The sequence below is a fragment of the Amphiprion ocellaris genome, chromosome 9 (genome assembly GCF_022539595.1).
Source record: "Amphiprion ocellaris isolate individual 3 ecotype Okinawa chromosome 9, ASM2253959v1, whole genome shotgun sequence".
In the NCBI taxonomy this organism is placed as follows: domain Eukaryota; kingdom Metazoa; phylum Chordata; class Actinopteri; family Pomacentridae; genus Amphiprion; species Amphiprion ocellaris.
This window is the reverse complement of record NC_072774.1, coordinates 799,489-1,044,654: the sequence shown is the minus strand read 5'-3', so window position 1 is coordinate 1,044,654 and position 245,166 is coordinate 799,489. Positions and strand designations below refer to the sequence as shown.

The following is a 245,166-nucleotide window of genomic DNA, read 5'->3' as shown; positions in this document are numbered from 1 at the left end:
AAAAAACTATTTATGGTAAAAATTAGTACAAAAAGAGACAACTCACAAAAACAACAAAATATACTTTACAAAAATTATAAAAAAATGAAAATACAGACAGAAATCACACAGAAAATGAATACCAAAAACAGACAGAAATTACAAAAGCTAAATTTTTTTTAAAATTATGTTGCAAAAATTCATTTAAAAAAGAGATAAAATATATTAATTTTGCAAAAATTTCTGAAAATAAAAACACAGAGAGAAATCACAAAAAAATGTAAAGCTGTTACTCAACTTACAGTGTTCTAAGAAATGTATTGCAAAATTATGCATAACATGTAATATTTAATACACTTAATTTGCAGCATCACAACACATTTATTTTATGGGTAAAATGCTTCAGTTACACTGTATTATCAGTGTTTGTTGTTGGGTGTAATTAAAATGCACCTCTTTTTGTTGCCTGTTGCTAAATGTGTTCCTGCTTAATGATCAGAAAAGATCAGATGCTTGTCCTTGACTAAATTGGGTCACTTTATTGGATGAACACAGTATTTTTTTATTTATCTTATTTTAGCAATCATCAAATTGCATTAATGCGCTTGGTCCTTCGGAGCCCACACTTTTAGACAATTTAAATGAGAGAATTTGGCAAGAAGCATACAGAATCATTTTCACTGATGCAACAGTAATTCCCCTTAAATAAAGACTCTGAGCTGAAGGTGCAATATAACCACACATTTATTTTTAATTTCATAGAAAAACATCCCTTCATTTGCAGTCCAAGCTGATTTGCACCCTCTGCACTGTCACACAGTAATAAAACATTTTCCTACTTTTTGATATACATGTTCTCATTCATTGGTTTACTGCTGAAATATGTAGACTGAACAAAATACAAACATTATAAAGATCACCTTAAAAAACAGCTTTATTCAGATTATTTATTCCACAGATGACAACAGAAAGATCAGAACGGACTGTTGCCAGCTGGATGCAAGTATTTCAGTTAGCACTGCAGCCATAAACTTCAATTACCACAACTCAACTGTTTGTCATCTCATAAATAGTTTCAGATAGAGTTGTATGACAGACAATCCGCCACATGTTGCTCTAGCTAGATGTCTCCAACTGCATAGAAGTCTTGATTTGATCATTTATTTAAAGTATATTCCTAGCAGAGAGCTCACTCTTTATTAATCAGTCAAGTGACATCTGCATTTGTTATTTAACATGCATCTGAGCAACGTAAGTACCCTTACAGGGCTAATGCACAGTGAGAGGCTGAATGTGATGATAGTGGCCCCATTGTAGTTTGTCAATACACTTTCCTACTTCAAACGTACTATATGTTTGGCAATATACGTGAGAAGGTAATTTAGTTTTTAGTAGGAGTGGTGCTTCAGACTGACACATAGTACTCAACAAATGGCATGCAAGAAGACAAATGATCAGTCCACAAGTAACATCGGCGATCTCAGTAATTCTATGCAGATGTGTGACTTGTTACTGACTTCACTCTTGATCTACCTATAATCTTTTCCAGTACTTGGTTTTCTCATGACAATCATTCTGTTTTAGATATGCCATATATCTTAACAACAAATACTGATTCCCCTATGCTATTGACAGAATTTAATAAAATATTAGATGCTGCAATTATTTATATCTTTTAGTTTTTTTTTTTTACCTATTACTATATCCTTTTTTAAACTGCTATTGCATATTACTTTACAAAATTATTTTACAAAAATTTATTTTAAAAAAGAGACCAAAATTGCAAAAACATAAAAAAAATTATTTTACAAACATTAATAAAAAATAAAAATAAAAGCATAGGTAAAAATCACTAAACTTTTTTAAAAATCTGTATTTATTTTAAACATAAATACAAAAAAGACACAAATCACAAAAACAGAAAAAATATTTTTAATTTTACAAAACTTAATGAAAATAAAAACATAGATAAATCATCCAAAGTTGTTTAAATCAATCCAACTGGACTTTAAGAAAACTTAAAGTCCAGTTGGATTGATTTAAACAACTTTGGATAACCATGACCTGGATGAATGAGAAACTATACAGACATATAGATAAATCACAAAAAACAATAAAAAAAAAATTTAAATTATTGAAAGGTGGAAATCACATAAACAAACCAAAAAATATTTATTTTATAAAAACATTTAAAAAAAATGAAAATAAAAACAGACAAAAATCACAAAAAAATGAAAAATAATTATTTAAAAAAATTAATAAGCAGTGAAAGTAAAAACAGACAGAAATTGCAAAGAAATCATTTTAAAAAATGAATATTATGAAAAATAAAAATTATGTTACAAAAATTAAAGAAATTGAAATCACAAAAACAGAAAAATAATTATTTTGCAAAAATTTATGAAAATAAAAACATAGAAATCACAAAGGGAGCTCTTTTTAAAACTGTATTTTACAAAAATGAATTTAAAAAGAGAAAAATCATAAAAACTGAAAAATTATTATTATATATATATATATTATATATATTTTTCACATATTTAATCGATCTTGGGCAGGTTCTAGTGTCTCTAAAGAGACTTTTAAATGTGAAAAACATTAAATCAGATTACAGAAACGGTTGGAGTTGATGTTTGATATTCTAAATGAAAGGACATCTGTGTTTTTCAGACGTATTCGGGTTTGTTCTGCGTGGTGGTGAATCCCTACAAGAACCTGCCCATTTACACCGAGTCCATCGTGGAGATGTACCGCGGCAAGAAGCGCCACGAGATGCCTCCTCACATCTACGCCATATCAGAGGCGGCGTACCGCAGCATGCTGCAAGGTAGGGACCACCTGAGCCCTCTGACCCCGCCTCCTATCGGCCCACCTGAGCCCTCTGACCCCGCCTCCTATCGGCCCACCTGTGTTCTTTGCTCCCTGACAGCCGTCTAAAGGTGTCTAAAGGTGTTTACAGATGTCTAAAGGTGTGGTTGGTCCTTATCAGACGTGTTTCTGGACATTAGCGGGCGCCGCAGATTAGAGCGGAGGATTCCCGGCGACGGTTTAAAGGTTTCGGAGCAGTTGAGCAACAGCTGAGCCTCGGGGAGTCTACCTGAGAGCACAGGTGTGTTCAGGAACCAGTAGAACCAGTACGGATTCTCCCCGACGTGGGAATCTGAGGCCAAACAGCAGCAAACAAAGTGGCGTCTCTGTGGTGTGACAGCCTGAAGGACCAGTCGAGTGACTCAGCACAGATTTAAACATCAGTCGACTAAAACAGCCGTCAGTGGGCGGAGGTTCAGCAGCACCCAGCCGCCTCCTACAGACAACAAACGACATGTCTGTCTGTCTAAAGCTGCAAAATAGTCCAGAATTAGACAATAAATGTACTCAGTAACGGTCCAGAGTAAACCAGTTCATCTACAATTAGCTGTAAACAGTTTAAATCACTCACAAATTATCCAATTTGTCTTAAATTAGATAGAAACTGTCTGAAATGACTGAAAAATGGTCAAAAATCAATTTCTATTTATCTATGTCTGTCGTCCAAATTTACGCAAAACATTTACTCAATAATTGTCCAATGTAAATCAAAATTTGTCTTAAATTAGATATAAACAGTAGAAAATGAGTCCAAATTTGTCAAAAATCTATTAAAATTGTCCAAAACAACACAAAAAACGCCCAACATTATTCAAAAACTGTCCAAAAGCTGTTAACTTTTACTGAAACCAAGACTGGACAGTCGTTTTTAGATTCCAACTCTTTCTTAAGATTAAAAAAAACAACAAAATGAATCTCCAAAAAGCAACAACTGAACCATGTTAAGTTTTATTCTGACACCTGAAAAGTTTTTTCACGGCTGAACTTGTGATGTTTTTCTCTTCCGCAGATCGAGAAGATCAGTCGATTCTCTGCACGTAAGTAAATAAATACTGGAGAATGCACATATTCAAATATTCAGCAAAACGTGGAACAATCCAAATATTGTGCTTCATACTTAACCAAAAATGAGCTAGTTTATTAGCTAAAGCAACGGCATTCTGATGCAGCAATAATATTCGCTTAACTTAGAATCAGCTAGTTTGTTAGCTCGTACTACAAGGTAATACAGCAAAACATTATTAGTTTAACCTAAAGCCAGTTAGTTTGTTAGCGAGTGCTACAGCAACGTAATACAGCACAACATTTTTAGCTTTTCCTAAAATTAGCAGAAGCATTGTTAGCTTAACCTAAAATTAGCTAGTTTATTAGCTAGTGCTGCAGAAAGCTAATATAGCAAAAGATTGTTAGCTTACCCTAAAATCAGCTAATTGGTAAGTTAGCGCTTCAGCAATCTAGTGTGGCAAAACATTATTAGCTTAACCTAGACTCAGCTACTTTGTTACCTAGTGCTTCAGCAAGCTAATATGGCAAAAGCATTATTAGCTTAGCCTGAAATTAGCTAGTTTGTGCTTAAGCAAAATAATACAGGATAACATTATTATCTTACCGAAGGTAAACTAGTTTGTTAGCAAATGCTAAAGCAAGCTAATACAGCAAAACATTATTTACCTAAAATCTGCTAATTTGTTAGCTAGAGCTACAGCAAGTTAATACAACATAATATCATTAGCTTAATGTAAAATCAGCTAATTAGCTACTTCTAATATATATATTTAACTCCTAGTTAGCTTTTATACTAATGTATTGGATGATAGTGAACATAACTTATCAGAAATCTAACAATAGCAAAGCTAACATTTTGAAAATTATTATTGTCCATGTTGGGATTCTTCCCTCAGTATATTAGCTGTATTAGCTTGCTGCAGCACTAGCTAACAATAAATAAATGAGGAAATATTGTTGTCAGCCAATATTCAAAATCTAGCATTAAATCCTGTGTTGTGATTCGTCTGCCTGCCTTCCTGTCAACTCGACTTCCTGCTCAACTCTTCCTGTCATTGTCCAATGTTGGAGTTTCCTCTTAAATTTGTGTTTTTGTGGCATCTGCTGCTTTTAGATCTTCCTCGGCTCCTATTTTTAATCCGTTCTCCTTCATTATCCTCCAAAAGCAACAGCGCTGTTTCCTCTACACCTGCTTCTGTTTAGACCCAAGACCCTGAACGCATCACAAGAGCTCAAAATTATAGATACTGTTGATAATAAAGGCCACATGTTCACAGTGCAGGGTGGTATTTACTGTTATTGTGGTATTTACTGTGTTATTGTGGTATTTAGTGTGTTATTGTGGTATTTATTGTGTTATTGTGGTATTGTGTTATTGTGGTATTTATTGTGTTACTGTGATATTTATTGTGTTATTGTGGTATTTACTGTGTTATTGTGGTATTTACTGTGTTATTGTGGTATTTATTGTGTTATTGTGGTATTGTGTTATTGTGGTATTTATTGTGTTACTGTGGTATTTACTGTGGTATTGTGGTATTTACTGTGTTATTGTGGTATTTATTGTGTTACTGTGGTATTTATTGTGTTATTGTGGTATTTACTGTGTTATTGTGGTATTTATTGTGTTATTGTGGTATTTACTGTGTTATTGTGGTATTTATTGTGTTATTGTGGTATTGTGTTATTGTGGTATTTATTGTGTTACTGTGGTATTTACTGTGTTATTGTGGTGTTTACTGTGTTATTGTGGTATTTATTGTGTTACTGTGGTATTTATTGTGTTATTGTGGTATTTACTGTGTTATTGTGGTATTTATTGTGTTATTGTGGTATTTATTGTGATATTTAGTAGTTTCATGTTGCTCTGATTTTACAGAGGAGAATCTGGAGCTGGAAAAACAGAAAACACGAAGAAGGTCATCCAGTATCTGGCTCACGTTGCTTCGTCCCATAAGAGCGGAACTCTGGGCAGGAACAAGGAACCTGTACAGGTGTGTTACCAAAATAAAACAACATATAAGGAGATGGAGGACTTTCTAGGAGCTTTAAAGAAATATTCTGTTATTTTATTGGTTTATTCTGTAACGTGAAAATGTCAAAATTCTGACTTTGCTAATGCTAAATTTCTGATTTCATGACAGTAAACCTGCAGTAAAGAAACGTATCATTATCCCTCTAAAAGCCCAACTAGCTGCCTTTAGGTTAAGCTAATAAGACCATGCCATATTAGCTTGCTGCATCACTAGCTAACAAACTAGCTGATATTATGTTAAGCTAATAATGTTTTTTATTATTAGCGTGCTGAAGCACTCACTAACAAACTAGGTTATTTTAGTTAAGCTAATCACATTGTGCTTTTATAACCTGTTGTAGCATTAGCTAACAAACTAGCTGATTTTAGGTTAAGCTGATAATGTTACTAGCTTGCTGAAACACTTGCTAACAGGCTACTTGATTTTAATTAAGCTAATAATGTTGTGCTATGATAACTTGCTTTAGCATTACGTTACAAAGTACTTGATTTTAGGTTAAACTCATACTGTTTTTCCATATTAGGTCACTGTAGCACTAGCTAACAAACTAGCTGATTTTAGGTTAAGCTAAGAATGTTTTGCTATATTAGCTGGCTGTAGCACTAGCTAGCAAACTAGCTGATTTTATGTGAAGCTAATAGTTTTGTTATATTAGCTTGATGTAGCTCTAGCTAACAAACTAGCTAACGTTATGTTAAGCTAATAATGTTTTCATATATTACCTTACTGTACCACTAGCTAACAAGCTAGCTGGTTAAGCTAACAATACTTTTGCTGACTGTAGGTTATGTTAGTGAGCTAGCAAAATAGCTAACAAAATAGCTGATTTTAGGTCAAGCTAATAATGCTTTGCTATACTAGCTGGCTGTAGTACTAGCTACCAAACTAGCTAATTTTAAGTTAAGCTAATGAGGTCTTGCTATATTACATTGCTATAGTAGCAGCTAGCTGATTTTACACGAAGCAAATCTTTTGTTATATTACCTTGATGTAGCTCTAGCTAAAAAACTAGCTGACTGTATGTTAAGCTAATAATGTTATATGATATTTGCTTTCTGCAGCACTCGCTAACAAACCAGCTAGTTTCAGGTTAAGCTAATAATGTTATGTTATATTAGCTGGCCGTTGTACTAGCTAACAAACTAGCTAATTTTAGGTTAAGCTAACAATGCAGTTTAACACTGAAAGAACAGCTGCTTTAAACTGGCCTCTCCTGTTTTCTGTCAGGTTAAATTACTGTTTTTACAAGTGGAATACGCATACGTTAGTTTATCTTCTCTTTATTGGGGTTGTAGCAACCAATAGGGCTGAACAATCTGAGAAAAATATCTGATCTTTTCCAACTGATCTGATGAGCTTCTGTTTAGTATTTGCTGTGTAATAGCAGGCAGACAAATGTATATATTATCTCTGATTCACTTTAACCCTGTATGATGATTGTATTTGATGGCACAGTGATTAATTAATTTTTATTTAACCTTACGTAAACTGTTATATATCTGTAACCTGATAATTTATGCTGCTGCCAGTTTTTCCTGGTTAAATAACAGTGAAATAGAAGAAATAGATTCAAACATGTGACAGGGCTTCAGAACATCCAGCAAAAGTGTGACATGAATTTGTAAAATAATCGGAAACACAGTTTAAACTCTGAGTCAGATTAGCTTTAGAATCTTAATTACTGGAATAGCATTTTGCTAATTGCATTGCTCAGTTACTTATTGAACCCTATTCTACCATATAGTAATTTTGTAAAAAATGTTACAGGAAGCTAATATGGCAAAAGCATCATTAGCCTTCCATAGAATTAGCTAGTGTATTTACTAGAGCTACAGCAAGCTAATATAAAAACATTATTAACTTAACCTAGAATCAGTTTGTTAGCTAGTACTCAAGTAAAAAAATCTAGTAAAACATTAGTATCTTAACCTGTAGTCAGCTAATTTGTTAGCTAGTGCTACAGCAAGCTAATATAAAAAACATTATTAGCTTAACCTAGAATCAGCTAGTTTGCTACTTAGAGCTATAGCAAGCTGATATGGCTAAATTATTAGCTTAACGTAAAATCAGCTAGTTTATTAGCTAGTGCTACAGCAACCTAATATAGCAAAATTAGTAGCTAAACCTAGTCTCAGCTAGTTTGTTAGCTAGTGCTACAGCCTGCTCATATAGCAAAATGATTAGCTGAACATAAAATTAGCTAGTTTGTTAGCTAGTACTCAAGTAAACAAATCTAGTAAAACATTAGTATCTTAAACTGAAGTCAGCTCATTTGTTAGCTTATGCTGCACAAAGGTAATATAGCAAACCATTATTACCTTAACCTAATATCAGCTAGTTTGTTAGCTAATGCTGCAGAAAGGCAATATATTAATAGAATTTGAAAAATAATCGATAAAGCAGTTTAAACTCTGAGTCATACTAACTTTAGAATTTTAATTGCTGGATTAGCATTTTGCTAATAGTATGGCTCAGTTACCTATTCAGCCCTAATTTAGCATCTACTCCTTTAAAAAATGTTAGATATTTTCACACATTTCCATTATTTAAGCGGTTTTAAGTGATAAAAACACATCTTCTGTCATGTTTCAAGTGTAATTCCTGTTTTAGAGGGTGGATTTTATGTTCTTGTGCTCTTTCTGTCAGTTTTTCCTCTTTTTCTTCTTGATCTCAGCATCATTTCTGACCTTCTTTCCCTGCTGCCTTCGTTCCTCTGCCGCCTTTCCCTTCCTTTCTCTGCCGTTTTGTTCAGATGGACGGTTGTCGGTCTCTAACCAGAGGCAGCTCTCTGGCCAGCAGGGTGAGTCCATCCGTCCGTCCTTTACTTCCTGTCCTATTTCCTGCTTTAACGACTAAATGAACCTCATTAACGGTCAGACCCTGGAACTGTACACTTTATTTGTGTGTACACTTTCGTTTGTTGTTGTTGTTGTGATTGTTGTCTTATTTGTCCTTTTTTGTCTCATCCATCCATATGTTCACCACCTATTCAACTCATTTCTGTCCGCAATTCTGCAGAGTTTACAATATGTGAGTATGATGGTCTTCAGAAACTTTGGGTTCAGTGGTGGGGAGACGTGGAAGATGTTTGGACGACAACATCTCAGGAAATATTCTACTGTGTAACATTAATACTTCTCTATATCTACTCTTTAAAGCAGGGGAGTCAGAGTCATCTTAGTCCAGGTTCCACATCCAGTCCAGTCTGATCTCCAGTAAAACCAGTAAAACCACAGCATAATAACCTGTAAATAACCACAACTCCTAATGGTTCATAATGTTCACATTTAAGGAATTATCTTTTTACTAAACATCATGAACAACCTGACATTTCTGAAGAAAAACAAGTTAAATTTCATCAACATTCAGCCTCAGTTTATCATTTCCACATTACAACTTCCAGATCACAGAGTGTCGACAAAGGAGCACAACATTTAGTCACCTGGAACTGAACCATAGAGGATTTACTGGAGGATCAAAACCACAAAAATCAGGACAAAAACAAAAACAAGACAAAATATTACAAAAATGAGACACAAAATGACAAAAATAAGACAAAAAACAAACGAGAAAAAAAGGAAACACAAAACGACAAAAGTGAGAAACAAAATGATAAAAAACAACAAGACAAAATATGATAAAAATGAGACACAAAGTGACAACAGCGAGAAACAAAATGACAAGACAAACGACACGAAACAAAAAAGAGACAAAAAATTAGACAAGAAAGTTACAGTGACAAAAAATGAGACGATAAAAATGAGACAAAAATTACAAAAGCGAGAAACAAAATGACAAAAAGATATACAAAAAACACAAGCGAGACAAAAAGGAAACACAAAACGACAACAAGGACAAACAAAATGATGAAAACATGAGACAAACGACAAAAGTCAGACAAAAAAACAACAAAAACGGGACAAAAAATGACAAAAACTAGACACAAAATTACAAAAAATTAGACAAACAACACGAAACAAAACAAAAAATTTGGCAAAAAAGTTGACAAAAAATGAGACAAATGACACAAGCGAGGCAAAGAAAGAAAACAACAAGAGAAAAAATGACAAATATGAGAAACAAAATGACAAAAGTGAGAAACAAAACAACAAAAAAATAGACAACACAAGTGAGAGATAAAAAACAAGATGACAAATAGACTAAAAAAAAGAAAAAAAAACAACACAAACAAGACAAAACTTCACAAAAATGAGACAGAAAACAACAAAAGAACAATGAACAATCTAGCATTTTACTTTATGATCAAAACAACTTGTCATGGTCTAGAAATGATTTTAAATTTATAGTTTTACTAATTTACAATCTGCAGTTAATGTCTTCTCTGAAATTTTTACACTTTGAGGGCCGGATTGGACCCTCTGGAGGGCCGCTTTTGGCCCACGGGCCTCATGTTGGACACCCCTGGTCTAAAGAATCTGTGGAATACAATTTACAATAATGTCTACATCTGGCAGTATTTGAATATTTTAAACTTGTGTGTATTTTTGGTTTACTTTTCTTCTTCTACTATCCTTTTTGCTGACGTCGCCATGCAGATTAGCCCACTGTGGGGTTATTAAATCATAAATAAAAGCCTGAAATTATTTAAAAACTCCAAAATTCTGTCCTGCTTTAATCAGACTGTCTACCAATATTTTAGTTTTTGTCATATCTGCTCAGTCAGTTAAGAAAGCTCAACTAAAAACATCCATTTTTTGAGCTGCTCTGGATGCTCTACAAACTTCACTTCTTCCTTGTTTTTACGTAATCTACCTAAAAATCATCCAAAATGTCTCAGTGTATCTAAAATTAAATATAAATTGTTCACAGTGACTGAAATGTAATTAATAAAATTGGATAAAATTTTCCACAACTACTCAAAATTTCTCCAAAATCCGGTAAATCGTCCAAAAGTGGATTAAAAATGCTATACAGTGACTAATAAAGTGTCCAAAATTAGATCAAAAAATATCTAAAGTGACTTAAAATGGACCAAAATGACCCAAATAATCTAACATTAGGTATAAATTGTTTAAAATTACTCAAAAACTGTCCTTAATTACTGAAACAGTGTCCAAAATGACACTAAATTAGTGAATAAAACGGCACAAAATGGACCTTAAATGACTCCGAACTCGTCCACAAGGACTCAGGTTCTAAAATGACATGAAATCTGTTTTTCATATTTCATCTCCTCCATAATCAGAGATTATTGATCTACTGTCCAATATTCCAGATTCTTTCAGGTTTTTATCTCTAATAGTTCCTCACATGTTGTCGTTCATCAGATTGAAATAAAAGCGGGTTTTATTTCTCAAACAGAATCGCGTGTTTTCTGTCAAACGTTCTGGTTTGTCGTGTTCTTTAGATGTCAGGTTTGGTTTCTAGATTCTCTGTGAAGCGTAGTGGCCTCAGGTGTTTGTAGAGTCGTGGTTTGAATGACGACATGGACAGGTGTGTGCAGGTGTGGGTGTGTCTCCGGCACATTGTTTGCTTTGTGTTGCGTCACATTCGCCTCCTGCTCTGAGTGTCTGGCTTCAGTAGTGACTCGCCTGGAATTAGATGCTCGTCTGCTGCCGCTGCTGCTGCAATGCGACGGCCGCAGTCATGCATTGCAGCTAGAGTCAGCCGACAGGCAGCTTCCAGCTTCGCTCAGTGATGGTGATTCTCAACCAAGTGTTGTTAGTTTACCTTTAACTCTCTGAGCCTCAATTCAAACAGCAAGACCACGGATAATATCAGAGCTCAAAAATGTTCAGAAATCATAAAAAAAAGTTTCATTTGTTTTATTTATTGCACAAAAGTAACATAAAATCAGCTAGTTTGTTAGCTAGTGCCGCAGTAAGCTAATAAAGGAAGCATTGTTAGCCTAACATAAAACTAGCTGGTTTGTTAGCTTATGGTATAGGAAGCAAATACTGTAAAACATTATTTGCTTAACCCACAATCAGCAAAAGCATTGTTAGCTTAACCTGAAGTCAGCTAGTTTTTTAGCTCATGGTACAGTAAGGTAATATAGGAAAACATTATTAGCTTAGCATAAAGTCAGCTAGTTTTTTAAGCTAGTGCTACAGCCTGCTAATATTATAAAACATTATTAGCTTTCCATTAAATTAACAAGTTTTTTTACTAGAGCTAAAGGAAGCTAATATAGCAAAATTATTAGCTTAATGTAAAATCAGCTAGTTTGTTAGCTAGTGCTACAGCAAGCTAATAAAGGAAGCATTGTTAGCCTGACGTAAAATCAGCTAGTTTGTTAGCTAGTGCTACAGCAAGTTAATAAAGAAAGCATTGTTAGCCTAACGTAAAAGCAGCTAGTTTGTTAGCTAGTGCTACAGCAAGCTAATAGAGGCAACATTATTAGCTTAACCCAAAACTAGCTAGTTTGTTAGCTTGTGGTACAGGAAGCAAATACTGTAAAACATTATTAGCTTAACCCACAATCAGCAAAAGCATTGTTAGCTTAACCTGAAGTCAGCTAGTTCTTTAGCTTGTGGTACAGTAAGGTAATATAGGAAAACATTATTACCTTAGCACAAAGTCAGCTCATTTTTAACTACTGTTACAGCCTAATATTGCGAAACATTATTAGCTTTCCATTAAATTAGCTAGTTTTTTTGCTAGAGCTGCAGGAAGCTAATATAGCAAAATTATTAGCTTAACGTAAAATCAGCTAGTTTGTTAGCTAGTGCTACAGCCAGCTAATATGGCAAAAGCATACTAGCATTCAATTAAATTAGCTAGTTTGTTAGCTAGTGCTGCAGCAAGCTAATAGAGAGAACATTGTTAGCTTAACCTGAAACTCGCTAGTTTGTTAGCTAGTGCTACAGCCAGCTAATATGACAAACGCATACTAGCATTCATTAAATTAGCTAGTTTGTTAGCTAGTGCTACAGCAAGCTAATAGAACATTGTTAGCTTAACCTAAAACTAGCTAGCTGTTACAGCAAGCTAGTAGAGGAAACATTATTAGTGTCACCTAAAATCAGCTAGTTTTTTAGCTAGTGCTATAGCCCGCAAATATAGCAAAGCATTATTAGCTTTCCATTAAATGAGCTTTTTTTGTTGCTAGAGCTACTGCAAGCTAATATAGCAAAATTATTAGCTTAACATAAAATCAGCTAGTTTCTTAGCTAGTGCTACAGCCAGCTAATAGGGGAAACATTGCTAGCTTAATATAACATCAGCTAGTTTAGCGGGCACTATGATTGCATATTGATGTGTGATGAGTGAATTTTTTCTGATTTTATTTTTTTTTTGGCAAATGAAAGGTATAAATTTTGTCATTTTTGAATAAAGAACACACACCTTTCATACCTGGTGGCAGGTTTTGAGGTTCAGAGGGTTAAAAATGTATGAGAAATTTAAAATAATAAATATATGCAATGATTATCTAACTGATAAATTTTTATGATCTTGCATTGAGAATCATCTGTTCGAGGGTCGGATGATGTGTTTGGAGCTAAAACGCTTCAGTTTGTGTCATTTGCTTTTCACGGATGAGTCATGAGGGTTGAGTTTTACATAACGGCTGATCTGCTGCAGTCAGAGAGGACCTGAGGGATGATGATGGTGATGGTGATGATGGTGATGGTGGTGATGATGATGATGATGATGATGATGATGATGATGATGATGATGATGATGATGATGAAGCTGATCTGAAATCTGCTGTGTGTCTTCAGGGTGAACTGGAGCGCCAGCTGCTTCAGGCCAATCCCATCCTGGAGGCCTTCGGCAATGCCAAGACCGTCAAGAACGACAACTCGTCCAGATTTGTGAGACCAGATTCATGTTTTTTGAAAGCTCTCTGATCAGTTAAACCAGAAATTAACTAGAACTGGTTCTTTTTCAGGGTAAATTCATCCGTATAAACTTTGACGTGGCCGGATACATCGTTGGTGCCAACATTGAAACCTGTATCCTTTAACCCTGTAGAGCCCAACGTAGCACACTGTTAGCTTAATGTAAAAGCAGCTAGTTTGTTAGCTAGTGCTACAGCAAGGTAATATAGCAAAACATTATTAGCTTTCTATTAAATGTGCTAGTTGTTTTGCTAGAGCTACAGCAAGCTAATAGAAAAAACATTAGCTTTACCTAAACACAGCTGGTTTGTTAGCTAGTGCTACAGCAAGCTAATAGAGGAAACATCAGCTTTACCCAAATTCAGCTAGTTTGTTTGCTAGTGCTACAGCAAGCTAATAGAGGAAACATTAGCTTAACCTAAAACTAGCTAGTTTGTTAGCTAGTGCTACAGCAAGGTAATATAACAAAAAATTATTAGCTTTACCTAAACTCAGCTAGTTCAGCAGCGCTACGATTGCATATTGATGTTTGATTGCCTGTGGATGTGAAACCAGATCAGATAGATCCATCATTCTTCTTGCATATAAAATCTGGGGAGTTAGACGAACATTACTAGATGGAATATTTCTAAATTACTAGAAATATTCCAGGATTAAAGTAGGATTTAAGTATTTTTTGTGATAAAATGTTGATAAATTAAAATTTGCGTGCACACTAACATATTCTCATAATAAAAAACTGGTCTAAAAAGCCATAGTTACTGGAAATAAACCAGAATTAAAGCATAATTTCAGTTATATTAGTGATAGTTTCCTTGACTGCATGAATCCAGACCTCCTGGAAAAGTCTCGAGCTACACGTCAGGCCAAAGACGAGAGGACCTTCCACATCTTCTACCAGCTGCTGTGTGGAGCCACGGATGAAACCAGAGGTGAGAGAAGAAACATCAGAAAAGATGAGCCGATTTTACTCCAGTAATGATTAAAAATAAAACATGATCAGACCGCCACCTGGTGGACATTAACAGCACTGCTGATTACCAGAATATTATTGTTTTTATGTCTCATGTTTTTGTCGTTTTGTGTCTAGTTTTTGTTGTTTTGTGCCTTGTTTTGTCGTTTTATGCCTTATTTTTCTCATTTTGTGTCTTATTTTTGTCATCTGTCTTGTTTTTGTAATTTTGTGCCTTGTTTTTGTTGTTTTGTGCCTTGTTTTTGTGGTTTTGCCTTGTCTTTGTTTTGTGTCTCGTTTTTGTTGTTTTGTGTCTCGTTTTTGTTGTTTTGTGTCTTGTTTTTGTCGTTTTGTGTCTTGTTTTTGAGTGTAACGGTTACCTCTTCAGAGATATTTGCTCAGGTGACCAGTTTCTTCCAGAGTTTTCTGGAAACGACCCGCCAGCTCGTCTTCCCTTCATTAAATACTGTAAATCCTGCATCATTTTCACGACTTTCCAACCTAAATCTCTTTGTTTCCTCATCCAGCCGACCTGCTCCTCGGTACTGCAGATGAGTATCGGTTCCTCAGCGGCGGTTCCATCCCGGTTCCTGGTCAGAGCGACTCGGAGAACTTCACCCAAACGATGGACTCCATGGCCATAATGGGCTTCACCCCCGAGGAGCTGCTCTGTAAGAGAAACACAACCAAAATCTGTTTGTTTGTCATTTATTCCAAGCGTTCGCTGCCGAAAACCCAAATGCTTTCTGGTCCGGTTCAGATCGTACTTTGGGAACGACAAATTAGAGAATATCCAGAGACTGGAGATCATCCCTTCATGTTTCCTTTAGTGCTGTCAAGAGATTTTAAAAATTTATTATTAAATTAATCTAATTAATCTCTTTTTTAAATCTCACCTAAAAATTGCTGAGAAAAGCCCTCAAATTGAGGTATTTCCATTTAAATTCATTACATTATTGTGGCAGATCAAATTATTGATATATAGCAAAAAAGTGGCTTTATAAAGTAATTTATTGTTTTCAACAGACTTGAACAAACGCATTTCTAACCATTTATGTATTTGAGACTAGTCCCAAATGCTGCCTGAAACCTTTAGTTTCGACCACCAGAGGGAATATTGCTGTGTTCTTTTGTCAATCTCTAAATAATTAGAAAATAAAATAAAACATCAGGTCCATAAGTGCTGTAAGTTAACACCAAAAAACAGAAGAGGAGACTTTTCTGAGGAATACAAGTATTGAACACAGAACTTGCTGCGTTTCTTCTGTTTCAGATAATATAAAATAACTAAAACAAGACCCGCCAATCACAGTGCTGTAAGTTAGCACATCAAAATAACATTGTTCATCATCACAAAATAAAGTGCTGAAATAACAAGCAGTCATTTCTAGTAGGCTACAGAGGACATAGCAGCCATGCTGACCTCATGCCCCTTATTTCCTCTTCAGCCAGTTGCTGAGACAGACCAGCTTGGTCACATTTTCTGGGAGCAAGACTGCCCTTTTTTTTGCACTATGTGGCCTGCGAGGCTAAACAGTCTCTCACAAGGTACGGAGGTTGCCGGGGAGGCCAGGTACTTGTGTGCTAGGGCTGACAGCTGTTCATAGGCTCCTGAGTTAGCATATCACCACTGCAGGGGACAGTCATCAGTACTGATGCTGGGCTCTGCTCTGTAGCACAGCAGCTCTCCAGACTCCATTCCATCTTCTTCTGAGTCAGAGTCAGACCCCAGCAGGCAGCACTACAGAGCAAGAGACGTAGGCCTCACCACCCAGCAGCTCAGTCACATACCTGCACAGGTGGATAGGTTTGCAAAATAAACTTAGCTGGATATTTAAAGTGTAACTGATTTCCAATTTAATTGTCCTTAAAAGTATCTACCTAATGTTCATTATTTTTTGTATTACACATGTAACAATAGTTTATTTCACTAAAATGGACAGGTGTTTATTTATTTGCTTACCTGCATGGTTCAAGCAGGACCTCCAGCCTCTGCAGTTTGCCCCACTCAGCTTCGGTTGGAATAACCAATCTGTGGTTGTTCTGTTGGTCCAACGTAGCCTGGACAGCTTCTCGGTTGCGTAGGAGACGTGAGACCATTGCGAGAGTTGAATTCCACCTGGTCGGTACATCCTGTATAAGTTGCTCGCTCTTTTTTCCAAGTGTTACTTGTTGCTGGTTAAGTTCTGTGGTACTCGCAGGACTTTGTTTAAAATGGCCAACAATCTTGCGGCACTTTGCTCGTACACCGGAAAACCCGCTGCTAACGAGGCAGATCATGATGGTCCTCTGGAGAATGTGAGTGTAGCGTGGTGAGAAAGATGCAGAGACTGAATATTCCTTGGAGAAAGACGGCAGACCGCCGTTTATTGTTAGGCGAACAGAGGCAGTAACCGGTCTGGCCTTTTGAATGACAACCCCCCAGAGCGTGGGAACTAAAAAAAAAACAAACAGGGAAGGCGCATGCGCGCTACAACACCTGCTTACATAAGCATTGCAGACGATGTGCTCGTATGGAAGAGCTCTCATAGCAGCCAGCACGTGTGCTGCGCTCTGTACCGATGGTGGATATCTTGTTTTCAATTCCCCAGTCATTTGCCACTTTGAGAAACTGTTCGGCGCATTTATCAGCAAAGTGCCTGGTTTCTGTTTTCATGACAGTCAGTGCAAATGAGTTGAGGTTCCACTCACCATCAATAAAGTGTCCGGTCACCCCCAAATAGCTGTGGTTGCCAGCTGAGGTCCAGTGATCTCTGGTTATTGCAACATAGCTGGGCGAATCCTCCAACAACATCTGAAGTTTGTTTTTCTTTTCGCCGTCGTACATCTTGCTGATTTTGTTCGTCACTGTAGTCCTGCACAGTGGCTTGTATGATGGGTCATTGGACGCAGTTTGCAACACCTCTGTTAACCCCTCGACTTCCACTATTAGGGGCTTTCGACCAAAGAGCACCAGGTGCTAGGTTGGTTCAAAGTTGAGAGCCAGTGCTTTTTTGGTTCAAATCTCGTGCCGCCCCAGAACGGGTTTGTGTTTCCATTCGGAAGGAGCAAAGTTGGAGCTGCGTCATTGCGCCACCACAAAACATGTGTACGTCACTGCGTACGTAGCCGTTCAACAGCGTTCGCGCCGTACGGAAACCTACACAACAACAATGGAGGACTTCATTGGAGTGGTGTTCAAGGCTTTGCTAGTGTGCCTTGCCATCGCTGAACAGCAAAACCTTCTGTTAGGGGTTACCCATCGGCCGTTCCAATGCCCGGCGATCACGTTTGAGAAGAAAGGTAATTATCAAAGACGTTTGGATACTTAACAGTAAACGTGCTAGCGTTAGCTTAGCTACTTAGCTTCGACTACGCTTGCATTGATTACTTAGCGGTTAAATACGTGCAATAAGTTGATGATCATATCTATGTTTATCTTTTTAGATGTTTTTAGATGTCACCCCGCCCCCTGCCCGTGACATGCTCGGCTCTCAACTCTGGCCAAGTCTGGCCCAGCAACGAGTTGGTGCCCGAAACAGCCCCAGTTTTTGGAGCCCGGAGCCACAGCTCCGGTGGTGGAAAGACAAAAAACCGGCGCCAAGTCGGGCACTGGCTCCGACTCCGAACGGGCTCCACCCCGGTCGAAAGCCCCTATATGTTTATCGGCCTGCAGTTCATCACTATCCCCTTGGCAAGAACATTCATCAGCCTGTCTGTCGCAGATTTGTTCATACGCAGGGTGTTCTCCTCAAGTTTAGTTTGGCGAAGAGCTTTGCTGTGGCTCGCTAAACCCCTAACGTCTTCGTTGCTAACATTAGCTGTGGCTGCACTCACGACTGGGTGCTTTGCGTTGATGTGGTAGGCTAAGCTTGAGCTACTTCATGGGACCAACAACTCTCACATCCTCCTCCATTTTCACGTCTCCTCTCCGCTCCTCACCTGGCCCTCCCAACTTCAATGGGAGCCTATCAGTTTATGCTAAACAAGCCCAAACACAATGACAGTCAATCAGTGTCCACTTCAGGATGTGACTGACCATTGTTTTCCACCCCCAACAATTCAAGCACAAGTAAGCCAACACATAAAAACGGATTTTATAAAAAGGCAACTGGCATACAGTAAGAGTAAAGTTAGAGATTAAAAATTAGATTAACACAATTTAAAAACATAGCATGTTAAATATGACTGTAATTAATTGCAATTAATGCGATAATTTGACATCCCTAGTTTTCTTGTTTAAAGACCAGACTAGTAGGAAGGACGAACATTTTTCTCTTGTCCACCCCCTTGATGAGCAAACTGAACCTCTAATGAAACAGAATCTAATTTAAATCTACTTTTATTGGTTTTATTTTTTCATTCATGTCTCTGTAATTGTGGGAACAGTTTTTAATCAACATAATATTTTAAATAATTATTATAAATGGAATAACATGTTAGCAGAACCCGCTGATGACGTTTCTGTCATTTTGTCTTGTTTTTGTCATTTTTCTATCTTGTTTTTGTCATTTTCTGTCTTGTTTTTGTCATTTTTCTATCTTGTTTTTGTCATTTTCTGTCTTGTTTTTGTCATTTTCTGTCTTGTTTTTGTCATTTTCTGTCTTGTTTTTGTCGTTATCTGTCCTGTTTTTGTCGTTATCTGTCTTGTTTTTGTCATTTTCTGTCTTGTTTTTGTTGTTTTCTGTCTTGTTTTTGTCATTTTGTATCTTGTTTTTGTCGTTGTCTGTCTTTGTCGTTTTCTGTCTTGTTTTTGTCATTTTCTGTCTTGTTTTTGTCATTTTGTATCTTGTTTTTGTCGCTCTGTCTTGTTTTTGTCGTTTTCTGTCTTGTTTTTGTCGTTTTCTGTCTTGTTTTTGTCATTTTGTATCTTGTTTTTATCGTCTGCCTTGTTTTGCATTGCTTCTGGTATCATTTATGACCTTGGTGCTGTGATTTTTGTTAAACCCTGACTGAAATGGTGACATAAACCTCCATTACCTCCATCTTCCTGTAGCCATGCTGAAGGTGATCTCTGCCGTGCTCCAGTTCGGAAACATCTCCTTCATGAAGGAGAAGAACCAGGACCAGGCCTCGATGCCCGACAACACGGCGGCCCAGAAGCTGTGCCACCTGCTGGGCATCAACGTGCTGGAGTTCACCCGGGCCATCCTGACGCCGCGGATCAAAGTGGGCCGGGAGTACGTCCAGAAGGCCCAGACCAAGGAGCAGGTAAGCCTCCATCTTCCAGGTGGAGCAGCTTTAACCCCCGTCAAGCGTGTCTGATCGGTTCCACCTCCTCTTACAGGCCGACTTCGCGGTGGAGGCGTTGGCGAAGGCGACGTATGAGCGTCTGTTCCGCTGGTTGGTTCACCGGATCAACAGAGCTCTGGACCGAAGACAGAGACAAGGAGCTTCATTCATCGGCATCCTGGACATCGCAGGGTTCGAGATCTTCCAGGTTTTTATCATTTTACACCTCGAATCATCATATTTTTGTTTTTAAATCTGCTCCGGGTTGCCCAAAAAAATTATAGTCTAAGATCTGTCATTTCTTAAAGATCGTTGTGAAATTTTTGCTCCGTATGTTAAACACTTTCCACGGTAACTTTAGGACAGAAGAGCATCTGCGTTATTCCAACTCAAATCTTCAGCTTCCTTCTGCTCCACCGTCTCTTAATGATCATAAATATATAAAATGGTATCTGTAAAGTTTCAGCTTCATATATCAGATCCTTTTATCCAGAGGTGCCGGCCTAAGCGAGTGCATTTCGTTCCACAGTTTCTATTGAATTAATGGTGAGTTCTTAACTTTCCTGAATCCCTCCCGTGCAGCTGAACTCCTTCGAGCAGCTCTGCATCAACTACACCAACGAGAAGCTGCAGCAGCTCTTCAACCACACCATGTTCATCCTGGAGCAGGAGGAGTACCAGCGGGAAGGAATCGAGTGGAACTTCATCGACTTCGGTCTGGACCTGCAGCCCTGCATCGACCTCATCGAGAGGCCGGTACGTCAACACTGGATTATTATTATTATTATTATGGAAAAATAAGTGTCGGCTCTACATACTATAGATATTTCACTGTTTACATTTTTAATAAGTTTCCATACTTGTGTCGTATCTTCTCTGCAGTTCAAACTTTGTTTTTGCAATGTGACTGTTGGTCACAGATGAGCCATTAATGGCTTCACGGTTGTGCCAAAAAGCACTGAATATTTAGTTTTTAACGGTATCTGGTTAGAGCAAATGATTTACTTCTGGCAGATTTTTACATTTTAGTATTTGTTATTAGGGTTGTCAAGGTTAACCGGTTTTACAATAACCACGATTATAAATAGATATTCGTCACATTTTTCACAACCACGATTATCCGTAGAAAAGCCTCGCGAGAGGTGCAATGCAAGAAGCGTGAGCTGCGCTGAGTGGAGAGTAGAGAGAGAGTGGCTCCTTGGCCTGTGCGCGCGCTCCTGTCTAATCGGCATCACTGCGCGCGCGCACACACACACACACACACACACACACACACACACAGAGAGAATTATATGATCAGTTATGACAGATTCTTTACTCGAAGTGTCCCTAATATTGTGGCCGCTGTGCGCAATGAGGTTGCCAAGATGGGACTGTCCGCCGCACGCGCGGTAACTGTCGGTTCCGAAGTCAGCGGTCCGGCGGCCGGGCCGCCCCGAGGACCCCCCGTGCCCCGAGTTTCCTCCCGGAGCCAAAACAACCGGCGGGTCGGGAGCTCCGGTTCCCTCCTGCGCTCCCGTTCCCCGCCCGTCGCAGCCGGGCTGCTTTCCTGCGTCCGCAGGCGAGGGGAAGGCGGCGGGCCACGGCGGGTGGGGAATGGGAGCGCAGGAGGGAACCGGAGCTCCCGACCCGCCGGTTGTTTTGGCTCCGGAAGCCCGTGCCCTCCTCTGAAGATGCTGTCGGCCCGGTCCCCTCAGCAGGGAGTGTGGTCCGGGAAGCCCCGCTGCCCGCTGACAGTGGTAGTGGAGGAGACAGTAACCTCCAGGACAGGGAGGCTGTCTGTCTGCCTGAAACTCCTGTCAGACTCTAGAGTTTTCCCTGGGAAATGATCCGGGTGTTTTGATTAATTGTTGTAAAATTAGTGGTGAATTGTTTATATAAACGTTTTAGTAAAAATAAATAAGACTCCCATTTATCCTTTTTTCTGTAGTTATATTGTCTAAAATTGTGGAGGATATTTAAAGCTTAAAATGAAGTGTTTTTAGAATCTTTAAATGTATTCTTTTTATGTCTTTTTGTTTTGTTTGATTTACAAAGTAAACACTACATTATCAACCATACATTAAACTGCAACATTCCATAATACATAAAAGTCTCAAAGAGGCACTTCACTAGAACCAATAAATACATATTGAACATAAATAAGTAGTAATTATACATCATTTACAAGATTCCCAGACTGAATAGTTGCTGTAATGTGCCTGCCAGTTTTTGTAAGCATATTTTTGTCTAAATTAAGGCAGTATTTGCTCATTTTTTTCCTACATCATGTAAGCAGCAGCACTCATATATAAATAGAGCATTTAAATCCAATCCATGTGATCAGTATCGGTAATCGGCATCCAAGGATGATCGGTATCGGTGATCAGCAGCAAAAAACCTGATCGGCACATCCCTAATTATTATTAATATTATAGAGAAAACAGCACAGTTTTTAATGCCAATCTTATAATTTTATTTTGTTTTAATGATGGCAGCTAAAGAAGCCTTTAAGTTCCTCAAGTTAATGACTGTTTTGTAATGCAATTTGCACTTTTATTTACTACAAAGACGTGTTGGAACAATTTATTTTATTTTATAAGAACAGTAAATGTTTAAAAGTTTAAGTATTATTAAAGAGTTTATTTAAATACAAACACTGGGTTTTTTTCTTTCATAATGTCGATAATCGTGAATAGTCGTAAAATCGCAATATTTCCTTCCACAATAATCGTGGCTCAAAAAATTGAAATCGTGACAACCCTATTTGTTATATATGAGTTGGATCTGATGGAAGGCTGCTGGACAGACCTGGTAAACCTAAACGTGTAGTGAGGATGAACTGGGAACGTCGGGTGGAGGACCCTGTCCATGGGGTTTTCAGCTCCCACCTCTGGAAGAGTTTCTCCTGCATCCCGTTGGGGACATGGAGTCTGAGTGGTCCATGTTCAAAGCCTCCATTTCAGAAGCAGCTGTTAGGAGCTGGGGCCAGAGGTCACTGGTGCCTGTCATGGCAGAAACCCAAAAACCCGCTGGTGGACACTAGCAGTGAGGGAAGCCGTCAGGCTGAGAAAGGAGGCCTTTCGGGCCTGGTTGGTTCGGGGGTCTCCTGAAGAAGCTGATGGGTACCAGTCAGCCAAAAGGGCTGCAGCAGTTGTGGAAGCTAAAACTCGAGTGTGGGAGGAGTTCGGGGAGGCTATGGAGAAGGACTTTCGGTTGACCTCGAGGAAGTTCTGGCAAACCGTTCAACGCCTCAGGAAAGGGAGGCAGGGCTTTGCTCAGGCTTTATAAAGTCGGCGGGAGAACTGTTGACCCGTACTGGGGACATTGTCGGGTGGTGGAAAGAGCACTCTGAGGAACTCCTGAACTCGGTAAGCACGTCCTCTGTGTAGGAGGCAGAGCCTGAAGACTCAGGGAATTCTTCGTCCATATCCATGGCAGAGGTCGCCGAGGTAGTTAAGAAGCTCCTCGGTGGCGCCAGGTGTGGATGAGATCCGTCCTGAGATGCTGAAGGCTCTGGACATTGTTGGACTGTCTTGGCTGACACGTCTCTACAATGTGGGCACGGGTACGGTACCTGTGGAGTGGCAGACCGGGGTGGTGGTTCCCATCTTCAAAAAGGAGGACCAGAGAGTGTGTTCCAACAACCGGGGTATCACACTTCTCAGCCTCCCTGGGAAAGTTTACTCTCGGGTGCTGGAAGGGAGGCTCCAACCGATTGTTGCACCTCGGATTCAGGAGGAGCAATGAGGATTCCATCCTGGTCGTGGAACGGTGGATCAGCTGCTAAGGGGGTCATGGGAGTTCAACCTGCCAGTCCACATGTGTTCTGTGGCTCTGGAGAAGGCCTACAACCGTGTCCCCAAGGGTCTCTGTGGGGGGTACTGAGGGAGTATGGGGTACTGAGGGAGTATGGGATACTGAGGGAGTATGGGATACTGAGGGAGTATCAGGTACTGAGAGAGTATGGGGTACCAGGGTCTCTGATACGAGCCATTCGGTCCCTGTACAACCAAAGTGAGAGCTGTGTCCACATACTCAGCACAAAGTCAGACTCGTTTCCAGTGGGTGTTGGACTCCTCCAGGGCTGTCCCTTGTCTTGGATCCCGTTTGTGGTCTTCATGGAACACCAACAAAAATCAGAATGTGAACAGAAATTCTCTCATGAACTCTACATTTCTCCAGGTTTTCTCAGTAACTTCTACCCTAACCCTCCAGGCTCATCCCCCCGGTGTTCTGGCGCTGTTGGACGAGGAGTGTTGGTTCCCCCGGGCAACGGACCGGTCCTTCGTGGAGAAGCTGTCGGCTGAGCAGGGCGGCCACCCCAAGTTCTTCAAGTCCAAGCAGCCGCGAGGAGAAGCCGACTTCTCCATCATCCACTATGCCGGAAAGGTAACTTCTCTTCATTCTACCTTTTAATCTGTCAAACAAACATCGTGCAGGTGAGTTCAGCGCTGTGATCATGTGACCTCCTCAGGTGGACTACAAGGCCGACGATTGGCTGGTGAAGAACATGGACCCTCTGAACGACAACGTGGCGTCGCTGCTCCACCAGTCGTCTGATCACTTCGTCTCTGAGCTTTGGAAGGAAGGTGAGACATTCGTTTATTACCTGCTAAATGCCGAGTTTAATTAGTCTCTAAAGCCGTGCACGTAAAAACCAGCCACGTGCACGCTCGCGGAACAAAACTCACAAATCACACGACTGACTTTGAGACTTTCAAGGCAGCTAACTCCTCCTTTTAATGATTATACGAGTTGTATTGATTGATTATTGCAGCTACTGATTGATTAATCAAATATGTTACTTTTATTAATAATAAAATAATTGAAATTCATAAATTAATGCGGCCATTTTGGATGTTTCGCCATGAAAAAGGAAGTGATGCATAACTAGCCTGTCCATGCTCCAATCTGCCTCAAACTCTGCATGTGTGATCAGAGTCCAGCCCTGACCACATCCATATGTCAAAATACACTCTCACTAGCAGCCACCACCTGGTGGACATGCTTGGATTCGCTGACCAGAAAAGATGCATGCTAGAACTCTTCAGCTGGCTCCTCTGTTGGGTTCCTTAACTCTTCTGGTGGTTCTATAACTCACCTGTTGGTTCTAAAACTCTTATAGTATTTCTTATAGCACTGTGAGAGTCAAATCGTGGAGCTAAAGTGCACGTGGAGGCTGTTTGTCAGCTTGTATCACGTGCACACGCCTGTTTTTTACATGCACGTGTTCTGAGACTAATTAAACATCACAGTTAAACCTTTAATTTGTTGCATTTGCGGGTTCAACGTTGATAAAAATGTGCAGATATTTGTACTTTTCCAGATGTTCCTGCTCAGTATTTTCTACCAGTTTTACCAAATCAAGCTTTTTTTCTGTTGCAAATTAACTTTTCTCTCTTTTCCTTCTTGTCTTCTCCCGTTTTTGCTCGTTTCCTCCTCTTCCTCTGCACTAACCGACTCCTGTATCAGACATCCAAACTCTTCCTCGTGTCTACTTCTTTGACTCCTATGCCACTCTGCAGACTAACGGCTCTGACAGTAGGTTCATCCTCCTCCTGCTAGCTCTGACTGCAGTGCCTCTTTTTGTTTTGGTTGATTTTGGTGCCGTGTTGTCGTGATTCCTGCATCCTTTGAGTTTCACTAACTGTGCTGTGATTGCGTGATTCCATTCCTTCACGCTGAGCTCTTTTTGTTCTACCACAAAAAGCCACATTCAGGATCACAGAAGCTGGAAAAGCTTTAAAGAGGATTAAATTCAACAGACAACAACCTTAAGTTAACTGTTTGGCACATTTGGATCATTTGAATTAAAAACAAAGGAAACCACACAGCCAGAAATGTGATTCTGAATCAGCTGTAGAGACGCTTCTAACAGCAGATTAGTCCATGAAAATCATCACATTTGTAGAAAAATATCTGCTCAGACATCTCAGGTTCACCTGAAGTTTTTAAAGCATAAAATCTGGATATTTATAAAGATATTTGTGAAATTTTAGCTTCATGTATCAAATATTTTCCGAGATAACTTTTTAAACTCACTAGTCGATCCACTTCCATCAGGTTTCTTCTCTCATTAAATGTGTTTGAACAACAACATGCGAGGAACTATTAAAGCTAAAAACCTGATCCAGAATCTGGAGTATTGGACAGTAGATCAATAATCTCTGATTATGGAGGAGATGAAATATGAAAAAACTGGTTTCATGTCATTTTAGAAAGTCTGAGTCCTTGTGGATGAGCTCTGAGTCATTTAAGGTCCGTTTTGTGCCGTTTTATTCACTATTTTAGTGTCATTTTGGACACTTTTTCAGTAATTATGGACAGTTTTTGAGTATTTTGAACAATTTATACCTAATGTTAGATTATTTGAGTCATTTTGGTCAATTTTTAAGTCATTTTGAATCATTTTTGGCCTAATTTTGGACACTTCTTTTGTCATTGGAGACCATTTTTATCCAATTTTGGCCTTTTTCAAGAGATTTTATTCACTAATTTAGTGTCATTTTACACACTTTGAGTCATTTTGGAAAGTTTCAAGTCACTGAGGACCAGAAACACATAATTTTATCTCTGATTTGCCTGATTTGTGTCATAAAATATGGATATTTATGAAAGTGGAACATATAAGTGGATTTTAAAATATTTTATCACAAAAATGATTTGATATATGAAGTTAAAATTTCACAGATATCATTTTAAATATCAAGATTTTATGATAAAAACTTGAAGTAACTCAGAGGTGGCTGAGCAGAAGGAACCTGATGGTTTTAGATGGAACCACCATGATGTTTCAGAAGATCTGGAGAACATGGTCCTGGTGTTGAGCAGATATCTGCTGATGTAGGAACTTCGTTACCTCATGATAATAAGCAAACCTGTTGTGGTGCAGTGGACCGGATCGTGGGTCTGGACCAGGTGTCCTCAGGTGAGAACAGTGGTCCGGTGACCTTCGGAGCTGCAGGTCTGAAGACCAAGAAGGGGATGTTCAGGACCGTAGGTCAGCTCTACAAAGAATCCCTCACCAAGCTGATGGCCACGCTGAGGAACACCAACCCCAACTTCCTGCGATGCATCATCCCCAACCACGAGAAGAGGGTGAGACTGCAAACATCTGCAAACATCTGCAAACATCTACAAACATCCTCAAACATCTACAAACATCTGCAAGCATCCTCAAACATCTGCAAACATCTGCAAGCATTCTCAAACATCTACAAACATCTGCAAACATCTGCAAACATCTACAAACCTCTGCAAACATCTGCAAACATCTACAAACATCTGCAAACATCTGCAAACATCTACAAACCTCTGCAAACATCTGCAAACATCTACAAACATCTGCAAACATCTGCAAACATTCTCAAACATCTAAAAACATCTGCAAACATCTGCAAACATTCTCAAACATCTGCAAACATCTGCAAACATCTGCAAACATCTACAAACATCCTCAAACATCTACAAACATCTGCAAGCATTCTCATACATCTGCAAGCATCCTCAAACATCTGCAAACATCTGCAAACATCTACAAACATCTGCAAACATCTGCAAACATCTACAAACATCTGCAAACATCTGCAAGCATTCTCAAACATCTACAAACATCTGCAAACATCTGCAAACATCTACAAACCTCTGCAAACATCTGCAAACATCTACAAACATCTGCAAACATCTGCAAACATTCTCAAACATCTGCAAACATCTGCAAACATCTGCAAACATTCTCAAACATCTGCAAACATCTGCAAACATCTGCAAACATCTACAAACATCTGCAAGCATTCTCAAACATCTGCAAACATCTGCAAACATCTACAAACATCTGCAAGCATTCTCAAACATCTACAAACATCTGCAAACATCTGCAAACACTCTAAAACATCTACAAACATCTGCAAACATCTGCAAACACTCTAAAACATCTACAAACATCTGCAAACATCTACAAACATCTACAAACATCTACAAACATCTGCAAGCATTCTCAAACATCAACAAACATCTGCAAACATCTACAAACATCTGCAAGCATTCTCAAACATCAACAAACATCTGCAAACATCTGCAAACATCTGCAAGCATTCTCAAACATCAACAAACGTCTGCAAACATCTGCAAACATCTGCAAACATCTGCAAGCATTCTCAAACATCTACAAACATCTGCAAACATCTGCAAACATCTGCAAACATCTACAAACATCTACAAACATCTGCAAACATCTCCAAACATTCTCGAACATCTCCAGACATCTACAGACATAGCTCCTTTGTTGGTTCCTCTATTGGGTTCTTTAACTGTTCTGTTGGTTCTTTCACTCCTTTGTTGGGTTCTTTAACTCCTCTGCTAGTTCTTTAACTGTTCTGTTGGATTCTTTAACTGTTCTGTTGATCCTTTAACTCCTCTGTTGGGTTCTTTAACTGTTCTGTTGGGTTCTTTTACTGTTCTGTTGGTTCTTTAGCTCCTCTGTTGGGTTTTTTAACTGTTCTGTTGGTTCTTTAGCTCCTCTATTGGGTTCTTTAACTGTTCTGTTGGTACTTTAACTGTTCTGTTGCTTCGTTAGCTCCTCTGTTGGGTTCTTTAACTCCTCTGCTCATCTCCTCAGGCCGGTAAACTGTCGCCTCACCTGGTTCTGGACCAGCTCAGGTGTAACGGGGTTCTGGAGGGGATCCGGATCTGCAGACAAGGGTTCCCCAACCGGATCCCGTTCCAGGAGTTCCGACAGAGGTGAGTGTTTGAGGTTCTTCCTTTATATAAGCTGCCTTTCGTAACCATCTGTTCTGTTTCTGTAACACCTGCTAATGAAACCTCCTCCGGTTCTAGCTCTGGTTCTCTCCTATAAAATCTGTTTTTCCTCCAGATATGAGATCTTGACTCCAAATGCGATTCCTCGAACCTTCATGGACGGAAAACAGGCGTCGGAGCTCATGGTGAGTCGCTTTAATTCGCTTTAATTCCTGAAAAATCCACCGGTTCCCTCCTCAGAATCAGCCGGTTTATTTCACAGATATTCACTGTTGTGTTCAATAACTGATAATATCTAGTAAATAATCAATGAAGGTGTAAATAAAGAGGCCAAGACTGTGTCCAAAATCTGTATTTTTATAAATAGTAACATCATACTTTTTTTATTTTTTTTTTTTACTGTATTTAAATGAGCAAGATGTGTTGTTATTTTACAGATATTTTCCATTAATTGTAAGAAGAATTATTAGGGATTAAAAAATTATACATTTTTTTTAACTCTTATTTTACAGATTTTTCCTGTTATGTTAAATTACAGATATTGTATCATTAAAAATAAATAAAAATAGGCTCAAACTGTAAGTATTGTCAATATAACCAGTAATTTAACCAATAATTTGTTCTTTTGCAATGTTTGACTGTAAAATTAGAGTTTTAGAGGATTTAAACCCACAAAGAAAACCCATTATTTACCAATATTTGAAAGAAAAATAAGTGTTAAGAAATGAAAAAACTTTTTTCCTTTCCTTTTTCATCACAATGTCAACACAACCTGAACACAATGTCAACGCAACGTAGACACGTCAACACAACATCCACACGTCATCACAACTTCAACACAACCTGAACACAGTGTCAACACAACATCAACACAACCTGAACACGAAAGGTGCGTGTGTACAGGATGTGATTTTCCCACATGGCAACACACTGCATGCTGGTCCGGTGTGTTTCCAGCTGCGATCAGGTGTGTTTACCTGGAGAGGGCTGCAGCTCATTTGCATAAAGTAGACTGACTTCTACTTTATGCAAATTGCATGTGGCATGTGGAGATTCCACGCATCGTGAAACTGTCCTCAAACTTCTAAACTAGACGTCAGTGACATAAAACGAGGACAGATTCAGCTGCTGCACAGATTATTTCTCGCTTCAAATGCTTTCAGAAATACTTTTCACTGACGTGTTTTTTGAAATAAAAGGGAAAGTTTGCAGCCGAGCCGCTGTGTTTATCCGACTTGTCTGCAGGACTGTCCAGCTGAAAGCTCGGTCACGTGACCACGTAGCGGCCTGCTGTTGCTCAGCGCTGTCATGTGACCATGTTGTGGTCCGCTAGTGACCGCCCGCCGTCCGTGTGATTTTCAGATGTGGTGTGTTGCCGTGCGGGAAAAGCGCATCTAGTGGACACGCAGCTTCACCTGAAGTCAACAAAACCTCAGCACAACATCCACACAACAAGCATGTTAAGAAAGGAAAAAACTTTTTTAAATCTTATCTTACAGATTTTTTAAATAAAATTACAGCTATTAAATATCACACGTTGACTGTAAAATAATACCAGCATCATTTTTTTAAAGCGTTGTTTTTCAGATATTTGGTGATATTTTAATTTTGCCTTTTTGTAAATATAGATTTTTGGCACATTTTGACCATTTTCTTTACAGTTTATCAACTATGATTCCTTCAAAATAAATCTGATTTGCAAAATATTCATAGTTTGAAGGTAAAACTTCTTCAACTGCTTCATTAAATACACTAAAGTTATTGTAGATCCAGAATCAGCTGATTCTGAGGAGGTCAGAGGGAACATTTCTAAGAACTGACTCTGATATTTACTGTTCTGGTTCAGATCCAGGCTCTGGAGTTGGATCACAACCTGTTCAGGGTCGGTCAGAGTAAAGTCTTCTTCAGAGCCGGAGTTCTGGCTCATCTGGAGGAAGAACGAGACCTGAAGATCACCGACACCATCATACGATTCCAGAGCGCCGCCAGAGGCTTCCTGGCTCGCAAGTAAGAGTAAAACCAGTCAGACCACAGGAAGAAAGAATAAAACCAGTATCAGACCACAGGAAGTCAGAATAAAACCAGTATCACACCACAGGAAGTCAGAATAAAACCAGTCAGACCACAGGAAGAAAGAATAAAACCAGTATCAGACCACAGGAAGTCAGAGTAAAACCAGTCAGACCACAGGAAGTCAGAATAAAACCACTATCAGACCACAGGAAATCTGAATACAACCAGTATCAGACCACAGGAAGTCAGAATAAAACCAGTATCAGACCACAGGAAGTCAGAATAAAACCAGTCAGACCACAGGAAGTCAGAATAAAACCAGTATCAGACCACAGGACGTCAGAATAAAACCAGTATCAGACCACAGGAAGTCAGAATAAAACCAGTATCAGACCACAGGAAGTCAAATACAACCAGTATCAGACCACAGGAAGTCAGAATAAAACCAGTCAGACCACAGGAAGTCAGAATACAACCAGTATCAGACCACAGGAAGTCAGAATAAAACCAGTATCAGACCACAGGAAGTCAGAATAAAACCAGTATCAGACCACAGGAAGTCAGAATACAACCAGTATCAGACCACAGGAAGTCAGATTAACATCTCTTGAGTTCGTGTATCTTGAATCTTCTCAGAGCTTTCATGAAGAAGCAGCAGCAGCTCAGTGCTCTCAGAGTGATGCAGAGAAACTGTGCAGCTTATCTCAAACTCAGGAACTGGCAGTGGTGGCGACTTTTCACTAAGGTAACCTCCACACAACGCCAACACAACCTCAACACAGTGTCAACACAACGCTATAACATCAACACAACCTCAACACAATGTCAACACAACGCTATAACAACATCAACACAACCTCAACACAATGTCAACACAGCGCTATAACATCAACACAACCTCAACACAATGTCAACATGTCAACACAACGTCAACACAATGCTGACACAACGCTATAACGTCAACACAATTTCAACACAATGTCAACACATCAACACATCAACACAATGTCAACACAACGTCAACACAATGTCAAAACATCAACACAACGTCAAGACAACGTCAACACAATGCTAACACAATGCTATAACAACGTCAACACAACCTCAACACAATGGGTCTGTTTCACGAAGCAGGTTTAGTGAAAACTCTGAGTTTGTTAACCCTGAAATGAGGGAAACTCAGAGTTTTCCGTTTCACAAAGGGAGGTAACTCAAACCAGAGACAGAGGGGTAACTCTAGCCTGTTTCACAAAGAGAGGTAACTGAAGCTCTCAGTCAGTTACCATAGTAACAGACTCTATGACTCTAACCTGGTCGGGACCAGGTTTATCTCAGTAAACCTCGAGTTTCTCTCAGTCTCCGCCTTCTTTCAGTCACATGCGATTTCATTTCCTCATTCATTCAGTCAGCTGGCAAGTTTTGGCGAAGTCTAGTTCTGCCGTGTGTCAAAATGACGTCCTTTTATTAACGATCCAGTGGATGAAGGAGCAGCATTACTGCACAGAGAATTAAATATTCGTCAGGAGATTGTTATCAGACCACGCAGAGATGTTCTTGCATTTCTCGACAACTATCTTTTAGAGCGGTACCGTTATACGTCACAGTCCATAATCTACATACAACCTCATCCGTCCTTACATTTACAACATTACCAACCACAGTCATGCTCTCACATCCCAGCAGATATTGTGTGTTGTGCTGCGGTTCTTTGCAAATGGAAGTTTTTTTATATAATGTAGGAGATGCAGAGCACTTCAGTAAGACAACTGTATGCAGGACGGTCAGAAATGTGTGTCTGGATCTGAAACGACTTTTACCATCTTTGTCGTTTTCCCTGGACATAAACCTGTCAGAGCCATCAAGGCTCTGTGTGTGTGTATATATATATATATATATATATATATATATATATATACACACACACACACACACACACACACACACACACACACACACACACACACACACACACACACACACACACAGAGCCATCAAGGCGGACGGAGCGGACGGAGAAAACCCACGCATGCACAGGGAGAATGTGCAAACTCCATGCAGAAAGATCCCGGGAAAGCCGGGACACGAATCAGGGATCTTCGCGCTGCAAGGTGAAAGTGCTAACCACTACATCACTGTGCAGCCCTTCTGTTTTAAAAATGTTTTTATATTTCATCTTCAGCTGCTGCCACATGCTCTTCTCCCCTGCAGGATTGCACCTAAATGAAATAATTTAATAGGCTACTATTCAAACAGTTTTCCTGTAATATTATTGTGATTTAAACTTACGCATTGACCCAGGCAGCAATGTTCTCCCACACCGTCTCCCTCTCTTTTGCAGCTGCAGGTGTTGCACTTCTTTCTAAAAACGTGTTCAAACTCGCTATATAAGCGCATTAAGATTTCCAATTCAAACGGTGTAGTCCTCCGCTTCCCCGTTGCCATGGTGACTCGTCGAATCGGCGCTCTATTGATACTGGCTTTTCAGAGTTGTGGTGCACGCGCTTAACTCCGGGTGAAACTACTCCGAGTTGATTAAACCAACTCAGATCAGCTGTTCTGGAACCAGAAACTCAGAGTTTCCTATCTCAGAGTAGATCAACTCAGAGTTCATGGTTAAACTCAGAGTTTGTTGAAGCTGCTTCGTGAAACGGACCCAATGTCAACACGTCAACACAACGTCAACACAACGCTATAACAGTGTCAACACAACGCCAACACAACGTACACAGTTGTTTAAGTTGCCTTGAATTTAGTTTATTTTTGTTTCATTTTGTGTTTTTGACAGAATGTCATTCTGGATCTGCTTTGAGAATTTATTTATTTATGATTTATGACTTTATTAATTTCTGACTGAACTGCAGGCTACAGGTGTTGCATTCAGGAACCGTTGGAAAGTTGAAAATCTGCCGATTCTGTTTTTGTGGTTTGTCGCTCTAATAAATGTTGTTATTTATTGATTTTAAGGGTTATTACACAAATTGTTTTGTATTTATTATATTAATCAATGTTTTGTTTGTTTTTCTTTGTTCTTTTACAGAATCTGGTTAAAATGCTTTATTGCAAGTGAATTTTTAGTGGCTTTTAGTAGATTTTAAAATGCAAATTAGGTTCGTTTATTTTTGATCTTTATTTTTATTTCTGTATCTTATTTGTGTTTACTTTGTTTCTTTTTTTCCCAAAGTGAATTTAAATAAACATTTTTTCTTATTTATTGTTATGTTTTTAAAATCTTTATTTGTATTTATTTATTTATTGTGTGTTTGCTCAAGTTTTTTTTTTAATGAATTTGGTGAAAATGCTAAATTTCAAAATTTAAATACTAATAATGTACAAATTTTTTTCTTAATTATTCTTTATTTATCATTAGTTTTTTCTTAGAATCTGGTGCAAATGCTTTATTTTTAGTGAGTTTTCCAGTGAAGTGAGGAGAATGAAGGTGGTTTTGGTCTGATTCTAGGATGTCCTTTAGCTTCTGTTTGCTCCGTCTCCTCCAGGTGAAGCCTCTGCTCCAGGTGACCCGGCAGGACGAGGAGATCCAGGTGAGGGAGGCCGAGCTGCAGAAGGCCAAAGACAAGCTGACCCGGGTGGAACAGGACTTCACGGAGCTGGACAGGAAGCACGCCCAGCTGATGGAGGAGAAGGCGGTGCTGGCCGACCAGCTGCAGGCCGAGGCCGAGCTGTTCGCCGAGGCCGAGGAGATGAGGGCCAGGCTGGCCAGCAGGAAGCAGGAGCTGGAGGAGGTCCTGGGGGAGCTGGAGAGCCGGCTGGAGGAGGAGGAGGAGAGGGGCGTCCAGATGAGCAACGAGAAGAAGAAGATGCAGCAGAACATCCAGGTGAGTGTGGAGACACCTGCTGAGGTCGACCGTGGAGGTCCACGATGGAGGTCCACCATGGAGGTCCACCGTGGAGGTCCACGATGGAGGTCCACCATGGAGGTCCACCGTGGAGGTCCACGATGGAGGTCCACCGTGGAGGTCCACGATGGAGGTCCACCGTGGAGGCCCACCGTGGAGGTCCACCGTGGAGACCCACCGTGGAGGTCCACCGTGGAGGTCCACCGTGGAGGTCCACCGTGGAGGTCCACCGTGGAGGTCCACCGTGGAGGTCCACCGTGGAGGTCCAACATGGAGGTTCTGCTGTAGAGGAGAGAAAACACTAAACGTTTGTTTACCCTTCTGTCAACCAATCACAGCTGTTGTGGGCGGTGCTAAACAGAGAATACAGCTTTGATGTTCCCTCCAGATAGTCCTTCTTCCTCCTCTTTCTTCCTCTTCTTCTTCCTCCTCTTCTTCCTCCTTCTTCCTCTTTCTTCTTCCTTTTCTTCCTCCTCTTCTTCCTTCTCTTCTTCCTCCTTTTTTCTCCTAGAATCTCAGACGTCTCTAATTTCCTTTTTCTGTCTGCTTCAGGACCTGGAGGAGCAGCTGGAGGAGGAGGAAAGCGCCCGTCAGCGCCTCCTGCTGGAGAAAGTCACCCTGGAGACCAAAGCCAAGAGTCTGGAGACTGATCTGCTGACGGCTGTGGAGCAGAGAGACCGACTCTCCAAGGTTTAGACTGAAACACGGACTGTAGCGACACGTTAAAATGTTCAGTATTTAGCTTCTAACTGGTTTCTGTCTGAGCAGGAGAAGAAGCAGCTGGACGAACGTCTCAGCGAGGTGACCGACCAGCTGACCGAGGAGGAGGAGAAGACCAAGAGCCTGAACAAGCTGAAGAACAAACAGGAAGCCGTCATCGCCGACCTGGAGGGTAAGAACACGAGTAATTAGATTAGAGTCAGGACCAGGAAGTAGAATCCATCATCAGTGAATCAGGGGTGAGATTGGTGCTCTTTGTGGAGGACGTTGTGGAGCAGAGACTGATTCCTGATCAGTTCTGTAGACATCTAAACTGTGATGTTTGACCTCCAGAGCGTCTGAAGAGGGAGGAGCAGGGCCGTCTGGAGCAGGAGAAGTGGAAGAGGAGGATGGAGGGCGAGTCTCTGGAGGCCCAGGAGCAGCTCTCTGACCTGGGGCTGCTGGCCGCCGAGCTGAGGGGGAGTCTGGCCCAGAAGGAGAAGGAGATCACCACCCTGCAAGGCCGGTAGGACTCCTCAACATCTGCTGGGTCTGGGTCTGGTGGAGGTATGAGGCTGGATCTTCTAATCCATGTGTGTTCCTTCAGGCTGGAGGAGGAAGGAGCCCGGAGAGCTGAAGCTCAGAGATCTCTGAGGGAAGCTCTGTCTCAGGTTTCAGAGCTGAAGGAGGAGGTGGAGAACGAACGAGGGATGAGAGAACGAGCAGAAAAACAGAGACGAGACCTTGGAGAGGAGCTGGAGGCTCTGAGGACGGAGTTAGAAGATACTCTGGACACCACGGCTGCTCAGCAGGAGCTCCGGTAAGAAGACAGATTAGAATTAAAATCATTCTAGACTCTGGATCTGGAATGGAAAAGTTCACAGTTTCTGTTGTCAGAAGGAAAATTAACGTAACGCTGCTCTCCTCTTAGCTCTTTAAATACAATAACATAATGTACGAATGAACTAAATGTGTTTAAGTTACTCAAAATCTGGACAAAATGCCTTAAAATATGTCCAGAAATGATCAAAATGTGTCCAAGATTAGTCAAGAGTTGTCCAAAATGAAAAAAAGTCATCCCAAAATGAAAAAGACATCTTATATTACACCAAAAACGGTCAAATATGACAAAAACATCTACAAGATTGGTCAAAAAATGTCAGTAATGACTCGAAATGTGCTTAAATTTGTTCCAGATGACTGAGGAGGTTGAGGAAAACAATCATATTTTTTTCTAAGTGACAAAAACAAATGTTCAACATCATTAAAAATTGTCAAAAAATGACTGTTTGTGTCCAAGATTAGTCAAGAATTGTCCAAAATGGAAAAAGATGCCATAAAATTAGACCAAAATGACAAAAACATTCGCGATTGGTCAAAAATGATTCAAATTGTTTCCAAAATAACTCAGTTTTTGTTTGTATTTGTTCAAAATGACTGAATATCGAATAAAGCAAAAAAAATTGTCCTAAATTACCTGAAAATGGTCCAAAATGATGCAATCATTGATCCAAAACAACCTGAACATAAACCAAATGGGTCAAAAAATGTCTAAATAACTCAATATTTGCTTCAACAAAAACGTGTCCAAGATGAGTCAAAAAAATAAATTCATTTAAAAATTGTCCAACACGACTAAAAATGTGTCCAAAAATGACTGGATTTGTGTCCAAGGCTAGTTAAGAATTGTCCAAAATGGAAAAAGATATCACAGAATTTATCCAAAATGACAAAAACATCCACAAGATTGGTCAAAAAAGTTTAAAATAACTCAAAAGCTGTCCAAAATAACTCAGAATGTGTCCTAAATTCCCAGTAGTAACTCAGTGATGAGGATAAACATTTTTTTTTTTATACTTCAGCTCTCGTCGGGAGGCGGAGCTGAGCGACCTCCAGCGGTGCGTCGAGGAGGAAACTCGACGCCATGAAGCTCAACTTTCAGAGCTGAGAGTGAAACACGGATCGGCCATCGATAATCTGCAGGAACAGCTGGACAACAGCAAGAGAGTAAGAGATTAAAAAATGCGTTTAGATGAAGAGTCAGAAAGCTGACGTTATAAAACATGTTTAACCTCCTGCTGCTCTCATTTATAGGCACCAAATATTGTTTCCTTGTCTGAAAAAAATCCAAAAATTCAGCAAAAAAAAGTCCCCAAATTTCTGAAAATTTGCAAAACCTCCAGGAAGAAAATTCCAATAATTCCTTAAAAGTTTCCCTTATAGGTTTTATTTTTAAAAAATCCCCCAAATTTGACCTAAAGTGATTCCATATATATCAGTAAAACTTCTGATATTTTATTTAAGAACATTCACATAAAAATCAACCAAAATCCAGCGAAATTTGCTGGATTTTGGTTGATTTTTTGGGGGGGGGGGTTTGGTTTGGTTGATTTTTGATTTGATTTATTTTTTTTAATTAATTTTCTTAAACATTTTTTAAACTTTTTTTTCCACCAAAAAATGTTGAAAACTTTCCCAAAAATGTTGAAAATGTAGACATCAGAAGTTTCACTGTGAAAATGTTTTTTCCACATTTTCAAACTTTAAAACAGGTCAGTTTTGACCCGCAGGACGACACGAGGGTTAAATACGACGAAGAGTCAGAAAGCTGAGGTTAAATGATGAATGCGATGATAAATTCCAGCTCATATCTTCTTCCCTTCAGGCCCGGCAGTCTCTGGAGAAGGCCAAGGCGGTTCTGGAGGAGGAGAGGCTGAACCTGACGTCGGAGCTGAAGAGCCTCCAGGCCGGTCGGACCGACAGCGAACGAGGACGGAAGCGAGCCGAGGGCCAGCTGCAGGAGCTGAACGCCCGGCTGGTCCAGGCCGACCGGGAGAGGGAGGACCGGGAGGAGAGGCTGCACAAGCTGCAGGTAGAAACCTACTAACATCTAACAGAAAGAAAGCTCCTGGTGCAGCGACGCTCTGCTCACAGCGCTCCTGCAGCAACAACACGGAAAACTACATCTGAGCTAAATCTACCAGTCCAAACCATGATGCTTCAACTGGAAGTTCATCTTCATCTGAAAGGAAATCAAAACAGCCCATAACCTGTCCGATAATTGTTCAAAATGACTTGAAACAAGACCGTCAAAAACACGTATCCACAGTCCCGAAAAATGATCCAAAGGGCTTACAAATGTCTTAAAACTGTCCAAAATGTCTCACAGTGGGTCCAGTGTGACTCTAAACTTGTCAAAAATGACTTGAAGCATGTCCAAAATTTGGTAAGATTAAAATGTGTCAGATAAACCGTTTGTCCCGTTAATCTTGGGAAAAAAATCAAACAGAAAGCTCAGTAATGACTAAAACCTCTCCAACCTGACTCCAAAGCTACGTCCAAGATGACTTAAAAATGTCTCAAATACTCAAAAGTCGTCCAAAATGACTAAAAACCTGTCTTAGATGAGTAACAAAATGAAAAAACAATGACTCAGTCTGTCCAAAAATGACAGAGATGAATCAGACGTCCAAAACCACTCAGAATTTCTGGACGGGACAAAAATATTCATCCAAAATGGCTCCAAAATACTCAGAATTTGTATTAAATGACTCAATCTGTACAAAACTGCAGAAATGTGCCTGATAAACTGTTTCTGTCCTGTTGATGTGGAATAAAACAAACAGAAAGGTCAATAAAGACTAAAACTAGGGATGTTCGATATTATCGGCCCAATATTGGCATAAAAATGTAATAATGTAATACCTTACATTATTGCTTGTTGTGTTTTGAACTTTATTAAACAGATTAATAACAGAATATTTTCCTGTTTCTGTGTTTTAATGGATCTAAAGCCTCCTTTTTTTTCTCCTCCAGTGTGAGATCGAGTCTCTCTCCGGGAATCTTTCGTCCTCCGACTCCAAAACTCTTCGTCTCTCAAAAGAAGTCAGCAGCTTGGAGAGTCAGCTGCACGACGCCAAGGTTGTTATTATTATTATTATCATTATCATTATTATTATCATTGTCATTATCATTATTATTATCATTATCATTATTATTATCATTGTCATTATCATTATTATTATCATTATCATTATCATTATCATTACCATTATTATTATTATTATTATTATTATTATTATTATTATTATTATTATTGTCATTGTAATTATTTTTATTACTATTATTCTTATTATGACTATTATTCTTATTATTATTACTATTATTCTCATTAATATTATCATTATTTTATTATTATTATTATTATTATTATTATTATTATTACTATTATTATCATTAATATTATCATTATTTTATTATAGGGCTGGGCGATATGGCCTAAAAAAAAAAATCTCCGATTTTTTCACAAAAAATCCAGATTCACGATTTATCCGATTTTTTTTTTTTTTTTTTACCCCCTACCTATTCTCAGCATCCTGGAGTCCAGTCTACTCTATGCAAATGAGCTGCAGCCCTCTCCAGGTAAACACACCGGATCGCAGCTGGAAATGTGCTGCATGTGGCTGCTGGTCCGGTTGCGGTGCATTTCCAGCTGTGATCAGGTGTGTTTACCTGGAGAGGGCTGCAGCTCATTTGCATAAAGTAGACTGACTTCTAGTTCAGTGGTTCCTAACCTGTGTGGCTTGGAGCCCCTCCTATAAGCTGCACCCAGCCCCACCCACCACCACCACATAAGTACACTATGAAACATAAGAGGGAAGTTACTGAATTGTATTACTAATAAAAAATTCCCTAAAATTACAAAAAAATATTTTATATCAAACCAAGAGTTCAAGAGTTGTACTATGACGAGGAGGAGAGAGTTTATGGCTGCAGTAAATTTGTTGACACTACAACGCATAAGAGTTAAGTTATTGATTTTTTTTTTTTTTTTTACTAAAAAAAATCCTTACAATTATGAGAAAAAATATTTAATATCAAACCAAGAGTTGTAGTATGGCCAGCAGGAGCAGTAAATTTGTTGAATATTTGTGTCTCTTCGCTGTTTGCAGCAGTTTTGCATTTTGCAGACGGTCCCTGTTCACTCGTCTCACAGCCTGCTGCTCATAGACACCAATGTTATTTCTGCAGCTACTTTTGATTAAACTGGGCTTGTAGCACATTGTCTACCTTACAACGATGGAAAAGAGGCATTGTTTATGTTTAGACAACGTATATTTAATGAGTTATTGATGCCGGAAGTCCAAATTTGTGAATATCTTTCTGACTTTACCGAACTGTTTTATTTCCTGACGTCGCCGTAATTCTCTGGTTTCATGCTGTCATTTGCGAGCATTTCACTACAAATAACATAATTCTGTTTTGTCCTTTAATAAAACCAAATTCAAGGTAACTCTCGAAGTATAGCCGGAGTTTTTAGATACTGATGAATCTTCCCCCGTTTTGCGTTTTTCAGACACCGTTTCCGTCAATAATTTTCTAACTGTAACACAAACTAATGAATCGGGATGAACTAGAGCCAACCTGAAGAAAGACCAAATAAATGTGTTTTTAAAATGTTTTATAAGTAGACTTGTGATGACACAGTGAGTCTGTTACTCTGATTTTATCCAGAATGTAAAAATCTATTTTTTATAACATCACAGCCTCAGAGCAGACAAAGCGGACCCCAGGTTGAGAACCACTGTTCTACTTTATGTAAATTGAATGCGGGTGTGGAGATTCCACGCATCGTGAAACTGTCCTCAAACTTCTAAACTAGGCGTCGGTGACCTAAAATGAGGACAGATTCAGCTGCTGCACAGATTATTTCTCGCCTCAGATGCTTTCAGAAATACTTTTCACTGAAGTGTTTTTGAAATAAAAGGTAAAGTTTGCGGCCGAGCCGCTGTGTTTATCCGACTTGTCTGCAGGACTGTCCAGCTGAAAGCTCGGTCATGTGACCACGTAGCGGCCTGCTGTTGGTCAGCGCTGTCATGTGACCATGTTGTGGTCCGCGTGATTTTCAGATATGCTGCGTTGCCGTGCAGGAAAATAGCATCTAGTGGACACGTACCTTTAGATCTGCACCGCTCGCCGCCATGTTGTTTGTGTATCAAGCGCGGGGAGGAGGGGGGAGCACTCTGAACTACAGGAGCCCAGCGGGAAGGCGTTGATGGCGGATGTTGATGAGAAAATCGATTTTCATTAAAACAATTCGACATTAAGTACAAACTCGAATTAATCGATAAAATCGATTTATCGCCCAGCCCTATTTTATTATTATTATTATTATTATTATTATTATTATTATTATTATTATTATTATTATTATTATTATTATTATTATTATTATTATTATTATCATTGTCATTATTATCATTTTTATTATTGTTATTAAAGCACTTTCTATGTTTGTGTCTCAGGAGCTGCTTCAGGATGAAACAAGACAGAAAATGGCTCTGAGCTCCAGAGTTCGAGGTCTGGAGGAGGAGAAGAACAGCCTGATGGAGCGTCTGGAGGAGGAGGAGGAACGAGCTAAGGAGCTCAACCGTCAGATCCAGACCCTCACCCAGCAGGTATCCACATATTCATCTTATTTTATTAATATTAATACACATAAACCAGTAAAACGTAAGATTAGACTCACATTCAACCCTCTGAACCCACCAGCAGGTTTGAATGACAGGAAAATCCTTTAAAAAAAATCACCAAAATCACAGCTTTCTCTAGAAATCAAATCTGAAAAAAAAAGTTGGATTTTTGTTTTTCAGATTTTTTCTGAGATAATCATGTGTGGCGTTCAGCTGCTGCAGGAAAATTCACCAAATTTAACCTCACACTTATGATATTTCAGCTAAATTCTGTTATTTGACATTTAAAATTCGCCTAAAAAAATCTCCCGTTTGCATTAAACAGATTCTGTAAAAAACAAAAAATTCTCCTCCAAATTAGTCCAAAATGAAATCGTAGCTCATCTCAAATGAATCAAACCCATCGCAAATTACTCAATATTTGTCTAAAATGACCAATATGTGTCAGACTATGAGTCAAAACTGTCCAAATTAAAACCAAGCTCGTCTAAAATGGCTAAAAATGTGATTAAGTCGACTCAAAATTCATCCAGAGTGACTCAAGCTGTCTAAAATGACAAAAACCTGTGCAGGAGGACTCCAAATTTGTCCTAAATAAATAAAAAATGACCCCAAATCTGTCAAGAATTGCTCAACATTAGTCCGAAATTACAGCACCGATACGAGGCTGATCGGAAATTCAAAAACCTGATTTAAATTTAAAGTAGTCTCCCGGTGCAGCGATGCTGTAAAAAATGATGAAAAGGTCACTTAAAATACATCCAAAATTAAAAAAAGACTCTTTCAAAATGACTCAAACCTGTCGTAAATTACTCAGTATTTCTCTAAAATTACAAATATGTCCCAAAATATGAGTCAAAAATAAAACCAAGCTCATCTAAAATGACCAAACATTTGTTTAATGCGACTCAAAATTCATCCAGGGCGACTCAATCTGTCCAGTAAATCACAGAATTTGTCTAAAATAACTCTATTTGTTCAAAATGACTGAGGAGGTTGAAGAAAACTAACTGTTCCTAAATGACAAAAACTTGTCCAAGATGAGTTAAAAAAAATGTTGAAAATCATTCAGAATTGTCCAAAATGAAAAAGATGTCACAGAATTTATCCAAAATGACAAAAACATCTACAAGATTGGCCAAAAAATGTCTATAATGACTCAAAATCTGTCCAAAATATCTCAATATTTGTTCATCTTTGTTCCAAATGACTGTGTATATTGAAGAAAACAAACAAATTTTCCAAAATTACACAAAATAGGTCCAAAATGATGCTAAAATTGATCCAAAATAACAAAAACATATACCAGATGGGCTAAATTTGTCCGAAAAATTACTCAATTTGTGCCCAAGATTAAAAAGATGTCACAAAATTTGTCAAAAATGACAAAAACATCGACAGAATTGGTCAGAAAATGTCTCCAATAAGTCAAAATCTGTCCAAAATATCTAGAATCGATGAAATTTACACAACAAAAAACACAAATACTGAAGGTTAAATTCATTGTTTTCATCTAAAATCATTGAAAATTGTGTCCAATAAACAAAAACAGTAAAATATTACTCTAAATTTGTCCAAAATGAAATAAATTTGTCAGTTTCTGCTCCAGAACTTCTTGATCAGCCGTCGTGTTAAACCTTAGATTTATTTCCAGTCGTTTTTTTTTTTTTTTTTTTTAATAATTTAATAACTGTGTTTTCATGGATCTCCTCTCAGCTGGCGGAGCTCCGGAAGCAGTCGGAGGAGGTGAACACGGCGGTGGAGGCCGGGGAGGAAACCCGCAGGAAGCTGCAGAGGGAGCTGGACGGCGCCACCCAGAGGGAGAGGCAGAAAGACGAGGAGAAGGAGAGGGTGGAGAGGCAGAGGGAGAGGCTGAGGGAGGAGATCGAGGACATGACGCTGGCCCTGCAGAGGGAACGGCAGAACTGTACGGCCCTGGAGAAGAGGCAGAAGAAGTTCGACCAGGTAGGAAACACCTGGAGAAAAAAAACTGCAGGTAGGAAACACCTGGAGAAAAAAACAGCTGGTAGGAAACACCTGGAGAAAAAAAACAGCTGGTAGGAAACACCTGGAGAAAAAAAACTGCAGGTAGGAAACACCTGGAGAAAAAAAACAGCTGGTAGGAAACACCTGGAGAAAAAAACAGCTGGTAGGAAACACCTGGAGAAAAAAACAGCTGGTAGGAAACACCTGGAGAAAAAAAACTGCAGGTAGGAAACACCTGGAGAAAAAAAACTGCAGGTAGGAAACACCTGGAGAAAAAAAAAACAGCTGGTAGGAAATACCTGGAGAAATAATGTCAGGAACAAAAACACCTGGAAACAAACCAGAAGATGAGATTTTTATTTAAAATGAAACAAAAGCTGAGTGAATCTGCAGGAGAAACGATCCTTCTCTACTTAATAATCGTCCAAAATGTCTCAGTTTATCTAAAGTTAGATTAAATTGTTCACATTGACTGAAATGTAATTAATAAAATTCTACCAAATTTTCCAAAACTCAAAATGTCTCCACACTCTGTTAAATCGTCCAAAATTAGACCAGAAATGATCCAAATTGAAAAAAACGAGACAAAAAAGACAAAAATGAGACACAAAATGATAAAAACAAGACATAAAATGAAAAAAAAGAGTAGTAGTAGGGTACTAGGGTAGTTCCTAGATGGTTCCTGGTAGGTTCCTAGATGGTTCCTGGGTAGTTCCTAGATGGTTCCTGACAGGTTCCTAGATGGTTCCTGGGTAGTTCCTAGATGTTCCTGGGTAGTTCCTAGATAGTTCCTGGGTAGTTCCTAGATGGTTCCTGGGTAGTTCCTAGATGTTCCTGGGTAGTTCCTAGATAGTTCCTGGGTAGTTCCTAGATGTTCCTGGGTAGTTCCTAGATGGTTCCTGGGTAGTTCCTAGATGTTCCTGGGTAGTTCCTAGATAGTTCCTGGGTAGTTCCTAGATGTTCCTGGGTAGTTCCTAGATGTTCCTGGGTAGTTCCTAGATGTTCCTGGGTAGTTCCTAGATGGTTCCTGGGTAGTTCCTAGATGTTCCTGGGTAGTTCCTAGATGTTCCTGGGTAGTTCCTAGATGGTTCCTGGGTAGTTCCTAGATGGTTCCTGGGTAGTTCCTAGATGTTCCTGGGTAGTTCCTAGATGGTTCCTGGGTAGTTCCTAGATGTTCCTGGGTAGTTCCTAGATGGTTCCTGGGTAGTTCCTAGATGTTCCTGGGTAGTTCCTAGATGGTTCCTGGGTAGTTCCTAGATGTTCCTGGGTAGTTCCTAGATGGTTCCTGGGTAGTTCCTAGATGGTTCCTGGGTAGTTCCTAGATGTTCCTGGGTAGTTCCTAGATGGTTCCTGGGTAGTTCCTAGATGTTCCTGGGTAGTTCCTAGATGGTTCCTGGGTAGTTCCTAGATGTTCCTGGGTAGTTCCTAGATGGTTCCTGGGTAGTTCCTAGATGTTCCTGGGTAGTTCCTAGATGGTTCCTGGGTAGTTCCTAGATGTTCCTGGGTAGTTCCTAGATGGTTCCTGGGTAGTTCCTAGATGGTTCCTGGGTAGTTCCTAGATGGTTCCTGGGTAGTTCCTAGATGGTTCCTGGGTAGTTCCTAGATGGTTCCTGGGTAGTTCCTAGATGTTCCTGGGTAGTTCCTAGATGGTTCCTGGGTAGTTCCTAGATGTTCCTGGGTAGTTCCTAGATGGTTCCTGGGTAGTTCCTAGATGTTCCTGGGTAGTTCCTAGATGGTTCCTGGGTAGTTCCTAGATGGTTCCTGGGTAGTTCCTAGATGTTCCTGGGTAGTTCCTAGATGGTTCCTGGGTAGTTCCTAGATGTTCCTGGGTAGTTCCTAGATGGTTCCTGGGTAGTTCCTAGATGTTCCTGGGTAGTTCCTAGATGGTTCCTGGGTAGTTCCTAGATGTTCCTGGGTAGTTCCTAGATGGTTCCTGGGTAGTTCCTAGATGTTCCTGGGTAGTTCCTAGATGGTTCCTGGGTAGTTCCTAGATGGTTCCTGGGTAGTTCCTAGATGTTCCTGGGTAGTTCCTAGATGGTTCCTGGGTAGTTCCTAGATGTTCCTGGGTAGTTCCTAGATGGTTCCTGGGTAGTTCCTAGATGTTCCTGGGTAGTTCCTAGATGGTTCCTGGGTAGTTCCTAGATGGTTCCTGGGTAGTTCCTAGATGTTCCTGGGTAGTTCCTAGATGGTTCCTGGGTAGTTCCTAGATGTTCCTGGGTAGTTCCTAGATGGTTCCTGGGTAGTTCCTAGATGTTCCTGGGTAGTTCCTAGATGGTTCCTGGGTAGTTCCTAGATGTTCCTGGGTAGTTCCTAGATGGTTCCTGGGTAGTTCCTAGATGGTTCCTGGGTAGTTCCTAGATGGTTCCTGGGTAGTTCCTAGATGGTTCCTGGTAGGTTCCTAGATAGTTCCTGGGTAGTTCCTAGATAGTTCCTTGTAGGTTCCTCGTCATTCTCACTAATATTTAGGATTCCGAGCAGCAAAAACACGACCATCGTAGCTGATTTAGTTCCAGACTTGGTGTTCTATTTGAGTTAATCTGAGGTGAGATAACGTTAATAATGTTTCTCCTCCAGTGTCTGGCCGAGGAGAAGGCTGTGAGCGCTCGGTTGGCTGATGAGAGAGACCGAGCCGAAGCCGACAGCCGAGAGAAGGAAACCAGATACCTGGCGTTGTCCAGAGCCCTGCAGGTAAGCCGTCCTCAGGTGAACGTCCGTCACGTGTCTGCAGCGGTGGCTGATCTTCTGTTCTGTGCTTCAGGAGGCCCAGGACCAGCGGGAGGAGCTGGAGAGGAGCAACAAGCAGCTTCGAGCTGAGATGGAACAACTGGTGAACCAGCAGGACGATGTCGGCAAAAACGTAAGAGAAGAGACAAACAGAGACACATTCAACACGGTGAAACAGGACGCCAGCTGTCCTAAATGATAAAACCACGTCCAAGAGGACTTAAAGTTTGTCCTAAATGGGGAAAAAATTTCATCGAAAATGTCTTGTTTTTGTTGCTTTGTCTCATTTTTTTTCCTTTTCTGTCTCGTTTTTATCATTTTGCATCTCATTTTTGTCATTTCATGTCTCATTTTTGTCATTTCGTGTCTCATTTTCATCGTTGTGGCTTGTTTTCGTCGTTTTGTGTCTCGTTTGTACCATTTTGTATCTTGTTTTTATCATTTTCTGTCTTGTTTTTGTCATTTTGTGTCATTTTTGTCATTTTGTGTCTTGTTTTTGTCATTTTCTGTCTAGCTTTTATCGTTTTGTATCTTTTTATCATTTTGTCTTGTTTTTGTCGTTTTGTCTTGTTTTTGTCTTTTTGTGTCTTGTTTTTGTCATTTTGTGTCTCGTTTTTGTCATTTTGTGTCTCATTCTTGTCATTTTGTGTCATTTTTGTCGTTCTGTGACTAATTTTTAGCGTTTTGTGTCTTGTTTTTATCATTTTCTGTCTTATTTTTATCATTTTGTGTCTCGTTTTTGTCGTTTTGTGTCTCGTTTGTGTCGTTTTGTGTCGTTTTTGTCATTTTGTGTCTAGTTTTTGTCATTTTGTGTCTAGTTCTTGTCGTTTTGTGTCTAGTTTTTGTCGTTTTGTATCTTGTTTTGATTGTTTCGTGCCTAGTTTTTATCATTTTCCTGCCTTGTTTTTTATCATTTTCTGTCTTGTTTTTGTCATTTCGTGCCTTGTTTTTGTTGTTTTTTATCTTGTTTTCATCGTTTTGTGTCTAGTTTTTGTCGTTTTGTATCTTGTTTTGATTGTTTCGTGCCTAGTTTTTGTCATTTTCCTGCCTTGTTTTTATCATTTTCTGTCTTGTTTTTGTCATTTCTTGCCTTGTTTTTGTTGTTTTTTACCTTGTTTTTATCGTTTTGTGCATAGTTTTTGTCATTTTCGTGCCTTGTTTTTATCGTTTTGATCTTAGTTTTTGTCGTTTTGTGTCTTTTTATTCCTCACTGACTCATGGCTTCTTCTCTACCTCAGGTCCATGAGCTGGAACGAACCCGGCGGACCCTGGAGACCGAAGCCCAGAACCTGCGGGTCCAGACCCAGGAGCTGGAGGAGGAGCTGTCGGAGGCGGAGAACTCGCGGCTGAGGCTGGAGGTCACCCTGCAGGCCCTGAAGGCCCAGTTCGAGAGGGAGATCAGCAGCAGCGAGGAGAAGGGCGAGGAGAAGAGGAGGGCTCTCAGCAAGCAGGTGGGACCATCAGACAGGAGAGACAGGAGATGTGGACGCTCTGCTGCTTCCAGGTGACTCAGGTGTTCCTCTGTCCTCAGGTGAGGGAGCTGGAGATCCAGCTGGAGGAGGAGAGGACTCAGCGCTCGCAGGCCGTCTCCTCCAAGAAGCAGCTGGAGGCTGAGCTGCAGGAGTCCGAAGCCCAGGTGGAGGCCACCGGCCGGGGCAAAGAGGAGGCGGTGAAGCAGCTGAGGAGGCTCCAGGTAGAACAGACTCCGCCCACTCAGGTGAACTTTAACGTCCTGCACCTGTCCGGAGGCTGAAACAGCTCCTTGATCTTCACAGGGCCAGATGAAGGAGATCCTGAGGGAGCTGGACGAGACCAAACTGTCGAGAGACGAAGTGATCGCTCAGTCCAAAGACAGTGAGAAGAAGATCCAAACCCTGGAGGCCGAAGTTCTGCAGCTCTCTGAGGTAAGAACCAAGAAATCCATCCTTCTTCTTCTCATCCAGAGTCGGGTTTAGTGGCGGCAGGTTCAACAGATTATTTTAGATGTTCCTCCTAGAAGATCCCAAAGCCTGAGGAGATCCAAGATCCATCCGAAGAGTTCTGGATCTCCTCCCAGCTAACGACCACCAAACTGCCAAATGAGAAAAACTACAAAAGGAGAACTGATGAAACAAGAATTAGTGCTAATTAGTGCTTCGTTTTTCAAATTTTGTGTCTAGTTTTATTTTTTTCAACTCTCTTTTTGGCTAATTGGGTCAGTTTTTCAATTTTTTTTGTTGAGCTGTTTTTAGTTGAGCTGCCGGTGAAATGGTAAAACCCTGTTCCTGAGCTTAGGATGTCTGGGAGCTTTCAACTGTGAACAAGGAACATAAAAATACTCGTTATTTTTCAGTTGCTGCTGTCGTCTAGTTTGGTTCACAGTTTTTTTTTTCATCTTGATTATTCGTTACTTTCCTCCACTTTTGTAAATATCAGCTTCAGAGTAAAGTTCTCTCTCGGTTCTGTTTATTTCTTTGGTTCCAGTCGCACCTATCTGCTTTTTAAACCCCGGCTTTCCTGCAGTACTGATTATTTCCCGGTTTTCCTGGTTTTCAGGAGCTGTCGGTGTCGGAGCGTCAGAAGCGTCAGGCTCAGCAGGAGAGAGATGAGATGGCCGATGAGATGGTGAACAGCAGCTCTGGAAGGTCGGTGTGGGGCAGACCGCCTGGTTTGTGGGTCTAACCTTGTGTGTCTGACGTTGTGTGTCTGACGTTGTGTGTCTGTCCAGGAACGCTCTGACTGAGGAGAAACGACGTCTGGAAGCTCGAGTCGTTCAGCTGGAGGAAGAACTGGAAGAAGAACAGAACAACTCTGAGCTGCTGGCAGAGAGGCAGAGGAAGACCACGCTGCAGGTACAAATACACAAAAAATACACAATAATCACACAACCAGCTGGCAGAGAGGCAGAGGAAGACCACGCTGCAGGTACAAATACACAAAAAATACACAATAATCACACAACCAGCTGGCAGAGAGGCAGAGGAAGACCACGCTGCAGGTACAAATACACAACCAGATACACAAACCTGCAGTTATATAAGTATTAATCCTACTGGTCCTGGTCCCGGTCCTGGTTTATGTTCATGTCCTGGTCCTGGTCCTGGCTCATGTTGTGCTCCTGGTCCTGGTCCAGGTGGAGACCCTGACGGTCCAGCTGCAGGGGGAGAGGACTCTGGCCCAGAAGGCCGAGTCGAGCCGGGAGCAGCTGGAGAGGCAGAACAAGGAGCTGAAGACCCGGCTAGGGGAGATGGAGGGGGCGGTTAGGGGCAAACACCGGCTCAGTGTCGCCGCCCTGGAGGCCAAGATCGACTCCATGGAGGAGCAGCTGGAGCAGGAGAGACAGTGAGACTGAAATATACTGAAATATATTCAATTGAATTCAATTCAATTTTATTTATATAGCGCCAATTACAGTCAAATTGTCTCAAGACGCTTTACAGAACCCATATGCCTGAACCCCCAGAGCAGCCCTAAGGAGACAGTGGCAGGAAAACACTCTTTAAACAGGGAAAAAACCTCAAGCAGAACCCGGCTCTAATGTGTAATATAGTAAAAATACACTAAAAATCTACACTACCTTTCAAAGGTGTGGAGTCATCCAGAGAATTCCATGTTTTCCATGAAAACTCCCACTTTTATCCATGTACTAACATAACTGCACAAGGGTTTTCTAATCATCAATGAGCCTTTCAACACCATTAGCTAACACAATGTAGCATTAGAACACAGGAGTGATGGTTGCTGGAAATGTTCCTCTGGACCCCTATGGAGATATTCCATTAAAAATCAGCCGTTTCCAGCTACAATAGTCATTTACCACATTAACAATGTCTACACTGGATTTATCATTCACTTCATGTTATCTACACTTGAGAAAACAGTTTCTTTCTAAAATAAGAACATTTCTAAGTGACCAGAAAAACTTTATTTTCTGTTAACATGCAAGTCACATGCAGATGTTTTATCCATAAATTTGAACAAAAACTAAAACTTTTTCTGTAACACGTGAAAATGTCAGAGTAGAACTTCTGAGAGAAGAATCCTCCATGAATATCAGTCAATTTTAAAATTCTAGCCTCGCTAATGTCAGATTTCTGATCAGTTCTGTTCACTAAAACAGTAATAAAACAGCTATCCAGCAATAAAAAAAGTTAACTGTCTAAAAGGCTAAGTAGCTTACATTAAGCTAAGCTAACAACATTATTATAGCGCTAACTGACAGACTTTAGATTCAACTAACGATATTATGCTATCTTTAACTAACTAGCTAACTTTAGGTAGAGCTAGTAATGTTATGCTATATTAGCTTGCTGTAGCACTAGCTAACTTTAGGTGGAGCTAATAATGTTATGCTATATTAGCTTTCTGTAACAGTAGCTAACTTTAGGTAGAGCTAATAATGTTATGCTATATTAGTTTGCTGTAGCACTAGCTAACTTTAGGTAGAGCTAATAATGTTATGTTATATTAGCTTGCTGTAGCACTAGCTAACTTTATGTGGAGCTAATAATGTTATGCTATATTAGCTTGCTGTAGCACTAGCTAACTTTAGGTAGAGCTAATAATGCTATGCGATATTAGCTTGTTGTAGCACTAGCTAACTTTAGGTGGAGCTAATAATGTTATGCTATGTTAGCTTGCTGTATCACTAGCTAACTTTAGGTAGAGCTAATAATGTTATGCTATATTAGCTTGCTGTAGCACTGGCTAACTTTAGGTTCAACTAATAATATTATGCTATATTAGCTTGCTGTATCACTAGCTAACTTTAGGTAGAGCTAATAATGTTATGCTATATTAGCTTGCTGTAGCGCTAGCTAACTTTAGGTAGAGCTAATAATGTTATGCTATATTAGCTTGCTGTAGCACTGGCTAACTTTTGGTTCAACTAACAATGTTATGCTATATTAGCTTGCTGTACCACTAGCTAACTTTAGGTAGAGCTAATAATGTTATGCTATATTAGCTTGCTGTATCACTAGCTAACTTTAGGTTCATGCAATGTAAAGTGACCCCAAACTTTTGAAGTGACGTCTCTGAAATCTCTAAAAATCTGCAGGTTCTGTTTGGACTCTGAGTTTTATCTGGAGACTCCAGAAGAAGAAAGTTTCTTGTGATTTTTTAAGCCTCAGCATGAATCAGAAGAACTCAAGACATACAATCAGCTGAAGAGACATAAAGAAACTCACAGATTCTGTTGCTAAAATGTTTGAAACCTGCAGATGCTCATGAATAGTTTACAAACGTTGGACATTAAATCATACAACTGCTTAAAACATTTGACGTATTAACTCCATAGATGCAAACGGTTTGAGTTTCTGTTTGTGTTTTCTTTGCTCCAGGGAACGAGCACTTGCCAACAAACTGATGTATTAAAAATACAGTAAAATATAGTAAAAATACTGTAAAATATAGTAAATATCCAGTAAAAATATAGTGAAATACAGTACAAATATCGTAAAATACAGTAAAAATATAGTAAAAAAATGTTTTTAAAAATCCAGTAAAAATATAGTAGAAATACACAGTAAAAGTACAGTAAAAATACTGTAAAAATAGAGTGAAATACAGTAAAAGTACAGTAAAAAAAATAGTAAAAATACAGTTAAAATACAGTTAAAATACAGTAAATGATATCGTAAAAATATAGTAAAAATATAGTAAAAATGCACATTAAAAGTACAGTAAAAATATAGAAAGAATACAGGAAAATATATTAAAAATCCAGTAAAATATAGTAAAAATATAGTAAAAATATAGTGAAATACAGTACAAATATCGTAAAATACAGTAAAAATACAGTAAAACTATAGTAAAAACAGTAAAAAAAATCCAGTAAAAATATAGTAAAAATACACAGTAAAAGTACAGTAAAAATATGGAAAGAATACAAGAAAATATATTAAAAATACAGTAAAATACAGTAAAAATATATTCAAAATACAGTTAAAAATATAGTAAAAATACAGTAAAAATATAGTAAAAATGCACATTAAAAGTACAGTAAAAATATAGAAAGAATACAGGAAAATATATTAAAAATCCAGTAAAACATAGTAAAAATACTGTAAAATATAGTAAATATCCAGTAAAAATATAGTGAAATACAGTACACATATCGTAAAATACAGTAAAAAAATATAGTAAAAAAATGTTTTAAAAAATCCAGTAAAAATATAGTAGAAATACACAGTAAAAGTACAGTAAAAATACTGTAAAAATAGAGTGAAATACAGTAAAAGTACAGTAAAAAATATAGTAAAAATACAGTAAAAATACAGTTAAAATACAGTAAATGATATCGTAAAAATATAGTAAAAATATAGTAAAAATGCACATTAAAAGTACAGTAAAAATATAGAAAGAATACAGGAAAATATATTAAAAATCCAGTAAAATATAGTAAAAATATAGTAAAAATATAGTAAAATACAGTACAAATATCGTAAAATACAGTAAAAATACAGTAAAACTATAGTAAAAACAGTAAAAAAAATCCAGTAAAAATATAGTAAAAATACACAGTAAAAGTACAGTAAAAATATAGAAAGAATACAAGAAAATATATTAAAAATACAGTAAAATACAGTAAAAATATATTCAAAATACAGTTAAAAATATAGTAAAAATACAGTAAAAATATAGTAAAAATGCACATTAAAAGTACAGTAAAAATATAGAAAGAATACAGGAAAATATATTAAAAATCCAGTAAAACATAGTAAAAATACAGTAAAAATATAGTGAAATACAGTACAAATATTGTAAAATACAGTAAAAATATAGTAAAACTATAGTAAAAACAGTAAAAAAAATCCAGTAAAAATATAGAAAGAATACAAGAAAATATATTAAAAATACAGTAAAATACAGTAAAAATATATTCAAAATACAGTTAAAAATATAGTAAAAATACAGAAAAAATACAGTAAGAAGTTTAACAATTTGTTGCTAAAATGTTTGAAACCTGCAGATGTTCATAAAGACAGATGTTGGACAGTAAATCATAAAACTGCCTGGAAATGTTTTACTGTTTTTGAATTTCTGTTTGTGTTTTGTTTGCTCCAGGGAACGAGCCATCGCCAGCAAGCTGATGAGGAAGACAGAGAAGAAGCTGAAGGAGGTGATGATGCAGGCGGAGGACGAGAGGAGGCATGCAGACCAGTACAGAGAGCAGGTGAGGAAACCACAGCTCCCAGTGACAAGATAATCAGTTCAAATGATCAATCCTAATCCGGTGTTTTCCTGCAGCTGGACAAGTCGATGGTCCGTCTGAAGCAGCTGAAGCGGCAGCTGGAGGAGGTGGAGGAGGAGAACTCTCGCTCCAACGCCCAGAAGAGGAAGCTGCAGAGGGAGCTGGAGGAGATGACGGACAGCAGCCAGAGCATGAGCCGGGAGATCACGTCGCTGCGCAGCCAGCTCAGGTAGCGGGACGCCACTGAGCGCGCTCAGAAACACACCTGCATCATCCGCTGTTTGTTTTTAACCACCTTTGATTTGCTTTATTTTTCTGTTGCATCCATCTAACATCCTCACGTGTCTGCGTCCCTCCAACACTCAGCGTCCCTGAATGGAGGCCAGACAAGTAGGTCGTCTGTCTGTTTTTATTTATGCTTCATCTGTCTGCTGTTCACGTTTCTGTTATTGTCCATCTGTACCTGCTATATAGGAAAATTCCTGCATTTTCAGTGAAAAAACTTAAACTTTCATTTGGTTTGAAAAATCAAAACAAAGAAATAGAATGTCAGGATGACCCCAAACTAATCAACGGCGGTAGTGTATATTTTTGCTGTATTTTTATTGTATTTTTTTACTATAGTTTAGCTATGTTTTTACTATATTTTTGCTATATTTTTACTGTATTTTTTACTACATTTTAGCTATGTTTGTACTATATTTTTACTATATTTTTACTGTATTTTTTACTACATTTTAGCTACGTTTGTACTATATTTTTACTATATTTTTTACTATTTTGTTACAATATTTTTACTGTATTTTTACTGTATTTTTTACTAGATTTTAGCTGTTTTTAATATATTTTGCTGTATTTTGTACAGTATTTTTTACTATATTTTAGCTGTTTTTACTATATTTTTGCTATATTTTTACTATATTCTTGCTGTATTTTTATTATATATACTATTTTTTTTACTGTATTTTTAGTATATTTTACAATATTTTTGCTGTATTTTTATTATACTGTATTTTTAGTGTATTTTTTATCCCTCTATACCTGGTGTATTGGAATAGTTCAGCATTTCAGGTGAAAAAACTTCAACTTTCTTGGTAAACTGTAGATGTCAGCACAGTAAACAGCCAGTTAGCTTAGCTTAGCATTAGCCATGGATCCTAACCCACCCAGAACACAGAGAAATGCTGCTTACTGCATGTGTCCACTCACAAAAATGCAAAATTGAGTCACTCTGCACCCACATGACAATCATATTTCACTTCTTTCCTGACATTTTTATTATTATTTCTCTTTCTTGTCCATCTGTAGCTGATATATCAGAATATAGATAAAATATAATGTGTGTTGTTTGTTTACGTGCAGGTTGTCCTATTTGTCTCTTTGTGTTTGTTTGTTTTCTTTCTTTCTTTTTCTGTTTTTGTTTGTTTACCTGCAGGTTGTCCTGTTTTTTGTTTGTGTTTGTTTGTTTTCTTTCTTTCTTTTTCTGTTTTTGTTTGTTTACCTGCAGGTTGTCCTGTTTTTTGTTTGTTTTTTGTCTGTTTTCTTTTCTGTTTTTGTTTGTTTATGTGCAGGTTGTCTTATTTGTTTGTTTGTTTGTTTGTTTAAGAACTTCCTGTTCTAAAAGTTTTGCGTAAATCAGACGTTTGCTCAGAATCCTCCAGATGATTTAACCTTCATGTGTTATTTTTTTGTGTGTGGTTTTTTTTTTTAGATGATTTGTGGTTTTTATTTGTTCTCTTAAAGTTCTCCTTCCGTTCCTTCAGACGAGCTCCGTTGCCGTTGGCGATGCGAGGTCGCAGAGCTCTAGTGGACGAGCTCTCCCTGGAGAACTCGGACTCGGAGGAACCTCCCGCCTCGCCGACGCCGTCCTCCGGCCTGCCAGGAACCCCGACGCCGTCCTCCGAACACAACCTGGAGCCGCCGCCGCCGTACAGCGTCAACAACGCCGAGTGACCACGGAAACAAACAACAACAAACAACGGCCTCTCAGGGCAGACGGAGACACAAACACATCCAGACGCTTTCACCTGTCAAACAAACCTCTAAGATTTTGCCTCATTTTTTTCTCTCGATGTGTAAAAAAACAAGCAAACAAACTTTTACAACGGGATTGACTTTTATTTTGTAACAAACTCTGGAAGTTTCTACTCCTCTGTGATGCTTTTCTGCAGAGTGAATTATCATCATCGCTGTTGCTGTGGGAGTTCAGCGACATGGAGGCAGATAGAGACGCACCGGAGGCTCAGATAAGGTTGACTGATATCAGGAGGAGTGACACCGACAGAGCAGCAGTTCATGCAAGCAGCAGCTCTGAGGATTCGCTCTGATCTTCAGGTAGATATTATAAGTGGGAGAAGGTCAGATTTAGATTACAGACCAACATGGAGACAACTAGTCACAACATCTAACCTCCTGCGGCATCTGAAGGCCATTATGACCTCAGAAAGGAAAGAGTCATTTTTCCTTCACAGCTATTACTGTTGTTATTATTATTATTATCAGACTTAAAATAAGACGTTTAGTGAATCTGCTGGAGGTGAAAATACTTCAGACAATCTGTCCAGACACCAAGAGACGATCCTTTATGGCTCGTTTTGTAAACACTAAGCTGAATATTGTGGCAAAAACAAAGGAATGGCTGCTGATTAATAACCGATATTTAATGAGAAGAGCTCGATGAGGAGCTGTTTCATATCCGGAGTCACAGTTAAAGTGACGGCTGAGCTTCGGTTTAAATCCTTTTCTATAGACTAGACGTTAGTTGTAGGTTTAGGTAGTTTCTTTACCATATCGCTTCAGAGGTTTGTATAATTTCTAGCAGATATTGGTTGTAAGTTATTGATCCGGGCGTGTTCTCTGCAGGAGGAAGCATGTTTTGTTGACGGGACTTTTTGCATGAAAGAAAAAAAACAAAACACAAGAATGGATTTTCTTGGATCGACGACAACAAAAGAAGAGAAACGATGAATCACTTCCTCTTTTTATCCAAAGCAGAACGACTTGTGATGGTTTAAGCGTTTTATTCTGACGAGCATCTTGTTCACTGTAACTCTGATTTTACTGTAAATTACTGATCGATCACAGCTTTGTGTCGGCCTACGGATGAGCAAAGGGAGTCTGTAGTGAGCGTAGAGTAGCTCCTGGTAGGTGGCTGTAGAATAAATATGCTGCTTCTTAGTCTCGTAGTTTTAGCTTTTAAAAAACGGAGGAACCCAGGAATGAAGCTTTTTCTTTTCTTTACCCCCAAAGAAACGAAATCACCTGAACGCAGAAACGTTGAAGAGGCTTCTCTTCCGTTTTCTGCAGCGTATTTTATATTTTTTAAAAGATTTACGTCGGGTTTTTTTTGTGTTTTGTTTTGGTTCATAACCTTCTGATGCCTCTTCAACAGCTGCTGGTCCGTCTGGAATCATGGATTTAACGGGAATGTTAACAGGAATTGAACTGGAAGTGGACTGAAACTTGGGATTATCTTCATTGTTGATTAGTTTCTGCATGAAGTAATCAGTTGTTTAGGTGTAAAATGTCAGAAAATGTTGAAAAATGTGGATCAGAGTTTCCTCAAGTGTCTGGTTTAGTCCAAAGATCTTCAGTTTACTGTCACAGAGGAAAGAAACCAGAAAATATTCACATTTAAGGAGCTGAAATCACAGAATTTAAACTGATTTTCTTAAAAAATAACTTAAATCTCTGAATCCTCTGCAGTCATTCCATGTGACTCCATGTTTTCCAGGTTTCCTATGATCCAGTTGCTGAAGAGAATGACTACTGATGGCGTATTTAAGCCCAATTAAAGGGTTTTTATCTTTATTATTATTATTTTTATTATTTTATCAAGATGCACAGATTCTGTTTTCTTTACCTCTAACAGCGGAGATAAAAGCAGCTTCGGGCTCTAAATAATTAAATCATCCGGATACAGTCGGTCTCCGTTGGAAACCAAAAACCTGACGATCTGATTGGACGGTCGCGTTCACCTGTAGCCGGTCAGAGGCAGAGCTTCTCTCAGCTGATTTCTCTGTTTGTTTATGGAACTTTTTTGGGGGGAAAATGTGTTTTATTGTTTTGTTAATGAAGCTGTAATTCAGAAACATGTGACTGGGGTTACCTTTAATATATGTGGTTGGTTTTGACCTCCGTGTGTCCCTGTGGCTTTTGTTGCATCAGAAGTTTAGATTTTAGGACAGAAATCACTTTAAAAAAGACTTTTTTTAAATCAGGAAATGAAGCAGAAAAGATGCAAATCGATGCGTAAAAATTCACCAGAATGCAGGAAATTATTGCTCAACATTTCCTGTCGGAGGATGAGGACGTGTGTCGACAAAAAAACTGAAATAGTTTTAAAAAATTATCAATATCTCAAATGCAATGTCTTTTATTGTGGCAGGGGGAATTAAATGAAAATTTTCAAACAATTTACTGTTATTTTGCAGATTTTTCCTGTTAATAATTGGTAAAATCACAGAAAACATTTTTTATTTAATCTGTAAGTAACATCTGAAGTTTCACTGTAAAATGACACCATTTCTACCGTAAATAAATCAGACTTTAAAGAATAAAAAATAAACTTAAAACATTTATTTATTTTTATTTTATTTATTCTAACAGATATTTCTAGTTATTCTGCTTTAATGCTTCATTCAAACACACACTTTATTTAGTTTTATTGACATGATAAATATTTGACTCCACTTTTTCTAATTTTAATTTTGTAATTGTAAATAACTGACATCAAAAACGTGTTGTTTTTTTAAAAAGTTAGTTCTTTTACAATATTTTACTGTAAAATTCCAACATTTTTACTGTAAATAAATCAGCCAAAAAAAGTAAAGCAAATTAAATTTAAAACATTTATGTATTCATTGTTTTATTTATTTATTTTTAAAAACATATTTGCAGGTCATCAAAGCCTCATTCAGACAAACAAACTTTATAAATATCTGACACCACTGTAATACAGCTGTAATAATAACTGTAAAAACCATCATACATATTAATTAATAGTAATAACAATATTATTAATAATAATGATAATGATAATAATAATAATACACCTATTGTTAAACACCTTCACCAGTCTGGTATAAAAGGAAAAAAATGACATTTCCACTGATTCTGTGTAACGAACTGAACTGTAAATGACTTAAATCCAGTTTCATTCTAAGCTGTATCTGTGCTCAAAGGTAGGTTTGGTGTTCATGGGGTTAAAAAGAGTCCAAGACCCAAAGACAGTCCTAAAAAGGTCTAAAATCAGGACCAAAATCAAGCCTAAACCAGTCCAAAAGAAATGGTTCAGAACTAGTCAGAATCCAGTCTGGAACCAGTCCTGAAAAAGTCAAGAACCAGTACCAAATCAGGACCAAGACCAAACCTAAACTACTAAAAAAAAGTCCAAAATCCAGTCTGAAACCAGTTCAGAAGCTCTTCTAGAAAGCCCCAAAGCATGATACTGCCACCACCATGCTTCACACCATGATGCTGCCGCCACCGTGCTTCACATCATAATGCTGCCACCTCCATGCTTCACATCATGATGCTGCCACCTCCATGCTTCACACCATGATGCTGCCACCACCATGCTTCACATCATGATGCTGCCACCACCATGCTTCACATCATGATGCTGCCACCACCATGCTTCACATCATGATGCTGCCACCTCCATGCTTCACATCATGATGCTGCCACCACCATGCTTCACGTCATGATGCTGCCACCACCATGCTTCACATCATGATGCTGCCACCACCGTGCTTCACACCATGATGCTGCCACCACCGTGCTTCACATCATGATGCTGCCACCACCATGCTTCACATCATGATGCTGCCACCTCCATGCTTCACATCATGATGCTGCCACCACCGTGCTTCACACCATGATGCTGCCACCACCGTGCTTCACATCATGATGCTGCCACCACCATGCTTCACATCATGATGCTGCCACCACCGTGCTTCACATCATGATGCCGCCACCACTGTGCTTTACATCATGATTAATAACATTGTAACAGAGGCTGTAAATATGCAGGTATTTTGGTTGATGAAACATCTAAAGTTCGTACGGAAACAGAAACGTTTCTAGTATTCTGGTGACTTCCTGTCCTTCAGGATGTCGGTGAAGAGCCAGTCGTTCTCCTGAGGTGGTGTTGCTATGAGACGGACTTCAGGAGTTTGCATCGGAGCGTTGAATGACTGAGCAACGCCTTCAAACAGAGTAAAACCGATTCCACGGTTTCCCATCATGCACTGGTTCTCCTGGTAGCAGACAGGAAGCTGGTTGTGAAGCTCTTCTTCTGCTACCCATGAACTCTGCTGTCCCTGGTCTCCATGGCAACCATATCCACACCCACCCTCGCCTCCGTCTGCCTCAGCAAAGCTCTCCGATTGGTCCTCCGGTCCGGTGTCGCCATGACAGTCACAGATGCTCTCCAGGTAGGTTTCCATGTCCATCCAGCTGCCGGTGTCCGGATCTCCCAGCAGCTCCAGGATGTCAGTCAGCTGAGCCTCCAGGTCCAGGCTCCTCTGGACCGGCAGGTCGGAGAACATCTGGACGGAGAAGTCGCAGGACTCTAGAGACAACGGAGAGAGTTCCGGACTGAAGGTCGGAGAGACGGACTGACCGAAGCTGGAGTCGTCTGGAGGACTTTGGTTTTCCTCCAAAAAGCTGCTGATTGGTTGAAACTTGGAATCAAACAGTCCTGATTCCTGGTTAAAGTCTGAACCCAGAGCCAGCGGTTTGTTCTGGTTCTTCGGATGACGTTTCCACAGATGTCCCGACTCCTGCTGCTTCTTCTCGCCAACCTCAGCTTCATACAAGTTGACAGAAACATCATCATTGTGTTTTTCTGGATCTGTTCCGCTCTGAGGTGTGCTACCTGTCGGCTCAGGTGACTCCGGTTTGGGCCATGATGGAGAAGATCCATCTTTGTCCGACTCCTTGAAATAAAGAGCAGCAGCCAGCCGGTGGTTCGCTGCTTCGATGTCGGCAAACTTTCTGTTGATAGAAACAGAAGAAAGAAAAAAATTAAATTTGTGTGACCTCAAAGAAACATGAAGGTAAAGATGTAGCAACTAGTTAGCTTAGCATAAAGACTGGACCACACCATCCTGTCTAACGTCCTGTTTCTGTTGCTACCGAGTTTACTTCATATACAAACTGAACTTTTTTAAGTGACCACGTCCATGCTTCATGATGCTGCCACCTCCGTGCTTCACATCATGATGTCATCATAGGTGTCTTGGTGGCCTCCCTCACTAGTCTCTTTCTAGTAACTCCTTCAGAGGAGTCTTGGTGGCCTCCTGTCTCGCTGGGATCAGATCTTCCAGATCCTTTTTTTATATTTTATTAACTCTAATCTGTCCAGTGGCTCCTCAGGTTTGATTTTCTCAGATTTAACCTCCAGTTTTTATCTTCTCATCGACCCACCTCTGGATCATGTTGTGCAGGAAGCGCCGGTGGTTGACCTGCCGTTTGGACGGTCGGTTCTTCCTGGGTTTCTGCAGCGTCCTCATCATGTGACCCGCCGCCGAGGTGACGAAGGTGTAGAGGTCCCGCCCCCAGGGGACGCCTCGGTCCAGCCCCGGCTCCAGGCTGACGGAGATGGAGGGTCTCATGGCTGGAGGGGGAAGTGGAGGATTTATACAGGGTTTTATATTCAATAATCAGGTCTAAACTCAGTCACAGATCTGAAGTATCTCCAGAGAAACATTTAGTTTTCAGCCTCAAACAACCAACAGACTAATCAGGAACTTAGAATGAAATGATGTTTAACTCAAACTAACTCGGAGGTTTATGGGCTGATTACTGATAAAAATGAAGGAATTCAAGTCTACAGCCTCACTTAGAGCGGTCTATTTAATGATCATAATTAAAAACACAAGTTTTTAAGTTAGTAATGAAGAAATCAAGTGGCTTCTGTGTTAAATAACAACAGGACTTTAAATTCTGACCTCAAGGTGATGAAAGAATCTGTTGTTAACTTGAATTTAGTTTTAAATCAACCTGTAACCCTGTAAAACCCACTGCTGCAAAAATACATCAGTTTTATTTTGTTTTCTATTATCTCTCTCTCTCTTTATATATATATATATATATATATATATAAAAAATAGAAAACAAAAACTGATGTACTTTGATCATTAAATACACCCCTCTAAGTGAGGCTGTAGACTTGAATTCCTTCATTTTTATCAGTAATCAGCCCATAAACCTCTGAATTTGTTTGCATTAAACATCATTTCATTCTAAGCTCATTAAAAGATTTTCCTGCTTTGTTAAATTATAGATAATAGATTTTAAAAAAAGGTACGAATTTAAGTATCTTAAATTTAAATTAAACTCAGCAAAGATGTGAACAACATGAAGATTACATTTTATTTTATTTCTCCAATAATTGTTAAATCTTTTATTGTGTTTGAACTAAATTTAAGATTTTTCTTTACTCTGATAAATCAGCAAAAATATAATTTTTTAGTTCAGTCATTTGACAATATTTGAAAGAGGATTTATTCAGAGGGCTGCACAGTGGCGTAGTGGTTAGCACTTTCACCTTGCAGCTAGAAGATCCCTGGTTCGCGTCCTGGCTTTCCCGGGATCTTTCTGCATGGAGTTTGCATGTTCTCCCTGTGCATGCGTGGGTTTTCTCCGGGTACTCCGGCTTCCTCCCACAGTCCAAAAATATGCTGAGGTTAATTGATCATTCTAAATTGCCCGTAGGTGTGAATGTGAGAGTGATTGTTTGTCTCTGTATGTAGCCCTGTGACAGACTGGTGACCTGTCTAGGGTGTCCCCTGCCTTCACCTGAGTCAGCTGGGATAGACTCCAGCCCCCCATGACCCTAGTGAGGATTAAGCACTGTATAGATAATGGATGGATGGATGGATTTATTCAGATTAAAGTTTGAAATATGTGAAATTATTGAATTATTATTTGACAGATTTTCTCTGTTTTCTTTAGTTCCAGATAATATTTAGTAAAATCACAAAATAAATGTATTAATTTACAGATTTACTGCAGAAAGAAACTGCAAAACATGTTCACATCAAAAATCTGATTTTAAATAAAAATAAATAGTGATTAATTCTTTTATAGCATTTAACAATATTTGAAAGAAAAAATCTGCATTTTAAAGTTTGAAATATGTGAAATTATTTAACAAAAAACATAATAAAAGCATGAATGATTATTTATAAAAACGTTTTTTTTATCTGGACGTTGTTCAGAATTTTTTAGTTTTTTTTAAATCCATTTTCAGTGATTTTGGGAGAAAGAAAATCAGCAAACTCTGTAAAATAATATTAAATAATCTTTAAAATTCCAGCTGTAAGATGAGCAGCGTCATTCTAGGACTAATAGCTCCATTTGATCTGCTTTAATCCTGGAATCTAAACCCGTCAGACGACTCCTACCTGCAGATCTTCTACCTGCAGATCTTCTACCTGCAGATCTTCTACCTGCAGATCTTCTACCTGCAGATCTTCTACCTGCAGATCTTCTCCCTCCTGGTCTTCAGATCTTCCTCCAGACTGAAGCTGCAGAGAAAAGCTGCTGAGCTCCTTCAGGCTTTTCGTGACGTCAGGTTATTTTTCCGCCTCCAGCAGCAGAAGAATGAGATGAATCCATTATCAGGAGTCAAACGCTGCAGCTTTGTTGGACAAATGCTTAACAAGGCCTTAATTGATCCTTAATTGATGGCTTTAAGCTGCGGCTCTAATTAGCGCATTCTCAGAGGGAGGAGCTGAGCTGGTTGCTAACGGCTCTAATTGACCTTTAGAGTCCGTTAAATCCACACATCGCCTTCCAGGAGCAGAGTTTACGAATCTATGGCAGCAGCTGGAGGAGGAATAATGACCCAACAGCAGCTTTTATTTCCCATTTCACCCTGAAATTATAAAGATTAACTCCTGGTTTTCATTTCAGATGCATTTTTTAGCTTTACTGTTGTTTTATTGTTATTTTATTCCTTCTCAATATCATTTATGCTGCAATGGCAAACTAAAATGGGAAAAAAATGTGCAAAATTGCAGTAAAAAGTCCAAAAAATACAGCTAAAAACTCATTATTTTAATAATACATTCCAACCAATTTGCACATTTATTGAATTCCCAGCATAAATTATATTGATAAGGAGTAAAATAAGAAAAATAAATAAATAAAAAAGCAAAAAGAATGCATCTCAGATGAAAATCGGGAGCTAGTCTTTAAAACTTTTTTGGGTCAAATATTGTAAAAGAACAAATTATGATTCACAAAAATGGTTTAGAATGAATCCTTTGTTCTGTCATTGTTATGATCCCTTCTTCCTCCTTTTCCCTCTTTTTCCTTCTTTCTCCTATTGTTCCTCATCTGGTTCTGTTTTGACCTGTCTCTCTTTGGCTCCCTCTGTCTGTCTTCCTCTCTCCCTGCTGTCTCTCTCTCCTTGTCTTGTCCCTCTGTCTGTCCCTCTGTCTTCCTCTCTCCTGTCTCTCTCTGCTCCTTGAATCTTCCACCTGCCTGCAGTCTGATTGCATCAATGACAATCAGCTGCAGTAATTAACTTACACCAGTCACCTGTTAGTAATTCCACCTCCCAGTATTTAAGCCAGCTCGGTCTTTCCCTCCATGCTGGACCATAGACTGTCACGTCTCTGCCTTCCTCCTGATTTGGATCCCCTCATGGATCCCCTCATGGATCCCCTCATGGACCCCCTCATGGACCCCCTCATGGACCCCCTCATGGATCCCCTCATGGACCCCCTCATGGACCTCCTCATGGACCCCCTCATGGATCCCCTCATGGATCCCCTCATGGACCCCTTCATGGACCCCCTCATGGACCTCCTCATGGATCCCTTCATGGATCCCCTCATGGATCCCCCTCATGGACCCCCTCATGGACCCCCTCATGGACTCCCTCATGGATCCCCTCATGGATCCCCTCATGGACCTCCTCATGGACCCCCTCATGGATCCCCTCATGGACCCCTTCATGGATCCCCTCATGGACCCCCTCATGGATCCCCTCATGGATCCCCTCATGGACTCCCTCATGGATCCCCTCATGGATCCCCTCATGGACCTCCTCATGGACCCCCTCATGGATCCCCTCATGGACCCCTTCATGGATCCCCTCATGGACCCCCTCATGGACCCCCTCATGGATCCCCTCATGGATCCCCTCATGGATCCCCTCATTGACCCCCTCATGGATCCCCTCATGGATCCCCTCATGGACTCCCTCATGGATCCCCTCATGGATCCCCTCATGGACTCCCTCATGGATCCCTTCATGGATCCCTTCATGGACCCCCTCATGGATCCCCTCATGGACCCCCTCATGGATCCCCTCATGGACTCCCTCATGGATCCCCTCATGGATCCCCTCATGGATCCCTTCATGGACCCCCTCATGGATCCCCTCATGGATCCCTTCATGGACCCCCTCATGGATCCCCTCATGGATCCCTTCATGGACCCCCTCGTGGACCCCCTCATGGATCCCCTCATGGATCCCCTCGTGGACCCCCTCGTGGATCCCCTCGTGGATCCCCTCGTGGATCCCCTCATGGATCCCCTCATGGACTCTGTTTTTCTGCTGATCCCAGCTTGCCTCCAGTCTGCCATTGCCCCACCTGGACTCTTGTCTTCCCCCATCCCTGGTTCCCTGCTGGTCCCCTCCCTGTCCTTAGTCTGCCGTCTGTCTGTCTTGTTTCCCTGCCAGCTCCAGGGTTCCTCATGTCTGCTACTTTGCCCCTCTAGTTTTGTTTCCTGTGAGTTTGTAAGTACACCATTTATTGATTTAGTTTTCTTGTTCAGTTTAGGGCTTTCTATATATCCCTATGCTGAGTGTAGTTGTTTTTTTTTTTCAGTTTTGTAGTTTAGGATATTTGCATTAGGTCTCATTTAGTTTTCCCTCTAAATCCAGTTTCTCTTTTTGTGTAGTTGTAACTTTTGTCTTATTAATAAAGCCCTTCCCCATTTTCCTCCTGTCTCCCCATTTCTGTGTCTGCGCCTGGGTTCTCTGACCTCCACTGTAACAGTGATTTAACAAGAAAATGTCCAAAAAATAGAACATTCCAAACAATTTGCACATTTATCCCATTTTAGTTTGGATTTTCAGCATAAATTATATTGATAATGAGTAAAATAACAAAAACAACAATAAAAAAGCAAAACAAAAATAATAAATCCAATTCAGATGAAAACCAGGAGCTAATTTTTGACCCCAGCAGTAAAATTTAAGCATTTTAAACCATTTTTATGAATGAAAATTTGTTCTTTTACAACATTTGACCCAAAAAAGACACAATTTTGACTTTATTATTACTGTTTTTTGATCTGAAATAATTATTTTATTTTTTTAACAATTAAAAATTTATGCTGTAAATCCAAACTAAAATGCAATAAAAATGTGCGAAATAGCAGCAAAATATCCAAAAATACAGCTAAAAACTCATTTTTTTTATAGAACATTCCAACCAATTTGCACTTTTATCCCATTTTAGTTTGGATTTTCAGTATAAATTATATTAATAAGGAATAAAATAACAATAAAACAACAATAACAAAAGCAAAAATAGAATTTATGCTGAAAATCCAAACTAAAATGGGAGAAAAGTGCAAATTGGTTGGAATGTTCTATAAAAACATTGATTTTTAGCTGTATTTTTTGGACATCTTATGACTATTTTGCACATTTTCCAATTTCTTGTTAAATTACAGAAAAAAGGATTAATTCTAAATATGTCTGTGAATCTTTTACAACATCTGACCCAAAAAGGCAGAATTTGGCTTAAATTAGCAGAAAATGTAGTTATTTTCTAGGTATTTGTGTTATTTAAAAAGAAAAAATTGTTGTGAACAAATGTCATAAAGAAAAATCCAAACCAAATATTCATATTTCTGCAGATTTTGTCATATTATAGGTTAAAAATGCATTTATTTATCATTATTTTGCAGGGTTTTTTTTCTTTTTGCTAAACATATTTTCCAGTTAAATGATAGAATAATAATAATATAGTGGTGTAATTAAATGTTTGGAAGTTGTAAAAAGGAAATTAGAGTCGTGATAAAATGTTTATTTTTCATTTACAGGTTTAAAAATGCAAGTAAATAATAAAAAGGAGTCAAAAGAAGCTGCACTAAAAGACATTTTTAGCTCTAAAGAGTAGAAAACAGTGGCTGAAACTCTGCAGCTCGTTTCTTTACATCAGAGGAGTTAAACTCATTTTAGTTCAGGTTCCAGTCCACTCTGAGCTCCAGTGACCAGTAAAACCACAGCATAATAACCTAAAGAGAACCTATAAATAACCTACAAATAACCTGTAAATAACTGATGAAAAAAATAAATAAAACTAGAAACAAAGCAACAAAAACATGAGACAAACGACAAGTCAGACAAAAGACAAAATATTACAAAACGACCAAAAAATAGACAACACGAGCGAGACAAAAAAACCTCAAGACAAAAATGCTACACAAAAGAACAGACAAAGCGAAACACAAAATGACAATATGACAAAAAACACAAGCAAGACAAAAAGGAAACACAAAATGACAAAAACAAGAAGCAAAATGACAAAAATGAGACACAAAATTACAAAAATGAGAGACAAAATGACAACAACAAGACCAAAAACGAGAAAATGAGACTAAAAACAAGAAAAACGACACTGAAAGTGACAAAAACGAGACAGAAAACAACAGCAATGAGTGTAAACTGGTGCTATGAGCTGCAGGAGTCTATTTATAGAGAGCTCATGTTCTGAAGCTTCAACAGATCAACAGCACAGAGTCGGATTCAGAGCAGAAACTGGAGGAAAACTCTGATTTATATCCTAGAGAAGGTTGAAGAAATGACACTGAGTGCTGCAGACGGCTCATTTCTACACTCACTTCTCTTTATTTGTGCTTAAACTCACTTTTTCTGCTGCTTTTTGCTCCGTCAGTGGGTTTTATCGTCCTCCATGTGCTCTTTTCTCAGATTCCTCTCCAGCTGATAAAAGCTTTTATCTCCAGAACTTTGACCCGTCAGAACGTTCTCTCTGTCCAGAGAACCAATCAGGAAGCAGCTTTCAGCTCTTCAGAACCAGCGACAGGTCAGTCTGATTTAAACTCCTCAATATGTTGTCTCGTTTTTGTTGTTTTCTGTCTCGTTTTTGTTGTTTTGTGTCTCATTTTTGTCGTTTTGTGTCTGTTTTGTTGTTTTGTGTCTCGTTTTTGTCATTTTTGTAATATGTAGTCTTGTTTTTGTTGTTTTTTTTTGTCTGACTTTTGTCTTGAAAGTTTTTAGAGGTTGTGAACATGCAATTCATTTTCAAAAATACACAAAACAACAGAGAAAATGACAAAAACAAGACAGAAATGATCAAAACGAGACACAAAGCGACAAAAACGAGACACAAAACTGAGATAACAAGAGAGACTGAGAGTGAAACCAAAGCTACTGGATGAATAAATAAATGCAGCATGGCTCTGAAGCATGTTGGAGATCCATCCAGCATGGAGAAACATCTACTGATGATAATAAATATCTACAGATGACTGATGTTGGACACGTTGATTCCAGGTTTTTTCAACTTTTGTGAAACACATTAGAAAAGATTGTTTTTGAGTCGTTCCATCTGGATCCTGCTGACAGAATGTTTCTTCTCTCCTCCTCCGTGTTGTTCTGGACTTCATATCTCAGTGTAAATGAACCTCCGGTGATTAAAATCCATCTCCTCTCCACAGATCCGTCACCATGAACCGGGTCTGGGCTGCGTTCAAAGCCCACCCGTACATCAGCAACGTCCTGGGCTACACGGCTCTGTTCGCCTCCGCCGACCTCTTCCAGCAGAACCTCCTGGCTCAGAAAGCTGCCGGCGGGTCGGAGGAACCGGGAGGCGTGGACTGGACACAGACGGCTCGAGTGGCGACGGTCGGCTTCTGTTTCCACGCCAACTTCAACTACTGCTGGCTGGCGGGTCTGGAGAAGCTGCTGCCTGGAGGAGGGAGGAAGGCGGTGGCGGGGAAGGTGGTGTTGGATCAGCTGATCGCAGCGCCGCTCACCATCAGCGCTTTTTACATCGGTGAGCTTCAGACAGATATGCTATAAATCAAGTCCTCTGGTGGTTTTTAAGGTTAATCTGTGGAGACTCAACAAGAAAAGCACTCAGAGGAGCACAAAAAAGGACAAAGACCAAAAAAAATTACCGCAAAGAGACAAAACTGTTCCAAAGGATCACAAAACACCTAAAATCAAGCACAAAATGGCACAAAACAAGAAAAACGTAACGTGAAACAACCAAAATGAGATGCAAAAGGACACAAATGTGGTGCAAAATGACCGAAAAAAAAGACAAAACAGCCTCAAACACAAATTAAACAACCAAAACTAGACATGAAACAAGAAAAAAAGACAAAAAATGACAATACAGAGATAAATAATGACAAAGACCACGACAAAACTGTCACGGAGAGACATTAAACCACACAAACGAGACAAAAAATGATCTCAGGGAAAACTAGAAAAACACTCAGAGAGCGCCGCCCTCCTCCAATGCTGCTCAGTCCTCCTCCAAGGACGCTCAGTCCTTGTATCATTTCTGATGGATAAGTCCTGATAAGTCCTCAGAGGTGGATTTGTAGTAGGATCACAATCATGTGATCATCAGCAGGCAGCTGATGTAGTGTTCACTCGTTGTCATGGTTACAGTGACGCCGTGCTGCTATCTGGCAATGATACAGAAATATTTAACTAATCCATGGATCCAGACTATAAGCTGCATCACTGCCAGAATCTAATCACTTGGTCTTTGTGTCATTTCTGACCTTCCCTGGAAATTTCATCCAAATCTGTTAGTCTGTTTTAGAGTAATGTTGCTGACAGACAGACAGACAGACAGACAGACAGACAGACAGACAGACAGACAAACGGACAGACAAACAGACAGAGAGATGGACAGAGAGATGGACAGAGAGACAGACGGACAGACAAACAGACAGAGAGATGGACAGAGAGACGGACAGACAGACGGACGGACAGAGAGACGGACAGAGAGACGGACAGAGAGACAGACAGATGGACAGAGAGACAGATGGACAGAGAGACAGACAGATGGACAGAGAGACAGATGGACAGAGAGACAGATGGACAGAGAGACAGATGGACAGAGAGACAGACAGATGGACAGAGAGACAGATGGACAGAGAGACCACCACTGATCATCACATCATTCCTCCACCGTGTTCCTTGTTGGATTAAATCTCATTATTTTCTGGGTCTTGAACTTCCTGATGTTCAGTTTTGCACCAAGAAGGAAACTGAGAAACAGAAAAAATCCGTTCAGGACGGTTCTGATTTTAAACTATTTGCAAACTGACCTCCTGAGAGCTCCACTGATAGAGGATGTTTTTAATAAAAGACCTGGAGACGAAGCTTTTAACTAAACGTGTCCCTGAAATTTACATTTTTAATGTTTTTGTTTTTATCCTTTTATATCTTTAATATAGCACTGAGATTTACCTGAAATTAAATGAGCATTACAGATAAAATTGATTACTATTATTGTTGTTATTATTACTATTAATAAAATGGTGGTGAGGTAGCAGAGATTGAAGTGTTGAGGTTTTCTTTGGCGGTGATTTATGGTCTTCTTCATTTTTAAAAATTTTCTCTCCTCATAGCTCCGTTTATAAATCCTCCTTTCAGGTTTAAGTTTCCTGGAACACAAAGACGACCTGCTGGAGGACTGGAAGCAGAAGTTCTGGACGTCTTATCAGGTCAGAGCTGTCCTCTGGAGAATAAAAATGACTGTATGTTTTTAAATTTACTGCTATTTATGTGACATGTTATTATTGTTTCTGCTATTTACAGATATTTTCCAGTAAATTCACAAAAAATATTAATGTACATGTTAAGCCTTTCTCTTCTTACTACATTTAAGTGTAAAAATACACAATTTTTCATTATTATGATCATTATTATGAATTACATATTATGTGTATTAAATAATGAAAAATAATTTTAAAAATATTTTACAGATTTTTCTTGTTTAGTTACAGTAAAGATAAAAAAATTGGAAGAAACTAAGAAAAATAATGTGCATGTTGACAAATAAAATATGTAATAAAATAAAATAAAAACAAAATAAAATAATTTTAAATAATAGCCATGACTGTAAATAATGACTGGATCAAAAATCTGTATTTTTTAAATATTGTTTTATATTATTTTACAATGTGTGACTATTAAATTATGCTGTTTTACTTTAAATCCAGCTGAAAATATATTTTACAATATATTATATTTAATATATGTTTTACATTTGCTGCTGTTTGTTTTTATGTATTTTTCTGCTGTTGATGAGTTTGACTGTGATTTTGTGGATTTTTTTTATTGTCCACATGATGTACAGTCCAGTTACATTAGTCCCATATAATAATAATAATAAGAAGAAGAAGAAGAAGAAGAAGAATAACAATAATAAGAATAAGAATAATAATCCTCTTTCTCTCTGCCTGTCTGCAGACTGGGGTGGTCTATTGGTCGACGATGCAGGTGAGATAATTAAAGTTTTGCTGCAGATTCACTCACATTCAGACGTTTAAAATTCTTTTTTTTCTTCTTTTTCTGGATCTCAGGCGATAAACTTCACCTTCGTCCCTCCGGTGGCTCGGACCGTCTTCCTGGGAGGCGTCGCTCTGACCTTCACCGTCTTCCTGTGTCACCTGAGACAGCAGCAAAACCACCAACAGGAATAAACCCGAAGCAAAACCACCAACAGGAATAAACTCGAAGCAAAACCACCAACAGGAATAAACCTGACTGCAGCAAAACCACCAACAGGAATAAACCTGGCAGCAGCAAAACCACCAACAGGAATAAACCTGACTGCAGCAAAACCACCAACAGGAATAAACCTGGCAGCAGCAAAACCACCAACAGGAATAAACCTGACTGCAGCAAAACCACCAATGGGAATAAACCCGAAGCAAAACCACCAACAGGAATAAACCCGAAGCAAAACCACCAACAGGAATAAACCTGACTGCAGCAAAACCACCAACAGGAATAAACCTGGCAGCAGCAAAACCACCAACAGGAATAAACCTGACTGCAGCAAAACCACCAACAGGAATAAACCTGGCAGCAGCAAAACCACCAACAGGAATAAACCTGACTGCAGCAAAACCACCAATGGGAATAAACCAGAAGCAAAACCACCAACAGGAATAAACCCGAAGCAAAACCACCAACAGGAATAAACTCGAAGCAAAACCACCAACAGGAATAAACCTGACTGCAGCAAAACCACCAACAGGAATAAACCTGGCAGCAGCAAAACCACCAACAGGAATAAACCTGACTGCAGCAAAACCACCAACAGGAATAAACCTGACTGCAGCAAAACCACCAACAGGAATAAACCCAAAGCTCTGCAGCTCCACCAGGAAGGTTTCCGGAAAAAGACTTCACCAAACAAAACCAGCTCCAGTCAGGAAACATTCAGGAGGCAGCGGCTGCACTTCTGCTAATTCTGTCATGTTATTTAAGGTGTGATTATTCCTGAATAGTTTATAAATAATAAATAAACTTGTAATTGTTTGTTTGTTGTTGACACCCATCAACATTTCTGTAAATGTGTTGAGTTTATTCCTGCTGATGCTGGAGAATAACGGAGCTGTTTAAGTCTTACTGGAGTGCGCTGTTTTTACATTTTTTGGTGCCAACAAAGGCTTTTGTTTATATATTTTTTTGTTTGTTTTATTCATTTTCCTACAAACTTTTTTAAAATAAGGTTTAACCCTCGTGTCGTCCTGCAGGTCAAAATTGACCTGTTTTAAAGTTTGACAATGTGGGAAAAAAATCTATTTTCACAGTGAAACTTCTGATGTCCACATTTTCAACATTTTTGGGAAATCATTGAACATTTTTTGGTGGAAAAAAGAAATGATAAAAATGTTTCTTAACATTCACATAAAAATCAACCAAAATCCAGCGAATTTCACTGGATTTTGGTTGATTTTTTTTGTGAATGTTCTTGAAGAAAATATTAGAAGTTTTACTCATATATATGGAATCACTTTAGATATTTTTAGGATTTTTTGGGGAAGATTTCTACTGTTTTTTTGAAAATATTTACCAGAATTTTCTTGCCAAATTTGGGGGATTTTTTTGAAAATACAACTTTGAAGGGAAATTTTTAATTAATTATTGGAATTTTCTTCTTGAAGGTTTTGCAAAATTTCAGAAATTTGGGAAATTTATTTGCAGAATTTTTGGATTTTTTTCAGAGAAGGAAACAATATTTTTTGGTGCCCGTAAATGAAGACAGCAGGAGGGTTAAAGTTGCCTAATTGAACCCTAACCCTAGTAGTTTGTTTTGTCATAAACATCCTCAAAATATATTTTTTTTAAATCAGAAAATTGTGAAAAGAATAACCTGCATTTATTGCTCATTAACCCTGTAAAGCCCACTATAACAAAAAATAATATATTTCTATAATTTTCCATGTATATAAAATTATGGCATTGGCATATATATATATATATATATATATATATATATATATATATATATATATATATATATATATATATATATATATATATATATATATATATATATATATATGTCTGCGCGCGCGCACTTCTTTGTTACGTAATCGAGTAACCGGAAGTAAGCGCACTGTGCAACAGAAATAACCGTCCGAGCGGAACGCGGACGGACATCCGCGCTGTATAAATTTTTTCGAAATAAAAATCTAGTATCCAGAATTGCAGAAGCCCTTGGAACGCCCTTGGAAGCTCATTCCTTTTCGCTTCCAATATTGGGGCTTTCCCCCCCCCTTTCGGGGGACTAAGAGTTTCGGGTACCCTGGGTTCCTGTATCAACCTCCCTCTACTGTCCGGACGGTTATTTCTGCTGCACAGCGCGCTCAGTTCCGCTTTTGATGCCCAGACGGACTGGATTCATCGATGCTCCTGAACTCTGTGACCGTGGATTCTGGACAGAAAGAAACTACGAGTGAACATTTGGTGACCAGAAACCAGATTCTCTGAGGAGTTAGAGGGCTGCTGTCTTCTTCTACGGCCGTTTAGAGCAGTTTTTATAGACAGCGCCACCTACCGCCAGAGATTATCACTAAAGTGCACAACTTACGGTTTTAAAGGGACGATTTCACTCAAGATACGCTTAGAATTTAAAAGGTTTATTCAGGGAATATTCCACTTTCGTTTCGGCCCCAGTAAGCCTGTCTACAGGGCAGGTGGACCGGACTTCTAGGACCTCCTGCTCCCTGCAGGACTTCCTGCTGAGCTGAAGCCAGTAGCAGCATTTATCTCCATGATGGAAGACGGCCACACTGTGAGTACTGACTGTGAATCCTTTTATTAGTTTAACGTTTGTTTTACGTTTCATTACTGCTGTTTTCATTCTTCATCAAAGCTGTTGTTAACCTGCTGAACTGAGAAACTAACTATGTTTGAACTCATTAAGTAGTGAAAATCAACCTTCTCTTCTCCAGGTTTCTGCTCCATATTGATTAACCCTTTGACGCATAACCTGGGTCAAAAGTGACCCAAATCCAATGGAAAATGGGTATCTCCTCATGTGGTCTACGCATCAAAGGGTTAATAATAGGTATTGATAGGCTCAGCTTCCACATCAATGGCAGCATTTTTATTCCATGTTTTCTGTGTTGTTTGCTAACCCTACTCTAATCACAGTAACAGGGTTGCTAATCCATGCTAATGTGATCTTTTTGTCAGCAGTAGAAGCTAGATATTTAGCTGTTGTTACTGCTGACCAAGAGGACAAACTGACTGATGGAAAACAGGCCAAAGAATTAGTCTGATCCTGATAATATGAGGTAGAGGGAGACATTCAATCGAGGCTGACGATGGGATGAAGATAAGATGAGATAAGATAAGATAGTCCTTTATTTCTCCCCACACCAGGGGAAATTCACATTGTTACAGCAGCTTATGTATCAATAAACATAAAAATAGTAATAAAATAAAAAATAACATAGTAGTAATAATATTTGTGGAATAAATGGAAAATAGAAGCTAGGACATAGCTTTGCTCTATCCATTCTTTAGGAACACTGTTGGAGGATGGAAACGACAAAAACAAGACACAGAATGATAAAAGCAAGACACAAAATGATAAAAATAAGACAGAAAATGACAAAAAAAAAGACACAATGATAAAAACATGACAGAAAATGACAAAAAACAAGACATAAAATGACAAAAATGTTATCAACAGGTTCGGCTAATATGTTGTTGGAAAAGTTCCATATGAATAATAATTATTATTTAAAATATTATGTTCATCAAAAAATGTTCCCACGGTTGCATAGACACAAATAAAAAAATAAAACTACAAAAAGTAGATTTAAATTAGATTCTGTTTTATTAGATCCAGTTTGGTCATCGGGGGGTGGACAAGAGAAAAATGGCATTTTAGGGGAACTCCAGACTTACTTGTTTTTTTTTTTTAAACTGTATGTTTTAGGATTTTCTACATGGGTTATTTAAAGTTTGATGTAAAATGTCCCGCAGTTCTGAAATGACTCTATCATATAGAGAGTATCTGAACTGGTCCCAATTTAAATCAGAGGTGTATTAATGCTGGGTTCCTCTTAGAGCTGCTGCTGTTGTTCTACTGGTTCTGTCATTGTTTACCAAGCACCTTTATGGACCTCAGTTCCTCATCTACTCTGTCTACTGTCCAGCCTGTATGAAGTCGCATCAATACACAGATTAAATCCAAGACAGAAAACTTTAAATGTTTTGGTCCACTTCTAGGATTAGGCCTGATTTATGTTTAAATATGTGGTATGTTCTGTAAATGATCTGAACATGTTCAATTTCTCTGTTTATTTGAAGATGCACATTACGATTCAACGAGGCAGATCCCTCCCTCAACTGAACAGATGTTCAACATGCTGCGACATGTACCACTGCCCGTTCTGCTGCTCAACGCTGTTCCGCCCTCAAAGATTTAGCAAAGTCAGATCCCATTTAGACAGCCATTTTAACAGGGCGGTTGTCCATCAAGGTAAAGTGTGCAAACATTCTCCCAAGAAATGCAAATGGTGTTAAAATGTGTCAGATGTTATGACTAATTCTACAGGACGTCCTCGGTTTACAGCGTCCTCGACCCACAGCGTTTCATTGTTACGTCAGAACTGGTTACATGGAACTAGTTGATGAGCGGAGCGCATGAATACATCGTCACGCGACGCTATGAGACGGCTTTGTTTCCATTCTCTGGTTGTACACCACCTTGGATTGTGCTACATTCACGAACTTTTTGTCCTTCATTATGGCTCCCAGCGTAAGTCAGACTCTTCTGATGCTTGGAAGAAAAGGAAAGCCGTCTCCATGGAAGTGAAATTAGATAGAATAAAATGCTGGGAACAGGAAGAAACACCAACCAACATGGGTCAAGTTGTAAAAACAGGTCAACATATTCTGTTATCTTCTAGTAAAATGATTCATACATGCATGAAAGTTGTTGGTATTCATGACTTTTCCGAAGAACCGATTGATATCGTGATGCACGTAATTGCTGGAGTTCCAACTTTGCACAAAAATCAACTTACATCAATCCATAAGAACGGAACTCCGATGTAAGTCGAGGACCTCCTGTATTTGAGCTATGAATCAGAATTTGTTCCTGTCTGATATGTTTGTGTTGTCCAGATGCTTGATTCAGGTTTTTAGTATTTATAATTTACACTTTGAAATAACTATACAACATTTCTGTGTTCCTACATTTCAGGATACACGATTCACAGATGTGGATTAAAATGCCGACCAAAATGGCATTACCACTGCATCTATTGCCGGTCAATGCTGTCACGCAAACCAGACTTCATAAAACACTTGTTTTTGTGCAACAAGAAGCACCTTCCACCAACCACCACCATCCCAGGTCCAACCACCACCATCCCAGCTCCAACCACCACCATCCCAGCTCCAACCACCATCTCAGCTCCAATCACTGCCCAAACTGTATTGCTTCAAAGAGTTCTTCTGAAACCTGTAGTGCAAAAAGAATGTCCCATATGCAAGGTTCTTATGAACACAAGAAATTTAAAAAGGCACATAGAAAGGAAGCACACGGGCAAACATCAGGACATAATAGCAACCTCCCACCTCCAGAGTGAATGTATAGATCCTGAGAATGGAGTCTATACTGTCCACAAGTCCTTTCTGGGCACCAGTGTTCCTCTGCATGTTCAGAATAAGATATGGGGGCAAAATCAGCGTGTTTCTTGCGAGTCAGCTGAGTGCCAGGAAACCATGGAGCTGGCATGGCAGAGTGGATTCAAAGCATATCAATGCATACACCTCAAATCAGTACCATACTGTACATCGTATGCCTCTTCTCCTGTGCTTTTGGAAGAAACACTTTGTGAGATGGTGAGCAGCCAGTGGTTTGGCGAGGATGAAAAGAAGATGTGTCTCGATCTGCAAAGTCTGGCCGAACAGAACCGTCTACCTCTCTCTGTTCACTCAAAAGTAGGAACCCCCGAAACAAAGAAATACTTATCCGTCTTTGAGCCCACAGTTTCAGATTATAGTCGACTTGGAAGAGTCATGGTGTCATTCGACACAGAAAAGGATTCATGGGACTGTTCTTGTGCAGAGACGAAGACATCCTGCCTCCACAAATGTATTGCCAAATGGCATCTATTTCAGACACACCATGAGCTGTTGGGGAAAGTCCGAAGCACTGAGGAGGTGGAATGGCCAAGTCCGTCATCAACGATGGACAAAGACAGTCATGATGAGGTTGGGGTTGATGACAATCAGTACCCACCAAAGCATGAAGAAACAATAAAAGGCATGGTTCAGTACCTTCTAAAGAACAAGAAATTACCTGCTGTCCTGCCAGAACAGTTTAGGCTTCCATCGATAGAAACACAATACCCAAAGCATCTCATTCCAGAGGAGATGATGTGCCAGCACTGCCCACAACATGTTCCCCTCAGTGACCCAGTCCTCATCACTAACAAGGCCAAGATCCTGACCAATTCCCATATCGTCGAAGGTACGTCAAAAATGTCACTTTACGGATAACTTATTACAATCGGTGATGGTAGTTTTTCTTTACTTCCAGGAGTCAGTTTATGTGTTGTAACTGTTCTATGTTTCTTGGTGAATCTTCGGGTTTCCAGATGTTTCTACCTACTGTAAATCATGTCATCAATGTGGAACCTTCTACCGGTACCAGGAGTGGAAGGAAGGCCTCCACAACTTCAATGACTGGATACTCCTTGACCTCCCTTTATGTCTAACCATCAGGAACATGCTACAGGTAATTTCTGATCTAAATGATCTCAAGCCTCATCTATGAGTGGATTACTGAATTTACATTTACATTTTTACTGTACATCTGGTTCTTCTTTCTGTTTCTCCCTTAGGTCCATACTGCAGTGAGCCGAGTGGTCGAGTACTTGGAGTTGACCACAGGAGTCCAGTACCCACCAGCAGATACAGTCCTCCACGGCTATCTTCACTTCGAAGCCCTGACAGGCCATGAATATGAGTATTCTTGTGTGACCTGTGGTGATCATCCACCAGTGGTCATTATGGGCCTCCATAAGGGGGACTTCCAGTTGTCAGGTAGAAATGCTTTCATAGAATAGAAAGAGTTAATTACAGACTGGATTACTCTCTCATTTAACTTTTTGTGTCATGTTTTATATTGTTTCTTTAGTAAGTGACCTTCCACAACCCCCAGAAGACTTCAGTGGAGAGGTGGATGTTGAACTATTTTGGGAAACACTCTCAATGGAAAGGATTGGTCAAGGATTTGTATCTAGTAAGTAAATACCAATTAAGAAACATGTTAACCCTGTAAGACCCATATGTAAAGCAATAAAAATATAATATTATATATATTTTTTTTTTATATATATATATATATATATATATATATAAAAAAAACACAACTAGAGAAAACAATTTAAATAAACTATATATGTGTATGTGTATATATATATATATACACATATATATATGTATGTATATACACAAATCTAAAAAAAATTAAAAAAAACAAAAAAAATAAATTATAAAAATATAACTGATGTTGTATTTTTGAAACAGTGGGTTTTACAGGCTTAAGTCTTTTTCAGTGAACACATAAGTAAAACGTTCCATAACAGGTTTACATTTTTCAACATGCATCTTAATTCCAACTCTGAGATGTACTGACATACTTTTGTTTTGATATATCCAAAGGTCACCAAAGCAATCCATTTGCTGTTTCGCCAACTTTCCACTTTTGGGCGCCATGGATCGGCAGAAATACCCGTCGTACAAACTGTGTCCTAAACACAGAATTTCAAAAAGTCTGTCCACCGAAACAAGCTGAGGTCTGTGAAATCACCGTCACAGAAGACCAGCTGAGAGAGGAACTCTGCAAGCAGAAGGTGAAAACACCATCTAAAATACATTATTTATTCCATTTTTCCGTTTAGGAGTTATTTATGGGCCATGATTTAACCTAAAACATTGATGTATTTGATAGGTTCAGGTGGTTCATGAACTATGTAGGGAATGTGGACTGGATTCCTCTGGATCACACACTGATCTCCTCCTGAGATTGTCCAATGAAATGAAATCCAGACAAACATACGACAAGGTTTTCCAGAAGATATGGGCTGCCTCAGGTAAGCTAGATTTCACTCAGTATGTGGGGAGCTACTTCTAGACCTCCTCAGGGGTTAGTTTTAGATTATCTGTGTTTTGTCTGAAGTTGATTCTATTTAATTCTCTTTTTTCTCTCCAGGTGGTTGGGCTGTGATTACGTGCCCATGCGGTGTCGTATATAGCATCAAGGGCAACATCCGAGCAGAAAGCCCACGTGACTTTGCTGACATCCTCCTCTCTTGGACACACATGCCAAATATTGTCATATATGACTTTGCATGTGAACTCGCCACGCATACAAATCTGAGAGAACCTGAACGGTCGCCTTTCAGCCCATTTGAAGGACAGTTACGGGCATCAAGCACAGATACCATATCAAGAGCCGAAACTGGAAATCTGAAGGTGTCTCTGCCATGGCTGAACTCTACAAAACCAGTACCAGACTGTGATGGCCATCCAGTAACTGGTTCAGCGGAGCATTATGCTCTGTATGACCGATTCCACGAGGACCAAACGAAGGATCCCAGAGACGCCCTGAGGAAACTGAGCCTGGTCCGGCAACTAGCCGGAAAAGTCAGCAGTCAAATAGTGACACAACTGTTTGCAAAAATGAGAAAAAACAACTACTTCTTAAACATGGCTTCACCATCAACACGTCTGTTCCTCATGAGAAACATCATCCACCATTACAACACCCACAGAAACAAACAACAACTGGACACCATGGAAAAGTCCTTTAAACCCGATGTCGTGATGGACGTCTACAAGCAGACAGTGTTGGAGAACTTCAGACCAACTTTAATTTAAGTACACCACACCCGACGTATCGCTGCCGACCCCACACACCCGGGAAAATGGACCGTTGGTTCTGCTTTCCTCGGGCAATAAAAACATTAAAACTCTAACTTCCAGACTGAAAATCAGTTTTTATCCCAGAACTGTTTAATCCATTTCCCCCCTGAACACAAACAGACTCACTATGTGCAGTAAAGAACTGAGTCTTGCACTGGACTGCACTTTACCACCCATCTTACTGCTCATGTGCCTAATTCTGTTTACATATTTGTATGTTTTGAGGATTTTTTTTTATTTTAGTTGTATATAGTGTGCCATTTTCTATTTTTTATATATAGCTGGGACCACTGTTCCCTCTAAGCTGCGTGCGTGCGCAATTGCGCACTGCTGACACGGTCTCCGCGCACAGAAAATCTGCGCTGCAAAAAAAAAAAATCCAACCTAAATTGTAAATAAAATAAACACGTAACAATTCATTCTGTGCTATTTTTCAGTGCGAGTCAGTGAGTGACCGGTGACTGGCTGCTGCAGCCAATGATGCGATTCACATACGTATTTACCATAGACTGTATATAATGGTATTTACGCAGCTAATCAACGTCAGACGTCCTTATGTGCAGCCACCGTTGTTCTCATAGATATGAATGAGTAGATAGGACACACCCCTTTGAGCTGCGTGCTACGGCGAGGCTAAGCTAATGGGGGCAAAGTTTCAGTGCATTCCGTTGATGTAGACGGTGTGAAAACGGAAACAACACGTATGCCGGCTCACTGTGCTGCATGCAATTACACACTGCGTCGTACGATTGAGACAAGGAAACTTGGAATGACTTTTCATAGGTAAGAATAGTTTTTGGCTCTTTTTTCATTATGAAATCTTGTTGAGAGCTTCCAGTCTATGAGAGCTAACTAGTTAGCCACTAGCAAAACACCAAGGCGAGCTAGCAGCTTGACAACCAAATACCAGACGATTAATAGTAGCTGTAGTATAGTTGTACAAGCAGTAGTAGTAATACTAAAAGTACAAGCAGTAGTAGTATAAAATAGCTGTTAGAGTCATAGAAGTAGTATCAGCATTTGTAATAGTATTACAAGTTGTAATAGCAGTGCCAGTATCAGCAGCAGTAGTTAGTGTACTACCACTACTACTAGTAGTCGTCACATTGGTATTACTATCACCAATACTACCAATAGTAATTATAAAGCCTAACTCATGTATATCCAGATTACCATCTATGTTCTTCCTCCAAACCCATTTTATGATTGGGATTACAGGCAGTTCTTTAGGACTGCTCTCAAATAATTGAAATGTTACTAAACAAGGTTATACTTATCAAATTAAGTAGCTCTGGTCTCCAGTATTTTGGCGAATTCGGTTCTTTGTACTTAATTTATTAGCATGATTTTTAATATGTTGTGTACAGACTTAATTACTTCTCTGTCTACTTTTCTTACTCCATGTAGGTTTCCCAGAGACTATGGGTTGAGGAGGAAGTGGAAGTTTGTCGGCTTAGACCTGGTGTCATTCCATCAGTGTTAAACTTCCCAGCTCATCTTGGAAGAGTACGTGCCAGAAAGACCATGACCAAGCAGCCTTGAGCGTCTCCCTGAGGTGGGTGTCAACGGTGTTCACAGTTAGGTCTGTGGTAATCCTGTCAAAAAACAAAACAGAAAAAAATCTAGATTATAAATCAACATGTAACCAAAGCACTCTGTGTATAACGCCATAGTATAGGATGTAGTTCAGAAAATGTCAAAGTATATTATACTTTACTCAAGAATAACATAGTATGGCCTGTAGTTCATAGTACAGCATGTTGGCAAGAAAAAAAAACAAAACATAGATTATTATGTGGGTCAAAAAGCGCAAAATGATAGGATGTTGCCTAAAATTGTCATGTATGATATGTGGTTCAAAAAATGTCATAGTGCAGGATATTGTCAAAATAGTATGTTATTCAAGAAAACATCAGAGTATAATATGTCGTCTAAAAAATGCCATAGAATAATATTTCATTGCACAAGTAAAAGTATCGTAAATTTTAAAACTGTTCAAATTCTTATATGTTGCTAAAAAACAACAAAAAAACTAAAACAAAAAAAGGTTAGTAATATGTCAATTAAAAAAGCCTACAGTATAGCGTGTTGCCCAAAAAACATCATAGTATAGCATGTCGCTCTAAAAACGTCACAGTATAGCCTTTAGTCTACAGCTGTCAGTAGGTGAGGAGCAACACAAAAACAGTCCAAATGCTGGTTTCCAGAGGGTTGGCGAGTATTTATTTGAAAGAGTAAGTTTACAGCAACACAACATGTGAGGGGGTTAAAAGCAAATGGGTGTTAGTAAAATAAAAATAAATAAACAGAACTAAAAGTGAACTTCACGTTGACATTGATGGGCATTCCAACCAGGAACAAAGTAAAAGATAATCAGTACGAAAAAAACTCTTCCTGTTCACCTTTTAAAACCCAAAAACACACCGCAGTAGCACCCTAAACTAAAACTACCAATGGGTTTCCTGTTTTCCTTTGTGAACAATTCAAAGGTCCCTCTCTATCTCCCTACACATCCACCAACCACTGGAACACATCTCCAAAGTTCTGCCAGGCCAGCTCAGCTTCCCCTCAGAAGAAGTGGCGCCACCTGCCAGATGAAGGAGCCTTTTGAGAGGCAGCTGGCATCGTGATTGGACTGTACTTTGGTCTGTTCCAATCCAGCTTCAGCTCCAGAGACGGCAGGCGGGACGAGTCAACGGAGGCCTGGTGGACGAAGGCATGCAGCTGAGTACAATCCAGAAAACAACAGAGGAGGAGTGCAGCAGCCAGAACAACCAGAGTAGCATCGTATGTCTCTTAGAAAACATCATAGTAGAGCCTTTGGTATGAAAAAACGCCATCATATACATCGTATATTGTACAAATAACAAGTCAAAGGAAAGAGACATACATTGTAGAATTGTAGTAATTGTGGGCTGACTGATTTACTGATTATCAGTATTTTATTTTTTACTGATTTACGGTAATAAATACATTTAAAAATGGCGCTACTTTGGCTCTGAACCTTTATCTACCTGTGGTCGCTCTGTCTTCTGGAGTGATTTGATTGGTTATACGTCACGAATAAAACTCCTTTAACTTAACATCTGTAAACAAAACAAAAACGTATCAACAAAGTTTTCTGTTAGAGTTTGTGTTCTTCTAAGTTTAACTCCAATATTTTAAATACTTTCATTTACTGCAAATGAATATCTACTCCAAATGTCTCACTAATAATCATTATCAGCCTTAAAAACCCACAAAACACCCCTCTATACTCGACCACACTTAGTACAGTCCGGTTCCCCCTTCTATAAATCTGCTTGGAATCTTCCACTTCCTGTTTGTCAAAGTGGCCTTCTACCTGGACAGGTTTTGTTGGAGCTCATGCAACAAACATTTTGGGTAACTGCACTTTAATATGGATGGATGACACTGAATTAGAGTCTGTTTTAATGAGACTGAGTTAAGATGTGTAGCTCTGTCATTAAATAGGAAATTATTTCTCAGAATTCACAGAGAAAAGTCTGAAATGTTTGCTAGGTTAGCGTCCCACATGTTCTTTGGCTCAGCTAAAGCTAACTCTCTCCAACTTCTGGATCTCTTGAGTTGCTTGTTGTTAAAATATCTTGCTAGAGGTGCTGAAGCTCAGAAAGTCTGAGATGTTTGTTCAAAATAAGCTCATTCTCAAGTCTGATCTGAACTGTCCTCTTTTGTTTGAACTTTCCCTAAACTTAGGAGTTAATGACAGAGCAGCACATCCAGACTCAGTCTCATTTATGTAGAGATTAAACTTCAGTGTCATTCATTGATGTTAAAGTGCAGTTTTTCAAATGTTTGTTGCACATGCTCCCGACCAAACCAGTCCAGGTGGAAGACGATGTGAAGAGAAAGCTCCAGAGGATGAATATCACACATTTACGTTGGAAATAAATGTCCTTTAATTAGACATTGTCATGCAAAAGTTGGATTTCCCTTTAATGATGTTCAAATCTTTGTTGAGTGTTTTGTTGATGTTGGTTTCTAAATGTTTTCTGACACTCGGCCCCAAAGATTAAAACCTTTTACGGCTCACAAGCTGCAACAATTCACACATTATCAACTATCTTTCTGACTAAACTAAGATAAAAAGTGAAAAACTGCCTGATTCCTGCATCATGAATGTAAATCTTTTTGGTTTTTATGACAGTAAACTGAATATATTTGGGCTTGACATTTTATAAACCAAAACAAGAAATGAATTAGTGGAGAAAACAATCAACAGATTAATGGACAAAGAAAATGTGTTTTCCAACATATATGGCTGAATTACTCCAACATTACAAGATACATACAATTTGATTTCAATTTTATTTTTATAACGCCAAATACAGGTCAAATTGTCTCAAGATGCTTTATTTTTATATTTTTTGTCATATTTAAAATATGACAAAGTAAGAAATTTAAACCTCTTGACTAATCCAATTTATTATTTGGTTTTTAAGAGACTAATGGACAATTAAAATAAGTTTCTCCACTAAAACTAATAAACATGAGGTCGAATAGAAGGAAGAGTTTTAAATACTGCAGTCCCACGATGACAAGAATAAAGTTTGTCAACAAAAACTAAATCTGCTGGTGGATTCCATTAAAATCCTAATAAAGGATAATAAAGTGTGATACTAAAGGTTTGTGGTGCTAAAACTGTCAAAGTAAAGATACCAAGTTGAACATCTGGATGGAGGTTGATAAAAGTTGACCTTCCTTCATTTCTCTGGAGTGACTCCATGGATTTTATGGATGGTGGTTAAAGACCTGCTCTTCTAGTGGTCTTCCTTCTAGTCGCTGTAAAAAGTCAGTCCATCCTGGCTGACTTCAACACCTCTTCATGACAACTTGTTCTGCCTCCGACCTGGTGGAAACTCCAGAAACTCGGGAAAACCTGTCGAGACTCGAAGAAATCGTGGAGACTCGAAGAACTCGTTGGGCGGGGGAAGGTGTGGTGGGTGGTGGGGGGAGGTGGGGGAGTAGAGGGGGGAGGCCGCCACCCACCTCCCCGCCTACTCTCCGCCCTGACTCCACCCAGACTCCGCCTTGGCTCCACCCATGTGGTCACTTGAGGAACTACGATGCCAAAGGGACGACGAATTTATTTCTTTTTATCTGATCTGTAGCTCAGTGAGTTAAGGATTTGCCTGTGGAGCTGCAGGTCGCTGGTTCAAGACCAGATCCTTCTTAAATTTTATCAAAATCCTGACAAAGACAAAGAAAGAAAACTGCCAGTGGCGGGTCTTGAACCTGCGACCTTCCACTTGGTAGTCTGTCTTCTTATCCCCTGAGCTATTCGCTCAGATACTAATTCTTCTTTTTTTTGCGCATTTATCATCTATTTTTTGTTGTTTTCGAGGTTTTTTTTTAACTCAAGTCTCGACTCGACCGTTTTTCTCAGGAGGTTGGACTTCAGCCTTTGTGCTGGAGGGTGGAACCCTCAGTTCCAAGACTTTCCAAAGCCTCCACACCTCCCGAGTCCTCAGGACCTGAGCTTTCACACAGTCTGAGGGCTGAAATTTTCTAAGTCCCACAGTAGTTCTCTGTTAGATTTAACTTTCAGACAGTCCAAGGACTGATATCTTCTAAGTTCCTGAGCAGTTCTCTGTTCGTTTGAAGCTTCAGACAGTCTGAGGACTGAAATCTTAAAACTTTCTCAGTACTTCTCTGTTAGTTTGAACTTTCTGGTTAACAGAAGCCTTAAAACTTGTGACCATGAGTCTTGATTTCACATTTAGACCATTGATCTGAGTTCTTTGCAGACCTTCACCTGTGGGTTTTTTAGAAATCCTGAACAAACTTTGATTCTCTTCACTGAACAGTAAAGTTTGTGGAGATCAGAAGGTAACATTAGTTTGATCGATGCCTTCAACTACTAGTAGACTTTATCTGGAAAGCAGTTTTCTGAAATGAGTTCTTAGTAAATCTGTCCACAATCAAACCAACAACATAGAAAGAGGAAATGTTTGAAGAAACAACTTGATGTTTTCATTTCAGACTAGAAAACACTTTAAGACTTTTATCTGTTTTTGCTCTTTTTGATCCTTTTATTGTCTCTTCTGTTTAATTTCATCTTCTAAAGTTTAACTGGTCTCTTTTCAAATGTTTTGTCTTTAGTTTGATTCTTCTTAAATGTTTAGTTTTGCTCTTTTCTCACTTTTTATTCTTTTCTAATGTCTGATCTGATTTCGAAATGTTTTGTCTTTTTAATGTTTAATTGTTGTTTTTTCAAATGTTTTATCGGCTTGTTTGAAAAATTTCCTTTTCTTTCCCAATGTTTAATTTTTTTGATTAAGTCTTTAAGGTTTTTCTTTTTAAATGTTTTACCACCTTTTAATGTTTAATTTTCCTTTTTAATGTTTTTTTGTATTTTCTGTTTAATTCCTATTTAAAGTTTTATTGTCTTTAAGATTTAATTTTCTAATTAAAGATTTAATTTTTTAATTAAATATTTTGACTTTTAAAGGTTTAATAATCTAATTAAATGTTTTGTATTTTTCTAAATGTCTAATATTCTTGTTTAATTGTATTTTTTAAATGTTTAATTATCAAAAATATTTCATCTTCAATCTCTATCTTTAATATTTTTGTTTAATTTCATAATTACATGTTTTGTATCTTCTGTTTAAGTATTTAATTAAATATTTTGTCTAATATAATTTAATTGTATTTAATGTTTAATTTTCTTTTTAAAAGTTTTATTAAATGCTTTTTTCCCCTTTGATTTAATTGCTTTTTTACTGTAGTTTATTTCTTTAATCTTTTTTTTCTGTCAAGATTTTAACCCCAACCTTAAAAATGAAACAAACCCTTAAATCACAATGAAAATACTTCTGTTGTCACAATCATGAGTTAGTCAATTATTCAGTTTATCAATTCAACTTTATTTGTTTAGCACCTTTTACACAGATGACAAAACTAAACAAGCAAAGAGAAAAAACTGCTAAAACTATGATTAAAACCCAAAAACAAACAAACAAAAAAGATTTAACATGGTAATAAAACGTGTTGTGTCCAGGGGATGGAGGGAGTTTATTGAAGTCTTCTTGGGCTCACATGGTAAATCATTGAAAATATAAACTTGATATTCAGTCTAAGGAAACTGCAGAGCGACAGAAGAACCAACAATATCTCCTGTTTTCTCCTTTAATGAGTCGACTCTTCTTGTGCTTTCAGACCAAAGAACTACAGACTCTTCACAACCTGCTCAAACTCTTGGTACAGGACCTCACCACACGGGTCAAGAAGGTTTCTCTCATTTCTACTCTGAAGCTCACCTTCTCCTGCTCAAACTGCTGACAAATGTTTCTGCTGCTCTAAAGTCTGCTCTCCAGAACTTCCTAAAAACTCTCAAAGTCTCTTCTGCTGCAGGTTGCTTTGTAGAACTGTTCCAGAAAACCTCACTAAACCACATGGAGGGGCCTCAAGATAGTCGTCCAAATGAAACCATACAAAAACCAAACTAGAATAACCCAAATGCTAAAGTCTCCTGCAGCCTACCAGAGAACCTCTGAGAACAGAGAATCAAGACAGGAACTCTTACCTTCTGGACAACCAACGTTGCTTCACAAACAAGAATACAGAATGTGTCTGACCAAAAACCTCTGAAGACTCACTACAGCCAAGATAAAGACACAACTCAGCTGAATCAAATCCACTAATTAGCACCATGTGCTAACTGTGGCTGAAGAACCACATTTACCAAGACAACTATCCAGTACAAAGCCCTAAAACACACCAAGAAACACATTAAAGTCTATTTTACTGCTGGAAGCTGCAAGCCAACGCCTAAAGAACAAACTAAAGCAATGGAGCCAAACCCAGTTCACTGGTGAAGAGAAACAGAGGAAATGTTTGTCTGCAGCTAAATAAAGCAGGAAGACACTGAGCTGCTCAAGTGTTCCTGATAACACCAAGCTGCTCAGGTGTTCCTGATAACACCAAGCAGCCACCTGGACAGCCAATAGGAACACAGCTTCCTGGAAGTCCAGAGGGCTGGGTTAGTCAAGGAAATTTAGTTTAAAGTTGAAGCAAAAAGTTAACAAAGAAAGTTGAAAACCACCTTCTGATCCCTGAAATCTCTGAGTTTTCACACAAAGAACACCTGAACATGTCAAACTGGTTCCATAATAGAACCATCATTGTAAAAACGTCATAGTATGGTATGTTGCTCTAAAAACATTAGGACCCAGCTGTCAGGGGACAAACATGTAAGAAACATGAGAACAGAGAGAACCCAACCAGTAGGTCACAGTTTATCATCCCCCAGTCATCTCCTGAAGTCCATATGGTGAGAGACATCAGTATCTGGTTGTTAATTTACACTCTAAAAAGAATTTACTTGAACCAACTTAAAAAAGTGTTTCAATTGATAACAACTAATATAATAAGTATTTTAACTTATTTCTTTAGGTTGAACCAAACTTACATTTTTAGTCAGATTAAAGCAAAAAATTCAGTCATTTTTTTCTTTTATATTACTTTATTTTAACTTAAAAAGATATATAAAACCTACTTAATAATTTCAGAAAATTACACTTAAAACTCAACTGTATTCTAAAGTAAAATTTTACACAAAAACAACTTATTTTTTTGTCCTTTTTTCGTTCAAAATCATTGTACATTCTAATGCACATTTTTACTTTAGTTCAACTTAAATTTTTCTAATTTCACCACTATAAATATTTTCACATCTCAATTCAAGCTTTTACATTCGATCACCTTTTTTCAAAGTTTGTCTGCCAATTATATAATACATATGTTTATGTTATTTCATTTTAAAGAATGGTAGTTAAAGAAAATAGGCATCAACAGTTCTCTAAACCAGTGGTGCTCAAACTGTGGTTGTGTGAGTACTACACTGGTGGTACTTGGGCTTTTTCAGGTGGTACTTAATCATTTCCATTTTTGACTTTTACTTTGATAGTTTTGGGCATTTTATTTTGCTCTCACACTGAAAAAAAAAAACACTTGGCAGAACTTGGTTTGAACCAGAGACATTCTAACAGTATAAACATCTATGTGTACTAATGATGTGAAGCTGTAAAATAAAGGTCGTAGCTGCAGAAAATCGTTTGACAGTAATGTCACATTTATTTTTTTTCCGTCAGAACACTTTAAAAGGTAGAACACAGTGTGTAAGTTCTTGCTCACACTTTTTCCATTAATACAAAACATGCTTGTAATGACCAGTATATTTTAGTAAAATATCAAAGACATTCAGAGAACTAATCTAACCTGTTTAAATCTCAATTGCTGAGTTGGAAAAAAAACTTGATTCGGTCAACTGGACACAAAAAAAATGGTTTATTCTTCTTTCAACGTTTCGTGTTATCCAATAACACTTGGTCAGGAGATTATGGAGAATAGAAATTTGAAAAAAGGCAAATAACTATCTCCCAGGAATTGAGTTTGAATCATACTGTTCCGTCGCCGTGACACCAAAGCTGAGCACCAGATCAGAACAGACCTTATGCCACAAGCTCACTTCCTGATTCTTCCGTGGACCTCTCCTAACTTCCTGCAGCCGTATCCATAGCAACCATGGTAGCAACAACAAAATATTGCAACTAAACAGCTATGCTAATATTACTGAAACGTTTACTCTACTTGGGTAGGTGTTGGGTAAAAAAAATTGAGCCTTTTTTTCAGGTTTGGAGTTTGGTACACGCAGAAAAACCTAGCCTCTGACGTTACAGGAAGTGGAGAGAGGTCCACATGGAATGCGAAAAATGCTAACCTAGGTAGCTAAGGCATAACGTCTACTGTTTTGGCTTTAAAATACTAGCAGTTCTGATCTGGTGCTCAGCTTTGGTGTCACGGCGACGGAACAGTATGATTCAAACTCAATTCCTGGGAGACGTTTATTTGGTTGTTTTCAAATTTCTATTCTCCATAATCTCCTGACCAAGTGTTATTGGATAACACGAAACGTTGAAAGAAGAATAAGGCAAAAGCAGATGAGACTGAGTTGAGTCCATGCAAGACTGTTATGCCTTCGATAACGATACCAATGTCCTCCGGGGGGAAGTTCAGCACAACCTTCTTGTCGAATGGAAAACACTGCCATGGTCACCTGCTCCAAATCAGCCTGAATGCCATCTTGCTGACTGTCCTATAGAAAACAGGAAAAAAAATAGTGTTAGTCTTATGACATGCATTGGTATCCAACCAATAGACGTTATGCCTTGGCTACCTAGGTTAGCATTTTTCACATACTTCCTGGACCTCCCACCACTTCCTGTTGCGTCTGAGGCTAGGTTTTTCTACGTTTACCAAACTCCAAACCTGAAAAAAAGGTTCAATTTTTTTTACCAAACACCTACCCAAGTAGAGCAAACGTTTCAGTAAGATTAGCACAGCTGTTTAGTTGCAATATTTTTGTTGTTGCTACCATGGTTGCTATGGCCACGGCTGCAGGAAGTTAGGAGAGGTCCATGGAAGAATCAGGAAGTTAGCTTGTGGCATAAGGTCTATTGAAATTGAGACTCATCTCTTTACATTGGGTGTATGTTTTTGAAAAAATAAAATAAAATACACCTTTTGGAGACAAGAAAAAGTTACACAATGTCATTGCTCTCTATATATTCTCATCATGTAAATCAGATAAAGCAGAGGTGCATCCATTTGTTATTTATTTTCATTTTTCTCAAGCAACAGTTCCACAGCAGTGACTTACACTTTGTCCTATGAATGGTTTATGAATTTCAGACACAACTGTTTGCTTTTAACAAAACTTTACTTGAACTTCATTTCATAGATTAAGTGTATGAATGAGTTTCTAATAATGTCTATATATAAGTCATTACCTTGACAGTTTAGTGCAAACTTGTTTAAAAAGCATAATTCTACAGTGCTACAAACTAGATGTGACCAAATAAATATTCTGAGTGAAATATAAAAATGTATCATCAATATGAAGAATCACTAACAACTACTTTGACAATTTATCAGGACTTTTGCATGTGTGTGGCTATAAAGATTTAATTTCACTGGCCACAGACAAGTTGCCCACAAGTTATAGTAACGGCTATTTTTATATTTTTTCCCCCAGGTTTTCAGGGTGAAATGCATAAACCACAAGTGCTGGCTTCATCCTTAAATAAGATCCATCTGACTCTCTGAATCTCTGATTTTTTTCACAGATTTGATGATTTCACTAAACGAACTCCACACTGCTATTTTTAGAACAGGCTTGTTTTACTAAATTACTCAGATACACAAACTCTGGAGTGTGTATACTGTAATTGTTGGATTCATTTGTTTTCTATGACTTCACTACAGCTACTGGTAAATTATTTGCCATGCTGTTATAGAATTTTTTACCAAAATCAGTGTTTGATCTGGTAACTTGTGTTGCACTGCTATTATTTTGAACACCACTGTACAGAAAACCCCAGTGTCAAAAGTTTTGAGAAGTGTACTGCCCAGAGGCCAAATACAGACATGCCCGCAATTATTGGCACCCCTGATAAAATTTGATTGAAAGTTGATTTAATCCAACCATACAGTGAGAATAAAAAGTGTTTGATCCCTTGCTGATTTTGTTGGTTTGCCCACTAATAAAGACATGATTATTCTATACTTTCAATGGTAGATGTATTCTAACATGGAGACACAAAATATCAAAAAGAAAATCCAGAAAATAACTTTAAATAATATATTTTAATTCATTTGTATTTCATTGAGGGAAATAAGTATTTGCACCCATGGGAAAATCAGTGTTAATGAGCCTTTGTTTGCAGTGACATAGGTCAAACTTTTCCTGGAGGTCTTGAGCAGGTTTACAAACAAATGTTGCAGGATTTAAACACATTTTTTTTACTCTTTTCATGAGAATCCAGCCACATTCAATTATCATTGCTGTGAATGAGATATGGAAATTTTTGACCAAAATCTCACAATACAGTCTCCTGTGTTTTCACCGCCATGCTTCACTGTAGAAATGATTTCCTGGGATGTCACTCATCACTCTTCTCTCTCCAAACACAGAGAGTGGAGTTTACACCCAAAAGTTTTATTTTGGTCTGATCTGATCGCATGAAGATGATCCAGAGGAGGACTGGAACCATGTCAAGAGGTCAGATGAACCAAAATAAAACTTTTGGGTGTAAACTCCACTCTCTGTGTTTAGAGAGAAAAAAAGTCATGAGTGATATCTCAGGGAATCATATCTACTGTGAAGCATAGCGGTGAAAACATCACGATTTTGGGCTACTTTTCAGCAGACAAAAGGACAACTGATCTGTAGTAAAAAGAGGATGAACAGGGGCCTGAATTGTGAGATTTTGAGCAAAAACCTCCATCTCTCATTCACAGCAATAACTGAATGTGGCTGGATTCACACGAAAAGAGTATAAAAAAAAATGTGTAAATTCTGCTACAGTTGTTTGTAAACCTGCTCAAGATCTCCAGGAAAAGTTTGACCTCTGTCATTGCAAATAAAGGCTCATTAACACTAATTTTCTCATGGGTGCAAATACTTATTTCCCTCAATGAAATACAAATGAATTAAGTCGGCAAACCAACAAAATCAGCAAGGGATCAAATACATTTTACTCTCACTGTAAATTTTCTATTTGACTGGAAATGACACAGGGGTCTTCCAGGGGATGTTAAATGAATGTCCAAGTGTCATTGTTAAAGAAAAAATAAATAAATAAATAAATAAACTTTTATTTACATTTGAGCAAAAAGTCCCATGTTCAACAATTATTGGCACCCTTCTCAATAATTCACAGAAAACCCTTTGGTTTGTTATTTCACCAACCAAACTTTTCTTATAATTACAGACCAGCTTCTGTCACGTCTCCAATGGTGTTTTTGCCCATTCATCTCTATCGATGAGCTCTAACTCTCTCTAGTTGAGGGTCTCCTGCATCACCTTGATCTTTATCACCTTCAACAGTTTCTCTGTCAGATTCAAGTCAGGACTCTGGCTAAGACACTACAAAACATTGTTTATGTCTGACAACCATTTCTTCATCATTTTTACTGTGTTTTTGTTGTTGTCTGTTGAAATGTCCAAGAAGTGGCTGAGAACAAATTTCTCATAAACCATCAGACCATAAAACATAGGACTAGATGACCTCTGCTCTTCTGTTTCATGATCTGTTGAAAAAAAATTGCTTGTCCATTATGAGGTTGCCTTTGTTTGGCATTAAAAAGGTGGACACTTCCACTTTAAGAACACCACACTTAATTTCACACACAATGATGGGAATGTGATGCTTTGGGGTTTTTTTTTTTTTTTTTAATCAGCTAATGGATCAGGACACTTAACCACAGTGAACAGTGCAATGAAAATAGAATAGAACATGGATATTCTTCCCCAACATCAAAGAGCCTGCAGAGAACTTTGTTCTTGGCCACTTATAACGACATTTTTGCGGGCAACAACCCAAAAACACACAGTTAATTTGGTGAAGAAATGGTTGTCAGACATAAACAATGTTTTGCAGTGTCTTAGTTAGAGTCCTGACTTGAATCTGACAGAAAAACTGTTCAAGATGCTAAAGATCAAGGTGATGGTCTGGAGGTCATCGATACCGATGCATGGGCAAAAATACAAATGGAGACGTGCAAGAAGCTGGTCTTTAATTATAGGAAAAGTCTGACTGCTGTAATATCCAAGCAAAGAGTTTTCTATGAAATGTGATGCCACTTTTTGTTCAACTGTAAATAAGTTTGTCATTATTCAGGGATGAGAATGACAAATCGAACCCCCCCCCCCCCCCCCCCCCCCCCCCCCCCCGCCAATGCGCGTTGCAATGCATGTTGCAAAGCGCGTTGCAATGCGCGTTGCCGAAAGATGTCGGCGGCGGGATGACCATCACGGCGGGCGGCCATCACAAGCCTCGGCTCGCGACGCGTCGGCCGGCCGGCCGCTTGCCTACCCCCCTACAATTTTCTCAACGGATTTACACGATTCACAAAAACTATACTTTCGGCGGAAAAAAACTCGGAATTCCGCGATTCTCGCAATTCATACACAAGACAAATCAAAGTTGTTTACAGTTAATTAAAATCTCAAGAGGCAGGCTGTGAGGAAAAAAATGTTACCTACCACAAACTCTTTGACAAGATCACGAGTATCCTCTCCAAGAAGAATGATGAGAGCCTTCAGGAGACATTCTCTCTTCACATTGATGTCTTCGGCCTACAGTATACATAAGAATACATAAGAATTAATACAAGGCAGCAATTAGACAATAAGGCAACACTTGAAGAAGGGGTGAATTATGATTACAAGGAAGGACTCTTTCTCAAAGGCAATTTCAATACCATCCACGAGTTTTCCCAGTAAACTTATGGATGGTATTGTGTCTCAGGGTTCTGTGGGTCAGGGACATCTACCGGTATCCTAGACTTCTGTAGCAATTACTTTGCCAGGTAAGTACAATTAAAGGAAAAAACTGCTGTTAAACATTACGCAGTGCACCGTTTTCAAGCAATATAGGAAAGAAAGGTGATAAGCATGACATTGTTAGAAAAGCAACTCTAATGCCAAAATTTTAAATTGTTGATGCCATTTTAAAGAGTTGTAATGAATACGGATACAAAATCCTCAATCTCCAACAAAAAAAAAACTCAATATTTTCTCTTTAGATATATAGAAATTCACCAAAAAAGTTCGTCCTCAATCAACAAAGCTAAAAATCAGACTAAATTGAAAATGACAAAATCATCAAAAAATCCTCAGAAATGCAACAAGATTAAAAAAAACCTTTAAAAAAAAAAAAAGGCAATCAAAAAAGTGATAAAAAAGAAACGCAACCAATAGAAATTGACAAAAAAAAATAACAAAAAGACTTAAAAATGCAACTAAAATATGTCCAAAATCAATTTTAAAAATTATAAAACAGCAGAAAAAGATGTGGAAAAGACAGCAACAACGTGAGGTTCCTTGTTTTGTCAATGTGTTTTTCTCATGTTCTATGTTATAGACTTTTTTGGGAGAGGGTTAAAGCAGGAGTGAATCATGAATAAAGCAGTTAATTACCTGGTCAAAAGTATGCAAGATTGGAGAGATTTTGTCCCCTGCTGTCCCTCTCTTGGATCTTGCCAATGCCAACAGTCTGCTGGAGTAGTGATCCAGTTGTTCGAAAAACTGGGACTCCAGAGGGATGGCCACCAGCCTGTGGAACTCTTCATTAACCTGAGGCAAAAGGTGTGTGAGCATACAAATTTGACAACTGCCAAATTAAGTGGAGATAATAGTCATTACCTCTCGTTCACTAAAAAGGGCAGGCCATCTGGTCTTGAAGTCCTCAATCCTGGGCTGTTGGTCAACCACTTCTTGTCGTCTATAGGCAAATGTCCTGGCCATTTTGTCACGGACAACTTGGTCGTCGCTTCGTTTCTGCATTTCCATCAGTATATCAAGTCTTTCTCTTTCAAGGGTATCACTTGTCTCTCCTAGAGGCAACGTCGGGTAAAAGTTGGCCTCTGCCCTTCTTGCTCGTTTCATCTTCCTGGCTGCAGATTTATCATCTTTGGACTTGGCATTAATGGACAACTCAGGGCATCCAAGAACTTTCAGCTGAGTTCTGTAATTCCCCATTTTGTACTTAAGTCTCTGCTTCCATCCGTAAGCACCATTAAACGACCCAGGTTCTTTCAAGCAAGGATGTTTTTCGATCAGTGCTTTTGCCACTTCACTGAAATGAGCATCTGTAGGGTATGGGGTGTACTTGTAAATGTCCTCAGTGAGAACATTCAAGATGTCAGATTTCGGCTTTGTGTTTAGGGTTAATGCTTTGTTATAGGCGTGGTACGCTAAGTTTCCTTTAGCTGTGTTTGATATCAAAAATATACTTTCTAATTTGAGAAGAACAGCAGCTAATTTGCACTCCAGACACTTTTCCAGGTGTTGAGAATAATCACTTTTTGATAGAACATTCAAATCCTCTTGACAGTCAATATCGCTCTCCACATCTGACAATTTTCCATCAAATTCTTCAGTATTCTCATCTATTTGAACAATGCCTGGTTTAAAATCACAAGCATTACTGGAATGTTTTCTGTATTTATGAGTTCTGTATCGTTCATAGACGTTTGTTTTGTATTCACAGTTTCTGAAGACGCACGTGAGAGTTTCACTGTTTTTGAGGTGGCCAAATATATGCTTGAAAAAATCCGCCGGTATGGAGTCCTGATTGCAACCACAAATGGGACATATGAATGTTGAGATGTTTTCTTGAGATTTAAAAGTGGAGTGATTTCATGACAAGTGGCTCAAAAGGCTATTCCAGGTTTTGAATCTGCACACGCACTCGTGGTAGGTGCAGGGATAAGCGTAACCTCGTCCATAATGTCCATGCAGAAGTTTGTAGTGCTTCAGTAACAGCGATCTTCTTTCACAGGTGTAGTTGCAGTCTTTACATGTGCACATTCAATCTCCACTTTAAAAAAAAAAATTTTTTAACCCATTGTGCTAATAACACATTTATTGATTTAATTCTACAAGAGCTAAAGTAGCAGATTAAATACCTCACCTCAGATTTTCCTGTCCAGAGTCCTTCACTATAATCTTGGTGTTGAAGCAACTAAAAATAGACAAACACATAAACTGTCAAAACAACTACTTTACAGTACTATATTGAATCATAGCATCTGCTTTCTCTGCAAATATTATTTCTACCCTCAAAAACAGGGATATTACGGATATTACCCTTTTTTAAAACTGGTGAATTTTATATGGACCTCACTTAAGTTGTTTTCAACTTTGTAGCACTTTGAGGATTTTTTCTTTTAATGTATAGTGTGTTAAAAATAAAATGATTTTATTATCGTTACTATTAATTTTACAAACTATGCCTTAATGTAACTTTTACAAAAACCAGAACAAATGGCTCTAACTGCTTTTAGTCAACACAAACGATAAGCAGATAAGCCAAAATAAACAACAGCAGGATTTTCATAAGGGAAGGACTCATAACATGAAACAGTAGCATTTAGCTTCACGTTAGCTCTCATCTAAAGCAAGCTACTTTCTATTCGGGAGGATATCAAAGTACCTTTTCTGCACCTGCTCCTCGACTGCTCCTCCAGCTCACAGCTCATGCGCTCCTCTGCTCATTTATGAACGCGCTTGTCTCCTGCTCCAAGTTGGTTTATGTGTAGAAGATGTAAACACTGAACATGCGACATTAAAGCAGGAGCAGTACCGCTGCAAAACATAAAACAAACAGGAACTTTAACAGGGTAGTAAACACAGTTCGCTTTAATTACAAACTAGACGCAGATAAAAGTTATCAGGATATTTTTTTTAAAGTGCCATTTTTAAACACCTTTCACAATCAATTACTCGGTTAATTTAAAAAAAAATCAAAACAATTGTTTGCTACAGCGGGCTGCACAGTGGCGTAGTGGTTAGCACTTTCGCCTTGCAGCAAGAAGGTCCCTGTTTCACGTCCCGGCTTTCCCGGGATCTTTCTGCATGGAGTTTGCATGTTCTCCCTGTGCATGCGTGGGTTTTCTCCGGGTACTCCGGCTTCCTCCCACAGTCCAAAAATATGCTGAGGTTAATTGATTATTCTAAATTGCCCGTAGGTGTGAATGTGAGAGTGATTGTTTGTCTTTGTATGTAGCCCTGTGACAGACTGGTGACCTGTCTAGGGTGTCCCCTGCCTTCACCTGAGTCAGCTGGGATAGACTCCAGCACCCCCATGACCCTAGTGAGGATTAAGCGGTGTATAGATAATGGATGGATGGATGTTTGCTACAGCCATAAAGTTAGTTAATAATACCAAATCAATGTCAACTAAAGCACTGCTAAATAACCAACATAGTGATTTCAGTTAGTTATTCATCAATCTGCACATAAAATGAGCTTTACTTCGTTTGTCATTAATTATAATAATTTTGTTTATTGTTTATTTATTTTATATTCTTTACGTAATTAAACATGTGCAAACTTTTATCATACATCTGATGTTGATCACAAAAAACATCGGCTTAGAATGGAAATCCAGGCTCCTTTCAGACTTTCACACACAGCTAACAGGTGCACTTTGTAAAGTCTTCAACAATAAATAATTTGCTAATCCGTGTAAAACACCCAGCAGGCCAATGTGGTTAATTTTTCTGACAGAGTAAAAGTAATCTTGCTAGAAATACTAAATTTAGGCATAAATTCGGGTGGATTATTGTGTAGGAAGTGCAACAGAATCGTTCACGCAGCAACATTAATGCCTCTTTTCCACATGAGGCACGTCACCGCACCGTGCTGAGCCAGTGCAACTCGCCAGCCGGCCAGCTTAGCCCAACCCCCGCACTATCTCGTTTCCATCTCATTTCACGTCTCGGCTTGAGATAAGCTCAAAAACTGTTTTAAAGTAGTGAGTGGAAAAGTGGCTTAAATGCATAATAAATTTACGAACGCGCTCCCAAGACATCATTTGAAGTTATCCACGCAAATGTTTACAGCTCAAAGTAAATGGCAAGTTTTCTAGAGTTGAAGTTACAACACATTGATCTGATATAACAAACTCACGCACGTTGTTGGGTTGAAAGTGCCTGCTCCGAAATGTCTTTTCAGTTTCAGAGAAAACGAAAGCAAAAGAAAAGGCGGTTATACGGAGCATTTGAGTGTTTGAGTTTTCTAACCCAATGCCCAATCGTTTAAAATGCAAAAAACAAACTACTCGTCTTTATAACATGCGGTAAAGTTATATGACATGCATATAAAAAAGGTAATATCACTGAAAATATATTGTATTTCAGCCTAACTGAATAGGACGTCTATTTTCTGGGGGAACGGACAGCAAAATTAACGCTGCGACATTTTCTAACGCGCCCGCTTGCAAGATGTCCATTTATTCACACAACACGCGAAGTAAATGGTAAGTTGTTTAGAGTAAACTTTAAAAAACTTAATAAACTCACGTACGTTGTTGTGTTCAGCCCCACACCGACTGCTACCGTAATGGCGTATCTTCTTTTGCAGAGCAAATGAAAGGGGGAGGCGGGAGGAAACGAAAACACAGAGAAAGGGCGGTTAAACATGGTGCATTATGGGTGTTATAGTTCGATCCCGCAACCCTGGCCGTTGAAAACGGCAGAATTCTTGACTTAATTCTAAACTCAAAAAATCAGAACATAAAGAAGGTAGATGTTTGGAAAGTTAAAGGGGAAAACTTACCAATATATGGCAGAATCCGAGGAAATTCACATGTAGAGTTTCAGAGGGCGCGGAAATATTGTCACACACGGCGCACAGTGAATGCCTCACACCACACACGGGAATAACTTAAGTTTGAACTTTGGATCAAAGTAAAAAAGTACTCTGGAATTGAGTCAAGCATTCTGAAGTTGTTTTAAAACATATATTTGCTTTGCAATCAGAACATGACAAATTTACTTTGGATTTGTGTAAATTTGTATCTTGCTTCAACTGGGCCTAAATAGACTTTTTAGAGTGTACCAGAGGATGCTTATAATCATGCTGATGTGGTCTGTACTCTACAGTATTTTAGTGACTCAATAAATGCCTAAGTTGTTTTTTAAAAATGCTTTTTAGTTTTTAATAAACATTTAACAGCCTATATGTAATCAATAAATGGCCTTTGCCTATCTTAAGAAAAATTCACTCAGAACTCTGATATGTTAACAGCACTAAATAAATCAATAAATACATGCATACACACAAAAATAAGTTAATACATTAACTGTGTTAAGATAAGATTTAGATTTTTAAAAAGTTGTTTATATTTTTACAGAATCCAGTATTGCTCACTGGTTGGTCATTACATTTTGCTAGTTTGATTTCACTGTTTAAAATGATGCCACCTCTTTTCAGACAGAACCTGTGATAATAAAACAATACAAAATGTTTAGTTCCGTGTTAATAAAGCACTTAAAGCTTTAAGTATGGCTAAATGCTTTTTTCAAAATTAAATATATCACTCCTTAGGTGGTAGTGGCCCCAAGTTCAGTAAAGTTGGAAAGATATTCACAGATTGGGACTTCCAGCATCAATAACTCATTAGATATAGGTTGTCAAAACATAAACGGTGCCTCTTTCCCATTGTTGCAAGGCAGACAATGTGCTACAAGCCCAGTTTTATCAAAAGTAGCTGTCTTTCAAGCTACAGGAATAACATTGGTGTCTATGGAGTGAACAGGGTCCGTCTGCAATTTGCAAAACCTCTGCAACAGTAAAGAGAGACAAATATTCAATAACTTCACTCTTATACATTGTAGTGTCACTAAAATCACTGCAGCCTTCAACTGGCTCCTGTTGTCAAAGTGTTTTAACAGAAATGTAAATGCTGTAATTTGATTCTTTTAATGAACCATGTAACTTGAATGGATGTGATGCTGGTGTGACCACAGTGCACACGTCTGATGTTGCTCACAGTGGTCCAAGGGACGCTCAGGGAGTTTGTGTGTTTGCTCACACTCAGACTGAAAAATTACAGAGAACATTGGCTGGGAGTCACCAGTCGAAATTTCGCTGTGTGGAAACACAATGAAAATAAAGATTCTTGATTAATTATTCATTGTATTTTATTCCTTATTTATTTATACTTTTTAGAAAATCCTCAGAGACATACACCACTGTTCAACACGTGTACACATTTTTAAACTTTTAATAACTGGATAAAATACACTGAAATGGCCATATAGTAGAACTAAGTGTTTATTTACGTATGGATTGACCATAATAACTTTTCCTGGTGAGTAATAAGGTAAATGGCAATAAATAAAGCTGTATTCACAATGGAAGTAAATACATCACCTCACGTATGCTAATAACTACATCATGTATAAACAATTTGTTAAATGATTATAATAGTGCTGAAAAATGGTAAACTAAAGTGTAACACACAATTACTGGACAAAATTATGTTTAGTCCAAAGAACAAATGGTTCCAAATTCTGATTTAAAGTGAATTTTTATTTGACAAAAAAGTTTTTTATGGCCGGTAATCATATAAACAAGTGACAAAACATAGTAATGCATTGAGTTAGAGATGCTAATAATAAATTTGAGCAATTTCTGTGTTTTATCTCATTTTCACTAAAAAAAAGAATAATATGTGTAAATTTGCTTCTAAAAAATAGAAATAGTTTAAATTGATCAATATCACCTCTAACACGGTGTATTTTGTAACTTGTTTTTGTCATTTCTAGCCATAAGAAACCTTTTGGGCAAATAAAAATGTATTAAAAACCTAAGTTTGGCACGGTTGTAATTAATTTAAGGTTCAAATAAATTACTGTTTTTTCTAGATGTCTTGATTCAGCCGTAGTTCTAATGAAATGCATCTAAATTAGCCGAAAAAAAAAATTAAATTTAAAAAAAGCTTATCTCGCATTTCCGCCGCTGGAGGCGCCATCTTAACTGTTCTCACTTCCTGCGGGCCAGAAGCGCATGCTCAGTGACCAATCAGACGGCCGGGATTTGAGCCCACAGTTTATCGCGAGACCTCGGCTCTTCCTTTTCCCTTTTCGCTCTGAGTCCAAGATGGTAGGTACCGCTAGATGAATTTTAAAAACACGACAGCCTGACAATCCGCGGTCATCCTCTGAATTCAAACATCTCACCATCTTAGTGAAAACATGTACATGGTTCAAACCGAATTTACGATACAGCTCTGTCATGATTTCGTGTTATTTCAACACTGAATGCATATTAGCTTAACCCCCGTAGAGCCGCCGTAGGTGCTGCTCAGTTAGCCGCTTAAAGTCTGGATTAAAATCAGTTTAAAATAGTGCAAAATGTGGAATGTTCTGTTTAAGTCCGCGTTTACGTTTTTCTTGTGTGATTAATTGTGATTATTGGCCGGGCTTGACCCCGTATGCTTGCTAGCTGAGCTGTTGGTGTTAGCAGTTAGCTGTAGAGAGTCAACGTGTGGACCGGCCTCTGCTACAGGCTGAGCTGCTCGTGTATAAAAAGTAAAAAAAAAAAAAAAAAGTATTTTTAGTTTTACTGATAATGTGAATTCCTCCTTTTTTTAATGTTAGACGTGTTGTAGCAGCTGGTTTGAGCGGAGATTACTAGAGTCACTTAGATGTCGGATGTGGGTGCAGTTTGTCCAATGTTTTAGATTTCAGAGACGGAGTTTAAAGGTGTTCTTTGTCAATAGATTAATACATAAATGTGTTTCTGTCTGAAGGGAGTCGACATCAGACACAACAAGGACCGTAAGGTGCACAGAAAGGAGCCAAAGAGCCAGGATATCTACCTGAGACTCCTGGTTAAGGTAAGAGATGTTCAGTGTCAGATTTATTTGTATAGCGCTTTTAAAGGCCTATGGCCAACCCAAGTGCTTTGCAGTAAAATAAATCATCAACAATACGAGAACAATAAAAGCAAAATAATAAAACAGATAAAGGATCCATTAAAGGTGACTCTGCTTAGCCAAAAGCCAGAGTGAACAAGTGGGTCTTTTGTGTGTTAATATCCAGAATTTTTACACTTTTGTGTGTTAATATCCAAATTATTGACACTTTTGTGCGTTAATATCCAGAACTTTTGCACTTTTGGGTGTTAATATCCTGATTATTGACACTTTTGTGCATCAATATTGAGATTATTGACACTTTTGTGTGTTAATATCCTGATTATTCACACTTTTATGCATCAATATCGAGATTATTGACACTTTTGTGTGTTAATATCCTGATTATTGACACTTTCATGAATTAATATCCAGATTATTGGCACTTTTGTGTGTTATGTTCACACGGTGCAGTAATATCCCCAGTAGCTGTAATTATCTGTTCTGTCTGGGTGAGTCGTTTCTGAGCGTCCTGCTGGTTTCTCTCAGTTGTACAGGTTCCTGGCCCGTCGATGCAACGCTTCCTTCAACAAGGTCGTCCTGAGGAGGCTGTTCATGAGCAGGACCAACAGGCCTCCCATCTCCATCTCCCGCCTGGTCAGTCCTTTTCATTTCTTTGTTTATGTGGACGGGACAGAGAATATTAATGAACGTACAATCACTTGAAGTTTACACAAGGTTGCAGTAAATCAGCTGGATTCAGCACATGGCTGATTTCCATCCGTTGTCCCAAACATAAAGGACACATCTACAGAGTTACAGACGATTAAAACAACAATTAACAGTCGCTCCAGGATTTTGCAGGCTTTTTTTTCAGATTGTTGGTCCCTAGAATGCCTGAATTCGCAGCAGCTTTTCTAAAAATATGTGATGTTTTAAGCGTATTTGTTGCAATGAAATTGCAGGAGACGGTGAAAAAAGTTGTATTTTTTTAGCTTTTAGAACACGTCAACATTTTAATTGACAGTATTTCTTCCTAAACTGATTCTTTAACCCATTTCCACCAGCTGGTACACCACGGTGGGAAACTAGCAGCAGCCAGATACTGGTTTGACATGAAGTGGTTGGTAGATTTAAGCCACTAAATGATCATTTACTGTTGAATGAATCATATTTGGACATATCTGTCAGTGGATTAAAAAGTTCGTTTCACATCCTGGCACACACATGTTCATACGCTAACTTACCTTCATTCAACAGATCTGGATCAACAGCTTCTGTCACGGTGATTTGTCTGGTCTGTGGTCTGCTCCTTTCAGGTGTTCTCCTGATATGTTTCATGGTAGAAAAGTGTTTGTCAGTTAGAAGAATTAAGAGTAAATGATGCTCTGTCATGTTTGACTAAGTTTCTTCAGATCACGATGTCGATGCTCAGCAGATAAACTGTTCAGCGCTACTCTGAACCTGCAAACTGATTTAAAACCTGTTTGAATGCGAGACGGTCGTTAGAATGGAACTGATCTGAGGTTTTCACACTGTTATTGAGCTGAACAATGAGCTGCAGTGATATGAGATGATCGTGTGTGGATGCGTAGGCAGGTAAAGTGAAACTAGTTGAAGGTGAGAGGTCAAACTTTAAAGCTTTATTCACGTCACTCACAGAATATTTTCCTCACTAAACCTGATCTCTGGTGGCTGCTGGCACGCCGTTTACTGCTGCACAACTTATAGGCACCAAGTTTAAATGTTACGTATAGATGGATAGTTGATAGATATAGACTATAGATAGATATAGACTATAGATAGAGTGTAGATAGATGGATGTATAGATATGTTGGGACTGGATATGGGCCGGTCTTCGGTTAAACAGACGGCATTTCATTGTTACGTCGTCACACGGCGCCATCAGATGGCTTTATTTCCATTCTCTGGTTGTACACCACCTTGGATTGTGCTACATTCACTAACTTTTTGTCCTTCATTATGGCTCCCAGCGTAAGTCAGACTCTTCTGATGCTTGGAAGAAAAGGAAAGCTGTCTCCATGGAAGTGAAATTAGACAGAATAAAACGCTGGGAACAGGAAGAAACACTAACCAACATGGGTCAAGTTGTAAAAACAGGTCAACATATTGTAGAGACCCTCTGTGATGAATGAGTGAGACTTTATCTGGTTCTCTGCTGGTTTATTGAACCTTCATACAGGCTACTGTGGACCGTAGTCAACGCCAGAATAACTAGAAAAACCCCATAGCTCCTGAATTTGCCGCCGTTCCCAGCTCTCTCTACTGCTGACTCTGAGCCAATCAGAGGTGAGCTAACTAAACATGGCACCTTCACTGACATTAGGTAAATCTGGAACTGAACAATAAACATTGAAACCTCAACATCAACAACAATATCAGTCCGTTACAATATTCTGTTATCTTCTAGTAAAATGATTCATACGTGCATGAAAGTCATTGGTATTCATGAGTTTATGAAGAACTGATCGATATTGTGATGCATGGAGCTGATTTGTTTACGTTTTGGTCAGAGTTCCGACTTACAGAGAAAGTTGACTTACATTGATCTGTAGGAACGGAACTCTGACTTAAGTTGAGGGCCTCCTGTACTCTAAAAAAAACTTGCTGTACGATACTATAAAAACACTTCTAGTTCTGTAGAAAAATCTATAGAAATACTAAATGTATTCAAAGTCAATAAACATTATTTGCACCTTTCAAGGCACCGGCATTTAAAGTGATTTAAGCGGTTTAAAGTGATTTTGTTGACAGGTTTTATGAAAACCTCTGCAGTAAACCTCTGCATAGACATTCTACAATCCCATTGCATCAGTCCTGATGAGATCCAGTAACTGATGTACAAATTTGTTTTTTCTGGCAGTTTCATTTATTCAGTCACAGTTGCTGGTGGGTTTGACCCTAACTGCCACATTTCTGACGTCCTTTAACCTCACATAATCTGATCTACAGTGAGTTTATATCAGTGAAACTTTAACCTATTTCAGTCTGTTGTGCTTTTTAGGGTCAGATGTGGTTCTTGTTTCCTGCTCGGCTCTATTTGTTGCCTCATTATTGATGCTAGAATCTACTTTGGGGTCAAACTAAATGTTCTACGTTGGATAAAATGCTGCTTTATGTCGCTTATTCAACACAGACTGATATTAAAGGATGTTTGATTCCTGTTTTTTTTAACCACACATCAAACTTTCCTCGACCAGATCCGTAAAATGAAGCTTCCCGGCCGCGAGAACAGGATCGCCGTCGTCGTGGGAACCGTCACCGACGACGTCAGGATTCAGGATATCCCCAAACTGAAGGTAAAAGCTTTTTATTAAAGTTTCCCTCCACAGACGTCGGTTAAACCACACTGTCGGTCTCTGAACTTGTCCCGTTTGTTCCCCACAGATCTGCGCTCTGAAGGTCACCGATGGCGCTCGCCGTCGCATCCTGAAGGCCGGAGGTCAGGTGATGACGTTCGACCAGCTGGCTTTGGCTTCACCTAAAGGACATGGCACAGTGCTGCTGTCAGGTAAACCGACACGCCGAGTTAATCTTCTACCTGGACCTTTGGAGAAACCAGAAATATTCAGAAACAGAAGTTCTGCTTCTGTTCTGTAGTCACAGTTGTCCTGCTGTATTTTTTAACTTTAGGAAGTTCAGTGATGAGTGACTGAATAAGATGATGTGGTCTTCTGCTCTCAGGTAGAAATGAGAAAACTGTTAGAATTAGGAAAACCTCAACAAACTCATCCAGGTCCTGGTGATCGTAGGAGCTTCAGGAGAAACCAGCCGGACTTCTCTGGAAGACGTTTCAAGAAATGATCGTGCGATCGGTATTCGTCTCATCAATTGGCCCAACATGTCCCCACGTCAGACGCTACAATGTGAACCGATACTAATATTCGGCTCTGTCCTCCCTCCTGGTCGGACGTTACAAACCGAACCAAATATTCGGATATTCGTCATAAGAAACTGCTATTCGGGCCAGCCCAAGATGTCACGAGGCTAAACGTATTGACCGGATGAAGATCGTTAGCCCGTAAAAATCTATAAATTATCCGCATCATTGTTTAAGCCGCAGGGTTCAAAGCGTGAGAAAAAAGTAGCGATTTATAATCTGGAAAGTGTGAGAACTTAAGCTAGGTTAGCACAACTTCAGCAACATAAATAAAAAGCAGGAGCAACGTCACGACACATGACAAGGAGAGTTAGACTGAAACGGGACAAGTTGAGTCATTAATTTCACAACGTCACTCCTGTAATGTTACCTGACTGCAGCTAACACCTGTAGTTACTGAGAAGACAGCGGTGAGGATGAATGGAGTCAGAGCTCCATGTACTGGACAAATGGCTCAGGAACATCATTCAACAGCATTTAGTGTTCTATGAGAAATTCAGAACATATCGGCGTTTAATCTGCTGACCAATAAATCAGTCGGGCCCTAATTGTCTGTCTACTCAGACCTGAGTTTTACTTGACATGATTCAGTTTAAGGTGGGGTGTGATTAAAAGCTGCTAGTTGATATTTTGTGCCAGTTCTCAGTAAATTGTTCGTCCTTTCTTCTATTTGAGAAGCATCTGGTGTCACAGCAGCTGAAAAATCACCTCTAACAGCCCAAGCATTCTTTTATTTCCCATGCGTTTTACACTGCACAGTTTGCACATCACTTTTAATTCTCAGGTTTTCAGGGTGTGTAATGATGCATGTCAGCCAACTGCGACATAAAGGTTTTTTTTTTTTCAATCCGAGTAAATGATTCCGTCTTAGAGTGATTTTGCATTTCTTCAGATCACGATGTTGAACCTCACACTGTGCAGCGCTGCTCTGAACCTGTAAAAAGGGATTTAAAATGTATTTGAATGTGAGATGGTCATTGAATGGAACTGATCGAGGCTTTAATTCCTTCATTGGTTTGTTCTCCAGGACCCCGTAAAGGCAGAGAGGTCTATAGGCACTTTGGAAAGGCTCCTGGAACGCCTCACAGCCACACCAAGTACGTACCAAACCCAGTTATCTCCATAAAACGACCAACTGAAGCAGCAGTTAATGATCATCAGTCTGTCAGGATTTTAAAATGGGTTCTGGAGCTGGTTGATGATTTATTAAAACAGTAAAATACAGAATGACTCGAAGACTGCAGAAAGGAAAATCATTCTGTTAAAACTATTTAAACTGCCACTCTATCACTGTATTAGTTCATTTATAAGCAGGTAAATATGGTCGTTTTTCCTTCCTTAGTTTTAATCAGTGCTTCAACGTGAGGTTTTTGTGCAGTTAAACGGTTAAACAGGGTTCTTTAGAAATGAAACAATAAAAGTAATCCATAAAACGATTAAAATAATTGCCTAAGGAGGCCAAAAATCTAGATTTAATAGTAGTTTCAATAGCGTTCATGCTAAAATCACTACACTGGATGTGGACTAAACTAATGTTGATTAATCTGTTAATTACTTTCTGGATGAACCAGTTGGTTGTTTAGTCCAGGAACTGTTAAAAATGTGGATCAGAGTTTCCTCAGACATCTTGTTTAGTCCAAAGATCTTCAGTTTACTGTCACAGAGGAAAGAAACCAGAAAATATTCACATTTAAGGAGCTCTAATCACAGAATTTAGGCTGATATTACCAATTATCAAAAATATTTGCACTTTATTTTAATAGTTGGCAACTAATCAATGGATTGTTTTAGCTCTGTTACTGTAGAATTATTTTCATAATTTGGTCAATATGCTGAATATCCAGGAGTTGTTACTGAAAATTTCCAAACAAATTACAAAAGCATCAAAAAGTGATTGAAAACGACTAAAAATAGGCAAAAAAAAACCCAGCAAATAGATTGAAAACGACTAAAAATAGGCAAAAAACAACAAAAAGAAATTGAAAATGACGAAAACGTCACCAAAACATCAAAAGATAAGAAAAAATGGATTGAAGTGAGCTTAATGAGCAGAAATGTTTTTTTTATTGGTGTAAAAAGGGGGTCGGGCAGTGGTGGTGCAACAGTTAAGTCTCTGGACTACTGATCAGAAGGTCAGAGGTTCAAGCCCCGATGTGGCCACTGTTGGGCCCTTGAGCAAGGCCCTTAACCAAGGCCCTTAACCCTTCCTGCTCCAGGGGGCGCTGTACTGTGGCTGACCCATCGCTCTGACTCTCCCAACTGGGGAGATATGCGAAAATCTGAATTTCCCCTTGTGGGATTAATAAGGGATATTAAAACCAGCTGAAAACACAAACGGCTCCATTTTTTAATCGGCTGCAGTCTGTAGTTTGGCCTCTAGGTGGCGCTAAACCTCACAGACTGCTCCTGTCAGTTACATATTTGGTTGTTTACGAGCTTCTAAAACCTGCTTTGGAGATGATCCATTAAATTCCAGCTCCGCGTCGGACCTTCCAGGTGTTTGATCTCCGTGTGACGGTCTGGATGGCTGGATTGTGATTCATAGGATGGTGGAAATACCTCCCTGAAAGGCTTCATTCACTCACTTCCTGCCTCACAAACACTTTCTGCCAGCACGCTCTGGAATTTGTCGTCGGCTATAAAAGACTGTGGAGTTTTCAGCACAAGAAATCCTCTGACAGAGCCGAGCTGGTGTTTGGAAAAAGCTGTTTTAGATTTTAGTGTTTCATGAACTAAACCAGGAGAGTCAGAATCATCTTAGTTCTGGATCTGATCTCCAGTAAAACCAGTAAAACCACAGCATAATAACCTGTAAATCACCACAACTCCTAATGGTTCCTTTGTTTTAGCGCAAAAATGTTGACATTTAAGGACTTGTCTCCACAAAAGTCAGACAAAAAAACAACAAAAACAAGAAAAAATATTAAAAAAACTAGACACAAAATGACAAAAACGGAGACAAATGACATGAAACAAAACAAAAACGAGACAAAAAGTTAGAAGTTACAAAAGTGAAAAACAAAACAACAAAAACAAAGCAAAATATTACAAAAACTAGATACTGAAAAAAAAATGAGACAAATGACATGAAACAAAAAAAGACAAAAAATTAGGCAAAAGTTACAAAAGTGAAAAACAAAAAACTGCAAAACGACAAAATATTACCAAAATGAGACAAAAAATGACAAAAGCGAGAATCAAAATGACCAAAAAATAGACAAAAACACAAGCGAGACAAAAAGGAAATGCCAAACGACATGAAACAAAACAAAAAGAGACAAAAAATTACAAAAAAGAAACAAAACAGCTGAGACAAAAAACAAACGAATAAAGCAAAACACAAAATGAGAAAAATTTGACAAAAAAAACACGTGAGACAAAAAGGAAACAAAAAAAAACGAGACAAAAACATGAGACAACAAAATTCAGACAAAAAAAGACAACAAAAACACAACAAAATATTACAAAAGCAAGACAAAAACGACAAAAAGGAAACAAAAAAACGAGACAAACGACCTGAAACAAAACAAAAAAGAAAACTAGACAAAAAAGTTACAAAGCAGGAAAAAAAATTGACAAACCAGACAAAAAAAGAAATGCGAGAAACAAAACAACAAAAAAGACAAAGCACAAAAGAACAATCTAGTATTTTACTTTACAATCAAAACAACTAGTCTAGAAGTTATTTTCAATTTATACTTTTACTAATTTACAATCTGCAGTTAATGTCTCCTCTGGAATTTTTACACTTTGAGGGCCGAATTGGACCCACTGGAGGGCCGCTTTTGGCCCACGTGCCGCATGTTGGACACCTCTGGACTAAATTATTTAGCAAAAAAAAAAAAACTGTTTTTTTTAGGACTCAAGTTAACATAAATATATCTCAGTATCCAAACAACTGATCAGTTGATGGAGGAAACGATCCTAAACTGCAGCTCTGCGTTGTAGGAGGGGTTTAATGTTGCTGTAACACTGAATTTAATATTAATATTAATTTTGTCTTTTTCAGGCCCTACGTCCGCTCCAAGGGCAGGAAGTTCGAGAGAGCTCGCGGCCGCAGAGCCAGCACAGGCTACAAGAACTAGACTTTGTGTTTCCATGCAGGCTGACAGAAATAAAACATTTGGCTGTACAACATCAGGCGTTTGTGTTTGTTTCTGCTTTCTAAATGCAGAAAATAATCAATTACTTCACTGTAAGCAGGCAGCTGGTTTCCTCCGCAAAGGACACCGGGTGAAGCTGCAGCTTCTACCCGCTATCAGAGCTCCTATACCGGGTGGAGCTGCAGCTTCTACCCGCTATCAGAGCTCCTATACCGGGTGGAGCTGCAGCTTCTCCACGCTCTCAGAGCTCCTATACCGGGTACAGCTGCAGCTTCTACCCGCTCGGAGAGCCTCCAGCAGGGGTCCGGATGCTCCCTGTCAGGTGTGTTGATCCCCGGTGGTCCCCGGTGATGCAGCCCCGGTGCTGGGCCCGGCTGCGGGCGGGGGGCTCCATCCCTGATTGGAGAATGTCGGTGGGTGTTGCGGTCTCTTCCTGCTCGTCACTGGGCTTCCTCTCCGCCGCTCAGACCCGCCGCTGCTGCGTCACCGCACACTTCCTGACCGAGCCACCGCTTCGTCTGCCGTCCTGAGCGGGGAGCCAACATGAGGTAACGTGGGCCTTTTTAAACCTCCATCGTTCGGGCTTTACTTCTGTTTTTCGCTCCACCGCTGGTTGAATTTAAACCTCGAAAACTGGCCGTTTTTCGAGCTCCTCGCCCGGTTAGATCCGGATCTAGCGCCCGCTCGCTAAGGCTGCCGTATCTACGCTAACTTGTGCTCCTCAATAAACCCAAGAAAAAACAAAACAATAAACATCAGACCGGAGCTCGTCGGCGTGCCACCAGGTTGGGATATTTATTTTTATTAAAATAAAATTAAAATATTAGTTCAAACTGGTTTAAACTTGAGGTAAATCTAGGCTAGCAGACTGTTAGCCGCCGCTAGCTGAAGTTAGCTTCTGATTCGATGTTTCCTTTTGGGCCGATAAGGGAAAAATGTGACATAGCAAGTCTTTTTTTTCCACATTCCACTGCTGTAAATTTAGATTAGACATTTAGGTGAACCATTCATGTTATCTAAAAGCAATTTTTAACATTTGTGATCTTAAATCTAATCGGGAGAACGAAAAAAGGGAGATTTAACTGCTTTTTTCTCATATAAACCACATTTTTTCAGTTTCTGATGTGAAACCATAAAACGAACAGGTTGAAACCAGATTAAATGATCCTAAAGAGGCTTGAAACCAATTTCAAATGTGTGAACATGCTAAAAAATATTTCACTACTTTTTTGGCATTTTTCCCTTATTATATGTCGTTAAAATGTAGGAAAAATTAGAATTAGTGGCTCTGGATCACATTAAACCAGGTCCAGATCTAAAACTACTACATATAAACGGCTTAAACTGGTCTAGATTATATCAGAGAGGCTAAAGATTCCTTAAATCACTATATCTGATTTACTAAACCTTTGCTCTCTTTGTGAAACGGCAAAAAAATTACATTTAACGGCTTTTTCGAGTCTAGATTTTACCAGTTTTTAGACGAGTTTTGAGATTCAAAACTCGTCTAAAAACTGGTGAAATCTGGACTCTACTTCCCTACAAAGGCTGAAAATTTCTTCAAACAGTTTCTGAATTATTTCATTTGTTAAAACACAATGAAAGCAGATTTCATGAGGGTTTTTTTGTACGTAGATCAATCTAGATCAGATATATTTAGTGATTTTAGATCTGGCTCTGGTGTTTTCTTGTTTAGTTCTCAGTTTTTTCCTACATTTTATTGATGTAAAACCATTCTAGACATTTTCAGTGAAGCGTTAATGCTGTCTGAAATTCACCTTCACATTTGTGAAACCTTTATTTTGTCAAAGTAAACCTTTAGCCTCTTTTGCCTCTGATGTAATCTAGTCAGTATATCAAGGTTTTAGCAGTGAAATCTGACTTTTTTCTCCTTTTAGAAAACAGAACAAATCTAAAACTATGTAATAAAAACTCTTTATCCTCTGGAGGAACATCTAGTCCAGATCTGACCGGTCTTAGTGTGGTGGTTTTGGACTTAGACCAGGTCAAATGTGGTCTTCGACAGTAAAATCTGCTTTATTTTAGCGTTTTCCCAGTAGAAGAATGGCTTCACAAATCAGAAAGTGTGTTTTAAAGATTCTTTGTCCTCTGGAGGACGATCTAGTCCAGATATTACTGCTCTATGTGGTCTAATGTTGGGCAGAACAACCAGATATCTGCCTTTTTTAAACATTTTCATGACGTAAAACCAGGAAAGACATTTTAAGTAAAGCCTTAATGCTGTTTGAAACCTACTTTCTATTTCTGAAGTCTTTGTTGTGAAGTTTTTTTCGGTGTGGAGCCAGACTAATGTGGTCTATGTTAGAGAAAAACAGCAAAACCACCAATTTATACAGATACAATAAATGTTTTATTAATCAGTATGAATCGTTTTGTCTCATTTCTGTCATTTTGTGTCTCATTTTTGTCATTTTATGTCTTGTTTTTGTCGTTTTGTGTCTTGCTTTTGTCATTTTTTGTTGTTTTTGTTGTTATTTGTCATTCTTGCCTCGTTTTAAACTGTTTTTTTGTTTTGGACCGACTAGACTTTACAGTTGTTCCGTTGTTATTTAAGGTGGATAGGTTAATAAAACCCTCTGATGTAGAATTCAGGAAACAAGTTCTCAGATTTTGTTCATTTATTTGGGACTTAAAACTGAATTTTGTAAAATATTTAGCCTGAATTTTGAGAACTTCAAATGTTTTCAGACCTGGTTGAGTGAATAAAAGTAAGTATTTTACCTGGAAAGTCATATTTAGGGTTCAATAGCTCTAGAAATAAAACTCTAAAAGCCGTGAAATGTGGCGAGGATGCAGACAAAATAGTTTACAGCAGATCAGAACAATTAAACGGATCCAGCAGAGGCAAAAAGTTTAATTCATTCATTAATGTTGTTCAGATGTTAAAAAAACGGTCAAATCTCCTTTATTTTTCCATTTTGACAAGTTAAACTAAGGTTTCACATTTATAAAAGATCTAAAAGTGTGTTTGTGACATCTTTAAGGGTTCACTTCAAATACCTAACACTGATTTTTGTAATTAAAACGTAGAAAAAAAATTATTATTTACTGCTCCGGGCCTCATTTGACCAGGTCCAGATCTAAAACTATCATATGTAGACCAGCCGGATCTGGGTTTTATTGTCCTACAGAGTCTTTGAAATGCTGATTTGTGAAACTCTTATTTGCTAATATGCAAAAAAAGTGAGATTTCCCTGCTTTTTTGCACATATATAAGATACACAACTGATTTTATAGTGATTAAATGAGCTATCTCACTGTTTTTATAGTTTACATGTATTTATTTTTGCTGTATTTTTACATTTACGCTATCAGACAGCTGACAATAGTCACAGGAAGGACTGCAGGATAAAAGTATAAAGTATAAAAGTGAGATTTCACTGTTTTTTCACTTAAGTTCCCCTTAACTTTCCCCTTAACTGCCGGAAACGAAGCGTCGAATCAGAAGCTAACTTCGGGCTGCAGCTAACGTTGTTAGCAGCTTCAGCTAGCACCTTTATTCCAATTAAACCTCGTCATTTAAAACCGTAAACTCTTTCTCTGGGCTTGTGATGAACCCAGAGGCTGTGAAGTTCATGTAAACGGCCGCTGGGGGTTTTAACTGCCGGGGTAAAGTGAAATAAGTGAGCCGGCTAGCATCCTGTCAGAGAGCTAAGCAGATAGCGGTTAAAGTTGAGTATCTTTTAATTTGAGCTCATCTGAGCAGCAGACAGACTTGGATGAAGCTCCTCCAGAGTCTGAGCTGCTGTTGTAAGGCTGTTCCTGAGCTCAGAGGGGTACTGGGGGGTTTCTAAAAGCCCCGATGCCCCCCAGCAGCAGCAGCAGCAGCAGCAGCCTCATTGTGTTTGCAGCCAGAATTAGCCTCCACATATTATTATTATTCCTGCTGTCCCGCCCTGTTCAAGGACGACAAGGTGCAACAATGGGCATGGGGGCCTTTATCAGGCCAGGACATCAGCCAAGTATTGATTCTGTCTGCCGCAGCTTGCATAATGTTTCCTGGCTGTTATAAACCCTGAGCGATGTGAGCGGTTTATTCATTTAGGGTTTTACTGAGTGATAGTCCACTGACTGTACTTAGACACCTTCAGGTTACTGGAGACATTTTCCATCCCATAATCCACGTATTAAACCCTAAAACATCAGTAGTGTGTAAATGTTCTGGTCCTGAGACCAAATCTATAAAACTAGGAGAAAAGAATGTTTAAAATATTTTAAATCCAAAATAAATCTGAAGTTTCCCTAAAATACCATTTTTCTCTTGTCCATCCCCTGATGACCAAACTGGATCTAATAAAACAGTTAGAATCTAATTTAAATCTACTTTTATGGTTTTATTTTTTCATCCATGTCTCTGCAATTGTGGGAACATTTTTTAATCAACATAATATTTTAAATAATTATTATTATTCATGGAGCGTTTCCCACAACATATTAGCAGAACCTGGTGATGATGTTTCTGTCATTTTGTGTCTCGTTTTTGTCGTGTCTCGTTTTTGTCATTTTATGTCTTGTTTTTGTTTTGTGTCTGGTTTTGTCATTTTATGTCTTGCTTTTGTCGTTTTCTGTCTTGTTTTTGTCTTTCTGTGTTTCGTTTCTGTCATTTTTTGTCTCATATTTGTCCTTTTGTGTCTCGTTTTTGTTGTTTTGTGTCTCATTTTTGTCCTTTTGTATCTTGTTTTTGTCATTTTATGTCTTGCCTTTGTCGTTTTTTTGTCATTTTGTGTCTCGTTTCTGTCGTTTTGCATCTCATTTCTGTTATTTTGCGTCTTGTTTGGTTCATTTTGTTTCTCGTTTCTGTTGTTTTGTGTCTCGTTTTTGTTGTTTTATGCCTTGCTTTTGTCATTTTTTTTGTCTTTCTCTGTTTTGTTTTTGTCGTTTTGTGTCTCGTTTTATCGTCTTGTGTCTCATTTTTGGCCTTTTGTGTTTCATTTTTGTTGTTTTGTGTCTCATTTTTGTCATTTTGTGTGTGTTTTTGTCATTTTATGTCTTGCCTTTGTCGTTTTTTTTGTCATTTTGTGTCTCGTTTTATCGTCTTGTCTCTCGTTTCTGTCGTTTTGCATCTCATTTCTGTGATTTTGCGTCTTGTTTGGATCATTTTGTTTCTCGTTTTTGTTGTTTTGTGTCTCGTTTGGGTCATTTTATGTCTTTCGTTGTTTTGTGTCTGGTTTTGTCATTTTGTGTCTTGTTTTTGTTTTGTGTCTGGTTTTGTCATTTTGTGTCTTGTTTTTGTCGTTTTGTGTCTCGTTTGGGTCCATTTGCGTCGTCTGTGTTGTTTTGTGTCTCATTTCTGTCATTTTGCATCTTGTTTGGGTCCTTTTGCTTCTCGTTTCTGTTGTTTTGTGTCTTACTTGTGTCAGTTTGTGTCTAGTATTTGTTGATATGTGAGTGTTTTTTGTCATTTTTTTCTCGTTTGTTTCCTTTTGTGTCTCATTTAGGTTATTTTTGGTCATTTTGAGAGAACATAAAGCTAAATTCATTCAACATTAACCTTCTAAGCGTGAGAATAAAGGGATTTAAATCAGTCAGACACAGTTACTCCTGAGTCTGGTGGAAAGCTGAAAATCTGACAGTTCTTTCAGTTTCTATGGGCTGATAAAAAGTATAATTTCTGACATTTTTAGAATGCAATATGAATTTTAAACCCACTGTCAGAAAGTCATTTTCACACTTTTGTTGTGTGTGATTCAGTATTTTCATCAGGCTCATTCTGAACCTGTTTCCTTCATGGGATAAATGTGAGACTGTTGAATGAAAAACCTCTAAAGTTTAGAGTCATTTAGGTCACAGAGGACATTCACTGAATATGAAAAAAAAGCTGTGGTTATTTTCTTTCAGCCTTTCTTCCACAATAATGTGGCGTCTCAGCAGCAATCAGGATGTGTGACTCTGAGTCAGAGAGAACAGAACAGAATTATGTTATTGTCATGAAATTACTCAGAAATCTGGTGTCTGTAGCCTTACACAATCAGACGACTGCTATCTGACTGTAAATATAAAAAACAGCAAAAATTTCTCATTTGTTATCTCTTTTTTCTCATTTTGTTTCTAATTTTTATCATTTTGTATCTCTTTTTTATCATTTTGTGTTAAATATTTCTCATTTTGTGTCTCATTTTTCTCATTTTATATCTCACTTTTCTCATTTTGAATCTTTTTTCTCATTTTGTCTTTTTTCTCACTTGGCGTCTTTTTCTCATTTTGTTTCTCATTTTGTATCTCATTTTTCTCATTTTGTGTCTCATTTTTCTCATTTTGTGTCAATTTTTTCAGTTTTTTGTTGTCTCTGGTCATTTTATGTGCTTTTAGAACAGTTTTGTTTCCTTTCTGTTGTTTTGCTTCTCTTTTTTCCCTCATTTTGTCAAATTTTTCTAATTTTGTCTCTAATTGTTCTCATTTTTTTAATCAAATTTCTTCTCATTTTGTATCTCTTTTTTGTGAAAACATAAAACCAGTGAATTTTCACTTTTGGTTTTCTTCCAGGTAAAATAATAGTTTCATAAATCAGAAAGTGTGACTCTCTGGCCTCTTCAGGACTCCAATCTGTAATTCACCAGTTTTTGGAGTGTTTTTTGGTCTAAAGCAGTGAAGTCTTCCTTATTTTTTCGCTGTCAGAGGTCACTCCTTGGCTGTATTGAGGTCACGATATAAAAAGCGTCTGACCGATGTTACACTTGTGGATTTTGCTGAATGTTCTGTGCTTCAGACGCACCTTCGGTCGAAGGTTACGATGGATGTGGTGTTGCTTCACCTCCTAATCTCTTCCTCTTATCACCTCATTCCTTCTCTGTTCTGTGATGAAGCTCAACTGTTTTCCTTCTGTGCTTTAAAATCTGGTTTAATCAGCGGTGGGGTTTTATTCAGGGAGGGTCTTACATGTGAAACAGTGTCTTTATTCCACTTTTTTGCTTGTTTGCCTCCAGGAGCAGAGATCTGTGGGAGGGAACGTGAGGTTCGACTCCAGGATGAACATGACATAAAACCGAGGACTGGAACCGGCTCCTTGTTTGTCTTTTTGTTTTTTGTTTGTTTTGTTTGTTTTTTTGTCCTCGTTTTTGTCAGACTTAAAGTTTAACACTACTGTGGAGGCGGCTGCTCCTTCGTATCTCTGAGAGTCCAGATAGCAGCAGAGGAGTCAAAGGTCTGGAGAAAGCTGCACTTATCGCCTCTTTGTGGCATTAAACTGCCTTCTGGCAGCACTGAGCATGAAAACACTTCAGAAAGCTCAACTTTGTGGGTTAATTTAACTTAATTCTCGTAGCCTCCTTGTCCCAGCAAGGTGTGTTTTGATTTTTTTGTCTCATTCGCAGTCAGAGGATGTGTTTTTTTGTTAATAAGTGTGTAATTATTTAAAGTTTTGTAGCTGCTCGCTGCCTTATATCGCTCCTCGTCAGGCGGCTTTAATGTATTTTTCTACTTATGCAACCTTTGTGAAGAACTCTTTTGTTTAGACAACTGATTTTTGAGCATGTCAAAGCTGACGGATCAAACTGACCAGTTTCTGAACTTCACTGGATAAAAAAACTTGAAGAACTGGAATTTTTTTTCTGTTTTCAAATGAAGACGAGCGTCCGGCGTGGACGGACGGTTCAGTCGAAGCGCTGCAGACGAGGAGGGGTTTCAGGGATAAAGTTCTCACTCAGAGCTGCAGCTACGTCCTGATTTTCCACCACATTTACAGACAGAGAATCTGCCTCAGAGCTCACTGCCGTCCGGCAGCATGCGGTCTCCGTCCTCACCGCCTCCGGCCGAAGCCCTCCTCCACAGCCAGTTTGCCAGCTGGGGCTCCGGCGGCGGCGGCAACAACAACAGCTGCCCCAACAGCCCCGGTGGCCCCGGAGGAATGTCGCCGGCCGTCTCCCCGACACCGGTGCCGGCCTCCAGCTACGCCCTGACGCTCACCCACACCCACATCCACGTCCAGCGCCTGGCGCCTCGGCCGGGGAAGGAGGCCCGGCTGCTGCTGCCCCTGGCCGAGCTGGTGGGCTGCAGCTGCCCCCGCTCGCCAGCGCCCCCTCTGCTGGTGCTGTACTGGTACCCGCCAGGGAAGCGACGGAAAGGCGTGTCCCGGCGACGACAGGTGAGGGCCTACCTGGCCGAGAGCCGGCCGGAGGCGGAGAGGTGGTCGGCTGCTGTTCAGTGTTTACTGAGGGGGGTGAGCGTCACCGCCGACACCGGTGAGTTTAACCACATTAATTATTTTGCTGTTTATGTGGACGGGACGGGGCATATTAACCCTCGTGTCGTCCTGCGGGTCAAAATTGACCCAGTTTAAAGTTTGAAAATGTGGAAAAAAATATATTTATTTTCACAGTGAAACTTCTGATGTCCATATTTTCAGCATTTTTGGGAAATCTCTGAATATTTTTTGGTGGAAAAAAAATGTTAAAAATGTTTCTTAAGAACATTCAGAAAAAAATCAATCAAAATCCAGTGAAATTCGCTGGATTTGATTGATTTTTATGTGAATGTTCTTAAAGAAAATATTGGAAGTTTTACTGATATATATGGAATCACTTTAGATATTTTTAGGATTTTTTGGAAGATTTTTACTCATTTTTTGAAAATATTTACAAGAATTTTCTTGCCAAATTTGGGGGATTTTTGAAAAATAAAACCTTTAAGGAAAATTTTTAAGGAATTATTGGAGTTTTCTTCCTGAAGGTTTTGCAAATTTTCAGAAATTTGGGTAATTTTTTGCTGAATTTTTGGAATTTTTTTCAGACAAGGAAACAATATTTTTTGGTGCCCATAAATAAAGACAACAGGAGGGTTAATGAACGTATAATCTCATTAGTTTATACCAGATTACAGTAAATCAGCCGGATTTAGGCTAATTTCCATCCGTTGTCCCAAACATTAAAAAAAACATACAGATGGATTAAAACAATCTAGTTTTATTTCTGTTTCTGTTAGTTTGCTTGTCTTTTTTTCTCATTTTATATCTGTTTTTATTATTTAGTGTCAGATTTTTCTACCTGCTTTGTCTCTTTTTGATCATTTTATATGTTTTTAGGACAATTTTATCCCCTTTCTGTTGTTTTGCTTCTCTTTTTTCTCATTTTGTCTCTATTTTCTCATTTTGGATCTCATTTTTCTTATTTTGTGTGTTTTTCTCATTTTGTCTCATTTTTCTTATTTTGTATCTGTTTTTCTCATTTTGTATCTCTTTTTTCTCATTTTGTCTGTTTTGCTCATTTGGTATCTCCTTTTTGTCTCATTTTTCACATTTTGTCTCCTTTCTCATTTTGTTTCTCATTATGTGTCTCATTTTTCACATTTTGTCTCCTTTCTCATTTTGTTTCTCATTATGTGTCTCTTTTTTCACATTTTGTGTCTTATTTTTCTTATTTTGTATCAGATTTTTCTACTTTTTGTCTCTTTTTGATCATTTTATTTGTTTTTAGTACAGTTTTATTTCCTTTCTGTTGTTTTGCCTCTTTTTTCTCATTTTGTTTCTAATTTTTCTTATTTTCAGTTTTTTCTTATTCTGTATATAATTTTTCAAATTTTTAACTAATTTTTAACACTTTTGTCTCTTTTTCTCATTTTGTCTCTTTTCTCATTTTGTGTCAACTTTTCTTTTTTTGTGTTTTATTTTCATTTTGGTCGTTTCATATGCTTTTAGGACAGTTTTATCCCCTTTCTGTTTTTTGCTTCTCTTTTTTTCTCATTTTGTGTCTCAGTTTTCTCATTTTGAGTTTCATTTTTCTAATTTTGCCTCTCTTTTTTCTCAGAGACACGAGTAAATGTGACCTTCATGGCTGCAAATAATCATAATTTACATGATAACTGCCAAATAAAGTCCTGCACCTCTGTGGGAAAAGCACAACTAGAATATTTCTTTGATTATTTACTCTATCTCATTTTGAATTTTTTATCTAATTTTTTTTTCAATTTTTCCCATTTTTCTTGTCTCTTTGTGGTCATTTCATATGCTTTTTGGACAGCTTTATCTAGTTTCTGTTATTTTGCTTCTCCTTTTGCCTTTTGTATCTCAGTTTTCTCATTTTGAATTTAATTTTCTGATTTTGCCTCTATTTTCTCATTTTGTCAAATGTTTCTCATTTTGTATATTTTTTCTCATTTTGTATCTATTTTTTCTCATTTTCTATCTATTTTTTCTCATTTTCTATCTATTTTTTCTTATTTTGTCTCTTTTTCTCATTTTGTATGTGTTTTTTCCTCATTTTATATCGCAGTTTTGGGACTCAGAGGGCTACAATGCACAGTTTTATTTCTGTCTACAATTTTGGTATCTTGTGGGGCATAAAGGACATAAACAAGTGTTGTGTTTATTCTGAGCCAGAGTCCAAAGCCAAAGTTGGATTAAACTGAAGCTCAGATCTGCTTATAAATGACTGATTGTGTCAAAGGTACAGCAGCTCTGTTTTTATCAGCAGACCTTGATCGTTGAAACCTGCTGGAGCTAAAACAGGATTTAGAATAAGTGTTGGATTGTTTACCGCTCGGCGTCTCCTCTTTCTGCTCTGATTTGTGTCTCCTTTGTTGAGCTGAATGTCACGCTGACCCTTTCTGAACGCAGCATTTAGACATTTCAGGAACAACAAAACAAAAAGGATTAAACTAATACACCCTAAGAGGCTGTGAGGTTTAGTTTTCAGAGAGTTTTGTTTGTTTGTTTCAGGTGTCCACGTCTTTTTCTGGACTTCTTTTCTTTCCTTATCTGGTCTGAACACGTTTCTGTATCAATGAAAGCTGAACGTAGAAACGCTGAGGGTGGAGCTGCTGCTTCCTGTCGAACCTCCACATTACTGGCTTATTTATCACACAGATAGCTGCTCACTTTCCCACCAAGTTCTGACTTTTCATTAACCAACATCTTCCATTTTTTTTCTCCTTTTACTTTTTAGTCATTTTATGTGTTTTTAGGACAGTTTTATTCCCGAATTCTGTTGTTTTGTCTCGTTTTTTTCTCATTTTGTATCTAATTTTTAAATTTTGTATCTTGTTTTTCTCATTTTGCGTCTAATTTTTCTCATTTTGTTTCTCATTTTGTGTCTCATTTTCTATCTTTTCTCATTTTGTTTCTCATTTTTATCATTTTGTCTCAGATTGTTCTATTTTTTAGTCTCTTTTTGGTCTTTTTATCTGTTTTTATGACAATTTTATTTCCTTTCTGCAGTTTTGCCTCTATTTTCTCTCATTTTGTTTCTCTTTTCTCATTTTGTCTCTTTTTTCTCATTTTGTGTCTCATTTTTCTCAATTTGTGTCACATTTTTCTAAGTTTTTTGTCTCTTTTTGGTCATTTTATCTGTTTTTAGGACAGTTTTATTCAAGTTTCTGTTGTTTTGCCTCTCATTTTTCTAATTTTATTCCATTTTTTGGTCTCGTTTTGGTCATTTTATATGCTTTTGGGACCGCTTTATCTCGTTTCTGTTGTTTCACTTCTCTTTAGACTTTATCTTTAACTCTCTGTTGTGAGCTGTGATCAAGCTGTTTGTAATTTCCCTCCATTCCTCTGATTTTCCTTCATGTGCTGCTTTATTCATGACTCTCTTTCTGTGTGTTTTCATGCTGATACAGCTGTGGTTAGTTGGCTTTCCTGCAGATTTGCTGCGGTGTTGTTTGTTGCGTAATGTCGGATTATCTGACAGCTTTTTCATCTCCTCCCACTGAACCACATCTTAGAGATTTATATTTATTCTGAGCTGGACTGATGACAGATGAGCGTGTTTGTTTAGATAGATCTTAAATGTTGTCTACTCTCAGATGTACGTCGTTGCTAATTGAAATTGTAGGATTGTGAATGCTTTAGCTCTTTTTTTTACCACCTTTAATTCCTATCTTGTTCATGCTACAGGTGTCTTTTGCTATTTATCTGAACTGAATTGAAAAGCAGATAACGTACAGTAGATTAAAACAGGTCCTGTGAGGTGAAAAATAGGAGAAAGTCCAGGGTTGAGCAACGCCGTAATAACAGCTTAGTTTACGTCCTACTTGGCCGGACCAGAAAATGAAATCCTGGACAAAAACTCCTTTGGTTTTAATCCAGAAATCCACCGGCAGGTTTGAAAGGCGTGTTATCTTCTTAAAAAAGTCACCAACATAACACAATTTATCAGCCAGAAACTGCAAAAACAAAACCAGATAACACAGTTCAGTTGGTAAAATGAACCAAATCCAAGCTTAAAATTGTGATATTTCATCAAAATTTCACAGCATTAACACGACAACGTGTCTGATAAACTAAAAGAAAATCATGTGTCGCTGTCAACAGTGTGAATGAGTAATTATCATTTTTCTCTCATTTTTCTCATTTTGTCTTTTTCTTATGTTGTGTCTCTTTTTTCATTTTGTCTCATTTTTCTCATTTTGTCTATTTTCTTTTGTATCTCTTTTTTTCTCATGTTGTATCTCATTATTCACATTTTGTATCTTTTTTCAAACTTGTCTCATTTTTCTTATTTTGTATCTCTGCTCGTTTTGTATCTCTTTTTCTCATTTTTCACATTTTATATCCTTTTTTCTCATTTTATAACTCTTTTTTTTTTTTTTTAAAGAATCACAACTAGTTAAAATGGAACCAAAAACAAGAGTTCAGTGGATTAATTTACTCTTATCATCTACTTTCTTTATTTTAATACAGAATTTTTTAAGAAGTCTGCTACCTCGTCCCCATTTTGTGTCTCAGTTTTCTCATTTTGTATCTCATTTTAGTAATTTTTTAAAAATCTAATTTTTCTCTTTTGTATCTTTTTTCTCATTTTGTATCCCATTGTTCTAATTTGTATCTAATCTTTTACATTTTTTAATCTAATTTTTCTCACTTTGTATCTTTTTTTTAATTTTATGTCTAATTTTTTGCATTTTGAATCTCATTTTTCACATTTTGCATCTCTTTTTTCTCACTTTGTATCTCTTTTTTCTCACTTTATGTCTAATTTTTCTCATTTTATATCTCTTATGTCTCCCAGTGAGTTAAAATCAAACCGAAAACAGGAATTCAGTGGTTTAATTTGGTCCTATCGTCTATTTTCTTTCTTGTTTTTTAATACAGAATTTTCAAGAAGTCTGCTACCTCGTCCCAGGCGACTGCTGTTATTGGTCAATCCCTTCAGTGGGCGTGGCCAAGCAATGCAGTGGTGTCAGACCCACATCCTGCCAATGATCCGAGAGGCCAACATCAGCTACAACCTGATCCAGACAGGTAACAGCTCACCTGGTCAGCCACATTTACATTAAACACAGTCCAGTTAATACATGTCCGATATCTGTCAGAGTTTAGCCTCATTTCTGAGAGGACTTTTATCCTGTTTTATGCTCAAAGGTGGGAAATATTTCATCTCAGAGATTATTTGTTCCATTGGTTCGATGTTAAGGGGCAGTGGTGGTGCAACAGTTAAGTCTCTGGACTACTGATCAGAAGGTCAGAGGTTCAAGCCCCGATGTGGCCACTGTTGGGCCCTTGAGCAAGACCCTTAACCCTTCCTGCTCCAGGGGGCGCTGTACTGTGGCTGACCCATCGCTCTGACTCCCCCAACTGGGGAGATATGCGAAAATCAGAATTTCCCCTCGTGGGATTAATAAGGGATAATAAAATAAAAATAAAATAAAATAAAAAAATAAAGCCTCATTTTAAACATTTCTCAGAGCAATCCTTCATCAAAACTTCAGAATTTCAATTAAGCAGCAAACAGACACATAAAAATAAAATATAGTTTGGACTTGATTGTCTTTTCTTAAGAATTTCTGCTTAACCATTTTCCTGAACATTTTACTGCACAAAATATGGATATTTATAAAGATAACTGTGAATTTTCAGCTTGATATAGCAAGCATTTACTATGAAAAAGAATCATAAATCCCCCATCGACCCACTTCCATCATTAATTCAATCTGAGTCTGTTTGAACAACAACATGAGAGGAACTATTAAAGATTAAAAAAAAAATGAAAATTTCTCTCTTATTTCTCATCATGTCATTGATCCAGAATCTGCAATATTGGACAGTAGATCAATAATCTCTGATTATGGAGGAGATGAAATATGAAAAAACAGGTTTCATGTCATTTTAGAAACTCTGAGTCCTTGTGGACGAGTTCTGAGTCATTTCAGGTCCATTTTGTGCTGTTTTATTCACTAATTTAGTGTCATTTTAGACACTTCAGTAATTATGGACAGTTTTTTTTAGTAATTTTGAGCAATTTATACCAAATTTTAGATTATTTGAGTCATTTTCGTCAATTTTTAAGTCAATTTGGATCTTTTTTGGTCTAATTTTGAACAGTTCTTTAGTCATTGGAGACTATTATTAATCCAATTTTGGATAATTTAACAGATTTTGAAGAAATTTTGAATAGTTTTGGAAAATTTTATCCAGTTTTATTTATTACATTTCAGTCAGTTTGAACAATTTCTATCTGATTTTAAATAACCTGAGACATTCTGGATGATTTTTCTGTAATTATGGAGAATTTTAAGACTTTTTGGACAACTTTTCAATAATTATGTACAGTTTTTGAGTAATTTAAAACAGTTTATACCTAATTTTAGATTATTTGAGTCATTTTGGTCAATTTTTAAGTCAATTTGGATCATTTTTGGTCTAATTTTGGACACTTCTTTAGTCATTGAAGACCATTTTTTATCCAATTTTGGACTGTTTAACAGATTTTATTCACCAATTTAGTGTCATTTTGATCACTTTGAGTCATTCTGGAAAGTTTCAAGTCACTGTAGACCAGAAACACATAATTTTATCTCTGATTTGGATCGTAAAATATGGATATTTATAAAGATATTCTGAAATAAAATTTGTTTTATAGTTGAAATCAAACAATCTTTGATTACGGGTGAGTTGAAAGATGAAAAAAACATTGAATCTATCATGAAAAGTTCCATCTTTGAGCTTATTAACCATAAGACTGCTCATCAGAAGGTAAGTAGTGATATTTTCTGAACCTCATGTAGCTGCAGGTCACAATAATACTAAACTAAACATGTAAAATATGCAGCTTTGACAAAGTTGTAGCACAAGAACTAAGATATTAGTAGATCGTCTGATCCAAGTAGAGTTCTGGAGTTTCAGATGATTTTACAGAGAGAAAAGTTCAGGTTTTAATGTTTCATAGTTCCTCAGATGTTGTTGTTCAAACAGATTTCAAAGATTATCTCAGGAGGTATTTGAGATGTGAAGCTAAAATCTCTCAAACATCTTTCTAAATATTCATATTTTGTGCTTGGATTTTTTCAGGCAAATCAGAGATGAATATGCTGTGAAAATGTGATGATTTTGGGATAAAATGAGCCTCATTTACAGCAGAACTTTACCCTGATAAACCTGTTTCAGAGCGTCAGAACCACGCCAGAGAGCTCATCAGAGAGATTTCTCTGCAGGAGTGGGACGGCATCATCATCATCTCTGGAGACGGTCTGCTGCATGAGGTCGGTAAAACTGGAATATACCGCTGGATTTACAGGTTTTCTACATCTCTAATGTGTTTATTTGTGCTCCTGCAGGTGATTAACGGACTGATGGAGCGGCCGGACTGGGAACAAGCAATAAAAACACCTGTCGGCATTCTGCCCTGCGGCTCTGGGAATGCACTGGCTGGATCCATCAACCACCACGCAGGGTAGGACGGCACAGAAATGACCACAAAGAGACGCAGAACAACCACAAAGACACACAAAATCCAATAAAGTGGTTACAAGGAGCTAAAAATGCTGAAAGATTTCTTCTCCAAACGTCAGTGTTTGTGTTTATTATCTGTATCTCTGTTTGTTCACCTCTTCCTCTAGCTCCCTGACGGCAGCTTGTTTGTGTCCTCTCCACCTCCCTCAGGTATGACATGTGCCTTCGAGAGCCCCTCCTGTTGAACTGCTGCTTCCTGCTGTGTCGAGGCGGCGTCTGTCCCATGGACCTGGTCTCCGTCACCACCAGCCCCTCCGCCTCCAACAGCAGTCGGCCTTCATCCCCCAGGAGGCTGTTCTCCTTCCTGTCGGTCGCCTGGGGCTTCGTGTCCGACGTCGACATTGAGAGCGAGAGGTAGGAGCTGCTCCTAATCCCAGTCTGAGGTTTAACATTTAACAGCTAGTAAAGTTTAACTAGAGCTGCTTGATAACGTTTAACAGCTACACTGGTTTAGAGTTACAGGAATCTGAAATTCACTTCTTCAAACATACGGTGACTCTGAATCTAGGAGCAAATACAGCAGCCGTTTAACGACAAACGGCAAAAATGACGACATAAAGCCAAAAAATTACCACAAAGAGGCACAAAACAATCACAGAGACACAAAACAACCACAAAGAAACAAAAAAAACACAAAAGCCAATGAAATTACCACAGAGGGACACAAAATATACACAAAAGCCTAAAAACGACTACAAAAAGACAACAAAAGACCACAGTCAGACACAAAACAACCACAGAAACCAATAAAATGACTACAAAAAGCCAAAAATGACAACATAAGGATTATTCTTTTAAAAAGGTAATTAATCCTGATATTTTCAAACCTCAAAATTTCGTTGTACATATGTCCAATGGCAATAAAGGCATTTGATTTGATGTGATTTTGCTGATATTTGTAGTAATAAATTGTATATATTAGAGCTTAAAAATGTTAAATATTTTAGCTTTAAACTTCAAAAATCTGTATTTTTTAGATGTTAAGTTTCCAGTGAGCGACCCTGAGAATTCAAACATCCTTATTTTTCTTGTTTCTCTGTGTTCCTGGATTCTGCGCTTCTGGAACGTTTTATTTCTGCCAGCTTTTCTCCAGATTTATTTCCTCTCCTGTGAATCTGGTCTGCAGGTACCGAGGTCTGGGCTCAGCTCGCTTCACTTTAGGAACTCTGGTCCGGATCGCCTCCCTGCGCTCCTACAAAGGCCGGCTCTCCTACCTCCCCCCCTCCATGGTGGCCTCCTCTCCGGACGCCACGCCCCCCCCCCCCAGGAGGCCGCTGTCCCGCAGCATCACCGAGGGCCTGGAGGGCTTCTGCAGGACGCCCATCCACCGGACCTGCTCCGACATGGGCATCAGCGAGCAGAGGAGCCTCCGCCGGGGGGAGGGAGAGAGGGAGAAGGAGGAGAGGCAGAGGGAGAGGGAGAGGAGGAGGGAGAGAGCCAGGGGGGGAGGAGGAGGAGGAGCCGGAGTGGTGAGAGCCAGCAGCCTGGCCGAGGACCGGGAGAGAGAGGGGGAGCTGGAGGTGGAGGTGGAGATGGAGGAGAAGTCCGGGACCAGCTCCGAGTCCAACGAACGGGACGAGAGGCTTGAGAGGATCCGGCACGAGGAGGAGGACCGGGGGAGGGACGAGGAGGAGGACTGGGGGAGGGACGAGGGGGAGAACCACCGGGGGAGGGATGGGGTTCTGCAGGCCAGAGAGCTGGGGGAGGAGGACCAGGGGAGGGATGGACACATGGGGGAGCGCTACCACCTGGACCTGGGCCGGGAGGCCGACGAGGAGCCGGAGAGCTTCCAGGAGGAGCTGCAGGAGAACCGGCGGAGGAAGAACTCGGCTCCATCCAGCCAGATCTCCAACGCCCTGTTCGTCCCGGAGGATTCTGGACCTCCGTACAGCGTGGAGGACCTGAACGGAACCTTCTACCAGAAGGACTCGTACCCGCTGGACGTGTCCCGGGAGCGCTCCCTCACCATCTCCTCCCCCTTCAGACACTCCCCCTTCTCCTACAAGCCCAAGACCCTGGACCAGAACCAGAACCAGAACCGGCCCAGACCGCTGTCGCTGCTGCAGCACTCCCACTCCAACTCTCTGCCCCCGAAGCTGCCCTCCCTGTCCCTGTCCCTGTCCCCCACGCCGCCCTCCTCCCCGTCCTGCGCCTCCCCCCACTCCTCGTCCTTCCTGGCCCCCCGTCCCAACACCCCCGGCTCCTCGTCTCCGTCCCCGTTGCTCCGGACTCCATCCTCCTCCTTCAGCTTTGACCTGGCCGAGCCGGCCGGGCCCCTGAAGGGCCGTCCGTCGGTGCCGCTGCCCCCGGATCTGCCCCGGGACCACCTGCTGCCCCCCCTGGACCAGCCGCTGCCCACCAGGGACTGGGTCACCATCGAGGGGGACTTTGTGCTGGTCCTGGCCCTGTACCAGACCCACTTGGGGGCCGACCTGCACGCCGCCCCCCAGGCCCGCTTTGATGACGGGCTGATCCACCTGACCTTCGTGCGGGCCGGGATCTCCAGGGCGACGCTGCTGCGGCTGTTCTTCGCCATGGAGAGAGGAACCCACCACTCGGTCAGCTCGCCCTACGTCAGCCACGTCTCCTGCCGAGCCTTCAGGCTGCAGCCGCTGTCGGCCCGGGGAACCCTGACCGTGGACGGGGAGCTGGTTCCGTACGGACCGCTGCAGGCCCAGGTGAGGACCGGGAGGAGCTGATCGCAGCAAAACCAATCAGTGTTTGATTGATAGTTTTTCTGTAGTTTTTATCACAATTTTCAGCTCAGATTTTTAAATTTTCCTGACGGAACGAAACGTCACTCTTGAGTGGTTCTCAGACCATGAGGAAATAGAAATAAATCCAACTATATTTTCAGTTTTTACAGCTTCTATCTCTGATTATTTGTAGAATTATGACAATTTTTCTTTCTTTTTTTCTATTTTTGAAGGGAACTGGCCTTTCAAAGCTGCTGGTGGTTTCTTTTGTTAAGTTTTTACAGACTTTGGTTCATGCAACTGTTTATTTTGGCAGATTTTTAAATGTAGACTAAAGTTTTTTTTAAATTCACAATTTTAGGCTCAGATTTTTTAATTTTCCTGACAGAACCAAGTGATTATTGGTTTAATTTTGCCAGTTTTTCTTTTTTAAAAGTTTTTTAACTTTGCTTCATGTAGACGCTTTATTTCAGACGATTTTTTAAATGACCAAACGTCACTCATGAGTGGTTCTCAGACCATGAGAAAATAGAAAATCCAACGATATTTTCAGTTTTTACAGCTTCTATCTCTGATTATTGGTAGAATTTTGACAATTTTTCTTTCTTTTTTAAAGTTTTTTACAGACTTTGCTTCATGCAAACGGTTTATTTCAAACAATTTTTTAAACGACACGAGACTAAAGTTCATTTGAACAAATTTCCCGATTTTCAGCTCAGATTTGGATCATTTTCTTGACAGAATCAAGTGATTACTGGTAGAATTTTGCTTTTTTTGTTTTTATACAGACTTTGGTTCATGCAGACGGTTTATTTTTGGCAAATTTTTAAATGTAGACTAAGTTTTTTTGAGGAAATATCACAATTTTATGCTTTTTCCTGACAGAACCAATTGATTATCAGTTTAATTTTGACAATTTTTCATTCTTTTTAAAAAATTTTACAGACTTTACTTCATGCAAACAATTTATTTTAGACATTTTTTTAAATGAGATGTATAGAATTCAGTTATTTTAAAGAAATATTACAATTTTAAGCTCCCGATTTTTAAAATTTTCCTGACAGAACCAATTGGTTGATGGCTTAATTTTGCCAATTTTTCTTCCTTTTTTTATTTTTACAGACTTTGCTTCATGTAAACGGTTTATTTTAGAAATGCAGTATGAAGTTATTTTTTCGCAATCACAATTTTTTTCACAATTTTCAGCTCAGATTTGGTTTTATTTTTCCAATTTTTTCTATTTTTTAAACATTTTACAGACTTTGATTCATTCAAACTGTTTATTTTTGGCTGATTTTTAAATGTAGACTAAAGTTATTATCTTTTTTAATATCACTATTTTCAGCTCAGATTTTTTAAATTTACCTGACGGAACCAAACGTCACTCATGAGTGGTTCTCAACCATCAGGAAATAGAAAATCCAACAATATTCTCAGTTTGTACAGCTTCTAGCTCTGATTATGGGTTGAATTTTGCCAGTTTTTTTGTCTTTTTTAATTTTTTTTGAAGGAAGCTGGCCTCTCTAAGCCGCTGGTGGTTTTGTGCTTCAGGAGTTTGATGGATTTCCAGTTTTAACGCCATATTTCCTCATTAAACCTGTAGTTTTCTGCTGATTACTGATGGGTTTCTCCCTCAGGTCCATCCCTCCATGGCTCGGCTGATTGTCGGAGACTCCGGGGTGAAGATCGCCAGATTCTAATCAGGGATGGTCCACATATCTGCTGTGATCTCTGTCTCCATCCAGACTCTCAGATGTTTTTCTGAGGATTAGTTGAAGGGATGAAGCACCGATCCACGCCTGCAGGGATTAAAGAATGTTGCACAGAGAGCCTCGGATGACCAAGAGGGAAGAACAATCGAATGTTTCTGGCTGTTTTTGTTGTTTTTTCCGTGCAGATAGTGCATGTGTGGGATGTATACGTCGTAGCACGCATGCAGAGAAAGCACTACCTGGTTTTTGCCTTACAGTGAGATTAAACCCAGAGTTTAGATTTTAACCTCCGTCCAGACGTTGCTCCCTGAGAGGAACGCCTTTTCTGACGCCAGACAGAGCAGCCGAACCTTTACCCTTTCCTTTCCTAACCTCCTATCAGGCAGGAGAACGTCTCTGAGCATGCTAGTCGGCCTAAAGTTAGCGATGCTTTTCAGGTCGAAGCTTTTCAGTTTGTTTGAGCCGTTGAGCGGCGTCTCTGCAGTGGATGTCAGTGATATCAGCTTCTTGCAGCCTGTTGAACATAAAATAAAAACGTCTGAACAAAAACGAGCTTTCAAGAATCACAGCCTTAAGCGGCGTGTTCACGAGATGAGTTTCTCCCACGTCTGAAAATCTTCCACATGTTGATCGGTCACTAGAGGTCACTAGAGGTCACGTGACCAAACACAGAGGCTCGGCCGCAAACTTTCTCTTTTATTTCCAAAACACTTCAGCGAAAAGTATTTCTGAAAGCATTTGAGGCGAGAAATAAGAGTCGTTTAGGACAATTTTCAATCATTTTGTGGACGGTTCAGAGCATGTTGAACTGTTTTTACCTCTTTTATTACACGTTTTAAGTTACTTTAGGGGACTTTGACTCATTCTGGGCAGTTTTTAATTCATTTTAGACTCGTTTTAAGACATTTTGGACAACCTCCCTGTCACTTTGCGCAATTCTGAGTCCTTTAGGACAATTTTTAAGTTGCTTTCAAAGCATTTTTAACTCTCTTAAATCCATTTTTTACATATTATGTTACTTTAGGCGATTTTGAGTCATTTTCAACAATTTTTGAGTCATTTTGGACAGGATTCCAGTCATTTTGGGTGATTTTGAGTCCTTCAGGAATTTTTAAGTCATTTGGGGGCAAGTTTCAAATTTTACCTCATTTAAGATATGTTTTAAGTTACTTTAGGTGATTTGGAGGCATTTTGGACTGGATTCCAGTCATTCTGGTCAATTTTGAATCATTTTTGGCAGTTTGTGCAAAATGACTCAAAAATTGCCAAAAGTAAAATGAAATGTGTCATAAATGAGACAAAAACTGCTACTTTAAAATGCTTTGAAGACAACTTAAAATTTGCTCTAAAAGACTCAAAATTGGGCAAAATGACTCGAAGCTCGTCCAAAATGTCTTTAAAGGTGTCTCAAATTAATTAAAAACTGGCAAAAATGATTAAAAATTGCCCAAAATCACTCAAAAATTGCCCCAAAATGACTCCAAATCACCTAAAGTATCTTAAAATCTGCCATGAATAAGTTAACAACAGTTTAAATGCTTTGAAAATTGTCCTAAAGGACTCAAAATTGTCCGGAATGACTGGAATCCTGTCCAGAATGAGTCCAAAATTGTTGAAAAGGACTCAAGGTTGCTTAAAGTAACTTAAAACATGTCATAAATGAGTTGAAAAGGACTTAAAATTGGGCAAAATGACTCAAATCTTGTCCAAAATGTTTTTAAAACGTGTCAAAAGTTAATTAAATGCTGCAAAAAGTGAAATCTCAGAAATCTCAAAAATCCACTAAAGTAACTTAAAACGTGTCATAAATGAGGTAAAAACAGTTTAACATGCTCTGAAACTTCCACAAAATGACTTAAAACTGTCCTAAATCACTCTTATTTCTCGCCCTAAATGCTTTCAGAAATACTTCTCGCTGAAGTGTTTTCAAAATAAAAGAGAAAGTTTGCGGCCGAGCCTCTGTGTTTTCAAACTGAAAGCGTGGTCACGTGACCTCTAGCGACCAATAAGCATGCCGGGATTTTCAGATGCGGGAAAACGCATCCAGTGGACGCGAACCTTCAGCCCTCGGCAACGTTTTAGAATCTTTCCAAGCCGAGGAATTTATTGTGCACAGAAACACGACACTAGCAGTAGCTTTAAGACGCTATCAGTAACACAGTCGGAGACACTAGTAGATGTAGAATAACAGACGGAGCTCATTATTCTGGAGGTAGGACTGTTTACAGAAACACTGATTAGAGGAGACGAATAAAAAAATACTAAATCTGAGAATGAAATGTGTTCTAATGATAGAAACCTGCTGATGTTCTGGGATGGATTGAAATCTTTAGCATGTGCAATGTTTGAATCAGAAGTTGTGCCAACGTTCCTCATCGACTTACTGTAACGTCTCGGACAAATCAATGCCTTTGTATGATCAAAAAATAAAGAAGTGAAGAAATAAAAGCCCGGAAGTTCCGGCTTGTTGATCATGAACTGTTCAAGCTGCAGAAAATGGAGTTTTTTGGTTGTTTATTTTGTTTGTTTATTTGTTTGCTTGTCTCCCACCATCACACTGTGCTTCCAACACGTTTATCACCAAATAGAAGAAGCTTCACGTCACACTTTTAGTTTTTCTGCCAAAAGGTTTGGTCTCCATGTTGAAGAGATGAGCTGGGACCCAACCCATAATTATGACTAAGAACCATGAAGATATCTACACAGACAGTGTACAGTTAATAGTTCGATATGGTTTTCAATAAATGGAACTTCATACGTTTGTCTGGAGCAAATTCATCCATTTCTTTGTGTGTGTTTTTTGACATTTGTTTTTACAAAAAAGATTTGGGCAAAATTGGACAAAATGATTCAAAATTCCCCAAAAAGACTTAAAAATTGTCCTAAAGGACTTAAAATTGCCCAGAATGACTGGAATCCTGTCCAAAAAGACTTAAAATTTGTTGAAAATGACTCAAAATTGCTTAAAGTAACTTAAAATGTGTCAGAAATTAGTCAAAAACTGTTTAAAATGAGGGCTGCACAGTGGCGTAGTGGTTAGCACTTTCGCCTTGCAGCTAGAAGATCCCTGGTTCGCGTCCCGGCTTTCCCGGGATCTTTCTGCATGGAGTTTGCATGTTCTCCCTGTGCATGCGTGGGTTTTCTCCGGGTACTCTGGCTTCCTCCCACAGTCCAAAAATATGCTGAGGTTAATTGATCATTCTAAATTGCCCGTAGGTGTGAATGTGAGAGTGATTGTTTGTCTTTGTATGTAGCCCTGTGACAGACTGGTGACCTGTCTAGGGTGTCCCCTGCCTTCACCTGAGTCAGCTGGGATAGACTCCAGCCCCCCCATGACCCTAGTGAGGATTAAGTGGTGTATAGATAATGGATGGATGGATGTTTAAAATGACTTAAAAATTGTCCTAAAGGATTCAATCGTGCAAAATGACTTCAAAATGCCCAGAATGACTGGAATTCTGTCCAATATGACTCACTGACTCAAAAATTGTTGGAGAAGGCTGCAAATTGACTAAAGTAACATGTCAAATGAGTTAAGAAAGGACTTAAAATTGGGCAAAATGACTCAAAGCTTGTCCAAAATGTCTTAAAACGTGTCTAAAATTAATTAAAAACTGCCAAAAATGATATTGCCCAAAAAGACTTAAAAATTGTTGAAAATGACTCCAAATCCCCTAAAGTAACTTAAAATGTGTCATAAATGAGTTAAAAACTGTTTAAAATGCTTTGAAAATTGTCCCAAATGACTCAGAATTGTCCCAAAGGATTTAAAATTGCCCAGAATGACTGGAATCCTGTCCAGAATGACTCAAAAGATTGTTGAAAGGGACTCAGAATTGCCTAAAGTAACTTAAGATGTGTCATAAATGAGGTAAAAACTGTTTTAAAATGCTTTGAAACTTGCCTTAAATGACTTTAAAATTGTCCTAAAAGACTTAAAATTTTATCATTAAATGTAAATATTTAGATTAAATTCTAGATTGATATTTCAGATTTTGCACTGCAGACATTTATTCTGTAGTTAATAAAATATTCAAAAGTCTTATAGTCCTGAAATTTTTATGAATAACCCGAAATCTAAATTTGTCTATTTTTATTTTATTATGTTAGTTTTTTTTAAATACAAAAGTAGGAATTAAAGTTTATCTGAGTTCAATCGTGGATTAAAGCCCTCAGAAATAAGCTTATTAATATTTATCAGGTTAAGATATAGATATTTTAATCAGACTGAATAAAGAACTCATTTATTGATGTTTTTGTCAAATTAAAAGTCTCAGATTTCAGGTCCAAACTTCGTCTTCGCTCTCCGACCATCTGCCTGCACCATGTATGTAATTATGATTATTAATATTGATATTTTTTAAATAACTTTTAATTCAGCAAACAAATAAATAATTTAATGGAAGATTCACATTAGCAGTTATTTATTTTGGTATCTTTAGAATGTGCACTAATAATAATAACAATAATGATAATAATCATAATAATATTAATAATAATGCTAATAATAATAACAATGATAATAACAATGATGATAACATAATAACAATAATACTAATAATAATAATAATAATAATAATAATAATAATAATAATAATAATAATAATAATAATAATAATAATAATAATAATAATAATAATAATAATAATAATAATAATAACAATCTGAACATATTAAAGATTTATTTTATCAGCTCTTTAAATGCATGCTTTAAATGTTTTCTGGGGATAAGTCCTGGTTCTGACTCTGGTTCAGGTTCTGGTTCTGATTCTGATCCTGGTTCTGTCTCCATTCCTCAGTCTGACTGTCTCCAGGTCGGTTTGGTGCTTTTATTGTGAAATCCCGCTGACCTCTGTCCGGCCAGGCGGCGCTTCCGGCTTCTTTGTCTCGGCCTCAAACATTTCGACACTCCGGCTGCTGTTTTCTTGCTCTGCTTCTGAGGATATATCCACACATATATCCGCTTTTTTCTGACAGTGGATGACCGTCGACTCTGAGCTATTTATGCCTAAAAGTAAAGCGCCTAAGATGGACGACCTGGACTACAGTAAGTGGGACTACAGATTAGCTCCGGCTAGCTGCGGCTAACAGCTAACTGGGGCAAATTGGTAACTGCGGCTAGCTCTGTCTGTTGCCCACACTGTTAGCTCAGGTGTGACACACTCAGCCTCTTAATCGGTACTTACATTTAAATTATTCACCGTAAACCCTCTGTGGAGGGTTTTCTGAGAAACACGGGTGCTCATATTTATTATATTTGTGTTAAAAGGACCGGTAAGAGCTTGTTAGCTTAGCATAAATATTGATTGTGTGACTGCTCGGGGCTAAACTTTCCAGCTAACGCCGCCGGACATTAAACACCTGAACCTGCCTCCAGGTCACACAGAGCTCATAAAACACGAATGATCTGATTGAAAGGCTGTAATTAGCGCAGTTGGCGGTGGAGCCGCTGTGTTTGTGAGTCAGATCCAGCTGTGGGCGTGGTGCTGCCGGTGTGGAGCAGCTGTTAACTCTGCAGAGTCAAAACACCAACGAGCTGCTCTCAGATCAGCTCTAAAACCAAATCCGTGTCTCTGTGCAGAATAGTCCAGGCTTGAAATGTGCATGTTCACCTTCCTGTAAGAGCAAAACAGCCGCAATGTGCACAACTTGTTGATTGTTGAAGCTGCAGATTGAATTTTATTGCATTAAATTTGCAAATAGGGCCGAAAGTAACTGATATATAGGGAATCACTTTAGATATTTTTAGGATTTTTTTTGGAAGATTTTTAATCATTTTTTGAAAACAGTTACAAGAATTTTCTTGCCAAAATTGGGGGATTTTTTAAAAACAACTTTTAAGGAATTATTGGAATTTGCTTCCTGAAGGTTTTGCAAATTTTCAGAAATTTGGGGGATTTTTTTGCTGAAATTTTGGATTTTTTTCAGACAAGGAAACTGTATTTTTTGGTGCCCGTAAATGAAGATAACAGGAGGGTTAAGGCCAAACGTTCTATCTGCAACTGCAGCATGGTGGCCTCATTCTTCTCCTCGTTCTTCTCCTCTTCCCCTGCAGTCCCAGTAGACCTGAGCCCAGAGGAGCGCTCGGAGCTGGAGGACATCCGGCGGAGGAAGGGCGTCCTGCTGCAGGAGATCCAGAGGCTGAGGGAGGAGCTGAGGGAAGCCATCCTGGAGGTGGAGGGTCTGGAGACCAGCACAGAGGGCAGGTAGGAGAACATCAGGACCACAGTCTACTCTGAATGCAGAGGAAACGCCTAAATCACAGTAATATTTTTATATTTCAACTTGTGATTTATAGTTTTTTTAAACTTATTTATTTATTATTTTAACTTATTTTAGATTATTTGAGTGATTTTGGTCAATTTTTAAGTCAATTTTGATCATTTTTGGTCTAATTTTGGATACTTCTTTAGTCACTATAGACCATTTTTAATCCAATTTTGGACAATTTAACAGATTGTGGAGAACTTCTGAATAGTTTTGGAAAATTTGATCCAATTTAATTTATTACAATTCAGTCAATGTGTACAATTTTTTCTAATTTTAAATAAATTGAGACATTTTGGATGATTTTTCAGTAAATTAAGTAAAAGCAAGGAAGAACTGAAATTTTTTAAAAAAATTTTCAAAATCTGGATATTTATAAAAATACTTCTGAAATTTGAGCTGAATAAATCAAATACTTTCAGAGATTTATTTTTTTAAAAATCACCCGTCAATCCAACATATTTCTTCATATTTCAACTCACATTATAAATTGTTCACATTGACTGAAATGTAATAAATTGTATAAATTATTATATAATTATAATAAATTAGATGTTTTTGTCTAATTTTTTGTCTTTTTTTGTTTTGTTTCGTGTCATTGGTCTCATTTTTGTCGTTTTGTCTCATTTTTGTAATATTCTGTCTTGTTTTTGTCGTTTTGTTTCTTGTTTTTGTCGTTTTATGTTTCTTTTTTGTCTCTCTTGTGTTTTTGTCTATTTTTGTCATTTTGTTCCTTTTTTTTGTCATTTTTTTGTCTCATTTTTGTCTATTTTGTTGTCGCTTTGTAATGTTTTTGTCTTTTGTTTTTGTGTCGGTCTCATTTCTAGTCATTTTTTTCTCATTTTTGTCGTTTTGGGTCTCATTTTTGTAATATTTTGTCTTGTTTTTTGTCCTTTTTTGTCTGACTTGTCGTGTGTCTCATGTTTTTGGATGGATGTACTGAGGAATGTTTTGTCCACTTTGCAGTAAAACTCTACAGAAAAGCCGACATGTGGCAATGGGGAGGAAGAAGTTCAACATGGACCCAAAGAAGGTGATAATCCTCTGAATATTTTGTGAGTCTCAGTGTTTCTCTGCTGCGTCTTGGTGACCGAGTGTTTGTGTTTTCTGCAGGGAATCGTGTTTCTGGTGGAGAACGAGCTGCTCAGACACACACCAGAGGACATCGCTCAGTTCTTATACAAAGGAGAAGGACTCAACAAGACGGCCATCGGAGATTATCTGGGAGAAAGGTACAGCTTCAGACGTCTGACGGTCGAAAACGGTGGATTTATTCCACCTTAAATCATCAGAGGATTCTGCTTAAACATCTCTGATCTACTTGAAATTTTTATACAATAAAATATGGATAGTTTTAAAGATATCAGCAGTTTTACCTTCATATATCAAATATTTTCTGAGATTTATTTTTAAAAACTTCCATCTGGTCTATTTTCTCATTAAATCTGAGTTAAAGATAAAAACCTGAAAGATTTTCTCTTATTTCTCATCATGTCATTGATCCAGAATCTGGAATATTGGACAGTAGATCAATAATCGCTGAAATTTTTAGAGCATAAAATCTGGATATTTATAAAACTATTAGAAGATAGATTTTTATAAAATATACTTCTGAAATTTCTGTCCATATTTACAGAAAAAGTTACCAAAATGACACTAAATCTGTGAATAGAACAGCACAAAATGGACCTTAAATGACTCAGAACTCGTCCACAAGGACTAAAATGACATGAAACCTGTTTTTCCATATTTCATCTCCTCCATAATCAGAGATTATTGATCTACTGTCCAATATTCCAGATTCTGGATCAATGACATGATGAGAAATAAGAGATAATTCAATTTTTCAGTTCAATTTTATTTATATAGTGCCAATTACAGTCAAATTGTCTCAAGATGCTTTACAGAACCCATATGCCTGACCCCCAGAGCAGCCCTAAGGAGACAGTGGCAGGAAAACACCCTTTAACAGGGAAAAAAACCTCGAGCAGAACCCGGCTCTAATGTGGGGGAACCATCTGCTGCTGGCCGGGTGGGTTGAGAGGGACAGAAGAGGTAGAGAGGTAGAGATAGAGGGGTAGAGGTAGAGGGATAGAGGTAGCGGAAACTTTCAGGTTTTTATCTTTAATAGTTCCTCACATGTTGTTCAAACACATTTAATGAGAGAATAAACCTGATGGAAGCGGGACAATGGGCAGATTTATAAAAGAATTGAACTCTAAAAATATCTGATATCTCAATCTCAAATCTCACAGATATCTTTATTCATTTTACTCTGTTTTATACTTTCCTTACTTGTATATTTATTTTATTTATTTACTATTATTGTTGTTAGTATTACTTATAGCCTTGTTTTTATTGTTGTGGCCTTATTTTTTTATTTATTCCACTTGTCCTTTATCCTTAGTTTGATTGATGTGATTTTATCTGGTGTTAATTTCTGGATTTATTTGGTAAATCTTCTGCTCCATTTCTCCCCTCTGGCCCCTCTGGTCTTTTGTCTTCCTGTCTGGGCTTGTTTTGTTTGATAGTCTGCCGAGGTTTCCTCCTTTTTTGCTTTGTCTGTAAGCTCTATTTTTCTAAGAGAGCTAAAGTTATTCTTAGTGTTTTCTATGAGCTGTGACCTCTTTTTTCTGCAGAGACGACTTCAACATCAAAGTCCTGCAGGCCTTCGTCGACCTCCACGAGTTCACTGATCTCAACCTCGTCCAGGCCCTCAGGTAAGCCGTCCTCTCTGCTGTTCTTCTCTTTAAATCCTCAATCAGATCCACGAAACCAGAGGAGTCAGAATCATCTTAGTCCAGGTTCCACATCCAGTCCAGTCTGATCTCCAGTGGACCGGACCAGTAAAACCACAGCAGAATAACCTATAAATAACCACAACTCCTAATGTTCCTCTGTTATAGTGCAGAAATGTTCACATTTAAGAAATTATCTTTTTACTAAACATCACGAACAACCAGAAATTTCTTCATAAAATAAGTTCACTTTCATCAATATTCATCCTCAGTTTATCATTTGCACATTACAACTTCCAGATCACAGAGTGTCTACAAAGGAACACAACATTTAGTCACCTGGAACTGAACCAGAGAGGTTTTACTGGAGGATCAAAACCACAAAAAAAGACAAAAACAAGAAACAAAATGACAAAAAATGAGACAAACGACACAAAACAAAACAAGAGACAAAAAATTAGACAAGAACTAGACAAAAAATGACAAAAGGTTTTAGACCCTCTGCAGGGCCTGTTTTGGACCCTCTGGAGGGCTGGTTTTAGACCCTCTGGAGGGCTGGTTTAGACCCTCTGGAGGGCTGGTTTAGACCCTCTGGAGGGCCTGCTTTGGACCCTCTGGAGGGCTGGTTTAGACCCTCTGGAGGGCCGGTTTAGACCCTCTGGAGAGCCGGTTTAGACCCTCTGGAGGGCCTGCTTTGGACCCTTTGGAGTGCCGCTTGTGGCCCGCGGCCTGCATGTTTGGCACCCCTGCACTAAACAGAACCCGACCAACCGTGGAAAGTCCCGCCTCAGGTCTGAGAATGAAAACGTTGTGAAACTGCGGCTCGGTTTGGTTCCTGCAGGCAGTTCCTGTGGAGCTTCCGTTTGCCTGGAGAAGCCCAGAAGATCGACAGGATGATGGAGGCCTTCGCTCAGAGATACTGCCACTGCAACCCCGGCGTCTTCCAGAGCACCGGTAAACTCACTCACACCACACTTCCAGCCAATCACACTCCAAAAACAGCTCTTTCTGGGTTCTTCCCGTTAAAACCGGAGCTCCCAGAAGGTGTGAACCACCAGAGCTCTGACCAGAAATGAGCTCCTCAGAGGAACCTTCAGTAAACATTAAACCGCCTGCTGTTATTTCCTCAGATTGTTGGAGCTGCGTTTAGTTTCTTGGCAGGTTTTAGATTCTTATAAACACAGTTTAAAGAGACTCATTGTTTTCTGAGAGACTGAATCTAGGAGCAGAACTTCACAGTGAAGCTCCAAATCATTCATTTTGAACAAACTCTGAGTTTCTTGGGACTTGTTCAGGGTTTTCTGGGACTTCTTTAGAGTCGTTTGGGACCAGATTTAACTAATTCTGGAGCATTTTTAACATGTTTGGAGAAGTTTTGAGTAGTTTTGAACAGGTTTCAAGTCTTTGTGGACAAATATTTACTCGTAATGGATAAAGTCTGAATCAGTTTGGATGATTTTTCAGTAATTTAGGACACATTTACAGTCACTGAGCACAAGTTTCAATTCATTATAGAAAACTTTGAAGTCATTCACTACAATTAAAGTAGTTTTGGACAAATTTCAACTTGTTTTACAAGTTATTTTAGACATTTATTTTAGTCATTGTTGGCATTCCTTCCTTCCTTCCCTCCTTCCTTCTTGTGATTTGGGCAAAACTAGCTAATAGAAGAGGCTGTGACCAAATTAAAGCTGAACTTCTTTAACTTCTTGTCCTTGTATTGATCATTTCTGGTGTCTTTCCTGTCCCCAGACACGTGTTATGTTCTGTCCTTCGCCATCATCATGCTGAACACCAGCCTCCACAATCCCAACGTGAGGGACAAACCTGGCGTTGATCGATTCATCTCCATGAACCGAGGCATCAACGAGGGTGGCGACCTGCCAGAGGAGCTGCTCAGAGTACGACCGGCTGCACTCTGCTGTCTGCTTTCGTTCTGAGGCATTTTTTTTTGCTTATTCTTCTGTCTTTTCTCTTTCAGAATCTGTATGAAAGCATCAAAAACGAGCCTTTCAAGATCCCCGAGGACGATGGCAATGACCTGACGCACACCTTCTTCAACCCCGACAGAGAGGGCTGGCTGCTGAAGCTGGGTGAGATGAAGTCTCGTTCATTATCGAGAAGTGATTTCTGTTCTTTGTGCTGTGATTAAACCTCCTGCCTCTCCGCCTCCACTGGAGTTATCGCCGTCGTGGCGTCCAGACGTTACAGCCACACTTTCACCGATGGATGTCTGATATGTTCTTCTGCATGGCGGGGCCTCAGATCTGTGTCACTAATATGAAATCTCTCCTTCTCTTCCTCCTCCATGTCTCTCTGTTTGTCTCTAAATCCTCTGGTTCCTTCTGTCTCTGCTTCTTCCTGCGATTTCCATCCTCTCCTGCTGCTGCTTCTTTTCCCAGGAGGTATGTACTCACGGAGTGTTTTTAAAGAAAACCTGTAGAAAACATGTTGTGTAGTTTAGTTTTGTTTTGGTAGATTGTAGAGAAGGATCTGGGGATGCACGCTGTGGGATTTCTGCTGATAATTAATCAGTCTTTAAACCTGTGCACATGAAAACCAGGAACATACATGTGATATAAGCTCACGGAACAGTATCCAAAACCATCCTTGTGACGACACAAACACTCCCTCAGTGTGTATTGGTACGGTCCAGCCATAAGCACAAAACACAGAAATATTAAACTGGAATATTAAGACTTTTTTTTACCTTTTTACTCAAAAAATCAAAAGCAACAACCAAAAAGGTTAAAAATTCAACTGGAAGACAGATTATTTATTTACTGGACATTTAAGGCAGAGACCCTGCAGAGTTATTATTCTAACTGATGCAGGCAACCTAAGAAGAAATAATGTCAACGTCAAAAACTAGTGTTTTTACAAACAGAAATTTGTCCCTAGACAGACTTTAAGTAACGAAGATCAGCTGTAGTTCCTGGTTGGTCCACCAGGTGGAGCCCCTCCTGTTTAATCCTGTAGAGACCAGAGGAGGCGTCACTCAGACTACAGTTAAAGCAGAGAGCATTATTGGAGTTTAGCTAGTAAAGGGGCACCACAACAAAGACTTCTGAGGAGGTTAATGACCTCCAACCAGAACTCAGGTGCTTAAGACAAACTAGGGTTGACTCAGATGGCATGAAGTATCCTGGTGGCGTATCTAACAGGGATGCTTTCCTTAACTAAATCTAATCCACTATTGATTAATTGTGCTGATTATTGACTCACTCCGAAACCTGTGTGACGACAGGATGTAAACAAAAGGTCAAAAACATTTACTCTAGCGGTTGGAGCCCTGAAGCAGCTGTGGAAGTCCACCATGTTGAACAAACAATAACAAGCAGCTGAAGTAAACAATGAAAACAACAACCTCAGGGTGTTAACAACACAATGACTCTGGAAGCAGGAAAGCCTCTGGTAGCTCCTCCTCTGACTGGATTACATTTGTTGTTTTTGTGCCATTTTAGTATCTTTTTGTGTCATTTTCATACTGTTTTTGTGTGCTTTTTGTTATTTTTTGTGTTGTTTTAGTATCTTTTTGTGTCATTTTAGCATCTTTGTGCATCATTTCTGTGTCAATTTTGTCTTTGTGTCATTTTCTTGTAATTTTAGCATCTTTTTCTTTTAGCATTTTTTATGCCATTTCTGTGTCAGTTTTGTGCCTTTTTGTTCCATTTTAGCACCTTTTTGTGTCATTTTTGCATCTTTTTTGTGTCAGTTTCCTGTCTTTTTGTTCCAGTTTAGGATCTTTTTATGTCCTTTTAGCGTCTTGTGTGTGAGTTTTTTTGTCATTTTAGCTCGGCTGTACATCCATTCAGAGGAGGAGTTATCAGTTGCTTTCCTGCTTCCAAAGTCTCAAAAGTTACCTTGACAAGCCACTGTTCAGGAAAAGCTTGTTATTTTTGTTTTTATAACATACCTGATTTCCTCGTGCACTAGTTTTTTTTAGATTATTTCTGCACCGCTGCATGCTGGGAGCTGCAGATAAAACACTACACATATTCACATTCATTTGGAGAAAACAAGAAAACTACTAAAATGAGCTCATAAAAGATATTTATTTTGTAATTGTAACATTTTCTGCCCGTGCATCCCTCGTAGTTTCCCGTAGTTTGGCCTTTCTTGGCTTTCCTGTCGCTCATGGTTTCTGTTTCTGTGTTTCAGGGGGACGAGTTAAAACCTGGAAACGTCGATGGTTCATCCTCACAGATAACTGCCTTTATTACTTTGAATACACCACAGTAAGTGTTGGTGGAGATTCTTTCACTTTGTTCTAGACAGACGGTACTTTCTGAGAAGCTCTTGTTTCTATTCTTATTCTGTGATTTAATTGTGGTAGTTTTAGAATATTTGGATTGAAAAGAATTTTTTTAATGTCAGAAATTAACCTGTAAAAAACCCAGTAACCCAGTAAAAAAAGTCAGACCCAAACTAAGACACGTTACAAGAAGACGGCATTGAAGTCTGAAGAAGTGGAACAGCAGATAAGTGGTGTAGCTGAGAAAATGTTCTCAGTTTTTCAAAATAAAAGCCCGAACGTTGCGCCAACAGGATAAAGAACCTCGAGGAATCATTCCTTTGGAAAACCTGAGCATCCGGGAGGTAGAAGACCCCAGAAAACCTGTGAGTTTGTGTTTTTACTCAACACTTTGCTTAGATGTAATTACTTTTTTCTGTAATTTCTGCATGTTGGTGTCCACATATTGTATTTTTTTGTGTCATTTTAGCATCCTTTTGTGTCATTTTTGTGTCTTTTTGTTGAGGATCTTTTGTATAATTAGATGTAATAACTTTTCTGTAGTTTCTGCATGCTGATGTCCACATATTGTAAGTCTTTTGTGCCAACAGAACTGCTTTGAGCTCTACATCCCCAACAACCGCGGCCAGCTGATCAAGGCCTGTAAGACGGAGGCTGATGGGAGGGTGGTGGAGGGAAACCACATGGTTTACCGGATCTCCGCTCCCACACCTGAGGAGAAGGACGAGTGGATCCACAGCATCAAGTAGGAACCAAACACACCTGGTTTAGACTGAACAGCTGCTGCTGGTGAAAGTTAAATAAAGAGATGAGCAGAATATAGCGATGACTGATCAGAATCACCTGAAGCTGCTTCTCTTTCTGCTCATTTATTGTCTATTTATTTTTAATGAAAAAAGCGCCACCTGGTGGTCTGAGGTGTCACTCCATCAATATGAATTAAATGAAAAATGGGCCCTGAAACTCTATGATTTATTGTAATGATAGGTATTATTGTTGTTATTATTTACTGTAATAATAAGAACGATTATTGTTATTACAGTAAATAGTAATTATAATAATAATGAAATTGTAATTTATTGTTGTAAAATTAATAGTAACAACACTAATTCTTCTTCTTCTTCTTCTTATTATTATTATTACAATAAATAATTATGATTTCAAACCCATTTTCATAACAATAATAGCAGCAACTATAATAATGGTAAACTGTTATTATTTTTTAAAATAATAATGCCGTTATTATTTATTTATTATTATAAATGATAACGATAATTATTATTATCATTATTGATTTTAATAATACTAATAAAATTATTATTATTATTATTATTATTATTATTATTATTATTATTATTATTATTATTATTATTATTAATAATAATAATAATAATAATAATAATAATAATAATAATAATAATAATAGTAACATATTCACAATAATAATAATTATTATTGTTATTATTTATAATAGTAATAATTGTTGTTTTATTACAGTAACAATAATAATAATAATAATAATACATTTTTTATAATTATAATAATAAAATTGTTATTTATCGTAGTAATAATGATTATTATTGTTCTTATGTTCTTATGATAAATAATTATGGTTTCAAACCCATTTTCATAACAATAATTATTATAATAATATTTGTTGTAATTTTAAAATAATAATTACAATATTAATACTAATAATATATTCACATAATTTTGATGATTCATAGATACACAATCATGTTTTAATTTCACGTTTGGGTTGTTGCTTTGGATTTCTGTGTTAAAAAACAATTAAACAGTTATTAAACTAATACAAATCTAATAAAATAATAATAAATTATTATTTTTAAAATGCTCTAAATTAGTGAATTTTTCTAGATTTTATCTCCATAATGAATAACTCTGTAGGGTTTCTGCATTAATATAGTCAAGTAAACAGATAATTGTCTTTTAATAATAGTTTTGTTTCTTTATTCTATAGATTGTTCAATTCAATTCAATTTTATTTATATAGCGCCAATTACAGTCAAATTGTCTCGAGACGCTTTACAGAACCCATATGCCTGAACCCCCAGAGCAAGCCAAAAGGCGAGAGTGGCAAGGAAAACACCCTTTTAACAGGGAAAAAAAACTTCGAGCAGAACCCGGCTCTAATGTGGGGGGACCCATCTGCCTGCTGGCCGGGTGGGTTGAGAGGGACAGAAGAGGTAGAAAGGTAGAGATAGAGGGTTAAAGATAGAGGGTTAGAGGTAGAGAGGTAGAGGGGTAGAGATAGAGGGATGGAGGTAGAGGGGTAGAGATAGAGGGGTAGAGATAGAGATAGAGGGATACAGATAGAGGGGTAGAGATAGGGAGGTGGGGGGTGGGACACAAGGACCATAAAACACAGCCACACATCTGAAGCATCCAGCATCCAGCTCTGGGACCAGGGACACTCGGAGAAAGGACACAGAAAGAAACAGAGTGAATGTAATGCAATAATGGTATATATAGTAAATACATAGGTAGTTAGAGAAGGGCTCAGTGCATCCAGAGAGGTTCCCCAGCAGCCTAGGCCTATAGCAGCATAACTAGGGGCAAACTAAAGGGACGTCAAGAGGGGAAGTCAGTTTTGCAAATGAAAACACCAGCTCACCCCGTCAGGGTCACCCAGTCAGCCCTAACTATAAGCTTTGTCGAAAAGGAAGGTTTTAAGCCTGGTCTTAAAAATAGAGAGGGTGTCCGCCTCCCGAACCCAAACTGGGAGCTGGTTCCACAGGAGAGGAGCTGATAACTGAGGCTCTGCCTCACATTCTACTTTTAGAGATTCTAGGAACAACAAGTAAGCCTGCAGTCTGAGAGCGAAGAGTTCTGCTAGGATAATATGGTACTATCAGGTCTTTAAGATATGATGGAGATTGGTTGTTAAGAGCTTTATATGTCAGAAGAAGGATTTTGAATTCTATTCTAGATTTAACAGGGAGCCAATGAAGAGAAACCAATATAGGAGAAATATGATCTCTCTTGCTAACTCCCGTCAGTACTCTGGCTGCAGCGTTTTGGATCAGCTGTAGATGTTTCAGAGAGCTATTGGGACAACCTGATAATAAGGAATTACAGTAGTCAAGCCTAGAAGTAACAAATGCATGGACTAGTTTTTCTGCATCACTCCGAGACAGGATGTTCCTGATTTTCACAATATTTCTCAGGTGGAAAAAGGAAGTCCTACAGATTTGTTTTATGTGTGAGTTAAAGGACATGTCCTGGTCAAAGATAACGCCGAGGTTCCTCACAGTAGTACTGGAGGCCAATGTAATGCCATCCAGAGGAACTATATGCTTTGAAAGCAATTCTCTAAGATGTTTGGGGCCAAATACAATGACTTCAGTCTTGTCTGAATTTAGTAGTAAGAAATTATAGGTCATCCAGGTCTTTATGTCCTTAAGACAATCTTGCAGTCTAGCTAGCTGATTAGTTTCATTTGGCTTCATAGATAAATACAATTGAGTGTCGTCAGCATAACAATGGAAATTAATACAGTGCTTCCTAATAATGTTGCCTAAGGGAAGCATGTATAATGTGAACAGTATTGGTCCTAAGACAGAACCCTGAGGAACTCCATGATTAACCCTAGTATGCTCAGAAGAGTCATTGTTGACATGCACAAACTGGAACCTGTCTGATAAGTAGGATTTAAACCAGTCCAGTGCTGTCCCTTTAATGCCAATAGAATGTTCTAGTCGCTGTAATAAAAGTTTGTGGTCGATTGTATCGAATGCTGCACTAAGGTCCAATAAAATAAGTATAGAGACCAGTCCATTATCTGACGCTATGAGAAGGTCATTAGTAACTTTCACCAGAGCTGTTTCTGTGCTATGATGCACTCTGAAGCCTGACTGAAACTCTTCAAACAGGCTATTCCTTTGTAAATGTTCATATAATTGATTTGCAACTGTTCTTTCCAGAATTTTAGAGAGAAATGGGAGGTTGGAAATTGGTCTATAGTTGGCTAAAACATCTGGATCTAGAGTGGGCTTTTTAAGTAAAGGTTTGATTACAGCAACCTTAAAAGCCTGTGGTACATACCCTGTTACTAGAGAGAGATTAATCAGATCTAACATTGAGGAATTAATTAAAGGTAAAGCCTCTTTGAACAGTCTAGTTGGGACAGGATCTAAAAGACATGTTGATGGTTTGGATGTAGAAACTATTGAAATGAGTTCAGAGAGATGTATGGGGGTGAAAAATTCTAAATATCCATCTGGTCTTACAGCCAATTCTAAAGTATCTGTACTCGATGATACATCTGTGACATTTGCAGGAAGGGCCAGATTAATTTTTTCTCTAATCGTAATAATTTTATTTGTAAAGAAGCTCATGAAGTCGTTACTGCTCAAAGCTAAAGGAATACAAGTTTCAACAGAGCTCTGACTCTTTGTCAGCCTGGCTACAGTGCTGAAGAGAAACCTGGGGTTGTTCTTGTTGTCCTCTATTAAAGATGAATAATATGTTGTCCTGGCATTACGAAGAGCTTTTTTATAAATTACTAGACTTTTTTTCCAAGCTACATAAACTTCCTCTAAATTAGTGGAGTACCACTTCCTTTCCAGCTTTCGGGACGCCTGCTTTAAAGTCCGCAGCTGGGAATTATACCAAGGAGCAGGTCCTCTCTGAGATAGAACTTTCTTTTTTACAGGTGCAACACTATCAAGTGTTGTACGCAGTGAGGCTGCAGCATTATTAACAATATAATCCACTTCTGTGGGGGTAAAATTATAATATTTCCCTTCCATTATATCAGTAAGTGGTGCTGGACTAAATAGAGAGGGTATTATTTCCTTAAATTTAGTCACCGAATTGTGAGACAGACATCTACTGTAATGATATTTATTCTTAACTCCTATACAATCTATTGTTGTAAATTGAAATGTTACCATAAAATGGTCAGAAAGAAGAGGGTTCCGGGGAAATACTGTTAACTGTTTGATTTCTATGCCATAAGTCAGAACGAGGTCAAGGGTATGATTAAAACTATGAGTTGGTTTATTTACATGTTGAGAAAACCCAATTGAGTCTAATATTGAATTAAACGCAGTCGTAAGGCTGTCACTGTCCACGTCAACATGAATGTTGAAGTCACCCACAATAATGATTTTATCTGAGCTGAGCACTAAATCAGATAAAAAGTCTGAGAATTGAGATAAAAACTCAGAGTAAGGAGCAGGAGGACGATATACAACAACAAATAAAACTGGTTTCTGAGCTTTTAAATCTGGATGAGAGAGACAGAGTAAGATTTTCAAATGAACTGTAACTAGGTTTAGGTCTCTGGTTCATTTTTAAGCTAGAGAGGTAAATTGCTGCCACTCCTCCTCCTCGGCCCGTGATTCGAGGAACATGACAGTTAGTATGACTAGTAGGAGTTGATTCATTTAGACTAACATATTCTTCCTGCTGCAACCAGGTTTCAGTCAAACAGAACAAATCAATCTGGTTATCAGTTATCAAATCATTTACTAACAGAGATTTAGACGAGAGAGATCTAATATTTAACAGACCACATTTAATTGTCCTGTTTCTTCGCTCAGTTGAAATAGTGGTATTAATTTTAATTAGATTTTTATGGTTACTATGTCTTTTGTTTAGTTTTGATTTGCTTAATTTATTGAATTTTGGTGGTCGGGGGACAGACACAGTCTCAACAAAGCTAAGTGATTTACTGGAGGGTGACAGCTGAGAGGAAACTGCAGAGAGGTGTGGAAGACTACAACTCTGCATCCTGGTCTGAACTCTGGGTTGTCATGCTTTAGGAGTTCTAATAAAATCAGCCATATTCCTAGAAATGAGAGCTGCACCAGCCAAAGTGGGATGGATGCCGTCTCTCCTAATCAGACCAGGTTTTCCCCAGAAAGAGCTCCAATTGTCTATAAAGCCAACGTCGTTGTTGCTGTTGATTTATTTGTAAATAATAAAAAAAACGACTCAATATTCAGCTTCATATTTCTGTATTTTGTGCTTGAGTTGCTTAGATTTTGTTCAAAATTTCATGCTTTCTACCTGCGTCTGGACCACACCTGTACCTTTTACCTGTGTGCTCTGACGCTCCGCCTTCTGTCCAGGTCGGCCGTCAGCGTGGATCCATTCTACGAGATGCTCGCCGCCAGGAAGAAGCGTATTTCTCTGAAGAAGAAGGAGGAGCAGCCGTAGATCTCAGCCTCGTCCTCTTCCCGTCTTCCTCCATTCCTGCTCCTCAACTTCCTGTTCGGACGTTTCGTTAACCTCCTCCTCTTCCTGCTGCGAGGATTTCCTGTTAGCCCGACCTTCTGGTTCTCACACTACCGCTGTTAAACACTAAACTCAGTCTTAACTTCTAACACGCCGTTCTGTCACTCAGCTTCAGGTAAAAACTCTTCGACCACATTCACACTGGAGATGATCAGATCCTCATGAAGGATTTAAAAACATTGTTTCAGGTGGAAACTAATTCAGAGAAGTTCGATATATTTCCAAAGCACAAAAGTGAAGAAGTAAAACAATGAAAGACAAAACTGAATAAAACTCCTAAAATAATACAAATAAAACAACACAATAATACATAAAGACAGGATGTCCACTTAGATCAGGAGAGTCAAACTCATCTTAGTCCAGGTTCCACATCCAGTCCAGTTTGATCTCCAGTGGACCAGACCAGTAAAACCAGTAAAACCACAGCAGAATAACCTATAACTAACTACAACTCCTAATGGTTCCTTTGTTTTAGTGCAGAAAAAGTACATTCTGAAAATATTCACATGTAAACAAGACAAAATATTCCCAAAATGACAAAAATGTGACTAAAAAGTTACAAAGCGACAAAAAATTGACAAAAACTAGACAAAATATTGCAAAAACAAGATAGAAAATGACAAAAACGAGACACAAGATGAAAGAAAACTAGACAAAATATTCCAACAACTAGACACAAATTGACAAAAATGAGACAAAATATTACAAAAATGAGACACAAAAGAACAATGAACAATCTAGTATTTTACTTTCTGATCAAAACAACTTGTCATGGTCTAGAAATGATTTTAAATTTATAGTTTTACTAATTTACAATCTGCAGTTAATGTCTTCTCTGTAATTTTTACACTTTAAGTACTGGATTGGACCCTGTGGAGGGCCGCTTTTGGCCCGTGGGCCGCATGTTGGACACCCCTGGTCTAAAGGCTTCATGTCAAATTTAGATTTATAGCGAAGTGTTATTCAATCAACAGTTTTCTTCTGTCTAAAAATAATTTTTTATGTCCAAAATGATTCATACCATTGAGCTTGCCACAAATGTTCAATAGGAGTTCTTCTCATTTCAGCTTTTATAGCAGCATGAACGTTCAGAAGGAAATCTGGAGATGCTAATTGATCTGCTCTGGTGTGGATGTGGTTCCTGTTTGTTCTGGGTAGCAGTGGCTCATGAAGTCCTCGTTAATTCTAGGTTCAATAATGAGGTTTTCCACTGCAGGAACTTCTGAAGCTTTGAGCGTGTTCGGACCTTAACAACAAAAACCACCTGTAGAATCTCTTTAAGTGCCATTTTCAGGTGAGATAAACGGACCTAAAAGTTAAATCTGGAGAAGACAAAAGGCTCGGTTTGTCTGTTCTGGTTGCAGTTTTCTCCCCCAGCATATAAACTTCTCTGTTTCCTGCATCACTAATAGTATTTGTTGTTTTGCTGCTCTTTGTTGGATTCTGTGCCGCAACAGAAACTGAAAAACTGAGATTCCTGCAGTGGAAATGATTTAGAAAATGCCTTTTTCTTTTTTTGTGTTAATGTGAATTCAGTATTGAAACACTGGGTTTTAAGTTCACATCACTGCTGAGGTACTGTGAGGAAAAAACGTCATTTACTGTATATTTCCACAACGCTTTTATCGCCAAGAGGCGTAAAGTTAGCGGAGACGCTTTAATAAGCAGTTTACCGAGACGATACTTTAACTTTAGCATGTTTCTGAACATGTCCGAGCAATAGCCGAAGTAGAAACTAGTCTGGAGGCTTGTTAACGAACCCTTAATAACACTAATACTGAGCAGTTTGTTCATCATCAGACGTTAGCTGTTAGCATGCCACACCTGTCTCACCTGTCCGTTTAGGAATCACAAAGGCAGCTCATCACGATGTACACTTTCTGTAAATAGACGTTAGCATATTTGTTTACGACACACATAGAAATGATTTAATTTATTCTTTATCTTTTGTTCAGATCTGATTTTTGTACGAGCTACTGTATGCATTACTGCATGTCGACCAGCGGGGGCGTCGCTGGTTACGCTAGTGCACTGATTTGAGAAGTGTTAGTGTTCTTTGTTGACTGCATAAACTGCAAAAACTGCATTTATACTTCCGTTCAAAGGTTTGAGGTTGCTTAGAAATGTCAAAAGCAGTTTTTTCCCCCAATGAATCTAAAACCCAGATCTGGACGCCTGGAATCCAGGCGTCCAGATTCTGAATGACTGTTCTAGCTGGAAACGGCTGATTTTTATTGGTTAATTCAGACTAGAGGGTTAGGGTTAGCGCTAAGACTGGTATTATTCCTGATTAGCACATAGCAGGGGATATCTGGAGATTTTAGAACTTCTCACCATGTTTGGGCTCAATGGAAAGCAATCAAAGCTCCTCAGAAGCCAGTCGCTTCTATTTTTGAGCCTTAGATTAATGCAAAATTCCATGAAACTGACTGTTCTAATGCTACATTGAGTTTTCATGGAAACCCCGAACTGTTGAACGGTGGTGCAATGAAGAAGTCGTTGAGGTTCTTTTTAGTTTTTCTCTTTGACTAAATCTGAAGCACAAAGTAGAGATCAGCGATTGGCTGTCCACAACAAGGAGCACTAACGGACGTTCATTATCTAATAGTAAAAGTCTAATAATGAATCGGTTTAGATTTGTGTCCAGTGATAGATTCTTTTGCTTGACAGTTCCTGAACTCGTAGTTTGATGAATCGGCTTCTTAGCTGGTAGGAAGATTAAACCGTCTACTGCACTTTATCAATTTTAGCATTTTGGAGAAAATGCTGTTACTCTGACTGACGATACTCTGAGGCCAGCGTTAAACTGACAGCGTCTGCGAGTGTACGGAGGTCTGCCAGATGGAAGCTTCGTCGTCTATGAATTCACAAATGTCCGACATATACGGCGACAACGCTACGAGGGCAACGGTGGCCATGCATGGACTACGTAGATCCATCCAACCGCAATCGACCGCAACAGGAAAATAGTAAAATAATTATCAGGAATGTTTTTGATTATGAATCTTCCCAGTATTGGACATTAGATAGACAATATAAGAGCTTAATTCAGACTACAGGGTTAGGGTTAGCACTAAAACTGGTATTATTCCTAATTAGCACATAGCATGAGATAGCTGGAGATTTTAGAACTTCTCACCATGTTTGGGCTCGATGGAAAGCTTAATTTGTAAATAATTTCTGCCATAGCGAACACGAAACTTACGTGGCTGATCAGCTGTGATTGAAAAAAATTTCAGATATTTTGCACTTTTCCAATTAAGTTTGTTGTTATTAACAGATTATCTAAATAAAACAACTTAAATTACTTAGATTAGCAAGGGATATCTGGATATTTTACAACTTATCACCATGTTTGGGCTCGATGGAAAGCAGTTAAAGCTCTTCAGTTCTATTTTTGAGCCTTAAATTAATACAAAATTTTAAAAAACTGCCCAGATTTTGCAAAAAGATGTTTTCCCGCTCTTTGAAGGTTTTGTTTTTAAATTGAGCTCAGAATGAAAACTAAACTTTTAAAGTCAACCGCTTCCATTTTTGAGCCTAAAATTAATTCAAAATTCAGCAAAACTGCCTGAAATGTTTTTTTCGCGCTTTTGAGGTAGTGTTATTTTTTTTTGTTTTTTTAAATTGAGCTTAATTTCTAAATAGGTTCTGCCGTAGTGAACACTAAACTCACATGACTGGAAAAATGTCAGAAAGGTTGCATTTTTCCAATTATTAGTGAGGCTTTTTGTTATAATTAACCGATTAGCGAAATAAACCAACTTAGATTAGCACGGGATATCTGGAGATCTTAGAACTTCTCACCTTGTTTGGGCTCAATGGAAAGCAGTCGATGCTCTTCCCAAGTCCTGCAGCGACTACTTTAATTACAACTATGATTAATTATGAATTATTTAGACATGGAAGATGGAGAATCTCTTAAAAACAAACTTTTCCTGGTTCTTGCAGTTGACTCGCTTGTGAAATTTCGAGCGACTGAAGTTCCGTCTTGCAGACTCGTGGAAGCAGAAAGCATGAATTTACCCTCTCTAGTGCCCTCTACTGGTAGAATCTCTCACTGCAATATGCTGAAGGATGGACTCATTACCACCACCTTCTGGTGAGTTCTCCACCAACATGTACTGTATCTGCTGATCCTCCTGTTCTCAGACAGATCTGGGGTTGCCTTCTTTCTCCACCAGACGTTCTTCTTCCATGTTCTGTCTGTCTGTAGGCCTTCGCTTTCTGGGGATTCTTGAAGTGCAAAGTTGCCAAAAAAAAATTCTTTTTTTTCCCATTTAAACACTAAACGGATCAGAACGAAGCTGTTTCTCCGATTCCCTCTCACCCCCAGAGCCGCCTCCTTCAGAAAACGTCTTTATTTTGTATTTATTTATTTTTGTCGACTGTGAGGTGAAGATGGATAAATCATCTGTAAATGTAGCAAAAGGAAAAACCACGATGCATCGGTGCCAGTAAACTCCTGTGTAACAATAAAAGGTAAACAGAGATAACCAGCTGCTGCTCCAACTCTTTATTTCACAAGTTTTATTTCAGATTTAACCTGAAAATTAGAATCTGGACGTTGAGCAGCTGCAGCAGCATCTGGGTGAGTATTAAAAGTTGTTGATGAAGTCTTTATCAGTTAAATTTGAATGTTTGACCTGAAGATACTAAATGTTAAAGCAGTCCAGTGTTAAAATATTTAATTTCTACTACACAAAACATGAACTAAATGTGAATTAATTGTTGATTTATTGGATCACATCTGTGGTTTTTAGTGAAATTTCAACTGAAACTGAACCTGAAACAAACTACAATCAGTTGTTTGGTCTCTAAAATATCAGAAAATGTTAAAAATGTGAATCAGTTTCCTCAAATGTCTTGTTTAGTCCAAAGATCTTCAATTTACTGTCACAGATAAACCACAAAATATTCACATTTAAGGAGCTGAAATCACAGAATTTAGACCGAATACTTGAATTTTGAATATTTGACCCGATTAATTATCAAAAAAATTTAGATTTAGTCCAAAAATCTAGATTTAATAGTAGTTTGTCTTGATTTCATGCTAAAATGACATCACAACACATGGAGTTGGACTGAAACTAATAATTATTTTCAGTGTTGATCATTTTCTGAATCTATGAGTTTTTTTTAAAATTGTTTTTAAAATGTCTTTAAATGGTGAAAAATGTGGATCAGAGTTTCCTCAAATGTCTGGTTTAGTCCAAAGATCTTCGGTTTACTGTCACAGAGGAAAGAAACCAGAAAATATTCACATTGAAGAAGCTGAAATCAAACATTTTAAAGGATTAGTGACGTAAAATCAAATTATCAAACCAATTTTATTAAGTTACGACACCCTGAATTTAATTTTAAATCAATTAACACAAAAATGTAGTTTAAGTTACACACAGTATGAAGTTGATGCAGCTTTATGATGTCAACAGAACTCCCCAAAGTAACGTTTGTAGCTTGAAAAGTGTACCTAAATCAGGAAATTAGATTTATTTTCTTGCATTTAAATAGTTGATCTGTTTAATTCTTTAGGCTTTTAGGTTGAACTCTGTAAAATCAACAAGACGAGTAATTTTTACATTTTTATTTACATACTTGTGAAAGAAAAACTTCAACACAATTTGGTCTTCATTGGGACTCTGAGGCTTCTTCCTGCTAGAACTTAGTAGCACCATTCTTTATGTAAAACATCTGTTCTGATTTTGAAATTGAGGTGAAAATTGAGCCCTTTTCATTCTTAAAATGTCTAAATAGGATTTTTATACAGAACAAAGACAAATCATACATAGAACAATCAGTCATCTGCATAGCGGAGCATTTCCAGGCTTAAACCTGCAGCACTTTGATCACAAAAACAAAGGAAAAGTCAGGAAATTTGATTTATTTTCCAGCATTTAAATAGTTTATTTGTTTAAGCTTTTAGGTTGAACTCTAGAAAAACAAAAAGACAAGTAACTTTTAAATTTTTATTTACACACCTTTGAAAGAAAAACTTCAACACAACAGCAAAGTTCTGACTTACAGAAATAAACAGTCAAGGCCAGATTCAGGATTTTAGAGCACGAAACACAGCGAGGAGCTGAACTCAGTGAAAAAGTGACGAGTCCATTAAAGAACATGTAAAAAAAAAATAATAATAATAGAAAGAGTTCCCAGTTGTCCGTCGCAGATTTCCTGCTGCGGTAAAAAAAAAAAAAATCGAGGCAACAGTCAAGAAAAACGCAAAACTCTGAAACTCAAACGTTGTCTAAATACACAAACACAAAGTTGATTAAATTCTAGTTTCTTTGGTCGGTCAGCTGTATGTTTCCATGGAAACCTTCAGGAAGAGAATCCAGAGTTTCTATCAAGCTAAAGATTTGTCACCACAACAGAATCTGCTCTGATTGTCCTCAGCGTGACATGTCCCATCCAGACAAACAGGAAACACCTGGAGCTAAAAGCTAACACCTGATCCAGGAACAGTTTCAGTCTCTGGTTCCTGTTTGGGTTCAAAGGAAGGCATCGACTCTGAGAAAGAGGAAGTCAGACAGACTCCAGTGTCTTTGTTCTTCTTCGTTGGTGCCTTTAGTGACAGGGGTCAAAGGGATACCTGGCCACGCCCCCATGAAGCTCCACCTCCGACTCCGCCCAGGCGATGATGTCACCCCTCAGGTGGCTGCCGCAGGACGCCAGGTCGTAGATGTCAGCGGCACTCAGGACGTGAGACCACATGTGGAGGTCGGACATCTCGCCGACGAACGATTGAGTGGCATCGAAACGTCCTCCGAGGGTATCCTGAAGACGGAAAAATAACGGGTCAGCGTTTGTACTTTAACTACAGCACTACAGCAAAATAAATCTAGGGAAAAAAGGAAGTATAGCAAAAAAAAAAAAATTCCAGGAAAAAAAACAGAAATATTGGAAAAAAAAATAGAGAAAAAAAGAGAAATATTGCTTAAAAAAAGGGAAAAATTGCAACAAAAAAATCCAGGAAAAAAATTAAAATTTAACTTCCTAATCCTGGGAAATAAAAAGAACTCTACCAAAAAAAGAAGAAGAAAATATGTCCAAGAAAAATCCAGGAAAAACATTAAATATAGAGAAAAATATCCAGAAAAAAAACTGAAAATATATATTTAAAAATCCAGGCAACAAAAGGAAATGCAACAAAAAAGAAAAAAATATACCCCAAAAATTCCAGGAAAAAACAGAACTTGTAGCAAAAACAAAAAATCCAGGCAATAAAAAGAAATATAGCAACAAAAAAGAAGAAAATATAGCAAAAAGCATATTATGCAATGAAAGGAAATATTGCAATAAAAAATGAAGAAAATATATCAAGAAGATCCAGGAAAAAAAATATTAGCAAAAAAATATATATCAAAAAAATATCCTGGAAAAAAAAGGAAAATGTAGCCAGAAAATCCAAGAAAAAACTGAAAATATCGCAAAAGAAATCCAGGAGAAAAAAGGAAATATAGCAAAAAGAAAAAGAAGAAAATATAGAAAAACAAATCCAGGAAAAAACTGAAAATATCACAAAAAAAAATCAAGGAAAAAAATGATAGCAAAAAAATTCTGCAACAAAACATTATTTAAATGCAGATTGTAACTGAACTCGTCGAATTTGGTGTAAATTCAGAATTATTTTTCCAAGTACATGAAGTACTTGGAGAAGAATTCAACCATTCTGGATGCAAAACTCCATCAGACTGGAAGGTTAATAAAGGGTTTCTAGAAGGTTTGGACGTTCCTGGACATTAAATCCTCTCAGACTGGATTTACCTGCTCCTGTCCCAGGATGAAGACTCCTCCGGGTCGGATTGGGTGCCACGGGGCCAGGTTGGTCCCGGAGCCCCTCTGGACTCCATCCTGGTAGGCCTCCCAGTGGCCGTCCCGGGTCGACCAACTCACACAGATGTGATGCCACTTCCCATCGCTCAGAGACAGCGGCAGCGTCACCGTCTGTGGAGAGAAGTCAAGAAGGAAATCTGGTGAAGAAATTCAGGAAAGAAAAGGAAATCTACAAAAAAAATCTAGGAAAAACTGAAAATAGAGCAAAAAAAATCCAGGCAATAAAAGGAAATATAGCAAAAAATACAGGAAAAATAAGAAAATATAGCAAAAAGGGAAGAAAATATAACAAAAAAATACAGAAAAAAGAAAGTATAGCAAAAAAATACAGGAAAAAAGAAAGTATAGCAAAAAAATACAGGAAGAAAAAATATAGCAAAAAATACAGAAAAAAAAGAAAATCTAGTGGGAAAAAAAAATCCAGGAAGAAAAGAAAATATAGCAAAAAAGTACAAAAAAACTAATATAGCAAAAAAAGAAGAAAATATAGCAAAAAAATTCCAGGAAGAAAAGAAAATATAGCAAAAAATACAGGAAAAAAGAAAATATAGCAAAAAAATCCATGCAATAAAACGAAATATAGCAAAAAAGAAGAAAATATAGCAAAAAAAATTTTTCCAGGAAGGAAAGGAAACATACCAAAAAAAAATTCCAGGAAAAAAAGCAAAAAATAGCAAAAGAATTCCAGGGGGGGAAAGGAATTATAGCAAAAATATAAAAGAAAATACAGCAGAAAAATCCAGGAAAAAAATTGAAACTGGAGAAAAAAAATCCAGACAATAAAGGGAAATATAGCAAAAGAAATCCGAGGGAAAAAAGAAATATAGCAAAAAGAAAAAAGAAAATATAGATTTAAAAAAAATCCAGGAAAAAAAATGAAAATATTGCAAAAAAACAGGAAAAGGAAGAAAATATAGCAAAAAAATCTGGAGATAAATCATCACAGTGAAATAGAGAAAACTGAACAAACATCTTGTTTTTCCACCTAGAAGAAGGTAGGGTCAGAGTTTTACTGCCCCCTGGAGGACAAATCTGCTGCTGCATTCTGACCTGAAGTCATTTTAACATGATATTGTTCTTTTAAGTTTCTTAAATTCACATTTAACTGGTCAGAAAATGGGGAAAAAATAACAGCAAACACGACTAAAATAATCACATTTTATCCTGGATAAAAGGAAAATATAGCAAACAAATCCATCCAGGAAAAAAGTAAAAATAGCAACAACAAAAAAATCCAAGAAAAAATCATAAAAATCTGAGAGCAAGGGCACCAGGAAAACTTTGAAAACAATGAAATACTGTAACATTCAAAAGTTGTCAAAAAATGGTGAAAAAGCAGCAAATATCTGTAAAATAACTGATTTAAGTACAGTAACATTTTTATTTTTTACAGAGCATCATGACTTTTTTCACCCAGAAGAGATTTTTTTTTTCTTACCTGGTCGTCGATGAGCAGCTCCAAGGGGTTGTTGCCCCACTCGATCAGAACCAGCTCGTTGGATTGTCCCGGGGCCGAGTAGGAGAACGGGGTTCCCAGTCCAGGTCCAGCTCCGGCCTTCATCCGCAAACACAGAGTCAGAGCGAAGATCTCCTGCAGCAGCGTCCTCTTCAGACGGCCGTACATGTAGTTGGTCCTCATCGGGAAGCTGATCTGGAAGGCGTCCGGACTCTGAGGCTTCTTCCTGCTAGAACCTGGTGGAGTAAAAGTCCAGAGGCACCATTTAGGTAAAACATCTCTTCTGGTTGTACAGAGTTTAAAGTCGAGGTGAAAATTGAGCCTTTTTCTTTGTTAAAATGTCAAAATTTTGTTTTTATACACGGCAACGACACATCATATGTAGAACAGTCAGAAGAAATAATCCCATCAGTTTGCAGTTTGTGACTTTCGGTATCATTATTATTCTTCTAAATCAGTTTCTTGCTCCAACATCGAGCATTTTTTACAGAAAACTCTGATGCACATGAATGAGTTTGCAGGGATTTAATCTCTTTGTGGTTTCAATAGTTTATTACTTTTTTAATTTACTTTATCGTATTTGTCTTACAAGTTCTGCTTGTGTTGTTAAATTAACTCGATATTGCGACCATTTCCAGCAAAATGACAGAAGTTACCAAAAATAGATGATTTGTAGATGAAAAAACACCTAAAATGTGTTTAGAAATGCACTAAAAAAGGAACAAATTCAATTATTTCCCTATGAGCTGATGGTGACTCGTACCTGTGAGGTAAAGCTGATTCAGCATCGTCTCCAGTTTGTTGGACCTTGGTCCTGATGTTCTGTATCCGGTGTGTGGAAGGTAGCTGTGGCTGCTGTCTACTTCGTTGCTATGGTGATCTGCACTGTCGTCGTCGTGGCGGTGGCCGTTGTCATGGTCACCATCTGTGTCCTGGTGGTCGTCGTTGCGGCTGTCGTCATAGTGATCTGAGTGGTCGTCGTGGTGTTCGCCATCGTCGTCGTTGTGGTGTCCGTCGTCATGGTCGCCTTGGTGATCGTCGTGGTGTCCGTCGTCATGGTCGCCTTGGTGGTTGTCATGGTGTTCGTCTTCGTGGTGGTCGTCGTGGTGTCCGTCATGGTGTCCATCATCGTCATGGTGATCTTGGTGGTCTCCGTCATCTCCGTGGTGACCGGGGTCGCTGAGGGTGGCGCTGTGGTGATGCAGCTGGTCCTCCAGAGCGCTGATCTTCCTCTGCAGAAGCTCCTTCAGGGAGCTAGAGTAGGTGGTGGAAGAGTTCCTCTTCTGTTGGGGAAAAAACACAGAAACTAAAGACTTATACTGAGGTCAGACAAAAGCATTGTCCACCAACACTTTAACTTTGAGTCTTCTCTGGGTTTTGTTCTCTCTGCAGGTATCTCTGGTTTCATATTGGATCTCTGCTAGCTAAACCAGCCAACTAGCTGCTAGCATTAGCTTCCTCCAGTCTAGCAGCAGCAGTACTTCCTGGCTCGTAGAACTTCTATTTTAGCCCAACTGCTTTTTCAACTGCCAAGATAGAGTTTTGCGGTTGGTGTTTCCTGTATATGATGCATTACTGTTTTATTACTTTATTTATGTAAAGATTGGCGTCTGTCTGTCTGTCTGTCTGTCTGTCTGTCTGTCTGTCAGCAACATTACTCAAAAACAGACCAACGGATTTGGATGAAATTTTCAGGGAAGGTCAGAAATGGCACAAGGACCAAGTGATTAGATTTTGGCAGTGATGCAGCTTATAGTCTGGATCCACGGATTTGTTAGAGATTTCTTTATCGTTGCCAGATAGCGGCACGGCGTCACTGTAACCATGACAACAAGTGAACACTACATCAGCTGATTGTGATCCTACTACAAATCCACCACTGAGGACTTATCAGGACTTTTCCATCAGAAATGATCCAAGGAACAACTGATTAAATTGTGTGGGTGTTTCTGAGTCCCATCAATTCCTGCTGCCTGCTACATATTTATGTCACGTGATTTGGTATCTGTACATAACATACACATGCAGAACCCACACCTGTGCTCAGCAAAAGGTCATTTTGTTTGTGGGTACATCTATTAAATGGACACATTTATGGTGCCGTGATTTCTGATCATCAATAACTAATAAATAAATGCTGCATTTCTAAAATAAGAAAAGCACTCAGAGAGCAGCCCTCCTCCAAGGCCGCTCAGTTATTGGATCTTTTCAAACGGATGAAACGTTTAATAAAAAATGACCTTCCACTGAGCACAGGCATGTGTACATCTGTCTCTCTTTGTATTTTCATAGGAGAATCTCTATGTTAATTTGTCTTGTTTTAAACTCTTAGAGGACGTTATCAGTCACCTGCCGTCTCTCTTTGTCTCTTTGTGTCTTTCTAGGAGAATCTCTACGTTAATTGAAGTGTTTTCTAGCTGTTTTAGACTCTTAGAGGACGCTGTTGGTCACCTGCCGTCTGTCTTTGTGTCTCAGTAATCAGCTTTGTGGCCTTGTTCTTCTCCGTCAGGGGAGATCTCAGTAATTCCTGCTGATCTTAGAGCCTTCAGCCCGACTCTGACATCTGTCTGTGGTCACGATCCAGAACCAGAAGATCCAGAAAACATGAAACTGATAGATAACGTCTAGATAACCTTAAAGTAACCTCTGGTTCCAGAACCTCTTCCTGTGACGTCCAGCTGAAGACTCCAGAGTTTGTTCTGCCAGACGTTGATTGGATTCATCAGATTAACTCGTTTATTGTCTAAAGAGCTGCAGCTCAGAATCAAACTATGGACCAGCGCTGATGACAAACAGGCGGATAAACAAGGACAAACAACAACAACAACAGTCCAACTGAACTCTGTCTTTATCAGCCCAGTTCTATCACAATTCTGTTTAAAAACATCTGCTGTTTGTTTTTCTGGTTTTTGTCTGGTTTCTTTCTTTCTTTGTTTTTTACAGGCAGGATGCCCTTTTCTTTCTTTCTTCTTTAGTTTTTACCAGCAGGTCGTCCTGTTTATTTGTTTACCTTCAGGTTGTCTTTTTTTGTTTTCTTGCAGGTGGTCTCTTTTGTTTGTTTGTTTGTTTGTTTGTTTACCTGCAAGTTGTCCTGTTTCTGTTGTTTGTTTATCTGCAGGTTGTCCTTTCTGTTTGTGTGTGTGTTTGTTTGTTTGTTTGTTTGTTTGTTTACCTGCAGGTTGTGTTGTTTGTTTGATTGTCTGTTTGTTTGTTTACCTGCAGGTTGTCTTGTTTGTTTGATTGTCTGTTTGTTTGTTTACCAGCAGGTTGTCCTGTCTGTTTGTTTGTTTATTTGTTTGTTTACCTGCAGGTTGTCCTGTCTGTTGGTTTGTTTGTTTACCTGCAGGTTGTCCTGTCTGTCTGTTTGTTTGTTTACCTGCAGGTTGTCTTGTTTGTTTGTTTGATTGTCTGTTTGTTTGTTTGTTTACCTGCAGGTTGTCCTGTCTGTTGGTTTGTTTGTTTACCTGCAGGTTGTCCTGTTTGTTTGTCTGTCTGTTTGTTTGTTTATTTACCTGCAGGTTGTTTGTTTGTTTGTTTGATTGTCTGTTTGTTTGTTTACCTGCAGGTTGTCCTGTCTGTTTGTCTGTTTGTTTGTTTACCTGCAGGTTGGCCTGTCTGTTTGTCTGTTGGTTTGTTTGTTTACCTGCAGGTTGTCCTGTTTGTTTGTTTGTCTGTTTGTTTGTTTGTTTGTTTGTTTGTTTACCTGCAGGTTGGCCTGTCTGTTTGTCTGTTGGTTTGTTTGTTTGTTTACCTGCAGGTTGTCCTGTTTGTTTGTCTGTCTATTTGTTTGTTTGTTTATTTACCTGCAGGTTGTGTTGTTTGTTTGTTTGTTTGATTGTCTGTTTATTTGTTTACCTGCAGGTTGTCCTGTCTGTTTGTCTGTTGGTTTGTTTGTTTACCTGCAGGTTGTCCTGTTTGTTTGTCTGTCTGTTTGTTTGTTTATTTACCTGCAGGTTGTGTTGTTTGTTTGTTTGTTTGTTTGTTTGATTGTCTGTTTGTTTGTTTACCTGCAGGTTGTCCTGTCTGTTTGTCTGTTTGTTTGTTTGTTTATTTACCTGCAGGTTGGCCTGTCTGTTTGTCTGTTGGTTTGTTTGTTTACCTGCAGGTTGTCCTGTTTGTTTGTTTGTCTATTTGTTTGTTTGTTTGTTTACCTGCAGGTTGGCCTGTCTGTTTGTCTGTTGGTTTGTTTGTTTGTTTACCTGCAGGTTGTCCTGTTTGTTTGTCTGTCTGTTTGTTTGTTTGTTTATTTACCTGCAGGTTGTGTTGTTTGTTTGTTTGTTTGATTGTCTGTTTATTTGTTTACCTGCAGGTTGTCCTGTCTGTTTGTCTGTTGGTTTGTTTGTTTACCTGCAGGTTGTCCTGTTTGTCTGTCTGTTTGTTTGTTTATTTACCTGCAGGTTGTATTATTTGTTTGTTTGTTTGATTGTCTGTTTGTTTGTTTACCTGCAGGTTGTACTGTCTGTTTGTCTGTTTGTTTGTTTGCTTGTTTGTTTATTTACCTGCAGGTTGGCCTGTCTGTTTGTCTGTTGGTTTGTTTACCTGCAGGTTGTCCTGTTTGTTTGTTTGTCTGTTTGTTTGTTTACCTGCAGGTTGTCCTGTTTGTTTGTCTGTCTGTTTGTTTGTTTGTTTGTTTACCTGCAGGTTGTGTTGTTTGTTTGTTTGTTTGATTGTCTGTTTGTTTGTTTGTTTGTTTACCTGCAGGTTGTCCTGTTTGTTTGTCTGTCTGTTTGTTTGTTTGTTTATTTACCTGCAGGTTGTGTTGTTTGTTTGTTTGTTTGATTGTCTGTTTATTTGTTTACCTGCAGGTTGTCCAGCCTCTCCTTCAGGGCCTGCAGCATTCTCTCCATCTGTTCCGGTGATGATGAAATGTCTCCGGGTGTCGTCGGCTGTTTCTCCTTCGTCCGCTGGTTTCCCGCGTCAGCCCGCGTACCGCTGTAGTGCGTCGGCGCGTCTGGTATCAGGTTTCCATGGTGACCCTTCTGGTTGCCGTGGCGGCCGTCGTCAGGGAAGGGGCCGTGGTGCGGCGGCGCGGCGTGCAGCCGGTCGTGGCCGAAGCCCTCACACAGGCCCAGCTTGGCGGTGAGCTCCCGGATGGTCTCCCTCTGGTCCAGGATGGTCTCCTTCTGCTGCACCAGGCTCTCCCTCAGCGCCAGGATGGTGGCCTTGGCCTCCTCGCTCGCCCCCCACCAGCCAGCAGGGGGGGCGCTCTGATGCCCCGCCGCCGCAGGGAAGCAGGACGGGTCGGCGTCCACGGGGACCGGGGTGCACAGGAAGCGGGGCTGGGCGGCCTGGTCGAAGCCGGAGGAGGAGGCTGAAGGACGGAGAAGAAGAGAGAAGAGCAGCAGCAGCAGAGAAGAAGTCCTCAGGATCACCTCCATCTTCAGCAGCAAGAAGATTCAGATCAGTTCAGAAGGAACAGCAAAGAAGAACGAGACTTCTGAGCATCAGGAGGAAACATCAGCAGAGATCTCCGTCCATCAGTCAGCTGTGGAGTTATCCTCCAGGTTCAGAGAAGACAAGAAGACACCTGCAAAACAAAACCCAGATATTAGAATAAACAAAGTCTAAAGCGGTCACAGGATCAGTTTATCCTCCTGTCTTCACTGTCTGTAAAAAGTCCAGAAACCTGCAAAACAAATCACTAAATGTTAGAAAAGCTGTTTTAATTACTCCCACAAAAGTTGGACACAAATCCCAGCTGCATTTTTCTTCCCTTATCTCGTTAACCTTCCTGTTGTCTTCATTAACGGGCACCAAAAATATTGTTTCCTTGTTTGAAAAAAAATCTGCCAAAAAATTCCCCACATTTCTGAAAATTTGCAAAACCTTCAGGAAGAAAATTCCAATAATTCCTTAAAAGTTTCCCTTAAAAATTTTATTTAAAGAAAACTAATTTGGCAAGAAAATTTAAAAAATGAGCAAAATTCTTCCCAAAAAATCCTAAAAATATCTAGTGATTCCATATATATCAGTAAAACTTCTGTTTTCTTTCACATAAAAATCAACCAAAATCCAGTGATTTTTATGTGAATGTTCTTAAGAAACATTTTTAACATTTCTTTTTTTCCACCAATAAATGTTAAAAGATTTCCCAAAAATGTTGAAAATGAAATTGACATCAGAAGTTTCACTGTGAAAATGTTTTTTTTCCCCACATTTTCTAACTTTAAAACGGGTCAGTTTTGACCCACAGGACGACATGAGGGTGAAAGAGAGAATATTTACAATATTCAATCCTAGATTTGCATCCTCAGGTGAATAAAAACATCTCTTTTTCTCTGCTTTAGTTTCAGTTTCCTTCAACAAAAAGCTATAATTCTGACAAAGCACTTTATATTAGAAGAATAATCCACAAATGGACAAAATATTGATGAAGCGAGACTTTAACAGAAAGTTTTAGTACAAATTTCAGTTTCTGTTCTCTTCCTTTAGCTTGTTTAAAAATCATCATCTTTATTTCAGTGCAGACAAGTCGAGAAATCAGCAGGAAAAGTTAGTAGAGGCTGAAAAAATGAAAATATTAAGGTTCAGAGTGACTCAAAATGAGTCCAGAATGACTTAAATGAGTCCAAAGTTATTTTAAAAGTTCAAAATTAGTCAAAATTTGTTCACAAAATTATCCAAAATGAGCTAAATGTGTTCAAATGATCAGGATTTAAAGGACAGATAAAACCTGTTCAGGGGATAAAAATCAATGACAACAAGACAAAAACAACAAAAATGAGACTCAAAATGACAAAAATGAGACACAAAACGACTAAAACGTGACAAAAATGAGACACAAAACAACTAAAACGAGACAAAAACGACAAAAATGAGACCCCAAATGTCAAAAACGAGACACTAAACGACAAAAACGACATTAAATGACAAAAATGAGACACAAAACGACTAAAACGAGACAAAAACAACAAAAATTAGACCCCAAATGTCAAAAACGAGACACTAAACGACAAAAACGACATTAAATGACAAAAACAAGACACAAAAAGACAAAAATGAGACACAAAACGACAAAAACGAGACACGGAGTTTTAGAAAAGATAAAAGATGGAAATTCCAACTTCAGAAAGGCTCAGTGGTTCAAGAAGTTTCTTATTAAATATGTCGAATATTTAATCCCAGATTTGAATCTTCACATAAACAAACATGAGATTATTTTTCCTTTACCAAAAATCCCAAATTCTGACTGATTCCAGAGATTTAAAGGATCATGTGGAGGTTAAAGTCCTCCGTGGGACTCTGTGGCTCCAGTTCACCCAGTAGAACCAGTTCACCCAGTAGAACCAGTTCACCCAGTAGAAACAGTAGCAGCAGCGTGACCTTAGCGTGTCCAGGTGAGGATCAGATCAGAGGTGTGAGCTCCTGACTGAAGGATTTAGATGTGAACAGATGTCAGGAGTTAATTAACGGTTAACGACTAAACGACTCTAAAACTGATCACCGGAAAAATTAAACTATCCGACTTTCATTCAGTGTTTTTGCAGGAAAAATCACCCAAAACCTCTTTTCTACATTTAAAAACATCTGATCAGCAAGAAACTTCTGAGCTCTTGATTCTCCACAACTGAGCCTGGACCAACAGCCAGGTGGTAAAATTTAAGTTTTTAAGAGTTTTTAGGAATTCCTCTTCATAAGGACTCAAAATTTAAGTTTCAAGTGTATTTTTACAGTATAAAGTTAGTTTAAAGTGTGTTTTTAGAGTACAGAGTTAGTTTAAAGTGTTATTTTACAGTGTAAAGTCAGTTTAAGGTGTGTTTTTACAGTATAAAGTTAGTTTAAAGTGTGTTTTTAGAGTACAGTTAGTTTAAAGTGTTATTTTACAGTGTAAAGTCAGTTTAAGGTGTTTTTACAGTATAAAGTTAGTTTAAAGTGTGTTTTTAGAGTACAGTTAGTTTAAAGTGTTATTTTACAGTGTAAAGTCAGTTTAAAGTGTATTTTTACAGTATAAAGTTAGTTTAAAGTGTGTTTTTAGAGTACAGAGTTAGTTTAAAATGTTATTTTACAGTATAAAGTGGGTTTAAAGTGTGTTTTAGAGTGTAAGGTTAGTTTAAAGTGTTATATTCTTGGTCTTTCCTGGACTCTGTGTTGTCGTTTAGGTGTAGGTTTAGGCTTAGACTCGGACAGATGGTCGACCAGGAAGCATGTCACAGCCAATCGGACTTCCTCATCACCCACAGGTCAGTTAATTAACCTAATTGCTGACGGTCGTTGGGCGAACTTAGCGGAGATAAGTGGTCGTGTGCCGGTTAATCCGGCAGCATATGGTCCTCTGGATTAAAAACTGACAGGAGCAGTTGAAGCTGTGATTAAAAAACTGTCACCTGGTTCTGGTTGTTTCACCTCCAGCTGCTCCTCGTTTAGCTCCAGTAATTAGTTTTTACGCTTTATCTGCTCCTACTAACGTTCTTATCATTTCTAGAACGTTTCCTTTTCAGATTTGTAATGTCGTTCTCATAAAAATGTCTTTTCTCTGCATCCATGAGTTTAAATAAAGGTTAAATTAAATCAGGATATTATTCATAATCGAGCTTAAAACTGGATTCAGTGAATTAAAGTAGTTTAGACAACACACTCCTGCATTTATACACTCAAAGTATTAATGCAGTTTATTATAGAAAGACAGCAAACGCCTGTAAAATAATGATGTTTTTAGCTCATTTAAATACAGCAAAAACTGTATAATGTGGACTTTATTTACAGTTTTGACCAGTTTTTTTTTTATATTTATTCTGTGATTTTATTTTTTTGTCATTCATCTATAAAGTGTCAAAACCATAAAATAACATTTTAAATAATTATTTACCATTTTTTCACCTGTTTTTTCTTTAAGGTCAATGCTTAAAATTATGTGATTTTATTAGATATTTTCAGTCATTTATCTATAAAATGTCAAATCCATAAAATATCAGCTTAAATGATGATTTAGCATTTTTCATTCCTTAATATATGTAATTATTCTTTCAAGAAACAGCATATATCTGTAAAATAATCATATTTTTGCTCATTTAAATGCAGTAAAATTAGTGAAACTTTACAATTAAATGTACTAAAGAATGAATTAGCATTTGTGAAACTTTTATTCTGTTTTTTACAGTTAAAGTGTAAATTAATCCTTTTTTCTCCGACTTTAATGGATATTATCTGAACATTTACCAACAGAGGGTTAAATCTGTGAAATAACAGCAAACAGTTCATAAAATTACACCTGATTCAGGAACAAACAACTGAACTTCTCTCCTTTTAGTCCTGAAACATCTTTATCTGAGAAGCTTTTGTAGTTCTGAACTGATCTAATCCATCAGTTCAGAACTAAAAAATCTTCCTAGACAAAGATGTTCAGACGAAACATCTTCAAGAAGCAAAAAAACAAGTGAATTTGTTCGACTGAAGCTTTAAAACCTTCGCAGACGAACCTCATCTCAGCTGTTAGTCCCACTTTCTGTTCAGAAAATTCAACATTTTGCCCTAAAAATCTTTAAAAACTCACTAAAAATACTGCTTTTAATTGATAATATTTTCACATCCACTTGAACTTTAGTGTGTTTTAAGCTTCATTTTCCCTCGAATTGTTAATTTTAAGTAAATATCAGACAAAGTGCAGCTAAAAGTAACTAGAAAGAAGAAATAAATAGAAGTTTTTAGTTCAAATTTAGAGTTTTCTTTTGCTAATTGATGCAGATATCGCACCTGTTTCCACTCAGGATGATTAAAAGCTGAATAAATATTAATAAATGTTCACATCTCAGAGGTTAAAATGGACAAAATAAAACTTACCTTCTGCTCTGGTTCCTCTACAGGTTTGTGGTTCCTCTGCTGGTTTGTGGTTCCTCTACAGGTTTGTGGTTCCTCTGCTGGTTTGTGGTTCCTCTGCTGGTTTGTGGTTCCTCTACAGGTTTGTGGTTCCTCTACAGGTTTGTGGTTCCTCTGCTGGTTTGTGGTTCTCTGCTGGTTTGTGGTTCCTCTGCAGCTCGTTGTTGATCTGATTGAGAGATTTAGTCCAGAGAGAAGCTCAACTCCTCCGATCCTCCTCCATCATCATCATCGTCTGCCTCCTTCCTCTTTGTTCTTTTAGTTTTTTCTCTCTGGAAGCCACGCCTCTTTTCCTCTCATGCCTCTTTTCTTCCATCCTGTCACCATCTAGACATGCTTATCTGGACGTAGTCGAGCCAAAATGTGATTTATAGCGACTTTTATCAGATCAACAGGTTTATTCTGGCTGGAAATGACATAAAGAAGAGATAAAACACATAATTAGAGACGATGAATTTTGTCTGTTTTTATCGTTGTTTTTAACATTTTTGTCTTTAATATTTCCTCATATTGTTGCTCAAACGGACTCAGATTTCAATGTGATGTGAAAAAAAACGATAAAACAAATTACATTTCTAAAATATCTTCATAAATATCCATATTTTATGATACAAATCAGAGATAAAATTAAGTGTTTCTGGTTCTCAGTGACTTGAAACTTTCCAAAATTACTCAGTGTCCAAAATGTCACTAAATGAGTGAATAAAATGGCACAAAATGGACCTGAAATGACTCAGAACTCGTCCACAAGGACTCAGAGTTTCCATCATTACTCTAAGAACTGAAGGTCAGTCAGTCCAGAACATTTCAAGAACTTTGAATGAATCCTCAAGAAACCATCTAGGAACCACCCAGGAACCTACCAGGAACCATCTAGGAACTACCCAGGAACCATCTAGGAACCACCCAGGAATTACCCAGGAACCATCTAGGAACTACCCAGGAACCTACCAGGAACCATCTAGGAACTACCCAGGAACCATCTAGGAACTACCCAGGAACCTACCAGGAACCATCTAGGAACCACCCAGGAACCTACCAGGAACCATCTAGGAACTACCCAGGAACCTACCAGGAACCATCTAGGAACTACCCAGGAACCATGTAGGAGACATGTTTGTATCATTTTTGAAAGATTTTAAGTTATCCTGACAGTTTTAAACTTATTTTGGACCAGTTTCAAGACGTTTTGGAAAACTTTTGTCATTTTAAGAGTTTCAAGTCATCGGCAACAGTTTTTCCTCAGCTTGGAGAAGTTTCAAGTCAGTTTGGACACTTTAAGACATTTCCAGCAACTCTTGAGTCATTTTGGACAGATTCAAGTCATGAGTGACAGCTTTTACCTTCGCTTGAAGAGGTTTCAAGTCAGTTAGGACACTTTTTCAGACATTTAGGAAAATCCTTGAATCAATTCGCACACTTTTTGAGTTATTTTATACATGTTTGTATCATTTTGGAAAGATCTGAATTATCAGCAACTGTTTTACCTTATTTTGAACTAGTTTCAAATCATTTTGGACCACTTTTATGTTATTTTAAGAGTTTCACGTCATTAGTGACAGACGTTTCAAGTCAGTTTGGACAATTTTTAAGACATTTCCAACTATTCTTGAGTCATTTTGGACACTTTTGCATCATTTTGGAAAGATTCAAGTCATTGGTGAAAGTTTTTACCTCAGTTTGGAGATGTTTCAAGTAAATTTGGACACCTTTTAGGACATTTCGACCAATTCTTGAATCCATTCAGATACTTTTTGAGTTATTTTGTACATGTTTGTATCATTTTGGAAAGATCTGAATTATCAGTGACAGTTTTTAGCTTATCTTGGACCAGTTATAAAGACATTTTGGAAAATCTTTATGTCATCTTGAAGAGTTTCAAGTCATTGAACAGTTTTTACCTCAGCTTGGAGAAGTTTCAAGTCAGTTTGGTCATTTTTGAAGACTTTTCCAACAGTTCTTGAGTCATTTTGGACACTTTTTAACTTGTTTTGGACAAGTTTCAAGACATTTTGGGCAATTTTGTTGAGTAATTTGTGAGCATTTGTTTCCAGAATTCTTCAAAGAGTTTGTCTGAGAACTAATTTCCAAACTAAACCTAAACTAGAAACCCTTTCACTGGATCAAGATGTTAAAACAAAGACCACAGAAACAGTTGAAATTCATCCTAACCGTCTCTAACACCACATCCTACTGAGTTCTGTCTAATTTCCAGCCAGAAGAAACCTGTTGATCGAATATGAAACCACTGCAGATGACTGATTTGAGCTTTAACGGTGTGTATTCGTGTGTTTCTAGTTTGACCTCCACTTTAAATCCCTTCCACCAACGTCAGCCTCCTCCTCTCAGCTCACCTATATCTCAGCACCAGAGTAATCGGCCTGATTAATTCCTCGTCTGACGGACGGCTAACGAATCAGGACGGCAGATGGCGGCTTTCAGGTCGGACGGAATCACAACACAAACAGTGGAGGCGTTGATCACAGACAGACTCTCATACTTCCATTAACATGAGATAACAGGTTCAGACATGGCAGCAGATGTTAGAACCTCTTCAGTCTGAATCAGTGGATTTTTATGTCTTTATAGATTTAAAGCTGCTGACAGCTTCTTAAATCTAACTTCAAACCATGAAGATGTGATCCGTCAGGAATTAGGTGACAATAATGTTAAAGACGACCAGACAGATTACTGGAGACGTCCTTCCAGTTAATTTGACACCTGCTGGAGGATTAACCAGATGATCCGGTGAGTGAACACGGTCAGAAATCAAAGTTCAAGACCCAACTCTGACTCTACTCGCTCTACGTCACCGGAATGAGGTTCAGAGTGTCTGAACAGGAAGTCTGAAAAACTCCTCAACCATCACTACAACCTCCTACTCTGGTTTATAACCCTGACCCTGGCCTTTTACAGAAAGATTTACTTCCTGCTAAACTCTGTCAGGTTCCTCAGGGACCCTGATCAACAGAACCTTTCAGGTCCAGACTCTAGTCCTCAGCTGGATGGAGGTCTGGACTCCAGAACTTCCACCTTGTTGTCTTCAAACCATCTCTGAGGATCTTTGTCTGTTTGCTTCATCATCTGGATGGAAAACTGATCTTCTCCACGTCTCATCATCAGGTTGTCCTCCAGGATTTCATTTACCCTCTACCTTTACCAGCCTTCCAGGACCTGCTGCTGAGTAACATCATGATGCTGCCGCCACCGTGCTTCATATCATCTAGTCTCGTGGACAATAAAGCTCCATCCTGGTTTCCCAAGACCAAAGAATCTTCTTCCAGGTGTCTTCAGAGTCTCCACATGTCTTCTGGTGAACTCTAGTCCAGATTTAATTGGAGCTTTTTCCAACAGAGTCTTTCTCTTTGTCTCCATGAAGCTTTGACTGGTGAACAACAAACAACAGTTGTTGGATGAACAGTGTGAAGCTGGAACTCCTTCAGAGGAGTCATAGGAGTCTTGGTGGCCTCCCTCTCTAGTCTCTTTCTCCTTCAGTGGAGTCATAGGAGTCTTGGTGGCCTCCCTCTCTAGTCTCTCAGGTCTTGAGGACGTCCTGCTCTAGTCAGATTTATTCATGTTCCAGCTTCCTTCCATTTCTTAATGATGGATTTAACTGGACTTCAGGAGATCTTCAGGAACTTTAAATGTTTTTGTATCGTCCTGACTGATGCTGTTCAACAACCTTTCCTCAGAGTTTCTTGGTTCTTCAGTCTTCATGGTGTAGTTCTATCCAGGAGTTCGAATCCACCAGAGACTGGACCTTCCACTCTTCCTTCATCCTGATCTCAGTATATAAAAGTCTTTGTCTGCATCTCCTGTTTTTAATTTTAACGACAAACATTCAAACACTTACTGACAACTTTAAACACATTTTAGATCCAGGAAACTTTATTCTTGTTTCTGTACACATTTGGACAAGATGGACTAAACATCTAACATTCCTCCCTGTGTTCAGAGTATTATGGGATGCCTGTAGATGCTGGTTGTGGATGTTTATTGTTAATGGGTCACAGCCAGCCGGTTCTTCTGTCCGTCAAGCTCATTAGCTCGCGTAAATTAGGCTCTGAGGAAGCCAACGGACACCAACAGATTTACGGCTCACGGCCAAAGACACGAGACCACGGACGAGTCCCACCGGCTGACCAAGAACCCTGAAGAACATCTGAAGACCCCTGAAGAATGTCTGCAGGATGGGGGTAACACAAAACTACTGCGAGTAAACGCATAAGTATTGCAGGGGACCACAGAAGTACTATAAGGTAACAAAAGTGTATAACAAGACAATGCAAAAATACTTCAAAGCAAAGTAAACGGATTCTATGACAACACAAGAGTACTGCAAAGTAACATAAAGCTGCTGTGAGATAAACTGAGCTTCACATTAAATACATTTTCTTCCACACAACAAACTGTTACGTCCCAAATTCTTCCAAACTGTGTTTTAAAATGAATTTTTATCTGACAGCAGGTTTTTCTGGCTGGAAAACTCCAATAAAAGTTCACTACAGATGAGCTTTAGGTCTAAGGATGAGTAGTTTGTGGCTAAAACTGTGGGATTTAAAGATTCATGAATGTAGTTTACTTCCTGTTTGTTTGGGCTGTTGTTGATGTCCCGCTGCCGCCACCTTCTGGCAACAATCAGCAACTACAACGACACAGTTTCCATCCAGAGACTCTTTCTGAGCATCAAGTCATCAGTTTCTTTCTGTTGAATTTCAGTGTTACTGAATGCCAAAAAACACCAAAAATACTTCATTTATCAGCCCACTGGTGGACTTCAAAGACATATTTTCTCCTTAAAAATCACCAAAAATACCAAAATCACCAAAAATACTCCTAAAATACTCCATTTATCATCCCACTGGCAGGTTTGAAAGACATATTTTCTTCTTAAAAATCAAACATACAGTGAAAACTAAAACAAACAGTTTGGTAAAATATTTTTGTGGTTTGAATAATCGTTTTCTTTTATTTGCTGTTTTTTTTTTTTTTTTTTTTTGCTTTGAGTATTTAAATGTGGAGTCTTTCTGAGAAACTAAATGAAGTTTTCTTTCTGTATTTTTTGTGTTTTCGTTTCTGTTCCTGTTTGGGGGCGTGGCCTCTTCTGATTGGCTGCCTCCTCACCTGCCAGTGAACACACCTGATCCTGATCCACTGATCGGCCTCCACACTGCTTCGGTTTATTTAATTACAGTCCAACCAGAAAATTACAAAATGAGGAATTTTTTTTCAAAGTTTGGAAAATAATGTTTCCAGAAAGTCCGACTGGGCGAGGAGCTCCATGAGGGTGAGAGGTTTTTAAAGAGTACTTTAGTGTCGCAGGAAGTTTTGTGTTCCCACAGAATACTGTATTACTTTATTTTATATTTTTTGGTTTGCCTCTGAAACAATCTAAAGACTAAATCATGTTTGACATTTGGGAAAAATAAAAGTTTAAGATGAAAAACTGCAACTCAGGTTTAAAGTAAAGCTGTAGTGATGCTCATTGGAGAGTAATCTAATCATTTAACCTGAACTAGGTTAAAAAAATTCAAAAAAACACCAGAAATACTCCATTTATCAGCCTGCTGCTGGGTTTGAAAGATGTTTTCGTCTTAAAAATCACCAAAAATAATTTTTAAAAAAATCAGAAATACTCCATTTAGCAGTTTTTTTCACCTAAACTAGTAGCATTAAATCGACTACTTATCCTAGTTGTGATTAAACTGATTGACAGAATTCATTCCAGTTGGTTCAACAGTTTCATTTTCCTAAATTTTAACTTCCTGCATTTCCTGCTACTCTTTAATGTGAAGCTCAGTTTATCTTTGTGTTATTTTGCAGTACTCTTGTGTCATCTGGCAGTACTTTTACGTGACCCTGCTGTACTTTTGCATTGTCTTGTTGTACTCTTTTGTTACTTTGCAGTATTTTTGTGTGGCCATGCAGTACTTTTCCATCACACTGCAATAGTTTTGTGTTAATGTGATACTTTTGCGATACATATGTGTTGTCTTTGAATACTTTTACTTTACTTTTGCATTGTCTTGCAATACTTTTGTGTCACCTCAAAATGCACTTGCATTACTTTGGGTACTTGTGTGTCATCTTGCAGTACTTTTGTGTTATTTTGCAATACTTTTCCATCACATTGCAATAGTTTTGTGTGACCTCAGATTATGTTTGTGTCACTTTGCAGTACTTTTGCAATATCCTCTGTTTCTTTCTGTGTCCTTTCTCTGAGTGTCCCTGGTCCCAGAGCTGGATGCTTCAGATGTGTGGTTGTGTTTTATGGTCCTTGTGTCCCACCCCCCACCTCTCTATCTCTACCTCTACCTCTCTATCTCTAACTCTACCTCTCTATCTCTACCTCTACCTCTCTATCTCTACCTCTACCTCTACCTCTACCCCTCTATCTCTACCTCTACCTCTCTATCTCTACCTCTACCTCTCTATCTCTAACTCTACCTCTCTATCTCTACCTCTACCTCTCTATCTCTACCCCTCTATCTCTACCTCTACCTCTCTATCTCTACCTCTACCTCTCTATCTCTACCTCTACCTCTCTATCTCTACCTCTCTATCTCTACCTCTACCTCTACCCCTCTATCTCTACCTCTACATCTCTACCTCTACCTCTCTATCTCTACCTCTACCTCTCTATCTCTACCTCTACCTCTCTATCTCTACCTCTACCTCTCTACCTCTACCTCTCTATCTCTACCTCTCTATCTCTACCTCTACCTCTCTATCTCTACCTCTCTATCTCTACCTCTACCTCTACCCCTCTATCTCTACCTCTCTATCTCTACCTCTCTATCTCTACCTCTCTATCTCTACCTCTACCTCTCTATCTCTACCTCTCTACCTCTACCCCTCTATCTCTACCTCTACCCCTCTATCTCTACCTCTACCCCTCTATCTCTACCTCTAACCCTCTATCTCTACCTCTCTACCTCTTCTGTCCCTCTCAACCCGCCCGGCCAGCAGCAGATGGGTCCCCCCACATTAGACCCGGGTTCTGCTTGAGGTTTTTTCCCTGTTAAAAGGGTGTTTTCCTGCCACTGTCTCCTTAGGGCTGCTCTGGGGGTTCAGGCATATGGGTTCTGTAAAGCGTCTTGAGACAATTTGACTGTAATTGGCACTATATAAATAAAACTGAATTGAATTGAATTGAATCCTGCAATACCTTTGTGTTGTCTTAGAATATGTTTACATTGCTCTGAAGTACTTTTGTATTGACTTGCAGTACTTTTGTGTTACCTTGAGTTCTTTTGTGTCATCTTGCAGTACTTTTACGTGACATCGCAGTACTTTGCATTACTTTGCAGTACTTTTGTGAGGTACTGCAGCTCAGTGAGTTGCTTACTGTGCAGTCATTGAGTGGTACTTAGCAGTACTTTTAGGGAGGTGATGCAACTCAATCTGATGCATTAAATGCAGCCTGGTTGTGTTCTGTATGTTGCAGTAAATGCAGTGTTGGCTGTACTGCAGGGCTCAGTGCGTTGCAGTAAATCGGTTCTGGTGGTACTCTGCATGTTGCAGTAAATGCAGGATGGCTGTGATAAATGTGCTGCAGTAAATGCAGCTCTGCAGCGGGGCCTCCTGTGTGGCAGCAGGAATGTGTGATGGCTGCAGAGCTGCAGAGTTCAGCTCATTATTCTCCCGCTGCTATTCAGCGCCGCTCCGGAGCCTCATTGTTATTCCGTCCGAGGAGGAGCGACAAGGAGCGAAGCTCAGAGAGGCTCCAGCGGCGGCGGACTCTGGTCCTGGCAGCTCCGGTAAGCGGCTCAGTGATGAGGAAAGGTACTGGACGGCACCGAATATCTGACCCGGATTCCTGGGAGTGAAGGGAGGCAGGGGGAGGCCATGTGAAAAAGGGGTGGAGGGCAGCAGATTTACAACCTCCCACCAGAAGAAAAGAGCTTCATTAGAGGCTCAGAGCGCAGGAAGCTACTCTGGTTCCCACAATGAGGACAGGAACGGTGAGTAAATGTTTTCTACCAGCAGCTGAAACATTCCTGCAAGTTTCTGATCAACAGGTTGCTGCTGCTAATGGAAACTTTACGCACTAATGGAAACTTTACGCACTAATGGAAACTTTACGCACTAATGGAAACTTTACGCACTAATGGAAACTTTACGCACAGAAACAACGCGTGCAGCTGCAGGGTTGGATTCCTGCTGGACTTTTTCTTATTATCTGAAGTCTGTACTGTTACTGATTCAACAGGCTTCACTTTTATAGGCTTTGAAGTTAAAGGAGAAAATGATCCTTTAGCTGCAACATCTCACAGCTAAAAGATGTCTGGAGACTAAATGTTCATGTGTCACTTAAAACAAACTAGCTGCAGATAATTTTTCTGCTTTATCCTTTAAAAAATGTCAGAAAATGACCAAAATATCACCGACAAGTGCTTTATTTGATCCAAAATCTGAATATATTTTAATTGCATATCACATAAAACAGAGAAACAGAACAAAACATTAAATTTTTTATTATTTTTACCTAAAAAATGACTCAAACAAACCAGCTGCATATTATTTTTCTGCTTTCTCCTGTAAAGTGTCGTCTACAAAGTGTTTAATTTGTGCCAAACCTGAATATATTTGCTGATGAATCGTTTAAAACGGATAAAAGCAGCAGATCTTTGCAGCATAGAAGCTGAAATCTGCTTTGGCTCATTTTTGCTTTAAAAATGATTCAAGCAAAAAAAAACTGCATATTATTTTTCTGCTATATTCTTTAAAAAATGTCAGAAAATGTCCAAAATATCACTGACAAGTGCTTTATTTGATCTCAAATCTGAATATATTTTACTTATATATCACAAAAACCAGAGAAAAGCAGTAAAATATTGAATTTTTTGGTATTTTAATTTGAAAAGTGACTCAAATAAAAAAGCTGCTTCTTATTTTTCTGCTTTATCCTTTAAAAAATGGCAGAAAAAAACAAAATATCATTGACAAATGTTTGATTTTATCCAAAATCTGAATATATTTTACTTTTACATCACATAAAATGGAGAAAAGCAACAAAACATTGATTTTTTTTTTTGTATTTTTACTTAAAAAGTGACTCAAACTAAGCAGCTGCATCTTATTTTTCTGCTTTATCCTTAAAAAAAGTCAGAAAAAGTCTAAAATCTCACTGACCAGTGCTTTATTTGACCATAAATCTGCGTCTTTGCTTGTTTTCTAAGCGTCGTGTTTATTCCTGAACTCGTTTGAGGAGCTTCATGAATGCAGTGTCTGTCTGATTCTTCCTTCGACCACCTGCAGACGTTTCCTCCTCAGACAGACCAGACTTTATTTCACATCTAAACGCTGCAGAACGAACCAAACGGAGCAGCAGACAGATTCCAGCCTTAATGAGCAGAACTCTGATCTGGGTCAGCGTTTCAGGAAAAACAAAGGAGGCTGTGGAGGGAAACCAGAGATGAAGCTTCCTGTTGGTCCAGATCCTCCATGTTCTTATCTGAAGGCCGCTCATCGGATCCAGGAGAAATATCTAGTTTCTGTCGTGTTGTGAAGCGATAAATGGAAACTGGCAGCAGATCGATGAGAAAACACCAGAGAGAAACACAGATCCTCCTCAGATCCTCCTCAGATCCTCCTCAGATCAGGTTTAAAGGTTCAGAGGATAAAAAAAGTTCAGTTTGATCCACAGCTGAGAATCATTTTTCCATTTTTAACCGACTTTCAAGTCATTTTGGTCAAAACTTTCTGTAATTTTGGTCAATTTCTAACAAACTTTGGACAATTAAGAGTCATTTTGGATGAATTTGAACCTTTTTGACAGATTTTGAGTCATTTAAGATGAATTTTAGTCATTTTGCACTAGTTTTTAACCTTTAAGTTCAGGTTTGAGTCTTTTTGTTTGGTTTCAAGTCATTCAGGAGGAGTTTGAGTCATTTTAGGTAAATATCAAGTCATTTAATGCACATTTTGAATAATTTCAGTCGGATTTCACCTCATTTTAATTCTGGATGTGTTTTTAATTATTCTGATCAAATTTCATTAATTCTAGATCAGTCCATTTGGACAAATTTCAGTAATTTTTGACAAATTCAGAGGAATTTTGGACTTTTTTCTGTAATGTTGGTCAGTTTTTAACCATTTTTAGATTATTTAGAGTAATCTAGTACACTTTTGAGTAATTTTGACAGATTACAAAAAATATTTTCTAACAGATTTTTAAAAATGCTAATAATATAAATACATTTTCTGGATGAAATATTAATTTGTTGTGTTTTAGGGGATCAGATTCTGTAAAGTTTAGAGACGAGAACATCTGAAGATCCACCAGCAGCAGCAAACCTCTGAGGAAAGGAAAATGTCTCGAACCGAGGAAGTGAACAAGATGACGGAGAACGTCTACAAGGTGACTTTTATTCTCTGGGTTTCACTGAATGCTCCTCTCAAACCGTTCCAGTTTAAACTGGTTCTGTGTGTTCAGGGCATCCTGGACCAGTTCAACCCCAGTCTGAAGAACTTTGTGGCGATGGGGAAGCACTACGAGAAGGCTCTGACCGGTGAGGATCTCTCTGCTCTGGTTCTGGTGGAAGTTTTGGGTTTTTCTGAAGTTCTGTGTCTTCTCCAGGGGTCACCGTGGCCGCTAAGGGCTACTTCGACGCTCTGGTTAAACTGGGAGAACTGGCCAGCGACAGCCAAGGCTCCAAGGAGCTGGGTGAGTGCTGGAAGTGAAAGTTTGCAGAGCGACCGGGCCGAGGACGCAGGGGGAGAGTGGACCCATTGTTGGGAGATTAACAACACCACATGATCTCATTGTGATGCTGAAAACAGCGGGGGAGGCGGCAGGAGAGTCGGAGGGCGATGAGCCAACGGCCTCCAGAGAGGACCAGAGCTCCCAGTGAAGTTCCAAATGAAGCTCCAGCCGAGGCTCAGCAGCAGCTTAGAGCAACTTTATCTGAAAAAAATCATTTAGAGCAACTTTAACTGAGAAAAAAAAACAGTTTATACCAACTTTATCTGGGTGGAAGAGCAGCTGTAATCAGTTTTAGCTCACTTTACAGTAATCAGATTACTTTTATTTGGATGGAAGAGCAGCTACAATCAGTTTTAGCTCACTTTACAGTAATCAGATTACTTTTATTTGGGTTGAAGAGCAGCTACAATCAGTTTTAGCTCACTTTACAGTAATCAGATTACTTTTATTTGGGTGGAAGAGCAGCTACAATCAGTTTTAGCTCACTTTACAGTAATCAGATTACTTTTATTTGGGTGGAAGAGCAGCTACAATCAGTTTTAGCAAACTTTACAGTAATCAGATTACTTTTATTTGGGTGGAAGAGCAGCTACAATCAGTTTTAGCTCACTTTACAGTAATCAGATTACTTTTATTTGGGTGGAAGAGCAGCTACAATCAGTTTTAGCTCACTTTACAGTAATCAGATTACTTTTATCTGGGTGGAAGAGTAGCTACAATCAGTTTTAACTGTGTATTGTGTCACTTTGCAGTAATCAGATTACTTTTATTTGGGTGGAAGAGCAGCTACAATCAGTTTTAACTGTGTATTCTGTCACTTTACAGTAATCAGATTACTACGTTTTATATTTTAGTACATTTTTAAACAATTTTTTGGCAATTCTGAGTAATCTTGGACACATTTTGGAATGACTCACAGGTTTTGAATTATTTCAGCTGAATTTCTTCATTTTGGACAAACAGTATTTTACTGCTTCACTGGTTTTTAGTTGCTCAATGATCTTCCTGGATCTTTTTCCATCTTTGTTGAGTCTCTCAGTCACATTTTTCTCTTCCTCTGTTCAGTTCTGTTCCATGTGGATTCATGATGCAGACATAGATAGACCCAGTCCATAGGTCCACAACTGAGGAAGTTCTGCTGCTCACAGCTCATTTTAGAACCATGTTCATCAGTTAGGTCAATTATGGACATTTTTTGGGTCACTTTGGACAATGTTTAGTAACTTGGGACACATTTTTAATAATTTGGAACAATTTTTGTCACTTGTGACAGATGTTGGGTTGTTCTGGATCAATCTTGAGTCCTTCCTGACATTTTTAATGTCAGACAGGTTTTGAATAAATTTGAACTAGTTGTGGACACATTTTGGACATTGTGGTGTTCACTTTGTTCCTTTGCCGTGCTGCTTGTTGCAGGAGACACCCTGTTCCAGATGGCCGAGGTCCACCGACAGATTCAGGTGCAGCTGGAAGACGTGGTGAGATCTAAATCCTGTCACACTGGGATGGTTTTTACACAGAGAGGGGCTCATGTTTGATTTTTTTTTTTTTTTAAGCAAACATGAAAAATATCACCTGCTTAAAGACAAATTAGTGGGCAGAAATTCTACTCTGCATCAGAAAACTGCATGTTCTGAGGATCATATTAAAGTGAACTTTCTGTTTAATGCTTTCTGTGACTTCATCCATCAACAGTTGAAGCTGTTTCACTCTGAGCTGCTGGCCCAGTTGGAGCAGAAGCTGGAGCTGGACATCAAATACCTCACAGTAAGTCAACAGAAGACTGAAATATCACACTCAGAAGGTTTGCACATCAGTCAGGACGATACAAGAACATTTAAAGTTCCTGAAGATCTCCTGGAGTCCAGTTAAATCCATCATTAAGAAATGGAAGGAAGATGGAACATGAATGAATCTGACTAGAGCAGGACGTCCTCAAGACCTGAGAGACTAGAGAGGGAGGCCACCAAGACTCCTATGACTCCTCTGAAGGAGAATGAGACTAGAGAGGGAGGCCACCAAGACTCCTATGACTCCTCTGAAGGAGAATGAGAGTAGAGAGGGAGGCCACCAAGACTCCTATGACTCCTCTGAAGGAGTTACTAGCTTCATGACGTGAAGCATGGTGGTGACATCATCATGACATGAAGCACGGTGGTGACATCATCATGACATGAAGCACGGTGGTGGCAGCATCATGGTGTGAATTTATATTAAAATGAATGTGTTTTGCCTGAACTCTGCTCTTTAACATTACTTTTATTGAATCCTCTCCGACTCGTTGCTTCCATCAGGCCACCTTGAAGAAGTACCAGAGTGAGCGAAGGTCCAAGTCCGAGTCCATCGAACGCTGCCAGTCTCAGCTGAAGAAGCTCCGCAGGAAGAGTCAAGGCAGCCGCCATCCCAACAAGTATGGGGACAGAGAGATGCAGGTGAGACGACGTTAACGTTAGACGTCCTTCTTTAGACTCATCTCTGACATGTTTCTGTCCTTTAGGACAAACATGGATTCATTTCTGACAGGTTTTCACTAATTCTGGACCAGTTTTCTGTCATTCAGGACCAAGTTTGAGTAATTTTGTACACTCAGACATTGTGGATGAGTTTTTGAACAGGTTTTGTCTAATTTTGAAAAAGTTTTTAACAGTTTTTGGCAAGTTTATGTCAATTTGGACAAATTCAGTCATTTTGGACACTTTTAAAATAATTTTAATCAGATTTTTGTAAAAATATGAGACGCTTTGAACTTGAATATCTCCATGTTTCCAGACTTTTCCTCTCCAGACTCATCATCAGTAGATGTTTCTCCATGCTGGATGGATCTCCAACAAGTTTCAGAGCCATGCTGCATTTATTTATTCATCCAGTGGCTTTGGTTTTCCTCCCAGTCTCTCTTGTGATCTCAGTTTTGTGTCTTGTTTTGTCGTTTTGTGTCTCATTTTTGTTGTTTTCATCATTTTGTGTCCTGTTTTTGTTGTTTTGTGTCTAATTTTTGTCTTTTTCTGTGTCGTTTTGTGTATTTTTCTGTGTCGTTTTGTGTCTTTTGAAAATGAATTGCATGTTCACAGCCTCTAAAAACTTTCTGCTCTGTTCTCTGTTTGTGAGCCGTGCCACGTGTATTTTCCTGCTGGTTTTAGATCCATGCTCAGCGTTCCGGCAGGTTACAGAGCAGATCTGTGTGGCGTAAACGAGATTAAAGAGAAAAATCTGCTGCAGCTGATTTCTCCCAGCACAAGCAGTCAGTGAATGGAATGAGAGGATTTAGCTGCTGGAAGGAGAATAAGAAGGAACGGTTTTATGGTTCTAATGATGCTATCGGTGTGAAACTGACAGGAAGTGATGTCACAAGCTTACATTGTGCAGTAAAGGTTAGTGGTCCTTCCAGACCTGGAGACGTTTTCCATCCCATAATCCACATATTAAACCCTAAAACATCAGTAGTGTGTAAATGTTCTGGTCCTGAGACCAAATCTATAAAACTAGGAGAAAAGAATGTTTAAAATATTTTAAATCCAAAATAAGTCTGGAGTTTCCCTAAAATACCATTTTTCTCTTGTCCATCCCCTGATGACCAAACTGGATCTAATAAAACAGTTAGAATCTAATTTAAATCTACTTTTATGGTTTTATTTTTTCATCCATGTCTCTGTATTTGTGGGAACATTTTTTAATCAACATAATATTTCAAATAATAATTATTATTCATGGAACAACATGTTAGCAGAACCTGGTGATGATGTTTTTTGTCGTTTTGTGTCTCATTTCTGTCGTTTTGTGTCTCATTTCTGTCGTTTTGTCTCGTTTCTGTCGTTTTGTGTCTCATTTTTGTCATTTTGTGTTCTGTTTTTATTGTTTTATGTCTTGTTTTTGTCATCTTGTCATGCAATAAAATGCTACCATTGATGTGGAAGCTGAGCCAATCAATAGCTATTATTGATCAATACGGAGCAGAACACTGGAGAAGAGAAGGTTGATTTTTCAAACATTTAGAAGCCCAGATGTCCTCATGCGTTCTTATTGAGTTTATTTTTGTTTTCCTCCAGTTTGTGGAGCTGATGAGCCGTCGGCAGGTGGAGCTGGACTCTCTGGTGGCTTCAGGTTATAAGTCGGCGCTGACCGAGGAGCGGCGGCGGTACTGCTTCCTGGTCGACCGGCAGTGCTGTGTCACCAAACTGCTCACTAACTACCACTCCAAGGTGATCTTTCAGAAAGAGTCCCCTCATTTTTCTACATTAGTAACAGCCTGATGACTCTGAAGATGCAGAAACTAGAAATGAGATCAGAGTGTCCAGACTGTGTTTTCCGTGGAGCTCGTGTCTTCAACGCTGCTGTTCTTCTCTCTTTATTGCTTCTGAACTTCCTCCAGGTCAGAGAGCTCCTGTCTCAGAAACTGTCGTCGTGGCAACAGTCGTGTTCTCAGCCAACGAAGCTTCCTGAACGAGCTCTGAACCTGCTGAGACACACGGCGCCTCAGAGCCCCGGAGCCGCCGGGATCGCCGAGGTCCTCCGACACGCCAAGATGGGTTCAGCTCAGCCGGAGCAGGTCCTCATCCTGTAGAGCTTTAAAGTTCTCAGTGTTACTCTGCTCATCATCAGTAGATGTTTCTCCATCATCAGTAGATGTTTCTCCATCATCAGTAGATGTTTCTCCATCATCAGTAGATGTTTCACCATCATCAGTAGATGTTCCTCCATCATCAGTAGATGTTCCTCCATCATCAGTAGATGTTTCACCATCATCAGTAGATGTTTCTCCATCATCAGTAGATGTTTCTCCATCATCAGTAGATGTTTCACCATCATCAGTAGATGTTTCTCCATCATCAGTAGATGTTTCTCCATCATCAGTAGATGTTTCACCATCATCAGTAGATGTTTCTCCATCATCAGTAGATGTTTCTCCATCATCAGTAGATGTTCCACCATCATCAGTAGATGTTTCACCATCATCAGTAGATGTTTCTCCATCATCAGTAGATGTTTCACCATCATCAGTAGATGTTTCTCCATCATCAGTAGATGTTTCACCATCATCAGTAGATGTTTCACCATCATCAGTAGATGTTTCACCATCATCAGTAGATGTTTCTCCATCATCAGTAGATGTTTCTCCATCATCAGTAGATGTTCCACCATCATCAGTAGATGTTTCTCCATCATCAGTAGATGTTTCTCCATCATCAGTAGATGTTTCTCCATCATCAGTAGATGTTTCTCCATCATCAGTAGATGTTTCTCCATCATCAGTAGATGTTTCTCCATCATCAGTAGATGTTTCTCCATCATCAGTAGATGTTTCTCCATGCTGGATGGATCTCCAACATGTTTCTGAGCCATGCTGCATTCATTTGATTGATCCATTAGCTTTGGTTTTCCTCTCAGGGTCATTTTTGGATGTTTCTGTGGCTTTGAACCGGTTTTAGGTGATTTGGGGTGGGTTTTTTTTTTTTCAATAATTTTAGAGGCAAGTTTATGTCATATTTTGGCAAATGAGGTCATTTTGGACACTTTTTTTCATTTTCAACCAAGTTTGTGCCATTTTGGGCAACTTGTCAGTCATTTTGAATGGGAATATTTCCAGTTTTTGGTCATTGTTGATAAATTTTCAAAATGTTTGGGCAAGTTTATGTCATTTGGCACAAATTTTAAGTCATTTTGGGCAATTTTGACTAATTTGGGGTAATAATGTTCCAGTTTGTGTCATTATGTAAAGAATTTAAAACGTTTTGAACAAATTTCAAATAATTATGGACAATTTTATGTCATTTTAAGAAGTCTGGAGTCATTTTGGTCAATATTTGTCTGTCATATTAGACAATGTTTACTCACTTTGGATCATCTTTAATTCATTTTGGAAGAGTTTCAGCGATTTTAGAACTATTTCTAGTCATTTTGGATGGTGGATCAGTAATTCTGAACAGATTTCAAGCAAATTTGAAATAATTTTCAAAAAGTTAAGTCATTTTAAATTCTTTTGGCAATTTTTCCAGTTATTTCTGATCATTTTTGCTCATTTTGAACAATTTCTAACTAATTTTCCGTTGAGTTTGAGTAATTTTTGGAAACTTTGGAAATTTTTTGAATAATTTTGTCCAATTTTTGGATCCATTTTGAGTCACTCTGAACAGTTTTTGTCATTTTGGACATTTTTGAAATAATTTTTGACAATTTTTGGTCACTTCAAAGTTTTAAGTAATTTTTAACAAATTTTAACTCATTTAAAAAAAAAGTCTCGAGTCATTTTGGACAATTTAGACAGATTTCAAACAAAAGTGAAAAGTTTTAATTCTTCAGATGTGTAACTGATCCATGATGGACCTCTGGTTTGTTTGTCCAGCGGCTGTCGGTCCAGGAGGTTCCTCCTCTGCTGAACGGAGACTCCAGTCGCCTCCAGCAGCAGCGTTCTCCTCCTCCCTCCTCCCAGAGCGACGCTGCTCCTCAGGGTTGTCCTCAGACCTTCAGCTCTGCCGCCGGAGCTTCATCCAGAGGAGCTTCTCCTCAGCAGCCCGGCTCTTTGCTCAGCTCCAGCCCCGTTCCAGACGCCTCCACCCCGACCACCTCCTCCTCCTCGTCCTCCTCGTCCTCCTCCTCCTCGGCCCAGCAGGCCTCCCTCCTCCTGGCCTCCAACACCTCCACCCTGTCCCCCTGCCTCATCCCGTCCACCGTCATGTCCCTCAGCCAGGTGTCTCCGGACGGCGGCTCCTGTCAGGGTGTGACCGTCCCCATCGCCCACAGCGCCCCCCACAGCCCGCCGCTGGCCCACAGCGCCCCCCTGAGCCGGGCCATGACCCCCCAGCCGGGCCCCGGAGGCAGCAGCAACCCCTGGCTGCTGAGGGCCGCAGAGATCAGCGCCACGGCGACGCTGCCGTTACCGCGGCGACCGGTCAGCGAGCTGAGGCTGGGCGGCTTCCAGGGTGAGCCTCAGGTCTTCATCTTCTCTCCTCATCCAGCAAACACAAACACAGAGAAGCTTTTTGTAACTGAACCTTGTTGAATCTGCCTTTCTGTGTTCAGGAAATGAATCCAGTTATTTCATCAGAGCAGGTTTAGAACTAAGCTTAGGGGCTGTTCTGTTTGTCATTTTCGGTCTCCTTTGTCTTGTTTTGTGTCTCATTTTTGTCGTTTTGTTTCATTTTTGTCATTTTGTGTTCGTTTTTGTAATTTTGTGTCCTGTTTTTGTCAATTTCTGTCATCTTCTGTTTCATTTTTGTCGTTTTGTGTCTCTTTTTTGTCATTTTCTGTCTTGTTTCTGTGGTTTTGTGTCTTTCTTCTGTCGTTTCCATCATCAACAGTGTTCTTACAGAATGTGTAGAGCAAAGCTATGTCCTCTCTTCTATTTTTCATATATTCATCACATTGTCAGGCTCGATTGAATGTCTCACTCTACCTCATATTATCAGTATCAGACTCATTCTTTGGACTGTTTTCCATCAGTCAGTTTGTCCTCTTGGTCAGCAGTAACAGCAGCTAAATATCTAGCTTCTACTGCTGAGAAAAAGATCACATTAGCATGGATTAGCAACCCTGTTACTGTGATTAGAGTAGGGTTAGCAAACAGCACAGAAAACATGGAATAAAAATGCTACCATTGATGGGTATTATGGTCCAGATCTGGGATGAAGATTCGGTTATAAAAGCTCACAGGGGGAAAGGATCAGACTAATTCCTGGACATGTTTTCTGTGGTGGAGACGAGGTAGAATCAGAGAAACCCTCCTGAACCCTCCTGTTGGCTTCGTTTCTCAGGAACAGTAATGATGATCCTGGGTCATGTTTCATTCTGTGTTGTTCTTTAACTCTAAGATCACAGTCCAATGAGGAGAATTCACTTGTTTTTCATAAAAAAATGCATTTTTAAAACATTTTAAAAACTTAAATCAGAATGACCTACATCTAAAATACAGTAGTTTTACATGACATAGATTTTTAGAAATATTTTAGAACATTTCCTGCAGAAAACAAGAAGGAGATGTATTTTTTCTGCAGACCTCTGATTGAATTAACATCCCAGTGAAGTAAAAACTAAATAAGAGCAACAACAGTCCAGATTTATGTGTAAAACATCATGAGGCAAAGGGAATCTGACTTCACTTGAGGTTTAAAAAACAACAGAAAATATAGTTTCTAAAACAGTTTCAGTGAATCCTGCTCACTTTATTTTGGGACTTTATCCAAAGAGTTGAGTGAATAATAATAATAATAGATGTGACTCCAGCATGCAGTAGAGTCTTTAACCCTCCTGGTAGGGTCACTTGTCAGGAACAGCAGTGATAAAATCCCAATAAACAGTTTATATCTCATTATTAACTCCATTAATAACCATTTCTGTCAATATTTAGCTTAGTGATGTTCTTTAGCTCACACAAATCACGGTTCAATGAGGATAATTCACTCCTTTTTCATTCAAAAATGCATTGTAAGCTTTTTTTAAAATGTAAATTGGAATGACCTACATTTAAATTACAGTAGTTTTACATGATGTTGATTTATTTTTTTTTATTTCACATTTTACATTTCACATTTAGAATTTTTTTGTTTTTATGGAGTTAATAAATGAACATGTCTTCTGTTCAGGGTGCAAATATGTGAAATGAACCGTTTTATATGTTGATTATTAAGCTGAGCAGAAGAAGTTTCACACCGAAAAAAATGCTTTGAGCAATTTTTAAAAACATTTTTTTGCTTTAAATTTGAGCCCCAACATAAACAGGAGGGTTAAACAGGTTTAATTTCTGACAGTTTGCTCGATATTTGTGCAACACTTCTGTCATTAAACAGGAAACACTCTTTACTTTTCAGATGCATTTTATACATAACATTATTACATTAACCTAAAGTTAGCTAGTGCTATAGCAAGCTAATTTAGCATAACATTATTACATTAACCTAAGGTTAGCTAGTGCTACAGCAAGCTAACATAGCATAACATTATTACATTAACCTAAAGTTAGCTAGTGCTATAGCAAGCTAATTTAGCATAACATTATTACGTTAACCTAAGGTTAGCTAGTGCTACAGCAAACTAATATAGCATAATATTGTTAGTTTAACCTAAAGTCTGTCAGTTAGCGCTATAATAATGTTGTTAGCTTAGCTTAATGTAAGCTACTTAGCCTTTTAGACAGTTAATAACATTCTTTTATTGCTGGTTAGCTGTTATATTACTGTTTTAGTGAACAGAACTGATCAGAAATCTGACATTAGCGAGGCTAGAATACAGAATGATTTTCATAAAATTATTTTTGTAATGTTAAATAAACTCTGTATTTTAATTTTCCCCTCCAGGCTCCAGCCTCCCCAGGATGCTGCCTCTATCTGGACCTTCTCGGGTGGAGGCCATGTTTGCTCACACGCCTGGAGCATCTGACGGCGGCAGAGGTTTAGGAGGCGGAGCTTGTTTACTGCACTTCCTGCCTGGAGATTACATCACTCTGCTCATCTCTGAGCCCAGAGACGGATGGCACTACGGCCAGAACGAACGGACCGGACGGTAAGAACACGACTTTATCCTGGAGGCGTCTTTTAGCCTTCAGAGGACTTAGATCAAAAACCTCCTTCTCCTCTCTAAGGTACCGTAGACAGACCATAATACTCTCTACACTGGAAAAAATGCCCCTCTCAAAACAGGAACAAAAAAACTAATTTCAAGGAACTTGAAGTGAAAAAATCTGCCAATAGAACAAGTGAAAAATGGCTTGGTAAGATTTGTTGAAATAAGATATGATATTTAGAATACTGAGATCTTAAAATTAGCTGGGAAAACTTATTTTAAGCTGTATTTTACCAGGATTGTCAGGCTTAGCTGTCTTTAAAAAAGTCAGACATGCTAAAAAATAGTAGTTTTTCACTCACAAATAGATTTTTGTTTTCATGTAACCTTCTAATTTGAGATGTATTAAACCTCCTGTTGTCCTCATTTACGGGCACCAAAAAATATTGTTTCCTTGTCTGAAAAAAATCCAAAAATTCAGCAAAAAAATTCTCCAAATTTCTGAAAATTTACAAAACCTTCAGGAAGGAAATTCCAATAATTCCTTAAAAGTTTCCCTTAAAAGTTTTTTTTTTTTTTTAAATCTCCAAAATTTGGCAAGAAAATTTGTGTAAATATTTTCAAAAAATGAGTAAAAATCTTCAAAAAAAAATCCTAAAAATATCTAAAGTGATTCCATATATATCAGTAAAACTTCTAATGTTTTCTTTAAGAACATTCACATAAAAATCAACCAAAATGCAGTGAATTTTGCTGGATTTTGGTTGATTTTTATGTGAATGTTCTTAAAAAAACATTTTTAACATTTCTTTTTTACACCAAAAAATGTTCAAAGATTTCCCCAAAATGCTGAAAATGTGGACATCAGAAGTTTCACTGTGAAAATATATTTTTTTCCACATTTTCAAACTTTAAAATGGGTTAATTTTGTCCCACAGGATGACAGGAGGGTTAAATTTATTTTGAGTTTTCTTGTAAAATTCAACTCAAAAGAAGATAATTTCCAGATTGTTTGACTGAACAAGATATTTAAGATGCATTGTCTTAAAACAAGTCCCTCCATCTGCTGAAATGTCTCTTGTTAAGTGAATTTATCTTAAATCAAGTGGGATGAGACATTTGGACTAAAAATAAGACACATAGACTTGGTAGGATTTTGAGTTTTTGCTGTGTATATAGTCTTCTCTGAATCCTAAAACCTGCAAATGGGTTTAAAAAGTAAGTTACCTTTTTTAAAAAATGCCCAAAAGGACTAAAAACAGAATCATCAGAGCTTCACTTTCCAACAGTCAGTGAACACATCATGTGTGACGTATAAACTTAGTAATCACTTTATTCCACATCTCATTTAAAATTTCGCCAAAACTAAACAGTTTGCACTGAAAATATTTTGTGAAAAACAAAAAATTCAGCATTTCCTGATGCAACCAAAAAGTCATGACTGACTCAGATGTGACCAACAGTGAAGGGACAAAAATTCAGAGAGTTTACAGATTCCACAGAGAGACAATAAATGCAGCGTGGCTCAGAAACAGTGAACAGGGGAGCAGGTTGTTGGAGATCCATCCAGCATGGAGAAACATCTACTGATGACGATGAGCAGAGTAGAGAGGAAACATGGAGATATTCATGTTCAATGTGTCTCAAAATTTGACAAAAAACTTAATTAAAACTATTTTTAAAAGTGTCAAAAAATTACTTAATTTGTCCAAATTGACATAAACTTGTCAAAAATGATTCAAATAGTTTTTGAAATTGCATAAATTAATTAAAAATGTCTGAGTGTCCAAGATCACTCAAAACTGGTCCCAAATAAAAAGAAAACTTGACAAAAACCAGACAGAAAGCCATAAAACAAGACAAAATTACAGAAATGAGACAGAAAATGACAAAAAACAAGCAGTAATGACACAAAATAACAAACGAGACACAAAACAGAAAACGACTAAAAGTAGACACAAAACAACCCAAAGGACACACAAGATGACAAAAACGAGACCAAAGAATTACACAAACAAGACAAAATGACAAAAGAGACAAAACTGAGACAAGAGAGACTGAAAGGAAAACGTCAGTTCTCCCTTCTTCATGGTTGTTCTGTTTCCAAAGAGCTGCTGGACGACTTCAGATTGAAAAATGAACCAACAGTGAAGAAAAACAAGACAATATATTCATAAAAGACAACAGACGGTGACTTTAAGGGGTTTTCTTGATCACACAGATTCTTTAAACTTGTATTTTGTTCCTAGATTTTAACATGAAGTTGCTATTTTCCTCCTCAGGAAAGGCTGGTTCCCGTTCTCCTACACTCAGCCTCAACACAACCAGACGGATCTCCTGGAGAGGTGAGGACAGACTCACGAAGATGTTTTCAAACCCAACGACGCACATTTTCCTTCTGTGTTCTCAGTAAAAACATCAGCAGCTGTTTGTCTTCCCGCTGCCTCTCCCGGCTTCTCTTTCTGTGTTTTTAATCCTTGTTTATCTCTTCCTGCAGCTCGCTCTTCCTATCTAAAGCCAACAGCACCAGCACCGGGCAGCTGGACAAGCTGTCGGCGCTCACGCCCCAGTCGGAGGACGAGCGAAGCCTTCCGCCCCAGAGGGTCAGCACCTTCAGGCCCCGCCCATACAGCATGGCCGACAGCAACAAGGTGGGAGGAGCCGCAGGTGAAGCCTCAGAGGTCGTCATGGTAACCAGAACTAACGGTGATGATGGTCTGTTTGTGTTCCAGATCACCTCAGAGCTGACCTCCCCTCCTCCTTCACCCAGCAGGTAACCTCCTCAGCTCATGGCTGATGATGATGATAATAATAATGAACTAGAAAAGCTCTTAGAGAGTACAGTCCTCCTCCAAAGCTGCTCACTCCCCCATATGGCAGAAATGTTGGTTGCTGATGATCAGAAATCATTGCAACATAGAATGTGGCCTAGCTGATCTCTAGCTTACAGGAAGTGATAATTCTCACATTTCTGGACAAATTTTCTGCATTTTTGGATCATTTTCAAGTCGTTTTAGGCTAATTTTGAGTCATTTTGGATGATTTTTAAAGCATCTTGGACAAATTTAATGTCATTCTGGATCATTTTTAATCATTTGAGAGAAATTCTGACTGATTTTGGATCTTTTTCCAGTTATTTTAGACTATTTTCATGTCATTCTGAACAAATTTTCATCATTTCACATCATTTCTGGAAATTTTCTGGAATTTTGGATCATCAAATCATTTTGAATCATTTTGGATGATTTTTGAAGCATCTTGGACAATAAGGGTTAGAGTGGTCTGACCCCCTTTCTGTAGTTTGGGAGAAAAATGGGTTCAAAGTTTAGGGTTTTCCAGAATGTTCTAACATTGGAAGCTCCACTGTAGCACTGGTTGTGGAGGCTTTTAGTTCTTCTGAATGAGAAATTAGCATTGTCAGTCTTTGGGTTTAGCCTAAAATGCTGTTTTATATGAACAGAAGCCCAACTCTGGAGGTAAATTTCACCAGATATTGTGGACAGATCTTTAGTTTCTCTGTTTATTTCTCTGCAGCTCTTGGTAATTCCCATTTTTCTGGTTTCCTGCTTCCAGGCCGAACCCGTTCGCTCACATCCGCCTCAGAAAAACTGTCACCAACGACCGCTCGGCTCCGATCATCGAGTGAGTTTTGACTTCCTGCCGTCTGGTCCGTCAGTCCATCCAGCCAACGGACTCCAGATGATGTTTGTTCGACTCTAGTTTGTCCTGTTCTGTTTAATCCCATCCAGTTTGTGTTTCAGAACGTTTTTAAAGCAGATCTACTCTAAATGTGGTTTAGTTCTGAGGAGAAAGGAGAAATAATCGATGTAACGTCTGAAACATCTGCCTGAGTGAGCCTTAAAATGAAACCTAGTCTACTTTTTATGGCCGTATTTAGAGTAACTAACATGTTTTAATTTGTTTTTGTGCCACATTCAGAGAAGTTTCTGCTGATTTAGGGACTGGGTCCTGATAGCCTAAAGGTTTAATGAAGTGTTTGGGAAGAGGACAGGCTCCTTCTCTGCTTTTTCTCCATTTCAATGAAGGTGTTAAAATTTAAATTTTAAAATTTAAATTTAAGTGTCTTTTTTTGTTATTTTAAACCATGATTATTTGGATTTTAATGAATGAAACAGACACGCCGAGTCATTTTTGTGTCTCTTTTTGTTTAGTTCCTGGACAGAGTTGTTCCTGTCGGATAGATTTTCTGTTTCTGCTGCTGTTCGGTTTATCGATTATCGGATCAATTTAGCTCAAAATGCCAAGAAAAACAACATCCTGCCTTAATTTTGAGCAGAGAAACAAACTTTAGAGCGTTTGGATCGAGGTTTTATTAGAAGAAGTGTTTTCTTTAGGAAGTAGCTCACTGTGGAGGGTTTCAGGTCTTCTGGATGAGAGATGTTCGTGCTTCGTCTACGGGTTTGATGTCTCCTCGGTTCCTTTTTTCCAAACCTGAAGCTCTTGACGTCTGTTGTAGCCGACTAGCTGCACGTTTAGCAGAATCTGAGAGAGAGAGAGAGACGAGAAGGATGAGGTTTAACAGGAGGAAACGGAGCTGAGAAAGTGATGAAGAAAGTTTACGGGAAAGTTGAGCGACGTCTGAGAAAGTGTTTGTGGTAAAACTCTGAAAATGAAGTAATAGTTCTTCTAACTGCCACCAGTTGCTGTGATCTTTTAGCACCTTGAAGATAGAAAAGTTGTAGAAAATCTAACGGCACGTGAATCTATTTAATCGTGACGGCAGCGTGTTGGAGCCAACGCCTGTAAATAGCTGAAAACATGCAAATGTATAACTTTTATTTCCTTTGAAACTCATATTTCACTTCGGTAGAACAACTTCAGATGCTAGAAAACCTGAAAAACTGTTGAATTCAGCCTCCAGCACTGGTTATTTCTACCATTACTGCCCTCAGAGTCTTTAATTTCTGTTTTAAATGGAGTAATATCCATTAATTTCTCTTTATATCAAAGGAAATCTCAGCTGGAATCCAGTATTAGTAGCAGAAAAGTAAACTTTTACTGAGTTTGACAAAAACAGGACACAAAATGACAAAAACAAGACACAAAACAACAAACGAAACACAAAACAACAAAAACAAGACACAAAATGACAAAACGAGACACAAAGACAAAAACGAGACAGAAAACAAAAAAACGAGACAAAATGACAAAAACGAGACACAAAACGACAAAAACGACATAAAACAAAAATGAGACACAAAACAACAGAAATAAGACACAAAATGACAAAAACGAGACACAAAACGATGAAAATGAGACAGAAAATGCCAAACAAGACATAAGACAAATACGAGACACAAAATGACAGAAATGAGACACAAATCGACAGAAACGAGACACAATACAACAAAAAAGATACAAAATAACAAAAACGATAAAAACGATAGAAAATGGCAGAAGCGAGACACAAAATGACAGCTCGAACAATTACTTTGTTAATAACAATAATTTAAATATTAAAAGATAACAAGTATTGTAGCAATAACTACAAAATCAAACATACAAAGCATTACAAAATGACAAAACACTGAAAAAAATACAAACATTAGTAGTGAAAAAAAACTGTAGAATAGAAATAATTGATCAAAATGAGGCTGTTGTTCCATGAAATCCTGATCAAATCTGACGGTTTCCTAATAACAGAAAATGTTGTTTTAATGCTTCGTGTTTACAGATCTGCAGAATATTTTCAGCTGAAACTGTCCTGATGAAAACAAAGCGTTCCACTGAAGTGAAATCTGGTTTAAACATAAATCCTTAAAGTCCTCGCATTCGTGCAAAAGAAAAAAAAACTGCATCGATAAGAAATCCTGACTGCAGAAGTTGAGCTGTGATGAGGAATGTTGACATGTTGTGAAATAAAAGTTCTATGAAAGAAGTTTTTCTCCTTATAGTCTTTATAAACAGTTTAAATGTGTTTTCTGCATCATATTTTTTATCTTATTTAGCGCTCAGATGTCTCTCTGAATAACTCCCAGCCCCGTATTTTATTATTCCCGCTTCTCTAAGTCGAGTCACGCTGCTGTGGAACAAGGAATTCATTTTTCTGTAAATCTGATTGCAGATTTTTCTCTCTAAGCCTCTGAATGATCAAACTGTGTTCAGGATTATTTTTAAAAACTCTGAGCTGCTCCAGAAAACCCAGCATCACGTTTTCTGTCACAGAAAGGAGGTTTGCTTTGGAGCCTAGAAAGTCAGCAGACTTTAACGCTCGACTTTTATCTATTACCTTGTTTTGGACAGTTTTTAGCTAAATTTGGACAGTTATTAGCTCATTTAGAACAGTTGTTAGCTCATTTTACACAGTTATTAGCCCATTTCAGACAGTTATTAGCTCATTTAGAACAGTTATTAGCTCATTTTGGACAGTTATTAGCTCATTTCAGACAGTTATTAGCTCATTTAGAACAGTTATTAGTGCATTTTAGACAATTATTAGCCCATTTTAGACAATTATTAGCCCATTTTAGACAATTATTAGCCCATTTTAGACAATTATTAGCCCATTTTGAACAGTTATTAGCTCATTTTGGACAGCTATTAACTCATTTTAGACAGCTCATTTTAGACAGTTATTAGCTCATTTTAGACAGTTGTTAGCTCATTTTAGACAGTTGTTAGCGCATTTTGGCAAACACTTATTAGCTCATTTTACACAGTTAATTCATTTTAGAGAGTTGTTAGCTCATTTTAAACAGTTATTAGCTCATTTTAGACAATTATTAGCCCATTTTGAACAGTTATTGGCTCATTTTGGACAGCTATTAGCTCATTTTAGACAGCTATTAGCTCATTTTAGACAGTTCTTAGCTCATTTAGAACAGTTATTAGCGCATTTTAGACAATTGTTAGCCCATTTTGAGCAGTTATTAGCTCATTTTGAACAGTTATTAGCTCATTTTGGACAGCTATTAGCTCATTTGAGACAGTTCTTAGCTCATTTAGAACAGTTATTAGCGCATTTTAGAAAATTATTAGCCCATTTTAGACAATTATTAGCCCATTTTGAACAGTTATTAGCTCATTTTGGACAGCTATTAACTCATTTTAGACAGCTCATTTTAGACAGTTATTAGCTCATTTTAGACAGTTATTAGCTCATTTTAGACAGTTATTAGCTCATTTTGGACAGCTATTAACTCATTTTAGACAGCTCATTTTAGACAGTTAGTAGCTCATTTTAGACAGTTATTAGCTCATTTTAGACAGTTATTAGCTCATTTTGGACAGTTGTTAGCTCATTTTAGACAGTTATTAGCCCATTTTGGCAAACACTTATTAGCTCATTTTACACAATTCATTTTAGAGAGTTGTTAGCTCATTTTAAACAGTTATTAGCTCATTTTAGACAATTTTTAGCCCATTTTGAATAGTTATTAGCTCATTTTGGACAGCTATTAGCTCATTTTAGACAGCTATTAGCTCATTTTAGACAGCTATTAGCTCATTTTAGACAGTTCTTAGCTCATTTAGAACAGTTATTAGCGCATTTTATACAATTGTTAGCCCATTTTGAGCAGTTATTAGCTCATTTTGAACAGTTATTAGCTCATTTTGGACAGCTATTAGCTTATTTTAGACAGTTAGCTCATTTTAGAAAGTTGTTAGCTCATTTTAGACAGTTATTAGCTCATTTTGAACAGTTATTAGCTCATTTTGGACAGCTATTAGCTCATTTTAGACAGTTACCTCATTTCAGACAGTTATTAGCTCATTTTGGCAAACACTTATTAGCTCATTTTACACAGTTATTAATTCATTTTAGACAGTTGTTAGCTCATTTTAGACAGTTCTTAGCTCATTTAGAACAGTTATTAGCACATTTTACACAATTATTAGCCCATTTTGAACAGTTATTAGCTCATTTTGGACAGCTATTATCTCATTTTTGACAGCTCATTTTAGACAGTTATTAGCTCATTTTAGACAGTTCTTAGCTCATTTAGAACAGTTATTAGTGCATTTTAGACAATTATTATCTCATTTTGAACAGTTATTAGCTCATTTTGGACAGCTATTAGCTCATTTTAGACAGTTGTTAGCTCATTTTAGACAGTTGTTAGCTCATTTTAGACAGTTATTAGCTCATTTTAGACAGTTATTAGCCCATTTTGAACAGTTAGCTCATTTTTGACAGCTTATTTTAGACAGTTATTAGCTTAGACAGTTCTTAGCTCATTTAGAACAGTTATTAGTGCATTTTAGACAATGATTAGCTCATTTTGAACAGTAATTAGCTCATTTTGGACAGCTATTTGCTCATTTTAGACAGTTGTTGGCTCATTTTAGACAGTTGTTGGCTCATTTTAGAAAGTTATTAGCTCATTTTGAACAGTTATTAGCTCATTTTGGACAGCTATTAGCTCGTTTTAGAAAGTTAGCTCACTTTAGACCGTTATTAGCTCATTTTACAGTTATTAATTCATTTTAGACAGTTGTTAGCTCATTTTAGTCAGTTATTAGCTCATTTTAGACAATTATTTGCCCATTTTGAACAGTTGTTAGCTCATTTTAGACAGCTCATTTTAGACAGTTATTAGCTCATTTTAGACAGTTATTAGCTCATTTTACACAGTTACTAGCTCATTTTACAGTTATTAATTCATTTTAAACAGTTATTAGCTAATTATAGACAGTTATTAGCTCATTTTGGACAGTTATTAGCTCATGTTGGACAGTTATTAGTTAATTTTAGACTGTTATTAGCTCATTTGTTTGCTAACCCTACTCTAATCACAGTAACAGGGTTGCTAATCCATGCTAATGTTAATTTTAGACATCAATAAAAAAAAATAAAATCAAAAAAAGGAGATTGAAATTTCATTTTAACTCTTTGAGATTCAATTGTTCTAGCTAGGTCAGTTAGCTAGGTCTGTTAGCTTGGCCCGTTAGCTAGGTTATTCTATGCTACTGCTGTTATGGGTCGTTCCAGAACTGGAGGACATCTGGGCTTTTAAATGTTTGAAAAATCAGTTTTCTTCAGGTTTCTGCTCCATATTGATCAATAATAGGTATTGATTGTCTCAGCTTCCACATCAATGGTAGCATTTTTATTCCATGTTTTCTGTGTTGTTTGCTAACCCTACTCTAATCACAGTAACAGGGTTGCTAATCCATGCTAATGTTAGCTTTTTCTCAGCAGTAGAAGCTAGATATTTAGCTGCTGTTACTGCTGACCAAGAGGACAAACTGACTGATGGAAAACAGTCCAAAGAATTAGTCTGAGCCTGATAATATGAGGTAGAGGGAGACATTCAATCAAGCCTGACGATGTGATGAAAATATGAAAAATAGAAGAGAGGACATAGCTTTGCTCTACACATTCTTTAGGACAACTGTTGGATGATGGAAATGACAAAAATGAGACAAAGTGACAAAACGAGACACAAAATGACAAAAACGAGCCACAAAACGACAAAAACGAGACAGATGTATTATGTTATTGTCGTTGTTTCTCTGATGTCCGTGATGTGCAGGTGGAGAAGAAACGCCCGTTGACACTGACTTTCTTAATAAGAACTTTATTAAAAGAAAGAACAGTATCATACAGACAGAAGTTGTCTGGAAGGATGTCGCCCAATGATCCTCCTCGAACAAAGACCAACGGTCAGTTTTTATACCTTCTGAAAACGTATAGAATTACAGCATCTGGTTTACATCCCCACTAAAGAATGATAACTCCTCAGACAAGACTCCCCTTCTGTGCATTCCTAAGGATTACAAATCAGCAATAGGTTAACAGTGGACTCCAAGGTCAACATAACATAGGATTTCTGGAGCCGAAAAGACATTCCTCAATACTCACTACCTCCTGTTAGTTAAAGGTTCACTTTATGGTCAACAACTATCAGAACTCATATCAGATCAGATACTTCATTATAGGTCTTGTTTGGGAGTAATATAAACTAATTTCCAGGCTAAGTTTCAAAACATGAAGACAAATTATTCAGTTTCAGATCAAGAAAATGCTGAGATGTTTTTAGCTCCTGACAACTTTGTGTGATGTTAAGAAACCAAACCAAGTGACGCAGAAATAGAATTAAATAGAATCTTTATTGTCAGACGATTGCAGGCAGATATTAACAGGAGGAACAACGGCAGTGGCAGTGAGGACTTAGAGATTCTTCAGCCAGTCCAAGCTCCGTCCTTTTGGTTCACAGGGATGTGCAGGAACGTCGTCCATGTTTCCGTCATCTCGCACCGGAACTGCAGCGGGAAAACCGAGAAGAGAGGATTTGATGTTGGATAAAACAGAAAACGAAGCACTCGGAGCCGCTGTGAAGCAAACGGCGTTTACCTGGATAGTTGTACGGTACGGCAGCGTTCAGCATCGACGTGTATTTAGTGTACGGGCTGAGGAAGGGAAGGACGGCGCCTGAAGGGAGACGAAGGGTTTTAACTTCACATTACGGACACACTGCATCAGTACCACACCAGAACAGCTGTTAAATTAACCACCAACTACAGGAGAAGTCTACATTCTGTGATTTCAGCTCCTTAAATGTGAATATTTTCTGGTTTCTTTCCTCTGTGACAGTAAACTGAAGATCTTTGGACTAAACAAGACATTTGAGGAAACTCTGATCCACATTTTTCAACATTTAAAGACATTTTAGAGACAAAACAACCGACTTAAGTTTGTTTTTGGTGTAATAAACTGATTCGTTTAGGATTAATCCAAAAGAAATTACTGTTAAATCTCTACTTTTAACATTCTTAATTGCAAAAACTAACAACTATTTTCATGCTGATGTTTAGTTTCTGGATTATTTTTATTGTTTTGTCTCTAAAATATCTCAGGATGGTGAAAATGTCCATCTGAGTCTTTAAAAAGTCTTTTTTTTTTGTTCAACCATCAGTCAGAAATTCAGTAAAATTAAATTAGAGCTGCAATAATTAATCGATTAGTCACCAAATATGAATTTAATCTTCAACTATTTTAGTAATCGATCAGTTCGAGTCATTTTTAAATTAAAAACAGTCTAAATTCTGTGATTTCAGCTCCTTAAATGTGAATATTTTCTGGTTTCTTTCCTCTGTGACAGTAAACTGAAGATCTTTGGACTAAACCAGACATTTAAGCAAACTCTGATCCACATTTTTCAACATTTAAAGACATTTTAGAGACCAAACAGCTGATTGATTCATCCAGAAAATAATCTCCAGAATGACTGACACTGAAAATAATCATTACTTGCTGTTTAGTTGGACTCTCGTGTAGAGGAGAGTTTAGCATGAATTCTACAGAAACTACTATTAAGTCCATAATTTACTTTCATTACCCATCAATCTGCTAATTGTTCATTTGACTGTTTTGTCTCTACAATGTCACAGGATGGTAAAAATGCTCATTTCAGTGTCTTAAAACCAAAGATGAATCTTTTGAAAGTCTTCCTTTGTTTGAACACCAGTCAGAAAGTGTACTTGTCTCTACAATAACACTCCTGCTCAGGCTAGTTTGAATAGAATCAGCTGCTACATCAACAAGTAAATAAACACATCAGACGTTTAATGTGACAGTTTGATCATCAATAATCAACAAATATCAAAGTGTGGATAAAATAAGGACACGGTACAACCAGCAGACATCACTAAAACGGGAGATAAACACCAGAATCTGTTGTTTTTATTCTATAAATCTAACTTCTGAGCTCCGTGTAAAAGGCAGCTGCTCACCTAGGAGTCCTATCGCACACGAAGCCACGATAACAGGCTCCTTATTCCACGCGTTCTTTAAAAAAGCTCCGATTCCTGCAGGGGAATAAAAAAAATGACATTAATGAAAACCCTCCACTGCTTTTAATGCTAGCTAACATTAGCGTCGCTTCCAAGGTCACGGTTTTGTTTCTAATTAATATAATCAAACTAAAAATCCTTCTAAGACTAATTCGGACGGATTTAAATATTTAACATGCCTATTAAAACCGCACGGGGCTCAAGGTGACGCTAACTTCACTGATTTCTGCTCCAAAAGAAGACAAAATACACACGTACCCGACATATTGTCTGTTGTAGTTTTAACCGCGCGGGTGCTCATGGGAAATATAGTAACAGTTGAGTGACGTATAATCGCTGCGTCCGTCGCATGTAAACATCAGCGTAACAACGGAAGAGAGACGCTGTTGATGGTTTGTGCTTGTTTTCAGGCAGTTTTTATGCGATTGAGCGCTCTAAAGTAACGTAAATTAATAAATAACAGAATTATATGTAGTTTTAAAAGTTTCTAAGTCAGAGTTTGATGATGAAACACTTCGCAGAGGAGCTTTGAGGCCGCGGAGCTGCAGTTTTGCTGGACGGATCGCTAAGAAATGTAAGTATGGTGGCACTTTGAATAAGGGTCATTTTATTTATTGTTTTAGGCATTCAATCAAGGTTGGCAGTGTTATGAAAATATGAAAAATAGAAGAAATGACACAGCTTTACTCATTCTTAAGGATTACTGTTGGATGATAGAAACGACAAAAACGAGACACAAAACGACAAAAACAAGTCACAAAACGGCAGAAAGAAGACACAAAAGACAAAAATTAGACACAAAATGACAGAAACAAGACAGAAAATAGCAAAATGAGACACAAAAGACAAAAATACTAGTAGTCCAGACCTCAGCCCCACTGAGGATCTTTGCAGTGTTCTGGAGAAGACTTTGTCTCCCATCATCAATAAAAGATCTTGGACTGAAATAAATGCTGTGACATTGCAGAAGCTTATGGAAACGATGCCATGGTGAATGGGTGTCATTCTCACAGCTAAAGACGTCCAATGAAATATTAGAGTGTGCGACTTTTCTTTTGAACGGGCAGTTTATGATAACCTGATGTTAAGATCTGACCAATAGATTTAAAAAAGTATCATGGTGTCAAAACTCACTGTCCAATCATATGCCCAATAAGGGTGGTAAAATGGCCAACTCTGACAGCATAAAGACGAAGCACAGCTCAGTGTCTCTAGTTTTTCTTGTGGTGTTAACCACCTCTAAGGTCTACTCCTGGATTCTCTGTCGACAGTAAATCCTGCTGCATCTGAATCCTGGCTTCTCCTGGTGATTTTTTTTTAGATCTAAAAGAAGCTTTTTAGACATTTGAACAGTCTTAGACTCTGGCCCTTGATTGGGACTTAGTTTCCACCTCATTCTCCTTTTCAGTTTTTTTGCCAAGAACCTAAAAACAGAAATCACGTGGGATATTTAGTTTTTGAATAAAAACTAAAATGAAAAACAAGAAAACAAACCCCAAAGATTGCTCCAGTTTTGTTTTTGTTCCACATTCCTTCTTTCATTTCTGGTTTTGTACAGATGGTATTTTGGTGGGGGCTGCACAGTGGTGTAGTGGTTAGCACTTTCGCCTTGCAGCGAGAAGATCCCTGGTTCGCGTCCCGGCTTTCCGGGGATCTTTCTGCATGGAGTTTGCATGTTCTCCCTGTGCATGCGTGGGTTTTCTCCGGGTACTCCAGCTTCCTCCCACAGTCCAAAAATATGCTGAGGTTAATTGATCATTCTAAATTGCCCGTAGGTGTGAATGTGAGAGTGATTGTTTGTCTCTGTATGTAGCCCTGTGACAGACTGGCGACCTGTCTAGGGTGTCCCCTGCCTTCACCTGAGTCAGCTGGGATAGACTCCAGCCCCCCATGACCCCAGTGAGGATTAAGAGGTGTATAGATAATGGATGGATGGATGGATGGATGGATGGATGGATGGATAAAAAAGATGCTATGGAGAAATGGGAAATGTAGGATGAGAATGTAGGGCAGGGATGTTAAACTCATCTTAGTTATGGTTCCACATTCAGCCCAATTTGATCTCAAGTGATCTGGACCAGTAAAATCACAGCACAATAACCTATAAATAACCACAACTCCTTTTTTTCCCCCCTTTGTTTTAGTGCAGGGCTGCACAGTGGTGTAGTGGTTAGCACTTTCACCTTGCAGCGAGAAGATCCCTGGTTTGCGTCCCGGCTTTCCCGGGATCTTTCTGCATGGAGTTTGCATGTTCTCCCTGTGCATGCGTGGGTTTTCTCCGGGTACTCCGGCTTCCTCCCACAGTCCAAAAATATGCTGAGGTTAATTGATCATTCTAAATTGCCCGTAGGTGTGAATGTGAGAGTGATTGTTTGTCTCTGTATGTAGCCCTGTGACAGACTGGCGACCTGTCTAGGGTGTCCCCTGCCTTCACCTGAGTCAGCTGGGATAGACTCCACCCCCCCATGACCCTAGTGAGGATTAAGCACTGTATAGATGATGGATGGATGGATGGAATTTTGGTGGACAGACAGAAAACAGACGTGTCTGAACGTCAGAATCTGTTCTTTGAACTTTCTTTTTGTAAATGTTGCATTCACTGACACACAGACATTAGAGTTTCACTGAAAGAAACAAAATGGACAGTAATAATTTATGGTGACTCCGTTGGGCTTGGTTAATTCATACACAGTGCATCATTTTATATTTTCAAACCCCTTTTATTCTTTCTTTCCAGATGATGGAGGATTTCTCTGGCCTGGCTCTGCCTCCTCTGTTCGGAGGTCACATCCTGGAGGCAGAACTGGAGCCTGGTGGAGTGGAGCTGGGACCAGGAGAGGTGAACTCACTGACACTGGAAATACAGTTAGAATAAAACCCAGCCTGTCTGAGAACCTGTAAATCACACTGAATGATCTTTAAAGAGGCAGACTTCTCTATCGCTTTAGTTTTTATATCAAGCAGTAAAAAAAGATTCAAGAACTTTATTGTCCTAAACACAGCAGATATAACAAATAAAATTAAATAAAATAGAATAGAATAGAATAATAAGATGAAATGGGTCAGTCTATAATTGATGGACTTCTGAAGTCCATGGGATATATCTGCATACATTTTTATTAAAAATAAAACCTAATGTTTCTATGTTCATTATGATCATGTCTTTACAAATTCCATAATTATTTATTATGGAAACAATCACATAAATCACATCATAAAAAATGACTGGATATCACTAAAATATCAACTAAATAAGCGTCTGAATTTAATACCAACCACCTTCTAATGAGCTACACAATAATAAAATGAGTTGATTCAGAAATAGTTTGGATTGTGTTCTTTTATTAAGTTGAGATAATCATGACAGATATTTCTTTTTTGGCAATATATCAAATTTTATATGTAAAATAACAAATTAAATCCCTTTCCACTAAGTTCCCCATTACAAAGACACCTCTCCAGGAAGTGTGTTAATTCCAGATCACATGACCTGCTCCACATGATGTCATTTCGTCCTGAAGGAAAGACTGGCCAGACTCCAAGGCTTTCTGAGTTATTTAATATAAAGTAGTCAACAGGTTTACTACAATATCTCTAGAAATCACTTCACATACTACTCAGTTGTTTATCTAATATTTAGAAGAATCTTTCTCTAAAATGCTATGTGGTGTTTGGTTATAGGCCTGAAAACAGCAAAAATGTCGACTATGATACAGAAAGTCCTGTAATTATATATTGACCAAAATAAAATAAAAATAATTAACAAAAATAGATAGTTTGTGCAGATCTTGTGGAATATTATCACATATAAACAATATTCTGCTGCAGCTAAGCCTTCAGTATAGTGCTGAGCATTAAAGAGAACCTGAATCCCAGTTAAATGTTCTCTAAATGTGACGCCAGCATGTGAGAGCAGAGCTTGATCAGACTCTTCCCAGCAGATGGTTGGAGGTCAGCTCTGACTGTCGCTGCATCCATTAATGTTCCACACAAAATACACATCTGCTTGATTTATTTCCCGTGACGTTCGTTATTTTGTGACAGAATAAAGCAGCAGAGCTTCATTTGAACAGATTCAAACAGAGAACCAAACCAGCCTCGTTTCCTTCAGGTGGAGCTGGGTCCAGGAGGCAGCGAGCTGCTGGAGAACACGACGCAAGAAGACCAAGACAGACGAGCTCTGGACAAAAGGAAATACCTGGCTCTGAACAGGAGGTGTAAAGAAATAGAACAGGTGAGTGTCAGTTAATTTGAACACAGTGTGAATACAGTTGGATAAAACTTTATGAAAGTTAAAGGAAAATCTAAATTACATAACATGAGAATAAATACAGTAGCCATAGATATATAGAGACAGTATACATAGAGAAAATAGCTAAGATATTAGTACAATATAGTACTGTAAATATAGAAATAGGTATTCTAGAAAGTGAATTCATAAAAGAATGTGACACATAATAAAGACACAAAACAACCACAAAAATACCCGAAACAACCACAAAGAGACACAAAACAACCACAAAGAGACACAAAACAACCACAAAGAGACACAAAACAACCACAAAAATACCCGAAACAATCACAAAGAGACACAAAACAACCACAAAGAGACACAAAACAACCACAAAGAGACACAAAACAACCACAAAGAGACACAAAACAACCACAAAAATACCCGAAACAATCACAAAGAGACACAAAACAACCACAAAGAGACACAAAACAACCACAAAGAGACACAAAATGACTGCAGAGTGTAATGGCGTGTTGTGTTCAGGTGAATCAGAAGATCCTGGGGCGTCTTCACCAGGTCCAGAGAATCACACGACGTCTGAAGAAAGAACGACGGTACGAACCTTCATCACAGCATCTACAGTTTTATAGATTGTCTGAGAGGTTTCCTGAGTTTCCTGTTGATCTCGACAGGTTCCTCATGAAGACTTTAGACGCTCATGGAGACGATTACAGGAACGCTCAGCTCACCATCCTGCTGGAGGTAAGGATCTGTAAGGACTCGGTCTTTAGTTCTTTAAAATCATCTTCAAACATTTGTGTGATTTTTATAATCGGATGGACGGAATTTACAAGCTACCTGACAACAGCTATCTCCTCTGTTCACTGTTTCTGAACCATGCCGCATTTGTTTTACAGTTTTTTATTCATTTTGGACAACTATGGATTCATTTCCAACAGGTTTTCACTAATTCTGGACAAATTTTCTTTTCATTCATGACCAATTCTGAGTGATCTCGGACATTGTGGATGAATTTTATAACAGGTTTTGCATAATTTTGAAAATGTTTTTAATAATTTTTGGCAAGTTTATGTCAATTTGGACAAATTCAGTCATTTTGGACACTTCAAAAATAATTTTAATCATATTTTTGTCAAATTTTGAGACTTTTTGAACATGAATATCTCTATGTTTCCAGACCTTTCCTCTCTCCTCTGCTCATCATCAGTAGATATTTCTCCATGCTGGATGGATCTCCAACATGTTTCTGAGCCATGCTGCATTTATTTATTCATCCAGTAGCTATGGTTTTCCTCTCAGACTAAGTTTTTCTTTGTCAGTTGTAGAGAATTGGTTGAGCTGCTCATTCTTTTGTTGTTTTTCTTTTGCAGGATCTGTTTGCTCATCCTGAAGCTATAAAATCTTTCTTTTGCTTTTAAAATGCACAATATGAGTTTAAAATTGTACATTTTAATTGAAAGAACACCTGAACATAAGTTGCTTCATCTAAAACCCATTTTCGTGACTAAAAACCAGCGAACTGCGGCCCTTTAGAGCGTTGCTGGCCGGCTGGTAATCTGTTCTGGCAGCTCACTGACTGCTCTGAAACAGAATTAGTTTTGTGTGACGTACCAGAATGAATAAGCGTAGCGAAGCTGATTAGATGCTGTTGGGTTTAGAAATGTTCTCCTGCACTTGTTCCAGGATGAGTCTGGAGCTCATGTGGATCCTGCTGCTGGAGCCGAGGACGAACGGATCAACGGAGTGTCTGGATCCACTTCATCTGCAGCCGGACCGAAGAAGAAGAGGCACCGGGTTCCTCGACAAGAGAAGGACAAAGACCAGCAGGTAGGTGGAGAATCTGCTGGGAACATCTACGAGGAGTGATCAGAAAGTTCTGAGGTTGTTTGTGGTGCAGCAGTAAGGTCAGCACCAGGATCTGAGTTCCAGATGTTTCAGTAAAATCACTTCATGGTTGATCGTCATGGTGACCACAGGAGAATCTCTGGGACCAAACAGAAGTTTAACAGTGGAAGAACCAAAATTTTCTGTAAAGGGACGCAAAACGACCACAACGAGATGCAAAACAACCACAAAGAGACGCAAAATGACCACAACGAGACGCAAAACGACCACAATGAGATGCAAAACAACCACAAAGAGATGCAAAACGACCACAACGAGATGCAAAACGGCCACAAAGAGACGCAAAACGACCATGAGATGCAAAATGACCACAAAGAGATGCAAAACGACCACAAAGAGACACAAAACAACCACAAAGAGACACAAAATGACCCAGAACAGCCACAGACACAAAATGACCATGAAAAGACACAGAATGACCACAATGAGACACAAAATGACCACAATAAGACACAAAATAACCACAAAGAGACACAAAATGACCACAAAAGACCCAAAGCAACCACAAAGAGACACAAAATAATCACAGAGACACAAAATGACTACAAAATTACCCAAAACAGCCATAAACACACACACAATGACACATAACAAGCATAATAACCATTATACATTGTATAATGACAATAAAGAATATTCTATTCTATTCTATTCTATTCTATTCTATTCTAAAGAGACCCAAAACAACAACAAAGAGACACAAAATGACCACAAAATGACCCAAAACTACCACAGAGACACAAAACAACCACAAAAAAACCCAAAACGACTAGAGAGAGACACAAGTGTTTCCAAGTGTTGCAGGAGTGCTGGGAGCAGAGCATTGCTGCACCAGGAGAACACTCCGACGGGGACAGCAGCCATATTTACATCACAGTTTTTCATTTTTATAGACAGTCTCAGAACTTTTTGAACACACCTTCAGTCCTTTAATCATTGGTTTATCTGCAGAATAACTGATTCCTGACTTTGTCTTCTGTTCTCAGGCTGAATCCGACATGTTGGCAGAAACACAGTTTGGAGAGCTGCCCAGTCCCACCTCCCTGTCCCACTGATTCCAGTTCAACTCTCCGTTAGATTAAACCGTCTTTGACTGCTGGTGGTTTCACCTGTAAACAGACTGAACATCAGTCATACATTTGTTCTGTATATATATTTGTGTGTTTTGATATTTTGTGCTGATGTTTATGACCAGTAAACAGCGTCGTGGACAACCTGGTGAGTGACTCTGACTGCCGAGATGTAATTATAACGGGTAGAAAACATGACGTTATCCAGGTTCCACATCCAGTCCAGTCTGATCTCCAGTAAAACCAGTAAAACCACAGCAGAATAAACTAGAAATAACCACAACTCCTAATGGTTCCTTTGGTTTAGTGCAGAAATATTCACATTTAAGGAATTATCTTTTTACAAAACATCAACAACCTGAAATTTATGAAGAAAAACAAGTTAAATTTCATCAACATTCAGTCTCAGTTTATCATTTCCACATTACAACTTCCAGATCACAGAGTGTCGACAAAGGAACACAACATTTAGTCATCTTGAACCAGAGGATTTACTGGAGGATCAAAATCACAAAAGTCAGACAAAAAAACAACAAAAACATGACAAAATATAACAAAAATGAGACACAAAATGACAAAAATGAGACAAATGACATGGGGAAAAAAGCAAAACAGACAAAAATTTAGACAAAAAAAATGTAAAATGACAAAAAATGTACTAAAAATAGACAAAAAAATTACATAAATGACACAAGCGAGACACAAAATGACAAAAAAACTAAATAGAATATTACAAAAATGAGACACGAAACGAGAAAAACATGAGACACACAACAAAAGTCAGACAAAATATTACAAAAACGAGACAAAGCGACAAAAAAAGACAAAAACAAAATATTACAAAAACTAGACACAAAATGACAAAAGAACAATGAACAATCTAGTATTTTATTTCATGATCCAAACAACTTATCATGGTCTAGAAATGATTTTAAATTTATAGTTTTACTAATTTACAATCTGCAGTTAATGTCTTCTCTGGAATTTTTACACTTTGAGGGCCAGATTGGACCCTCTGGAGGACCGGGTTTGGCCCACGGGCCTCATGTTGGACACCTGTCTTACGTTTCTTTATAATAGTTCAGACACACAGAAAGATGTTTTAGTTTGAGGCAACAATTTAAAAAAAATCAATTGTCATAAAGACTCATTTCCTCAAAGAAAAAAATATGGAAATATGTGAGGGGGATTAAAGAAATGTTTTTCAAAATATGAGCTTCAGATCCAGTTTTGCATGGATTTATTTATCGCCATGCCAAATTTAGATTTATTTGGATTTTTGTTCTATAATGGTAGAAGTGTTACTGATCATTTTAATCTATTTTTAGGTTATTTTGCTTTTTTATTGGAAAAGGTTGACTGATGTTGGACGTGCCGTTTTTCATCAAAATTTGAAATAACAAAAATAAAATAAAATAATAATCTGAAGCATCTGTAATTAATGTCTTGCTGGTTTTTTTTGTCTTTTGCTGATGTAATTTCCAGCAAAAATGAACATGTTGGCATAATAAAAAAATCGCTTTAATAGTTGTCTTGAGGATGAGTATTTTGAGGTTTAACCATAGACTGTATAAAAAAGATTATAAATAACCATATAATAAATAATATCTAATAAATCTAATAAGGTATTATACAGTCAATAGGTTTAACTGTAAGTCGTCACTCTGCTCAGCCAATCACTGGCTTCCATTCCAGCGGATATTTCGTAGTGACAGACGTCAACACCGTCCAATCAAATGTCTTGGATCGGGTTTAGGGCGGGGCCTAGAGGCGGAGGTGGGATTTTAGCTAACGTCCATCTTCAGCTACATCACAGTGAGCGAGCTTGTCGAAAAGAAAACACAATTTGGAAGTAAAGAAGACTTTCTGGACTTAGTTCTGGCTCTATTTGAAAAAAAGACAAACGAAAGCCCATACCCTAGGTAAATGTCGTGCACAAGTATAAATCTAGATGGTCGGCTTGACCCAGTTTCCCTTTTTCCTAAATGTGGCTAGCAGGCTAAGCTAATGCTGCTAGCTAGCCAGACAGTTAGCCACATTAGCTAGCAGGTTAACGATTTCAGCAGATTCTGTCTTTCACAACGAAAAAACCACCATATAAGAGCTGGGCCGGACCCCAGAATGATGATGCATGGATATGAAAACGCTCGGTGGCGCTTGTTTTGTAATCGAGCTAAGCTATTGGCTAGCATTAACGTTAGCTCAATAACGTTAGCGTGCTAGCTGGCTAATTTTAGCTGACAACCGTGTCAGTCAGATCGGTAACATCAGCGATCCGGTTCACGGTGATAGAGCCGCAGACTGACGGTCGGTTCACGGTGATAGAGCGACAGACAGACGGTCGTTTGGAGGGTGTGGTGTTTGGATGGGGAAGCTGCGGTGGTTATTAGTGCTGCTAACCGAGCAGCTGGATGGAGCTAACGTCAGTTTCATTTTGTTCTGTCTGAGCAGGTGTTCATTCACGTTTTGTCTCCTTCACGCAGCTAACTCGGTGACAGACGGAATGTGGACATTGTCGTAGTCAGAGCCATGGCTGACAAGAGAAAGCTTCAAGGTAAGAGAGTCGGTGGAACTTCAGGGTCCATCAGGCTGTTCAGCATCGTGCACAGACTGACTCCATCCAGCAGAGTTAGCATCAGGCTGGAAACACACACAGCACGGAAATAGTCCTCTTTTATGTTTTAGAGCAAAGGTTTAACTCTTTATTTCTATTATTCTGGTTGGAAAAGGCATAAAAGGTGTCCATGTAGTCACCAAATACTCAGTTGAAGCTGTGAACTGTTTGCTGTGTTCTTCTTTCCCGATTTAAACTCAGCCGTTTTATAGTTTTGCAGCTTTTCATAAAGTTTAATAAACTGGGTTAAAATCTACTGAACAACAATACAGACATAGCAGGCAAATGTTCTTCTTTTATGAGTTGGAACAAAAGTTTTGCACCTTATTTCTATTATTTTGGTTGGAAAAGGCGTAAATGTCATCCTTGTCGTCACCAGATACTCAACTTGTTGCTGTGTTCTTCTTTCCAGATTTAAGTGTGTTTTTGTTGCATTTTTGCACCTTTTCATAAAGTTTAATAAACTGGGTCAGAAATCTGCTGAACAAAACTCTAAGCTCAGCTGGCAGATGTTCTTCTTTTGTGACTTAGAGCAGAACTTTTACACCTCATTTCTATTAAACCGTTGATGTAGTCGTCCAAATGCACAGCTTAAGCTACGAACTGTTGACTATGTACTGGGTTAAAATCTACTGAACAATAATGCAGACGTAGCAGACAAATGCTCTTCTTTTATGAATTAGAGCAAAAATTTTACACCTTATTTCTGTTATTCTGGTTGGAAAAGACGTAAATGTCGTCCAGATGTATTTGCTGTTTTCTTCTTTCCAAATTTAAAATGTACCCATTGTATTTTTCCTGCATTTTTGCAGTTTTTCATCTAGTTTAAGAAACTAGGTTTAAATCTACTGAACAACAATACGGACATAGCAGCCAGATGTTCTTCTTTTATGAGTTAGAGCAAAAATTTCACACCTTATTTCTATTATTCTGGTTGGAAAAGACTCAAATATCATTCATGTAGTCACCAGATACTCAATTGAAGCTGTGGACTGTTTGCTGTACTATTCTTTCCTGATTTAAACTCACCTGTTGCATATTTCTGCAGCTTTTCATAAACTTGAAACACAGCTGACAAATTCAGATTCAGAAAACTTTATTTGTCCCCAGGGGGAAATTAAAAAAGGCCTGTAGAGCAGGCAGTGCAACAATGACGTAAGAAACTGATTAAAAAAGAAGAAATTAGAGATAAATGTATTAATAAAATATATATACAAATGTAGAACAAGTAGTATAAGAATAAAAATCAAATGAAAAGAAATAAAAAAATTTAAAAAACGCAACTTAGTAACATCCTAGTGCAAATACAAATGAACAGTGCAGGTGAAGTATGACGATGAGGTAGATGCAGGTTGCAGAGTTCACAGAAGGAATGTTCTTCTTTTATGAGTCAGAGCAAAAGTTTTACACCTTATTTAAATTATTCTGGTTGGAAAAATCCTCAGCTGAATCTACGAACTGACTCCTTTCATGATTTCAAATCACCCGTTGTATATTTCTGCAGCTTTTCATAAAGTTATCTACTAAATCTACTGGACAAAAATCCAAACGCAGCTCAGACGCACTCAGAGTAGAAGTTTAAAATCTAAATTATATGATTCAATTTAGGAAATTCCACACAAAAAGTTTTACTGTCACTCACTTTATCTTCAAGAAGAATCATTAAGTTTTAACAGTGTCGTACCTGTAGTCATCTAAATATAAAGTGAAGCTGTTTTCTGCTCTTTTCTTTGCTAGACTCACCTGTTGTATATTTAAGCAACGATTCCAGAAGTTGGAGGAATTTGTTTAAAATCTACCGAGCAAAAACACACGTCCAGCGTTCAAATAATCGTCTCTTCTGACTCGGAGAAAAAGTGAAAAATCTCATTTCTCTTGTTTAAAAAAGGTTCAGTTTAGCCGATTGTACACCGAAAGTTTTAAGTGGTGACAAACTGTGGAGCTGAGTTAATCCTCCTCCTGGTCAGGTGTGATTTTTAAAGGACGGTGATCAGGTAGCATGACCAGATGCTCCTTTGACCAGAAGCCTCCTTAAAATGCAGCTTTATTCCAACGACATGACGACAAGAGAAAGACAAGAAGGAACGGCTGGACTCCGATGTCCACAGTTCCACCGTTTGTCGTCTAAACTGATTCACGGAGACGATCTGAAACTTTACGGCAGGCAGTGACTCAGAATGATTTTAGTTTAGAAGAAACATGAAGCCCAATTTGATCTCCAGTGGACTGAACCAATAAAATAATACCATAATAACCTCTAAATAACCACAACTCCTCTTTTTACTAAACATCTACAACCTGAAGTTTATGAAGAAAAACAAGTTCAATTTCATCACCATTCAGCCTCAGTTCATCATTTCCACATTACAACTTCCAGATCACAGAGTGTCGACTAAGGAACACAACATTTCGTCATCTGGAACTGAAGAGAGGATTTACTGGAGGATCAAAACCACAAAATTCTGACAAAAACAACAAAAATAAGACAAAATGTGACAACGCGAGACAAAACGACAAAAGAGCGAGACAAACGACAGGAAACAAAACAAAAAAAGAGACAAAAAGTTAGACAAAAAAATTACAAAGTGACAAAAAAATGGACAAATGACAAAAATTAGACAAAAATTGACAAAAGCGAGAAACAAAAAGACAAAACAACAAAAACAAGACAAAATATTACCAAAATGAGCAACAAAACGACAAAAATGATGCAGACGACATGAAACAAAACCAAAAACGAGACAAATAATGACAAAAGCGAGAAACAAATGACCAAAAAATAGACAACACAAGTGAGACAAAAAAAACACAAAACGACACAAATGATGCTCAACAAAAAAGCAAAAGACAAAATGACAAAAATAAGACAAAAAACAGCAAAAGTCAGACAAAAAACCTTTGTAACGGCAACAGATAGAATATTAAACGCTGCCTTCGTGTGTTTTCTTGTTGTGAAAAAGTCATGAAAGCTTCTGAGTGGGTTTCTGTGATGTTGGACCGTTTGTTTTCTCTGCAGGTGAGATCGACAGATGTTTGAAAAAAGTAGCCGAAGGTGTAGAACAGTTTGAAGACATCTGGCAGAAGGTGAGAGAACAAGCGTTTGGTTTTTCTTCATCAGCTTCCTCCAGTAAAGACGTCCAGAATAGTTTGATCTTTGGATGTCAGATCTGACGCTGCACTCGTCTGATTTCACCTCATTTTTCATACGTTTTTGGAGTTTTGGAGAAGTTTTGGACATTTAGAAAAATGTTTTTGACAGGATTTATGTCATTTTAGATTCATTTTGAGTCATTCTGAGAACATTGCAGTCATTGAGGAGACAATTTGACTTTATTTTGGACACGTTTGAGTCGTTTTAGACTTGTTTCTGTCATTTTGGATCAATTTTGGATAAATTTAAGTCATTTTGGATGGATTTCACCTCATTTCCGACACAATTTAGACACATTTTAGGACGTTTAGAAAAGTTCTGGTCATTTTGGACTATTTTTATTATTATTGTTGACCAGATTTCTGTCACTGTGGAGACATTTAGGGTCTAGTTTTGTGTATTTGCAGTGATGCGTGCAGCTAGAAGCAGAAATTGTGGTGTTAAAAATATGCAGTGACACTTTGGGTTGTGTGTTTGTTCGGTATTGTGTTCTAATAACTGATCCGTCTCCATTTCAGCTCCATAATGCAGCAAATGCAAACCAGAAGGAAAAATATGAGGCTGACCTCAAGAAAGAGATTAAAAAACTACAGGTGAGGTGGTTTAACAGACACACGTGTTGAGTGTTGGAAGTGTTCGGTGTGTTCTGATGTTTTACCGTGTTTCTTTTCCCAGCGGTTGAGAGATCAGATAAAAACATGGGTCGCCTCCAACGAGATCAAAGACAAACGGCAGCTAGTCGAGAACCGCAAACTCATAGAAACGGTACCACTCTTTATTGTTAGACTACCAGACTGTTCTTTTATCATTTTCTGTCTTGTTTTTGTCTCTTTGTGTCTCCTTTTTGTCATTTTGTGTCTCGTTTTTGTAATATTGTGTCTCATTTTTACCGTTCTGTGTCATTTTTTGTCTCACTTGTGTTGTCGATTTTTGTTTATAAAGCAAAACTAAAGGACGCGCTCACATGGACACCTGGAAGGTAACAAGACCAGTGTGATGTTTTCTCTCCTCAGCAAATGGAGCGGTTCAAGGTGGTGGAACGGGAAACAAAAACAAAAGCCTACTCTAAAGAAGGCCTGGGACTCGCTCAGAAAGTGGATCCAGCTCAGAGGGAAAAGGAGGAAACGGGACAGTGGCTAACGGTAAAACACCCGCTGATATCTGCACTGATTCACCTGCATCTACTTCACAGCTTTGTCTGTTTGCACTAAAAAGCAAAGCACAGTCCTCCTCCAAGGCTGCTTATTCCCCCACATGTCAGAAATGCAGCATTTATTTATTAGTTATTGCTGATCATAGAATGTGTCCATTTAATACAGATGTTCCCACAAACACAATGACCTGAGTACAGGTAGGGACGCACCAATCCACATTTGTTTACTTCCGATCCGACGCCTGAATTTGGATATTTGCGATACCAATATTATTCTGATATCAGAGCGCTGTTAGCTTTAATATTATTATTATCATTATTGTTGGTTTTACACGAGGCTGTAATAAACTCCTTTCTACAGGTAAGTATGATGATGATGTGTTGATGCTATAGAACCAGTTATACTTAACCCGTTTAGTCCCACTGGCAACAATTGTTGCCGCTCATTTTTCTTTTAATTTTCACTCTCGAAAAGTGTTGTTTTGGCTTTGGACAGCTAATGCAAGTTTTAAAATCAAAGAATAGGTTGTCTCCTCTAAATTGCATCAGTGTCATGTGACTAGTGTGAATGGTCACATGACCAGGCCTCTTTACTTCCTGCCTGCACCGATGGAAGAAGATGTCTGCCTCGAACTTGTACAAGAAGAATTTATTTAAATACCTTAATCAACAGATATAACTGAGATATTTTGTACATACATTTTTAAAAGGGTCGGCTACTGATATATAATGAGAATTTTATGCCTGCATGCATCTTTTGATCATAAGAAGAGGAAACATAAGCAGCCAGCATAATCCATAGTCATAGTGTTGTGCTACGTGTCAAAGGTTTTGGCTGTTTGTCCGATTCATCTAATGTTTTTTTTTTTTTTGTACACAGCTAAAAATCATAAGAGATTTTGAATCTTCTAGACTTAAAAGAGCCCCAAACTGATATGTGCTACATCACAGTCATTCCTACAGTATAAAAAGATGCAGTTAAAATTGACTGCTAGTGACCCTCAGATAGAGAGTAGCAGGTACTGAGGTGAAACAGGCCATTTGTCTGCTAGACTCCTGAATGATGAAGCAGAGGTGACCAATCTGAAGGATGATGAAAATGTTCACCTGATAAGTCCAGACCAATGCAATAACTGCCCTTTAAAATAAGCAAAATAGGAACAGGGTTTTTAAAATATCACGATGACCAGCCACATCCAATAAACTAGATTTTGTGACCTATAGAGGAACTGCAGCAGTTAAACCAGACCCTGTTGATGTGTTCCTGCTGATGTATGCTCACAAGATGAAGCCATACACAAAACAGCTATCAGCTGCATGAAAGCATTATGGCAAGCATGGCTGCAAGGAGTTCATCAGGGGCAAACCAGTCCGATTTGGGTTCAGGTTGTGGAGGCTTGCTTCATGTTTCGCATGGAGCTCTGTTGTGGAGTCCACACACATCTTCTGAAAGTGGCTTAGGACAGGGTCCAAGTGTAGTCTTTGGTCTGGCTGAACAAGCAGACGTTCCTGCAGGATGCACATTTGTGCATGATAACCTTTTCATCTCACTTAGCCTCATTGATGAAATGACTAAACAAAGTTAATCAGTGACTTACCTGCACTGATTTGTCTTCTTGCTGAATAATGTTGTACCCTCATCTTCTGGCCATGATGTTAGTGGTCAGTAAACAGTCAATCTGAGCTACTGCCACAATGTGAATTTATTTTATTTTTGTAAACTATGGTCAGTTCTTATTTTGTAGCATCAAACACTCTTAGCTCTACACTTATTTAACTGTTTTATGAAACTGTGAAATGCAGTAATTGTAATGTTGTCAATTTTAGTTCTTTTCACTAGTCATTGCCATGGTATCTTTATGCATCTCAAAAGTTGTGAACACAATTAGAACCATGCCTAGTTATAATATATTACGCTTATTAGTGTTATTCTTATTTTTTTTAATGTGTAAATAGGTCAAACTGAAGAATTTGTGTAAATTTAGACTATGTGGTTTCCCACTGGCAACAAACCTATGAATATGAATAAATGAAAAAATGTATAAATATTAAGTATTAGGGAGGTCTAACGAGTAAAATACATGCACTTATTTTGCAGGGAAAAATTTGGGATTAAATGGGTTAATTCATTGGAAAAAATGCTCCTCTCAAAACAAGAAAAAAAAAACTTATTTCAAGGAACTTTTACCTTGAAATAAGTGAAAAAATCTGCCAATAGAACAAGTGAAAAATGGCTCAGTAAGATTTCTTGAAATGAAATACGATATTTAGAGTCTTGAGATCTTACAGTTATCTGGGAAAACTTATTTTAAGCTCTATTTTACCAGGATTGTCAAGCTTAGGTGTCTTAAAAAAAAAAAAAAAAAAAAAGCTGTTTTTCACTGAAAAATAGATTTTTGCTTTCATGTAACCTCCAATATTGAGATATATTAACCTTATTTTGAGTTTTCGTGTAAAATTCAGATCATAACAAGATAATTTCCAGATTGTTTGACTTAACAAGATATTTCAGATGCATTGTCCTAAAACAAGTCCCTCCATCTGCTGAAATGTCTCTTGTTAAGTGAATTTATCTTAAATCAAGTGGGATGAGACATTCTGACTAAAAATAAATAGACTTGGTACGATTTAGAGTTTTGCACTGTTTGTTGATGCTATAGAGCCAATATACTTAGTTTATACTGATCAGATAAAGCTTTATTAGATTTTATCTGAAGAGGGATAGTGTTGGAGAAGTTTAACCTTTGTGTGTATCTGGCTTGGCTTTAATAAATATTAACAGTCAGTTTCAAACCCTTTAGCTACATGTTCACTAGATGTGTTGAACGTTAACGTGCCATCTGAATGAAAGAGAAAGTTTGCGTCTGAGCCACTTTGCTGGTCCGATGCATCTGCCGGACTGTCAAGTTGAAAGCTGTCATGTGACCACGTAGCGGCCGCTATTTACCGCCCACCGTGCGTGTGATTTTCAGATGTGGTTCGTTTACATACGGAATAAAACTCATCTAGTGGACACGGACCTTCACAGTTACATATTTGTTTTCAGGATGGGATTTTTCCTGTTAACAGGATTTCCTGTTTTTCTGACTTCCTTTTCTGACCATATTCTTACCTCAAGTTGCCTTTTGGAACATACTTGCATACATTTGACATGTTGTGATGAACAGTTGGTTAGCCACAGTGCTGCTCAATGCTAGCCTGCTAGCTGGCTGCAGACTGTGGACTGTCCACATTTTGCAGCTATCAGAGCAGCCGGCAGGGAGTCACTGTGGAATTGTTTCAGCAGACAACATTACAGCACAGATATGGATCATGGATCAGAAATCTCCGATCCATGAATTACGTTGGTATTGGAACCCGATACTGGATCGGATCGACCCCATCCCTGAGCTCAGGCGTGTGTTCTGCATGTGTATGTTATGTACAGATACTGAATCACGTGACCTAAATATGTAGCAGGTGGCAGGAATTGATGGGACTCAGAAACACCCCCACAATTTAATCAGTTGTTCCTTGGATCATTTCTGATGGATAAGTCCTGATAAGTCCTCAGTGGTGGATTTGTAGTAGGATCACAATCAGCTGACGTAGTGTTCACTTGTTGTCATGGTTACAGTGACACCGTGCCGCTATCTAGCAATGATACTGAAATCTCTAACAAATCCGTGGATCCAAACTATAAGCCACATCACTGCCAAAATCTAACCACTTGGTCCTTGTGTCATTTCTGACCTTCCCTGAAAATTTCATCCCAATCTGTTGGTCTGTTTTTGAGTAATGTTGCTGACAGATGGACAAACAGACAGATGGAAGGACAGACAGAAAGACGGACAGACAGACAGATGGACGAACAAACAGACAGATGGACGGACAAACAGACGGACAGACAGACAACATCAGTAATTCCAGTAAAACGTCAACAAACTGGTGAGAAACCAGCAGGAATGAGTTTCCTTTTTCTGTAATTGACGTTTTTGTCTCTGCAGAACACGATAGACACTCTAAACATGCAGGTGGATCAGTTCGAGAGCGAAGTGGAATCTCTTTCTGTTCAGACGAGAAAGAAGAAGGGCGACAAGGAGGTGAGTCTGTTTATTTTATTCACTGTAAGAAAAGCACCCGTTTACCCTGTTTGTTCTGGTAAAGTTAAGCTAAAAAGCCGCTCGTTTGTTTTCTGTTCTGTAGAAGCAGGATCGTATCGACGAGCTCAAGCGGCTGATCGAGAGACACAGATTCCACATTCGCATGTTGGAGACCATCTTACGGATGCTGGACAACGACTCGGTGCCGGTGGACGCCATCCAGAAGATCAAGGATGACGTGGAATACTACATCGACTCCTCCCAGGACCCCGACTTTGAGGAGAACGAGTTCCTGTACGACGACCTGGACCTGGAGGACATCCGTGAGTAGAGCGAGGAGAAACGCACTGGAAAAAATGCTCCTCTCAGAACAAGAAAAAAAACTTAGCTCAAGGAACTTTTACCTTGAAATAAGCGGAAAAATCTGCCAATAGAACAAGTGAAAAATGGCTTGGTCAGATTTCTTGAAATAAGATATGATATTTAGAATATTGAGATCTTAAAATTAGCTGGGAAAACTTATTTTAAACTATATTTTACCAGGATTGTCAAGCTTAGGTGTCTTAACATAAGCCAGAGATGCTAAAAAAAAAAAAAAAAAAAAAAAAAGCAGTTTTTCACTCAAAAATAGATTTTTGCTTTCATGTAACCTCCTAATCTGAGATGTATTAAATTTATTTTGGGTTTTCTTGTAAAATTTAACTCAAAACGAGATAATTTCCAGATTGTTTGACTTAACAATATATTTAAGATGCATTGTCTTAAAACAAGTCCCTCCATCTGCTGAAATATCACTTGTTAAGTGAATTTATCTTAAATCAAGTGGGATGAGACATTTTGACTAAAAATAAGACAAATAGACTTGATAGGATTTAGAGTTTTTGCAGTGTGAGGACGGCGGTGGTCCAGGTAGAAGATCTGATCTTCTTCTTCTCTTGCAGCTGCAGCGCTGGTCGCCACGTCTCCGTCGGGTCAGGGCAACGTGGAAGACGAGATGTACCTCCACTCCAGCAGCACTCCCACCTCCACCACCTCCTCCTCACCCATCCCTCCATCCCCGGCCACCTGCACCGCTGTAAGTCCTCGTCTCTGAGCAGGTGGAAGCTCAGTCTGAAACCTACACTAATGTTCAAAGGTTTGGGCTCAACCAGGCGGTTCCATTTCACTCTTATTCATGTGCTAACGTGACTGCACAAGATCATCATCATCAGTTAGCCTTTTAGCTAACACAATGTAGCTTTAGACCAGGGGTGTCCATCATGAGGCCCGTGGGCCAAAAGCGGTCCTCCAGAGGGTCTTAAACCGGTCCTCAAAGTGTAAAAATTCCAGAGAAGTAAATTAGTAAAACTATAAATTTAAAATGATTTCTAGACCTTGACAAGTTGTTTGGATCATAAAGTAACATACTAGATTGTTCATTGTTGTTTTGTCGTTTTGTGTCTCGTTTTTGTCGTTTTGTGTCTCGTTTTTGTCGTTGTGTCGTTTTTGTCGTTTTGTGTTTCCTTTTTGTCTCGCTTATGTTTTTTGTCTATTTTTTTGTCATTTTGTGTCTCGCTTTTGTCATTTTTTTGGTCAAATTTTTGTTGTTTGTTCATTTTTTTGTCACTTTCTAACTTCTTTGTCTAATTTTTGTCTCTTTTTTGTTTTTTTTTCTGTTGTATGTCTCATTTTTGTCTTTTTTTCTCACTCTTTTTGTTTTGTGTCTCGTTCTTGTAATTTTTTCTAACACAGTGTAGCATTAGAACACAGGAGTGATGGTTGCTATGGAGATATTCCATTAAAAATCAGCCGTTTCCAGCTACAATAGTCATTTACCACATTAACAATGTCTACACCGGATTTATCATTCATTTAATGTTATCTTCACTGGAAAAAAAACTGCTTTTCTTTCTAAATTAAGAACATTTCTAAGTGACCCCAGACTTTTGGACAGTAGTGTATGTTGTGACACATTTTTGCACATTTCCAGCGCTTTGTTTTGAGTTAACCTTCTATTAGCCCCGCTGTGTTAATAATAATCCACCGGCTAGTTTGCTGAATCAACGTTTGAAAAGTGGATTGTCACATCAAGGTATCTCCTCCTGTAGGAGAACTCAGAGGACGATAAGAAAAGGGGACGGTCGACAGACAGTGAAGTTAGTCAGGTGAGAGGCTCCCATCTAGATGAACAGTTTAGAGCAGCCATCTTCACCCCTGGTCCTGGAGAGAGACGCTGGCTGGTGTTTCCTCTGTGGGACCACGGCTGGAGACTTCTGGTTTAGTTTGTGTCTCCAGAGATCTCAGTAATCTTTGCTCCTCATACACTCTGCAGCTGCTCACGGACAGTTTGTTTGAGACGTTTCTCTCTGCCTTTGGTTTTCAGTCGCCTGTGAAGAACGGCACCCCCTCCCTGCTGTCCTCCTTCTCCTCCTCCACCACCTCCGGCTCCTCCTCGTCCTCCTCCCTGGTGTCCATGGCGAGCGTGGTGGGAGGGATCCCGGTGGTTCCGACCAGCAGCAGCCTGATAGGAAGCTTCAGCAGCGCCGTGCAGCAGCATCAGCATCAACCTTCCCAGCAGCAGCAGCCACCTCAGCCGCCAGGCCAGCAGCAGCAGCAGCCGCCTCAAACCAAACCTTCTGCCCCTTCAAACACCCCCAGCCCCCCCAGCAACCCCCTGCTGCCGGCCTCCAGCGCCCCCTCCCTCCCCACTCCCAGCACTCCCAGCACTCCCAGCTCATCGGCTCCCAGCTCTCAGTCCCAGCCCACGCCGGGCCTCAGCTCGGCCTCCAGCCTGGGGCTGGGCCTGGGGCTGGGGCTGAGCAAAGGCGGTCTGACGGGGACCAGCAGTGCCAACCAGATGCCGGGTCTGGGCCTGGGGGGCCACCCCGCTCCTCTAAACACAATGGCAGGGCTCATTTCGGGCTCCACGCCGGCCCCCTACGCTCAGGCGGCAGCCTCCGGAGGTCTGGGTCTGAGCAGCACCACCCAGTCCAGCATCTCAGCGGAGAGCAGCGCCTCCATCCCCACCTCCGGCTCCAGTGGAGTCACCACCAACGGGGCGGGGGCCAGCCTCGGCCTGCTGGGCTCCAGCCCGGCCCACGGCTCTCTGAGCAGCAGCATCCTGGGTCTGGTTCCCGGCCAGAGCGTCGGCTCCGGTTCCTCCCAGGTTCCTCCCAGCTCCGTCAGCTCCACGCCCGGAGCGGTGGGCATGATGGGGGGCAGCGGGGGCACCGTGGTGGGAGGAGTGAACGCTGCTCCGGCTCGACCGCCCAGTGGACTGAAGCAAAATGGAAGCACAAGTAGGTCCACGTCTTCTTCTAGTCCTCATAGGAGCGTTTACTACGGATCCACTGGTGCTGAATTACAATTACATTTAACCCTCATTGACAGCCACCAAAAAATATTGTTTTCTTGTCTGAAAAAAATCCAAAAATTCAGCAAAAAAAATCCCCAAATTTCTGAAAATTTGCAAAACCTCCAAGAAATTTCCAATAATTCCTTAAAAATTTCCCTTAAAAGTTTTATTTAAAGAATCCCCCAAATTTGGCAAGAAAATTCTTGTAAATATTTTCAAAAAATGAATAAAAATCTTCCAAAAAATAGTAAAAATATCTAAAGTGATTCCATATATATCAGTAAAACTTCTAATATTTTCTTTAAGAACATTCACAAAAAATCGACCAAAATCCAGCGAATTTCACTGGATTTTGCTTGATTTTTATGTGAATGTTCTTCAGAAACATTTTAACATTTCTTTTTTTTCCACCAAAAAAAATGTTCAGAGATTTCCCAAAAATGTTGAAAATGTGGACATCAGAAGTTTCACTGTGTAAATATATATTTTTTTCCACATTTTCAAACTTTAAACCGGGTCAATTTTGACTCGCAGGATGACACGAGGGTTAAACACTATATATTAACAGCATGTGGTAGCAGATAACCTGTCAGACAGAACTAATCACATTCAATTCATAGAACAGCTTTCAAAACAAATCAAGAGCATTCAAAGTACTTTACATGTTTGTTTTTAATAAAAAATTTTTATTTTTTTTAATTGCAGGAGTTTTGAAGCTGTAGATTTACCATTAAATAACAGAAAATGTGCTTCTTTTTTTTACTCTACATACATCATTAAAAAACAGTGAATGCCCATTTTTTAAATTCTAAACTTACCAAAAAAACAACAATGATATTCATATTTCATTTTTTTTGGGACATTTTTATTTACATTTGTCCATCTATACCTGGTATATAGGAATTTTTCAGAATTTTAGGTGAAAGAACTTCAACTTTCTTGGTAAAAGTTAGATGTCTGTACAGTAAACAGCCAGTTAGCTTTGCTCAGCATTAGCAATGGATCACAACATCCTTGAATCTGCATCCAAACCCACCCAAAACACAGAGAAATGCTGGTTTCCTCTCAGAAACAAACAAAAATGATATTCATATTTATATTTGTCCTTTTTGTCCATCTATACCTGGAAAAAATATTGGAAAATTTCAGAATTTTAGCTGAAAAGCTTCAACTTTCTTGGTAAAAGTTAGACGTCTGCACAGTAAACAGCCAGCTAGCTTAGCTTAGCATTAGCCAGGCATCCTAATCCACCCAAAACACAGAGAAATGCTGCTTTCCACTCAGAAGAACACAAAAATAATATTCATATTTCATTTAGTTGTTGTAGCAGGTAGAACTGAGCAAAAGGGGAGCATTTCGAACATTTTATTGATAGTTAATAGAAATAACAATAAGGATAATCAGAGTGATGCTGAATGATTTTCCAGGCTGCTAACCAGTTGTTCCTTCCTGTTTCCTGTCTTTCTGCTGGTCTTCCTGCCTCACCTGTCCCCAGGTTACAGTGCCGTCGTGGCAGAGAGCTCCACAGAATCAGCTCTAAGCACACCGAGCCAGTCTCAGAGCAGCCAGCCCTCGTCCCTCAGCTCCTCCACCAGTCAGCCGTAAGTCTCCCGTTCTCCCACGTCTGTCCTCTGCTTCTGCTCCTGGTCCTTCCTCACGTCCTCTCTGTCCTCCTACCTGCTGCAGGATGGACAATGGTCCCAGTTTAATCAGCTCCATCACGTTGCCTCCCAGCTCTCCGTCCCCGTCCTTCTCAGACAGCACACCGGGCGGAGGGAGTCTCCTCAACGGGCCCCACTCCTACACTCAGGCCTCCGAGGGCCTCAAGGTGAGCCGGGGGGCGGAGCCGAGGTCAGGAAGGTCAGGTTACAGGTGTAGCAGCAGCAGCAAGAGACGATAATGATAATACAAAGCTTTTAGGACGTCTGACATCAGTAGCATCATCGTTTCTTAGCTGATCTATAAGAACCTGGAGGTGTGAATATCAAACTGTGTGCTCAGTTATTGATTCCTGAACAGTAGCAGCTAACTAAACTCTATGGCAAATTATTCTTTTATTTTTAACCAATTTTCTATTTAAACTACATGATTTTATACATACAGGATGTCCCAAAAGCATTGACATCATTTGAGATGTCCGTATGGGAGTGACTACACGCTCAGGAGAAATGATATTTAACCCTGGTGTCGTCCTGCAGGTCAAAACTGACCCGTTTTAAAGTTTGAAAATGTGGGAGAAAAAATGTTTTCGCAGTGAAACTTCTGATGTCCACATTTTCAACATTTTTGGGAAATCTTTGAACATTTTTTTGGTGGAAAAAAAGAAATGTTAAATTTGCTGGATTTTGGTTGATTTTTTTTGTGAATGTTCATAAAGAAAATATTAGAAGTTTTACTGATATATATGGAATCACTTCAGATATTTTTAGGATTTTTTGGAAGATTTTTACTCATTTTTTGAAAATATTTACAAGAATTTTCTTCCCAAAATTGGGGGATTCTTTTAAAATAAAACTTTTAAGGGAAACTTTAACCCTCGTGTCGTACTGTGGGTCAAATTGACCCGTTTTAAAGTTTAAAAATGTGGGGAAAAAATATTTTCACAGTGAAAACTTCCATATTTTCAACATTTTTTGGGAAATTTTGGAGCATTTTTTGGTGGAAAAAAAGAAATGTTAAAAAAAAATGTTTCTTTAAGGACATTCACAAAAAAATCAGCCAAATTCCAGCGAATTTCGCAGGAGTTTGGTCGATTTTTTATTTTTTTTTGTGAATGTTCTTCAAGGTGAAGTTTTGCGCCATCGCTTCCTCTGGAATAGAACCGATTATATAGAACAATGGCTCAAGTGGCAAATCAACACTTAAAATGAATCTGATTTCTGCCTGAATCCCAGAATTAGTGGTGTGCGATACTGCAAGATTTGGTATCGATCTGATAGCAAGTAAATACAGTGCCAGTATTAACGATATCGATGCCGATACTCCAGAGTAACTTTTTCAGTAGTAGAGCTTTAAGCTAATTTTTTTGCACAGTTACTTTTGTAATGTTAAATATGATCTTTTAATCCCCCCCTGGTTATTGTCTTTGATAATGAAGTGTGACAGACATTGTCAGTTCTTTGCACCCACCTGGTCCCACCTGGTTCCAGGTGAAACACCTCACGAGCTGAACATTTGCTTATGGACAGACATTTACCGATGTTCCCTGAACGCCTCACAGTGCAGACTGCAGTAGATGCTGCTCATTGGCTGGTGATCAGACAGGTGTGAGAGCAAAATTTACTTTGAAAAGAGTGAGATAAAGTGTCCTCATTTCAAAGTAGTCCAAGATGAAAGTGACTGATTTTATCCACATTGTTTTCTATAAGTGGAGAAAACAGCACAGTGAGAGGCTACTTCTTTTCAGAGCTGAGTGCATTTTTCAATTTTAAAGGCCGCAGTCAATTGTTTTCTTATAGTGGTTAGAAGCTAAAAATCATAATTGTGATTAATGATTATTTAATTTTGTAGTCCTGCTACAGCACTAGTCTTTGTAATTGTCTCTGGTTCAGTATCTTCCTGCCTGCAGTCTGATCATTAGCTGGATCTCAGTTGGACTTCTCCCTCTCTGCCTCCTCTTTCCTTAGTGTTGGTTGAGGAACATCCAGCAGCTAAACAGCTCATTCTACACATCAGACAGGAACAGACTGACAGAACCATGGAAGAAATTAAAGTTATACTTTCCACCACTATGATTTATGATGTAGCTGAGCCTGCTTGATCGTTTTCCTGGTGCCACTGATTCATACGACGAGACAACATCCAATCACAAGAGGAGGATTAGCTGCTACTCCTCAGATGGAGGAGCTCTGACAGCCAATCAGGTCGCCTGTTTGTAGAAGCCGCATCAGTTCAGACATGCAGGACAGAAACTGAAACTAAAGTATCGATATTGTTGCACTGGCATCATTCCGTATCAATACCAATGCAGGTTTCGATATTATTGATATTTGGATCGATCCGCCCACCTCTACCCAGAATAGTTTCAGTTTCGGACAGTCCCAACATATGTGAGTGTGGTCTCCAGTTTCTTTTATCAAAGTTGAGATCAAGGAGGGCGTTTTAAAATATCTCATCTTTCCAATTAAATTCTTTCCACGTTGGGCCGTAACATTTAATATCTAGACTGGATCTGTGCTGCAGGTATCTGTGATCCAGTCAGTCAGTCTGATTGAATGGTTGACAGGAATGAAGTTCTTCTTCCAGCTTCCTCTGTCCAGCATTGCAGTCTAAAGTTCTTTTCCTTCCAGACCAGTGTCTTCTTCTAGAACCTTCCAGCCCTTCTGATAGTATCAGGTTTCCATAGCAACGACCAGCTGCTTCGTTGTGTCTCTCCACATGTCCATCCAGGGCTGGTCTACGCTGTCTAATGATGGTTGACCAGCGTGGATGTGAGCCGTATAGTGACTTGTTGGTGTGGTGTGATTTCCAGGAGATGTTTTGTTCCATCCCTAACATTCTGGTCTAAGTCCCATCAGCTCTTTTTGAGTCTTCAATAGTGACCAAGAGTCAGATCCATAGATAAGATGGATTCCACTGACGCTGTGTGAATTCTCTCATTTTGGTGCCGTTTTAATTGAAGATGGTGGAGCCCCCAAGGTATCGGACATCATCAACTTTTACGATTTCAGACCCATCTAGTGCTGCAATGTCTCAGATGTTGGGTTACGGTGCACAAATTTCATCTTTCCACAATTAAGGAAGAGTTCGATCTGTCTTGTGTCTCGTTCTACCTGATCATCTGTGCTCCAGTCAGTCAGTAAGAATCTTCACGTTCTTCACACAGGAACTTTTATTAGTATAGAATTCTGCAATTTCCACTGTGGACATCTGCAGCTGAACTGGTTGTAGTTCCAGTTTGAGACACCTACAGTTTAATTCTGACTCTTCATATTGTTAGTTCAAGATGTCTGGCATCAGGAGGACTTTAAACCATCGTTCCTGAGCTGATCTTCCAGTAGATGGGCTGTGTGAATACCAAACTGTTTGGTTGATTCCTGAGTGCTACCAGCTGAACTTAACTCTACCATTTACTATCTGGACTGGATCTGTGCTGCAGGTATCACAGAAATCGGCACTCTGTAGCTGAACTCTGGCTGGTTTTAATTCCAGTCCACTTTAAGTCCTGACTGCTGGAATGCACCGTTTTCCAGTTCCTTCTCCTTGTTAAATCGCTGCTGATATGCTGTAAATAGAATTATTAAAATATCTGTGGCTGCCCACAGGCCTCTGCTCTCAGCTCCTTTAAAACCAAACACAGAAGCCGACACTCACCCAGCATCACATTAACCCTCCTGTTGTCTTCATTTACGGGCACCAAAAAATATTGTTTCCTTGTCTGAAAAAAATCCAATAAATCAGCAAAAAAATTCCCCAAATTTCTGAAAATGTGCAAAACCTTCAGGAAGAAAATTCCAATAATTCCTTTAAAGTCTCCCTTAAAAGTTTTGTTTTTAAAAAATCCCCCAAATTTGGCAAGAAAATTCTTGTAAATATTTTCAAAAAATGAGTAAAAATTTCCAAAAAATCCTAAAAATATCTAAAATGATTACATATATATCAGTAAAACTTCTAATATTTTCTTTAAGAACATTCACATAGAAATCAACCAAAATCCAGCAAAATTCGCTGGAAAACATTTTTCTTTTTTACACCAAAAAATTTCCCAAAAATGTTGAAAATGTGGACATCAGAAGTTTCACTGTGAAAATATATATATTTTTCCCACATTTTCAAACTTTAAAACGGGTCAATTTGACCGACACGAGGGTTAACATAAAAATCAGGCCATGCAGAGATCCACTACCGCTCAAAGGTTTGGGCTCACTTAGAAATGTCCTTATTTTTGAAAGAAAATCATTTTTTGTTCAATGAAGACAACGTTAAATGAATGATAAATCCAGTCTCGTTTTCAAAGCATTCTGAACAGGTTTTTTTTTTTTTTTTTTTTTTTTTAAATTTTGGATCACTGTGGGCAGTTTTAAGTCCATTAGGATGATTTTTGGATCTGCTCCAAAGCAGTTTAGACAGTATTTAGCTTATTTTGGACACGATTCAAGGCATTTATTTCCATTTTGAGTCAATTTAAACAACTTTTGACTCCTTTGTCACAGTTTTTGAGCGTTCCTAAATAGTTAATGTGCTATTGTAGCTGGAAACAGCTGATTTTTAATGGAATATCTCCATAGGGGTACAGAGGAACATTTCCAGCAACCATCACTCCTGTGTTCTAATGCTACATTGTGTTAGCTAATGGTGTTGAAAGGCTCACTGATGATTAGAAAACCCTTGTGCAGTTATGTTAGCACATGGAGAAAAGTGGCAGTTTTGATGGAAAACATGGAATTGTCTGGATGATCCCAAACTTTGGAACGGTGGTGTGTGTTTGCTAAATTCAGCTGCAACATCTGCATCTAGAAATAAATCCTTCCTTCTTTTGGACAATCCAGATTATGTGTAAAAACATTTTTTTACTGTATAAGTAGGTCCTGAACTCACTGAACGAAGGCTTCTCCTCCTCACAGATCCTTAAAATGTTTGCTAGATTCATGTTCAAATGACTCAAAAATTGTCCAAAATGACTCAAAAATTGTCTGATATCAGCTAAAAGTTGTGTAAAATAAGTTAAAAAAATCGTCCAAAATGAGTCAAAATTTGTCCGAAATGATTCAAAAATTGTCCAAAATGAGCTACAAATTGTCCAAAATGACTAAAAAAACTTCCAAAATGAGTTATAAGTTAATGAGTTATGAGTTAAAATTGTCCAAAATGACTCAAAATTTGTTTTCTGTATTCTAATGCTACTTTGTGTTGAAGTTGACGATTAGAAAAGTGTTGAGCAGCTGTGTAGCACATGAAGGATGCTGAGCAGCTTCCTCCATCCAGTTTTATTGTACTTGGGTTTTCATTTCCAGTTCAGTCCAGGGTTCTCTCGCTGTCCCCAGTTTGACCTCGTTAACCTCTCTGTGTTCTCGTTAACCCTTCAGGCTCCGGAGCCTCTCAGTTCTCTGAAGGCGATGGCAGAAAGAGCAGCTCTGGGATCAGGTCTGGACGGAGAGATTCCCAACCTGCATCTAACGGACAGAGGTCAGACTTTCTGCTGATTTTACACCACTTCAGACGTCACATGTAGACCAGAACCAGTTTTACTGTCAGGGAGGTTTCCACATGGGAAGAGTTTTGGTAGAAAAATGTTCTAGGAGGATAAAAATATCGACAAAACATCAACCCGGCAAATGCAAATTGTGTCTCTTTGTGGTCGTTTTGTGTCTGTGTGATTGATTTGTGTCTCGTTGCAGTCTGGTCGTGTTTCTCTGAAGTCATTTTATGTGTCCTTGTGGTTGTTTTGTGTGTCTTTATGTTTTTTTTGTTTGTTTGTGGTTGTTTAGTGTCTCTTTGTGTTAGTTTTGCAGCTCTTTGTGGTTGTTTTGTGTTTTTTTGTGGTTGTTGTGCACTAAAAACTCCACTGGCCCTGATGGCATTCCAGCACTGCTCTTAAAGACGTGCAGAAGAGCTCACTCCAGGTTGGTGCTCCATCTTCCAGCAGTCTGTGGATTCACACACTGTTCCTGCCCTCTGGAAAAACTCCACAATAGTTCCTGCAGCTAAGAACCAGAGTCCTGCTGAAAACAATGACTTCAGACCTCACCTGTGGCTCTGACTTCAATTGTAATGAAAAGTTTTGGGAAATACATGTTGTCTGTACTTAAAGCAGAGGTTAATGTGGCACTTGATCCAGACCAGTTTGCCTCCAGGCAGGGCAGAGCTGGATGCTCACCATCTCATCCTGGATGCTCAGAAAACTAAAGAGATGATCTTAGAGCTGAGGTCAGTAGGGGACCACAGTCCTGTTGTCATGCATGACTCACCCATTGAGCAGCTCATAGAAATATCTGGGAGTCCACTTAGACAGCTCCTTTAGTTGGAACATCCATGTGGAAAGCACGTGTTCCCGTTTACTTCCTGTGCAGGCTGAGACTATGGTGTGGACAAAAGCATCATGTTCTTATTTTACCAGGCTGTACTGGAGAGCTTGGTCCGTTATGGGATGTCAGCCTGGTATGGCAGCCTCACTGTAAAGCTGAAAACCAGACTGGTTCGTTTGATGCACACGGCCCTGAAGGTGATGGGAAAAAATGACCACCAATCCCTGCAGCCCATTTATGAACGAACTGTTCTCAGAGCAGCCCAGAGGATAGACTGAGCCGTCACACATCCTTTACTCAGAATGAGAGCTGCTACCCTCAGGCAGACGATACAGAGTCCCCAACTGCAGACTCAACCATTTCAAGAATTCATTTGTTCCAACCTCCATCAAACTCCTGAACTGTGCTGCTGAGGCCGAAGATTGTGCAACATTTTTATAGCGTTTTTACTGTGGTGTATGTTTGTGTTATGTGTAATGTTTGGGATATGTGCAACACTGTTTTGTAGTTGTTGAGATGGCATTGATGGCACAGCTTTTGAGTCCAAGATAAATGTCCCCAAGTGGGACAATTGAAGTATATTGTATCTGTTTTGTGTCTCTTTGTGGTTGTTTTGTGTTCGTTTGTGGTTGTTTTGTATCTCTTTTGTTTTGTGTCTCTTTGTGGTTGTTTTGTGTTCGTTTGTGGTTGTTTTGTATCTCTTTTGTTTTGTGTCTCTTTGTGGTTGTTTTGTGTCTCTTTTGTTTTGTGTTTCTTTGTGGTTGTTCCGCATCTCTCTGTGGTCATTTTGTGTGTCTTTGTGGTTGTTTTGTGTCTCTTTGTTGTTGTTTTGAGTCCCTGCAGTCTTGTTGCATTCATTGCAGTCATTTTGTGTCTTTTTGTCCACCTGTCATTACTACATTGTCTACAGAGGAAATAAGGAATTCTCTCTCTCAGTGTTTGGTTTCGCTGGAAGCTGTGTTGTGTTGTGTAACCGTCCGTTATCGGTCTTTGTCCTGCAGACATCTTCTCCAGTTCCTCGGCGGCGCCCGGCACTCCCGCCGCCCCTCAGCCGTCCGTGTCGGAGGTCAGCATCCCCCCATCGCTGGGAGTCTGTCCTCTGGGCCCGACCCCGCTGCCCAAAGACCAGCTGTACCAGCAGGCCATGCAGGAGTCGGCCTGGACCCACATGCCTCACCCCTCCGACTCCGAGAGGATCAGGTGAGGAAACATCGCTGCTGGCTGGGTTTACATTTATTCAGTGTGTGTCCTGGAAAACATAAAAATCTGATTCTGATGACATCCAAGTCTTTTTTATCGTCCAATAAAAAGACAAAACCCACCAATGAACTGATCCGTCTGTAGCTTCCACTGCACAGTCCTTAGTATATGATACAAAACGACAAAAACGAGACACAAAATGACAAAAACGAGACACAAAATAACAAAAACGGACACAAAATGACAAAACCGAGACACAAAACGACAAAAACGAGACACAAAACGACAAAAACGAGACACAAAACGACAAAACGGAGACACAAAACGACAAAAACGAGACACAAAACGACAAAAACGAGAAACAAACTGACAAAAACGAGGCCCGACAACAAAATAATAGTAATAAGACATGACAAGTGAGACACAAATTTAGAAAAAACATGTCACAATGCAACCACAAAGAAAGAAACGACAGAAAACGGGAGGTAAAACAAGAAAGATGAAACACAAAATACCCAAAACAGGACACAAAATGACAAAAATGAGATGCAAAATGGCTAAAATGAAACAAAAAAAATATATATATAAAAATTGGTCACAAAACGGGGGCTGCACAGTGGCTCAGTGGTTAGTACAGTCGCCACACAGCAACAAGATAGAAGCTAGAAAATAGTCCTCAACAAATAAACACTTCACACCTGCTGGAGTTAAACAGCTTTTATTGTGAAAGGAAACTGTAGAACCGTGTGACCTATTTTCAGAAGAACCACAGAGGAACTGGGCTGGTTGGAGACGCTGTTTTTCTAACTGTCTGTGTTTCTGTCCTGAAGGCAATACCTGATGAGGAATCCGTGTCCCACTTTACCCTTCCACCATCAGATACCACCACACCACTCGGACTCCATCGAGTTCTACCAGAGACTGTCCACAGAAACTCTCTTCTTCATCTTCTACTATCTGGAGGTAAGCATGAGGAGGACGTGTGAATAAAAACAAAACGACAAAAACTAGACACAAAATGACAAAAACTAGACACGACGGCAAAAACTAGACACAAAATAAAAACTAAACATGACGGGGCCTTTATTTGGAAACCCATGCATGCAGAAAAGGCTCCGACTGGTGCAGAAATGAAGCGTGTAATGCTCAGAATCCAATCCAGACTGCTGTTAACGTAACACATACAAGTGTTTCTGTTGTCCAGCATGGATGAGATCTTAACGGCGTCTCTGAACTCTCTCCAGGGTACCAAGGCTCAGTATCTGTCTGCCAAGGCTCTGAAGAAGCAGTCGTGGAGGTTCCACACCAAGTACATGATGTGGTTTCAGAGGCATGAGGAGCCCAAGACCATCACTGACGAGTTTGAACAGGTAGAGCTTCACCTCACTGAGACTCAGGGCTTCATGACAAACGATGTAGCTGGATTTACTTTAGGAAAAAAGTAAATCCAGCTAGGATAGTATGTCGTTTAAAAACGACATGTCAATAAAACAAACGCCATGTCGAACAAAACGACATAATATAGTATGTCGCTCAAAAAGTCATGTCGAACAAAAATGTCATAGTATAACCTATCGATAAAAAAACAACAGTCTATTATGTTGATTAAAAAAAAGACGTCAATAAAAAAGTCTGTAGTATGTTGAGGTAGTTTTAGTTAAACAATGATCCAGACAGATTCGTTCTGAATCATTAAATCAATTAACAGCTGATGGATGGTTGCAGGTCCAGTTGATTCAGTAGTTTCGACTGGCGTCTTCTGAAGTCTGCAGAAGTTTCAGTTGGAAATGAATTCCATCTTTGGTTTCTCTTCATCACCTCCTCTTCTGGACCTCCAGGGCACTTACATCTATTTCGACTACGAGAAATGGGGCCAGAGGAAGAAGGAGGGCTTCACCTTTGAGTACCGGTACCTGGAAGACCGAGACCTGCAGTGACGGACAGACGCAGGGACGCAAAGGACGGAGAGACAAAACGTGCTGCTGTTGACATTCCGAGACTGAACTCCAAACTGTGGATAGAGATTGTGATGTGTAGTAGAAACCCTCTCCTGAAGTGGAGACCGGTGTCTGTATAGGCTGCATCTCGACGCGAAGCCCTCGCCGCTCGTGTCGCGCTTTGCTTTTGACGTTGAAAAATTGCCCTGTGGGTTCGGTCAAACGCTCGGCGCTGCATCAGCCGGGAGGCTTCCCGCCAGAGATCTGCGTTCGTGCCTGTCTGTGTGCACACTCAGTATGTGGCATTAGGAAAGCCTACCCCATGCATGTTTCTCATGTTTTGTTTTCTTTTTCCGTTTCGACATGATTCTCTGTACCACCAACCCGACACGAGCCTGGAAGCCTTCCACACAAACAACCTGCCCCTCTTGTATTTACTGTAATCTGGTGGTCTAGAACGGGGACGGACATTTAGTCTTGGTGCGTAGGAGCAGCTTCTTTTAAGACCCTACGATGCCTGTTTGAACACGGTCACTATTAGAGATATAGTGAGCAGTTATCAATAGTTTTATTGATATTGTCTTGGTCGATTAAAACGCTGATTGAGAGTGACCACAGGGCCTCTCCCTGTGACGGGGAAAGAGTCCTTATTGGACAAGGATTAAATTGCTATGCAATTGAACTGGTCTCTGACTTCCTCTCTTCACAAATAAAATGTTTTTGAGTTCACCTGTCAAAGAAAATACATTATTATGGCGCCTTCATGTTTGTGACAAATTAATAAACTTGTAAAATAAACCTTTAAGAGAAAAAGAAAACCATTAGACATGAATGATGTTTGACTCTGGCAGCAGAAAGGCCACGCTGAGCATAGTGAATGTACACCTCTAAACACACAGGTAGCATTAAATCATCTGCTTCAGTCCCACCTTTAGTTCAGCTTTTCTTCTGTTACTTCATCCTGAGCACCGCCCGCTCAAACCCTCCGCTGATATTTAAGTGAAACCCTATACAGTGAATGTGCACTGACCAAACTGTTTACATGTAGAGTTGAAACTAGAAACCCTGAAGCTCCAGCGGTGGGTCTGAGCAGGGGCGGAGCAGGAAGTGTCTCGTGGTTGTTCATGTGCGACCCTGAAGATGGATGGAGCGTTCAAACTGAATCCGATGAGGGGAAACGAGGATGTGAAAAAAATGAAAAATGCAGCAAAGTTCTGAGAAATTTGCCTTTTATAGATTCTATTTTTTGGGCTTTCGAGGTTTTCAGAAAGGGAAGGTCAGTTGAGAAATTGCTAAAATGTGAATTTCAAGACGTATTTACAATTTTTTCTCATCACAGTTCTGCATGGGAGATGTCATAAAACGGGGTTATAACAGGATTGTAAAATTTCAATAAATACTTTTAAGAAATTACATGTCAGCGTGTGGTGTACAGTCCTGTCATTCACACATGGAATTAACTCATTTATTGTAGAGTAACTTTAGTAAATGTAAGGTTTTATTTTTACGGATTAGATGAGGGCCAACTGGGGCTCAACTATTTGCTCAAAAATGTCATAGTATAGTATGTCGTCCAAAAAACGTCATACTTTTTGGTGGGGTTTCGGACGACATACTAAACTATGATATTTTTTCCAAATTTCGGACGACATACTAAACTGACATTTTTGCGACATTTTGGACGACATACTAAACTGACATTTTTGGGACATTTTGGACAACATACTAAACTGACATTTTTGGGATATTTTGGACGACCTACTAAACTGACGTTTTTGCGACATTTTGGACGACCTACTAAACTGACGTTTTTCCGACATTTTGGACGACATACTAACCTATGATGTTTATCTTCGATTTCTTCAGTAATTTAATGAGTTATCAGCAACAATCCAGTGTTCATTTGATGAACTTCATTTCCTGCAACATCCAGAATTGGAGCTCATATCTTTGGCAGCTGTAAAGTTTCTGCTCCTTCAAAGTTCACAACACAATGAATGAATTCCTAAAACACTCTCAATGCTGGAGAGTGTTTGATGCTGAAGCAGTGATCAGTTTTTCTGTTTCTTCTCTGGAGATGCACAATGAGGGACGTCTGCAGAGACTGAGAAAGAGTCTCACCACATCCTGACATGAGGAAAAAGACTTTATTGAAGACTAGAATGAGAAAAACTATCAGACAGCAGACGGCTGCATTCAAGGTGAGATCTGAATATTTGATCTGGAACAGGAATTCAATAACGGCAGCATTTCAGCATTTCAGTCTGTAGCTGCTGAATTCATGGATGAATCATCTGGCACTAGAGAAGAAGACCATCAAACATCCACGTCAGCTGATGGAGGTCCAAGAGTCTCACCCAACAAACAGCCTACAGAGTGAAGACCTCGAATCTGATTGGACGGCCTCCTATTCAGCCACGTGTGAACAAATGCCTCTAAGCTGATTTGTTTTCTAAAATCTAGTTTGAATCCTAATCTATGCCTGTGTGTTTGCTTCTTTACACTGCTGTTAAAAGTTTGGGCTGTTAGATTGTTCCAGATAAGACAAGTACAAGATTCTTCAGAGCTGTTCTACCACGAGCCTGACAGGAAGAACTCCAATATACCAATAAACTCACCTTTTAGGTCTATATTGGAGGATTTTAGGTGGAATTTTCTTCCAAACCGTCTTTTAGTCTACATTTAAGGATGTTTAGGATGGTATATTCTTCCAAACCAACTTCTCAGGTCTACATTTCAGGTGGAATATTCCTCCATACTAACTTTTTTGGTCTACATTGAAGGATTTTTTCTAAACCACCCTTTGGGGTCTATATTTGAGGTTTTAGGTGGAATATTCCTTTTAACCAGCCCCTCAGGTCTCTTTGAGGATTTTGGATGGAATACTCGGTTAAAGCAACATTTTAGGTGCATGTCCAAGGATTTTTGGTGGAATGTTCCTTTAAGGTGGATGTGTGAGGACCTTGTAGGTGGAATAGTTCCTGAAACCAACCTTTTAGGTCAACATTCAAAGATTTAAGGTGGAATGTTCCTTTAAACCAACCTAAATTTCATGTTTTGATCATTATCAAGTGAGAAACCTCAATCCAGACTCATAATGACGTTTGAGATTTATGCTGCTGTTATTTGTTTAGTCCAGACTAAATGACAGAAATCCACAACTGTAATTTTATTTCAGGACTCGGTTATTAAATGTCAAAACAATCCATGTGACTCTAAAAACTCAGCAGCTTTACAAACTCTAAGATTAAACTCTCCACAAGGATCCAAATAAGTTGGACTTCTACATGAGAGCTTTAATTATTCTTCATGTACTTCCTGAAAAGTTTGGTCAATAAAAAAAGACAAAAACTAATATTTTCAGCTGAACTAAAGACAGACTTTGTGATTTTTCTGCTCACATGTTGTGTTGTTGTAAACTTCCTCTTTCAAATAAATATCCTCCTAACCCCCTGGAAACCAGTGTTTGTCCTGTTTTTGTGTTGCTCCTCAGCAACCCTAGACAGTCGGGTCCTAATGTTTTTTGAGCAACACACCATACTATGACGTTTTTACAATGATGGTTCTACTATGGAACCAGTTTGACATGTTCAGGTGTTCTTTGTGTGAAAACTCAGAGATTTCAGGGATCAGAAGGTGGTTTTCAACTTTCTTTGTTAACTTTCTGCTTCAACTTTAAACTAAATTTCCTTGACTAAGCCAGCCCTCTGGACTTCCAGGAAGCTGTGTTCCTACTGGCTGTCCAGGTGGCTGTGTTCCTATTGGCTGTCCAGGTGGCTGCTTGGTGTTATCAGGAACACCTGAGCAGTTCAGTGTCTTCCTGCTTTATTTAGCTGCAGACAAACATTTCCTCTGCTTCTGTTCACCACTGAGCCGGGTTTGGCTCCCTTGCTTTAGTTTGTTCTTTAGGCGTTGGCTTGCAGCTTCCAGCAGTAAAATCGTCTTTAATGTGTTTCTTGGTGTGTTTTAGGGCTTTGTACTGGATAGTTGTCTTGGTAAATGTGGTTCTTTAGCCACAGTTAGCACATGGTGCTAATGTGTGCATTGATTAGTGGATTTGGTGCAGCTGAGTTGTGTCTTTATCTTGGCTGTAGTGAGTCTTCAGAGGTTTTTGGTCAGACACATCCTGTATTCTTGCTTGAGAACCAGCGTTGGTTGTCCAGAAGGTAAGAGTTCCTGTCCTGATTCTCTGTTCTCAGAGGTTCTCTGGTAGGCTGCAGGAGACTTTAGCATTTGGGTTATTCTAGTTTGGTTTTTGTATGGTTTCATTTGGACGACTATCTCGAGGCCCCTCCATGTGGTTTAGTGAGGTTTTCTGGAACAGTTCTACAAAGCAACCTGCAGCAGAAGAGACTTTGAGAGTTTTTAGGAAGTTCTGGAGACCAGACTTTAGAGCAGCAGAAACATTTGTCAGCAGTTTGAGCAGGAGAAGGTGAGCTTCAGAGTAGAAATGAGAAGGAAACCTTCTTGACCCGTGTGGTGAGGTCCTGTACCAAGAGTTTGAGCAGGTTGTGAAGAGTCTGTAGTTCTTTGGTCTGAAAGCACAAGAAGAGTCGACTCATTAAAGGAGAAAACAGGAGATATTGTTGGTTCTTCTGTCGCTCTGCAGTTTCCTTAGACTGAATATCAAGTTTATATTTTAAATGATTTCCCATGTGAGCCCAAGAAGACTTCAATAAACTCCCTCCATCCCCTGGACACAACATATTTTATTACCATGTTAAATCTTTTTTTTTTTTTTAAATGTTTTTGATTTTTAATCATAGTTTTAGCATAGTTTTTTCTATTTGCTTGTTTAGTTTTGTCATCTGTGTGAAAGGCACTGAACAAATAAACTTGAATTGATAAACTGAATAATTGACTAACTCATGATTGTGACAACAGAAGTATTTTCATTGTGATTTAAGGGTTTGTTTCATTTATGGTTGGGGTTAAAATCTTGACAGAAAAAAAGATTGAAGAAATAAACTACATTTTAAAAAGCAATTAAATCAAAAGAAAAAAGCATTTAATACGATAAAACTTTTAAACAGAAAATTAAACATTAAATACAATTAAATTATAAAACAGACAAAATATTTAATTAGATAATTAAACAGAAGATACGAAACATGTAATTATGAAATTAAACAAAATGTTTTCAAAAAAATATTTAACATTAAAGATGAAATATTTGAGATAGTTAAACATTTAAAAAATACAATTAAAAATAAGAATTCAAAAAACATTTAATTAGATTAAACCTTTAAAAAGACAACATTTAATTAAAAAATTAAATGTTTAATTAGAAAACTGATTGTTAAAGACAATAAAACTTTAAATAGGAATTAAACAGAAAATACAATGATGCATTTAAAAAGAAATTAAACATTAAAAGGTGGTAAAACATTAAAAAAGAAAAACCTTAAAGATTTAATCAAAAAATTAAATATTGGGAAAGAAAAGAAAAATTTTCAAACAAGCCAATAAAACATTTGAAAAAACAATTAAACATTAAAAAGACAAAACATTTCAAAATCGAATCAGACATTAGAAAAGAACAAAAGGTGAGAAAAGAGCAAAACTAAACATTTAAGAAGAATCAAACTAAAGACAAAACATTTGAAAAGACACCAGTTAAACTTTAGAAGATCAAATTAAACAGAAGAGACAATAAAACGATCAAAAAGAGCAAAAACAGATAAAAGTCTTAGAGCGTTTTCTAGTCTGAAATGAAAACATCAAGTTGTTTCTTCAAACATTTCTTCTTTCTATGTTCTTGGTTTGATTGTGGACAGATTTACTAAGAACTCATTTCAGAAAACTGCTTTCCAGATAAAGTCTACTAGTAGTTGAAGGCATTTATCAAACTAATGTTACCTTCTGATCTCCACAAACTTTACTGTTCAGTGAAGAGAATCAAAGTTTGTTCAGGATTTCTAAAAAACCCACAGGTGAAGGTCTGAGAAGAACTCAGATGGATGGTCTAAATGTGAAATCAAGACTCATGGTCACAAGTTTTAAGGCTTCTGTTAACCAGAAAGTTCAAACTAACAGAGAAGTACTGAGAAACTTTTAAAACTTCAGTCCTCAGACTGTCTGAAGGTTCAAACTAACAGAGAACTACTCAAGAACTTTTAAGATTTCAGTCCTCAGACTGTCTGAAGGTTCAAACTAACAGAGAAGTACTGAGGAACTTAGAAGATATCAGTCCTTGGACTGTCTGAAGGTTCAAACTAACAGAGAACTACTGTGGGACTTAGAAAATTTCAGCCCTCAGACTGTGTGAAAGCTCAGGTCCTGAGGACTCAGGAGGTGTGGAGGCTTTGGAAAGTCTTGGAACTGAGGGTTCCACCCTCCAGCACAAAGGCTGAAGTCCCACCTCCTGAGAAAAACGGTCGAGTCGAGACTCGAGTTAAAAAAAAACCTCGAAAACAACAAAAAATAGATGATAAATGCGCAAAAAAAAGAAGAATTAGTATCTGAGCGAATAGCTCAGGGGAAAAGAAGACAGACTACCAAGTGGAAGGTCGCAGGTTCGAGACCCGCGACTGGCAGTTTTCTTTCTTTGTCTTTGTCAGGATTTTGATAAAACTTAAGAAGTGTCTGGTCTTGAACCAGCGACCTGCAGCTCCATAGGCAAATCCTTAACTCACTGAGCTACAGATCAGATACAAAGAAATAAATTCGTCGTCCCTTTGGCATCGTAGTTCCTCAAGTGACCACATGGGTGGAGCCAAGGCGGAGTCTGGGTGGAGTCAGGGCGGAGAGTAGGCGGGGAGGTGGGTGGCGGCCTTCCCCCCTCTACTCCCCCACCTCCCCCCACCACCCACCACACCTTCCCCCGCCCAACGAGTTCTTCGAGTCTCCACGATTTCTTCGAGTCTCGACAGGTTTTCCCGAGTTTCTGGAGTTTCCACCAGGTCAGAGGCAGAACAAGTTGTCATGAAGAGGTGTTGAAGTCGGCCAGGATGGACTGACTTTTTACAGAGACTAGAAGGAAGACCACTAGAAGAGCAGGTCTTTAACCACCATCCATAAAATCCATGGAGTTGCTCCAGAGAAATGAAGGAAGGTCAACTTTTATCAACCTCCATCCAGATGTTCAACTTCATATCTTTACTTGGACATTTTTAGCACCACAAACCTTTAGTATCACACTTTATTATCATTTATTAGGACTTTCATGGAATCCACCAGCAGATTTAATTTTTGTTGACAAACTTTATTCTTGTCATCCTGGGACTGCAGTATTTAAAACTCTTCCTTCTATTTGACCTCATGTTTATTAGTTTTAGTGGAGAAACTTATTTTAATTGTCCATTAGTCTCTTAAAAACCAAATAATAAATTGGATTAGTCAAGAGGTTTAAATTTCTTACTTTGTCATATTTTAAATATGACAAAAAAAATATAAAAATAAAGCGTCTTGAGACAATTTGACCTGTAATTGGCATTATATAAATAAAATTGAATTCAAATTGTATGTATCCTGTAATGTTGGAGTAATTCAGCCATATATGTTGGAAAACACATTTTCTTTGTCCATTAATCTGTTGATTGTTTTCTCCAGTAATTCATTTCTTGTTTTGGTTTATAAAATGTCAAACCCAAATATATTCAGTTTACTGTCATAAAACCAAAAAGGTTTACATTCATGATGCAGGAATCAGGCAGTTTTTCACTTTTTATCTTAGTTTAGTCAGAAAGATAGTTGATAATGTGTGAATTGTTGCAGCTTGTGAGCCGTAAAAGGTTTTAATCTTTGGGGCCGAGTGTCAGAAAACATTTAGAAACCAACATCAACAAAACACTCAACAAAGATTTGAACATCATTAAAGGGAAATCCAACTTTTGCATGACAATGTCTAATTAAAGGACATTTATTTCCAACGTAAATGTGTGATATTCATCCTCTGGAGCTTTCTCTTCACATCGTCTTCCACCTGGACTGGTTTGGTCGGGAGTATGTGCAACAAACATTTGAAAAACTGCACTTTAACATCAATGAATGACACTGAAGTTTAATCTCTACATAAATGAGACTGAGTCTGGATGTGCTGCTCTGTCATTAACTCCTAAGTTTAGGGAAAGTTCAAACAAAAGAGGACAGTTCAGATCAGACTTGAGAATGAGCTTATTTTGAACAAACATCTCAGACTTTCTGAGCTTCAGCAAATCTAGCAAGATATTTTAACAACAAGCAACTCAAGAGATCCAGAAGTTGGAGAGAGTTAGCTTTAGCTGAGCCAAAGAACATGTGGGACGCTAACCTAGCAAACATTTCTGACTTTTCTCTGTGAATTCTGAGAAATAATTTCCTATTTAATGACAGAGCTACACATCTTAACTCAGTCTCATTAAAACAGACTCTAATTCAGTGTCATCCATCCATATTAAAGTGCACTTACCCAAAATGTTTGTTGCATGAGCTCCAACAAAACCTGTCCAGGTAGAAGGCCACTTTGACAAACAGGAAGTGGAAGATTCCAAGCAGATTTATAGAAGGGGGAACCGGACTGTACTAAGTGTGGTGGAGTATAGAGGGGTGTTTTGTGGGTTTTTAAGGCTGATAATGATTATTAGTGAGACATTTGGAGTAGATATACATTTGCAGTAAATGAAAGTATTTAAAATCTTGAGTTAAACTTAGAAGAACACAAACTCTAACAGAAAACTTTGTTGATACGTTTTTGTTTTGTTTACAGATGTTAACCCTTTGATGCGTAGACCACATGAGGAGATACCCATTTTCCATTGGATTTGGGTCACTTTTGACCCAGGTTATGCATCAAAGGGTTAAAGGAGTTTTATTCGTGACGTATAACCAATCAAATCACTCCAAAAGACAGAGCGACCACAGGTAGATAAAGGTTCAGAGCCATAGTAGCGCCATTTTTAAATTGATTTATTACCATAAATCAGTCAAAAATTAAATACTGATAATCAGTAAATCAGTCGGCCCACAATTACTACAATTCTACAATGTATGTCTCTTTCCTTTGACTTGTTATTTGTACAATATACGATGTATATGATGGTGTTTTTTCATACCAAAGGCTCTACTATGATGTTGTCTAAGAGACATACCATGCTACTCTGGTTGTTCTGGCTGCTGCACTCCTCCTCTGTTGTTTTCTGGATTGTACTCAGCTGCATGCCTTCGTCCACCCGGCCTCCGTTGACTCGTCCCGCCTGCCGTCTCTGGAGCTGAAGCTGGATTGGAACAGACCAAAGTACAGTCCAATCACGATGCCAGCTGCCTCTCAAAAGGCTCCTTCATCTGGCAGGTGGCGGCACTTCTTCTGAGGGGAAGCTGAGCTGGCCCAGCAGAACTTTGGAGATGTGTTCCAGTGGTTGGTGGATGTGTGGGGAGATAGAGAGGGACCTTTGAATTGTTCACAAAGGAAAACAGGGAACCCATTGGTAGTTTTAGTTTAGGGTGCTACTGCAGTGTGTTTTTGGGTTTTAAGAGGTGAACAGGAAGAGGTTTTTTCGTATTGATTATCTTTTACTTTGTTCCTGGTTGGAATGTCCATCAATGTCAACGTGAAGTTCACTTATAGTTCTGTTTATTTATTTTTATTTTACTAACACCCATTTGTTTTTAACCCCCTCACATGTTGTGTTGTTGTAAACTTACTCTTTCAAATAAACACTCGTCTAACCCTCTGGAAAGCAGCGTTTGGACTGTTTTTGTGGTGCTCCTCACAATTACAATTTAAAAAGTTCAAATCAAAGGAAAAACTAAATTGAAAACTAAGAAAAATTTAAGCAAAACATCATGAAAGAACATCCACATTGGCTGGTGGTGCTTTCAACAACAGATTTCAGTTTAAAATCTCTTTGTGTTGTCTTTGATTTGTGCTTAAACCAAGACTGACTAGATCTGTGTGAAACAGACCAGATTAAACCTCTGGCTAAAGTTTACTATAGCTTTTCCCAGTTTATACCCCGGGGGCTGAAATATCCCAGAATATACCCCTCCAGGCTAAAATACATCCCATGTAATACACTGTTAACCCAAAAGTTCTTTCTACTCAACAGCTTCAGTACATACCACTGAAAATAATGAGTTTTGTTGCATTACTTAAACAGTTTGAGTATATGGAGAGCGTTTGAGACAGCCTGTAGGTGTACTCAATTTTTTAAGTTTAACAAACTTAAAACGGGGCCACAATTTGTTGCTGTGTTCTGATTGGCTCACAAGTCAAAACAAGTCTGGGCTTGTCCATTGGAGGATACAGAGAAGTTTGCGCCTTTTTCTCATTTTCACACAGCAATGTAAGGCCTTTGCACTTTTCATGCTTCTTGGAAAATACATTTTCTGCCTGCATTTTTCAATTTTTTACAAGTTTGGACCCTTTCAAAGGACATTTGTCTCCAGTAAAGCAGATGCCATTTTCTGTCTGAATGAGGTGAGTTGTTTTCTCTACTAATCAGAAACTGCTGGTATTTTTCTAGCTTGAAATGTGTACATGTTAATGTGGGTAAGCTGAATAGTAAGACTTTGATAATCATTTTGTTTTTAGAGTTTCTGTCGACCTGTGTGTTCTCTGCATACAGTTTTGAAACAGTAGAGTAGAATTCAAATTACTTCAGTGTAGTTTTGAAAAGTAAATGCCCATTTTTAACATTAGCCCCATTTATTGTCCTATTTTTGTATAAAGCCTCATTATAATGCCTTGGAAATGCAAGTACTGCCCTGTCATCTGTGAGAAGAGAACACAGCTTATCAAACATTGTCAGCTAAAACATGGAACTTCTGCCAGAACTGAACTCTTTCTTGCTTATACCAGGAATGTATGTGTACATTTAAGTCTCTCAATGCACTCCATAGCTATTTATTCTGCTTTCACATCATAAATGTGGGTCAAATGCAAACTGTAGACTCTACAATTAAGTTTTGCTGTTTGTCATGGTAATTTTTTCTCATGACAAATGTATTTTTTTCATATTTTTCAGGTTTACTTGGAGTTTAACAGGGTTGAAATCTTCAAGAAAAATTCTTTCTAATTTCATGGAAATCTTCAAGAGGAAGATGGTTCAGAGAGGCAAGCAGTTAGCTGACCTGCTACAACAGACAACGGTGGGTTGATATTCCTGTTTTCTTTAATGATATTGATGGTTAGTTCATCCATATTACATAAACTAACTCTCTTTCATTTAGGTGTTTCTTTATATGGATAAATAAAGTGATATATTTCATTGTCCTACATTAAGTGTACGTTATATCTTTATACCTTTGCAGAGCACTGAGCCAACAGCCATTAGAAGCCTTGTCCTGAGAGGACTTCCAGTCATTCTTAGGGACGATGCATCCATGTTCTTTCAGAGCAATTTGGTGAGTAATGTTTTTTGATAAGTGTTTGAATCAGTTTTGCCATTTTCAGGTTTTGTTTATTTGGGATGATGGGTTATTATAATCAGATTTTCTGAAGTTGTTTCGTTGAACTCAAGTTGATTTTAACTTGATAATATGCCTTCCCTGTAAGCAAGGCAAAACTAATTATTGCATTTTATACTGCAAAGTATGCAAACATTCAAAGGGCTTGTATAGTGACTTGATTTCTACAAAAAAACCTAAACCAGTGAGGGG

The 245,166-nt window shown here is 38.6% G+C and overlaps 13 protein-coding genes and 1 long non-coding RNA gene across 28 annotated transcripts in view; 10 read left to right on the top strand and 4 right to left on the bottom strand.

Annotated features, from left to right (window-relative positions):
• Positions 1-2,627: 2,627 nt before the first annotated feature.
• On the top strand, positions 2,628-57,651 carry myh14 (myosin, heavy chain 14, non-muscle). Of its 9 annotated transcripts, XM_055013527.1 has the most exons (42): positions 2,628-2,806; positions 3,857-3,884; positions 5,732-5,846; positions 8,641-8,688; positions 8,907-8,918; positions 13,574-13,666; positions 13,744-13,807; positions 14,527-14,625; positions 15,173-15,316; positions 19,621-19,835; positions 19,912-20,064; positions 20,439-20,612; positions 24,054-24,227; positions 24,313-24,427; positions 25,311-25,379; positions 26,731-26,936; positions 28,456-28,577; positions 28,711-28,780; positions 30,442-30,602; positions 31,245-31,353; positions 34,103-34,441; positions 35,015-35,152; positions 35,231-35,354; positions 35,516-35,687; positions 35,769-35,981; positions 37,024-37,168; positions 37,827-38,033; positions 38,978-39,082; positions 41,467-41,619; positions 43,351-43,599; positions 46,195-46,308; positions 46,379-46,477; positions 47,583-47,795; positions 47,876-48,037; positions 48,120-48,248; positions 48,880-48,968; positions 49,052-49,175; positions 49,457-49,665; positions 53,392-53,500; positions 53,575-53,747; positions 53,885-53,908; positions 55,282-57,651. In XM_055013527.1, exons 1-42 carry the CDS (start codon positions 2,725-2,727, stop codon positions 55,469-55,471), a joined length of 5,733 nt encoding a protein of 1,910 aa, XP_054869502.1. In that variant the 5' UTR covers positions 2,628-2,724; the 3' UTR covers positions 55,472-57,651. The 9 variants fall into 9 exon arrangements, with proteins under 9 accessions (XP_054869502.1, XP_054869505.1, XP_054869503.1 ...); XM_055013530.1 differs by lacking the exon at positions 8,641-8,688; XM_055013528.1 differs by lacking the exon at positions 8,907-8,918.
• Positions 57,652-59,352: 1,701 nt separating this feature from the next.
• Positions 59,353-61,334, bottom strand: LOC129349715 (uncharacterized). Its single transcript, XM_055013873.1, has 2 exons — positions 60,950-61,334; positions 59,353-60,517 (listed from the first exon to the last, which is right to left on the bottom strand). Exons 1-2 carry the CDS (start codon positions 61,135-61,137, stop codon positions 59,602-59,604), a joined length of 1,104 nt encoding a protein of 367 aa, XP_054869848.1. The 5' UTR covers positions 61,138-61,334; the 3' UTR covers positions 59,353-59,601.
• Positions 61,335-67,245: 5,911 nt separating this feature from the next.
• Positions 67,246-72,089, top strand: si:ch211-120k19.1 (uncharacterized protein LOC563199 homolog). 2 transcript variants are annotated; one of them, XM_035952497.2, is made up of 6 exons: positions 67,246-67,347; positions 67,485-67,599; positions 68,234-68,571; positions 70,194-70,264; positions 71,013-71,042; positions 71,126-72,089. In XM_035952497.2, the coding sequence occupies exons 3-6, from the start codon at positions 68,244-68,246 to the stop codon at positions 71,243-71,245; spliced, it is 549 nt and encodes a 182-aa protein (XP_035808390.2). In that variant the 5' UTR covers positions 67,246-67,347; positions 67,485-67,599; positions 68,234-68,243; the 3' UTR covers positions 71,246-72,089. The 2 variants fall into 2 exon arrangements, with proteins under 2 accessions (XP_035808390.2, XP_035808391.2); XM_035952498.2 differs by having other exon boundaries at positions 67,290-67,599.
• A 1,156-nt stretch (positions 72,090-73,245) lies between these two features.
• On the top strand, positions 73,246-82,997 carry LOC111574730 (uncharacterized). 4 transcript variants are annotated; one of them, XM_023279474.3, is made up of 10 exons: positions 73,246-73,851; positions 75,381-75,552; positions 76,279-77,553; positions 77,681-77,820; positions 77,927-78,128; positions 78,223-78,327; positions 78,750-78,940; positions 79,039-79,180; positions 79,300-81,567; positions 82,502-82,997. In XM_023279474.3, the coding sequence occupies exons 1-9, from the start codon at positions 73,831-73,833 to the stop codon at positions 79,965-79,967; spliced, it is 2,916 nt and encodes a 971-aa protein (XP_023135242.1). In that variant the 5' UTR covers positions 73,246-73,830; the 3' UTR covers positions 79,968-81,567; positions 82,502-82,997. The 4 variants fall into 4 exon arrangements, with proteins under 4 accessions (XP_023135242.1, XP_054869763.1, XP_054869762.1 ...); XM_055013788.1 differs by lacking the exons at positions 73,246-73,851; positions 75,381-75,552 and adding an exon at positions 75,714-75,957 and having other exon boundaries at positions 79,300-80,795; positions 81,420-81,567; XM_055013787.1 differs by lacking the exons at positions 73,246-73,851; positions 75,381-75,552 and adding an exon at positions 75,714-75,957.
• Positions 82,998-89,088: 6,091 nt separating this feature from the next.
• On the bottom strand, positions 89,089-98,994 carry LOC111574731 (uncharacterized). 2 transcript variants are annotated; one of them, XM_023279475.3, is made up of 7 exons: positions 98,911-98,994; positions 97,037-97,188; positions 96,515-96,565; positions 95,245-96,421; positions 95,020-95,175; positions 94,084-94,176; positions 89,089-90,132 (listed from the first exon to the last, which is right to left on the bottom strand). In XM_023279475.3, exons 4-7 carry the CDS (start codon positions 95,578-95,580, stop codon positions 89,932-89,934), a joined length of 786 nt encoding a protein of 261 aa, XP_023135243.1. In that variant the 5' UTR covers positions 95,581-96,421; positions 96,515-96,565; positions 97,037-97,188; positions 98,911-98,994; the 3' UTR covers positions 89,089-89,931. The 2 variants fall into 2 exon arrangements, with proteins under 2 accessions (XP_023135243.1, XP_023135244.1); XM_023279476.3 differs by having other exon boundaries at positions 98,907-98,990.
• A 2,388-nt stretch (positions 98,995-101,382) lies between these two features.
• rpl18 (ribosomal protein L18) lies at positions 101,383-110,285 on the top strand. Its single transcript, XM_023279472.3, has 7 exons — positions 101,383-101,493; positions 102,143-102,229; positions 102,797-102,904; positions 105,469-105,567; positions 105,656-105,779; positions 107,176-107,245; positions 110,158-110,285. Exons 1-7 carry the CDS (start codon positions 101,398-101,400, stop codon positions 110,231-110,233), a joined length of 660 nt encoding a protein of 219 aa, XP_023135240.1. The 5' UTR covers positions 101,383-101,397; the 3' UTR covers positions 110,234-110,285.
• Positions 110,286-110,323: 38 nt separating this feature from the next.
• On the top strand, positions 110,324-133,116 carry sphk2 (sphingosine kinase 2). The gene is made up of 8 exons (XM_023279480.3): positions 110,324-110,799; positions 117,196-118,449; positions 123,294-123,443; positions 125,586-125,680; positions 125,756-125,871; positions 126,081-126,284; positions 127,057-128,608; positions 130,264-133,116. The coding sequence occupies exons 2-8, from the start codon at positions 117,993-117,995 to the stop codon at positions 130,324-130,326; spliced, it is 2,637 nt and encodes an 878-aa protein (XP_023135248.1). The 5' UTR covers positions 110,324-110,799; positions 117,196-117,992; the 3' UTR covers positions 130,327-133,116.
• Positions 133,117-135,172: 2,056 nt separating this feature from the next.
• cyth2 (cytohesin 2) lies at positions 135,173-154,361 on the top strand. The gene is made up of 12 exons (XM_023279481.3): positions 135,173-135,385; positions 136,394-136,544; positions 137,572-137,638; positions 137,719-137,837; positions 139,245-139,325; positions 140,185-140,297; positions 141,096-141,244; positions 141,325-141,436; positions 143,505-143,581; positions 143,892-143,963; positions 144,189-144,343; positions 149,697-154,361. Exons 1-12 carry the CDS (start codon positions 135,319-135,321, stop codon positions 149,782-149,784), a joined length of 1,251 nt encoding a protein of 416 aa, XP_023135249.1. The 5' UTR covers positions 135,173-135,318; the 3' UTR covers positions 149,785-154,361.
• A 1,456-nt stretch (positions 154,362-155,817) lies between these two features.
• si:dkey-283b15.2 (neuronal pentraxin-1) lies at positions 155,818-169,215 on the bottom strand. Its single transcript, XM_023279473.3, has 6 exons — positions 168,935-169,215; positions 163,957-164,684; positions 159,921-160,440; positions 159,140-159,393; positions 157,633-157,812; positions 155,818-156,642 (listed from the first exon to the last, which is right to left on the bottom strand). Exons 2-6 carry the CDS (start codon positions 164,533-164,535, stop codon positions 156,433-156,435), a joined length of 1,743 nt encoding a protein of 580 aa, XP_023135241.2. The 5' UTR covers positions 164,536-164,684; positions 168,935-169,215; the 3' UTR covers positions 155,818-156,432.
• A 7,449-nt stretch (positions 169,216-176,664) lies between these two features.
• Positions 176,665-195,066, top strand: zgc:158689 (uncharacterized protein LOC791177 homolog). Of its 2 annotated transcripts, XM_023279469.3 has the most exons (15): positions 176,668-176,934; positions 179,208-179,333; positions 179,409-179,484; positions 179,553-179,639; positions 181,095-181,156; positions 181,374-181,445; positions 181,973-182,110; positions 183,722-183,874; positions 184,045-184,221; positions 186,016-186,592; positions 188,963-189,167; positions 191,450-191,512; positions 191,665-191,818; positions 191,900-191,940; positions 192,741-195,066. In XM_023279469.3, exons 2-15 carry the CDS (start codon positions 179,286-179,288, stop codon positions 192,811-192,813), a joined length of 1,926 nt encoding a protein of 641 aa, XP_023135237.1. In that variant the 5' UTR covers positions 176,668-176,934; positions 179,208-179,285; the 3' UTR covers positions 192,814-195,066. The 2 variants fall into 2 exon arrangements, with proteins under 2 accessions (XP_023135234.1, XP_023135237.1); XM_023279466.3 differs by having other exon boundaries at positions 176,665-176,934; positions 191,665-191,940.
• A 4,156-nt stretch (positions 195,067-199,222) lies between these two features.
• On the bottom strand, positions 199,223-201,239 carry ndufa3 (NADH:ubiquinone oxidoreductase subunit A3). The gene is made up of 4 exons (XM_023296291.3): positions 201,183-201,239; positions 200,865-200,939; positions 199,486-199,563; positions 199,223-199,394 (listed from the first exon to the last, which is right to left on the bottom strand). Exons 1-4 carry the CDS (start codon positions 201,223-201,225, stop codon positions 199,303-199,305), a joined length of 288 nt encoding a protein of 95 aa, XP_023152059.1. The 5' UTR covers positions 201,226-201,239; the 3' UTR covers positions 199,223-199,302.
• A 33-nt stretch (positions 201,240-201,272) lies between these two features.
• Positions 201,273-208,303, top strand: tfpt (TCF3 (E2A) fusion partner). The gene is made up of 7 exons (XM_023296289.3): positions 201,273-201,498; positions 203,662-203,763; positions 205,036-205,158; positions 205,702-205,772; positions 205,851-205,920; positions 206,863-207,006; positions 208,071-208,303. The coding sequence occupies exons 2-7, from the start codon at positions 203,662-203,664 to the stop codon at positions 208,137-208,139; spliced, it is 579 nt and encodes a 192-aa protein (XP_023152057.1). The 5' UTR covers positions 201,273-201,498; the 3' UTR covers positions 208,140-208,303.
• A 1,614-nt stretch (positions 208,304-209,917) lies between these two features.
• Positions 209,918-235,002, top strand: cnot3a (CCR4-NOT transcription complex, subunit 3a). Its single transcript, XM_023296290.3, has 18 exons — positions 209,918-210,076; positions 210,638-210,708; positions 213,785-213,852; positions 214,438-214,512; positions 214,595-214,684; positions 214,933-215,061; positions 219,059-219,154; positions 219,258-219,477; positions 220,096-220,229; positions 221,242-221,298; positions 221,517-222,432; positions 223,984-224,089; positions 224,175-224,316; positions 229,514-229,613; positions 231,454-231,652; positions 232,483-232,615; positions 232,897-233,022; positions 233,491-235,002. Exons 2-18 carry the CDS (start codon positions 210,684-210,686, stop codon positions 233,587-233,589), a joined length of 2,715 nt encoding a protein of 904 aa, XP_023152058.1. The 5' UTR covers positions 209,918-210,076; positions 210,638-210,683; the 3' UTR covers positions 233,590-235,002.
• An 8,977-nt stretch (positions 235,003-243,979) lies between these two features.
• Positions 243,980-245,166, top strand: part of LOC118469411 (uncharacterized) — a 3,008-nt gene continuing 1,821 nt past the window's right edge. The window contains exons 1-2 of the long non-coding RNA XR_004846283.2: positions 243,980-244,656; positions 244,819-244,911. This is a non-coding gene — a long non-coding RNA (uncharacterized LOC118469411). The remainder of the gene's footprint in view (positions 244,657-244,818; positions 244,912-245,166) is intronic.

Coding starts and splice junctions, on each gene's coding strand:
- LOC111574731 (XM_023279475.3), bottom strand. CDS start 95,580: ATGGGGAATTACAGAACTCAGCTGAAAGTTCTTGGATGCCCTGAGTTG. Junction 94,177..95,019: donor TCTTGCATACTTTTGACCAG/GTAATTAACTGC, acceptor TGTATACTGTAG/GCCGAAGACATCAATGTGAA. Junction 90,133..94,083: donor ATCTTGTCAAAGAGTTTGTG/GTAGGTAACATT, acceptor TGTTTTCTATAG/GACAGTCAGCAAGATGGCAT.
- cyth2 (XM_023279481.3), top strand. CDS start 135,319: ATGACCGTCGACTCTGAGCTATTTATGCCTAAAAGTAAAGCGCCTAAG. Junction 137,639..137,718: donor TCAACATGGACCCAAAGAAG/GTGATAATCCTC, acceptor TGTTTTCTGCAG/GGAATCGTGTTTCTGGTGGA. Junction 144,344..149,696: donor GAGTGGATCCACAGCATCAA/GTAGGAACCAAA, acceptor CCTTCTGTCCAG/GTCGGCCGTCAGCGTGGATC.
- si:ch211-120k19.1 (XM_035952497.2), top strand. CDS start 68,244: ATGAACCGGGTCTGGGCTGCGTTCAAAGCCCACCCGTACATCAGCAAC. Junction 68,572..70,193: donor CATCAGCGCTTTTTACATCG/GTGAGCTTCAGA, acceptor TCCTCCTTTCAG/GTTTAAGTTTCCTGGAACAC. Junction 71,043..71,125: donor TCTATTGGTCGACGATGCAG/GTGAGATAATTA, acceptor TCTGGATCTCAG/GCGATAAACTTCACCTTCGT.
- LOC129349715 (XM_055013873.1), bottom strand. CDS start 61,137: ATGAGACCCTCCATCTCCGTCAGCCTGGAGCCGGGGCTGGACCGAGGC. Junction 60,518..60,949: donor CTGCACAACATGATCCAGAG/GTGGGTCGATGA, acceptor TTCTATCAACAG/AAAGTTTGCCGACATCGAAG.
- sphk2 (XM_023279480.3), top strand. CDS start 117,993: ATGCGGTCTCCGTCCTCACCGCCTCCGGCCGAAGCCCTCCTCCACAGC. Junction 123,444..125,585: donor CTACAACCTGATCCAGACAG/GTAACAGCTCAC, acceptor AACCTGTTTCAG/AGCGTCAGAACCACGCCAGA. Junction 125,872..126,080: donor TCCATCAACCACCACGCAGG/GTAGGACGGCAC, acceptor CACCTCCCTCAG/GTATGACATGTGCCTTCGAG.
- zgc:158689 (XM_023279466.3), top strand. CDS start 179,286: ATGTCTCGAACCGAGGAAGTGAACAAGATGACGGAGAACGTCTACAAG. Junction 181,157..181,373: donor AGGTGCAGCTGGAAGACGTG/GTGAGATCTAAA, acceptor ATCCATCAACAG/TTGAAGCTGTTTCACTCTGA. Junction 181,446..181,972: donor TGGACATCAAATACCTCACA/GTAAGTCAACAG, acceptor TGCTTCCATCAG/GCCACCTTGAAGAAGTACCA.
- cnot3a (XM_023296290.3), top strand. CDS start 210,684: ATGGCTGACAAGAGAAAGCTTCAAG. Junction 213,853..214,437: donor TTGAAGACATCTGGCAGAAG/GTGAGAGAACAA, acceptor TCTCCATTTCAG/CTCCATAATGCAGCAAATGC. Junction 222,433..223,983: donor GAAGCAAAATGGAAGCACAA/GTAGGTCCACGT, acceptor ACCTGTCCCCAG/GTTACAGTGCCGTCGTGGCA.
- LOC111574730 (XM_055013788.1), top strand. CDS start 75,717: ATGAATACATCGTCACGCGACGCTATGAGACGGCTTTGTTTCCATTCT. Junction 77,821..77,926: donor CCATCAGGAACATGCTACAG/GTAATTTCTGAT, acceptor TTTCTCCCTTAG/GTCCATACTGCAGTGAGCCG. Junction 78,941..79,038: donor AGGAACTCTGCAAGCAGAAG/GTGAAAACACCA, acceptor TGTATTTGATAG/GTTCAGGTGGTTCATGAACT.
- myh14 (XM_055013527.1), top strand. CDS start 2,725: ATGTACCGCGGCAAGAAGCGCCACGAGATGCCTCCTCACATCTACGCC. Junction 28,578..28,710: donor TTCCAGGAGTTCCGACAGAG/GTGAGTGTTTGA, acceptor TTTTTCCTCCAG/ATATGAGATCTTGACTCCAA. Junction 48,038..48,119: donor AGCAGCTGAGGAGGCTCCAG/GTAGAACAGACT, acceptor TGATCTTCACAG/GGCCAGATGAAGGAGATCCT.
- tfpt (XM_023296289.3), top strand. CDS start 203,662: ATGATGGAGGATTTCTCTGGCCTGGCTCTGCCTCCTCTGTTCGGAGGT. Junction 203,764..205,035: donor TGGAGCTGGGACCAGGAGAG/GTGAACTCACTG, acceptor CGTTTCCTTCAG/GTGGAGCTGGGTCCAGGAGG. Junction 205,921..206,862: donor AGCTCACCATCCTGCTGGAG/GTAAGGATCTGT, acceptor CACTTGTTCCAG/GATGAGTCTGGAGCTCATGT.
- ndufa3 (XM_023296291.3), bottom strand. CDS start 201,225: ATGAGCACCCGCGCGGTTAAAACTACAACAGACAATATGTCGG. Junction 200,940..201,182: donor TACAACAGACAATATGTCGG/GTACGTGTGTAT, acceptor ATTCCCCTGCAG/GAATCGGAGCTTTTTTAAAG. Junction 199,564..200,864: donor GTGTGCGATAGGACTCCTAG/GTGAGCAGCTGC, acceptor GTCTCCCTTCAG/GCGCCGTCCTTCCCTTCCTC.
- si:dkey-283b15.2 (XM_023279473.3), bottom strand. CDS start 164,535: ATGGAGGTGATCCTGAGGACTTCTTCTCTGCTGCTGCTGCTCTTCTCT. Junction 160,441..163,956: donor AGAGGCTGGACAACCTGCAG/GTAAACAAATAA, acceptor TTTCCCCAACAG/AAGAGGAACTCTTCCACCAC. Junction 156,643..157,632: donor TCATCCTGGGACAGGAGCAG/GTAAATCCAGTC, acceptor TTCCGTCTTCAG/GATACCCTCGGAGGACGTTT.
- rpl18 (XM_023279472.3), top strand. CDS start 101,398: ATGCTCAGTGACCAATCAGACGGCCGGGATTTGAGCCCACAGTTTATC. Junction 102,905..105,468: donor CCATCTCCATCTCCCGCCTG/GTCAGTCCTTTT, acceptor TTCCTCGACCAG/ATCCGTAAAATGAAGCTTCC. Junction 105,568..105,655: donor AGGATATCCCCAAACTGAAG/GTAAAAGCTTTT, acceptor TGTTCCCCACAG/ATCTGCGCTCTGAAGGTCAC.